Source organism: Muntiacus reevesi, chromosome 5 (assembly GCF_963930625.1).
Source record: "Muntiacus reevesi chromosome 5, mMunRee1.1, whole genome shotgun sequence".
Classification (NCBI taxonomy): domain Eukaryota; kingdom Metazoa; phylum Chordata; class Mammalia; order Artiodactyla; family Cervidae; genus Muntiacus; species Muntiacus reevesi.
Genome location: NC_089253.1, coordinates 94,504,854 through 94,793,211, shown reverse-complemented (window position 1 = coordinate 94,793,211; position 288,358 = coordinate 94,504,854). Strand labels below are relative to the sequence as shown.

The 288,358-nt window shown below is 48.4% G+C and overlaps 1 protein-coding gene across 1 annotated transcript; it reads left to right on the top strand.

The window, feature by feature from the left end:
• The first annotated feature begins 110,200 nt into the window (after positions 1-110,200).
• AJAP1 (adherens junctions associated protein 1) lies at positions 110,201-238,237 on the top strand. Its single transcript, XM_065936861.1, has 6 exons — positions 110,201-110,288; positions 173,080-173,897; positions 225,416-225,503; positions 227,631-227,873; positions 229,608-229,739; positions 237,204-238,237. The coding sequence occupies exons 1-5, from the start codon at positions 110,260-110,262 to the stop codon at positions 229,678-229,680; spliced, it is 1,251 nt and encodes a 416-aa protein (XP_065792933.1). The 5' UTR covers positions 110,201-110,259; the 3' UTR covers positions 229,681-229,739; positions 237,204-238,237.
• The last annotated feature ends 50,121 nt before the right edge of the window (positions 238,238-288,358 follow it).

The window sequence follows — 288,358 nt, the reverse complement described above, 5'->3', positions numbered from 1 at the left end:
GTCTGGAGAATCCCATGGGTAGAGGAGCTTGGCGGGCTACAGTCCATGGTGTCACAAAGAGTTGGACATGACTGAGTGACTAACAATAAGTAGATTTGGGGTCCAAAAGGTGACATCCCAAGCAACGTGTCACAGACTGAATGTTTGTCCCTCTAAAATCCATATGTTGGAATCCTAACCCACATGGGGCTTCTGGGAGGTCATGAAAGTGGAGCTTCATGAATGGGATTAGTGCCCCTTTGAAGAGGACCGCAGAGACCTCACCTGCCCTCCCTACCACGTGAGGACCCAGCTCAGTCATCTTCTTGCTGGAAGCGAGTCAGGAAGCAAGTTCCAAATCTGCCAGTGCTTTTCGTCTTGGACTTCAAGCCTCCAGAGTTGTGAGCAGTAAATGTCTGTTAAGCTGCCCAGCCTATGGTATATCATTATAGCAGGCTGCACTAAAACACAAAGATGAATGCTTCTCATACTGGTCTCATCTGCCAGTTCAAGAATAATGCTCTCAAAAGTTAGAAAACCTTGAGATTAAACCTTGATGCATGCAGATACCAGTTATAGGTGCATCACTTGGCTTCTCTGAGCCTCAGTTTCCTCTTCTTGGAGAAATCAGCAGAAATGATCACTTACCCCATCAGATTGTTGAGGAGAGTCATCAGGAAGGAGCCCAGGGGAAACACCTGGTGCAGTTTGCCATGTAGGAAACACCATTGCACATTAATACCGACCGTATTGGTGATCTAGTTTTCAAATCTGGGGCTTTTGAGCCCTGCTCTGTGCTGCCCTGAGGTTTATTCAGGGGTTGCCTGAGGTAGGAGGCAGTGGAAGCCCTCCCCCTCCAATGAATTAGGTCTCTAGGAGCTCACTGCTAACCGGCCATCTGTCTTTTTTTAAAGATAGTTTTATTTATGGTTATGCTGTGTCTTCATTGCTGCATGGGCTTTCTCTAGTTGTGGCAAACAGGGTCTACTCTTGGTTGCAATGCACAGGCTTCTCTTTGCGATGGCTTCTCTTGCTGTGGAGAACAGGCTCAAGAGAATGGGCTTCAGTAGTTGTGATGCACAGGCTTAGCTGCCCGGTGCCATGTGGGATGTCCCAGGACCAGGGCTCAAACTTGGGTCCCCTGCATTGGCAGGTGGACTTTAAACCACTCTACCACCAGGGAAGCCCTTGTCATCTGTCTTTTATTTAAGGTTTCACTTGGGGGCACCTCTTGTGCCCACTTGGCAGCCTCTCAGCTCACACAGCTGTCCCCAGCTCTGCACAGGTGCCTACCCTCCCCTGGCAGATTGGCAGAAATATAAAACGTTAGCAGAGTTGATGTGTTTGGCTGTGGAGAAATATTGCTGGTAGAAATTCAAAATAGCAGAACTTCTATGATAGAGAATTTGGCAAAATCTAGCAAGATCTTATATTCTTGTACCTTTTGTCCAAGGAACCTACTTCTTGGGTCTATTTTCAAAGATGCACTTGGAAAATACGAAAAGACAGGTGCTTGGTCCTATCCGTTGTAACACTACTTGAAGGAGCAGAAGATGGTCACAGCTCAAATGCCCATCACTAGGAAATGACAGAGGAAACCAGTGTGTACCCATACAATGGGTTATTTTGCAGCTGTGAAAAGAAATGAGGACTATTTCTTTGGGTAGGTTTGAAGCAATTCTAGAGTATAGAGATAAGTGAAAATAGCAGGGTGGAAAGTGAAAACAAAACAGTACATTTTTCTTGCTTAAAAAATTTATTTGTTTGCCAAAAGGAGATGGAATCAACCTGAAAGTTGACAAAGCTGGTACCATATGAGCAACAAAATAATAGTAATGATATTATATTATAGCCTAAAGAATAAAATGTTAGTATTATGAAAATTGAGATGCTGACTCAAACGACTTGTAAAAGAGGGGAAAAAATGGAGACAACTGGATAATTTGAAGAATGAGAGGATATTTTAAGATATTATGGAATTACTCTTAAATTTGAGGTATGCTGATGATACTGAAGTTTGTGTATTTTAAAAGAACCCTTATCTTTTAAAGATACAAGGTAAAGCACTTACATAAGAAGCAATATAATGCCTAATATTTGCCTCAAAATAATCCAAGGGAGGCAGGGATCATTGTAGCCGGATGTTCATTATACAAGACTTTCTCATTTTGTACTTGCTTGCCATTTTCCACAATAAAAGGATTTTATGATTACATACATTTAAGCTACATTCAAGGCATGGAAACTTGTCCTACATATCCTGAATTGTCGGCTTCTGAAGCAAACTTGTGGAAACTTTCAATTATGTTGTCAAGCAAAATGAGCCATGAGGACGCTTTGGTAGGTCCCCATCCCCTCTCCCCAAATCACATGGCCGCACAGCAGTGATGGGCAAAAGACTGGCGCAGAGTGGATGCAGGAGCTCAGGGTGTGGGTGGTACGGTCAGTCATGACTATTGTTAACAAACATGCAGAGTCCGGGGTGAGGCGGGGGTGGGGCTTGGCTAAGCAGCAGTGCGAGAACCTGCTGCCATAGAGCTTACACAGCAGGGAGGACAAAGGCTGTGCATGTGATGCAATAAACAAGATCTCCATCTAGCCGTATGTGGGGCCATGATCATAGACTAGGCACAGGCATGGAGGTGTCCATGGTCCTGGAAGGTCTCACTGAGAAAGGGATTCTTGTACTCGGAGCAAACACAAGAATGGACCAGCCTTGCAGAGATCTGAGGAAGGGCTCTGCCTTCTCTGGTCCAGCTCCAGGCTCCTCCTGGTTCCCTGGGCTCCAGCCATGCTGACTGCCTCCCAGGAGGCCCTTGAACAATCCTGGCAAGAGCAGGACTCCAGAGCCCTTCACCTGCTGCTCCTCTTCCCTGCAGCACCCTTAGCCATCTACCTGAAAAACCCATTCTCTCCTTCCTAACTTCAGTTCAGTTCAGTCGTTCAGTCGTGTCCGACTCTTTGCGACCCCATGGACTGTAGCACACCAGGTTTCCTTGTCCATCACCAACTCCTGGAGTTTGCTCAAACTCATGTCCATTGAGTCAGTGATGTCATCCAACCATCTCATCCTCTATCGCCCTCTTTTCTTGCCTTCAGTCTTTCCCAGCATCAGTGTCTTTTCTAATGAGTTGGCTCTTTGCATCAGGTGGCCAAAGTATTGAAGCTTCAGCTTTAGCATCAGCATCAGTCCTTCCAATGAATATTCAGAATTAATTTCCTTTAGGATTGACTGGTTTGATCTCCTTGCAGTTAGGGGACTTTCAAGAGTCTTCTCCAACACCACAATTCAAAAGCATCAGTTCTTTGGTGCTCAGCTTTATGGTCCAACTCTCACATCCATACACAACTCCTGGAAAAACCACAGCTTTGACTAGAGGGAAATTTGTTGGCAAAATAATGTCTCTGTTTTTAGTATGATGTCTAGGTTTGTCATAGCTTTTCTTCCAAGGAGAAAGCATGTTTTAATTTCATGGCTGCAGTCACCATCCACAGTGATTTTGGAGCCCAAGAAAATAAAGTCTTTTACTGTTTCCATCTTCTCAAAGGCCACATCATCAGAGTAGCCTTCCTGCTGGAATTTCTTGAGATCTCATTTCCTCTTCCCTTTGCTTGGCTTTATTTTCTTCATAGCATTTGTCATTATCTGACATATCAGCTCCAGGAAGGCAGGGATTGAGTCTGCTTTGAACACTTGTGTACTCCCAGCCTCTGGAATGATATCTGGCTTAAAGTGAGTACTCAAAACATGTTTCTTGGACAAATAAACAAATACAAGAATACTGTAGAAACTTTCAATTGTGGTGCTAGAGAAGACTCTTGAGAGTCCCTTGGTATGCAAGGAGATCAAACCAGTCAATTCTAAAAGAAATCAACTTTGACTATTCATTGGAAGGACTGCTGCTTGATGCTTAAACTCTATTACTTTGGCCAACTGACTCATTGGAAAGACCCTGATACTGGGAAAAATTGAAGGCAAGAAGAGAAGGGAGTGGTAGAGGATGAGATGGTTAGATAGCATCACCAACTGAATGGAGGTGAATTTGAGCAAACTCTGGAAGAGGAGAAAGACAGAGGAGCCTGGTGTTCTGCAGTCCATGGGATCAAAAAGAGTCAAACATGACTTAGTGACTGAACAATGATAGCAACAATACCATATATCAGCTCTGAAAATGAAATACAAATTGTTTTTGTTGCTTTTGTCAATGGAAACTGAAAAAAAACTAGTAGGAATACTAATGGAAGATATGAAGGAATTTTGTGGAGAAAATTACAGAAGATATGTTTTAAAATACTACAGAAGCATAACTAATGCATCATGTTCTATAAAAATAAAGGTTATCTGCAAATTAACTCATGATGTCACACAATTTCAATAAAAATTCCAATCTTTTGTAATGAGAAAATCAACGAGAAAATCTACAATTTAAATGTAAAAGCACAATGATAAAAATGGCCAAGAAAATTTTGAAGAAATGAAACAAGCTCCTAGGGATAGCTTACAGTGAACAGTAATGGTCTCCGAAGAAGATTTAGCTTTGGTACCAAGTACCACACTTGATCTGGAGAAGGAAATGGCAACCCACTCCAGTGTTCCTGCCTGGAGAATCCCAGGGATGACAGAGCCTGGTGGGCTGCTGTCTTTTGGTGTTGCACAGAATCGGACACGACTGGAGCGACTTAGAAGCAACCACGCTTGATCACCAAAGAGCAGAGTTTTATTAAAGTGTAAAAGGGACAGAGAAAGCTTCTGACATAGACGTCAGAAGGGAAATGAGAGTGGCCCCCTATCTAGTCTTATCAAAGCCTTATATACATTTATTAGACCCATTCCCACAACATACATCTTAAACTAACAAGATTAGAACAATAGAAAGATCTTTCCAGACACACTCCCATAATATACATTTTAAGATAACAGGATTAGTCAGAAGCTTTTCAAGAAGAAGAAACTGTCCTCAGGCAGTATACATTGTTACTATATAATCCTTAGATTGAACCAGTCAATCCTAAAGGAAACCAATCCTGAATATTCATTGGAAGGACTGATGCTGAAGCTGAAGCTCCAATACTTTGGCCACCTGATGCGAAGAGCTGACTCATTGGAAAAGACCCTGATGCCGGGAAAGATTGAAGGCAGGAGGAGAAGGGGACAACAGAGGATGAGATGGTTGGAAGGCAGCACCGACTTGATGGACATGAGTTTGAGCAAGTTCCAGGAGTTGGTGATGGACAGAGAAGCCTGCTGTGCTGCAGTCCATGGGGTCCGGACATGGCTGAGTGACTGAACTGAACTGAACTGAACAGAGTTTAAGCTGAATTGTTTTGTTGTGTAATCAACAGCTCCAGGCTTAGAGAAAAAAAAAAAAAAAAAACATTTTATGTGACTAAGACTAAGGAATGTAGAAAAATCTTTGCCCTTTCTCCTCTTTGAGAGCCCCAGATTCCTCTCTCCTCCTTGGGGAAACCGGACTTCTTATCAACCTGCCTAGGAATTGACCCTCTCACTAGGAAATATGTTGGGGGAGTTGGCCATATAAGATACCAGAATACATCATGAAGTTATGGTGGGTAAGCAATGTGATATTAGCAAAAGGCTAGTGGAATGGAATACAATGCCCAGAATACAGATCCATGCGTGTGTAGAAAATTAAAATATAAGAAGCACGCTCTTTTAAATCAGTGGTAAAGCAGTACCTTATTCAATAAATAGTGCTGAGACAACTGACTGTCCCCTTGGGAAATAAAAATTAGCTCCCTATCTCATTATCTCATGCCGCAGCCAATATTCATTCCCAGCTGCATAAAGGTCAAATCAGCAAAGCAAAAGAATTTCAATTTTAAAAATATCTTTAAACTTTCCAAATAGGGTTGTATTCTTAAGCAAGCTGTTGTTGTTCATTCGCTGAGTCGTGTTGACTCTTTGTAACTCCACGGATAGCAGCATGCCAGTCTCCTCTGTCCTTCACTGTCTCCCAGAGTTTGCTCAAATTCATTTCCATTGAGTCAGTGATGCTATTTAACCGTCTTATCCCCTGCCACACTCTTAAGCAAGATAAACATGCAAAAACTACTGTCGATAATTGCTAATGATAAAAAGTAATTGTCAAATACATGAAATTAAAAAAAAAAAAAAAACCTTTCAGTCATCAGGAGGCACTATTTTGGAAAGGCAAGGATTTGAGAGAGAAGCTTACATATAAATCAAAGCAAGACTGCCAGGTGCTCCTTCTCAGATGCATCTTCCATTGCCCTCGTCTCTGCCATGGACAGAGTTAAGCAGCCGGGTCAGGTCCTCCTACTGTCTTCAGCCCAGTTGATTCAGTTTCCCCACACTTTGCTGGTTGGTGACTATATCCTGCCCAGTTCAGCCCATAGATAAGTAGCAGCTCCCAGTTTTGTGGGAGCAAACCACAGCGACTGTAAAGCATGTTCCAGGTGGTGATCCAAGCTGTGGAGAAGGTCCATGCATTTCTCCAAACAGAAAAGGCAGGCCCTATGGTCACTTAGGGGCTTCCCAGGTGGTGCTAGTAGTAAAGAAACCACTTGCCAGTGCAGGAGATATAAGAGACAAGGACTCAATCCCTGAGTCGGGAAGATCTCCTGGAGGAGGGCGCAGGAACCCACTCCAGGATTCTTGCCTGGAGAATCCCATGGACAGAGGAGCCTGGCAGGCTACACTCGATGACGTTGCACAGAGTTGGACCTGACTGAAGTGATTTGGCACACAACAGAGTGGCATGGTCACTTCCAGAAAAGACATCCTTAGAGCTGCGAGCCACTGTGTCCAGAGGTCAGGCAAAGGAAGTTACAACTGCTCTCACCAAGAAGGCTCAGTCTTTAGGGATATCCTATTAGCAAAACTTACCTGTGCATGTGACAAAGAATGGAAGTTACTTCTCGCTCTCTATAAATCAGAAAAGGGGGATAGTCAATTCATGTGGTCCAAGGGTGATGAGGGGAGCAGGTAGAGGGCAGAATGCATCCTTTTTGTCTTGAACACCAGGGACTAAATTGGCTATAAAGAGGCCAGATCTGGAGCAAGGGAGAGGAGTCATGTGAAAGGCAAACATTTTGCCCTTGTTAGTTCAAAGGAGGCAGGAGAGGGATGAGGAAGAAGGGCAAACTGGGTGTTAAACCCTTAAATGAAGTTATAGTGGGTTATAGCTAAATTGGAAGGACTGATGCTGAAGCTGAAACTCCAGTGCTTTGGCCACCTGATGCTAAGTACTGACTCATTGGAAAAGATGCTGATGTTGGAAAAGATTGAAGGCAGGAGGTGAAGGGGATGACAGATGATGAGATGGTTGGATGGCATCAGTGACTCGATGGACATGAGTTTGAGCAAGCTCCAGGAATTAGTGATGGACAGGGAAGTCTGGCATGCTGCAGTTCATGACATCCCAAAGAATTGGACACGACTGAGTGACTGAGCTGAACTGAATAGCTAAATCACACACTCTTACTGTCTAAACTTCCCATCCTCTAAAGGAGGTGGTGGGGGTGCTTATTAAATGTTCTGAGAAATAAGGATAGATGCCATAAAAATCATCTGTATAACAGCTTCATTATATTAAAGCAAGTAATTGAAGGGCCTACATTACGTTACCTCCAAATATTTTGCATGCACATCTCATCTTTTATCTGTGTATCCATAAATGCCTTATGGATAATGACTGCTATAAAAATAATGAATTGCTTAGGTGAGTTCCTTTTAAAAAAATAAAGGAAATATCATTTTCAGACATTATTTCCTTGAGGAACACCACAGCAGAAAATGAGAACTGGCTTCTCCAACTTTGTCAGCTGCTTTTTTTTTTTCTATTTGGTTTTGTTGTGTTTCTGAAAGAAAACGTCCACATGCACCAACATCTCTAGATTTGCAGAAAATTAATTCTGTAGATGATGTGGAAACGATAGCCTATAAAGTTAATGAGATATTACTGAAGGCTGGATAAACAATTAGCAGTATTAGCTGTGAAGATAAACCAAGACCTGTTGCCATCTAACAGAACTGCAACTAATTAAATCGAAAATTACAGCACAAGCGGGTGAAAACAAAAGTCAGTGGAATGGGGGTGAGAATTAACAGAGCTAATATTGCAAATGCAACAGTGTTATTAAAAATAAGAAGGAAGGTGGTGTATTAAAACCATCAATCTCCCCCTCCCCCATTCTTCCCTGGATTTTGTTTGAATCATTGCACTTCCCCATTGTCCCTGTCTTTCCAGCGTCTGTTTATGGCCACTCCTCAGGTCTCCAGAGATGCTAAGTCTGCATTTTCTCCAGTTCAAAACCTGCAGAACAGCTAGCCCACCTGAGTGAAAGAGTCCTTCCTGACCCCACAGACCATCCCCAGTTCCCTGAAGCATGAAATTGGCTTCCTTGTTTCTGAACATGAAGAACTGTAGACCTATGGTGGCGATAACCCTATATGCAAAACAGAAAAAGAGACACAGAAGTACAGAACAGACTTTTGAACTCTGGGGGAGAACGTGAGGGTGGGATGTTTTGAAAGAACAGCATGTATACTATCTATGGTGAAACGGACCACCAGCCCAGGTGGGATACATGAGTCAGGTGCTCGGGCCTGGTGCACTGGGAGGACCCTGAGGAGTCGGGTGGGGAGGGAGGTGGGAGGGGGGATCGGGATGGGGAATACGTGTAACTATATGGCTGATTCATGTCAATGTATGACAAAACCCACTGAAATGTTGTGAAGTGATTGGCCTCCAACTAATAAAATAATATTTAAAAAAAAAAAAAAAAGAACTGTAGACCTTCCTGGGGAATATCCATTGTGTTGCAAATCGCATCATTTTGCCTTGGTTTGGGAACTTCATGGCCCATGTTCTCCATGCTCTCAGGGCCATGGAACTGTAGTTCTCACTTAAAAAAAAAAAAAAAAAAATACAGTCTTCCTCTTTCATAGCTTTGTCTCAGTTCCTCCTTGTCTTGGGGAACCTGGAGCTTCTCAGACAGCCTGCTGGAAATGGAGACAGAGGTGGTGCCACAGGTGGATTCTTCCATAAGACAGAGACCTGGGCAGGGTAAACGAGCTAGAGGCTGCTCTGCCTCCATGCCCCAGCTGTGATGTAGAAGGTGCAGGAGAAACAACTGTCTCTTTCTGAGACCCAAGGTTGACTGCAGTGAAGATTGTCATTGTTGTTCCATCCTCAGTCATGTCTGACTCTTTGTGACCCCATAGACTGCAGTATGCCAGGCTTCCTTGTCCTTCACTATCTCCTTCAGTTTGTGCAAATTCATGTCCATTGAGTTGGTGATGCCATCCAACCATCTCATCCTCTGTCGTCCTCTTTTCTTGCCTTCAGTCTTTCCTAGCATCAGGGTCTTTTCCAATGAGTCGGCTCTTCCCATCAGGTGGCCAAAGTATTAAAGCTTTAACTTCAGTCCTTCCAATGAATATTCAAGGTTGATTTCCTTTAGGACTGACTGGTTTGATCTCCTTGCAGTCCAAAGGACTCTGAAGAGTCTTCTCCAGCACCACAGTTCAAAAGCATCAATTCAAGATAGGTCAAGATAGGAATGTAAAAAAGGAACTTTGTTCAACTTTGTTGAGTATGTCCAGGCATCCTCAGGATGCTGGCATCACCTATACCTGGGTTGACTTATATGAGATTTCACCTATACTGAGGGATCACATGGTCACCTCACTTCCATGAGATCCAGGTACTGAAACTCAAGAGTTTCTCTCTGAGGCTGCATAGGGTTCTCTACTGACAGACAGGGATGTCTTGGTGGGGATCAGTCATTGCACAGCTCCACCTTAGCCCACAGAAGAGGGGCAGAACTACAAAGGTCTCCTGAGAGGACTTTGAAAGGTTAGAATTGGGAGGGTTGTGTGCTGTCAGCATCCTTCGTCTGATGACAGCATCCAGAGAGAACAAAGGACATTTGTCCCATCAGAGGTTAAACCTGCACAAGCCACACTGCCCAGGGGTCTGAGAAGGTCCGTTCCACGGTTAGGAGCATCTCTGCTTCCCACAGAGCATCTCTGCTGGACCTGGAATCTTAGACCCTAATTCCCAGAGGAAGTGTTCCCCCAGTATTCCAGGCTTCCTCCTCCCATTATCTCTGGCTGGATTGATTCCTTCCCTCAGGGCTTCCAGAGTCCTTTCCATGTTATTGCAAAAGGAGAGCATGTGGCGAGGACCTTCGCTGGATCATAGTGTCCTGAGCGTGGACCACTTAGCTTTGCCCTTATATTCTGTCTTGGGCCTTCCCAGGTGGCCCAGAAGTAAAGAATCAGCCTGCCAATGCAGGAGATGCAAGAGACCCAGATCTGGTCCCTGGATCAGGAAATTCCCTGGAGGAGGAAATGGTAACCCACTCCAGTCTTCTTGCCAGGAGAATCCCAGGGACAGAGGGGCCCGATGGGTTACAGTCATGCTGTTACAAAGAGTTGAACATGACTGAGTGACTGAGCACATATTCTGTCTCATATTCTTTTCTAGTTGATGATGGATGCAAATTTTCCCCGAGAAGTATGCTTCAGGGATTCAGAAACTATACTTTACACCTTCACCTTCACCTCCACCCCCACAGATGCACACCACCACCACCATGGCTAGTCTTGGCTGGGCATGCCACAGGGGCTCACGGATGCTCATCATGAAATCAACACATTTTATTCTGTGACGTTTAACTCTCTTTAGACCAATCTAGCCTTGCTGCCATTCTCGAAGAGAGCAAACCCAGCATCTCCTCAGAGCCTCTGCCTCCCCTCAGGGTCTTCCCTACTGTTCATGGCAACCTTCTGACTTGCCGCATCTTTAGATAAAGGTCAGTTATTGACAATCTGGCTGGAGAAGCAGCATTATCAAAGAACCCAGTGGATGGGGGCTGCCATGTTTGATGCATACAGTCTCTTTGATAGATCACAACATGAAAGTTTTTTGCTCCAGGCGAAGTGCTCTAAACTGTCTGGTTTCCTGCAGGAAAGTGGAGCTTGTTTGGGAGAAAGTTGGAGAAGTGTTCACTGCTCAGCAGTGTCCCGTAGATGGGCAGCCCGTGTCAAGACTGAATGACTGAGTAAAAATAGAGCAAAGCCTACTGCCAACCAGAAAAAAACTCAAAGGGCAGTAGGAGTTTCTGCTTGCAATGGAGCTCTTACTGGACCCACAAAGGCCTGGGACTTGGTGATAATTGAACCCCCACCCTAGGCTGCCTCCCACAGGAAGGGAGCTGGGGACTGAGCTTTCAAGACTTATTCTGATCCATCTCAACTTCAGAGCACCTAGGAATGGTGACCAGTTGGCCCTCATTATTTTTGCGTATTTGTTTATTTTTGGCTGCCCTGGGTCTTGGTTGCTGTGCTCAGGCTCACAGTTCTGGCGAGCCAAGGTCACTCTTAGTTACGGTGCATGGGCTTCTCATTGCAGCGGCTTCTCTTGTTGCAGAGCTTGCCCTAAGGAGGGCAGGCGCAGTAGCTGTAGCACATGAGCTTAGTTGCCTCATGGTATGTGGGATCACCCTGGACCAGGAATCAAACCCATGTCCTTAACATTGACAGGCAGATTCTTAACTACTGACCCATCAAGCAGGCCCGTAACCCTCATTAGTGACTTTTCTATCATCACAGACATAGATTCCAAACATGCCTATCACTTGAGAGCCGATGACTCCATTTGTTAAAAAAATTGCATTAATTCAGGCAAAAATAATGATCCAAATGAAATATCAGAAGTGACTATACTTGGAAATCTTTCAGCGATGGATCACACATGAGAATAGAGCTGCATAAAAGACTTCAGTGTAAATACTGTAATTCTGATGATAATTAAATAACCTTAAACTGACTCGTTATCTTCAGAGTTACACGTTAATAATTTTACTGGCAAACATTTCATAAGTTAATTCTGAAAAGACTTAAGCATAGATAGATTTAATTAATTCCATATTTGCAATAGCTTTTGCGCTTTTAACTTCAAATGATTTCTTGAAAAGTCAAGGAGTGTGTAGACATGTTGCATAAGTGGTGAAATGACAACATCATCCTGAAATTATTTGGAATAGGAGCTCTGTGTTAGAGGATGAGGCTGAAGAAAGACAGAGCTCTCAGCCCATGATTCTGACAATTGCAGGTCACACTTGGGCAAGGGAGGGGCCCCAGGATGGAAAAACTTGGTATCAGTGATTTTCCACACCCGAGGTTCTTGTAAAATACTGGGAAATGCATCATTCTATAAAGTGTCTCCCAATGCTTTTTCCATATGCCCATAGATGTGCTGTATATAGAAGGAGCTGGTGGCCAAACAGTGATTCATGGTATTTGATGTAAAAATTTAAAATGAAACCTTAGTCCTTTTCTCAGAAAGACATTCAATATACACTCTCAAACTATCTGCTCTTCAAAGTGTCCAATTCTGGATCCTGAAGGGAGAACAAGTGCCATGAGACTGGTATTTCAAGGTGTGAAAAAGTGAAAGTGTTAGTCGCTCAGTCATGTCTGACTCTTTGCAACACATGGACTGTAACCCACTAGGCTCCTCTGTCTATGGAATCCTGGAATGAGTAGCCATTCCCTTCTCCAGGGCATCTTCCTGACCCAGGCATCAAACCCAGGTCTCCTGCATTGCAGGCAGATTCTTTACCATCTGAACCACCAGGTTCTAGTATCATTTCACTGAAATGCTTTCGGCGCTGAGATCTTTGGACAGCCCCCCGTCCCATAGACGCTCTATCCTCTCTGGGAATAGATAACACCCAGCCCCCAAAGCTGCATGGACCTAATGATGGGGTACTGTCTTTCTTTTCCTGATTTCATCTAACCTGATGAGAAAAATCTAACCTGAGTGATGGACACACGCACCCTCCATTCTGCGAAGAACTCTTGTGATCATCGCTCATTGCTCTCATCTCTTGTCTTCATTTACTTGGAGTAAAAGATAGATATTGGCTCCTAATTAACCCACCTAACCCTGCAGTTTTAAATATCTTTACTTTTGTGAAACTCTGGATTAAGGTTAATGATTCAACTCTGCTTCTAAGCATGTTCTTTGTGAAGGTAATTCACTCGTACTAGAGGAAGCATGCCAGGGCATACCATGGCTGTGCTCAGGGTCAGGGCAATTTGAAGTGACTTTTATTAAGGCAACAGGAAGAGGGCTGGAGGTTGGGTCAGATCCTCAGCTAATTACAGGCACTTTTATTCTGGAACCGATTAACATTCAGAGGCAGGGCCAGACCTGGAAGGGAGAAAGGACATGATAAGAAGTGTTTAAACCAAACCCATATATTTCTACTGTGTAGAAGGAAGATTTATCCTTGGGATGAATCTAGCCATGGCTTTGTGCTTCCCTTGTGAGTTTAGGAATTAACCTTTTCACTTAGAGCCCTCAAATGAGCCTTACTGAAAGGGAAGAATGCCACTGAGCAGTGAGTGGAGGTGAAGACGGTCTGGGAATGTGGTTTAGCTGCTCTCTCTGAGAGACTGAGGAAGTGGCAGACTCCAGACCCAAACTCCCTACAGTTATCAACAATACTGAACTCCATTATGGATAGAAACAGGCATCATTTCTTGGCTGCGTTAATTTTTAATAAGTGAGTTGCATCAAATCTAATCATGCCACGGAGGGCAGTTTTTATATTTTATAAGCAAAGATAAATCCCTTCCCAATTCACAAGCTCCTTGGTAGCAGTTGGCAGAGGCCTTTGGGGTAGCACACTTGAAACCTGTGTCTCCTATTGTCATCCCCGACTTGTAAGTACCTCTGCAAGATTCATTGTTGCTTAAATAATTGAATCTATTTAAAGACATGAAGCCAATTAACTTTTCAGTTTATGACCAAGAAATAATTTCACCATGTGTGGTCAGACTCTGCTGAGTATCTGGGGATTCAATTATTGTTCACAGCTTAGAAAAATCCAAACAGGATCTTAAAGCACGTCAGACTGCCTTTTCCATGGCATTTTTCAGGGTAACCTCTGAGTCCAGACTTGGTGGGGACCTAAGCAAGCAGAGCTCTATCTAACATCTGTAAATCCTATTTGACTTTTCTACCAAAACTCTTAGGCAAGATGTGTGGATTAGGGATCCGCGTTCCCATGCTCTAGTTTTGGTGTCACTGGGTTTTTTCCTTACCTAGTGCAATTCTTTTCTTTTCATAAGACACTTAGTGCACTCCTAGGTCTCTTTCTGGTTTTCATTTTTTTTTCCTAAGGCTCTCTATGCACCTGGGGCTTTCCTGGTGGCTCAGATGGTAAAGAATCCACCTGCAGTGCAGGTGGATTGATTTTATCCCTGGTTTGATCCTTGGTTCAGAAGATCCCCTGGAGAAGGGAATGGCAACCCACTCCAGTATTCTTGCCTGGGGAATCCCAAGGACAGAGGAGCCTGGCAGGATACAGTCCATGGAGTCACAAAGAGTCGGGCACAGCTCAGAGACTAATACTATGCACATTAAGGTGTCAGTGGTGGATGAGAAGTTTAAAAAAAAGGTAAACTTTTCTTGTGGGAATTTGTATTTTTAATAGGAAATGTCATCTGATAATAAAGAGGAGAAAGTGTGGGCAGTTGGATTATTAGAAATTACTGCAGGGTGAGAACCTTGAGGACATCTTGGTCTTCTGGGGGCTGGCAACTCTCTACCATGTGGGCTGAACTCTCTGCTTTACTCCTTCCCTCCCACGTGGCCCACAGCACAAAGCCACGGCCCTGGGGCAAAGAGGAAAGTCGACATCTGCATCTGTGGTCCAGGTGCTATGGAAGTGAACAATCTCCTTTGCCTCTGAGGTTTATTCTTTTATTTCACCATCAATTCTAGACTGACTCCCAAATCTGTAACACTGGTCCAACCCTTCTCTCAAACTTCAGAGATGTCTCTAGAATTTTTTAAGTGATATCTCCACTTGCACACCCTCCTCTCTTTACAAACTAAACATGCCCAACTTAACGAATATATGGCCACCATTTACCCAGCTGACCAAACCAGAAACCCGGGCATCACCTACATCATCTTCCTCTGATTCATTCTGCATATCCAACTGGTCACAAACAAGACCATAGTTATGACCTGAGTCTTTCGTACCCTTGACTCCTTCCATTCTTACCACCACCTCCAGGCTTACTGCAAACTATTATCTTTGCTTTCTGTCCCCTGCTTGTTGTTACATTGCTTGTCTCTCAGTCATTCAACACCCTTCACAGATGGCATCTCCTCCATGAAGCCTTCCCTGAAATCTTCACTCCCAACCCCCCATCACCATAATCATTCCTTCCTTTAAACCTGTCACCTCCTTCTGTCTTGTAGCACACATCCTTGCCTGCCTTACATAAAGGTTATTTGGGTACCTGTATCGACCCACCTACTTTTTTCTTGAGAAGGATCAGGGATTTTCATCTCTGTATTCCCTTCACTTAGAATGGCCCCTGGTCTATGACTGTTAAATGAACAAAAGCAACACTCAGCTAAGACCAGAAGTTGAAGACAGTTTGGAGGAAGAAACAGGTGCCAGCTGTCTCATTGTTCTCAAGAGAGACTTACAGGGGATTTGGACATCTCTGGGGAGTTCCCTTTTGCTGCTACAACCAACTCTACAAACGAGGATTAGAGGGTGCAAGGAAAGCTGAAGACCCGGGGCCCAATTCTCTCCAGCCTATCTTAACACCAGAAGAGTCTACCATCATGGAGAACTTACTCTGAAGCATGATTGGGTTTGATGTCACCAGAGATCATCCCATAACTTGCCAAAGCCTCTACCAAGGTGAACTCTGGCTGGGGGCTGACCAAGTAAGAGCGAGACTCTTGGGAATGAGCCGTAGGGCAGGTGGCTCTGTGGGTCGGGCTGGTAACGAAGGGTGGAAAGACGGCAGCCAGGAGTATTAGAGCCATGGAGACAATGTGTGGTTCACACTGGGGCTGCCTTCCTTCCTCTTGGCTCATTCAGGGATCTGTGGTCCAGATTGTCCACATGCAATATAACCACAGGGTCCCTTTGTCTTCCTCAATGGGCATTTCCAATGGCTTCTTTCTCGCAGGGTGCACTTGGGGAGGGGTCCTACACCAGAAATGGTTTCTACAACAATCTGTGAACAGCGGATCCTTTGGCAGGTGGGGTTGTCAAGCATCTGGTTTGTTAGTTGCTCAGTCATGTCCAACTTTGTGATTCCATGGACTATAGCCAATCAGGCTCCTCTGTCCATGGAATTCTCCAGGCAAGAATCCTGGAGTGCATTGTTATTACCTTCTCCAGGGCATCTTCCCAACCCAGGGATCAAACCTAGTCTCCTGAATTGCAGGCAGATTCTTTAACACCTGAGCCACCTGACTCAGTACTATTGAAGAGGAGTTCTGAAGGGTTCCCAGGAAGAACTCACACAAAAACCACAGTAACTTCTCACTGTTTCTGGGATCCAAACAATGTGAGTTTCTGAAAGCAAAGTCTGACCACATGGCAAAATCATTTCTTGGTCATAAGCTGGAAGTTAATTGGCTGCGTTTCATTAAGTGGATCTAATTATTTAAACCCCAGCAAAGGTTGTGGTGAGATACTAATGATGGTGCTCTTAGCTGTCCCCTGCCTCGGGGACCCAGTTGGCACCCCGGTGGCCTGGATGAGTTAATGAAGCAATGACTAAGGGGCCCTGGGGCCAGGAAGGAAGAGGCTTCACAGAACTGGGGCCTTGGGAGCCAACTGCATAAATGAAGAACTTCAAATACCCCCATGCCTGAATTGGAAATGAGTTTGGAACTTTATCCAACAGCATAAACCAGCGCAAATTGTTCTTAGAGACAGAAGAAGGCAAGGGGCTACCAAAGAAATGAGGCCATCAAACCCTGGCTGTGCATGGATGGCAGGCCCAGGATCTCAGCCCAGAGCCGAGCTTCGCGGGTGCTCGTGAGCTTGGCCAAGCTCCAGGGCGGGTACTGAGGCGTGCCATCGCGATTATTTTCCTTTCAGCTGTGCTAGTGAAGAACCACCCGTGAGCCTTTAAATGAACACAATGACCACACAACAGGAATAAAAGATAGTGCAGAGAATCAAGCAGCGGCTCCCAAATGCCTCATATCCAGGAAAGAATTCGTTTCTTTCTAGGCATGGCTGCGTGTTGCCCACTGAAATAACGAACTGCTGTTTGCTATTCTGTTTTATAATTAGCTATTAAAATCCTAAATTTTGGTGTATTCTTAATCCCAAGTCCAGTGGATGAGGCCTACTTTAGGAAAGCATTGTAAAGCATTTTATTTTTGTGCCATTGGAAACAGACTTGGAAGCCTGTTGTTACATAGGACTTCCCTGGTGACTCAGGGGTGAAGAGTCCTCCTGCCAATGCAGGAGATGCAGGAGATGTGGGTTCAATCCCTGGGTCTAGAAGATGCTCTGGAGGAGGGAATAGCAGCCCACTCCAGTATTCTAGCCTGGAGAATGCCACAGACAGAGGAGCCTGGCAGGCTATGGTCCACAGGGTCACCAAGAGTCAGGCATGCACACATATAGACTTTAGGGGGTGGTGTGTGTGCGCATGCATGTAACTGCTTCTCAATGACCACAGTCATTATTTTTACAAAATTAAATATCTTGAGTGTAATGAATGATGAAGATGATGTCAGCAGCTATTGGGATCTTCAGATACCCTACTGTGACTCCCTCATCCCCCCACCCACCCAAGTTCTGACCAAATAGAGAAATAAAACAAAAAGTAGCAGATGAACTCACCTGTGAACTCTCTTATTAGTGGAGGCCAGATTGGATGATCCCACTCTAGCTGTTCGTGTTACAAGCTGACAGTGGTGGGCAGTTCTGTCTGTTTCTTGTGCCCACCCAGGTCAGGGAGCCCCATGCTGGACCCGAGAGGAGCAGAGACAAATGTGCACTCTGCAAGGAGCATTCCAGGTTTTTCCTCCTGAATTTGCCATACAGATAAGTCACCTGTCTTCCTGGCGTAAATGAAAAGTGGTCCTGCCATATCAGTAAACAAGGGATGCTGCAGCCATCAAGCCACAACTTTACAGCTGCCCTGACTGTGAGCCCCGAGGGGACTCGGGATGGAGGCAAACGGGCTGCCCACTGCCAAGTCCTCAACCACTGTAACCATCACCAACGGTGCGCCCTCGGGGGACTCAGGATGGAGAAAAAACAGGATACTGACCCCAGAGACTTAAGGTCAAAGGAGTGATTTCAATGAGCCTGGACACTTACATCTTCCCATATATAGAAAAGCACTAAATTCCTTAACTTGAGATGTCTGGTTTTCTGTAATAAACAGTAATCTTTTGGTGCTTCAACACTGTAGTCTTTACTGTAAAAACTCCTATAAATCCTGGCTCCCCATTCGCCTCTTAGGAGCAGTTTCTCAGAGAGATCCGAGAGTCTTGTCTCCTGGGCTTGAAACCTTCAGAATGTCCACCAAATAAAACATAATTCTCAACGGCTGCATGCCTGTGTGCTAAGTTGCTTCAGCCATGTCTGACTCTCTACGACTCTATAGGCCATAGCCCACCAGGCTCCTCTGTCCAGGCAAGAATACTGCAGACGGTTGCTGTGACCTCCTCCAGGGGATCTTCCTGACCCAGATATCGAACGTCTCCTGCATGAGGAGGCAGGTTTTTTACCACCAGCACCACCTGGGACACCTTCTCAACTTTTAGGTTGTACAGCTTTTCCATTGGGCCCTGGAGAAGGCAGTAAAGACCCTCAGTGTGGGAGAAAGCATCCTGGCGGAGATTTTACAGAAGCCAGGGATGAGCCAGGTGTAGCACTGTACCTACAGGGAGTCTTATCTTCACAGAAACACGCATTAGGAGTCCCATCGCAGAGAGGAAGAGACTGATGTCGTCAGAAAGTCAGATGACTTGCCCAAGATCAGCTAGTTAGCAATGTGTGTGTTCAGTCACTCAATCACGTCTGACTCTGCAGCTCTATGGACTGTAGCCCACCAGGCTCTTCTGTCCGTGGGGTCCTCCAGGCAAGAATACTGGAGTGGGTTGCCATTTCCTCCTCCAGGTGATCTTCCCCGCCCAGGGATCAAACCCGCGTCTCCTGCCCTGCCAGGAGGATTCTTTACCACTGTGCCCCCGGGAAGCCCCAGTTAGTGATAGGATGGAGATCTAAATGCAGGGTTTTAAAGCTGTAACCATTTCAAAAGCTCAAATGTTTATACTTGAAAATTGTGCAGAATCATGGTCTTCAGAAAATGGCCCAGGACTCCTGGGAATTCCCCAGACCCTTTCTGAGTGACTTCAGGGTCAAAACTATTTTCATCAGGGCACTAAGATATCATTTTCTGTCTTCATTCTCATTCTCTCATGGGTGAACAGCAGAGTTTTCCAGAAACTATGTGACATGTAGCATCACAGTTGATTGGAGAAGCAGCAAGGGGAGTTCAGCCGTTAAACAGAGCTTAAAGGGATTCTCAAAAATTGTGAAATGATGCCACTCTTCTTACTAACTTTTTCTTTGATGAAACATATTTCACTTTACAAAAATATTTATGTTAATATGTGGTAAACTTTTTTAAGTGAAATAAGGAATGTTTAACTTTTTTCTCAGTTTTCATTTCCAATATGATAAATATGAATAGATATAAATATAAGCTCTCGGGGAGGGAAGTGGTTCCTGCATGTTTTTAAGAATGTAAAGTGTTCCAGAGGCCAGATTTGAGAACCACTGGTATAGACCCTAATTTAACTAGATAAAATGTGTGTCCCCTTTGGATTTCCATTTCTATGCACTCCAGAGGACTAGTTCAGCTAACAGTCAACTAAAAATAAACTTTGGAGCCTGGTGTCACAGGGAAGTGAAGAGATGAAGCCATCCTTTTGTATGACTTATGTATCTCAGAACTCAGGAAAATCTGAAAAACTTCTTTTTTTCTCTTAAAAACTATTGTGAGCTCTTGTGAAGACACATCCAAGACCAGGAAATCCCAGCATAGAACAGAAATACATAGTTGGAAATTTTTTTTTGTTTTCTCCACCATTGATCAGGTAAGCAACCAGGACTCGTATTTATTCTGTTCTTTCTGCCTGAAAAGAATCAAGTAATCAATCTGTGAGCTTCTGATGAAAATCAACACTTTTCGGGGCAAAGCCCAAGTATCCCACAGAATCACAGAACCAAGGTCATGGTTTGACCTTGGCAAAGACACAGCCATGTGGCCTCTCTTTACCAGCTGCTCCCTAACTTCTGAGGGGGAGGCTGTGGGGAGTACTATAATTGTGTTGGATTTTAAGTAGCTCAAAAAACTCAAAATAAGTCTTTTATTTGTGGTCAAGCTTATTGTCTTTTAAGGACTTCAGTGCCTGCAGGGTCCTCAGTTATTAGCTTGGTCCAGTCCTCTCATTTTACTAGGAAATAAACAGGACCCACAGGAGGAGAGCACCCAGCCCAAGGTCAACACCCACCACTGCTTTGGATGCCTGTTGTGGGTTCTTTAGAAACCCTTGGGGTTCCAACCCTGCTTTGGCAAATGTCCAGTGACCAGATAGGTACATGTCACTTGGATAGAGGGGCCCAGCAAGAAACTCTCCACACTCATAGACTGTGTCCTCTGCCTGGTAAATCTTCCACCCAGACAATGGACCCAGCATCAGAGTTACGTGTTTAATCCCCTGTTCTCATATTAGTCTAGGAGGTCCTTAGTCTGTGTCTTTGGTCATTATTGTTTTCCAGCATCTGGCATAGATTCCCTAGCACACACCTGATACTTCATACATGTTTGGTGAATGAATGAGTGAATGAATGAATGCATAAACACATAACCTGATGATTGATAGGAGCTGTATTTTATTTAGACAGGAAAGGGCAGTGTGATTAAAACATTTGGTCCTCTTTGTTGTTTTTGCTCAGTTGCCCAGTCGTGTCTGACTCTTTGCAACCCCATAGACTGCAGCACACCAGTCCTCCCTGTCCTTCACCAACTCCCAGAGTTTGCCCAAGTTCATGTTCATTTCATCAGTGATGCCATCCAGCCATCTCATCCTCTGATGCCCTCTTCTCCTTCTGCCCTCAATCTTTCCCAGAATCAGGGACTTTTCCAATGAGTCATCTGTTCGCATCAGATGACCAAAACACTGGAGCTTCAGCTTCAGCATCAGTCCTTCCAAATATTTAGGGTTGATTTCCTTTAGGATTGACTGGTTTGATCTCCTGTCCAAGGGGTTCTCAAGAGTCTTCTCTAGCACCACAGTTCGAAAGCATCAATTTTTGGTATTCAGCCTTCCTTATAAACCACTCTCACATCCGCACATGACTACTGTAAAAACCATGGCATAATCCATAGTTTTGTCAACTCTTTTGAAAATTACAGAACAGGGTAGGTTGCCCTTAGGTGTTTATATTTTCACTGCTTAAAGACATGAGGAGTTGGAATCACTGCCCAAAGATTCTTTCAGGTTGTATGTTCCATGATTTTGTGCTCTGAATTCAGTACATTCAACAGTATTTGGTGGGTATCCACAGTAGGCCAAATCCTCTACCAGATATGGGAATACAACAAACCAGGTAAGTTCCTGATCTCAGAGTCTTGCTGGGAAGAAGAGAAGGCAATGGCAATTTAATGGCATGAGGGGCTGATGGAACCACAGAGGGGAACAGCTAGCCCAGCACTGGAGAGACATCCCACAGGTGGAGACATCGGCAGAAACTGGAAGGATGTGTCCAAATGAGTGAGGAGAAGGTGGCCAGAGTGAGATGGAGGCCTGAGGTTGTGCTGGGAGGTGCAAACTGCTTGTGTAAGGCTAAGAGGCAAGCAAAGTCCATGTTCAAGGACACAGTTTGGCTGGAGTGTTGGGCTTCCCATCCAGTTTGGCAGACAGCCACCTCAGCAGCCCTGCTGGCATTTATCTGGTCTCTGAAATAATACAACAAGATAGGAATGGTGCAGAGGAATGAAATAAAACCCTCTCACCTCCACGGACTGTCCTGACCAACCTTGCCTGAGAAGAACATTTTACAACCTGTCTCCTCCTGACTTCCCCAAATCAGGGAAAATTGCTGAACAAGACAAAATATGGTCACAGGTGTGACCAAGAGGGAGATTTGACCTTGTGACTCTGTCTTTAAGGAAGGGAGGGTATTTTTTTGTGCTGTTGTCCCAGTTTGGCAAATTGGCATTCCCATTCTTGCTACACCAGCACTTGGCCTGAAAGTTGCAGTTTCATGCAAGAGACCCATCTATCAAGGGCAGGACAGTTTTGATGGTTATGAGAATATATGAAAGTGCTGTTTGGATGATATTAAATGGAAGCAAAGTAGGTCAATATTGTCTGGAATAATGAACTTGAGTTTAATCAACATATCATAAGCAAAATTATTTGGAAAAGCCTAGCAAGTTATTGTTGCTGTATTTGGTTATTTGACTGTTTAATCTTCTAATGTATGCACATAATAATAAAATAATTTTACATGTGGATAGAGCTCATTTTTCTACAATCATACAAGTGTATTTAACAATATGTTAATAATGCATCATGCTGTATTTGTGGGGAAAGGTTTTTAACATTGTACTCATCAAGTGACATTGAATTGTTCTGCTTGCTCATACCCACAGGCAGCCTAGTGGTCTTGAATGTGTGTGTGTATGTGTGTGTGTGTGTGTGTTAGTCACTAAGTCATGTCCAACTCTTGTGAGTCCATTGACTGTAGCCCACCAGGTTCCTCTGTCCATGGAATTTTCTAGTCAAGAATACTGTAGTGTGTGGCCATCCCCTTCTCCAAGGGATCTTCCTGACTTAGAGATCAAACCTGGGTCTCCCACACTGCAGACAGATTCTTTACCATCTGAGTCACCTTGGAAGCCTTGTCTTGACCATAAGTGAAGTGAAGTGAAAGTTGTTCAGTCATGTCTGGCTCTTTGTGACCCCACATATTGTAGCCTGCCAGGATCCTCTGTCCACGGAATTCTTCAGGCAAGAATACTGGAATGGGTTGCTGTTTCCTTCTCTGGGGAATCTTCCCAAACCAGAGATCGAACCCAGGTCTCCTGCATTACAGGCAGATTCTTTACTGTCTGAGCCACCAGGGAAGCCCTTGAATATAAGAGGTATTTAATATTAATAAAAATGGGTAGAATTAAGTGGAGAAGTAAGTTTGTTTCCCAGATCATCAGTTATAGCAGGGCCAAGGAAAGCCTTCCTTTTGGAGTACTGTGATTGTTCCATGATGCCTAACAACCTTCACAAGTCCAAAGACACTTCTGCCAACCTTGAGGGGAAAAAAAAGCAAGATGTGAATTATTTACCTTAAACAGGACAGTTGTTGTTGTTGTTTTTAAACCACGCTGATTCTTATCTTGGTCCCTCTAAACTCTTGCAGACCTCAGAGGAAGAATCTGAGTGAGGCAGGCAGGAACACAGAGAAAGTTTCAGGCATTTCCACTGTTTGCTTGACCTCAGGAATAGGCTGGTGCCTGTGTACCAGAAACATCTCTCCTGGCTGCTCGGTCTCAGGAGATTCTCTTACCCTGGGTAAGTCTTGGCACCTCCCATTTTGGAAAATGTGAGGTCTAAGTGGAGGTATTCCTGATAAGTAAGTACCTGGTACAGGTAAATGCCTGTACTAGAGACATTGCACCTCCTGATTATTTTTATTATTGTCATTGTTATTGTCATTTTCATCATCCTTAATCATCATCAATATCATCAAAGCTATCACCATCCTCACCGTCACCATCAGCATGGTCAGAATCAGTATCATCACCATCATCTCTATCATCATGACCAGCACCATCATCACCATCATCCTCACCATCATCATTATCACTATCACCACATCACTATCTTCACCATCACCATCCTCACCACCATCACCAGCCTCACCATCAACATCATCAGTATCATCACCACCATCAGTATCATCACCACCATCAGTATCATCACCATCATCATCACTGGAGTCAAAGAGGAGTCATCTCCATATTTAAGATGCATTTGACCCACTGAACTTGATGCATTTCCTTTGGCCAAAACAAAACACATTGGCCAATTCATCTTTGTTCTGCCCTGTTGGCTTGAGGTCTGGCACCATTTTGCAGAGTGTTGCTATTTCTGTTGACATTTCACATTCCCTTGGGTCTATGACTTAGGTAGCAGAGAAGGTGATAAATTAGTTTGGGAGATCAGGGCGTTTATTACGGTCCTGAGGACTGACAGTTTTGGGAAAAAAACTGCGCTTCTACACATGCCTGGACCCTTGACTGTAGTCAGCATCATCCATCCATTCCAGGTTAAAAGGAAAAAGGGGCTGGACCCAATGGTTGTCCAGCACCCATTGCTCTGCTCTCCTTGTGAAAGTGACCTTCACAGTTTAATCAGTTGGTAGCAGAGAACCAGATTGCCTCCTAGTAAAGCATAGTTTAAGATCAGTTTCAGGAATTTTCTGGGTGTTTTTTATCTTTGCAGTGAAGCCATAACAGCCCTTGCAGCAGCTGGGCAGGCTGAAAAGTTGATGCTTCCAAGCAGTTCATTAGGGTGTAATGGCATTTCTGAAAGTAGATGCTCCTGCGAGCAGCAGGCAGAAGCCTCTTGCAGCAACAGCTTGATGTATATTCCTCATCAGTGAGGTTCTGGCTGATGTATGGACCGTCAGGGACTGAACTCAGGCAGCTCTGGAGTCTGAAGGGGTGCTGAGAGCTCTGTTCTCGGGGATAGTGGGTGGGGACCGTTTCTGGGTGTGCAGGTGCAAATGAGGGGCGAGAGGGGCTTGGTGGGTCTGATTGGAGTTATACAGTGGTGGCGGAAGGATGGGTTAGAAGCAATTTAAAGTCTTCCTCTCCAGTTTAGATTGAGCTGTAAATTCTGACTCTAACGTGGCTATTGTATTTGATGGGAATAAAGTTTGGGAGGAAAAGTGGTCTTTGAAGTCAGTTAAAATTCTGGATTCAACCTCAGTTTATCTTTTTAATAATCTTATGACCTCAGATAAATCATTTCCTCATCTGGGTTTCACTTTATCAGTACCACTGTTACAATTGAGCACAATTTCTTACATCTTTCGCTACACAGTAAACCATCCTGGGACAGCTTAATCATACCTGTTACAGTTCCGTGTGTTGACGGAACTCAGCACTGTATGTTCATTTGGGAACTCTCATGGTTACATTCAGACTGTGGCTGTGTTTAGAGCCATCCAAAGGTTTGACTAGGCTGCAAGGTCAAGACTGCCCGCTTCACTTATGTCTTAGCACCTCAGCTGGGCTGGCTGGAAAGAATGGGGGTGGGTGAGGTAGAACATCTTTCTCTCCATGACTGGCTTGAGCATCCTTGAAGTATGGCTGCCTCAGATTAGCTGAGTTCTCACACGGAAGTCAACTTTCCAAAGACTGAGAAACTAAAGCTGCCAGTCTCCAGTGGCCCTGGCCCAGACAGTCGCAGAATCAATTCTGCTGTAGAGCAGCAGGCAAGCAGTCACTGAGTCTATTCAGAGTCAAGTGGAGGAGCAAGGACACCATCTCTCCATTGGAGGATGGCAGAGAATCCTTGTGACCATCTTTAATCCTCTTCTACATTGAGAAAATTCTGTTTACCCCCAAGTACCACAGAAAAGCCCTGGGTCAGGAAGATCCCCTGGAGAAGGGAATGGCCACTCCAGTATTCTTGCCTGGAAAATCCTATGGACAGAGGAGCCTGGTGGGCTGTAGTCCATGGGGCCACAAAAAGTCGGACACAACTGAAATGACTTAGCATACACATGCACACCACACACACAAAAAAATAATAATGGAGGGAAAGAATCCTTCTGAGTGCCTGACACAAATACACCGTCAATAAACACCCATTCCTTCTCTTTTCACCCTCGTCCTTTCCAGATATCTTAAAACTGAGGTTCTCACCAGCACCAGGGTCCTGAGACAGGATGTCCCTCATTTTCCCTCCCTAACTGGTAATTATGGGAAAATCTGTCCTTCTAGATTTTATTAAGATGGCCATTCTCAGCCCTGGATGCACATTAGAAACTCATGGGAAATTTCTGTGAAAGCCAGCTCTTGTCCTCTCCCTAGAGCTTCTATCTTGGCTGTTTGATATGGGCCCCTTATGTATCTAAGCCCTTCCCCCTAGTCATTTTCATGTCTGCAGTGAGAGGGTGGGTGCTGAAGTTCCAAGATTTCTGTGTGCACTTGCAGACATGTTACCACGAGAGGTGACAAGTTGACCTACCACAAAATCTGCCAGTACTGGGTGTCAGGGTCAGTCTCAGGGAGCCAAAACTGGGCTCCAAGAGATTGGGACTCTGCAAAATTACTTTGTTAACAGGTGGTCATTGGAAAAGACCCTGATGCTGGGAAAGATTGAAGGCAAAAGGAGAAGGGGGTGGTAGAGGACGAGATGGTTGAATGGCATCATCGACTCAATGAACAGGAATTTGAGCAAATCTGGGAGATAGTGAAGGATAGAGGAGTCTGGCATGCTACATGACTTAGTGACTGAATAACAACAATTAGACACCCATTTCTAGGAGTTCTTGGACAGGGAGGAGGAGACAGGCAAGAAAGAAGCAGACTAGTGATGAGGGCTCCAAGAGGATGTGAACTGTGCAGAAACCCAAGGGGCCACTGCTTGTGATCACTGGGTGATGCCCTGCCCCCTGGTCTCTCTGGTGCCCAAAGCAAATGGAAGGTGTTGACAAAGTCACGCCAAGGTGGGTGTCTCCCCATCACCCCATCTCCTTCAGCGACTGCTTGAGCAAATTTTCCTTCTCTCAAGATTTAGCAGTCATATTCATAAAAACAAAATGGTGACATGAGACCCCTATTAAAGCAAACAACCACATTTAGTTTCCATCAAATCTGGAATGGCGGTGATGGATATAAATAGCTGGCTTTTTGGAGGAAAGTGCTGAGCAGGAACAAATATCACCCACACCTTGAAGGTATCTGCTGAGTCTTATTATTCTTGGGTAATTGGGGTTGTGGCCAGTTGCTCTCTCTTATCGGTCAGTTTCTGAAGCTGGCACCTCTAGGGTGAATTAGTGCCCCCTTCAAAGCTGCCAGGAGCCAATTAAAGCTTTCTCTGCCCAAGCAAGCAGAGTTTCTCCTAACCTCTCCAGCTTTCCCTCCTCCACGATACCCGTCCTTCCCCGCCCACCACAGCCATCCAGGAGTGGGAAGGCTCCAGACAGAAAGAGGTACGATTGGATTCTGCAGGTTGCAGGAGCTGGAAAGTGGACAGGGAATAGAGTGCTGCGATCAGTTTCTAAAGAGAAAATGCATAACCAGTTAAATGTTCTGACTCACCAAATATAGCTCTTGTCAGGTGGGAGCACAGTTTGGGAGAGTCAGTTAACCTAAACGAAATGACTCAACTGTCCATGAATGCCTTGATCATCCAATATGACTGAGCAGCTGATGTATTAGGAAGAGAATGAGGCAGAAATTAGGGCACTTCTTCCTCATCTTGAGTTTTACTTTTCTCTGTGAGTTCCCCGTCTGTCTTTAGCCTCTTAGTGAATAAAACAGTCCCGCGAGGACTCCATCCTGGGTGCCATCCGGCAGCAGCTTGGAGGGTGACGAGGACCCCAGGGAAGAAGGTATGATGAGAAGAGGCATCTCGAGACACAGAGGGGAGAATCTGCTAACATCTTTCGAAGTCGATACCATGTGCATGGTGGACTCTAATTCTTACAAAGCCTCAATATTTATTTTATCTCTTAATGAATAATTCATTTTTGATAATACGAGGTTTTATTAACTTTGACCATCCATGCTGTGAGCAACGGATTCGTAACTGGCTGCGTGACCTTCTGATGGCCTTAGCTGTGGGACGTGAATGCACATGTGTACCATCTGTATTAGTGTCCTAGGATGACCGGAGCAGAGCCCTACAGACTGGGTGGCTTAAACAACAGACATTTATTTTCTTGTGGTCCTGGAGGCTGCAGGTCCTAGATCAATGGGTGAGCCGGGTTGGATCCTCCTGAGGACTCTTTCCTTGGCATGTGGACACCACCTTCCCCCCATGTCCTCTTGTGGTCATCCCCTTGTGTGTCTGTGGTCTGTGTCCTGATCTCCTTTTCTTATTAAGACACCAGTCCCAATGGGATTAGGACCCCCCCCCCCAACAATCTTATGCAACTTAATGATCTTTATAAAGACCCTCTCTGCAAATGTAGTCACATTTTGAGCTGTTAGGGTTAGATTTTCAGCATGAATTTGGGGAGGGGGTGGTCATGATTCAGCCCATAATGCCACCGAAAGCCAGCATAGCATCCTGCCTTGGGGTCAGCAGGGCTGGGCCTGCAGAAAGACCCCCTCCTCTCTGTGACCAGCTGCCTTTTCTGTCCTCTCTGCAGGCTGTCGGCTGCTGCAGACTTGGTTTGGGAAGGTTATGCACCTTATAGTAACGACCTTCACCTCCTGGCCGCTGGCTTATTTAATACAGCAGTTTCTTTTTTACCCTCCATGGCCATAAACAAAGACAGATTGCTCCTCTCAAGTTTAAGGCCTTTGAATATAGAACAGAACCAATTTTATAGATGGGAGAGGTCGACCTCCTCTCAGGTGAGGTTGCATTTGATGAGAAAGCCCCTCGCTCAGCGAATTCCTCCTTCCAGGAGATCTCCTATAAACTTGCTTCCACATGCGGGTGAGTGCAGCGCAGACAGCATCCTTAGCTCTTGCCCCAACGGGTCTGAGCAAAAATTTTTTATCTCCCTGATTGTTCACCAAGGATCTGCTGCCTCTCCAGGAAACACTATTTGACACATCACATAAATCAAGTCCATCAGTAGATTCAAGCTCATTTGCTTCACGGTTTTCTGAGGTCATGCATCTCAGTCTTCCTGGGTGAGCACCCTCCTGGTTCTAGAAATGTCAGTGGTCCCCCATTGCCCCTGCCCCTCCCCAGGCACCCGGCTGGTGCTCCTACTTGCAGATCAAAGCTTTCTTCTCTGAACAGACTGACTGCTGGCCACCCAGGCTCCTCCCAGCCACTAGCTACCCTCCAGACACCTGCATTTCCCAGTTGCTGGTGCTCTGACCTGGGAATTCAGAGCACGAAAAGTGTTACCTGGAGTGCGTTTGTTTCCTGAATATTCACCTCATTTCTCTGAAGTTGCAGAAGGCAGAGGAGAGTGAAGAAGTGGCTCTAATTTTTCTGAGTGATTACAAAGGGCCGGGCTTGGGCAGAGAAAATGCGTTTTCTGGCCATAGCGCTGTTTTCCGTCTTGGCAATCGGGGTTTTAGAAATAAAAGCATTGTTTATTTATTGGAATGCTCCAAGTATTTTAATCTTCAAGGTTTACTTCCAGGTGACTCAGCACAGCTCCCAGAAATAAAAGCACGCAGAGGCAATCACTGTCTCCTCTCTCTGCTATAACCCCCCACCCCAGGGGCAGGGTGTCCAGCACTGGCGTAGAAAGGACAGGGTCCCTGTCACCCCACTTGGTGAATGATGTCCCTGTCATTTCTAATTAAACCTTGGGCTTTCTGGAAAGCTCCCCTCTCTCTACAAAGCGACCTGGCTTCTGTTTCTCCTTTATTTGTACTTGTTTTTGCAAATGGCATTAATGTAGAGATCAAGAGCATGCTGGCCAATGTAGAGGCGTGGGTTCAGTCCATGGATGAGGAAGTTCCCCTGGAGAAGGAAATGTCAACCCATGCCAGTATTCTTTCCTGGAGCATCCCATGGACAGAAGAGCCTAGGGGGGCTACAGTCTTTGGGGTCACAAAGAATCGAACACAACTGAAGGATTAAACAACAATACAAACAAGAGCATGGGTCTAGAGCCGAGCAGCCTGGATTCAAATCCCAGCTCTGTCACTCACTAGCTGGTGGCTTTGGACAAGTTACTTAATATCTTTGTGCTTTATTTTCTTCAGTGATTAAATGGGAGATAATCATAGTACCTACAATTGTTCAGTCGCTCAGTTGTGTCCAACTATTTGTGACCCCATGAACTTCAGCACACCAGGCTTTTCTGTCTTTCACCATCTCCTGGAGCTTGTTCAAACTCATGTACATTGAGTTAGTGATGCTATCCAACCATCTCATCCTCTGTCATCTCTTTCTCCTTTTGCCTTCAGTCTTTCCCAGCATCAGGGTCTTTTTTTAATGAATCAGCTCTTCATATCAGGTGGTCAAAGTATTGGAGCTTCAGCATTGGTCCTTCCAATGTATATTTAGGACTGATTTTCTTTAGGATTGACTGGTTTGATCTCCTTGCAGTCCAAAGGACTCTCAAATCTCCAACACCACAGTACCTACAATAACTCCTACTGAAATGGTGCAAGTCCCTACCGTCCTTGCTCCCTTCCATGTTCTCTGCCTGCCTTTTATCTGTGGAAAAATTTTAGTTGAAGAATAAGTTTAATCAGAGAAGTGAGAAGATGCAGAAACAAAGGAAAACAGTCTAAGGAAACCAAATAATAATAATGTAGTCATTAAGCATAGTCAAGGACCGTCACTTCCTTCTCAAGGGCTATAGATACTATTCTGAGCCATATCCTGAGAACTATCTTATAGATACTGAAACCCTAGGTGGAGAAGTTAACTACACGAGGACCAGACTGTACCAAGGACATGAGCTGCCACAATTATGAGAAACGACCACAAAGAAATGGGAACAAATGGACCTTGGAGCTGAAGATTAACTCTACCTAAAACCATCAAGATGATGCTGGTCAGACCACTGCATGACCACTTTCAAGATGACTGTCAGAGTTGACTGTGCTGTTTCTGCATGAACCTCTGTCTACAAAGGCTGTTGTCCTCTGATTGTCTGGGAGGGAGGGAGAGTCAGCCTTTGGAAAGGTGTCCATCCTTTCCCCCACTTGTTGGCATCTGAAATAAAACAAACTTTCCTTTCCACCAACCTGGCCTGTTTATTGGCTTTTAAGCAGCGAACAGCTGGACTCTACCTTTCAGTAACACTACCACAAATGAGTTGTCGTGATAGTTGAGAAGTGAGACTCTTGCAGCTTATTTAGCAGACTCCAAACTCAGGCATTTGCCCCAATATCGTTCTTCTATTTGTTCCATGAAATTCTTGCCCAGGAAGATAAGGCTGCAAACAGATAAGTCACAGAATCACCAGTCTCAGCAACATCCTGAAAATCTGTTTTTCTGAACAATAGATTGTTCAACTGGGCAAACATACTTATTCATCAAAAATTTGGTCCAAGACCCTGGCCTGGCCATCACTGCCAGTCCTACACTATTATATCATGAACATTCTACTCAGGTCTATGCAGTGAATACCCTCAAACCCAGGCCTCAAATCTTGTAAATGTTCACCTTTCACCTCCTATGAATTTCTGCCAAGGTGTGCTCTCCTCCACCGTCTTAAATCATCCACTTGACTCTGTTTCATCAATGGGTCTCTGGGGGAAAAGGTGGCTAATAGGATGAACTGAGTGTCATTCATTTATAATATCTAATAAGCACTTAACACTGCTTGACACGTTTCAGGCAAGCAGGTGTTAGTTTTCCTTATTATGCTCCATTGTGAAAATAACTTTGGTGCATTCAAAACATTGATTTTTTACACTCTTTGCCCATGTCCAGTGCATGCTCCAAAGGAACCCTAAGTGGACAAGTGAAAAGGAAAAAAAAAAAAAATAACATGTCACAGGAAGGAAGTTACAGGTGAGTTTGAAGGACACTGGCAGGGCCTTTCAGGAAAGGAGAGAATCCAAGGACATTTCCCCGCCTCCCTTCTGGCTCCCTCCCGGCTGTCAGCACGAGTTGCTTTGGGCTATAATAATTGCCCTCAGATTCTCATGCGGGTGATGGAGAAGGTTGTCTTCCATGTCTGGCCATCTCAGGATTCAGGGTGGGAGGACTGTGATAAAGAACACACTCTCATCCCCATCACCTAGTGGAGATTTGAGGACCTCTGGCCCCATCACTGCCTGATCACCTGACAATGGAAAAATCTATAGGGTGGTGGCACTTTCCTTTTTCCCTTCCTCCCCACTTTTCTGTGGGGACTTGATCTTGTGAAATTCTGTTTTGCCTCCAGGTTGGCAGGAGATGATGAAGCTCCATGGTGCCTTCCATACGAGGAGCCCACAGGAGGGACTCACTTGCAAAGGTGGGCAGGCAAGACTTCCAGAATATTCTCTTGCCACCTTTTCTAAACTTTCATGTCTGGATGCCAAGTCTCTCCAGTGAAGGGCATCACAAGGATGTTTCCTAAGAAGTGACAAAAGGTACAAGAAGAAAACATCCTGGCACACGGGCCACTTTTCACGTTTGACCAACAGCATCGATTTTTGTCTGTGTTGCCATTTGATGCTTTTAGATCTGACCCGGCGCTGGAAAAGTTCGAATAGGGGCAGGGAGGTGGTCCCTCCGCTGCTCACAGTCAGCTCAGGGAGTGACTGCTGACAGGGTTGCCTCAGAGATGTGCTCTGTCAAGGGCTGACACCCCCGAACCAGAAACATGGAGAGAAACCTCCTCGCGATGCACGACCCAGTTTCCATCTGGAGGTGGGATCTGACACTGCTTTTCAGATTTGCCAGACTTAGTTCTTTCTTTTTCTTTCCCTTTCAGTGTCCACAACTGAATTACCTGCATTTTCTTCTGAGACAGACTTTATCAGAAAAACAGCTCCCCTCGTTCCCTTACATGCCCTGTCCTAACAGACAAGTTGTTGAAATCCTTTTGAAATTCGTTTTTCAGAGTGGGACATCCCACCTTGATAAGAGATTGCAGGAAGGGCAGTAATGTCGAAGCCTCTCAACCATTTTATTGTAGACTTTCAGGCACTGGAGGGCTGGGCTGCTTTCTCCCGCCTGCCTGCATCTGCCAGGAAGGGAGAGAACCCTCTGAGGCCACTCTGGATGTGAGCTGAGCTCCCATTTCCTCAGAGGCAAGTCTTCGCTTGTTTTGCTGGAAAACAAAAAGCAAGGGAAAGACTTCTTTGTATGGATGTCACTAATATGAAATGTGGGTTTCCCCAGTGCCTCAGTGGTTAAAAAAAAAAAAAAAAATCTGCCTGACAATGCAGGAGACTCAGTTTCAATCCCTGGACTGGAAAGATCCCCTGAAGAAGGAAATGGCAATCCACTCCAGTATTCTTGCCTAGGAAATCCCATGGACAAACGAGCCTGGTGGGCTACAGTCCATGGGGTTGCAAAAGAGTAGAATAGGACTTAGTGATAAACAACAATCGAAATTTGTGATAATTTAGTTAGAAAGGAGCTGTGGTGATGGAAAGTTTAGACAAATTTATAATGCAAACAAGCCTGCAGAAGGGAGGGCTAACTGCCTCTAGTTGGCTGCCTGTCTGCAGGAATTGAGGGGACACTCCATTTATTTTATCTATAATTGATTTGCCAATGACGCATCTATCTTGTTTTCTACTAGACTGGGAGGCAGGAACCTGAGTAGGCTGGGATCAGCACAATTCTTTAGACTTAAAGTTATTTGCCAATTGAAGAAATGCATATTTTAATCAAAAGAAAGACCCAAGGGAAAATACTTAGTTTTGGTGATTCAATACATTATTTGACTAATTTGTCTCCATTTTCTTTAAAAACATTCTATAGTTCAGAATTTTCACTCATTTTGATCAATGGATCTCAACCAGGAGCAATTTTGTTTTTCAGAAGATATCTGGCTATACCTGGAGGTATCTCTGGCTGTTGTAAATTGGGAGAGATGGGTTGGTGTTACTGGCCACCGCCGCTCCTCTCCCTCCTGCATACCCCCGCCCCCCACCCACAGCAAAACGTTATCTGCTCCCCACTGTCAACAATGCTGGTGACCTTGACCGAGAGGGGCCTTCCTCTCAGTTCTTCTGGGTCAGGGAACTTGAACTCTGAGACTCTGTGTTAGGACATCTGTGGTTTTCATCGTGCCTCTTGAAGGATTTTGATGTTTCTGCTTCCTGTCTACCCTCTTAGACTCAAGAGGACCTGTAAGATGGTAAGCTTATTTATGCCTCTCTTTGATTTCATACATGAACAGGCTTGGATAGAGAAGGAAAGGGACAACCTTCACCATCAGTGAACGCGTGTGTCAGGTGAGACATCTCATTTGTGCCCTGGGAGATTTTCTCCTGGAGAATGGTACTTGGGAATGACTGGCATTTGTCTCCCACTGTTGAACAAACCCTGGGGTGGAAGAGAGGCTGAGTGAGAGCTGGTGCCATGCAAGGATTGAAGCCCAAAGACTGAGAGAATGTTCTGGGTGGCCCCCTCATGAGTGGTATGAAACAGACTCCTATGGTAACCCTGCTGGTTTAATAAATTAATCGCTTGGATAGATGGGAAATTTGTCGTCTTGCCATTTCTTCCTGTCTGTTTGGCCAAGAGTTTCATAAAATGCAATTTGAGGCTGTGAACATTTGATGGGAAATTGTCCCATGGCCATGAGTTTACATGGATTTTTGTCACCTCTAGGAGGCCCTGATCTTCACTGTCCCCCCATCCCCTCCACTCCCAGGCAGGTGGAGCCTGAGGTGGGAAGTCAGGCTCCACATGGGGCAAGCTTTTCCATTGGGTTCACTCAGCTGAAAGACCAAGAGCAGGGCTTAGACTGAGGCAGACGTGGAGTCCCTCTTCCAGCTTCATCATGTGTTATCCACATCAATGGGGAACCACTTCTTCCTGGCCTACCCAGTTTCCTTATATTAAAAACTGGTGTAGTGATGCCCAGCCTCTCAGGTTGTCATGGAGACAGAGATAATGTGTGCACAATGCTTAGCCCAGTGTTTGCCATGAGGAAGCTCTTAGGAAGAAAGGCTGCAAATACCCAGAGGTAGCATTTCCTACCGTGGGCGTTAATAGCGTGGAATGCAAAAATGATGTCTTGTGTTCAAAAAAGGCTGGGAAGTATGAAGTTACGTACATAATTTTTTTTACACTAGGACTCCTCAGCAACATTAACATGTAATGCAAATTGTGGCTCTCCAAGAGAGAGAAATAGTGGGCAGCATTTTCTAAACTTGCTTTATTCATTTCATGCCTAATTATTATGTTCATATATACGCAAAACACTGTTCAAGGTATTCAGGATCATGCAGGAACAAGACAGAGTGTCAGCTTCATCTCAGGGAGAAATGTGAAAGGAAGAAGGAGAAAAGCAGAATTCAAATGGCTGAGAGGGATGGCTGGTTACTTCAGATGATGGAGGGGGGCAGCGGTCAAGGCAGGGCTCCAGGAAGATTAAGTTGAGGGTTCAGTGACAGAGACGCAAGCCAGGGGCAGTCAGGGTAAAAGACATTCCACATAGAGGGGACAGAGAGTGCCAAAGCCCAAGCCTTGAAACAAGAATGAAGTTGATGAAGGATGGAGAGATGGGAAATGGGGTCAGAAAGGCAGGAAGGACCCCATTCGTATGAGATTTATGTTTTGAAGGATCAATCTGGCTTCACTGCTGTGACCGACACAGCAGGAAGCAAGGCGAGAAGTAGAGAGGCTATCGCGGAAAGCCTTGGAGATGACAGGGCTGACACAGCAATGATGGGGTCGATGAGAGGTGGGTGTACTCTAGACCCATAAATGTTGTGTACGTATATGTTCATTCATGCAGAATTCCTACATCACAAGCCACAAGAAAGCAGCTCGATGCATGATTACAAACAGAACGTGTCCATGGAACGACCCCCACCTCTGGGTCTGGAGGGTTCCCCTACCACTCCCCTCAAAACACCCACTTTCCAAGGGGAAGCCATACCCAGGGTTCTAAAGTCAAAGAGGAGGTTTTGCATGTGTACAATGGACTCATACACTATGGAGGCACTTCTGGTTAGCTCCTTTGGTTCAATATCAGGAAAGGTTCACCCACGTGTTAAGCAAGTGTTGCCTGTTGACTGCTTTATAGAACTGCATTGTTCCACTACACCAGGACACATGTGCCTTCCACCTTGGATGGTCATTTGGGCAGATTCCCCTTTTTAGCTCTTATGAATAATGCTGTTAAAACATTCTGTGGTATGTGTGTTAGTCACTGAGTCATGTATAATTCTTTGTGATTCCATGGACTCTAGTCCATCACACTTCTCAGTCTATGGGATTTTCCCGGCAAGAATACTGGAGTGGGTATCCACTCCTTTCTCCAGGGGATCTTTCTGATCCGGGGATTGAACCCATGTCTTATGCATTGCAGACAAATTACCATTTAGGCCACCAGGGAAGTCCATTAAAATACTTTATGTGTGAATTTTTGTGTGTGCACTTAGTAGTGGAGTTTCTGGGTCATCAGTTCAGTTCAGTTCAGTCACTCAGTCGTGTCCAACTTTTTGTGACCCCATGGACTGCAGCACGCCAGGCTTCCCTATCCATCACCAACTCCCGGAGCTTGCTCAAACTCATGTCCATCACATCGGTGATGGTATCCAACCGTCTCATCCTCTGTTGTCCCCTTCTCCTCCCACCTTCAATCTTCCCCAGTATCAGGATCTTTTCAAATGAGTCAGTTCTTTGCATCAGGTGGCCAAAGTATTGGAGTTTCAGCTTCAGCATCAGTCCTTCCAATGAATATTCAGGACTGATTTCCTTTAGGATTGACTGGTTGGATCTTATTGCAGTCCAACGGACTCACAAGAGTCTTCTCCAACACCACAGTTCAAAAGCATCAATTCTTCTGCACTCAGTTTTCTCTATAGTCCAACTCTCACATTCATACATGACTATTGAAAAAACCATAGCTTTGACTATAGGGACATTTTTTGGCAAAGTAATGTCTCTGGTTTTTAATATGCTGTCTAGATTGGTCATAGATTTTTTTCCAAGGAGCAAGTGTCTTTTAATTTCATGACTGCAGTCACCATCCACAGTGATTTTGGAGCCCCAAAAATAAAGTCTCTCACTGTTTCCATCGTCTAACCATCTATTTGCCATGAAGTGATGGGACCGGATGCCATGATCTTAGTTTTCTGAATGTTGAGTTTTAAGCCAACTTTTTCATCTCCTCTTTCACTTTCATCAAGAGGTTCTTTAGTTCTTCTTCACTTTCTGCCATAAGGGTGATGTCATCTGCATATCTGAGATTATTGATATTTCTCCCAGCAATCTTGACTCCAGCTTGTGCTTTATCCAGCCTGGCATTTCGCATGATGTACTCTGCATATAAGTTAAATAAGCAGGGTGACAATATACAGCCTTGAAGTACTTCTTTCCCTATTTGGAACCAGTCTATTTTTCCATGTCTAGTTCTAACTGTTGCTTCTTGACCTGCATTCAGATTTCTCAGGAGGCAGGTAAGGTGGTCTGGTATTCCCATCTCTTTAAGAATTTTCCACAGTTTGTTGTAATCCACATAGTCAAAGGCTTTGGTATAGTCAATAAAGCAGAAATAGATGTTTTTCTGGAACTCCCTTGCTTTTTGGTTGACCCAATGGATGTTGGCAATTTAATGTCTGGTTCCTCTGCCTATTCTAAATCCAGCTTGGACATTTGGAGGTTCATGGTTCACGTATTGCTGAAGCCTGGCTTGGAGAATTTTGAGCATTATTTTGCTATCGTGTGAGATGAGTGCAATTGTGTGGTAGTTTGAACATTCTTTGGCATTGCCTTTCTTTGGGATTGAAATGAAAACTGACCTTTTCCAGTCCTGCAGCCACTGCTGAGTTTTCCAAATGTGTTGGCATATTGAGTGCAGCACTTTCACAGCATCATCTTTTAGGCTTTGAAATAGCTCAGCTGGAATCTCATCACTTCCACTAGTTTTGTTCATAGTAATGCTTCCTAAGCATCACTGCAAATACAGTGGTGTCACCATTTAAAAAATAAATCAAAAAACAATTCTAGAACTGAAAAATAAACATCCATAAATTAAGCACTTAGATGTAATGGAAAGTGGGAAAATGTTTAAAGAGGTACTTTACAAACAAGAAAATCCAAGTTAGCCTATTATCTGGGTCATGTGCACATATTAATAGTAACCTCAGTAGATATTGAGCTTCCCTGGTAGTTCAGATGGTAAAGAATCTACCTGCAGTGTCAGAGACCTGGGTTTGATCCCTGGGTCAGGAAGAGCCCCTGGAGAAGGGAATGGTGACCCACTCCAATACTCTTGCCTGGAGAATCCCATCAACAGAGGAGCCTGGTAGGCTACAGTCTATGGGGTCTCAAATTGTCAGACACGATTGAGCAACTAACACTTTTCACTTTCAGTAGATTTTATAGAATACTTTTCCAAAGAGGCTGTACTATTTTTTTTCTCCCATCATAAGGGTTAGAGAGTTTTAATTTCTCCCCAGGTGGTGTAGTCAGGTTTTTTAATTTTCACTGTTCTGGTGGGTCTGTCGTGGTACTTCTTGTAAATATAATGTTTACTCCCTTGATGATTAGTGAGTTTGAACATCTTTTTCCATTTAATAGGCTAACTTGGATATTCTTGTTTGTAAAGTACCGCTTTAAACATTTTCCCACTTACCATTACATTTGACTAACTGCTTGATTTATGGATGTTTATTTTTCAGTTCTAGAATTGCCTTTTGATTTGTTTTTTCTTTTTTAATGGTGACACCATTGTATTTGCATATAACTCTTACTCTGAGGGGGAAGAACATTCTTCCACATTTTCTTTTTTGTTCTTTTCATGCAGCATTATTATTTTTAATTTATTTTTTGAGGTATAGTTGATTTACAATGTTGTGTTAACTTCTACTATGCAGAAAAGTGATTCAGCTATACACATATATATTATTTTTCATATCCTTGTCCATTATGCTTTATTGCTATTGTTCAGTTACTAAGTCATGTCCAACTCTTTATGACTCCATGGACTGCAGCATGCCAGGCTTCCTTGCCCTTAACTACCTCCCAGAGATTGCTCAAATTCATGTCCATTGAGTCAGTGATGCCATCTAACCATCTCATCCTCTCCCTCCATCTTCTCATTTACCCTCAATCTTTCCCAGCATCAGAGTCTTTTCCAAGAGTCAGCTCTTCATATCAGGTGGCCAAAGTATTGGAGCTTCAGCACCAGTCCTTCCAATGAAAATGCAAGGTTGATTTCCTTTAGGATTGACTGGTTTGATCTCCCCTCTGTCCAAGGGACTCTCGAGTCTTCTCCAGCACCGCAATTTGAAAGCACCAATTCTTCAGTGCTCAGCCTTCTAGTTATGGTTCAACTCTCACATCCACAAGTGATTACTGGAAAAGCTATAGCTATGGTTTATCCCAGGATATTGAATATAGTTTTCTGTGCTGTATAGGAGGGCCTTGTTGTTTATCCATTCTATTTGTAGCTGTTTATCTGCTAATCCCAAACTCCCAATCCACCTTGCCCTCATCTGTCTTGATTTATTTTCGTGGTTTCCAGTTCTCTGCCCAAATTCTTTTATCTTTTTTTAAATTTCCTGAACATACTAATCACAGTTACTTCAAGGCCTGTATGTGAAGTCTCAACATCTGTGAATCACTGTGGATTTGTTCCATTGTCTGTTTTTCTTTTGGTTTTCCCCTAACTCTTGCACTTTTTAAAGCAATAGGATATCAGAAGCCACATGTGTTTAAGAGGGCCTCTCAAGTTTGGAAGGTCCTGACCTTCAGTTTTACCTCCCAAGCACTGTGAAGTTGCCAAAAGCTAGACATATCTTCTTCAACATCCTTTTCTCCCTAGTGTTTTCAGCCTTGAGAATTTCGAATTCCATCACAGGAAGAGCAGCATCCTTCTGTTCACCTCTCTTCTCTCTGGAGTACGTGCAGATCACCTAGTCCAGGTCATATGCAAGCTATTCGGAGTTCAAGTTTATGGTTTTGTTTGGGCTTTCTTCTTTCTCCTTTTTCTTTTTCTTTTTTTAAATTTTTCCTTTTTTAGAGGGGGATAAGCTAGTCTTTGCCAACAAAAGTCCATCTTATCAAGGCTATGGTTTTTCCAGTGGTCATGTATGCATGTGAGAGTTGGACTGTGAAGAAAGCTGAGTGCTGAAAAATTGATACTTTTGAACTGTGGTGTTGGAGAAAACTCTCGAGAGTCTCTTGGACTGCAAGGAGATCCAACCAGTCCATCCTAAGGGAGATCAGTCCTGAATATCTATTGGAAGGACTGATGCTGAAGCTGAAACTCCAATACTTTGACCACCTTATGTGAAGAGTTGACTCATTGGAAAAGACCCTGATGCTGGGAGGGATTGGGGGCAGGAGGAGAAGGGGACGACAGAGGATGAGATGGTTGGATGGCATCACCGACTCAATGGACATGAGTTTGAGTAAACTCCGGGGGTTTGTGACGGACAGGGAGGCCTGGCGTGCTACGATTCATGGGGTCGCAAAAAGTCGGACACGACTGAGTGACTGAACTGAACTGAACTGAACCTAGTCTATTTCTGGTCTGTTCTCATTCTTGGTTACAGCCTTTCCTGGGTCCTACCTTGATGCCTGCATGTTTACTGGGACACATCATCTCTGATAGCTTGAGCATCCCTCACCCGCCCAGTCCTATGGGACTCAGAAAAGCTCTTCTCAGCTTCTTAGGTGCTCAGCCTCCTTTCATCAAATCAGCTGATGTTTCAAATGAAAAAGTCAGACCACATCCTTGGTTCTCCTGCCCTTACTGGCCTTCTCTAAGGGATTGTGGTTTCACACATCCCTGCTACTGTGGTGGCACTCATTTGCCTTTAAACAGCTGTTTTACTTAAAGAAAACTTTCCTGAATTTTCTACACACACAAGAAATTTTCTGTACAAAATTTGTGATCATCTGAAACAAACTCATCTGTCATATACACATGGGAAACATCTGGATGCGTTTTGAAGAGAAGTCAATAAGATGGCCTGAGAGATTGAGGGTGTGAGAGGAAGAGAGTCTTCCTCATGCTTAACTTTAAGGTCTGTGGTGGAGAAACTGAAGAATGGAACTTACATCCTCTGGAGGAAGCTGGAGAGAGATGAAGAATTAAGTTTTGACCTGCTGGATTTGAGATATTAGATATCCATGTAGAGATGTTGATTGAGCACTCAGATACATCAGTCTGGAGTTTAAGGGAAGGATTCAGACTGAATGAGCAAATATAGTTATTAAGCAGGCAGTGGATAATAAACTTGAACTTCTGGAGATATTCTTCCTGAAGATTTAACTACAGAGTCATTGGCACATACACTGATGCTATTTAAACCACAGAATTGATCAATCACCTAGGGAATGAATGCATGTGTCCAGAGAGGAGAACAAAGATTTGAGCTCTTTGGAACAACTTTAAGAAGCTGTGGAGAAGATGAGATGAGAAGGAACCAAGGCTGAGACAGGATAAAAGCCAAATAGTACATGCTGTGTTGGAAACTAGGAAGAAAGAACTACCAATCAAGAAAGAGTCATCATCAATCTTGACAAAGATGGCCTCAACAGGAAGAACATGTAGCAATTTCTGGAACCCTCCAAAAATTTTAGGTCAATCAAAGAGTAAGGAGCTGAGAAAGAGGCTAAGAACTTCCCATTAAACAGAACAAAATCTAGCAGTGTCAAAAAATCATGAAGAGACTGATTTCAAGATGGAGAGAGCATTGGGACTTTCCGGGTGGTTCAATGGTTAAGAATCTGGCTTGCGATCCAGGGGACATGGGTCTGATTCCTTGTTGGGGAACTGAGATACCACATGCAGTTGGGGAGCTAAGCCTATATGCCACAACTAGAGAAGCCCGCAGGCTCTGGAGCCCCAACAGCACAACAAAAGATCCCAGATAATGCAAGGAAGACTGCATTCTGCTGCAACTAAGACTCAATGCAGTCAAAACAAATAAATAAATAGCTATTGTTGCTGCTTAGGCACTAAGCTGTGTCTGACTCTCTGCAACCCCATGGACAGTAGCCTGCCAGGCTCTTCTATCTATGGGATTTCCTAGGCAAGAATACTGGAGTGGGTTGCCATTTCCTTCTCCAGAAAATTTGCCTGACTCAGGGTTTGAACCCACATCTCTACTTGGCAGGTGGATTCTTTACCACTGAGTCATCTGGGAAGCTCAAATAAGTAAATAAATAAAAGAAGGAGGTAGCGTCAAATGAGCCAAAAACTACTGAACGTTCAAATAAGATAAAAGCATAAAAACCTCCTTTGGTTTTGGCAATGTGGTGGTCACTGGTAAGCCTAACAAGAGCAATTTCCATAGAATAGTAGGGATGGATGCCCAAGGCAAAGAGTTAAAGAAAATGTGTTACAAATTGTATTAGTCGGGGTTCTCCAGCGACATAGAATCATTAGGATGTGTAAGTGTGTTCGTGTCTGTGTGTATGGGAGAGAGAGATGGATTTATTTTTAAGGGATTGACTTGCACAATGGTGGGGGCTGACAAGTCTAAAATTTCCAAGGCAGGCCAGCCAACTGGAGACCCAGGAAAAGCTGACGTGGTAGCTCAAGGTCAAGGCCATTTGGAGACAGAGTTTCCTCTCCCTTGAGGGAACCACAGTCTTGGTTAAGGCCTTCAGCTGAATCAATGAGGCCCACCTACACCACGGAGGATAATCTGCTTTACTCAGAGTCTGCCGATTTGGATCTTAATCCAAAAACACCCTTACAGAAACATCTAGAATAGTGTTTGACCAAATATCTGTGGGCCATGGCCAAGCTAAGTTGATGCATAAAATTAACCATAAGAGATTAAAAAAGAAACAGAGCATAGATGATTCTTTGAGCTGATTCTCTGTGAACAAGATAGAACTAGAGAAGCAGGTGGAATTTGAGCATTATTTTGTTTCTCCAGAGGAGATATTTGAATATGTTTGATCACAAAGCCTTTATCCTTGGAGTAATTATTAATATTTCCCTGATACAGTATTCTGTGAATATCAGTCTGGGAAATTCTGGCTTAAAGACTCAAAACTCAGTGTGTATCTTTTTTTCAAATAATCAGGGAATTAATCACACAACAAACAAAACCCCACACTGCTTTCCAGCTTTCTCTGTGCTCCATGTATGGATTCTATCTGATGAATTTATCCATTGATTTCTGCTAGTGGGCTGTTGTTAATCTCTTTAGGTTCTGTATTTACATTATGATGGGGTTTCCTGGGAAGGAACAATGCCTTTCATACTGAATGTAGAGACCTAGATATCCAATATCACGCTCCCAGACAACTGATGGGTTTGAGTGTGGGATGATCAGCTGTATCACTGGGGTACGTGGCAATGGCAGTGGAGACTGAGCAAACACATGACCGAGTGTTAGTTGCTCAGTTATGCCCAACTCTTTGTGACTCATGGATTGCAGCCTGCCAGGCTCCTCTGCCCATGGGATTTTCCAGGCAAGGATACTGGAGTGGGTTGCCATTTCCTTCTCCAATTGGGGTAAGAGACCATACCAATGAGCCTACCCCACCTGGAAAGAGGCAGTCTTAGTAAATTCTCAAACACACATAGTGCTTTAAGGTTTTCACCATTCATTCCACCATCTAATTCTATATATTGGCAAGTATTTATTGTAAAAAAAAAAAATTGTTGGGGAAAAATCACCTCTGAGTCTGTGCTTAATTCCCAGAAAGAGAATTCATAGTGACCTCAAGGTCCTCAATGCTGATTTTATTATTAATGGGACAGATGTCTTTGGCCTACAGTTATGTCATTAAGGAATGGAAATTTCCATTTCCAGAAAGGGATTTCACCTGCTTCTCACTTCTGGAATTAGCCCAGACTCTTAGGTGCAAGCAACAGAAAACAGCATCATCACTGTTTAAGTAGAAAAGGAGTTTATTCAATAGAGGTGGAGCAGCTCATGGAATTGTTGAGATTGGAGAGATAAACTCAAGGCTTGAGAGTCAAGGACAGTACACATGTTCATGCTGCAGAACAACCCGGGAGACATTTACTGCGCTGGCACTGGCTCTTAGCTCTCAAAGATTGCACTGCCAAGTGTCCACTAGGGTTAGGTCTTGGACACAGGAGCCACAAGCCTGCAGCACTGGTACCCTAGGAATGTTTTCCTCCCATAGACATCTGTACCCCTGTAACTGAGCAGGACCCTATGGGGCCTTCTGGGAACAGACCACCTCCCCCCAGTGTCCTCTACCTGCCCCTCTATAGAATAACAGCAGCCTCCTAGGCCTTCCCTGAATTCCAAAGAGTATTTAATCAGAGAAGTGACAAAATGCAAAAAGGAAAACAGTCAAGCTAGGTAAAATAATAATAGCTCAGCCATTCAAGGAGGGGGCTTCTCTGGTGATCCAGTGATTAAAAATCTGAATTGTAATGCAAGGGACACCAGTTTGATCCCTGGTCTGGGAAGATCCCACATACTCTAGGGCCCAGGAGCTGCAACTACTGAACCCACAAGCCTAGAGCCTGTGCCCCTAAGCAAGAGAAAGCAATGAAGCAGCAGTGAAGACCCGCTGCAGCCAAAAAATAAAACAAATAAATACATCTGTTTGAAGAAATGTCAAGGGCCTTTAGTTCCGCTCTAAGGGCTATGGAGATAATATTCTGAGCAATGTTCTTCTAGCTGTTTTGCAGATGCTGAAATCCCCACCAGGTGGAAGAAGTTAACTTCATGCTGCCCACAATCACATAGACCCCAGAAGGTTGATGATGTAGACTCCCGATTACCTCACCACCAACCAATCAGAAGAATGTTTACAAACTGATCATATACCTCACAGTTCCCCTCCCTCACCCTGCCTTTAGAGGGGAGGAGAGGGTGAGATGTATGTAAAGAGTAACATAGAAACTTATATTACCATATGTAAAATAGATAGCCAATGGGAATTTGCTGCGTGGCTCAGGAAACTCAAACAGGGGCTCTGTGTCAACCTAGAGGGGTGGGATGAGGAGGGAGATGGGAAGGAGGTTCAAAGGGGAGGAGATATGTGTATACCTATGGCTGAGTCATGTTGAAGTTTGACAGAAAACAACAAAATTCTGTAAAGCAATTATCCTTCAATAAAATAAATAAATTAATTAAAACATAAAAAATCATTCCCTGAAAACTTTCAGGAAGTTTGGGACTTTTAGATACTAGCTGCCTAGATTCCTTGCTTGGAGCCTGCAATAAATGCTGCACTTTTTTCACCACCTCATGTCAACAGATTGGTTTTACTGTGCTTGGGCAAGTGGACCTGAGTTTGGTTCAGCAACACCCCCTTCCCTACATCAGCAGATCCTGACTCAGGTCTGACCAAATGCCTCTGGTTGGTGGACTCTAGGTCATGAAGTGGTGCCCCAAGATGGCCAAAATTGTGAATATTTGCCTTTCTCTACTTCTATGTAAAAGGTGTCTCTATCTCCAAGATCCCTAAGGAAAAATTGCTACAAGTAGGAAGGAAGATAAAAAGCTTAGTAACAGAAAAACAAATGACAACAACTTGTGCAGCCTGCCCACCTGGCTTCTCAGCATCAATATGTACTCTCATCCCATTCTTAGATTTCTAAAGCAGTGCTCCCATCTAACATTTATTCCTCTGACATCACTGCAAATGTACTCCTTGTAATTGAAAATAAAAACATGACTTCAAGTTCTATTCATCATTGTGTCTACCTCCATGTGCAATCATGATCGAATCTTGATGTTCTGTAACCCATGGTCCAAACCACAGAAACAACCAACAACCATGGAAATTGTTTGTTGCCGTTGTTTAGTCACTAAAGTCATATCTGATTCTTCTGTGATCCCATGGACTATAGCCTGCCAGGCTCCTTTGTCCATGGAATTCTCCAGGCAAGAATACTGGGGTGGGTTGCCATTTCCTTCTCTTAGGGATCTTTCTGACCCAGGGATCAAACCCACGTCTCCTGCATTGGAAGGCAGATTCTTTACCACTAATCCACCAGGGAAGCCCACCAATAACATACCATATAGATAATGGTGGAATCAACGGAAAGAAAAGAAAGAGAAAATTCGTAAAAAGAACAAAATAAAACAAAAACAAAAATATATACATGACTCAGAAAGCAAGAAAATACAGAAATAAGCTACAGTCCTCCTATCTGTAATTGATGAAGAGATAATGACTTTTAATTATGACTCCTCTCCCCCACTGTTCATCCCCTTTGCCTTCAGCCAACACTTTGGCTGGTTATATTCTTTTTAAAATAATTTTTCCTGGAGTATATTTGCTTTACAATGCTACTAGTTTCTTTTGTTTAACAAAGTGGATCAGCTGGACATATACATATATCCCCTTTTTTTGATCTCCTTCCCATTCAGATCCCCACAGAGCATTACGCAGAGTTCCCTGCGCTATGCAGTAGCTTCTCATTAGTTATCTGTTTCATCAATAGTGTCAATAGTTTATACATGTCAGTCCCAATTTGCCAACTCATCCCACTCCCCTTCCCCTTTGGAGTTCATATGTTTGTTATCTACATCTGTGTCTCTATTTCTGCTTTGCAAATTGGCTCATCTGTACCATTTTTCCAGAGTCCACATATAAGCATTAATATATGATATTTGTTTTTTCTTTCTGACTTACTTCACTCTATATGACAGTCTCTAGGTCCATCCATGTCTCTACAAGAGACCCAATTTTGGTCCTTTTTATGGCTGAGTAATATTCCATTATATATATGTACATCTTCCTTACTTAAATCCTTCATTCCTGAGGCCTCTAAGCCCTTGGTGGAGCTGCCTGCAAACAGTAGCTCTAAGGTTTCATTAGATGTCAACACTGGGCTTGGCAGTCCTAGGAGGCTCCCACGGACCCCCAGAATTTCCTACCCCTCCATCTTGCAATGTTTATCAACAACCTACTTCCCCTCCCTCATTTCATGGTCAAGATTCATCTTTGAGCTAATATCATATCATTGTTGTTTGTTTGTTACCTATTGGTTTTAAGACCACAGAAAGTCCTCATAAACGGTTATTTGCTACCACACAGTCCTACAACTATCGCTCTTCCTTCATGGGTCAATATGCAGTTTGGGAATTTCTCCTCTTACTGGTGTGTGTCTTGCAAGTATATGCTTAGAAACTGGATTGGTTCAGGGTTCCCTTGGACATACAGAATGGGGATTAGAGTCATTCTCTGTGTATTACTTGATCCTCTTAATTCTCCACCCACAATTAGGATGAGATTGGCCCATTTCTGGGCTTTCCTGGTGGCTCAGATAGTAAAGAATCTGGCCGTGATGCAGGAAACCTGGGTTCAATCCCTGGGTGGGGAAGATCCCCTGAAGAAGGGAATGACTACCCACTCCAATATTCTTGGCTGGAGATTCCCATGGACAGAGCAGCCTGGCAGGCTATAATCCATGGGGTTGCAAAGAGCTGGACATGACTGAAGTAACTTAATATGGCCCATTTCTGACAATCCCTGAAGGTCTGAGCATTTCCTTTTTTCTAGTGAATAGCTGAATAGTCAAAAAGCTGCTGGTCTTTTTTGGAGAGGATTAGGAGAAAAGTTCATAATTCTTTTTTGTAAGATTATTCCCAGATCCCTCCGCAAGGGTGTGTAGCCAACTGATCATTCAAAAGGTCCTAGACTTGTGAACTGACTCCATCCAGTCAGGGCCTCAGATGAGGGGCCGAGACTCTATGTCATTATGGCTCTATTTAGGCTTTATTCATCTGGCTTATTCAAATCAAATAGAATCTTAAGTGCTGTGTTTCATTTCTGCAGGACTCAACATGCATGAGCTACCTCTAGTGATTTATGAACCGCAGACCCTTCTAATTACACTATTTTGGGTCTTAGAAAGTAACCACATTCACTTTGCCTGGATGGTGAAGTGTCACCATGTCCTTTGCCTACCAGGCTCTTGGAATTCCTATTTAAGTCAGGAAGCCCAATTCAACTGCAACATCTCTGCATTGCCAGCCTAAAGACAACTGCCACTACATTTCTTTTTAAAGTTTCAGGTCCTTCCATCATCAAAGTATTTATTAATGCATTGGTGAAGGGAGTACTCTGAGCCTTCTGGTAGGACATAATTAAGGAACTGGAGAGCAGGTAATAAATCTGCTCCAGTATTTTAATTTTCCTCCTCATGGAATCCTTCCTCTATGGTAAACAAAAGAAGGCTGGCATCCCAATTTCATTTAGTGTGAGCCGCTGGTGAAATGTTGGGTCCAGGTTTTGTTCAATCAACTCAGCAAATAGAACAATTTTCAGAAGTTTGACTTACCATATTGCTATACAAATCTCTGACATATGCACCCATATTAGGAAAAATCTAGCATGGTCAATATTATGTGCTTCCCTGCTTGGACCACCACTATGAAATCTAGTGCCTCCTTCCCTTCCTTCCAGACATAATTCCTATCATTAATTTTCTGGCTATCAATTTCTTACTGTTCTTTAGATATTTGCCATGTTTTAAAATCACCAAGCATAAAAAAAGAAAAAAAAGAAAAAGAAAATCACCAAACACTATATTAAAGATCACCAAACAATATATTGAATGTCTGCATGCCTGCAACCTGACACAAAATTAGTCTTATGCTTTATGTCGTTTTTGTGAACATTGGTTTTATTAGTCAAGGTTAGAGATGCAACATGGTTTTTTTCTGATATAAATGAACCAAAGCCTGAAAGTTCTTTGGTGTTTCAGTTTATCATTGGTCCTGCTAGGTCTGGAGGAAAGAAAGGTCCATGTAGGCATGGCTTCTGCTCACTGTGGTCCTCAGGCAGGGTCGTTAGGGCATCTTCAGGCAAGTGGGGACCACTCTGTCAGAGAGGGAAGTAGAGCTGCTTCAGCTGGCAAGGGGAGTCAGTGTGGTGCAGTAACTCAGGCTCCCGTGGTTCATCACACTTCTCCCAAATATCTCCGTTCCAAGTCTTATTTCCAGGGAGGACACTGCTGCCAAACAGTCATGCTGCTGTGTGTCTCATGAATGTTACTAGACCTGTTCCAGGAACTCAGGTTTCCTACATTCACCCCACCACACCATCCTCATACCATCCTCTCTGGGCATCACTGGCTCCCAGGTTTGGTCAGGTGAGTGCATCTGATGATGGAGCCCAGGTGACATGAATACCTGGCATGTTCAGGTTTTCTAATGGGAAGTAACTCTTCTGCCCATCAAGACCCAGAAAGGTGGAGGATTCTCCGCACATGGGAAAGGGTTTAAGTGGCCAGACAGCCAAAAAATGACAAATGCCAACCACTTCCTGGAAAAACTGAGTTTGTTTCCTTCTCTTATTAGTGAAAATCAGCTTTCAGATTTTTATTTATTTGTTTATTTGTACTGGAATGGGTAGCCTTTTCCTTCTCCAGAAGATCTTTCCAACCCAAGGATTGAACCCAGGTCTCCCATGTTGTGGGCAGATTCTTTACCAGCTGAGCCACAAGGGAAGCCCAAGAATACTGGAGTGGGTAGCCTATCCCTTTTCCAGAGGGTCTTCCTGACTCAGAAATTGAACCAGGGTCTCCTGCATTGTAGGTGGATTCTTTACCAACTGAGCTACCAAGGAAGCCCTTTTATCTGTTTACCTAGTTATTTATTTTTGGTGGCACTGTGCAGCTTGGGAGATCTTAGCTCCCCAACCAGGATCAAATCCAGTCTCTGGCAGTGAAAGCGCTGAGTCCTAACCATCAGAGCACCAGCAAGCTCCCCCAAATTTTAATTTAAAAAGAGTAAAAATGAAAATTTATTGGGAAGATCCTAACTTTTTTGATCATGATGATGATGAGGCCCTTAGAGATTTCAAGGTTCAAATGGTTAATTCACTTAAGCACTTATTTATTGAGCATTACCTACAAGGCATGTATTCTTCTGAGCCCAGTATAGTTAACCCAGAAATGGTTCCAGACCCACTAGATTATTCTCTAATACCGAAGACATGGGCTTCCCAACTGGCTTAAACAGTAAAGAATCTGCCTGCCACTGCAAGAGACACAGATTCAATCCCTGGGTCTGGAAGATCCCCTGGAGGAGGGCACAGAAACCCACTCCAGTAGTCTTGCCTGGAGAATCTTGTGAACAGAGGAGCCTGGTGGGCTATAGTCCATGGAGACACAGAGTTGGACATGACTGAGTGATGTAGCACAGCATAAGATACTCCACTTTTGTTGTCTTGAACCATCCTCCCCAACACACATTTTTCAGATCTGCTTCTTGGGACTTATATTAGTCAGGATTCTCCAGAGAAGCAGAACCCACAGGAAGCGTATTTATTGTTGTTTAGTTGCTCACTCATGTTCAGCCTTTTGGCACCCTGTGGACTGTTGCCTGCCAGACTCTGTCCATGGAGTTTCGCAGGTAAGAATACTGGAGTGGGTTGCCATTTCCTTCTCCAGGGGAGGTGTATATAAAGAGAAAAAGATGGAAAGGAATTGGGGTGCCTGATTGTGGAGCTCTTGGGTAGCTTGACAGGCTAGGGACTCAGGAAGGAGTTGGAGTTCAAGTCCAACACTGCCTGCTGGTGAACCTGGAAGAGTTAAAGTTGCAAAGTCTGATGACAAGTTTTGCTGCAGAATTCCCTCTTGCCTGGAGGAAAGTCAGCCTTTTGTTCTGTTAAGTTCTTCAACTAATTGCTTGAGGCCCAGATTATAGAGGATCATCTGCTTTACTCAAGTCCTTCGATTTAAATGTTATCCTTATCTGGGCTTCCCTTGTAACTCAGTGGTAAAGAATCTGCCTACCAGTGCAGGAGACACAGGTTCAATCCCTGGTCCAGGAAGATTCCACATGCCACAGAGTGACTAAGCCTGTGCACCACTACTGTTGGACCTGTGCTCTAGAGCCCCTGCTCTGAGACGAGAGAAACCACCACAATGAGAAACCTGAGCGCCACAGCTACAGAGTAAACCCTGTTCTGTGCAACTATAGAAAACCCAGTGTGGCCAATAAATAAATAGAATGATGGATTCATTATATATTCTGATGTATTGTCTATAGATATTAAGATAAAGGCTACCATGTATCTGCTGATACTTTGTAAGCTGATCTGTCTTTGTACTTAGAAAAGTCTCTTAATAGTAGGATTCCCTGGTGGCTCAGATGGTAAAGAATCTGCCTGCAATGTGGGAGACCTGTGTTTGATCCCTGGGTCGGGAAGATCCCCTGGAGGAGGAAATGGCAACACACTCCAGTATTCTTGCCTGGAGAATTCCATGGACAGAGGAGCCTGACAGGCTACAGTCCACTGGGTCTCAAAGAGTTGGACAGAACTAGTTGTGTTGGACACAGTGCACACAGTTGGACACAGTGAGTGATAGAGGGACTATCACTCACTCATTTTTAGAAAAGAAAAATAAGTGTTACCCCATCCCAAAACATTCCCACATAAAATAATATTTGACCACATTCCTGGGCACCAGGGCCCAAGCATGTTGACACGTAGAGTAAACCTTACCTTAAGTGCAGATGCCTCTGAGAGCTAAGCCCTGCAGGCTCCTTGGTTCACCCTGTGTTAGGGCTTTGCCATGGCTCATGGCATCATTGACTCAATGACCAAGAGTTTGAGCAGACTCCAAGAGACAGTGAAGGACAGGGAAGCCTGGCATGCTCCAACCCACGGGCTCACAAAGAGTTGCATATGACTGAGAACCTTAACAACAGCAACAACAATGGATCACTTCCAGAACTCTCTCTCTCCACCCAAATGCTATACCTTGAAAGCTCTTACTCTCTATGAAAGAAAGTGTTAATCGCTCAGTTGTGTCCAGCTCTTTGTGACCCCATGGACTGTAGCCCACCAGGCTCCTTTGTCCAGGAGCTCAACTCAAACAAACTAACTGGCCAGGCAGCAGTAGGTGGCCTGGGAAGGTGTGGCATCCGTCCCCATGGACCTTCCTAAGAGGAAGCAAATCATCTGTCTTACTGTGCTCAGCTGGGGCCCCACAGGCTTGTACAGGAGACAGAGCCAGATGTTCTCTTGAGACCTTTTCTTGATCAAGGATTTGATGACACCGGCCCTTCGGTTCTTCTGAACCAACAGCTGCTGATTTCATTCAAATAACTTAATTTGAAATTCTGTTTCTGGAATGCAGACAGCATTTTCCGCCCAAGCAGAACAAAGAGAGTGGGACAGGGGGCTTTCACAGGGGATATTTTGGGTGCTTTCAGACATAGAAGTCAACAATCTGTTCATTCATGTGGGCTCTGACCTCTTGTTTTGAAGGAAGAGAAGAAAAACACGCTGGTTACAAAGAATGTAAATATTTTGCTTGCACCAACTCTCCAATCTGGACTGAAATAAATGTGACCCCTGAACCTGCCCCCATCCTCTGCCCTCCCCCAAGACATCTTTGAAAAGCCATGATCAGATGATGAAAATGGGTTTAAAATGTAATTTACCAAGTTTGAAGAAATAGGTGAAGATGCAGCTCTTCATTTCAAGGAGGAGGAGGGCATTCTCTCAAATGCTTACAGGAGGCTTTGGAGGACAGACATAGACCTCTTCCCAAGTTGACATGAGACAGGCTGGGATCTGGGACCCTTTGCTGCAATGCTTGTACCTAGACTCACCTTTCCTTGGGCAACAAAGAAACTATAAGGGAGAAAAATAACTGCTTGTATGCACAGCTGGAGCAATTCGTGGACAAGATATCAAAAGACCAAAATGATCAACTGTCATTTCTGAAGAGCCAGGAGCAAAAGAAGGGGTTCAGGCCATTGGACATGCCCCTTGCACTCAGCACCACCGAAGGGGTGGGCAAACCACCTAAGCCGTCCCTTTAGCCCAACCCCTGGACCCACCCCTCCCCTCACCCCATATATGAGGAACCAGCTTACTGTGCCCCCCAACCCCGGGGAGCCAGCAAGGGCAACTGTTACTTGTTTTCACTCTCCCTGCTGCACCACGGCCCCCAATAAAGCCTTGCCTGGATTCCTTGTCTGGCCTCTTATCAATTTCTCTTGTTTAAGGAGTCCTACAACCCTGGTTGGTAACGGGTGCTTGGAGTTGTCCAGGAGGGAAGGAGAAACAGCTGGAGGCAGGGAGGTGGGTGGACAAGCTGTGGTCACTCCGTGTGAGGACCCAAAGTGTGAATGCATGAAGGGAACAGAATCTGAAGACTCACACACAAATGGCTACTGTATGTTTTAAATCTGTGTCTTCATGATGTCCCTGGCCTTCTGTCTTTGGTGATGGTCAGAGGTTATGTGGATCAGGAACGCCTCTGCCTCCTGTCCTGGGTAGCTTCTCCATCACAGAAATCAGAGCTTCATCTCCTTTCTCTGCCATCTGGGATTCCTCTAGGAAATTTTCAAACAAAGGCTCTGGCTAGATCAGGGACAACTACGGAGACTGGCTGGATGAATGTTTGCCTGGGTGGGGACACTGGAACAAGGCGAGGATTGGTTGTGTGAGTTACTTACAGATATTGTAAGATTATTAAGATTCTCTTTCTAGGGAAAGAAAAAACTGAGACAGTTTTTCCTATTATCACAGAAACATACTATCAGATTGTTTTAATGAAAAAATTACTATGTTCAGATGTTAGAGTATTGTGGATTGCTGCCCTTTGGGAACAAGTAATTTTTGGCAAAGTGGTTCTTTGAGAAAAGTCAGCTGCTCCTGGCACATTCCCACCCACACCTCCCTCCCTCCCCTGTCTAGGGTCCAGAGAAGGGATGCCTTCCGCTTGACATAGTCTTTGGGTGTTCTTATCCAGGAAGCCTAACCACTAACCATCCAATTAAACCAGCAAGAGTCTCAAATACCAACTGTGAATCCGACATGATGTAGGTACTGACCATGTGCTATGCTTAGTCGCTCAGTCGTGTCTGACTCTTTGAGACCCCAAGGACTGTAGCCCGCCAGGCTGCTCTGTCCATGGAATTCTCCAGGTAAGAATACTGGAGTGGGCTGCATGCCCTCCTCCAGGAGATCTTCCCAACCCAGGGGTCAAACCCAGGTCTCCCGCATTACAGGCGGATTCTTTACCATCTGAGCTACGAGGGAAGCCCGTGTCAGGATAATAATGTCCCTCTTTTCAAGGAGAGTAAGGTTTTGCTAAGAAACTAGATGCATGTTGTGTTGTCATTTGTAAAACAGAAAAGGAAAAATATATTGTGTGTGAAGCGTGGGGCGAGGGCACATTTGCAAGAGGGCTTCAAGGAAGGCTTTGTAGCAGAGTGAAGTTAGGACTGGATGCCAAGAGAACTGTGGGCAAAAACAGGGATCTAGGGGTGGGGATGAGGTCTTGCTGGTAAAGCTTCACGGAGGAGGCGAGAAGGTTGTGCAGTGACTGATGCTGATTAAGGAGCTTGAAAGGGACCCGGGGCAATGAAGGGGGAAAGTAATTGAGAGGCAGAAGTGAAACCCTCAAGTGGTCCGCTAAGACACTGGAGCAAAGGTGGATGTCCACCTTGGGGCAATGGGGTAGGCAGCTCCAAATACAGGGCTGAATTTGTGTCCAGTAAGTGACCTGTCCTGGGTACAGGGCCCACTGGCACATAAGCAAATCCCTGTCTTCCCAGCAAAAAGTGATGGATGAAGATGCCTGAAGCCAGGAGCCACCTGCCACAGATGAAGGAGTCTCAGAAGGGAGTACATGACTTCACTTACTCCACCCATTCATTGATTCATTGGCATTATGATCTATGTTTCTTTACCTTCAAGGAATCCAAATAAATGTGCTCAGAGAGAGTGGGAGAAAGATAGAGAGAGGGTGCCTGCCTGACGGAGGAATGTACTTTTACTGGTAAAGTGGACCTTGTCCACAACCCCACCAAAGATTATGGGTTCCAGGGGCTGGGAGCTTGGACCTGCTGCACTCTCTGGCCATGCCACCTACACCAGCATCTCCTATCTCGCTGAGTTAGTGAGACTCACTTGTGCTAAAGTTTCTATTTGGCTTCCCAGGTGGCTCAGTGGTGAAGAACCCACCTTCTTCACCCAAGACTCAGGAGACTTGGGTTCGATCCCAAGTCGAGAAGATGCCCTAGAGGAAGAGATGGCAACCCGCTCTAGTATTCTCGCCTGGAAAATCTCATGGACAGAGGAGCCTGGCAGGCTACACAGTCCATGGGGAAGCAAAAAAGAGTTGGACAAGACTGAGCAACTAAACAAAACCTATCGTGGTCCTCAAGTGCATGCCATCTACTTGGTGAAAGTGAAAGTCGTTCAGTCATGTCTGACTTGTTGCAACCCCACGGACTATACAGCCCTTAGAATTTTCCAGGCCAGAATACTGAAGTGGGTAGCCTTTACCTTCTCCAGGGGATCTTCCCAACCCAGAGATTGAACCCAGATCTCCTGCATTGCAGGCAGATTCTTTACCAGCTGAGCCACAAGGGAAGCCAAAGAATACTGGAGTGGGTAGCTTATCCTTTTTCAAAGGGATCTTCCTGACCCATGAATTGAACCAGGGTCTCCTGCATTACAGGCAGATTCTTTACCAACTGAGCTATCAGGGAAGCCCCTGATAGCTACTTGGTGGGCAAGGGCAAAGCCACAGATTCTGGGCTTTAGGGCTATTATAGATGTTCCAGGATGATCTTTATTAGTGACTGTTCTTATTCAGGGTAGCTTGGGATGCCCACACTCCAGGAAGAAGTGCCCATGTAGTCCCTGGTGTGTGACCAGCCATCTGAGACACCAACCCCCCCATCCACCCCGAGGGCTCTGACCACACCCACCAGATGATATCATCCAAGGGGGCTGGTCTTGATCCTACAGTTTAGAAAGAGGTCATCACTGTCCAGTGACAGTCACTCTGTCCTCTCCCTGTTCTCCAACATCCTGCAAATACAACAGGACAAGTTCCATTGGGCCACCTGGTTGGACTGAGCATAATGGTGCAGTTTCAGAGGGAATTCTGAGTCACTTTGATGAAGCTGCCATGTGCCAGGGCCTCAAGGTGGCCCCTGCCCAGATCACAGAACCCCAAACCTGTACTAAGTGGTCAGATGGAGCTGTGGCCCCAAGAGGTGCTTTGAAGGCAAGGACAGACACAGGGTCCTCTAAACTCTGAAGCTCTGCAGGGCAGCACCCCATCAGAGAAGTCCCATCCTTCTCCAACCTGTGGAGGCAGTGGCAGATTTTATTTTCTTGGGCTCCAAAATCACTGCAGATGGTGACTGCAGCCATGAAATTAAAAGACACTTTCTCCTTGGAAGAAAAGCTATGACAAACCTAGACAGTGTATTAAAAAGCAGAGACATCACTTTGCTGACAAGAGTCCATATAGTCACAGCTATGATTTCTCCAGTAGTCATGTATGGATGTGAGAGTTGGACTGTAAAGAGAGTTCGACCCCATGGACTACAGCATGCCAGGCTCCTCTGTCCTTCACTGTCTTCTAGGAGATATTTGCCATGAAGTGATGGCACCAAAGAATTGATACTTTCAAACTGTGGTGCTGGAGAAGACTCTTGAGAGTCCTTTGAACAGCAAGGAGATCAAATCAGTCAATTCTAAAGGCAATCAACTCTGAAAGTTCATTGGAAGGATCAAAGTTGAATCTCCAATACTTTGGCCACCTGCTGTGAAGAGCCAACTCATTGGAAAAGACTCTGAGGCTGGGAAAGATTGAGGGCAGAAGGAGAAGGAGGCGACAGAGGATGAGATGACTGGAATCTAAGTTTATGGCCCAAGGGGAGTCCTGGTGGCCACTGACTGCACTTGTTCTCAGCACACATTCTTGAAGCATCCACAGCACCGGCCATACAGAGATAGCAAGGTGGGGCTCTGCCCTCCAGAAGCTCACCCACTGCCTGGAGGAGCTGGCAAGGATGCTCCTCGCCAGCAGGAGTGGTTCCAACAGGAGCACAGAGGTGCTTCCTCCCTCCCTCTGTGTGGCTGACTAGAACCCCAAGTCCCAGGAGTGTTGGAGGCTGTGTTATAATCAGGGCCCAGGGTCATCATTACTGGTCTTGAGGACCCTCCTGGATCCCCCTCAATGCTTCATCCATTTCTGAGGCCACACCACCTACAGCAGGAGTCTGGGGCTTCCTCCCACCTGTGCTAAGTGATGCGTTGCCAGCCAATCATCCCTATGACTGTGATCTCAGGGGCTGTCCCAGACAGAGCCAAGCCAGGTCGACTGCGGGGCATGTGTCTTGGTCAGAGTCCCAGGCTCAGAGTCCAACAGACATGGTCACAGGCAAACCTTGAATCACCCAGATTTGTGTTAAAAAGAAGGTCACAGGAAGAGGCATTAAGAGCGTTATTGTGGTGGTATTTGCACCCTGGGCTTCCCAGGTGGCTCAGTGGGTAAAGAACCTGCCTGCAATGCAGGAGATGCTGGGGGTATGGGTTCAATTCCTGCCTTGGGAAGATCCCCTGGAGGAGGCAACCCACTCCAGTATTCTTGCCTCGAGAATCGCATGGACAGAGGAGCCTGGTGGGCTACAGTCCATAGACTGACAAGAGTCAGACGTGTCTGAAGCGATTGAGCCCAGCATCTGCACTCATAGCCACAGAAGCCTGCCCCTTGCAGGATGCTAAACGCAGTCCCTCTGCAGCCCTTCAACTGGTCCTGGCCTTTCCCTACCCAGCGCGTGGTGCCAAGTCGCAGGGCAGGGAGTTAGTGGGCGTCCCTCGGGCTCCCCTCTTCTCTTGGGGGTGTTAGACCTTGCCTCGAACAAGCCAGATGGGCCTAGACCTTCTCCCAAGCGTTGGAGGACCAATGGGCCTCTGCAGGCTCCTGGGAGCAGAACCACAGCACATCCATGTTACCAGACCTCTTCCCCAAGATTCATATACGCTTTCCTATCAGTGGTCCCAGAGGAAAGCCCAGCTGGGTGCTGAGAGCCATGTGACTACATGTGAGGCAGGTCCTACATGAATGAGCTCGCATGAACACAGGAGGTATCCAGGCCCCACTAATCTGTTCCTTCTACATGGTTGGGTGGACATTAAGTGTCCCATGTCAGAACTGGCCATGCTCCTGAGCAATCCAACCCCAGTGTCTCTGGAGACCCTCGCTTCAGCTAATGAAGCCCAGGACTGCTCAATGCAACCACAGTGTTCATAAATAAAACCACATTTTAGTTGTCCCAGGAGTCATATTATTTAAAGGAACTTTGCAGGAATTTTTACCGATTCAGTCATGACATAAAAGTCTCCAGCCCTGGGCCAGGCCACAGTCCACAGAGGCCAATCCCCACTCCACCTTCACAGAGTCCATGGCCCCTTGAGACAGAGGGCTTGTGCCCGCACACAGCCACCCGAGGAACTGATGTCAGAAGGTATGGGTTCCCCATCCATTTAACATCCTGACATCAGCAGCTGGCTCTCATTCCAGAGTCATTTTTCACCAAGAAATAACATTTGATCATGTCATCAGATTTTCTAGGCAACACCTAGTAAATTACTGGGTATTTACTTTCTTATTAAGTACTAAGTATTTAAATATCTGCTATTTAAGATCCACAGACATAGAAAACAAACATATGGTTACCGAAGGTAAAAGGGAAGGAGGAATAAATAGGAGTTTAGGATTAAAATATACACACTCTACATAAAATAGATAAACAACAAGGGCCTACTGTATACAACAGGGAACTGTAGTCAATATTTCATGTAACCTATAAGGGAAAAGAATCTGAAAAAGTATTATGTATATGCATAAACATACACGGGCTAAGGCGCTTCAATTGTGTCCGACTCTTGCGACCCCATGCACTATAGCCCGCCAGGCTCCTCCATCCATGGGATTCTCCAGGCAAGAATACTGGAGTGGGTTGCCATTGCCTTCTCCAGGGGATCTTCTCTACCCAGAGATCAAACCCACGAACCCCTTCTCCCACATTGGCAGGTGGATTTTTTACCGCTGTACCACCAGGGAAGACCCAAGTACCTGGTGTTTAAATACCTGTAATGTAAACACCTAGTGTTTACACGGTGCCTACCAGGTGTTTACCTACCTGGTCCCTAGTAAACCACACATCACCTAGCACGTAACACACTGATAGGTAGTCTGTGGAAAGCTGGACACAGGCAGGTGCTTGGGGGTCTGCTAGACTCACCGCTTAGCTGAGTAACTCACTGTCCCACACCCACCTCACTGTCCATAACTTAAACCCAAAGCCTAACAAAATTTCAGTGATCACTGTAGAACCAAGTCATCTGTGCCTTATTTTGTTGTTGCTGTTGTTTCACCTGTTATCTGTATCTTGCGATGCCAAACACAGAGGAAGGAAAGTTACTGAGTTGGGCCAGGGACTGTCAAGGACAGCTTTGAAACTGAAGATGTGGTCAGATACTGCTAGATGGGAGGAGACCAAAGGAGGATGGGAGGGTCCTGGTGGAGGGGGGCGTGGTCAGGTTGCAGTGAAGGAGGCAGTGTGGAGAGGCAGGCAGAGCTATGTGCTATAAGCAGGGCCTTGGAACCAAGGCAGACGCTTGGTCCTCCACTGGAAGCAGCTTCAGAAAGGATGAGATGGGAGAATCACCCCGTCCACGGTCTGAGCTCTGGTGGGGAAGGATGAGTTTGGCTCAAGTATAGCTGGGACAAGACAGCAGGGAGGCTCTGCAGCTGGATAGACAGGGTTTCTACCCTGAGCATCATTTATAGCCTGCTGTGTGCCCTGGACTAATGGCTTGACTTCTCTGAGCCTCAGTTTCTCCATCTGTAAAATGAGAACCATAAAGGGACAGAGCAAACTTGCAGCCAATGCTCCATCCCCTATTATTAAGACGCTTTCTTGATGGTCTGAAAAGAGCTTGGATGGGGCGGGGGCATCGGGGTAGAGAGCTGCGTCTGCGATCACTCACACCTAACACTCTTCATGTACAGAGCTCACCAGCATCTCACTGGATTCTCAAGGTGCCCTTGGAAGGTTGCCAGCAGGTGTGACATTTCCCCGGGCCCAGCTGCCAGAGTTGGGTGTACAGAGTGATGTGTGAATTTAGACCAGAACCCACTCACGCTCATCCCTGCTGAAAGCAGAGCTGTTCCGAGGGTGGGCAGGAGCAGGTTGAGACACTTGGCCAGGACTTCAAGTGGATCCATTTGGATCTTCTGAGTGAGTTTAGGCTTCTGCATCCAGGACTGGCCTGAGACTCCCAAGACCAGCCTCCGGGTTCGAGTGATGAATTCTGTCAGTGAACTAAAGATGCCTCTTGCTTCTGCAGTTTTCTGGGAGCTTGCTGATAAGGGCTTCCCAGGTGGCGCTCGTGGTAAAGAACCCACCTGCCAATGCAGGAGATACAGGATTCTCAGGTTCCATCCCTGGGTTGGCAAGATCCCCTGGAGAAGGAAATGACTACCCACTCCAGTATGCTTGCCTGGAGGATTCCATGGACAGAGGAGACTGGTGAGCTACAGTCCCTGGTGCAGCAAAGAGTCAGAGCAACTGAGCACAAGACCCAAGATGAGGGCGACTGGAGCTGTGACTGAAAGCTTGTGGGTCCGCCCACAGCGGCTTCAGGAACAGCCTGGAGAAGGCAGGAGGCAAAGCCCCGCTCAGACCTGGGAGCCTGGGGACAGGATCTGGGCCCCGCCCCCTCCTCCAGCTCCCATTTCCAGAGCCAGGTCCTGGAAGTGTCTCCAGTGGCCAGGACAGGCCCCCAGGCATAGTGATGATGAAACATGGGCCCAGGGAGGAGCTGTGGCCAGGCCTGGGGCACTTGGTCAATGATGATCCCCCTATGCCAGGGTCTGGAACAATCCAGTTCCACCCAGAACCCACACAAAGCCTGGCTCAGAATAGGCACCACTACTTCTGTGCTGGTGAGTGAAGGAAGTCTACGGAAGGGATGTCTACGGTTAGGTGGATCTCGCTCACGGATATGCCCAGAGAGAAAAGAAATCATCTCCTCTGCCCCTGTGGGCCTGACCTGGCCCGAGGCAGTGTGACCCATCCTGGGATCTTACAACCTGAGGTTCTGCTTGGAGACACTGGCCCAAGCCCCAGCCTCGGCCTGGAAAGCACACAGGGTGTTTATTGAGGATGCGCTTGATTCCAAGACTCACAGGTCCTGTATACACATTAACTAAGGCTCAGGAGGTTAAGTCTTACGCCCAGGAAAACACAGCAAGCACATCAAATCCAGGTCCTTCTGATTCCATGGCCTCCAAACCCCTTGTGCCAACACCACAGGCTCTACCTAAGAGGATGGACCAGCAACTCTGCCCCTCCAAGCCCTCTTCCCCAAGAGCCCTGACCACCTGCTCTCTGCTCCACTGCGTCCCTCCCCAGGCCACACGCCTGCTGTCTCCCCCTCCACCCCCTCCAGCTGGGCTCGGGAGGTTTCCAGCCTGAGGTTCTAGCCTGTGCACCTGGACACTCACTGTCCTAGGTGGGGAGTCTGTGGACCTTCAGAGACGGGGACTGTGATCTTCCCTGGCCTCTCTCAGGGCAAACTCAGCGCGTGGTGTGAAGTGGGATTGCTCCTCTGTTGATCAAAACACCTTGCAGGAGGCAAAGAATAAAAAAACACTCCTCTTTGGCTGTCGCGTTGCCCAATCCATGTTTTCTGTGAAGCAGCAGACAACTGCCAGGTTCCCAAGTCACTTTATTATTATTATTATTGGAATAAAATTGCTTTACAAAGCTGTGTTAGTTTCTGTTGTACAGTGAAATGAAACAGCTATGTAAAGTGTGTTAGTCACTCAGTCATGCCCAACTCTTTGCCACCCCATGGACTCTAGCCCTCCAGGCTCCTCTGTTTATGGAATTCTCCAGGCAAGAACACTGGAGTGAGTTGCCATTTCCTACTCCAGAGGATCTTCCCCACCCAGAGATCAAACCTGGGTCTCCCGTATTGCAGGCAGACTCATCTTTTGAGCTACCAGGGAAGCCTGAATCAGCTATCTGCATACATATATCCCCTCCCTCCTGGGCCTCCCTCCCACCCCATTCGCATCTCACCCCTCCCCAACCTCACCCCTCCAGGTCATCACACAGCGAGGGCTGAGCTCTCTTTGCTGTGCAGCAGGTTCCCACCAGCTGTCTAATTTACACATGGGAGTATATATATTCCAGTCCAGCGCTCCCAATCCATCCCACCATCCCCTTCTTCCCATGTCCACATGTCCATTCTCCATGTCTGTGTCTCTATTCCTGCCCTGCATATGTGTTCATCTGTACCATTTTTTTCTGGATTCTATGTATGTGCTGGTGGTTTAGATTCTCTGCATATGCATTAACATATGACCTAGGGACCGCCCCCGCCCCATTCAAATGCCTGCCTCCACCTTGTTCTTTACCCCCTCGCCTTTTCATGGTTCAAAAGTGACTGTGTAACCCAAGTTAACCCTGAACGATGAAAAGGGGAGGGGGTGAAGAACAAGGTGGATGCAGGTGTGTGGGTGGGGGGGGCGGTCCCCAGATGCAAAGGTCCTCCATCTCCATTTCACTTCTCCCCCCATCCCAGCTAGTGAGTGAAACAAACCAGACCCAGGGCTTGGCTCTGTTGTCTTATTCCAGAAGACTGTTCATCCCTCTTCGTCTCTCCCTTTTTGTCCTGAAACAGAGGAAATCACATCCTCCAATTTCTGATGCACCTGATCCCCCAGATTCCTCGTCTGTTCCCCTCCTCCCACTGCTGTCAGGAGAGTTGGTCACTGATGGAAACACGTCATGGGTGAATATTACCCTTAATGCTGAGAAAGCCAGAGAATCAAGGTCAGCATGTTTTTGTTTGTGACCAGGGGCAAGCAAAGGGGAGTCAGAATTGTTTGTGGAACCCCTCCCAATTAACCTGGCAATCCAAGGGTGTCAGTGTAAGCTCTACTGCTCAGGATGTGTGTGTAGACTGGGGACCCCTCCCTGATCCTCTGCTGTTGGGATACTGTCCCCATTGGGGGCTGCTTTGCCCTGGCAGGCTCGGCAATGCACCCCTGCCTGAATGAGACAGGGGACCCCTGCCATAGCCTGAACTCATGCCACCTCAATTCTCCCCAGACCCCGATGGAACCACAGTACTTTCCCCCAGAGAGTCCTAGAACTACCACAATGTCTCACCCACTTTTTGTTTTGTTTTTTTAAGTATTTATTTATTTATGGTTGCATGAGGTCTTCGTTGCTGCATGCAGGCTTTCTCTAGTTGCAGTGTGTGGGCTTCTCATTGCGGTAGCTTCTCTTGTTACAGAGCCCAGACTCTAGAGTGTGTGGGGCTCCGTGGTTGCGGCTCATGGGCCCTAGAGCATGTCACCCGCTCTCTGTAAACAAGGACTCCCAGATGACCATGGTAATAACTTTCACAGGTGTGGATTTCCACCTTAACCTTAATTCCCCCAATAGCAGAATTTCTTTTTTTTTTTTTTTTTAATTTATTTTTTTATTTTTCAGTGGGTTTTGTCATACATTGATATGAATCAGCCATAGAGCTACACGAATTCCCCATCCCGGTCTCCCATCCCACCTCCCTCTCCACCCGATTCCTCTGGATCCCCCCAGCCCAACAGGCCCGAGCACTTGACTCATGCCTCCCACCTGGGCTGGTGGTCTATTTCACCACAGATAATATACATACTGTTCAAAGAAAGAAACCAATAGCAGAATTTCTATGGGACAAGAGGACATAAAGCCTGGCCACAGAGGGGCAGCCTTCCCAGCTCACTCCCATCCATTCCTTTCCTTCTCAGAGAAAGAGAAGGACGCTGCAGGCAAATAGCTTCCCACCCCCGCTTGCAGACTTTGTGCTGTAACTAGGCTTTGTCCCAGATCAACCCAGGCTCTTGGGGAAAGGGCTGTCCTGAGACTGGCTTTCCTTCACTGGGGTGGATACCTGAGCTGAGGCCCCAGATAAGTCATCAAAGGCCAGGCCAGGCATGTGAGCTTCCATCTGACACCCTTCTAGACCCTTCTGGTCTCGGGGGACACTTTAAGTTTCTGCCAGTACCGTATCTGCGTTATTTGTTTTCACGCTTGTCAGCCTGGTAGGTTTCCAATTGTTTTTAACAATCTTCTGTTTGAAGAGAAAGGGACTGTACCCAGTGGTGTCATAAAACCCAGCATCTCAGCTGGCAAAACACAATTCCCTTTAAAGCCTGAGAATGAAGATTGTCTCAGTGGCTCAAGGCAGAACCTGCACAGACACGGGAGTGCAGACTCAGGCAGTGAGGGAGAGGTTTGTGTCATGAAAAAAAAAAAGGCTGTGAATGTGGATGTGGGTGCAGGAAGGGTGGGTGGAGCTGACCCGGTACCTTTTTATGGCCACCCTGCATGGCATGCAGGGTCTTAGTTCCCAGACTGGGGATCGAACCCCAGTCCCCTGCAGTGGGAGCACAGAGTCTTAACCACCAGACTACCCAGCACCTTTGCAGAGAAACTACCACTAAAACTCGGATGAAGGGAACACCTTCCTTGTTAAAACCTTAGAAAAGGACCTCTCGTTTTGAATGGCACCTGTGTTCCAATAAATGGCTGGCTTCTAGGCAAGTGGGTAGGTTTGTTTAGCAAATTTTATTTGAAATAATTGAGCCATCTAATGCTGATGAACAAAGTCTCTCACATGTGAGTTTCTACACAAACCCTGAGGACCAGAGGGGTACTTGGGAGTCCTGTATTTGTGGAGCACAGCTGATGGGGACTGGGAACCCACTGGCAGGAGAGGCCCTCTCATCCTTCAACCAGAAAAATGGGAGGAAATAGTCAGACTCAGCTTGTTTGATAAGGAGGCTCAGAATCCAACTTCTTTACGCCGTTATTCTTCACGCCCACAGGGCTGTAGGAGCAGGATGTCTGCAGAGGCAGAGAATGGGGGATGTCAGGCTATGACAAGGTGAGACCCACTCACTGTCTGGAGAGCTTCACAGAAAAGTTCAATCCCTGATTTCATAGTTGTCTGTCCTGTGTTCTCGCAAAAACAGGAACCCAGGGGCTTTGTGTCCTAATTGTCAGGATCGTAGGCAGTGATTTTCCAGATAGAGGTCAGGAGTGTGGACACCAGCCTTATAGGTACCGTGAGCATCATTGTTTGGGGAGCGAACTGAGTCTGCTTGGTGTCAGATGTATCCTCCAGTGAATGGAATTTGGCTGCAGGCTGTGGACACTTGGGTTCAACCAAGGACAGCTCCGCATAGCCAAGTACCCCTGGGGTCTGTGAACACTGCTGTCTGGAGGGGTTCCCTTTCATGTTTATGAAAGTTCCATCATCTACTCTAGACAGGAAAGTATCAGAATTTATTGTTCAGTCCAGCTGTATTTTGGGGGCATCTGCTCAGAATGAGTTTGATATTTTCAGATTTCAAGGAGTCATAGAAAAGAACATGAGACTGAGACCTTCGGATCTGAAGTTACTGCACATGTGCAGAATTCAGTTTAGTCAGTTCAGTCGCTCATTGGTGTCCGACTCTTTGTGACCCCATGGACTGCAGCACGCCAGGCCTCCCTGTCCATCACTAACTCCTGAAGCTTGCTGAAACTGACGTCCACTGAGTCGGTGATGCCATCCAACCATCTCGTCATCAGTCGTCCCCTTCTCCTCCTGCCTTCAATCTTTCCCAGCATCAGGGTCTTTTCCAGTGAGTCAGTTCTTTGCCTCAGGTGGCCAAAGTATTGGAGTTTCAGCTTCAGCGTCAGTCCTTCCAATGAATATTCAGGACTGATTTCCTTTAGGATTGATCTCCTTGCAGTCCAAGGGACTCTCAAGAGTCTTCTCCAACACCACAGTTCAAAAGCATCAATTCTTCGATGCTCAGTTTTCTTTATAGTCCAACTCTCACATCCATACATGACTACTGGAAAAACCATAGCTTTGACTAAACGCAGAATTAGGAATCTGTGAATCCATATGCATATAATTATATTAACATAATTGAAGTATATGTAATATCTAATAATCATATTAAAGCAAGGCGTGAGGAATTCATTGAGCCAGGTGGTCTTTCTAACCTTAATGACCCTCAGGAATGTCCTGAAAAGGAACTTAGCAACCTTGAGTTCTTGCTTCCAAGTGTTTTGCACACCTGGCCTCAGTCTCTAACCCAGCAAATGGGGGTCCAGGGGCAACTCCAGCAATCCTGCACAAGATACAGCTAGGGTATCTTTTTTTAAACATATACTTTATTTTTCAGAGCAATTTTAGATTCACAGAAAAATTTAGCAAAAGGAAATGGCAACCCACTCCAGTATTCTTTCTGGGATAATCCCATGGACAGAGGAACCTGGTGGGCTCTAGTCCTTGGGGTCACAAAGAATTGGACATGACTGAGCACACACACACACACAGAGTTGCCGTGTACCCCTGCCCCTACACACAGAGCCTCCCCCACCATCAACCCACCCACCAGACTGATGTGTTTATGCATTTGCTATAGTCGGACATACCCGGATACCCACCTACCTGGATACCTACCTACTCGGATACCTACATACCCAGACCTACATACCCAGATGGACAGAGGAGCCTGGAACGCGACAGTCCATGAGGTTGCAAAAGAGGTGGACATGATTTAGTGACTAAACAGCAATGTCTGTCTTCTTACTGTTGAGTTTTACAAGTTCTTTGCATATTTTGGATCACAGTCCTTTATCAGTTGTGTCATCTAGGGGATATCTACAACAGGATGAGACCCTGCGATTGGAAACAGTGCCCTTGGCTATCAGAGCTCTTAATGAGTCTCTGCCCTGGGTCCTGCTGACCAGGACACTGGAAAGGAAGAAATACGATGTTAATGATGTGGTTCCCATATGACCCAGCAAATTTACTGAGCAAGCACCCAGCAACTGCTGGGTAAAATTGAGGACACATGCGCTTGGGGGAAGGTCCTTGTGCGCAGGCAGTACTTACAGAGACCTCAAGGCTAGAAGAATCTCAAGTGTGACTTCATAATAACTTACTCTCAGGAAGGTAGCTGATGTGACCGATGCTTTGCCAAGCTTCAGGCTAAGTGGATTCCAGGAACCGTTTCTGCTTCTCATCAGCAGCAACCTGTCTGGCACATGGTCAATTCCAGCCTCACCATTAAAAACGAACCTTCCCAAGGTTGCCAAGGACTCCACATTGCTGCATATGAGATCTGTGTGTCCTCATCTCATTAGAGCTTTCAGCATCCTTAGCACAGCAGACCCTCCGTCCTCCTTGAAACCTTCTCTCCTCCCACTCCCACCCTCTCCTGGACTCCTCTTGCTTCCCCACCTACTTCTTCCTAATACACTTCTCTGTCTCCTGTTCCTTGATCCCTTCTTTAAAGGTTAGAGTCCCCCAGGTCACCATTTTACCTCTTCTAGTCTCTATCTACCCCCATCCTAAATTTCCATCAGCATTAAACAGTCCCCATAAGTGATGATTCAAGAGCATTTTCTGTCTTCTCCCTGGGGCTCTGGACTACACACCCAGCTGCTTGCTTGACTTTTCTACTTGAAAATATACCCTGTGCCTGAAGCTTGACCTGTCTAAACAGGGGCCCCTTTTCTGCCCATCCCTATCTCTCTACTGGTCTTCTGCACATCCGGGGTCTATTTTCCATAATCCTCCTTTCAGAGCAGGCTTGGTTGAACCTAATGCTCTTTTATGTAAATTAGATCCGCATTCCTCTCCTTAACACTTCGATTATGACCTGAGATTGGTCTTCCCTGTTGGCTCAGTGGTAAAGAATCCACCTGCCAATGCAGCAGACATAGGTTTGATCCCTGATCTGGGAAGATCCCCTGGAGAAGGAAATGGCAACCTGCTCCAGTATTCTTGCCGGGAAAATTCCATAGACAGAGGGACCTGGAGTGCTACAGTCCTTGGGGTCGCAGAGTCAGACACGACTTAGCGACTAAACAACAGAAACAATGTCCTGAGAGCTTAGAATATATCTAATCCCCTTGGCAAATCCAACATGATCCCCTGTGGACTGGTCTCTGCTCCTCCCCCAGACACTAGCCAGCCTTGGGGCATTTTAGGTTCCTTAAGTGGAGTGGGCTTTGCTCTGTATTTCTCACCCTGGAAGGCTCTGCTCCAGCCTGTCTCCCCTCAGCTGGCTCACAGGACAACCCTCTCCTAAGCCTGAGTCTCGGTCTGCGCCAGCGGCTGTGACAAAGTACCCCGGATGGACTTAAACAACAGAGGCTTATCCTCCCAGAGCTCTGGAGGCCCGGTGTTGACAAGGCCATGCTCTCTCTGGAGGCTTCTGGGAGGATTCCTGGTCCATCCAGCTCCTGGGGAATCCAGAGGATCCGTGGCTTGTGGCCACATCCTCTGATCTCTGCCTCATCTTCTGTGGCTTCTCCCCTCTCTATGTCAAGCTCCCTCTGCTTCTCTCTCATGAAGACATACATGAGTGCCTGTAGGGTTCACTGGGCCGATTTAGGACAAGCTCCTCCTCTGAGGGTCCCTCTGCCGTAGAAGGTCAGGTTCACATGTTCTGTGAATTATGATGTGGTCATACCTTGGGGCCACCATTCAACCCACTACACTCTGTCTTGTGTTTCTTAAATAAACAGGAACCAGTTCCTATGTGGGTCTGTTGGGGAGGGGGAAATTACCCCCTCTAACCTTTTGAGATCATGTGGCTGGACTAGTAAATAAAATTGACACGAGACAGATGAATAGGAGAATAAGAAACAAATTTTACTTCTTTCACATGGAGGTTCCACAGAGATGGGGTCTAAGAAGTGACCAGAGCAGGCAGCTTTAATACTTTTTATATGAAGAAACAATACATTTGTGTGGAATGACAGGACAGAGAAACTCAAGTTTTGGTGCTCATTTTCAGAAGAATATAAACAGCTTTAGTCCATGAAAGAGGTCACCAGGTTTGTTGACATATGTTTCTCAGCCCCAATTTCCAGATCTTTCGTGGTAAATTTGTCCTTCTACCTCCAGATTCAGGGAGAGCATCTTTCACATGAGAGATGTATATCCTGCTTTCAGAGAGACAGAAAGAGACTCAGGGTGTCCCTCTTGGGTTGGCTGTTTCTTAAGTAACGTTAACTCAAAATAATCATGAGCCATGGAGGCACATTTAGGGGTGGGCTGCCCTGGGCCCCCGTAGGCTTTGGTACATCTTACAGGCAGGTCCAGCCGCCTCTTTCGGCAGCATGACATTTGCAGTAGCTTTTCTGTGTGTGGCAGGGATATTCTCAATATGAAAAGGTAAGAATTCAGTGTTTGTCTAGAAAATAACACCCTGTCCTTCAGGGCAGGAGGGGAGGTGGTGGGGCCCTGAGGGGCTGTGACTGCTGAAAGGGATGAACTTTGCCTGGAAGGAGTGAGCAGGAAACTGGAGAGACACAGTTTGAAGGAGAGGATCTCAAGGAGGCCGGCCAGCAGGCTTTGGATGGAAACGATGAAGCCATGAAGGGTTCCCCCTAGCAGTGGGGCCTCCTCTCCCTTCATCCAGAGTGGGTGTATGGACCTAATTCCCAACCCGGCCCCACCAATGACAAACGCCTCCAGTTCCCCCTGGAGTGGGCAGCTGGGGACAGAGGCCAGAGAGGCTTGTCCCATCACAGTCCTCCTGGATCTGCTCCGTGGCGTGTGTATCATACATGGCTCAGTTGTCTGCTTTCTCGGGACCCAGAGGCCCCTTCTTTCCCTCTGCAGAAACCCCTCCAGATCCAGCTGTGGTGTGCATGGATTGTCCACAGGGAAAAAGCTCAGAGCACAGACACTGAAAAATGAAAGCCCGTTTTCCTGCTGGGAGTAGGAAGGACAGACCATCATCAATGAAAACACATTTCCATCCCTCTCTTCTTGGAGCTTTGCTTCTTCGAAGATGAGACCGAGAGAATGCTCACTTTTCTCTTGCTAGAAAAGCAAAATGCAAATAAGTCTTCTGAAAGTTGCTTCCATGTATAAGATTTTTGTGTGGCTTTCTGCAACATACAAGGAAGACAGAGGGACACACAGATGGTGAGTAGGAATTGACCAAGTGAGTCCTTGACTGTTCTTCAGTTCTACCCCAGACCTTCTGCATAAACTGCAGTCAGGCTATAACCACACTGGGCCTCTTTCCTTTATGTTAAAGCATGACCTGGTAGGAAAAAACAAAACAAACAAAAAGCCAGCATGAGTTTTCAAACCAGGCAGAACTGCATTCAAATGCTCTCCTGCCATGTCATCTTGGGAAAATTATTTAATTACTCTATTCCCTGAGCTGAAATAAACAAGTATTAGAGTCCTCATCAGATTGTTACAAAGACTGAATCTGAGAATGTACCATCCAAACTTGCACAAAAGCCCTCAAAACCAGTAGTTTTTCCTCCTTTCCTAAATGAAACCAAGAATTAAATGACAGAGTGTGTAGCCCTTTGAAAAGTGATCCTTTGCTCTTAGCAGTAAGGAGCAGAATATTTTCTTCTGCCTCAATAGGAACTAATTTTTACAAGTTTTAGTAATTTAAGTTGAAGGAATATTAAAACACATTAAAAAGCTGCTCAGAAATGGTATATTTTCCCTATTGCTTAAGAGGAGGGACTGAAATGTTTTACTTTCTAAATGTGGTGTTCAATTATCAAACCAGCCCAGGAGAGTAAAAAAAAAAGGTTTGTCACTCAGTCATGTCCAATTCTTTGCAATCCCCTGGACTATAGTCCTCCAGGCTCCTCTGTCCATGTAATTCTCCAGGTAAGAACACTGGAGTGGGTAGCCATTCTCTTCTCCCGGGGATCTTCCTGACGCAGGGATTGAACCTCCATCTCCTACATTGCAGGTAGATTCTATACCATCTGAGCCACCAAGGAAGCCCTAAAAGGGTCAAGCCATTCGTGAATTCCTGCAGTGACTTTTCTGACCGGTGTACGTGTACTGGCCTGCATTCTCATTACGTGGCCTCTCTTTCCATCCGCGACAGTGAGTTCATTGAAGGTGGCACCTTGTTTGGTCATCGTTTGGGGTCGTGAGGGCTTCTGGGAAAGTGCCTGGGACTCATTTCAGTGAGTTGAAGCACACACATCTTTCCAGGAGAACACATGTATTACTTTCTCCTGCCCAGCCAGACATTAGTTAGTTAGTTCAGTTGCTCAGTCATGCCTGACTCTGCAACCCCATGGACTGCCGCACACCAGGCTTCCCTGTCCATCACCCACTCCAGCCAGATATGGCCTTTACTAACTCTGAAGTTTGTGTTGGTTAAGAATCTTCTGGTCATAAACTGTCAAAGTGAAAGTGAAATTGCTCAGTCATGTCCGACTTTTTGCAACCCCGTGGACTATAGCCTACCAGGCTCCTCTGTCCATGGGATTCTTCAGGCAAGAATACTGGAGTGGGTTGCCATTTCCTTCTCCAGGGGATCTTCCTGACCCAGGGATTGAACCCGGGTGTCCCGCATTGCAGGCAGACGCTTTAACCTCTCAGCCACCAGGGAAGCAAGCTGTCAAAACCCCACTTCAAACCAGCTGAATCTAGGAGGGACGTTTATGAGCCCTCCTAACCCTATGGCCAGAGGTGGAAGAGCACCAACATCTAACAGTACCCGATATTTTCTGACTAGTTCCTGACAGCTGCTGTAACAAAACACCTCAGACTGGGTGGCTTAAAGTACCACACACTTGTGCTGTCACACTTCTGGCTGCAGAAGCATCAGCAGGTCCATGCTCGTTCTGGAGGCTCCAGGGGAGGCTCCTTTTGTGCATCTCTCCTGGTGGCTCCTGATGACCCTCAGGTTGCAGACCCGTCACCCAATCTCTGCCTCCATCATCACAAGGCCATCTTTCTTCTGTGTATGTCTCTGTGTGTCTCTCCTCTTTTTATAAGCCCCATTACATTGGATTTGGAACCCACTTTGCTCCAGTATGGATGCAATCACACCTGCAAAGATCCCACATTTGGAGGTTCCAGGTGGGCATGGATTTGGGGATCCAATTCAACCCATAGCTCCCTCCCTTGCTTGATTTCTCTTGGTCTCTCCTCACTGCTTCAGGGTCTCATTCTAAGGCTGATTCTACCCCCACCATTGCAAAATGATGCTAAGCCAATGCCGTCAGCCCTGCATCCTCCCTTAGCCAACACAAGAGTGTGTCCAGCTGCCAGGAGGAGGCCCCCCTCCCCTGGCTGAAATGCTTCTCCCTGACAATACCCGGAATCAAACGGTGCTTAAACACCTGAATAATTTAAATGGCAATTCAAGGAGCCCTGCCAGCAGAGACAACAAAATGACACTCCAGACCTCATCCAGCCACTCTGCCTCACCCCTAGGGGCTAATCAGGGACCTGGCTTTGTCTTTCAAAGGGCCCGAGGCACTCTTATTATCAACCCTGCTTTGTTCCCTACCACATCTGAAGTGCTTTCCTTGTTTCCAAATAAATAAAACTGCAGTGATGAACTGTCATTTCACCAGCTTTCAATTAGAAGGGAAAACACACAGGAAGGTGGGAAGGTGGAAATCATCTCAGAGGTGGGGGAGGTGGCCTCACATGCTGGGTCCCTCTGACTGGGATGGGGTGGGTTGGAAAGAGAGCAGCTGTACATCCCGTTTGGGTCAAAGGTGAGACAGACAAGGCGTTCAGAGGTTCTGAAGTTCTGTGGTCCCCTTTTGGCTCTCTCCTCTGCCCCTGCCCCTCCTGTTTGCCCTGCTCTCTCGGCCTCTGCCCACCCCGCCCCACCCGTCCTCTGCCTCTGCTCTGAATCTGTCTGCAGGATCAGCCCAGGACAACAGTTGCTTTGACAACCAAGGTCACAGTCTTCTCTGGGCTGTGCACAGCTGGGTCCCGGGTGGCCCCAAGCCATCAGGGGGTGTGCTTTGCAGAGAGACAGTCTGGGGTGGGGATTGGGGTTGCTCACACTAGAAGACCACCCCTGAGAACTCTGGGGTGGGGGAGCTCCTGGGCAGAGCAGATAAGGCTGCCTAGGTCTCTCCACTTCTGTTAGAGCAGCCCACCTCCCAGGTGCCAAGTCACCAGCATAGGGGCCTGCGTGCTCCAAGTGAGGGGGACATCGGCAGGGGTGATGCTGGGGACACGTGCATGAGGGCCTCTCCTGCTGTCCTCCTACTGCCCCCTGCCCTACCCCACCCTGGGGCCTCAGCCAGCCCTGCATGACTCCCAGGTATCCACAAGGTCCCCTGAGATAATCAGCAACACGATGAAACGTGCACCATTCACTGCCATGATGAATTCATCATTCCATGATGGGTCAACCTCTAGAAGGGGTCTCCTGTCAGTAAACAGAAAGATAATGTTAGAACCACGCAGGGAGCAGGATGCCAAATGAAAACACATGAATTGTCAGGTGCACGAGGAGGAAAGGGAGTTAGCAGTTCTGCTGTAAATCAGGTCTACGCTTTGCACTTTACATGTAATTGTTATCTTGCTCTACAAGTAACTGATAAAACAGTGATCCAGTTTGTCTCACCACTCCTCCCGCCTGCCTCCGCGCCCCCACACCCCCACCACCAGCTTCAGCTAAGAGCTGATATAGACGCTGTGCCTCTTACACTCTATTAGGTGGGGGCAGAGAAAGTGCTTTTAACTCCACTCGGTCAGTTTGGGATCCACTCAGTGAAGAAGAGTTAGATTCCAAAGTCTGCAGAGGCTCTAAGTGGAAACTTGTCGGCTTGGCACCAAAGGGTGCTGCCTCCTTCTCCACTGTCAGCAGCCTGGACCGCCTCTCTGCACCTGCGCAGGCCCGTCCTCCTGACTCTGGTCCCTCACCAGCCATTCTGTGTACTCAACTTTCTTGCTCACCTATTAGGTGGTTCCTCAATTGAACCTAGATGGATGCAAGAGATCTTGACCCAGAAGAGAAGCCCCAACCCTCAGACAGTACCGTCAGCCTTAGGAACACGTAGTCACCCTGCCTCTGAGAGGTGTAGCCTCTAGTCCACATCCCCCTCCTTGGCAGGTCCACACCTGCATCCTCACGGGGCTTCAGGATGCTGCCAAGTCAGTGGGGACATTGGGGCCTGTGAGAACAGGGGATATGGAAACCCAGCACCTCCAGGTCATGTTCCCCATCTGTAGAAAGAGAGGTGAAAACTGGCCTGCAGACTGTCATCATGGGGATGTGGTCAGACAAAGTGTGCCCAAGACTGCATTCGTTTAACTGGGCCTGAGTGAGACCTGCCCTGTGGCCGGAACTTGGCTGACAGCTATTACACTTCCTGTTTGAACTCAGAGCCAGCCTGTGGAGGCTTGTGTGCATGCGTGCATAGTCACTTCAGTCGTGTCCAATTCTTTGTGATCCTGTGGACCATAGCCCACCAGGTTCCTCTGTCCATGGGATTCTCCAGGCGAGAATACTGGAGTGGGTTGCCATGTCCTCCAGGGGATCTTCCCGATCCAGGGGTCGAAGCCACGTCTCCTGCACTGGCAGGCAGGTTCCTTACCACTAGCACTGCCAGGAAAGTCTGGGGAGGCACCTGCCTATGAACGTGATGTGATGGCAGGCCTGGCACCAGGGGTTCAAAGGTGAAGCTGTGGGGTCTTCGGCCCAGTCTAAGAGCACGCGGTCCATATCCCTGGAAGAAAGGATTCCTGCAGAAGAATGACTCATGCTGGTGCCCTAGGAAACCACACACAACAGGAGGGCACCAGCTTTGGAAGCCTGGACTGGGGGGAGGGGCTGGGTGTGGGGGCAGGAGGAGAAGGGTGTCCCCGGGAAATGGCTCCAGAGCTGAATCTTCAAGTGTGAATGGGAATATAGACAAAGCGGGAACACGGGGATGGTCGGGGAGGCTGAGCATTTGGACCACAGAGGACAGAGTGTGCCAAAGTCCCATCCCATGAGAAACTACAGGGTGTGTGACCATGTGGCGAGAACTCACTGTGGTGAAGTGTCACGTCTGAAGCTGGAGCAAGTAGCCTGAGCTGGAGGGGAGGCTGGATGTGACTGTGGGGGGCTCTGTGTGCTGTGGAGGAGCTCAGCCTCTATCACCCGGGCACTGGGGAGCCACAGCAGACCTAGAGAAAGAGTAGCAGTGGGCTCAGAGTGGACCCCAAGGCAGAGAGCCTTGAGGGGCAGGTCGGGGGCAGGGAGAGCAAGCAGTGGGGCAGGCAGAGCGGATGAGCCCTGAACCCAGATGGAAAGGGTTGAAAAAAGACAAGGGAGAAAGGCCAGAGGTACAGGGCAAGCTCTGCAAAATCAACATTGATGATCAGGAGTGAGGAAGAGAAACAGAAGCAACATATATCAGGGTATATATGGTAGAACTGGTGCTACGTGATCCTAACACAAGTGATGGATGTCGTAGGTTTATTACAGGATTCTGCACACCCAAGTTCCACTGCTCTTATTCCTGTGAGCCTCTTTTCTCTACCGCACACAATTCCACTACCTGGGGAGTGAAGACACAGCCCATGGACCCAGAAGGTCCCTGTGCTAGCAAAGGAAACAGACAAAGAGACAGGTGTCCACAGATGCAGCTTTGAGTTCTGGCTCAGTTGGAGGGCAAGGAGGACCCTGCCTGGAGGGGGCGTCGGTTTAAGCCAAATCTGGGAGAAATCAGGACAGGAGCCTGGAAAAGGAGGTGTGGGGCAGTGGGGGGCTCCTGGTGGAGGGAATGAGGGGAGCGGTTCAGTTCAGTTCAGTCACTCAGTCATATCCGACTCTTTGTGACCCCATGAACTGCAGCATGCCAGGCTTCCCTGTCCTTCACTATCTCCCAGAGTTTGCTCAAACTCATGTCTATTGAGTCAATGATGCCAGCCTGCCATCTCACCCTCTGGAAGGAGGCGCTAAGAATAGTCAGCTCACAAGGGTCGAGAAGCACATGGAGGACACTTGGTTAGACTGCACTGGTGGGAGGAAGGAGCACTCTGGGGAGATGGGGGCATCCTCCCAGTGGGCTGGCCTCAGGTGTAGACACGGACTCGGGTCATCCTCCAGGTGACATGAACCCCCTGCCCCTCTCTCTGGACCCCCTCACGATCCCGCCCTGAAGGAAGGCCCAGGGGGCTCGGCTGCTGCAGAGGGGTATCTGTACCAAGAGCCAGAACATCCCTGAGCCCGTACCTGCAGGACTCAGAAGGCCAAGGCCAATTCCACCAGAACCCCCACCCCTCCTGTCACACCTGGCTGTACAGGAAGCCATCAGGAGGCTGTTTTGATTGGCTCATTTCAGCGGGCTCATTATTTTCACAGGGAACAATTTCTAACAATTTTCCTTGTCACTCAGGGTGCTTGCTGCTAGCTCAGTTTCTTGGGCCGTTATAAATACATTATCAGACACGTTCCGCAAGCACTTGCAGGTAAAAATAAACCCCCAGCATTTGCATCGCGGGGCACAGATGTGAGACGGCTTGGGTGAGACGTTCGCCCTCCATATCCTCTCTCCCTGGGGAGTGAGGGGTGGCGGTCGGGGCTGCGCCGCCCCAAGAGGCTGGGCCCAGGGCTCAGGGGCTTAGAAAGTTGGGTTGTGTGAGCCTCGTCCTCATTCCCCTTCATGATGGAGGCTCAGGTGGGAACTGAGTGTTTGCGATGTGAACCATTGGACAGGGCCCCAGTGACATCAAGAACACACGGGGCCCACAGGCTGATGGCACCTGCACCCTCTGCTTTAGACTCTCTCAGGAACTTGCTGACCAGCAAACCCTCAAGGCAGACCCACTGAACTTGGAGCTCTAGGAGTGGGGCCAGGAATACTCCCAGGTGGTTTTGAAGCCCAGGAAAGAGTGGAACCCAAGCAGGAGTCCACACCCACGTGTCCTACGGGCCAGACAGGAAGGACAGAGTCAGGTGGCTGAGCCAGAAGAACCAGCCCCAAAGCACAGTCTGGCACAATCTCACTGGGTGCTATGGGTGGCCTAGGCTTCCCAAGCCTCAGTTTTGTCATCCATGAAATGGGCATCATCAGGCTTACCATGTAGCACTGTCTGATGTTCAGTTTATGACACAGCCTTTCACAGTTGTTCTTAAATGTTGTAGTGTTATTAACCGCGTCACAAGGAAGGAAAGGGGCCCACTCTCATCTCTTAAGAATGTGACCGAGAGCAGATTTGGTATCTTGCTGAGGCTCATGGCTGTTGCTTGTGGATTTGTGTCTAGTGCTAAGCCCAATGGTATTGAGTTTATCTCTATGGGGTGTCTAGAGCTGCAAGTGACTTGGGCCACAGGAAGGAGCAGGGGCCACATATCTGGTAGGGGGGACATGGATCCCTGTTGGAGTGTCAGAGGAGTAGAGCTTCAGGGATGAGACGGAACTCCAGGCAGTGGGGAGAGGTCGCAAATCTTTGCCTGAAGAAGGGAGGTTATAGGGAAGGTGGGCAGATGTAGGCAGACAGGTTAGACACCTGGTAGAGAGACAGGGTGGAGCAGGATATCTTGACAGAATTGAGTCCTTTCAGACCACCCATGGTGATGGAATTCTGCATGGGTGAAAACCTCTTCTCTCGCATCCCCCTTCACCTCTGACTGTTGTTGGCTGAGTACTAACCCCATGCCCACACTGCGCCTTATCAACTCATGGTATCTTAGCAACCCCAGGCTCTGTTCCATGAATGAATGGCCAGCATTCAGGAAGCTTGAGCCACTTCCCGGGTCTGGGACCCAAATCCTTCTGAATTCAGTTAACAGGAAGCATAGTTATCTATGTGTGTGTGTGCTCAGTCATGTCCGACTCTTTGCAACCCCATGGATTGCAGCCCTCCAGGCTCCTCTGTCCATGGGATTTCCCAGGCAGGAAAACTGGAGTGTGTTACCATTTCCTTCTCCAGGGACTCTTCCCTACTCATAGATCTAACCCACGTCTCTTGTGTCTCCTGCCTTGGGAGGTGGATTCTTTACCACTGACTCCAGAATAGGGAAATAACAGCAAAGGTACAATGAACTTTCTAGAATGAAGGAGACATTCCATATCTTGGCTGGGTATGGGTCATATAGGTGTGTACATATGTCAAAGTTTATTGAAGTGTACACTTAAGAGCTTTTAATGTCAGTGTACTGTAAATTAGACCTTAATTTAGCAACAACAATGTAGCTGTCAGATTGTCTGAATCAGAACAAAATAAGCAGAGCTTGGATGGTGTGTGTGCTGATCATTTCACCTGTCCTCCCTTCATAGTGAAAGGAGGGCATTAAAGACAATTAAAATGATGTATTTTTGAAGCATTTTTTTTGATAAGTCAGTTTTCATATATGTTTGTGTGTGCTCAGTTATGTCCAACTCTTTGCAGCCTCATGAACTATAGTCCTCCAGGTTCCTCTGTTCATGGAATTTTCCAGGCAAGAATACTGAAATGGGTAGCCATTTCCTACTGCAGGGGATCTTCCCAATCCAGAGATCAAACCTAGGCTTCCTGCACTGCAGGCAGATTCTTTATCACTACACCATGGGAATTCCCTAGGTAGATCCATTGGAATTTTTCTGAAGACCAAGCATTTTTTTCAATAGACTCTTAACATCTAAAAATTTTCCATAAAATTGCTTGTGTCTTTCATCAAAATTGCGTATTCTTTTGCTAATACATTTGAAATTGTTGACACCTTACACTGACTTCTCTCTCCTAGACCATAGCATATTTAATTGAGACAATTATCTCTCTGCGGTTGCAGGGGGATGTGGTAAGCTCAGAACAAGCAAATTTTGCTCTCTACAGAGGGCATGTTCACGGGTTTTGTTTTTCCATGGTTGAAATGTGTAAATATTTTACCCAAATGCATTTACAGAGGCTGAGAGTCTTTCTTTGACAAACAGTCTTACAAGATAAAACTCATCAAATAAGTTGTCTGTTTTGAAGTCATTTCTATATATGATTCTCTTGAATGTTTCTCCAAATTTAGATGCTGCAAACTTGTAGATCTTTTAATTTGGTTCCATTCTGGCATGGAATATAAATTTGTTTAATTAAAAATAGGGTTTCATTAAAAGATGCTTTCTACTAGTTGAGATATTCCAGAGCACAATTATGTAATTTTTAAATTAAATCTGAGGCTGTCATAGTTTCATTGGTTCTCTCCCTCCTTTGCTTGCATGGAGATAAATTAAATGTCTTCCTGTTTGCAAGCTTTGTTTTCAGTAATGATAATTTTCCAAAAGCCTCAAAAGCTGAAGTTTTTGTTGTTGTTTGTGCTCTCCTCGTTGGATTATTGAATGCAGCCAAAACACAGAGGATTTGTTTACAAAAGGGTTCAGTGCTGTTATAGGACACTCGAGATTGATTTACAAAGAAGCTCTTCAAAGGCTCAAACATTTCCAGACTCTTATTCATGGCAAGTAGCAAGAGAGAACCCGTATTGCCACATTGAAGGGCTTTTTAAAATTCAATATCCGCTTCTCATAAAATGTTGCAATTCAGTTACTCTAAGTATATACAGATACACAGTTGTAAATTTCCAACAACTGTAACTTCTATCACTTGACTGTTAGATTGTCTCAACTTTTCGGACACAAGTTTGAATTACGTGTGCAGCACAACATGTTCCTCCACTTCTGTTTCATATGTTTTGTGAAATGGAGTATTTCCTGCCATACCAATAAACAAGGATGTCACAGCTGTCAGCTATTCTGACCCTCCAAAAGTGAGTTTCTGAGCCTGGAGGATGCCCAGAAAGAACAATGCCTGCATTCTGGCAACTATGAGGCTGCTGCCACTCCCTACAGTGAGCGAGAAACTAAGAATGTGAAAACTCAGATAGAAGGATGCTGGCCCCTGATAGCTGAGATGCATATGAAAGCAATGATTTCACTGAACCCAGACCCTTACATCTTCTCATACACAGAAAAGCACTAAATTCCTTAACTTGAGATATCTGGTTTTCCTTAATTTACAATAATCTTTTGACGTTCAGACTACCTGCCTTGTTTCTAACTTCTATATAACCTGACTCTGCAACTCCACGCCCTCTCCCAGCCCCCGCCCCCGCCCCGGCCCCGTCACCTCCTTGGAGCAGTTCTCTGAGTTACTTGAGATGCTCTCTCCCAGGCTTGAAGTTCTAAAAATTCCCCCCAAATAAGACATAACTCAATTTCTAGGTTGTGACTATTTTTAAGTCAACAGTTACTTACTTTAATAAGAATGTGGCTTCCAACTTAGAACTTGTATCAAATCTATATTCATATTATGACCGTGTCAACTGAACAATAAAACAAATTGCACAACCTAAAAGTTGAGAATTTTGTTTTATTTGTTGGGAAAAAACTAAGCACTCAAGCTTGGGACGCAATCTCTCAGCTCAGGGGTCCTGTTCCTGAGAGATAAAGGTGGAGCCAGGATACACAGGGGTTTTTGCAACAAAGACCAGGGAGTCAGAATACCCAAAGATGTTAAAACCAGACATCTCAAGTCAATGAATTTAGCACTTTTCTGTAAACAGGAAGATGCAAGAGTCTGAGCTCATTGAAACCATCCTTTTGATTTGCACCTTAGCTTTCTGGCGCCTGAATGCTCTTCTTCCCCATCCTGAGTTCCCTCAGGACTCACTGTAGTGACGTGGGGGCAGCTGTAGTGCCTTGATGGTTGCAAAGTCCTTTGTTTTCTGATAAGGCGGGCAGCCTTGTTTTATTCACGACATAATGCAATCAATCAATTTTACCCTCGAAGTGGAATTTTCAACCGATTTTGCAATAGCACTCAGCGTAGTCTCAGGTGTTTTGCTTCCAACAGAATGAAACCCCTAAAGGTGTAACTTTTTTTAATATAAATTTTTATTTCTTTTTGGTTGTGCTGGGTCTTTGTGGCTTTGTGGGCTTTTCTCCAGTTGTAGAGAGCAGGGGCTGCTCTCTGGTTGTGGTGCCTGGGCTTCTCACTGAGGCAGCCTCTCTTGTTGCAGAGCACGGGCTCGAGGGCACACGGGCTCGGAAGTCCTGCCTTCTGAGCTCTAGAGCACAGGCTCAGTAGTTGTGGAGCATGGGCTCAGCTAGTCCGTGCCGTGTGAGATCTTCCCAGATCAGGGATTGAACCCATGTCTCTTGCATTGGCAGACAGATTCTTTACCGCTGAACTACCAGGGAAGCCCCTAAAGCTGTAATTTTAGTTTAGCAGTTGAATCACGAAATACTGAGCCATTCTTGGAATTCACAGATTTTGTATCAGGAGTATCTGATGTCATGATGTCAAACTGGCTTCCTTTCCACTTCCCAAAGCCTTCTTGTGGCAGGGGCCCTGATATATTGATGGCTAACTGCTTCATCCTTCCTCCATGACCAAGGAAACTGAAAATCTGAACTGAGCAGCCTGCGTTTGGGAATGTCAATGGAAAACCTAATGCTCAACCTAAAAGTTAGAGTTATGTTTTATTTGGCGGACTTTCTGAGGACTTCAAGCCTGGGATGCAGCATCTCAGATAACATTGAGATAACTGTTCTAAAGGGGCATGGGGAGGAGAGCTGGATATACAGGGATTTTTGCAACAAAAGACTAGATAATCAGAACATCAAAAGATTACTGTTAATTGAAGCAGATCAGACATCTCAAGTTAATGCATTTAGAGCTTTTCTATATATGGGAAGATGCAAGAGTCTGGGCTCACTGAAATCATTCCTTTAACGTGCACTTTAGCTATCTGGGGCCAGGAGCCTGTGCTTTCTCAAGGTTAGTCCCTTCAGGGTGCACCATCGGAGGGTGTGGCTGTAGCAGCTGCCTGCTAGATGTGGATGGGGAGTTGGGGTCCTGCTGCCTCCATCCTGAGTTCACTCAGCGTTCACAGTCAGGGTGGTTATAACGGGGTAACTTGATGGTTGCTACATCCTTTGCTTACTGATATGGCAGCACTATTTTTCATTCACACGAAGAACAGTGTTTGATCTAAATTAACAACAACAAAAAATCAAATCAGCATTTGATTTAAATGAAAAATCCAGCCTTACAGACACACATGCAAGAAGCCTTCTACAGCCACACATGGTAAGTACCCATCTTTGAGCAAGATCTTCTTAAATGACCATTAAGGTAGGAAGTAGGGGCTGCCGTACAGTCAGCATCCTGCCTGTGGCCCACATGCAGACGGGCCATGTGGAAGGGCTCTGCACCAGCTGCAGCTTCATCGTAACTTTAATGATTGACAGAAGCTCAGTCCTTGTTTTCTCATTAAATGTGTACTTTCATTATTTTAGCTCACTGCTGCCCAAAGAATTCATTATGAAATTTTAAAAGCATTAGCAAATAATAAATACTTGTTAGTATATTTGCTCTGATGATAAAGAAAGGCTCGTTTGCAGCTGAGTCTATGGCTGCTCCTGTTCATCTGTTCTGAGCAGGACTGTGAGTGCATGCTAAGTCCCTTCATCCATATCGAACTCTTTGCAACCCCACTGACTGTAGCCTGACAGGCTTTTCTGTCCATGGGATTCTCCAGACAAGAAGATTGGAGTGGGTTGTCATGCCCTCCTCCGTGGGATTTTCCTGACCCAGGGATCAAAGCCCAGTCTTATGTCTCCTGCATTGGCAGGCAAGTTCTTTGCCTCTAGAGTCACCTGAAAAGCCCCTCTGAGCAGGATCACTGACCTCTGATCTTTACTGGGCTTCACGCACTTCTGCTTGGAGGGTCCCTCCGGCCCCACTGGCCCCATCAGCTACCATCTGGGGGCTTTGAGGTCTTCCAGGTGGTGGTCCTAGCCACAGCACAGCTGGCCATCCACCAGGTCCATCAAGGGAGGGCAGTAACTCAGGACACGCCTCGCTTCCCCTGAGGGAGGCCAGAAGGAGGACGTACTTCCTGCCACTCATGCCTGAGAGGTGCTCCACAGTGGTCATCACTCAGAGGCAGGAGAAACGTCCTGGGACTGGAAAGGGTTGAAAGCAAAGCTGGTCCATCATCATCAGTGGTCTTTCAGCTTGAGCCCCATGTTAAATGAAAACTTCTCACTGCCTGCTTCTCATGCACTAGGAGACAAGAGCATCATGGAAGCCTGGGGCCAAAAGCTGGCATCTGCTGGACCACATGGCTTATTTCAACATGAACATTCGTCATAATACTCTGTTTGAAAATGAAAAATCTGGCATAAATGCCAAACTGATGGGGTGTCTCACAACACATGTAGACTGAGACAAAGGTCACCCTTATGGACTCAATGCTTGTCCCCCCCCAAATCCATATGTTGAAATCTTAACCGCTAATATGCTGATATTAAGAGGTGAAGTCTTTGGGGTTGATGAGGCCATGAGGATGGAGCCCCATGAATGGAATTTGTGATCTTCTAAAAGGGACCACTTCTTTGCCCCTTCTGCCACATGGAGGCAGAGTGTGGAGACGGCCATCTATGAACCAGGAAGCTGGTCTCACCCGACACCAGGTGCCTCAGTCTCAGACATCCAGCCTCCAAAACTGTGAGCAATAAATATCTGTTGTTTGTAACCCCCCAAGTCTGTTATAGCTGCCGGGATGGACGAAGACTGTCTCCCTCCTGAGGGACAGTTGACCACCCCTGTCTGGGGGTGTCCATCTTCCTTGAGCAGTAGCGGCTGAAAGCCTCTCCCCTCCAGCCCCTCCGGATGGTTGAGTTGACCCTGTACCTACTATCAGCCCCTTCTGCGATGCCAGACACAGTCTTCAGTACTGTCTGTCTTTCCTTAACACACACCTCAGAACTCTGGCCAGATTTTATACATTAGAATTTCCAACAAGAGGAACACCAGCTCTCCTGGGGTCTTCTCCATCCCAAACCCCTAAAAGGGAAAGTTCAAGGTAGGGCTCATTCGGGAAGTTTGATGAGCTGGGCCTGGACTTGGGGTCCATCTCTCTGCTCTGCTGGCTGACACGTGCCTCAACTCCAGAAAGAGAGGCGGGGAAACCTGGCTCATTGGGCAGGGATGAGGTCCTGTGAATGAAGTGGCATGCACTCATTGCCTGCAGAAGTTCCACCAGCCCTGCTCCAGTTACTTCTTCTCATAGCTGGGATGCAGCTGTCTGTATCCTCTCATCAGGAACCCACTGGGCTGGGGCACATGTCTCCTCCTAGGGAGGGAGGCTGTACAAACATTGCCGCCTTTGGGCAGGTAACATCTCCCATCCTGCTAGCTTTTGCAGACGTGCAAATGAAAACCCAGAGTTTTCCTCTGTCTCAGCCGAAGTCACACAGCTTCTTGGCTCGGGGTGGAGGTCTGAGTTCAGGTGTGTCTGACTCCTGCATCTGTGTCCAGGTGAGCATCTAATCCTACCTGCTCTATCTCATTAGCTCACTCGAAGGTCACCCCAAGTCTGGGGCAGCTGCTGCCTCTGCACGTGGTGCGCTGCTCTGCTCTGCTCACTAGTCTCACCATGTGCCCCCCACTCGCCAGCATGAGCAGGGAAGGTGGGGAAGTCACCTCCAGATGTGGCTCCCTCCAGGATCCTCTCGCCCAAGCAAGAGAGACTGTTTTCAGCACACAGGAACCCTTGTCTGGAGATGGGCAGTGTTTGGAGCTTCTCCACTGGAGCAACCCTGGGAGGAGGCTGTGGCTGGCATTCCCCAGAGCACCTCCCAGGGAGGGTTAATCTCTCTTACGACAGAAAAGAAATCAATCCTCCCAGAGCTGCTTTGCACGCGACGTGCGTTGAGAGAGGATACAGGGCAATTTGTCCAAATTACAAACAGGAAGACTTTCCAGACGGATCCATTGCAATTAATGGTGAAGCTTTAATTCTAGGCACTTGTGTGACAAGAGTGACAGATGCAGAGGAGCCCAGCCCTCCCCACCCCTCCCCGGTTCCCAGATCTGGCAGTGAACTGAGACGCTGAAAGCTCTTGTGGGAGCCTGCCCCTCCCTCACCATGGGTTTTGCTTTTATGGAGCACCTACTGTGTGCCCAACAGAACTGAACACAGTCAGTGTTTTCAGGCTCTGTCCAAGCAGGTCTGGAGCAGAAACATAAGGCTGGACCTGACCCCGGGGGTGAGGTGAGGACAAGGTGACCAGGCTTTAGAGTCTTCCTCCACGGGCTCCTGCTGCCCCAGAGCTGAGTTTGGGGTTCTTTCATTCCACCAGAGTTTACACCTCCCCCCTTGTCTGGACACCGAGCTACCTGCTGTGCTTGTAGAGACGACAGAAGCATGAGCTGTGGCCACCCATGTGGAGGAAGCACTAGAGAGAATTATCAAGTGAGCTGCAGAGGATGCCCTGGAGTCTGCACAGGACTGGGGGCCTTGATCTGGCCAAGATGTGACTGGGCAGGGTGGGATGCAAGACTGGCCAAGCTGGGGTGGGGTCTGGGGAGGGCAGGCCCAACACGGTCACCAAGGAGGGGGGAGAAGCTGGCACAGGGGATGCCAATGCAGAGAAGGATGAAGGAGACGAGGGTCCCGTCCTGCGGAGGCAGAGATGGAGCAAACACAGTGATTCAGCTCCCACTCAACTAACTGTCCTTGGGATCCTGAGAGCTGATGGTCGGATATTCAGGAGTTTTGTGAGCAGGTTGCTCTGTGGTTTGTAGCTTGAACTGGCTCCCATGGGAGTATTGACACCATGGAAATCGGCAAAGACAGCAAAACAAAGCGTGTCCTTTTCCTTCCTTTTCCAGCCAATTCGCCAGCAAGGATGGGGAGACAGTTCCCCAGGAGGAGGAGAGCAGGAGAGGCATGGGGTGCAGCAGTCCAAGGGGGTTCGCTGGGGGTGACTCTGGAGAGTGGACCTCAAGGAGAGGTGACCGGGCCAGCTCGTGGAGGAGCAGCAGCCCCGCCCAGGTACAGGCCAGCATGGCCCACGTGCAGCCGTCTGGCTGTTTCCTGCAGGTTTGCAGGGACTGTGGGTCACAGCTAGGAGGGCCCTTCCTTTGTGGGGACAGGAGCAGTCAATTCCACAAAGGAGCCTGTGTCTTCATGGCTGTGCTGGGGGACAGGTCACCTGGGAAGGCTGGACCGGCTGCATGTGGAAAGGCCACCCCTTCCTCCTGCCATGTGGACATGAAAACACTGCCACGGTCAGCTCTGTGTCTCCAATCAGTTAGCATGGATCCTGAGGGGGTGGGTAGAAAGTAGGGACACTGGCCCCAGGTCACACAACAGGGCCGCTCAGCGGAACAGAAACAGGTCCAGGTGAGCTGGCTCTGCACCCCCACGTGGAAGCCAAGGGCCCCCCTCTACTGAGAAGTCCAGGCCCTGGGTCCCTCCAGAACCTGCTTACTGGGTTTCGAAGCAACAAGGTTTTTATTGTGCCACTTGAAATTAAAATCTCTCCATTTTGCACAATTGTCAGCTGCTGGAGGAAATAAAACTTCATCGTCTTAATCATTTCAAGACAACATTTCAAGGAGGGCGGTGACATGCCGGGGAGTGCAAGTTGTCCCACTTTCAGCAGAGACAGATCACGGAAAACGATTACACCCATAAGTTCCGTTTGAGGGTTTAATGGAACAAGCCTGCCCTGCATTGATAAATAGCTCAGGCAGAGAAGCAGACCATGGGGGCGAGGCTTCAGGGAGGGAGGAGGGAGGAGGAAAAGAAGAGGGAGGGGGGAGGGGGGAGGAGAAACAGAGGAAGGAGGGGGTGGCCTCTGCAGGGAGGAGGGAGGAGGAAGGAAGAGGGGAAGAGGAGAAGAGGGGAATAGGGGGGGGGAGGAGGGAGGAAGGAGTGGGTGGATTCTTCAGGGAGGTGGCGGATCTGTCTGCTGTGGCTGCCATAGCAAATACAGCAGACTAAGGGCTTAAGAGGAGAAGGCAATGGCAACCCACTCCAGTACTCTTGCCTGGAAAATCCCATGGATGGAGGAGCCTGGTAGGCTGCAGTCCATGAGGTCACTAAGGGTCGGACACGACTGAAGTGACTTAGCAGCAGCAACAGCAGGGGTTTAAGAGGCAGACACCTGGTACTCACAGTTCTGGAGGCGGCCCCTCCAAGGTCAAGGCCCCTGCAGGCATGGTGTCTGGTGAAGACCTGCTTCCTCTCTTGCAGACCTGCCTCATCTCACTATCTTCACCTGCATCTCTCCTGTCTTTCATAAAGGCACCAATCCAACAGGAGAGTCCACACTCAGGACCTCCCCTGGCCCTGTCTCCTGATAGCAGCCCATTGGGAGATAGGGTTAAGTCTTTTTTTCTTTTAAAAATGTATTTATTTGTTTATTATGCTTCCCAGGTGGTGCTAGTGGTAAAGAACCCACCTGCCAATGCAGGAGACATAAGGGACTTGGCTTTATTCCTGGGTCAGGAAGATCCCCTGGAAGAGGGAATGACAACCCACTCCAGTATTCTTGCCTGTAGAATCCTCACGGACAGAGGAGCTTGGCGGGCTACAGTCCATGGGGTCACAAAGAGTTGGACATGACAACAACAACAACATTCGATCTGCAGCAGGTGGTCCCCAAGACAACACTTGCTGGGAGTCATCCAATAACCCTCAGTGGCAGGGACCTGCTGGTTCATCGACTCTCCGTTGGCGCATGGCTTTGCCTCCAGGCTGCCCAGGGCTGTGGCTGCAGGCCTCACGTGCAGGGAGAGGAAGGCAGGTGGCATATGCCGACAAGTCCTGTCCTCAGGCCGAGGGGAGCCCAGTCTCTGGGGGCAGGTCCCAACTCTCCTTCTGCTCCCTCATCTGTTACCAGCTGTGCAATGCAGGATGCCCAGCTGAATGTGAATTGCAGATAAACCACATGTACACACATGCTGGTGTAGACAACCCGTGCTGAATTTGCAGTATATTCATAAAAAGTTACTGTTGTTTATCTGAAGTTCATGTTTCACCAGTGTCCTGTATTCTATCCTGCAGCCATTGACCCAGGCAGGCCTCAGCTTCCCTGAACCTGTTTCCTCCTCCCCAGACAGTGTCTACCTGCAGCGACAGGATGATTCCAGAAGGCAGGGGGCAGAGCCCAGGGCAAGCCTGCTTAGCCTGGTGGTGAGTAGGTCTTGGCTGTCCTTCCAGGGTCGCAGACGCCGGGTAGACTACCACATAGCCAAGCAAGGTGACCACATGGGGGCAGGCTCAGGGCAATGGTGGAAGAAGTCCATTAGTTAAAGCCATGGGGCTGGGAGATGGACAGGAACAACACCACAAAGATACAGGCTTGAGAGAAGGCTCCAAGTCAAGGAAGACATGCCCTGGGGGGGTGGGGGCAGAGGTTGGGAGTCAGGTGTGGGAGGACTTTGCTTTAGCTTGTGGGGATGGAGGCCCTGGGCTGCTGGGAGAGGCTGTGAAGGCATCTGGGATGGAGGCCTGGGCAGGCTGGCTGGTGCCCTGGGGGTGGGGTGGGGTGTTAAGCTGAACTGTGTCTAGGGATTGTCCTGGGTCCAGGAGAGAAGAGGGCAGAGTAGGGATTAGGCCACAACCTCCGGAGTTGCCAACCATGATGTAAGTTCCTAGCATGGGGCGGGAAACTCCAGGTATCCCAGCAGATAATGGAATGGCTGCTGGCTTCCTTGTGAGACCTGCAGGCAGAATTCCAAAGTGGCTGAATGACTGTGGTTCACCCTGGAGCCTGATCAGAATGGTTACTTGCCTCTCGCCCATGGACCTTTGGATTTCTTTAGATGTCATTAAGGTCCCTAGTCGGCTGATCTTCAGCTCAAGTCCACGGAATTCTCCAGGCCAGAATACTGGAATGGGTAGCCTTTCCCTTCTCCAGGGGATCTTCCCAACCCAGGGATCGAACCCAGGTTTCCCACATTGCAGATGGATTCCTTACCAGCTAAGCCACCCGGGAAGCCCAACAATGCTGGCATGGGTAGCCTATCCCTTCTCCAGCAGATCTTTCTAACCCAGGAATCAAACTGGGGTCTCCTGCATTACAGGCAGATTCTCTACCATCTGAGCTACCAGGGAAGCCCTGTCCAGGGTGAGACTGACCCAGCTGGGGGAAGGTTCTTACAAGAGGGACTGGGGCCCTTCCCAAGTCACAGGCTCTGTCTCCTGCTGGCTTTGAGGAAGGAAGCACCGTGAATTCTACGGCAGCAAAGAACTGAATTCTGCCAACTATGGAAGTGAAGATGAGACCCCTGCCCCCATCAATACTGTGATGGAAGCCTTGTGAAACCACACCAAGGACCCAGCCTCTGACTCACAGCCATTGTGAGATAACTGACAGGTCTTTTAGTTGCTGGGCAGGTGATGATCCTGAAGCACCAGAGAGGCTGTGTGTTTCCATGAATGAGCTCAAGGAGTGGGCAGGTGGCCACCAGACAGGTGTGTTGGGCTGGGACTTTGGCCTGAGTGAAAGGGTGCACCGGACCACTTGCCCTTGGGATCCAGAACCCACTATTCCATGTCTCTGGACAGACTAAGAGATGGGCATCATTCATTCATTGCAACACATTTTACGTAAAACAGAGCAAAAACCTGGTGGTGCTGCCCTCAAGAGGCTTAGACGCAGATAGAAAGGACCAATATCAACAGGTGGACAGGAGGCAGCTGGGGTGGGTGGTCAAGGACTTGCAGTGCAGGGAGGGTCCTGGGAAAGGGTTGACAGTGCTGGGGCCCTGGGGGGTCGCCTGGAGGAACGAATTTGGTGTGATTGATCGGGAACTTGGTGAGTTACCCCCCAGAGAAAATGGAGGTGAACTTTTCTTAGATCCACCAGTGAGGCAGGCTGGGTTGGACCCCAAGGCCTTCCCTGACCGGAGCCAGCTGCTCCCCTCACCTGGGCCAGGTACACCTCAGGGAGTGGCCTCCCAGCGCTTTCATCAGGTCTCCTCTGACGTGTGCTTCTACCTGGGAGTCAGAGGTTCTCCAACCGCCAATTTCTCATGAGGAGGAAAAACAGGGGAAGGATGTGGAAGGCAGTGAATGAAGGGAATGGGCCCTTCCTCTTTCATTTAAAGAGGCCCACAGGCACAGGCTTGGCCATCGGCCCATTTCTATAACCTGAGGACCCAGGTGGTGCAACCACAGCCAATCGTGTCCCCAGCTCTGCTTCTTTCTCTGTCCCAGTTAAACTCCGAGTTTCCACGGGGATCCAGAAAGGTCTTCCTGCCATCCGAGTCCTCTTTCTACACAAGGCGCTGCTCTTCCTTGCTCTCTGCACAGCAGGAAATTTGCATTTTTAATGCTCAGTGCTGCATGTATTGATTGAAATTATACTGATTTGCATTTTCGAGGTGGTCAGCCACTGGAGCTGTTTTTTTCTGATGTACGTTTCTTAGAAAATGAAGTCATAAGCTATAATCATGAGTGACAGAGGACCTGGAATGTGGAAGCAGCTTCCAGAGCCCTCCTTGGAGTAGGGTGTGCTGGGTCTCCTAGGGACACCAGCTCTCAGCCGGGAGCCAACGCTTGGCGCCTGGGGTAAGTGCTGGACATCCTTCCCCATGGGGAGTATCTTGCAGTGTTTTATAGGGGGACTGACAATTAGCCAGACTGCCAAGGTCAGAGGTCTCTGGGGTCACTCACCCAAGGCCACATTCACTTCTGATACCAACACCAATTGGGGAGAATCCTCAAATCACCTTTAGGTTTGATAATTTGCTAGAAAGACTCACAGAACCCACTAAAACTGTAACTCATGGTTACAGTTTCTTAGGAGTCAGAACCAACCAGGGACAGAGGCATGGGAGGGTAGAGTCTGAGTGGGCTCCAAATACAGAGCTTTCATTGTCCTTTTCACATGGGGTCAGGACTCCCCCTCCTCCAGCATGAGGGACTGACAACACATGCCAGGCATCACCCACCAAGCAAGCTCTCCTGACCCCTGTGCCCAGAGCCTTCTCAGGGCTCCATGGTAGGCATGATTGATTGATTGACAATGGCTTGATTGGTGACTGACTCAGAGTGTCCACCAGGTCCATCTCAGTCACCAGGTTGGCTGAGATGGCATGACCCAGAGCACCTCTACCAACTCATTTGGGAGGGGTGGCCTTTCCAGCAAGGCCAGCCCCATCCTCAATGGTGGCCCTCCTGTCAGGATGACAGGCCACCTTCCAGGAGCCACAAATACCAGACCACTCTTTGTTGTCATTCAGTTGCTAAGTCATGTCCAACTCTTTGCGACTCCACGGACTGCAGCATCCCAGGCTTGCCTGTCCATCACCATCTCCCGGAGCTTGCTCATACTCATATCCATTGAGTCAGGGATACCGTCCGAGCATCTCATCCTCTGTCACCCCCAGACCACTCTTTAGGCAAGGCCAAGTTTTTCACCATGCAGAGGACTTCACTGGACTCACCCCACCCAAGGCCAGGCCACACCCCTACAGCTCCCTCTGAAGGACCCCAAGGCAAGGAGGAGTTTAAGACCATGGGAGAAAGAGCCTTGAAGTTAAGTGGTGCCACTGTGGGCAGGGGCTATGGGGCTGTCTACTGCCAAACAAGACGGATAAATATACCCTGAACCAAGGCAGGGGGTGGAGACTGGCATCCCAGCAACGTTTCCCAGCTGTGCCCCTATTCACCCACCCACCCCAGCTCTTGCTGCCTCCATGATCAGGAGAGCCTCTGACCTTAGCTACGCTGGGCTGGCCCCTTCTCCCCAATTCAGTCTCCTGTCTGGGGTCACTTGCACAGTGAGGCTCCCTTATCGCCCTGCCAAGGAAGCCACAAGCCCACCCCTTCTCCTACAGTTGCTCTCAGGCCCATTGTTATTGTTGTTGTTTAGTTCCTAGGTCATGTTCCACTCTTTGCAACCTCATGGACTATAGCCTGCCAGGCTCCTCTGTCCATGGAATTCTCCTGGCAAGAACACTGGAGTGGGTTGCCATTTCCTTCTCCAGGGGATCTTCCCGGACCAGGGACAGAACCTGGCTCTCCTGCATTGCAGGTGGATTGTTTACCACTGAGCCACCAGGTAAGCCCCTTGGGGTCCATTACTTTTATTTCATTCACAGACTTGGATGTGGAGGGTGGAGAGGTATTAGTTTCCTACTGATGGTCTAGCAAAAGTTCATAAACTTGGAGACTTAAAACACTTAGTATCTTATTAAATATGTAAAAATCTATTCTCTTGCAGTTCTAGGTTTCATAGGTCCTGTAATCAAAGTGTCAGCAGGACTTCCTGCCTCCTGGAGGCTCTAAGAGAGAGCATTCCTTGGAGGGATGGAGCATCCCTCCCTCCATCCTCAAAGCCAGTAGGGCAGCATCTTGCAGTCTTTGACTCTGACCCCCTGCCTCTCTCTTATGAGGACCCTGTGATGATGCTGGGTTCTCCAGATAACACAGAACAATCTCCATCTCAGGATCCTTCATTTGCTCCCATCCATGAAGGTTACACACTCACAGGTGCTGGAGATGAAAATGTGAACATCATTGGGGCCATTATTCAGCCTCTTATGGGAGAGATTATCTATGCATTATTTATATCTACATGGGCTTCCCAGGTGGCACAGTGGTGAAGAACCCACATGCCAATGCAGGAGACACAGGAGACGGGGTGGAGGGAGGAGGAAATTCGATCCCTGGGTCAGGAAGATCCCCTGAAGGAGGAAATGACAATCTACTCCAGTATTCATGCCTGGAAAATTCCATGGACAGAGGAGCCTGGTGGGCTACAGTCCATGGGGTTGCAGAGTCAGACACGACTGAGCACTCACGCATGCATGCATACAGCGTCTACTCACTAATTGTCTGCCCTCATAACTGCTTCATACCCCACACCATCCTAGACATCTCCTGAGGGCAGCAGCTTGTTCATCACTGCATACCCAGGTCCTGTTATGAGCTGGTACATGGTGGGGGTCCATCCAGATGCATGAAGTACAGGAGAGAATTCCGTGTGAGAGGCAATGGGGGTGCTTGCTTCCTGCCTGTCACCCAGCCAGTTCAGAGAGACAGTGGGCATGGGACCCGGAGTGGGGGGGGGGGGTGGTCCCTGTGCTGTGAGCTGCAGAGCTTTGCCTGGGGGGCCTGCCATGGGACTGGTGGGTTGTGTACCGGAGTCTGGACACGACAACCCTGCTTCTGAGAAGTGTGGGCAAGTGGTCCAGGGGACGGGGGGCTACAGGAGGTCACAACCCACCTCAGAGGCTGGGTCTCCCATCCTTGGCTGCACGATATGGAACATAGAGGTACCCCCTCTCTCTGGCTGTGCCCCACTCTGGGATGCTATTCAAGCAGCAGATTTGTGAGCCACAAATAATACCATGACCAGACTGGGTAACTGAACCCCAGGAAGAGCTCAGGTTTGGGGATACCCGGTTCCCTCTTACAGCCTTGTACCAGGAAGAGAGTAGAGAGAGACTCAAATTCAACAACGTTTGGGATCAGAGGGTTTGAGGGTGCCAACCCCTCCCATCCCATCAGCCTCCTCTCAGGTTCCAGATGGTACAGCCTCACTGCTCTCAGATCACTGGAGAGGCCGACGGGAAGCATGGACGGCAGTGGGTGGGCTCGTGTTAATCAGAGACAAACAGCTGTCTCCACCTCCTTATCCGTGGTCCTCCCACCAGGATCCCCATCTCTCCTCTCCTAGAAGGTGGGCTTGCTTCCCTTCTGAGTGAGTCAGACAGCCTGAGCTATTGTGTTTTGCTTTTCATTTGTTTTTAAAAGTCTCCAGAGCCACAAATAGCATAATCTTCTTTGGGCATGTAAAGATAATTTATGAGAACTTGGCCTGTCTCTACAAGCATGGCTGGCAGAAAGGAGGAACCAACCACCTGGGGACGGTGTCTGCAAGCAGCCCTCATCCAATATTTCCTCTTGGCTAAACTAACCTCTTGTTCTCCACCAGGTAATCCCAGAGTGCAGCAAGAGCCCGGCATCTAGCCAGATTCTTGTGTGTCGTTTGCTTCTAGGAGGAATCCATCACTTATAATATTTAATGGCAATGAAAGGAGTCATCTCCTCATTGGGGCCTGCCATCCTTTAATTTGTCAGAGTGTTTTATGTGACATAGGGGAGGGAGTGTTCCAGATGACCCCAGGGACCTTCCTGCAGGCCAGAGCAGGTTTAAGAAAGCCTACTCCAGCCTCGTCTGGGGTGACCTGCACTGTCCACCTTCACACTACCCACCCGTTCACACTGCTTATTCACCACCCACACAATACACAGCTACTTAGCATCTGAACTGAACCAGGCAGTGAGGGAGGGGCTTTCCAGGGCAGTATCTGGGTGTTTGCAAAGGCCAGTTACTAAAAAGGTCAGTTCCAGTTCTTCCCTGGAGGAAATGATGGTCCAGGAGGAGGAACAGAATATGACAAAGGTGAAGATGAGGATGATGGAAGAAGACGGAACAAGGATGGGGAGGAGGAGGCTGGCAGTGGATTATGGCAACAAAGAGGACACGTGAGGAGCTGTGGACCCACAGAGGTGGAACACCTAATCTGACAGGTAGGCTGGGAAGGCTTCCCAGAGGAAGTGAAACTGTACTGAGTCCTAAACGACCAAGACAAGCTGGCCAAGAAACAGAGGAGCAAGGAGGAGGCATTTTCCAAGAGGGTCCACTGGCTGATGCACAAGCCAAAGGGCCGGTAAGACCATGCAGAGAGCAGGACATTGGCAGTGTGGGCATGGGACAGGTGGTGTGGGGCTGAGTACCAAGGAACACACCTACAGGGAAAGAAAGTCCAGGCCCTGACGAGCCCCTGTTCTGCATTGTATGGGAGAAGCTGAAATCCACTGTTGAATTGTAAGCCAGGAAGTGACTTCACCAGGGCCATCATCCACTTCACCACAGTTACTGAGTTTATTGAGTATTTATTTTATACCAAACACTTGTAAGGGTTGAATCTATGACGACTCATACAATACTTAGAGCCCTCAAGAGGTAGAAACTAGTATTTAACCTCTTTGTATGGAGCACAGAAAGGTTAAGTAACTTGCCTGAAGACAAACAGTTAAAATTTCTGATGCAAAGCCAGGGTTTGAACCCAAGTAGTCTGGCCAGCACCTACATCTTCGCTGTGCTTCCTTATGACAATACTGTTCGGGTTTGCCCGTGGTCTTTGAATGATGCCATGGCTCCTGGGAAAAAGGTGGGCTTGCGAGGGACAGAGTTGACTGCAAAGGGTCTCAGAAGCTTAGACTCTCAAGGAACTGCTTTCTGTCATGTTATGGGGGGAAACCTTTTGCCCCTGACATCAGTGCCTGCACCCCACTTGGCAGACACATCTGCTCTCGGGGACCTCCTCAGCCTGTTAATTATGCCAAGTGGAAATCAGAGATTTTTCTGTCAAGAGTCTATCAAAAGCTCCGGTTTCAAAGGATGCCTCTCATTTTACAAATGAATAGCCATCTCCTTATAAAGCATTCTGCTTTGAAATTCTGGGATGAAAAGACTAGCCGAAGTGATTGGAGCGATGGTGATAAGTCACACAAATCACCATCCTTGTATGGTACAGGATTCTCATTTTGAAGCTGGGGGTGGGGGGAGTTGGCTAATTAGTGTCCTCTGACTTCATGCTCCAAACCTGAGCTGTGCCCTTCCTACACCAGGAAGACTGTCAGCCAAGGAAAGTAGTGCATGCAGAAACAGGGCTCCGGTGAGGTGATGCTCTCACCTTGGGCTTTCTCCTCCCTGCCCTGGGCCTTTTGAAGATCTGGCAAAGATGCTTCCGTGTCACAGCAGGAACCCTGGGACCCCGAGGACTTCAACATATTGGAATTCAGGACAAACACTTCTCAGCAGCTCAGGCCACGTGTCGAAACTGCACTGCCAGCCTCAGGAGGCGGTGATGTCTGTTCTGCCCCAAATACGGGGAAATCCCTCACCTTGAACCAGGTCGCGCATGCGTGAAGTTGCTGATACCCAGAGGAGGGGTTGGGGAGCTGTAAGCCATCATCCCTGGGTGGAATGGTCAGGCCAGTCACTTCGGATGCCCTTGGCCCTCTGAAGCCCTCCTCCATTGCTCGCAGGGAGCACGGAAAGCTGCCAGCAGGAAGGGGAAGTCACAAGATGCTTGCGTCACCAGACCATCTCCGTCGAGCTGCAGAAAAACAAGGAAACACCAGCAAAGAGAGAAGGATGGAATCTTGGGGACTGAGATGTGACCTCCAGCCAGGAAACTCACTCAGGCATGCTCACCACAGAGACTGACCTGCAAAGAACAGGCAGGATATGGTATTTCCCAGGCAAGAATACTCGAGTGGGTTGCCATTTCCTTCTCTAGGGAATCTTCCCAAAGCAGGATTGACCCCGAGTCTCCTGGTTAGCAGGCAGATTCTTTACCCCTGAGCCAGCAGGGAAGTAAAAGTAGCAGCATGCACCTTGCTCTCCAAGCAAAGTGAGTGCCAAGTGGTCACTCTGGTCGAGCAGGGTGACCAGAGGCTGCAGGAGGGTCTAGGAATAGTCTGGTTAACAGAGGAAGAGACAAAGATTCCATCTGAGTTCCAAACCTTGCAGAAAATCCTCCTGAAATGCCTTGTCGCTTGGTCTCCACTGGAAATCTTTGCATGGACACAAGAACAGGACTCTTAACTGTGGGCAGAGGCTCCTGTGGTCAGTGCTGCCATTGCTTGGATCAGAAGCAGCCGGAATGCACAGAATTTGATTGATTAGCCCTACATCTCCCTGTACAGTGTGGCATCACCATCCGTGTATGGCCCTTTTAAAAATATATATATATTTTTTGAAGTATTGTTGATTTATATCATTGTCAAGTCTTATATTTAAGCCTTTACGTTTTAAGTTTATTTTGAGTAAATTTTTAAAAATTTAATTGGAGGATAATTGCTTTTCAATGTTGTGCTTGTTTCTCTTGTACGACAATGTGAATACTATAAGTATATATATATCCCCTCCCTCTTAAGCCTCCACCCCATTACCCCTTGAGTATATTTTTGTGTATGGTGTGAGGGAGTGTTCTAACTTCATTGGTTTACATGAACTTTCCCGCTTTCCCAACATCACTTGCTGAAGAGACTGTCTTGTCCCCCATAGTATACTCTTGCCTCCTTTGTTGAAGAGTATGATGTATGGGTTTATTTCTGGGCCCTCTATTCTGTTCCATTGATAAGTTGTGTCTGTTTTTGCGACAATACCATGCTGTTTTGAATACCGTAACTTTGTGGTATAGTTTAAGGTCTGGGAGGTCCAACTTTGTTCTTTCCCTTAGGATTGCTTTAGCAAGTTTCAGTATTTTTTGGTAATTAGTAGTTCCACATAACTTCCCTCGTCTTGAAAAAGAAGTCCATGATGCTGAAGAACAAGGAGGTGATGGAATCCTGGAAAGAAACCCAATCAGTGGGGGTGGGAAGGGATCAGATCCACTCTGGTTTCATCAGCTTCTTGTAAGGGTACCAACCCCATCATAGGGTCCCCACTCTCATCTTTATCTAAACCCAATTCCTCCCAAAGGACCCACCTCCAAATACTATTGCACTGGGGGTTAGTGCTTCCACACAGGAATCTCCAGGGGACACAAATGTTTGGTTCACAACACCTCCCAACAATCAAGAGGCCAGCCGACAAGGTAGCAGGCAGGTGGGAGCCAGCAGCCATCAGGAAATGACTTTGTAACTCTGCCCCCAGAGCTAAATCTCGGCACTGCAAGTTCCCTCTGGGAGTGGGGGGATGTCCCATACCAGCTCCCAACCCATACTGATGATGGGGAGCAGCCCCTGAACACTGACTCCACACCTCACTAAGAACAACGTGACTGCAGTGTGCATACCCACTTTGCCACACTAGCTGGGGGAGCTGTGTGTCAACCACAAGGGCTGAAGGGCTGTGTGTCTATGCTGCCTGCCTGCCAGCAAAAGACTGAACTAGGCTCCAGAACACACTCTGCGGCCCTGCCCCTGGGGGCCTCCCAGAGCAGCTGCCTGGGCTAGTAATGCCCTCACTTTAAGGGGTGCTGTCAGGATAGATGGCCCAAATTTATCAAGCACTTGACTCATTGTTAACTAGTTTATAATGTTAGCTGGAATTACTATAATGTTCACCATCATCGCCATCACTCACGCACAGAGTGAGCATCTGATGAATTTTTGAATGAAGGGGTGAGCGGCTATGCTAACACTGTGCAGGTTTTACAGGCTGAGCCAGTTATTGAGTCTACATCTCCTTCTTCACTTAAAAATTACCATTATTAATGTAACTAACATTCTTACTAAAAATAACATTTCCAAATTAAAAGGACATTGTGTGAGACATCCGGATCGTCACATCTGAATCTCTGTTCAGTTGGTTGCAACACGTCGTTTTAGTTGATGTACCTAAGGAAAACTCAGCGTCAGATGTCGGTGTAGCTAGAAAAGAGACAAATGTTTTAATAGGTTTTTCAAATAATTGTGGGCATCTTGTTTGAAACCACATGGAAATTTGACAAGTAGTGGTTTCTTAATGGTTATTTGCAACGTGGAATTCCATATCTGTGCCTTTTGTACTGTATTACATTAAAATCCACTGGTTTATCTTACTTTGAATGGATTTTTACCCATGTGTGATTTTTAAACGGCTTTTTTGAGATTTAATTTGCATACTACAAAATTCAGCCATTTAAGATGTACAATTCAATGGTTTGGGCATATCCACAGATATGTGCAGTCATCACCTAGTCAGTTTCAGAACATTTTCCTCACTTTAAACCATCTTAAACAGAAATTGTCCCCTTTAGTTATCACTCCCTATCCTCCCCCTGCCCAAAACCCTGAGCAAATAGTAATCTACTTCCTGTCTTTGTTGTTCAGTCACTCAGTCACATCCAGCTCTGCGATCTCAAGGACTGCAGCAAGCCAGGCTTCCCTGTCCTTCACCATCTCCTGGAGTTTGTTCCCTGTGTCAGACATTTCTCATCAATAAATCACATGTGCCATTTGCCTAGTTTCTTTCACAAGCATCATGTTTGCAAGATCACACATGTTGCAGCAAATGTTGGTGCTTCATTCCTTTACAAGGTTGAACGGTCTTCCACTGTATGAGGATCCACATTTCGCCGTCCACTTGTCTGTTCATGAGCACTTAGGCTGTGTCCACCTTTTGGCAATTGTAAACAAAGCTGCTCTGAGCTTGCACGCCCACATTCCTGGATGGACTTTCACTTCTCAGGCTTAAGACCCCTGGTGGCTTCAACCTCCCCGTTGTGGGCTCCGTTGCTCAGTCGTGTCCAACTCTTTGCGACCCCATGAACTGTAACCTGCCAGGTTCTTCTGTCCATGGGATTTTCTAGGCAAGGATACTGGAGCGGGTTGCCATTTCCTTCTCCAAACTCCTAGGTGGTGTCTCTTTAATGCTCAATAGATTTTGACAGCGTATTAGAAAGCAGGGACATCACTTTGCTGACAAAGGTCCGTGTCGTCAAAGTTATGGTTTTTCCAGTAGTCATGTACCAATGTGAGAGTTGGACCACAACGAAAAGACTAAGCCCTGGAGAACTGATGCTTTCAAATTATGGTGCTGGAGAGTAGTCTTGAGAGGCCCCTGGACGGTAAGGAGATCAAACCAGTCCATCCTAAAGGAAATCAATCCTGATTATTCATTGGAAGGAATGATGCTGAAGCTGAAGCTCCAATACTTTGGCTACTGGATGCAAAGATCAGACTCATTTGAAAAGACCCTGATGCTGGGAAATATTGAAGGCAAAATGAGAATAGGGTGGCAGAGATAGTTTGTTAGCATCACTGACTCAGTGGACATGAGTTTGAGTAAACTCTGGGAGATAGTGAAGGACAGGGAAGCCTGACATGTTGCAGTCTATGGGGTCGCAAAGAGTTGAACATGACTTAGCGGCTGAACAACAACAAAGCTTTTGATGTGGGAGCACTTGATTGAGTCATCATAGAACTTAGAGTCCAAACCGGGATACCCTGAGAGTGAGATGAGCAGGACAATAGTCCCAGCCTGTCTAGGTCACCCTGTTTCCTGAGAGCTTCCCCTTTAGACACCCGTGTGTCCCTGGTTGGCAATCTCCTTCTTTTAATTAGTTAATTAATTTGGCTCCTTTAGCTCTTAGTTACAGCCTGTGGGATCTTTGGTTGTGGCTTGCAGGCTTCTCTAGTTGTGACCCCCAGGCTCTAGAGCATGTATGCTCAATAGTTGTAGTATGCAAGCTTAGTTGCCCCGTGGCATGTGGGATCTTAGTTTCCTGACCAGGGATAGAACCTCTGTCCCCTGGCTTGGAATGTGGAGTCTTAACCGTTGGACCCTCAGGGAAGTCTCAATAATCAACTTAGACATTACACAGATGAGGCTACTTGCCCCTCTCCCAATTTTCAAGCAAGTTTTAATAAGCCTGTGATGCCTCCATCACAGAGAGCTTACTAACCTTCCCACATGGATATTCGGGGCTTGGAACTTGACCCAAGGAATCTGGGAATGAAGACAATCCAATCTCATCAGTCCCTTAATCCCAAATCCGGGTTCCAAAGTGATGTCTAGCCCACATGTTCTGAAACTCACTAGGCTGAACTAGAAAACAACCTGAGAGAAGGGCTCTCATTTGTCTGATGCAGCAGTCATGGAATACAAGTTGGCTCAATGAACATGTGAATCGAGGAATGGCTGACTCTCAGCTGCTGACTGCTCTGCCTGGAGAGAAGTTGACCCAGATCTGTTTGTTCTTGTTTTCCTACCAAGCTGCTCAGAGCCACGGGCAGCTTCAGATCCCTCACAGCACTCTGCAAAACCCTGCCTACAGCAGGTCTTACTGTTCTGTTGAGACACGTATTACTCTCATCAATATGCATGGGTGTCATCCTGGCTTTCCTATCATGTGAATCTCTAACTCTCCTCTGAGATCCAGACACCATTATTCCAAAGCCAGTCACAGGACCATTTGCTACTGTAGGAAGGAGGGCCAGGGATGTAGTTTGCAGGCTTCTAGCCCCTAAGAGCAGGAGACAGCTTAGAAGGGAGGCCACTGTGCTAAGTACCAGACAATAGCCAGTCAATGACCTTCAGAAAGTTTCCAGTGGACAATTACACATTTCTATCTTGTTTATGGTCTGGATTCTTCTCTGGACTGTCTTATGAAGAAGGTGTGTTTAACTGATCAAAGTTTATCTGGTACCTAGAATCATGCACAATAAATCTTTGATGCATGAAGGATAAAGTAATAAGTAGCTGATATCTGTCTTCAGATGTACACCAGTTACACTGACAGCAGCTCCTTCCTAATCATGGCAATGATTTATGAGCATCTAATGTGGCAGGAGCATCGCCCAGGTCATATGATTTAAATCCTCCCGAGGTTTGCTCCTTCCTGTCTCATTTGCAAGATGTGAGAACCATGGTGAAGGAAATGACATAACCGGTCTGAGATCTGGTAAGTGGTGAAGGCAGCACTTGACATTATTTGTCTGATGTGAAAAAAAGAGGAACAAGTGGAACCCATATCCTTCTGATTACTGTAAGTGTCTTTTTTTGGATACAAATGTCGCTGCTTATTATGAGAGTGTGGGCAGTCCTAGTGGTATCCGGGCTATTGCCTCAAAAAGATACCCTGGACTGCTGATGTGTTCGGGAAGTCTAAGTCCTCAAGCTCATCGGGGATGCTGTGGGCCTGATTCAGCTTTTAAACACCTGCTTCAGACACGGTAGACCAGGCTACCTTCTCTGGAGCCCTTTGCTGGCTCCTGCAACAGAGGAGAACTCTGAGCATCAGACGTGCGACCCAGATGAGCCAGGATTCACCGTATCCTGGGAGATATGCACCTCCTTACTCAGTGAAGTTTCCAGAAACATCAGAACAAAGGAATGATAGATTCCTTAGCTTTAACACTCTCATCCCCAAGGCAGACAGAACTCAGCAAAAGAGGTGACATTGGTGAATCAGGTGTATTGCAAGATGTTGAGGGGAAAAGGTGAAGCCGATACAGGAGATGCAAGAGCCCCAGGTTTGATCCCTGGGTTGGAAAGATCCCCTGGAGAAGGGAATGGCAACCCACCTCAGTATTCTTGCCTGGAGAATCCCAGGGACAGAGGAGCCTGGTGGGTTACAGTCCACAGGGTTGCAAAGGGTCAGACATGACTGAGCAACTGAGCCCGGCACAACCGTGAAGACTTAAAACCCTGTGTAATGTTTCTGTTTAGACTCTTGATTCTGGATTGATCTCAGTCATCCTTTTTTATTTTAACTTTTAGTGACAGCTGATAAAATTCTACCCTAAGAAATTTAGAATCTTAAAACAGTGAAGGCCTACAACTGAATAACTACCAGCCTTATAGGTAAGCACTGGCATGCTCTCAGTGAGGATTACATTTGGCCAAAAGCTACAGAAAACTGGGACCGACTGAAGCTTGAACTAATGTGAGATTTACTTCCCTTGCCAAGCAGGAAGTTGTCAGGCAGGTACTTTGGGATGCATGTGGCTGTCCACCATGCTCCAGTGGCCCAGACCCCTTCTGTCCCTTTACTCTGACATTTTGACATGCAGCTTCCACTCACGTACCTGTCACCTCATGGTCACAACATGGCTGCTCCTTCTCCTGCATCCTATCTGCATTCCAGGAAAAAATAAGGACAAGAAAGAAGGCAAAAACAGATGCTAAAATGTCAGCCCCCTTCTAAAGAACTGCACTAGGTATCCCATCAAACAATTTCTTCTTACATCTCTCTGGCCAGAACTGCATCACAAGCCACCCTCAGTAAAAAGGAGGTGGAGAATACATGAACTTTGAGCCAAGCACATTTATCACTCCTCCCCTCCTCCCACCAAAGTTCTGTTAGTAAGACAGACAAGGGCAGTGATATGGGGTGGTCATCTGGCAGTGTGTAAATGCAGCCACATTCCCTAAAGGTCCAAACAAAAGTGAACCTTTTGTAAAAGCACAGTTCTAAAGGTGGAATTAGGGCCAGAGTTGATTATGCAGAGGACCAGCTCTACTGTGCATAAGAAAATCATGATCCAGGGTAGCGATTGGTAGAACTTGAGTGTTGAACTGCCTTGAACACAGGTTGCCTTCCAGGGCTTTTTAACAGACTCAGAAAGCAGGTGGTGAAATGGGTCTCCATCAAGAGTCCTTCGTGTGTGGTACTAGAGAGAGCTTCGGCATTGGATATCCCAGACTGGATCACTGAGTCATCCCTCCCTTGCAGGGGGATCCTGTACAATCAGTTTTGAAGTTCTGATACATATGCATGTGATCAGGCCTGGCATTCAGTCAGCATGGCTGGGAGCAGCCACTCCAGATATTACAGAATTGAAATAACTTCCTACGAGCTGCAAACAGCCCCCCTACTCCCTAGCACTCCCTGACCGCCGCCTCTGGTCCTGTCCCAGAAGCCCTGCATGACCCCATGGCTGTGGACAGCCTTCATCCCAGTGCCCAAGCTGCATGGTGTGAAATGCTTTCAATATAAGCCCGTGTATGATAGTATCACCAATCTCCCCGGGTTGCGGCGGCACTTAAATGAGGTCAGAAATGTAAAATTCTTCATGGTGAAGAAGAATTTAAAATTCTTCATTCATCTTTCATGCAGGGGTGACTTTCAGGCTACACTGAGATGAACCAGCTAGGCATTTGCTCTGCACCGGTGCATTCAGGAAACGACAAGTCTTCCTCCATCCTTGGCATGTTCTGGAAACCTCTTCGAGCCGAAGATAACAGCTCCGACAAGGCACTGTTAGAGGAAGTGGCTTTTCTGCTCAATTACTTTCTAGATTGGCTGAGTGCAGCCCAGATGAGCTGCTGCTGGGGGAAGGCAGGGTCCAGTAATTACTGACTGAGAAAGGAGGCCATGGAGGTATCTTAGAAATGATAGTGATGATGATGGTGACCATGGTGATGATGGTGATGGTGATGATGGTGATGATGATAATGATAATGGCGATGGTGATGATGAAAAAGATGGTGATAGAAATGATGGTGATGGTTGCTTTTGACTAATCCCAGCTCTCTCTTCTAGATAGAAGTACATGCCCTAAAGATGCATTATCTGACCATTTGCATAGTTAGGGATAAAGCCAATCAGCCCCACCACCCAATCATTAGTGACAATGGTCTGCCTCTGAGTTTCCAGCATTAACCAGGTGCCTGACTCTTGGGTAGGGGATAATGTCTAGATGAATTTTTGCAGCCTTGAGGTTCAAAAATCCATCTAGAGTTTAGAGATAGAAAAAAAAAAAACATGCAAGCACAGCAAGCTTGCCAGAAAACATGTTACCTTCCTTTGAACAAATTCTGGCATTGTCAAATTTAGGGGCTCTATAAAAATGAAATATTAAACCCTCTGGAATTGTTGGCACATATCAACTCTGAGTATTCATCGGAAGGACTGTTGCTAAAACTCCAATCTTTTGACCACCTGATGCAAAGAGCCGACTCATTGGGAAAGACCCTCATGTTGGGAAAGATTGAGGGCAGGAGGAGAAGGGGTTGACAGAGGATGAGATGGTTGGATGGCATCACTGACTCAATGGGCATGAGTTTGAGCAAACTCTGGGAGATGGTGAAGGACAGGGAAGTCTGTCCGTGGGGTCACAAAGAGTCGGACACAACTCGGCAACCGAAGGACAACAACAATAACTCATAAGTCAAGGTGTTGCCTGCCTTCCTCTGGGGGAGGTTTCCATTTCCTCAGCCTGCTGATGCCAGCCTGGCTGTGCCACCTCCTGGGGGTAGGCTTCCAGGTCGCGGTGAGGTTCTGCCATGACTCTGCCCCGAGCTGCATGGCGGGGTGTGCAGGTAAGAGCAGCTCCTTCAGGCTGGTCCCGAGTGAAGACAACGTGTGGGAGGACGGATGGAGTGACACGGTGGTCTCGAGCACGGGTGAGGAACCAACCTGTATGGGGTTCAGTCACCAAGCTCTGCAGGTTGTCTGTTGATGCAACGTTTTGTGACCTGGGCTGAACAATGAGGTTGATGAATCGATTTGGAAGAGACAGCAAGCTCAGAATCCAGGGCCATCTAACTCGGCCCTTTCTGGTTGGAGCCAGGGGTCCCTGGACCTGCCAGGAGCAGCGACCCCTCCAGGGTCAGCCCTCCGTCCCCGTGCACCCGCCCCTGTTTGGGGAACTTGTTCCCAGGGAGCCTCAGTCACTGGTATTTTTTCGTGCACATCCTCGGGGCTCAGTCAACACAATGAGGGCATCCTCAGTCTCTCTCCTCTCCTCCTAGAAGGAGTGGGACTTCTGGGGCTAGCAAGCGACGTCCCCCAGTCCCTTACCGTATCAGTGAGTGTAACCAAGGGGCCCCGACCTGCACCCACCCCCGCTGATTTTCCTTAATACGCAGTTCACCCGTCTAGAGCCCCATCCTGAGAACTCAGTAAAGTTGGGCGGCCCTTCTTGCACCCACAGTCCCCATCCACCCAGGGCCCAGAATCTTCTGGAATGTGAGGCAGGAAGGAATTTTCCTCACATCCCTTCTGGAATTAGTCACCATGTCCCAGTTCTTCCCCCTGGTTCCTCTGGCCACTGCGGTCTCCCCCAGGCCTCACACCCCCACAGCAGAGGTCATCCATCCATCCCAACTCCCCTCAGTGCAAGCACAGTTGCAGAAAATTTGCAACACAGGACAAAAATCTCAGACTTCGCTTCATTTAAAAATTAAAAAAAAATTGTTTATGTATTTTTGGCTGCACTGGGTCTTCACTGCTGTGTGCATAGGCTTCCTCTAGTGTGGTGAGCAGGGGCCACCTTTGTAGTGGTGCAGGGCCTTCTCACTGACGTGTCTTCTCTTGTGATGGAGCACAGGCTCTAGGGTGCTTGGGTTTCAGTCGTTGCAACTCGGTGGCTCAGGAGCTGCGGCTCATGAGCTCATGAGTGTGGGCTCAGCGATTGAGGTGCATGGGTTTAGTTGTTCCATGGCATGTGGAATCTTCCTGGACCAGGGATAGAACCCATGTCTCCTGCACTGGCAGGCTGATTCTTATCCACTGCACCACCACGGAAGTCCCAAACCCTCAGATTTCGGACTCAGTCACAGGAGAATGTGTAAGGATTCAACTGGGTGGCCCCACCCCCAGGCACCTCATTGACTGGCTTCCCACCCATGTCTGTCCACCCTAGACCCTCTCCTCTCCAGTTTCATGCCCCAGACCTCCAGACCCCGTAATGTCAAAGGACTGCTATCAAACGGTCACTTTATATGGCAATGGGAATGGATCCACTCCAGTATTTTTGCCTGGAGAATCCTGTGGACAGAGGAGCCTGGTGGGCTGCTGACTATAGGGTCGCACAGAGTCGGACACGACTGAAGCGACTTAGCAGTCTTCATCCTTGCCTATCTAAATAGAACACGAAAGTTGGTCATCACAGAGAATTTCCAAAAGGCTTGAAGTGAGGGTTTTCTTTTTCCCAGATCAAATTCTCAGGCGGCTCTCACAGGAGCCTATTGGTTGATCAGAGGAAGCGGAGGGACCATATTTTTCTCTCCCTGATACACATGAGTATTTGACGGGTAGTAGAGACCCAGCATTTCCTCTGGCCAGACCCGGGTTGCTGGACAGTAGTCCTCTGAGTCATTTTATCAGAGGGAGTCTCAGTTCCCCCTCCCAGGCTCTGACCTGCCCAGCTGGAGTGGACAGCTGTGTGCAGCATCCCTGGGGAACAGTTCAGAGGTGGGTGGGGTCGGGGCAGGACTGCAAAGTCAGGGGCACTTAGCCTCCCCCACTTAGGAGGAAAAGTGACTTGGACATCCTTTCCCAACCCTCCGACCCCTTGAAAGTTTTAATGGGTGGAGGAAGCTGGAAAAGCAGGGTGGCGGGGGCAGAGAAGACTGTGTGAAGGATTTAAAGAAACTTATAATAATTTCAATCAGCATTTCCCTTCCATTTAAAATCACAAACGTAGCCACTTAATCAAATGTCATGCTTAAGACACATTTACCTCCTTGGGAGAAAAATGAACAATGGCAGCTCAATTTGGCTTTGGATGGGTTTTAAAAATAGTCAAGTCTGCGAAGGCCATTAGGTAAATGGTCTAAGAGCTTCAAAGAGGACCTCCCGCTGGGGGTCGGCCAGCTTCTTTGTTGGGAAACTAGAGCAGGGGAGAGGGGGCTCCCAGAGGCTGGGGCCGGCCTGGGATTCCAGGTCCCTGGGTGCAGCCTTCTCCTGGGCGGGGGACCTGGTGATCTTTCAACAATGGGTACATCTGAAAAGTTCCCTTTTGCATTTGCTGGAGCTTGTAGGTATGTCTGTGCCTGTGTGTGTGTGCACAGGCTGGTATGCTGCGGGGGAGATGACTTATACCATCCCCTCCAAACTCCCAAGAGAGGAGAAAAATGGACTGGTCAGAAATATGAGATGCCACCCAAGCACAAGAAACCAGTTACATTAACAGTGAACTATGTCATTGCTCTTAATGTTAGTTACTCAATCGTGTTCAACTCTTTGCGATCCCATGGACTGTAGCCCATCAGGCTCCTTCTGATTCTCCAGGCAAGAATACTGGAGTGGATAACCATTCCTTTCTCCAGGGGGACTTCCTGACCCAGGGATTGAACCAGGGTGTCCCTCATTGCACGCAGAGATTCTTTACCATCTGGGCCACCAGGGAAGCCCAATACGACATGATTTTATTCTTTTTCAGCACATACAAATGACCATGTTGGGACTTCCCTGGTGTTCCAGTGGTTAGGACTTCACTTTCTACTGCAGGGGTTGTGGGTTCGATCCCTGGTCAGGGAGCAAAGATCCCAAATGCCTTGCAGTTGGAAAAAACCAAAAAACAAAAGCAAAAAACAAAACAGAAGCAATGTTGCAACAAATTCAATAAAGACTTTTTTAAAAAATATGGTCCACATTAAAAAAAAAAAAAAACCTTTTAAGAATGAGAATATTTGCATCAAGAGAAAAAAATAAAAACAAAATAAGAGTTGTTCTCTTTGGAGGATTTGCAGCGGAGTGGTCAGTGCCCCAGGGAAACAGAAACTGGCAGGTCTTCATCTAAATCTGACTTTCCAGCCTGGGTGAGGGCAACCTCCCTCCCCCAGGGGTGGAAGGAGCCTCACCAGGTCTTGGTGATTCCCTGCTGGGTAACTTCCCCTCCTGCCCCCAGCTCTTTCCAGAAAACACTTTCATTTACTGTCTTCTCAGCCCTGAGGTGCCTACCTGAGGTCCAGGGATCCCCTGGGTATGTGGGTAGAATGCAAGGGGTCTTTATACTTGGATGGTGAAAAAAATCACATAAGTCCAGCATTTCTTTCTTTTATAAACATAGCAGCAGAGCAAGGAGGTGTGACATACCTTCGACGATGAAACAGAAACTGCAGACATTTCTCTTGCATCACCACGACTGTGGATGGCTCAAAATATTACTGCCCATGTCCGGACACAGCCAAATCATGGCACACTTTGGATCTGCCAATTCACCCTCAGCGTAATAAAAAGAACATTCACTGCTATATAAAAAATGCATTTTAATATTTTGTTGTGTTTCAGTACACTTGGTTTCCTAACAATCCTGTGCACTTTAGTCTATGCACTTAAAAATGTTCTGAGACGAGGGTTTGCATAAGGGTGCTGAAGGGGTCCTCGGAGCAGAGCTGGTCAGAACCCCAGGCTCACGTGGCCTGGCAACCTCATCAAGGGTTATTCTGGCTCCTGACGGGCCTCCCTGGTGCAGCACTCCCACTTTATCCCGCTAGGTGGCAGCAGTGAGGGCACTGCTTCTCTCCAGGCTTCAGAGGCCCAGTCCATTGTTTCAGGACCTCCCTTTGGGATCGGTCCACCCCCTTAAACCCTCAAGCGGAGAGAGGAGTCCAGCGGAAGACCCGCCAGGGGTGGTCAGGTAGGTGAAATGCTGATTCAGCCTGCCGCTTCTTCGGACAATAATAGTGAAACAGTGTGAGGCAACCTCATTTAACCCCCACAGAAATCTCTGTGTGGAAGGGAATATGAAACCCATTTCATAGATGTGAAAACTGAGGACCCAAAGAGGTTGATAATGTGCCCAGGATCCCACAGCGAGTAGACAGTGGCACCTGGGCTACCTGCGTCAAAGACTTGGGGGTGATCTGGCCACCACACCACCCTGTCCCCTGCCCTCTCCTCTAGGACCTTCTCAGAGAGGCAAGTCACCCCCTTCTGTCCTCCTGCCTGGGCAGAGGAGACCCCTATGACTCTCAAGGTCCTGGAGGCTCAGGGATAAAGTTGCCGGCCTGGGAGTCCACAGTTCCAGGGACAAGCACCGGGCCTGGCTCCACCCCACAACCATCTGCCCCCTCCCAGGGAGGCCTCTCCAGATAGAGGGGGTCTCTCACGTGGGCTGGGGGTTACAGAGCTTCACTGGGAGAGGTACCTGCATAGACCACTGGTACCTTCCCCTCCCTGGACCCCCGCATCCACACTTGCCACACAGGAGCTTCACTAGCTGATTTCTAAAGGCCTGGTTTGTGCACCTCTTCGGGCCTCTGAGAGTTGGAAGCAGGGCTTTGTCGCGGCTGCTCGCGGAGTGAGCAGGTCGGGCCTTCAGCGCGGAGTTTCCCGGGAGTCTCTTCCCGGTGTGAGGGACCCCGCCGCGGGCCCTTTCGCCTCTGGTCAAGGCCTTGCAAGGACAACCTAACCAGGTAGGCACGGGGAACTCCGGGGACCGACAGTCCGGGACGCCGGGGTCCTGGAACTCTCCGGGGTCCTCCTCCTTCAGGGCCGGCAGAGCAGCAGCTGCAGTCGGGCGATCGGGCGCAGCCGGACTCCCAGTCCAGGGGGAGGTTGAGGTTTCGGGATTCGGGACGGGACGCGACGGGACGGGACGGGACGGGACGGGACGGGACGGGTGGGGGGGGACAGAAGATGGAGCTCCGACCAGGGACGCAGAGACTTCTCTCACCGGCGCCAAGACCGGGGTCCAGGCCGCGGGGAGAGACGCGTGCCTAGCAGCGGACCCTCCTACCTTCCTGACTCCCGCGGCCGCTTCCGCGCACCTCTGCCTGGAGGAAACTTTTCTCCCAGTCCCCGCCCCAGGCGCCCCCCCCCCGCCCCGAGCACTTCCTCGGGAACGTCCCCTCCCCCAAACCAGCTCTCCCGGGGCACTGGGCGCACCGGTAACCGGGTCAGAACCTCGAACCGCTTCGCGTGCCATCTGGTTACCGTGGCAACACCATCCGGCGGCGCCCGGCGGTCCAATCCGAGCCCGCGGCCTCTCTCGAGCTTTTCCCAAGGTGGGGACCGGGACGAGGCCAGAGCTGGGGAAGGGGCGGCCGGGGCCCCGCCTGCAGTGTCGCCGGGGCCGGGCACAGCCCCGCGCGGAGAGGTGGGCCACCGCGAGGCGCGGCGGGCGGCAACCGGCAGCCGGGGCCGGGCAGGGGGCTCGGGCTTCAGTTCGAGAGGCGGGGGAGCGGGTGACGTGAGCCGGGCCGGGCGGGCGGAGTTGGGGCCCGCTCGGGGAGGCGGGGGCGAGCGCGCGGAGAGGCAGACGCGCGGAAGGAGGCGGCCGAGCGGCGCTGGCGGCTCTGCGGCGGGCGCGGTGGGCGCGGGCGGCGGGGCCCCGGGATCCCCGCGCGCCTCCTCGGCGCGGCGCCGCCGCCGCGCGTCCCCACGCCCCGCGCTCCACGGCGCCCTCGCCCCGCGCGCCTCCCCCGCCCGCCTCCTGCCGGCCTCCGGCGCCGCGTCCGTCTGCGGAGCGAGCGCTCAGACGGAGCCCCCGGCCAACTTGAGCGGCGCCGAGCGGCGGCGGAGTCCCCAGCAGAGCCCCCCAGTCGGTGGCGCGCGCAGGAGAAACACGTCCGCCAGCGTCGCCGCCGCCCGCACCCCCGGACCTCGCCGCCCCCTCGGCGCGGGGCTAGGGCCGGCTCGAGAACCTCGCCGCGAGACACGCACTGTGCGCGGCGGCGCCGCCCGCCTCCCTCTTCGCCGCCCCGGAGGACGAAGCCGCTGCTCCCAGATCCTCGCCGCGCGGCCGCGGCGCTGGAGTGCGCCCCTCCCGGGCCGCAGCCGGCTCCCTCACCTCACCGCTGCCTTCGCCGGGTCGCCCCCGGAGGGGGACCGAGCCCTGCACCCGGGCCCAAGGATGTGCGCCCCCGCGGGCCGCCCCGCCTGAACCATGCGCCCCAACGGCGGCGGCGCGCCGGCCGGCATGGAGCCCCGCGCGGCCGCGCTCTGACTCGCTCTGCGCCCCGCGGCCGGCGGGCGGCGGGCGGCGGGCAGCGGGCAGCGGGCGGCGGCGGACCGAGAGCCGGAGACCGGCGCCGCGGGACGGAAGCGAGCGGGCGCGGGCGCCGCGCAGATGGCCGGGGCGAGCGAGATCTGAGGCTCTGCTCCCCGAAACGTGACCATGTGGATTCAACAGCTTTTAGGACTCAGGTGAGCGACCCGGCCAGCACCGGGGTGCGTGTGGGCGCGCGGGTGCGTGGGTACCGAGCCGGGCTGAAGCGGCGCTTTCCTCTGTGTTGCGAATAAAGCGAACCCCTCTCTGCTCCTGCGAGCGGCCAGCCGGTGCCCCGGGATCCGGGTCGGGGCGCTGCTCCGGAGCTTGGAGCCCCGGAGCCCCGCTGGCAGCGGCCGACTGTCCCCGGGTTCCGCGTGTCCGGATCGGGGCGCCCGCCCCATTTCTCCCGGTTCTGGGGCCAGCCGGGCGCGCCCGCGGCTCCCGGCGCCAGCAGCGCAGTGTCCTGGCCGGCCGCCCCGGCGCGCCGCCTCTTCGGGGCCCAGGGGAGGCGCGGGCCGCTGGGCGCGGCGGGCTGTGGACCTAGGGCGGGGGCCGGGGCTGCCAGGGAAAGCCAGGGGGCTCCGAATCTGGCGAGAGCTTGGCTGGCGGAGTTAGAAGAAACCGAAGCCTGATAGCCACGCCGCCCCTCTTTTTCCCCTTCCTCGGGGCCCCGGAGCTGAGCAGGGGCCTCCTGGGCTCCCAGCTGCCGATCCAGCTGTTTGCCGGTGACCTCTGGGCCCGACGGGCGCGCACAGCTGGCGGGCAGCTGGGGCCGGAGACGTTGAGGCTCTGGGGGAGCGCGGGAGGGCACCCTTTCTCCCGTACGGGCAAACATCCTCCAGAAACGCCCTGGGGATTGCCTTTGTCCCGGACTCCAGGGCCGGTTGAAACCGGGGGTTCGAGCTCGATGCTCCCAGCAGGGGTACCCAAGAAGACCCTTTGGGGCAAACTTTGCTTGCCTGCCACGGCGCTCGGGTTTTAGCCCTGCTAGGAGCCAGTCGGACACACTTGTACCCTTGGCGGGGCAGATGGGCTCCGATCCGTCGCCCTCCCTCCGGGGTCTCGGCGGAGCTGGTGCGTGTGGGTCCCGGGTTGCATCGGAGAACTGGAAGGACGCAGGCGGAGGCTGCAAGAGCCAGCGTGCGGTTCTCGAGTTTGTCCACTGGGATGCACTGCACTCCCGCTTTGGGGAGAAAGGGGCCCGGTCGTCGCCGGAGCCTGTGCCTGAGCCGCCCCCACCGCCAGCCGATAAAAGCTGGGGGGAGCGGGCTGAGGGGGGAATCGAGTGCGCGTCCTGATTTTGAGAAACTGGGAGAGGACGGCGCCCGCAAGGCGTCTCCTAGCTACCCTTAATTTATGAGACGATTCCCCAGTCCCGGGGCAAAGCCTGTTGGAAACATCTAGTGAGAATTGTCCAGTGTTATCCTTGGTCTTTTTCTAGAAAGCGGCGTTTCTTGTCTGGTTGGCCGGGTCGTGTTCGGCGGCCTGGGCTTTAATAGGTTAATAGTGAAGCGGGTTGCGCTGGATATTGGCTCAGCCTGAATCGATGTCCCGTGCTTAGACTAGATAAGGTTTAGGCTCAGCCGCTCTGGGACACAGACTCCATGGAGCGTCAGGGCAGCTCTTCCTGAGTGACCCCTTCCAGGTGCCCTCGCCTCTGCCTGCCGGGTTTCAGCCAGACTCCAGAGCCTTCTGAAAGATCAAAGGGGTCCCCCCTCTTTGGGAGAGGGTGCTCCTTCAGCTCCCAGACACCTCCCCAGCTGCTGTCTGGCACTGCCTTCCTGATTGACTGCCGGCAAGTTATTTGAACCGACATCTTTCTTTATTACTAACTTGCTAGATTGAAAGATTAGTATATTTTGATAAAGAGAAAAGAAAATAAATATTACGGGAAAAAAGAACCTCTCTGCTGGTTCAGAATTCACTAAAACAGTTCATCTAATGCATCCCTGAGTGAGGTCTACTTGGGATTTTGCTTTAGAAAATAGTTCTGTTGGTGATTTTGAAGTTTGACCTTTTGTTTTTTTCCCTTCAGTGTTAGCACAAGGGATTTTCTGTAAATGCGCCTCTGAGGACCGGCTGTCGCCTCGCCTCTCGGGGAGGCTGGCAGGAGAGAGCTCTGTCATGTCTGAGAGCCATCCCCTGGCCGACTGGCCAGGAGAAGGGGCCGTGCTTGGAGGGTCTGCGTTTCTGCATCTCACCAGGCACAGCCTAACAGTCAGTGAAAGCCAGGGATGGCTTGCCTGGGACCTGCTAATGCAGTTTTCCTTGAAGGCAGTCCATTACCTCCGCTCCCAAGTCCCTCCATGGCTCCCCCAGGTGAGCACCAGGCACTGTGCTGCCCGGCTTCAAGCCTGGTTGGGTCAGGCAAGCGTAAGACATGGGGCCCAGGTGACGCGAGACGGCTCTGGGCGCGATCTGAGTGAAGACTCTCAGCTCTGGCTTGCGAGATAAAGTCTGGGCTAGGATTTCTGCTTCTGCAATGGAAAGGAGCTGTGCGCGGTGCCTTTTCTTCCGAGGAGGAGGAGGAGGAGGAACAGATTGAGTGTTTTGGAGCTGTTTTTATGCCTTTTTGGTGGTGGTTGTAGCAGAGCTCCAAAGATACCTTCCATCCGCGCAGATAAAGGTATCTTTTGAAGGTGGCCTCGGAGCCCTGCCAGCTGCGTCCGAGCTCGATCTGGGAGCAGCTTGAAGGGGATGCTTACTCAGCAGGCGGCGCAGATTTTAGAGTTCGGCCGCCTGCTTGTGAGTGGCCTCTGAGGCCACAGCTCTCCACGCAGCAGCTCTATCAGGGTCTCGGAGCTTGCAAAGCACTTGCCAGGTGTCCTCAGGGGCGCAGTGGCTGACCAGCACCAGGCTCCTTGCAGGCCTGGTGCCTGTCCTTCTGCCTGTTCTTCCAGCCTCAGGTTCTGTTGCCCATTCTGTTCCGGAGGCCCTGGATGTGCCTGTGGTGGGGGAGGGACTGTAGCAACATAAGATGACTCTTCTTTCATGGGGGTTCACACAGGTCCCCGCCGGCCACATGATACCATGTTTGGGCCTCTGTGCATGGTCCCAGTGGCTTGGTTGTCCCCATCGCTGCCTGTAAAGTCCTCCAGCAGCTGGGGCCCTGCAGCTGGGCTTTAGAAGACCAGGTCAGAGGCCCTGTCCACAGACGTCACCCTCCTGTTCAGTCTTGGTTCTCACCCACTTCCACCTGCTGGCACCAAATCGATTACCACTGGAGCCCCTCGAGTGTCAGTGGCTGTGATACTCATCCAGGACAATATTGCTGGAATAAATCATCATTTTAGGAGACAGCTCACATCTTTTCTGCCACGTGGTGCATCTCCCCCCACCACTCAAAGCTCCCCCACCCCCCAGGGGACTCACTGTCCAAGCAGAGGAGGGGGCAGTAGGCTCCTCCCAGCCTGATGATTGATTTATTCTTTGGTTGATTTATTCTAATCACCTGCTTCTTCTTCTGTGCATCAAAGAGGCCAGTAAGTGGGGAGCAGGGCACAAGCTGAGACAGCTCCTCTTCTCCCCGAGATGTCTGTCTCCCAGTCCCTGGAGAGAGAGCCGCTGTCTCCCCCATGCCTCCTGCATCCTCCTAGCCGGGTCGCTCAGACGGCAGTGGGAACAGCGGCATCCCATCCCCCTTGTAGTCCCCAACCCCCCAACCCGGACACCATCAAGGTGTTTGGGAGGTGTGGGCTGGGTGTGCTTCTTGAGTTCTTCATCCCCCAGCCATTGTTGGGGAAACCGCAGGGTGCACAGGGCACGTGGGTCAAAGCTGCACCCTGGGTCACGATGAAGTGGGCGGACACCAAACCCCGACCCGGCCGACCACTGCCGAGCCTCCCAGAGGCCCGGGCTCCTGTCTGGGGTTACGTAAGAGTCATCTGCTTTCCAAACGTAGTTGCCAAGTTTTCTTCAAAGGGCTACAACTCAGTAGAGACCAAATTGATGTAGAGATTAGCTTGGAAAGCCAAATATATCCTTGATCTAGATTTTCACGTTTGAAGTCTGGCTCGAGAGGGTTTCTCCTGCTCGATGCCAGTCAGCCAGGAGGGGGAGGCAGGAGGAGGACTCGCTGGGGCTACAGCAAACAGACCCTGTGGCCCCCGACTCAACTCTCTCTCAAGACCCCCTTCCAGGAATTCAGAGGCGCTGGTGCGTCAGGAGGCCACCCAGCGGGAAGTGGTGGTTACATAACTCAGATTAACTCAGTTCGTAGAAAGTCAGAGGCTGCAGTGTTCCCATGTCAGAGCTCTGGGGGCCCTTGGGTCCTGGCTTCCCCAGTGGCCATCCATATAGAACCTGGATTGTTTCTGGCTGCTTGGAGGAGTCTGCTCTGGTCTCCTGTTGGAATCAGCACTCTACCAGCAATGAGACAGGCACAGTAGGGTGCTTCTTCAGGGCTGCTTCCAAACCCCTTCCAGAACAGCATACAGGACCCATCCCCTACTGCTGCTGGTGGTGGGTGGGGGGAGTGAGCTGGTTGTCTCCTAGCAACCTCTGAACCAGCGGAGTTAATTGGGATGTCCCAGCAGGCACAGTGAAGTAGCCAGGTGATGAGTGATGTTTCTCTGAGGATGCTAAGAGGCTAGAAGCCCCCCATTCATCTATGGGCATCTTCATACCTCCAACATGACCCAAAGAGAGCTCGGAGTGGAGGACAGTGGGAATGGTGGCATCCATTTTGCCCTTGTTGGCCCTGACCCACTGACCTGGGCACCGTCAGAGTGTCATGTGCTGGCAAAGAACAGGGTCCTGCTGCTGTACCGTGGGAGACTAGGGAATCGGGGGGCCAGGGGGGATCAGGGGGCCAGGGGGGGTCAGGGGGGGCTAGGCTGGAGGGACTGGGGATTGTATTTGCATCTCCATCCCAGACATGCACTCTCTGAAAGAAGCTATTACCTTCTTTCTTTCTCCCCTCCCACCCAAGACAAGGTGGGTGGCAGCCGTGCTGGGTCCATCTGTGCATCAGCTTTCCCCACACGCCGTTCACGTGCTGATTCTGTCCACTCGCTGGGGCTTTTGTTATTGGTGCACTTTCTCTTGGGTGGTCAGCCAACAGAGCCCACTGTCTCTGCTCTCTTGCCATTTCCAGCCCAGGATGGGCAGTGGCCTGGACTATGTGTCTGCTGAGACTGCCTGCCCGAGTCCTCAGCAAGTCCGTGTTTGGGCCCCGTGTGTGACCTCAGGGGTTTCAGCTGGCACTGGGGCCTCGGGGGGTGTGTCTGCCGGGGGTACTGGTGCACCTGTGCTCAGGTTTCCGGGTGGGTGCTAGAGAGCAGCCCTGGTCTCTGGCTGCGGGTGGTGAGGGCAAGGGCCGTCTCATCCTTCAGTACCTCTTGAGAAGTGTGCCACCACTGTGTAGTTGCTCAGGAGCTCTCTCCTTGAATGAGTAAACTTGTCCTCCTGGCCCAGTGCCCATGCTTTGTCCAAGGGTTGCCCTTGTAGTTCCTCGGCCTTGACTCTAAACTAAGACCCAGGAAAGGAATGCACAGCCAGAGCCAGGCTTAGGTGGAGACTCTGTTCAACCCCACTTGCTGGTGCTCACAACCCCACCATTAGAGATTCATTCCTTTGGCTTAGAACTTCATCACAATTGGAATGCAGGCATATTCAGGAAAAACTATCCGAGCTACTGATCTGATAATAACTGATAGCACTCAGTGAGATAGTTTTCAGTTAGTATCAGTTCAGTAGGCATGAGAGCATCCAATTTTTAACTTTCTGAGAGGAAAGGTGAGTGTAGAAGAAAAGAGAACAGGAAGGCAGGTGGCACAGGTCTGGCAGTGGGAGCTAAGGTGCCACCAAGGGAGGTCTGAGAGACGTGGGGTACAAGTTGAGGGCAAAAGGCAGACTCACTGGCCATGCCATGGGCTGAGGTCTCCCCTCCGCTGGACTGTCTTGGGGGAGTAGGGACAGTTAATGGCCTACTAGGGATTAGTGAAAGACAGGGCCAGCACATCTGAAAGAGAATATTCTGGTCAGTATAGGAGTGCAGGTGGGCAGCTGGAGGATGTTGAGGAATGTTAGTGACACATAGACACCTTAAGCCATTTCTGTTCTTGTCTTAAATGTGAGCTGTGAAATTGTACTGTATTTGGATAAAATATGCATGCTTTTTTTTTAAATTGAAGTATAATTTTCATAAACATTATATTAATTTCAGGTGTATAGCATAATGATTCCATACTTGAATACCTGTGAAATGAGCAAAAACAGTAAATCTAGTTAACATTTGTCACCATACATAGTTACAGAATTTTTTTCTTATGATAAGAACTTTGGTGGTGGGGGGATAAATTAAGAGGTTGGGATTAACATATATACACTACTATATAGAAAATAGATAGTCAACAAGGCCCTATTGTATAGCACGGGGAACTATACTCAGTATTTTGTATTAACCTATAAGGGAAAAGAATCTGAAAAATCTGAAGAATCTGAAAAAGTTGTTTTTTAGTTACTCAGTCTTGTCCGACTCTTTTGTGACCCTGTGGACTGCAGTGTGCCAGGCTTCTCTGTTCATGGGATTTCCTAGACAAGCATACTGGATTGGGTTGCCGTTTTCCTTCTCCAGGGATCTTCCTGACCCTGGGATCTCACCCACTTAGGCTGCATTAGCAGACGGATTCTTCATCACAGAGCTATTGGGGAAGCTTCCTAGATGGAGCTTTATGTATATATCTTTGTTGTATACTTGAAATTGACAAGACAGGGTAAATCAACTATAATTCAATTTAAAAAAGAAATTAAAAAACAAAACAAAAAGAACATTTAAGATCTACTTTCTCAACGACTTTCAAATATGTGATTCAGAGAACAGACTGGTGGTTGCCAGAGATGAAGGGTGAGGGGTGAGGGGTGGGGAATGGGTGAAAGGGTGGATGGGTCAAAAGGTACAAATTCTAAAAATAAAATAAGTCCCGGGGGTGTCATGTGCAGCTTGACACTGTAGTTCAGGAAACATATCTGCTGTAAATGTCTGTATAGCACAGAAAAATGTCCTGATCTCTGTTTTCAATTATATCTCTCATTGAGTTTGCTCCTTAATTTCTGAGTGCCTGGGCATGCCCAACCAACCCCAAGTAGATGCCGTGCAGACCCAGAAATGAGTGGATTTCTCCTCTTCGAGACTCCTCACCCCAACAATGGGGGTGGGCAAATGAGGGGTAAAACATCCTTATTGGGGTGGAGAAGAGCACTGTCCAATAGAAATATAACACGGGCTACATTCGTGTTTTGAAAATTTTCAGTAACCATATTAAAAGAAAAATGTAACAGGTGAAATCAGCTTGAATGATATATTTAATTTTTCAGTATATGCGAAATAGCATTTCCATGTGTCATCAGTCTAAAATAGGATTAATGAGGGTTCCTTTTACATTCTTACCCTGCTCTGAGTCTTGGAGATCAGGAGTGCAGTTTACTTTCGTCTCTCCCTCTGGACTTGCTGCATTTGGGAGCTCACATTGGACACTTCCGTATGGAAACTCAGAAGTGAGAAAAGCAGGTGTTTGGAGACTGCCACCTCCCCAACCGCTGTGTCATGTTGGCACCATTGCTCCATTAGTAAGAGCTCTGAGGAGGGCCAGTCTGGCCAGCAGCCCTCCTGATTCAACAGCGGGCATTTGCTGATGCCAGCTCTGGGCCGGGTCGGCGCCAGGGCCAGAGACAGAAGGATGAGCTGGAGTGGGCGCAGTGGCTGCTGCCATTAGGGGCCCTCGGCTGGGAGAGGGAGGTGGCCTGTGCTAGCACGTCCTCCACACCTACCGTACCATCAGGGGCCCCCACCAAGCTGTAATAAAATGCTTCTGGGGGCCTGAGAGGGGATGGGAGAACTGTTCCCTTGTAACAGAGGTGTCAGAGGCTAGGGTCAGCTGATGCAGAGGAGAAAACCAATGAAAGAGCCTAGTGAGTACAGAAGCTGTGTCGCCTGCCAGAAAGGAGAGCTGACCCCCAGGAGGGGGGCATTACCCCCGCCCCTCTGCCAAGTGTGCCCCAGAGCCAGGGCCGGGAGGGAGCTCCCCCTGGGGGACAGACCTCCTGGTGGGCCCCTCTTACTGCAGCAGTGTACATTCACTGATCTGTCCTGGTGGGGGCCTCCATCCTCCGCCCCACCCCCCAGCACTTGTCACCAGTGCTGAGAGTCCGTGATGCCTCAGGCCCATGGGAGGTCGAGAGATGGGGAATCACCAAGGCCTGGTTTCATTGAAGATTTTGGGAACATTTTTGTAGAAACAGGTGTGTGTGTGTGTGTGTGTGTGTGTGTGTGTGTGTGTGTGTGTGTGTGTGTGTGTGTGTGTGTGTGGTGTGGGTGGTGTGTGAGCGGAGTGAGCATATCTCTTGGGGAGTTTATGTGGGAATGTATTTGGGGAGTTTAGGGGCTAGTGGGCATCCAAGCACTTATCAGGAATTCCAGCTCCAGGTGAAGAGATTAGTTTTTAAACAAAACTCCTCCTGCAGGAGGGAATTTGGTGTTTTCACAGGATTGACGATCTGGATAAAGAAGCCTGAATAACCACATCAGAATCTGGCTTCTGACAAATGCTGAGAGAGACAGTTGACTCCAAGGGGGCTGGTGGGCAGCTGATCAGAGCTGTGCAGGTACAAGGGGGCTCTTGAGCAGTTTGGAGGCAGGGCCTTTGCAGTGATCAGCCCACCCTGGGCTTTCAGGGGACACTGATGGGGAACACGCTAAGTGTAAGATCTTGGCTCTGGGCACACTTCCGGGCAGTGGGGTGTGATCTGGGAAGGGACTGCACTTTGCTGAGGTGCCCTGAGTGGTCATTTGTAGTTACCTGTTCTTGAGTATTAAAATAAAGAGTTTGTACTATGGGGCAATTCCATAGTATGGGAGCTCTGTCTGTATTAAATGGTAAACTCTTTGAGCTCTGAGAAAACTCTCTTTTTGATATATCTAGATCTTTTTTTTTTCCCACTTATTTTTATTAGTTGGAGGCTAATTACTTTACAATATTGTAGTGGTTTTTGTCATACATTGACATGAATCAGCTATGGATTTACATGTATTCCCCATCCCGATCCCCCCTCCCACCTCTCTCTCCACCCGGTCCCTCTGGGTCTTCCCAGTGTACCAGGCCCGAGCACTTGTATCATGCATCCAACCTGGCCTGGTGATCTGTTTCACCCTAGATAATATACATGTTTCAATGCTGTTGTCTCGAAACATCTCACCCTCGCCTTCTCCCACAGAGTCCAAAAGTCTGTTCTGTACATCTGTGTCTCTTTTTTGTTTGCGTATAGGGTTATCGTTACCATCTTTCTAAATTCCATATATATGTGTTAGTATACTGTATTGGTCTTTATCCTTCTGGCTTACTTCACTCTGTATAATGGGCTCCAGTTTCATCCATCTCATTAGAACTGATTCAAATGAATTCTTTTTAATGGCTGAGTAATATTCCATGGTGTATATGTACCACAGCTTCCTTATCCATTCGTCTGCTGATGGGCATCTAGGTTGCTTCCATGTCCTGGCTATTATAAACAGTGCTGCAATGAACATTGGGGTGCACGTGTCTCTTTCAGATCTGGTTTCCTCGGTGTGTATGTGCAGAAGTGGGATTGCTGGGTCATATGGCAGTTTTATTTCCAGTTTTTTAAGGAATCTCCACACTGTTCTCCATAGTGGCTGTACTAGTTTGCATTCCCACCAACAGTGTAAGAGGGTTGCCTTTTCTCCACACCCTTTCCAGCATTTATTGCTTGTAGACTTTTGGATAGTAGCCATCCTGACTGGCGTGTAATGGTACCTCATTGTGGTTTTGATTTGCATTTCTCTGATAATGAGTGATGTTGAGCATCTTTTCATGTGTTTGTTAGCCATCTGTATGTCTTCTTTGGAGAAATGTCTGTTTAGTTCTTGGGCCCATTTTTTGATTGGGTCATTTATTTTTCTGGAATTGAGCTTCAGGAGTTGCTTGTATATTTTTGAGATTAATCGTTTGTCTGTTGCTTTGTTTGCTATTATTTTCTCCCAATCTGAGGGCTGTCTTTTCACCTTGCTTATAGTTTCCTTTGTTGTGCAAAAGCTTTTAAGTTTAATTAGGCCCCATTTGTTTATTTTTGCCTTTATTTCCAATATTCTGGGAGGTGGGTCATAGAGGATCCTGCTGTGATTTATGTTGGAAAGTGTTTTGCCTATGTTCTCCTCTAGGAGTTTTATAGTTTCTGGTCTTACATTTAGATCTTTAATCCATTTTGAGTTTATTTTTGTGTATGGTGTTAGAAAGTGTTCTAGTTTCATTCTTTTACAAGTGGTTGATCAGTTTTCCCAGCACCACTTGTTAAAGAGGTTGTCTTTTTCCCATTGTATATTCTTGCCTCCTTTGTCAAAGATAAAGTGTCCATAGGTTCGTGGATTTATCTCTGGGCTTTCTATTCTGTTCCATTGGTCTATATTTCTGTCTTTGTGCCAGTACCATACTGTCTTGATGACTGTGGCCTTTGTAGTATAGTCTGAAGCCAGGCAGGTTGATTCCTGCAGTTCCATTCTTCTTTCTCAAGATTACTTTGGCTATTCGAGGTTTTTTGTATTTCCATACAAATTGTGAAATTATTTGTTCTAGTTCTGTGAAAAATACCGTTGGTAGCTTGATAGGGATTGCATTGAATCTATAGATTGCTTTGGGTAGTATAGTCATTTTGACAATATTGATTCTTCCAATCCATGAACACGGTATGTTTCTCCATCTGTTTGTGTCCTCTTTGACTTCTTTCATCAGTGTTTTATAGTTTTCTATGTATAGGTCTTTTTTTTCTTTAGGTAGATATACTCCTAAGTGTTTTATTCTTTTTGTTGCAATGGTGAATGGTATTGTTTCCTTAATTTCTCTTTCTGTTTTTTCATTTTTAGTGTATAGGAATGCAAGGGATATCTGTGTGTTGATTTTATATCCCGCAACTTTACTATATTCATTGATTAGCTCTAGTAATTTTCTGGTAGAGTCTTTAGGGGTTTCTATGTAGAGGATCATGTCATCTGCAAACAGCGAGAGTTTCACTTCTTCTTTTCCTATCTGGATTCCTTTTACTTCTTTTTCTGCTCTGATTGCTGTGGCCAAAACTTCCAACACTATGTTAAATAGTAGTGGTGAGAGTGGGCACCCTTGTCTTGTTCCTGATTTTAGGGGAAATGCTTTCAATTTTTCACCATTGAGGGTAATGCTTGCTGTGGGTTTGTCATATATAGCTTTTATTATGTTGAGGTATGTTCCTTCTATTCCTGCTTTCTGGAGAGTTTTAATCATAAATGGATGTCGAATTTAGTCAAAGACTTTTTCTGCACATCTAGATCTTTTTTAACGTACTGACTTAGTTAAGCAGGGCACGGGTTCACTGTTGTTCAGAGTTTTGTCCTACTGTTTGTGACCCCATAGCCTGCAGCACACCAGGCTCCTCTGTCCTCCACTAGCACCTGGAGTTTTCTCAAATTCATGTCCATTGAGTCAGTGATGCTATGTAACCACCTCATCCTCTGCCACCCCTTTTCTCATTTTGCTTTCAATCTTTCCCAGCATCAGGGTCTTTTCCAGTGAGTTGGCTCTTCCCATCAGGTGGCCAAAGTATTAGAGCTTTAGCTTCAGCATCAGTCCTTCCAGTGAATATTCATGGTTGATTTCCTTTAGGATTGACTGGTTGGATCTTGCTGTCCAAGGGACTCTCAAGAGTCTTCTCCAGCACCACAATTCAAAAGCATCAATTCTTCATCACTCAGCCTTCTCTCTGGTCCACCTCTCACATCCGTAAATGACTACTGGAAAATCATAGCTTTGACTATATAAACCTCTGTTGGCTAAGTAATGTCTCTGCTTTTTAATGTCTCTGCTTTTTAATAAGTAATGTATCTGCTTTTTAATATAGTTTTTCATAGCTTGCCTTCCAAAGAACAAGCATATTTAATTTAATAGCTGCATTCACTGTCCACAGTAATTTTGGAGACCAAGAAAGTAAAATCTGTCACTGTTTGTACTTTTCCCCCTTCTATTTGCCATGGAATCGTTGTAAAACCCCTAAACTCAAACTTAGGGAACTTTGGGGCAACTTAATTGAAGATTAAGTGCCTTATTGTACCCAAATACAATGATGCAACCTTTTCAAATTGACCTATAGACACTACCAACTGTTGTGAAGATTCCAGCTTAAGAAGGGTGAGGAAGGAGTAGCCATCAGTGTCTGTAGAAGAGGGATCTCAGGAGTTCAGTACTGATTGATGGACCTCAGTGTACCAGGGCCTGCACAGACTTTTCATGCTATCATGGAATCCCTGGTCCTGAGAAAAGAACATTTAGGTTGGAGGAAGGGAAGGTCTCACAGAGAAGTTCTGACAGCAGGAAAGTGCAATTAAAAAACTAGCATTCTCAATTCTGTAGATAATATGATTTATGAAAATAAACCAAGAAAATCCTTAACAAAGTATTAATAAATAGGTAAACCTAGCAACATGGAAAAGAAGCATTTGGGGGCTTACAAGGTGCCTCAGTGGTAAAGAATCAGCCTGCCAGTGCAGGAGATGCAGGTTCGATTCCTGAATCGGGAAAATCCCCAGGAGATGGAAATGGCAACCCACTCCAGTATTCTTGCCTGGAGAATCCCATGGACGGAGGAGCCTGGTGGGCTACAGTCCATGGACTCGTAAAGAATCAGACATGGCAGAGCAACTGAGCATGCATGCAAAAAGAAGTATACACAATGACAAAGTGAAGTTTATACCGTGGATGTGAGGATGGTTCAGTATTTGGAAATCAGTTAATGTAACTCAGATATGCAGATGACACCACCCTTATGACAGAAAGTGAAGAGGAATTAAAAAGCCTCTTGATGAAGGTGAAAGAGGAGAGTGAAAAAGTTGGCTTAAAGCTCAACATTAAGAAAACTAAGATCATGGCATCTGGTCCCATCACTTCATGGGAAATAGATGGGGAAACAGTGGAAACAATGTCAGACTTTATTTTTGGGGGCTCCAAAATCACTGCAGATGGTGATTGCAGCCATGAAAGTAAAAGATGCTTACTCCTTGGAAGGAAAGTTATGACCAACCTAGATAGCATATTAAAAAGCAGAGACATTACTTTGCCAACAAAGGTCCGTCTAGTCAAGGCTATGGTTTTTCCAGTGGTCATGTGTGGATGTGAGAGTTGGACTGTGAAGAAAGCCGAGAGCCAAAGAATTGATGCTTTTGAATTGTGGTGTTGGAGAAGACTCTTGAGAGTCGCTTGGGCTGCAAGGAGATCCAGCCAGTCCATCCTGAAGGAGATCAGTCCTGGGTGTTCATTGGAAGGACTGACACTGAAGCTGAAACTCCATACTTTGGCTACCTCATGGGAAGAGTTGACTCATTGGAAAAGACCCTGATGCTGGGAGGGATTGGGGGCAGGAGGAGAAGGGGACAACAGAGGATGAGATGGCTGGATGGCATCACTGACTCGATGGACATGAGTTTGAGTAAACTCCAGAAGTTGGTGATGGACAGGGAGGCCTGGCGTGCTGCGATTCATGGGGTCGCAAAGAGTCGGACACGACTGAGCAACTGAACTTAACTTAATGTATCATAAGAAAAGGCTAAAGGACAAAAATCAGAGGATCATATGTGTTTAATAAATTTGGCACTTATCTATGATGAGAACTCGTAGAAAAAAGGACTAGGAGTGCATTGCCTCAACTTGATAAAGGACATTTATAAAAACTACTACTGAATTGATACTTAATGTTGAGAAACTGGATGTTTTTCCCCTGAGATCAGGAAAAAATCAAGGATATGCACTCTCACCACTACTACTCAACACAGTGATAGAAGTTCTAGCCAGTGTGCTACAGGAGAAAAGGAAATAAAAGACACACAGAAAAGGAGAAATAAAACTGTTCTTATTTATAGATGATACAATTATCTCTATAGATATGATTATCTACATAGAAAACCTCCTGTAATCTATTTTAGAAAACTCCTAAGGTTAATAAGTAAATTTAGCAAGGTTGCAGAATATGAGATAATTTTACAAAAATGAATTATGTTTCTATTATCAGTGAACACATGGACACTGAAATTTAAAAATGCCAAACTATAAGTGGTTGCAGTTGCTAAAAAATGAAATATTTCAATGTAAATGTAATAAAACTTGTTATGCTGACAGCTTTTATGCTGGGAATTACACAATGCCAATGGAAGAGTCAAAGAAAGCCTGAATATATGAAAGACATACCAGGTTCATGTATAGGAAGATTCAACATAGTGTAAGTTGAGGATGTCACTTTTTAGATTGATATAGAGGTTTAGCACAATTCTAATAAAAATCCCAGCAAAATATTTTAACATATAGATAATTCTAAAATTCATATACAAATGTAAAGGAACTAGAATAACTAAGCCAGTTTTGAAAAAGAATGATAAAATAAGAGACATCAGTCTATCAGATTGTGACATTATATAACTGCTGTTATCAAAACTGTGTAATATCAATGAAGGGTTAGATTCACAGATCAGTGAAACAGAACAGAGAATCTAGATTCCCACAAATACGCACAATTGATTTTTGACAAAGGTACAGATTCAGTGGAGAAAAGACAGTCTTTTCAATAAATGATACTAGAACAAAAGGACATTTATAAGCAAAGATAAAATCCTTGCTTTATATAAAATTAACCTTGGATACAAAATTGTGGATCACAGAATTAAATATAAAACATGAAAAAACTAAAACTTTTAGGAAAAAAATATCTACAAGATGTGAGGCTTCCCAAATAGTTCTTAGACTTGACACCAAAAGCACAATCCATAAAAGGGAAAAATGATGAATTGGACCTTGTCAAATTTTTTAAATTTTCTCTGTGAAAACTTTTTAAGAGGATGAAAAGATAGGCTGAAGAGCGGGAGAAAATATTTGCAAACCACACATCTGACAAAGGACTAATATCCAAAGTACATAAAGACTCTCAAAACTCACAAAGACCTCTTAAAAAAAAAAAAAGATACAAGCTAATTAGAAACAGGTAAAGCCATGATGGGACAGTTCATCAAAGAGGATGTTTAGATGGTTTTAAAAAAAAAAAAGGCATGTGAAAAGATGTTCAACTTCATTGGCCGTTAGAGAAATGCTTTTAAAACTACAATGAGACTTCCTTATCCATCTACCAGAATGGCTAAAATAAAAAATGCTGACACCAAATTCTGACCAGTATATGGGGACCCTGGATCACTGATACACTGTTGATGGGAAGGTAAAATGTTATAGCCAATCCACAGAGCACTTTGGCAGTTTTTTATTAAATTAACCATGCAACTGCCTTGAAGTTGAGCATTCCATTCTTGGGCATTTATGCCAGAGAAATGAAGATTTCTGTCCACATGAAAAATTGTATATAAATGTTTATAACAGCTTTATTTGTAAATAAAGTCTTAAATTGGAAACAACTCAGGTGCCCTTTAGTAGGTGACTGGCTAAACATATCATGGTACCTTTACACCATGGAATAGAGTTGAGCAATAAAAACGAGAAAACGCTTAGTATGCGCAGCTGCCTTCATGAACCTCCAGAGAGTTATGCTGGGTGAAAAGAGGCAACCTCAAGGGTTACACACTGTATGGTGATTCCACAGCCTTCTTGAAATGGCAACATTATAGAAATTATAGTTCCTGTAATTATAATTATAGAAACACAGTAATAATTGTCAGAGGTTAGAGAAAGAAGAGAATGGCTATAACAGGACAAACTCAGGGGCCCTCATAGTGACGGGAAGCTTTCTGTCTTGATTGCATCTGTGTCAGTATGCAACTTAATTTGTTGTTGTTCAGTCACTAAGTCGGTCTGACTCTTTGTGACCTCATAGACTGCAGCATGCCAGTCTATCTGCAACACTATCTCTCAGAGTTCACTCCAATTCATGTCCATTAAGTCAGTGATGCTATCTAACCATCTCATCCTCTGTCAGCCTCTTCTCCTTTTGCCTTCAGTCTTTCAAGCATGGGGGTCTTTTCCAATAAGTTGGCTCTTCTCATCAGGTGGCCAAAGTATTAGAGCTTCAGCTTCAGCATTCAATCCTGAATATTCAGGACTGGTTTCCTGTAAGATTGACTGGTTTGATCTTGCAATCCAAGGGACTCTCAAGCATTTTACCAGCACCACAGTTCGAAAGTATCAGTTCTGTGGCACTCAGCCTTTTTTTATGGTTGAACTCTCACATCCGTGCATGACAATTGAAAAAGTCATAGCTTTGACTATATGAACCTTCATTGGTCAAGTGATGTCTCTGCTTTTTAATACACTGTCTAGGTTTGTTGTAGCTTTCCTTCCAAGGAGCAAGCGTCTTTTAATTCCATGGCTGCATTTACCATAAGCAGTGATTTTGGAGTCCAAGAAAATAAAATCTGTCACTGCTTCACTTTTTCCCCTTACATTTGCCATGAAGTGATGGGACCAGATGCCATGACCTTAGTTTATCCAGTTTATACATTGTACTGTAGTTTTGTAAGATGTTACTACTGGGGAACTGGGTAGGGGTGTGCAGGATTTCTTCCTATCATGTCTTACAACACTTGCGAATCAGCTCAAAAAGTATCATTAAAAAAACTAGTATTCTCTACTTCACTGTCAAAGGTTAGCATCTGATTGTGTGTGTGTGTCCCCTCTTTAGGTACCATGTATTTGAATTTAATGACATTCATGGGTGATGTGAAAACAGGTAAAAAAAAATTACAAGATTTGCTATGTTGTGATTCTGTCACACTTTTTATCACGCTAAATACATCAGCATGTGAACGTGCAGTGTTGCTAATGTGATGAAATCTGTTAGCAGTGACAGTAATAAATGACCTGGTGCATAATTATTGGATAAGAAGAGCTGTCCAGATTCATACATAAATCAGGTCAGCTCTGAAAATAGCACAGCCTTTCTGGGGACAGTCCTACTTGCCTGCCCTGGCACATAGAGTGGTATCAAGATCATGTTCCAAGGAAACACACAAAAAAGTTGGTTTCCTGTTTCTAGATCAGTAAGACAAGAGCCTCAAGTTTGTGAAGGCACAGTGTTCCTTTGTGTCTTTGCTGTTTTCACTTCCTTTGGTCTTTATGATAAAAGAACTGGTGTGTAAGTGTGTGTGTGTATGGTATGCACACACGTGCTCTATTAATACTTGTGGAATGAAGTTGGATGATGCAGTGGGAAACTCTGTGTCAGATTTGGCTGTGAACTGCTGTGATTCCAAGAACTAGACCCTTGACTTCTCTTTCTCTCTCCTTTTCTGTCCAGCTAGGAGGCGCTGGAACACAGTGTTCCAGACCTTTCCATAACCTGGACTTTTGCAAATGACCAGCCAGTCAGCACCATCTCAGTGTGTCCTCAGGATCCATGTGACGACCCTGCAAGGCAGGTGTTGCCACTCTGATTTTACAAAGGAGGAACCTGAAGGGCAGAGAGATGAAGTGATTTGCCCAAGGTGACTCAGCTGGCTAGTGGGGGAATGTGCTCTTCCCACCGTCCTTTATGGCTCTCATGTTTTATATAAAATCTACTTCTCACTCCCCTGATTTAAGTCACATGTTTCCAATCTAGGAAAAATAAAAATGCAAACAAAACCAAATGTAAAGTGGAGAAGGACCCAGCCACTGTGGTGTCAGGTTAGCACTCTGTGGATCTAGCTAGCCCTGACTCTGAGGTTGTAAGTCCTTCCTGCACCCAGAATTTTAGGTAAAAACTTTGTAGTCTAAATCAGAGGTTATTTTGCAGCAAGGAATTCATGCTGCTGCTGCTGCTGCTAAGTCACTTCAGTCGTGTCCGACTCTGTGCGACCCCATAGACAGCAGCCCACCAGGCTCCCCCGTCCCTGGGATTCTCCAGGCAAGAACACTCGAGTGGGTTGCCATTTCCTTCTCCAATGCGTGAAAGTGAAAAGTGAAAGTGAACTCTCTCAGTCATGTCCGACTCTTCACAACCCCATGGACTGCAGCCTACCAGGCTCCTCCATCCATGGGATTTTCCAGACAAAGAATTCATAACATGTCATAAAAAGATGAAAACATACCTGTGACACAGATACAATTATTTAATCTATTTAATAATTAAAAATAAATATGTTACCAAATTCAAGGAAGCCTCTTTTGAGAGCTCTTGTGAAATTAAACTTGAAATTAATGGATTGAGACAGTTTGGTTTAACATAACTTGTAAATTTAGTCTAATACCAAAAGAATTCATAATGGAAGTTGGCACATCCCGTAATAATCAAAAACTCTCAAATGCTGGATTACTTAAATGGTTGACTCTGATTATGATGTGTATGTATATGTACATGTAGATGTTTAGTATGTAAACCTAAATAGATGGACATAACTAAATATAGTACATTGAAGACAAAAAAAAAAAAAGCTTAGTATGGATAAAAAGGATTGCCCACCGTGTGTATGTTTATTGAGGTATAGTTTATGTACCATAACATTCATCCATGTTAAATGTAAAATTCAACTTCTAGTGAACTTACTGTGCATGCAACCATCTTTGTACTTATCTTAGATCATTTCCACCACCCTCAATAAGATCCCTTGTATTGTTTATAGTTAATCTCATTCCCATCCCCAGCCTCAAGCAGCCTCTTGCCTGACTTCTGGCTCTAGATTTGCCTATTTTGGGCATTTGCTACGAACAGGATCAGACTTTCTTGTCTGGTTTTCTTCACTTAACATAGGGTTCTTGGGGTCTACTTTGTGGATTTTTTTATTTCTGAGTAGCGTTCCATTTTTTGGACATACCGCAGCTGGCTTATCCATTCATCTGTGGATGGATCTTTTCACTTTGCTATTTTGTGGCTAATACAAATAGTGCCTCTGTGAACATTATTTCCATTTCTCTCCTGATACCATATTCTTTGTATCCATCCATACAAATGCTTTGGCAGGGGTGGGGTTCAGAGATGCCCTTAGGGTGTTACTCATTTGGTGGAAATGCACAGACCAGGTATCCAGGCTCCACCTCTTGGTTTGGATTTGCTCCTTCCCTTTGCTCTGAAGAGAAGAGCTGACTGTGCAGAAACCTTGGTTAATTCGTTCATTTTTCATTCGATACACATTTATTGGGTGTCGGCTGTGTCTCACCATGGTGCCGCACCTTGGCGAGATAAAGACCAGGGCAAAGGTTTCTGTTCTGCCTTGGTATAAAGATATTGTGAAGGGGAACATTTTGTTCCTTGGAACACGAACTCTTAACTGGCCTGGGGCTGGTTCCGATGGCTGGAGGGAGGCAGCCTGTGGCCTAGGGGTAGAGGGGTCCTGCAGATGGTCCTGCAAAAAGTCCCCTAGCCACAAAGCACCCTCCTTCTGCATGTGGCTGGCGTGGCCCTTGGGCCTCCCAGGGAGTCTCAGGGAGGCAGCTGTGCTTTTTGGGGGGTCCTGTGCTTCCTTCCAGGGGGCAGTGGCCATTTTAAGGAAATCCACCACCATGGGACATCTTAAAACAAAAGCTATCATTTCAGATGAAAGAGAGAGTGCAGGTCTGAAGGTTCAGGACAGTTTTTGGCTTGGTTTTGCTGTGTTGGCGGCAGAACCCCCAGACCGTACTCTCCTGCTGAGGGTGTGTGGGGAGCCTCATTCTCAGCAAGTCAAGGTTGGCCCTGAGAGGGGGCTGTGATTCGGGAGATGGAGCTGGGCAAGTCCTCACCTGCTTCTCTTTCTGTAAGTGAACCTTTTGGTGAAGCTCCACATGGTCCCATTCGAGCATCCATATAACCCACTTGGACGAGTCTCATCACTCCCCCTTTGGCCCGACTGTCCCTGTGATCAAAAGTGAATGTTCACCCTGGGGACCCAGTCTCCCAAACTGTTGCAGAAAGCCACCATAGGCCGAGAATTACCCAGGGATGCCTGATGGACTTCATTTGCATGCAGCCGCTGTTTTATAAAACTGACTTTTCTAAATGATCAGTGAGCAGGCAGGGTTCGACCTTGCAGGCTAGCACAGAACCTCCAGAAACCACGAGGCCAGGCTGTGACAGAAGCCTTAGCCTCCGGACCAGCTGAAGACCACGTTCTCATGCTTAGCAAGGAGCAGGTTGTGATGAGGAAGGATCCACCCCAGAGTTCGTTTCTCTCACTCCTCCCACCCCCGTCTTTCGTAAAGAGGAGATTCAGGACTGTACCCAGATGCTGAGGAGAACTGTGCTTCCTGCTGAGGGACACAGTGGCTTTCAGAATGCAAGGATTCTTTAGGGAGCCAGTTATGCAAGACAAGAGTAAGCATGTTCATTTTTATGACACCACATTTCCAAACCCCAGAAAATGTTGCCGGAATGGCCCCGTGAGGCGCTGGCCCCTAGAGCTGTGGCATGGCACTGCCCAGGTTTCTGGGGTTCACTGTCAGGCCCTTAATGAAAGCCCGGCCTGGGGCTAGTCGACTGCCTGTTACTGCTCTACGGTATTCCACCTTCCCTCAGCATCTGCAGGCGAATTCAAGTGTTTTCACAGAAGCCCGACGCCTTCGAAAACCCGAGCCTCAAGCTCACATAGCTGGCATCTGTCTCCCAGGTTCTTGTCCCCAGGGTCACGGGAGAGGTCAGGGCTGTGGCTTTGTCACACCAGCCACCAGCTGGCCCCTGAGGGTGGGATGCCCCAGCACTGAAGCCCAGGCCAACTCTGGCCTGGTGGGGCCTAGGGAGACTTTTTCCTGCAGCTTCGTTCTGCGGTGCTGTGCTAGGCACGGAGACAGGGGACTTCCCCAGCCCTGCAGGAACTGTCCATCAGAGTGGGAGCGGCAGTGCAGCTGGGATTGCAGGAGCTGAGAGGAAGAAGCAGGGGGCTCTGCCTGGAGCCACTGGGAGGACTTCCTGGAGGAGGTGGCACTTGGCCCTGTCTGGGAAGAGGAGGAGGAAGAGGGTGCATCTAGACAAAGGGAAAGGGTGGCTGCTGTTGATCACTGCCAGTGCATGTGCTTCACAGCCAGTGACCCGGGGTGCCAAAGGGTCAGTGACTTTCGGAGGAAACCCCCGCCCCCAGGAAGAGTGTGGGTGTGGGAGTAGGTAGAGCTGGGTGGTCAGCCAACAGCACAGAGTCAAGGTGGAAATTTCCAGTAGGAACGGGAAGATTGGAGATTGGGTCCTCCTCGAATGATGTCAGAGGTGGCTGCTTCCTCTGTCCACGTGTGGGTCCAAACCTGTGTAGCAGAAAAGGTGAAGGCCTTCTTAAAGTAACTTCAGAGAGAGAGCTGGTGTGTGTGTAGGCGTGTGCATGGAGGTGTGTATCTATATGGGTATATTTGTGTGGGGAATATGTGTATGTAGGTGTGTGTGGGTGTCTGTGTGTTGTAGGAGGTGTGTATGTGTGTGTACGCTTGTCTATGAATGTGGTGGTGTATGTAACTTTTGTGTTTTTGTGTGTCTGCGTATGTGGGGATTGTGTATATGTCTGTGAACGTTTTTGTATGTGGGGTGTGTGTTGTGAGTGGGTGTGTATGAGGAGGTGTGCATGTGTCTGTGTTGTGGAGGCTTGTGTATGTGTGTGTACGTCTATCTACAGATATGGAGTGTATGTAGTTTTTATGTGTCTTTCTGTGTGTCTGTGTGTATAGGGGTGTGTATGTGTAGATGTGTGGATTTTTATTTCTGGGTCTATGGGGTGTGTGTGTGTGTGTGTGTGTGTGTGTGTGTGTGTGTGTGTGTTGTGTAGGGGAGTGGGTGTGTGGCATCAGTGGACTTGAAAATCACCAATTAACAAATCTTTGCCCTTTTCATCCATCAGCTCTCAAGCAGTGCAGAAACTTTCACAAGATCTCTTAATAGCTCTCCAGGGTCAGGAAACATCATTAGCCTTATTTCACAGATGGGTAAACTGAGGCAGAGAAAGGGTAAGCAGTTTATCTAAGCTCACACAGAGTCACGGAGGATCTAGACCAGACTCTCGGGCAGCCAGCTGTCCAGCCCCGGTCCTGGGAGGGGGACCCCGGGGACAGCATGGCATTTCCTTGTCTTATTCTGTATGTTCTTGGGAGCCTCAGCCTAGGAGATGGGAGCATCCAGGACTGATGTCCATGGAAGCTCTGAGAGATGGTGGGAAGGGTGGATTTCAAACCAGCTCCTCCCATCATCCTAAGACCCCCCTCCCTCCCACCTTGTTTAGGAATTCCAGAGTCCTTCTGAGCTACAAGCAGAAAGAATTCATGTCAATGGCCACAGGGAATACTTGGATCTCACAGGAGGGACTCGGACCCAGCCAACACTCCTTTTTTCTTTTCTTTTTTTTTTTAACTGATACGAAATTCAGTGGTTAACAAAATTAACCTTTTAAAAGTGTACTTTTCAGTGGCGTTTAGTGCATGCACAAGACTGTGCAACCATCACCTCTAGCTAGTTGCAGACTATATTCTTCTTCCAAAGGGAAGCTTGGTACCCATTAGCTGTCACTCATTCCCTTCCTCATCCCCTGGCAACTACCAGTCTCCTTTCAGTCTCTAAACTATCTATTCTGGACAGTCTGTGTAAGTGAGATCATGTAGCAACTGACCTTTGGAGTCTGGCTCCTCTCACTCATCCACACTGCAGCCTGAGTCAGAGCCTCATTCTTTATCATGGCTGAATAATACTCCACTGTATGGGTGGACCACATCGTATTTTCCATTCATCCACTGATAGTGATTTGGGTTGCTTCACCTTTGGCTCCTGGGAATAGTGAATGTGAGTGTACAAGTGTCTGTCTTACACCCTGCTTTTGATCCTTTGGGGTGTGTGTAGGTGTCAGCACTTCCCACACACAACGTTTATGCACACCTCCCTGGGTTGGAAGCAGCCGCACTGTTTGTGTGACCTTGGGCAGCGCCTGTGGTCCCTCTGAGTTTCCTTGTGGGCTTGGAATGGTTTAGGGTTAGGGGGCTGGGAGGAGGGTCACTGTGTGAGAAGCACAGCCCGGGGCCTGGCTGCCCAGTGAGAGAGCCGCCCCCACCCCCACACCATTGCAGAGAGCCAGGCTTTCGCTTTGCCTGTGGTCCCAGTGCTGGAGTGCCCGGCACAGAGCAGCTGTTTTCATCTTTACTCCTGACACATCCCCAGGGAAGAGGCTCGGGTGAGAAGCAGCACTTTTTATAAGCTCTGCACTAAAGAGGGATTATGAGCCATTTTGGGAGTGGATTAAAGCAATTGCCCCTGGGATGGATCTTATTCTCGGTGACTTCTGCTTTCCCCTCTTCCTGGACCTCAGAGCTGAGTCGTGTGGTCTATTGAAAAGCACCTGAACCAACGTTTATCCTTTTAGTTGAAAAGCCAGCCTGGACCGTGCAATCACCTGGGTCCTCTGTGACCCAGCCATGGGCTGTGAACTTGAAGCATCCCCATAGTGACTTCATGAGCCTGTTGCCTTTCCTTGAGAGCTGTGTCTTACCCGCACAGAAGTGCAATGCCCACTCTGCTGCTGGCTCCTGGGACACTGCTACCCTTCGAGTCCAGGACCTGGGTCCCCAATCAGCGACCGGGTGGATGTCTCCCTGTCCGACCCCATTCATCTGCAGTTTTTTAAGAACCTGCTGGGCGACTTGTCCGGAAAATGTGTGAGAGCAGGAGCGCTTCCAGATTAACTGGAATATGGGTTCCCAGAATGTTCTTTTGTCCTCTCCCTTTTGGAGGAGGGGAAAAGGCAAATGACTTACCCAATATGTCGACATCAGGGTTTAAGTTTTAGGGAAATGTCTTTTAAGGGATGCCCTGGCATGGAGGTGGTTTGAGAGAATATCCTGAACCTTATTCATCGTTCCCCGTCTTGGAGATGATGGTGATAGTAACACTTGCTGGTATTTTATAGAGTTTGCCTCACACTTCCCATGCATTGTTTCCCTTGTTGTTCACAGGCACGAATAGAGTTGGGTGATTTTGTTCATTTTATAGTGGAAGAAACTGAGGTCCAAAGCGTAATAGTGATACTAATAATGACATGAGGATGACAGTCTTCATAAAAATAGCAATAGCAGGCAACTGTTACCAGGAGCTTACAATGTATCATAGCACAAATACATCATCTTTCTTAAGCTTCACACAGACTGATGGGAGCATCAGAATGTGGGTCTTCTTATCTGACAGCTGTGGGACCGCGGGCTCAGGACATGCCCACCTTACCCAAGCACAGCCTGGGCGGTGGAAGAGATGGACCTCTCCTAGATCCTTCAGTCCCCCTCTAAATGTCTTCCTGATTCTGCGCTCACAGCATATCTCCATTCATCAAAGGATGATGGCATGATGACATGGAAACCTCGTTAGGCATGCTTCTAATCTAAAAGATATTGGCCCATTATTTTTCCTGCTTTTGTAGAACCGGAGACTGAACAAAATTGAATCCCTGGGTAACCAGAAAATGTAATTAATGGGAACACAGAGTTTCACAGAGAAGCTGGTTGGAGCCTGCTTTCATTGTGATGGTCTGAGCGGGGACCCACAGTGCAGACCTCCCACGTGCACTTGGGTGCCGTGGCAAGAATGAGACTTTTGGAAATGAGCATTCTCCTGAGCACTGTTCTTTCCCATTGAGTGGAGTCTTCCAGAACCCTCCCACACTTCCCTGGTTTCTGTGATTTGAGGCTTTCTGAGCTGCCTGAGCATCATTGCAACTTGTACATTTAAGCTAAGCACTGCCTGATTCCTGGATGTGGACCCTTGGTATTGGGTGGGAGGGCATTCGAAGTCACTCAGACCTTCCCTGGCTGGACCTTTTGGTTGCTGAATGTTACCAAGGTTATTGGACCCCATATCAGCGCAGTATGAAAAGCTGCAGGCACATTGAACAAAAATGAAAGAACTGAACCTCTAGGGGCCACAGGGCTACAAGTGGTCAGATGTTCCAACCTTGGGGGCACTACAGGAATGGAAGACTGTTTCTGTGGGAGCTTTGTCCATGTGGTGTTGGGATATGGTATGGTTCTGTTTGGGACTCTGCATTGTGCTTCTGATGAAGTCTGGGGGTCTGGGAAGCAGGATGTCTGGCAGAAGCTCCTCAGATGGCCCCAAAGCCACCATTTCTGGGGACCAGAACCCACTGTAGAGGCACTTCTATTGCAAATGCCAACTGTCTCCAAGGCCATTTCCAGAGACTGGACCATGTCTCTCTGGTGCTCCATGGGGTCTCCAGGGGTGAGTGTCCCAGTGGGTGATGGTTGAGACTTGTGGCCCCTTTGCAGGTCCTGGGCTTTGACTGTGATGTGATGCTCTGCTCTGAATCCATCACCTGACATAAAGGGGACTTTGCAGAAGTAATTAAGGTCACTAATATGTTGGTCTTATAATAAGATTTCCCTGGATTATCCAAGTGGCTGTAGTGTGACTGTGCATACCCTTAGACACTGAGGCAGAAAGATGGAGAGATGCAGAAGCCAGGCAGAGAGATTCCAACCATCAGAAAGATGTTACATGGTGTGGAGTTGGAGGGAACCACACATTGAGGAAACGGGGACTTCAGTCCTGCAACCATGGGGACTGGACTGTGCTGGCTGTCTGCATGACCTCAGAAGAGGATCTTTCCCTGGGGTTTCCAGAAGGGGAAGCAGCCCAACAGTGCCTTGATGTGAGCTTGCACAGCGCTGAGCAGAGGATCAGCCATGCCCCTCTAGACTTGGATGCACAGAGGTATGGGCTGGTCCTTGGCTGGTGTTTCAAGCTGCTAAATTTGTGGTAATTTGTTACGCAGTGCAGCTGACTCATACAAATGACTGAGGTAAAGAGGTGTCCTTGATGTCCAGTTTTCTTACGCCTGCTCCTCCCCTCTTGCCTTCCCCCCAGTGTGTTCTCTCTTCCCTTCTCTCCTAAGGCTTTATCAGAATTAGTGGTTCAGGAGAGGTGCCATTCCTGAGATTTGGGATCTCTGTAGACTGTATTGAACTATGTTGCCACCACATATGGCTGTCAGGTAAAATACAGGATGCCTAGTTAAATTTGAATTTCAGACAAACAACAAATACATTTTTGGTAAAAGTTTGTCCCAAGTTTTGCATGAGATATCCATATATTAAAAAAAAAAAAAAAGCTAAAGCTGTTGTTTTTCTGAAATGCAGATTTTATTTTCATTTGCTAAATCTGGCTGTCCTGGACCCCAAGATTGCACCCAAGCTGAGAGATTGGCTTGCAGCACAGGCTAGCGGGTGGGTGGAGGGCACTGGAGAGGGGAATTCATGGAGAACCTCTGGGGATTTAGAAGCTATTATGTAGGTCAGGAGTCAGGACACCAAAGTCTGAGGGCAGTATCCGACTGCTGACTGGCTTTGTAAATAAAGTTTTATTGGCACATGGCCACGCCCACTCATCTGCATATTGTGACTGTTTTGTGCTGCGAAGAACAGGATTGCATGATTGTGCCAGGGAGCCCTGCCCAGCTCAGCAGCCTGAAATACTTGCACTCTGGACTTTTCCAGGAACAGTTTGCTGACCCTTGGTGAATTCAGAGGTCAGAAGGAAGGCAGAGGTGCTGGTAGTGAAGTGAAGGACTAAAGTCAGATACAAGGGGGGACTTTCTGACCCAGAGCACAGCTGGCCAGGCTTTTGCACACAGCAGGCAGAAACTCTTGGCCCCTGGGGCTCTGGTTTGATGAGAAGCTTGTCAAGCCCTGTTTTTGTTTGCACAGAGGACGGGGCAGAGTAAGCAGGCTACACTCTTCCCTGCCTCCCTGTCTCTGTATTTTGGGGTCTCTGGCAGAAAGTTCTGTGCAAACAAAAGCCTCCTTTCATCTGCATGTGCCTATTTCTGTCTCGTTGCCTACTTCTGCTCTTCCTTCTTGACATTCAGCGTTTTCAAACACAGATTCTGCACAGGGCATGAATCATGTTGCCATGTGGCCATGGAGACGTTGTCTGGGGCGCTGGCTCCAGCATCTTCCTGCAGGCTGGAGAACACTCCCAAGGATCCAGGTGTCAGAGCCTCAGGACAGGAGGAGGGGGCAGGATCTGGGACATAGACTGTGTCCTACTCTCCAGCGCCTGTCCCTCTCCTGAGCCCCTTGAGGACCAGTGATGGGAACTCTCCCCAGGACCACCATCTCTCCCTACATGGGCTCCTGTGTTTGGGAATCCCCGGACCACTCCCACTTTTGACACCAGCTGCAGCATTTGAAGGTCCTCAGTACCACCCTCAGGTTGGGTAATTTACTAGAGGGGCTCCCAGAACTCGGAAAGGCTCTTGCACTCACAGTTGAGGTTTATTACAGGGAAAGGATGCAGATTAAAATTGGCAACGGGAAGAGATGCATGGGCAGAGCCCAGGAAGGAGCCAAACCGAGACTCCCAGCGGGCCCCTCCCCATGCAGTCAGGACATCTTCCTCTCCTGGGGACAGTGTATGACTGTGCACCTGCAGTGCTGTCCCCCAGGAAAGCTCACCTGAGGCTTGGTGTCCAAAGCTTTCACTGGGGCTCAATCACATATACCTGGTTGACTGCCCACGTGACTGGCCTCCATCTCCACCCCTTGAAGGTCAAACAGATACCATGTGATGCACCCCCTGAGTCAAAATACTCTTGGACTATTTGGTGGTCAAGCCCCCCAGGAAAAAACATAGACATTCTTATCAGGCAGGACATTCCCAGGGCCTGGTCCCACCTCCCAGTGCCCAAATGGGCAAAACCAGACCTCTCAGGTCAAGGTTAAATCCTTTACTGCACAGTGTACTTTGCACCAGGGCCTGAGAGTCTCGCAGAGTCTCACCATGGATGGAGGTGTAGCCAAAGTCAGTTAAACGCTGGTCCGGAAACCTTCAGGGCAGAGGAACTGGGAGAAGGTAGTGTGGTTTGTCCCTGAGTCAGCAGGACGTCCTGGGTGTGCAGTGGAGGTGCTTCGAGAAACAGCATCAGAGCTGCCTCGTTTCCTGCGGGGACTCAGACACCTTCACTGGAGAGGAGGCTCGCGTCCTTGCCCAGGGACAGCCGCGCTTGCCGGCCACTCACTGCCCCTCCTCCTTCTCTGTGGCTCTGGACGCCCGGCCTCTCTCAGAAGAGGACTGTGTTGCTTGACTCTCGAGCCGCACAGATCGGTGGGCACCACGCATTGGCCTCCTCGTTTCATTTTCAGCCTGTGTGTTAGTCACACTGCTCCGATTTCCTCATCTCTTAGGCACTCGCTCGTGGTTTTTTTATTTTTTTTTTCTTCTTCTCTTTTTTAACCAGTTCCAAAAAAAGATGATTTGTGTGAAGGGAGTGAAAATTGAGTTTATTTACGACAAACTCAAACTTTGGCGAAGAATTCCAGAAGAGGCTACTGGCTCCTGAGATGGATCTGGTTGCGTCATCACTGTACATGATGTTTCCGGTCCAGCTGGCCGGTGAGACGCTGACCCTCACTCCTGTCATCTTGGGGTCCCTGTGGTTGCCTTCTGCACCTCCCTTTCTCAGAGTCAGTAAAGTCTGCTTCAAATAATGCACACATCAGAGAGAAGAGAAGGTGGTTCCTTGGGGACTCCAGCCCACAGGGTCCCTGGAGATTTACCTGGGGGTGGAGGCGGACAGGCTGAGGGAGGGAGATGGGAATTTTGGGTGCCCTTCCTGTCTGTCATCCAGGCTCTGCGGCTGACAGTGCTCAGATGGGCCTTGTCTTCCAGTGTCTCACCAAGGGTCAGGCACCAGAAAAGGGCACTGTGAGGATTTCGAGATGCCAACTGGCATATGGCATTATTGAATTTGCTAAGAGTAGGGACTCTTGAGAGTCCCTTGGACAGCAAAGAGATCAAACCAGTCAATCCTAAAGGAAATCAACCCTGAATATTCACTGGAAGGACTGATACTGAAGCTCCAATACTTTGGCCACCTGATGCAAAGATCTGACTCATGGAAAAGACCCTGATGCTGGGAAAGATTGAGGGCAGGAGGAGAAGGGGGCGACAGAAGATGAGATAGTAGGATGGCATCGCCAACTCATTGGACATGAGTTTGAGCAAGCTTCAGGAGATGGTGAAGGACAGGGAAGCCAGTCGTGCTGCAGTTCATGGAGTCAGACACAGCTGAGTGACTAAACAGCAAAAGTAGGGAAAAGAGATGCAGTGGTGCTGGCTCCAGAAGTTTCTTTCAAAAAGAGCAGTGGAGACAAGATGAGTTGCTATTTACTGGGTGTGGGCAGAAGGTCGGGGCTTCACCCAGCCATGGGTGTCAGAGCTCGATTTGTAGGTGGAGAGGGGAAGAGGTAAGAGTCTCCCCTTGCAGGAGCACGAGCTCACTCCCCTTTCCTTGAGTCATCTTGACTCCTTGGGACCAACCATGATGCCCTCCCAGCCCCGCCTGCCTGGCCCAACCCTTTGTGGAGAGGCCAGCAGCCCTGCTGGTGGTCTTGCCCACTCCCTGGGGGCAGGTCAGAAGGCGACTCAGACACCCTAACCTACATCACCATCCTCCTTCCTGTTCCCTGGCAGAGATGACCAGTCCCACTCAGAGCCATGGAGAGAACATTCCAGAAGTAGGAGTGACCCTCTGTAGGGCCCTGGTGCCCAGCATTTTCCTTGGCTCCTTTGTTTTCACCCTCAGACCTGTATCTCTACATATGTCCCTGGCCATCTTGTGTTCAAGGACCCGCCCCCCAAGACAGTTCCTTGTTTGTAGGACACTGGGGACATCTGACATGGCCTCGTTGACTCTCTGGTTCCTTTCTCAGGGACAGATAGATGTTCCAGGAGAGCAGGGCTGTCAATCTCACTCCTGCTGGGTCCCCGAACCCAGCACAGGCCTGGTGTGTCCCCAGTGGGTGTCTAACACAGGATTGATTGACTCAGGGATGGACGGGTGGGTGTCAGATGGACTGAATACACAGAGACATGGGGGATGTTTGTGCATCTAGGAGGAGGGAAGGCTTGGGAGAATCAGAGGTTAACCTGGGCCATGTGAGCTGAGGTCCCCCATCAGCAGAGCTGTTTGGGAGGCAGGGTGGGGTGTGTGGATTTTGTGATGGGATGGGAAGCGTGGGCAGGACTCACAGGGTAGGTGAGATTAGTTCAAGGTAAACAATGACGTCGTCATTGCAGGAGGTGTCCAGTGATGCAATGAACGGCTCATAGAGTGAGTTCCCAGACAGAAGAGGCATACAAGCCCAGGCCGAGTTGTCAGGGACAGTGCAGAGGGGCACCTCTGTGGAGAGTTGGGGTGGGCTGTGATCTCTGGTGCTTTCCAGCTTGTCAGGCTCTCAAAGGCTAAGGACTCTGACCTCACGACCTGCTTCTTCTAATAGAGAGGCTGCCGATGTGTGTGCAGCCCCTACCCAGCCCGCTGCAGAGATTAATTGCTTTTTTTGGTCATAAATGAGCTGTTCGAATAGAGGAGTGTCTCCACAAGAGCTGGCCAGCGGCTTTTCTCTCCTCTTCCAGAGGGTACCCCACTGTCTCCTGGCTCACTTTGCTATGCCGAGTGGATGGCAGAGAGGGGATTAAGAAGGAAAAGAAGGATTAAAAAGAAAAAAACCCAAAACATTTGAAACCAAAGCTGGCCATGCAGTGGGTGTGAGGCCCTGGTTTACGGGAGAAACACTTTTCAAGTTAGTCAGCCAAGATTCACATGGGGTGGGAGAGACTTGCCTCATACAAAGGAACCAGCAAATATTCCAAATGAAAATGACATAAGTTAAAAAAAAAAAGTGTGTGTGAGTCTGTGTTCAAGTCATTAGGAATCTGTAGTAAATATGTACTGTAAGTGATGAAAATGATCCACTGTATTTGTCTGTCCGTGGTGGTTTTGGAGCTAACTGTTGGTTCAAATCAGAATGTCAATTCACTTTTTTTTTTTAATGTCTGTTTTTTATTTCGGCTGCATTGGGTGACAGCTGTGACCCGTGAGCTCAGTAGCTGTGGTGTGCAGGCTTAGTTGCTCCGTGGTACCTGGGATCTTAGTTTCCTGGCCAGGAATCGAGCCCACATCTCCTGCACTGGAATGCAGGTACTTAACCACTGGACCACCAGGGAAGCCCCTTGATGCACCGATTTTAAGAAGAGATATTAGGAAGTTCCCTGTCTCTTGAGTGGTTGGGACTCGACCCTTTCACTGCCAGAGCCACGGTTTCAGTCCCTGCTCGGGGAACTAAGATCCCACCCGCTGCATGTGTCAGCTGCTTCCGTCATGTCCAACTCTTTGTGTCCCCATGGACTGTAGCCCCCCAGGCTCCTCCGTCCATGGGATTCTCCAGGCAAGAATACTGGAGTGAGTTGCCATGCCCTTCTCCAGGGGATCTTCCCGACCCAGGGATCAAATCCACGTCTCTTAAGTCTCCTGCATTGGCGGGCAGTTTCTTTACCACTGAGCCACCGGGGAAGCTCCACAGGCTGCGCAGCACAGCCACAAAAATAAACATTAACTACATATTATAAATACAAGGCAGAACTATGGAGTAGGGTGCTTTTTGTTTTTGTGAATAGTGGGTTTTCTCCCTGAAGACAGCTCTTTGGGTGTGGATCAGCCTGGGGCCCAGTAAGTGATGGGTTTAGCAGCCCCCAATGGGACTTTAAGGCTTCCCTGGTGGCTCAGAGGTTAAAAACCCTCTGCCTGCAATGAGGGAGACCCGGGTTCAATCCCTGGGTCGGGAAGATCCCCTGGAGGAGGAAATGGCAACCCGCTCCAGTATTCTTGCCTGGAGAATCCCATGGACGGAGGAGCCTGGTGAGCTACAGTCCATGGGGTGGCAAAAAGTCGGACACGACTGAGCAACTTCACTTTCACTTTCTTTCAGTTTCAATGGAACTTAAATGGAAGAAAGTAGGGAAAACCACTAGACCATTCAGGTACAACCTAAATCAAATCCTTTATGATTACACAGTGTTAGTGACAAATAGATGCAAGGGATTTGATCTGATAGAGTGTCTGAAGAACTATGGACAGAGGTTTGTGACATTGTACAGGAGGCAGTGATCAAGACCATCCCCAAGAAAAAGAAAGGCAAAAAGTCAAAATGGTTGCCTGAGGAGGACTTACAAATAGCTGTGAAAAGAAGAGAAGTTAAAGGCAAAGGAGAAAAAGAAAGATATACCTATTGAATGCAGAGTTCCAAAGAATAGCAAGGAGAGATAAGAAAGCCTTCCTCAGTGATCAATACAAAAAAATAGAGGAAAACAATAGAATGGCAAAGACTAGAGATCTCTTCAAGAAAATTAGAAGTACCAAGGGAACATTTCATGCAAAGAAGGGCACAATAAAGGACAGAAATGGTATACACAGAAGAGCTATGTGAAAAAAATCTTCATGACCCACATAACCATGATGGTGTGATCACTCACCTCGAGCCAGACATCCTGGAATGTGAAGTCAAGCGGGCCTTAAGAAGCATCATGACGAACAAAGCTAGTGGAGGTGAAGGAATTACAGTTGAGCTATTTAAAATTCTAAAAGATGATGCTTTGAAAGTGCTGCACTCATTATGCCAGCACATTTGAAAGCTCAGCAGTGGCCACGGGACTGGAAAAGGTCAGTTTTCATTCCAATCCCAAAGAAAGGCAATGCCAGAGAATGTTCAAACTACCACACAATTAACACTCATCTTACACGCTAGCAAAGTAATACTCAAAAATTTCTAAGTCAGGCTTCAACAGTATGTGAACCGTGAACTTCCAGATTTGAACAAAACTGGATTTAGAAAAGGCAGAAGAATCAGAGATCAAACTGCCAACATCTGTTTGATCATCCAAAAATCAAGAGATTTCCAGAAAAACATCTGCTTTATTGACTATGCCAAAGCCTCTGACTTTGTGGATCACAACAAACTGTGGAAAATTCTTAAAGAGATGGGAATTCCAGACAACCTTACCTGCCCCCTGAGAAATCTGTATGCTGGTCAAGAAGCAACAGAAGCAGACATGGAACAAAAGAATGATTCCAAATAGGTAAAGGAGTATATCAAGGTTGCATATTGTCACTCTACTTATTTAGCTTATATGCAGAGTACATCATGTGAAATGCCGGGCTGGATGAAGCACAAGCTGGAATCAAGATGGCCGGGAGAAATATCAACAACCTCAGATACACAGATGACACCACCCTTATGGAAGAAAGAGAAGAAGAACTAAAGAGCCTCTTGATGAAAGTGAAAAAGTTGTCTTAAAACTCAACATTCAGAAAACTAAGATCATTGCATCCAATTCCATCACTTCATGGCAAATAGATGGTGAAACAATGGAAACAGTGAGATACTTTATTTTTTCGGTCTCCAAAATCACTGCAGATGGTGACTGCAGCTATGAAATTAAAATGCTCACTCCTTGGAAGAAAATCTATGACCAACCTAGACAACGTATTAAAAAGCAGAGACATTACTTTGCCCAACAAAGGTCCATCTAGTCAAAGCTATGGTTTTTCTAATAGTCCTGTATGGATGTGAGAGTTGGACTATAATGAAAGCTGAGTGTCAAATAATTGATGCTTTTGAACTGTGGTGTTGGAGAAGACTCCTGAGAGTCCCTTGGACTGCAAGGAGGTCAAACTAGTCCATCCTAAAGGAAATCAGTCCTGAATATTCATTGGAAAGACTGATGCTGAAGCTGAAGCTCCAATACTTTGGCCACCTGACGTGAAGAACTGACTCACTGGAAAAGATCCTGATTGATGCTCAGAAAGACTGAAGACAGGAGGAGAAGTGGACGACAGAGGATGAGATGGTTGGATGGCATCACTGACTCAATGGTCATGAGTTTGAGCAAGCTTCATAAGTTGGTGATGGACAGTGAAGCCTGGCATTCTGCAGTTCATGGAGTCACAAAGAGTTGGACACAACTGAGTGACTGAACCGAACTGAACTGAGTGGGACTGACTGGAGCATCTCCTACACATATAAGGCCAGCTCTACCAGCAAGTATAAAGGGTTGACCCTTTCTTCAGTGCTAGGGGCCATGTGTAATGACTCCCTTATGAGTCTTCCCTGTGGCCCCTAGTTCACAGCATTCTCATGGTTCCAAGTGAGGAAGAGTGTGCGTTTGTGACTCACTTAGAAATGTGCATGGGATGGAAAGTGTGTGTTTCACTAGTATCAGTGACTCTGGCCCAGCATTGTGCACTGCGGGGCCCATCCTCTATGTAAAGATGAGCAACCTTTGTGTTAGTTATCCATGGCAGCCTAACAAAGCACCACCAAATCAGTGGCTTGAAACAATACACATACGTGATTTCCCACTTTCTGTGGGTCTGGAGCCCAGCCTGGCTTAGCTGGGCTCAGGGCAAGGATGTGTCCACTGTAGGCTGGGACTAGTTCATCTGAGGCTTGGCTGGGGAAGGACACACTGCCATGCCCCTGGCTGTTGCAGCTCTTTGCAGGTTCCCTGACCGAGGGTTCCATATCTTCTTGGCTGTCGCTCCTTCACCCTGCTGCCCTCTCCACATAGCAGCCTGCAACGTGGCAGCTGGCTTCATCAAAGCCAGTGAGAGGGAGCATCTCCTAGCCAGAGGGATGTTAGACTCTTGAGTGATGTCATCCCAGAAATGATATCGCCACCTTTCCTGGTTTCTGTTGGTTAGAGGGGCGTTCCAGCTCCTGGCCACACTCGGGAGAGTGCATTATACCAGGCATAGACACCAGGAGGTAGGTAAACCACTCTGCTGGGGATTCCAAATAATCACTGACATTTATGGACACAGTAGGGCCATATACCAGTCACACCTACTTTGAAAGCATCCCGTCTCTACATCAATCCAGTGAGATGATCCTATCACCATCTCCTTTCAACAGCTGAGAAAACCAGTCCTCAGGGGCTTCTTTGGGGGTCCAAGGCTAAGACTCCCAGTTCCCAATGCAGGAGGCCTGGGTTTGATCCCTGGTTGGGGAGCGAGATCCAACATACTGCAACTAAGACCCAGTGCAGCCAAACAAGCAAATAAATAAAAATATTTAAAACAACAATTCTCAGAGAGGTTCTGTAACTTGCCCAAAGACACACAGCAAATCTCTGAAGTCAGGTGTGCATGGCTATACCTCTTTGAGCCCTGAAGGTCAAGAACAAGCTGCTGACTAGGGCCCTGGTGGGCAGCTCTGTGCCATGCACCCCCCAGCTCCTCCCCATCTTAAACATACCATCCAACTTCAGACAGCACCCTTGTGCATGTTCTGTACCCTACTTCCTGATGCAGCCATTTTTCTCAACGGCCCTCTTTGCCATCTGGTCTGCTGTACTTTTAATTGATTTGTGTCTTGCCTGTCTCCCTTTCCTTGAATGTAAACTCCACAAGGCAGAGGCTTGTATCTTGTGTCCCCAGACGCCAAACAGAGACGTTTAAGAGCAGGCCTTCAGTATATATTTGATGGCTCAATGGATGAGTGAATGAAAAGATCCTCATGTCTTTGCCTCTTAGGTGGGGGTCACCTGAGATAATAAATGGCCCCAGCTGATTAGTTTTCTGGGGCTGTCATAGCAAAGGACCCCAGTGACCCAGCTCTCATGTCTCTGGATATTTACCCAGAAGAATGAAGCTTCTGCTTACACAAAACTCCAGACACTGTACTTTACCACAGTTCTATTTGCAATAGCCAAAATGTAGAAATAACCTAAATGTTCTTTGATACAAAAAAAAGCAATGTTCTTTGATAGGTGAATGGTTAAGCAGACAATGCTGTCCAAAAGTCAGCAGCCTTGAGACCCAGAGAAGAGCTAAGATTTTAGGTCCAAAGACAGGAAATGCCTGATGTCCCAGCTCAAAGCAATCAGGTAGAAAGAGGTTCTTCCTCCTCAGCTTTTTGTCTTTTTCAAATCTTCAACTGATTGGGTGAGGCCCACCCACAGCAGGGAGGGCAGTCTGCTTTACTGAGTCTTCAGATCCAAATAGTGATCTCATTCAGGAACCCCCTCACAGTCACGGTCAGGATAACATTTGGCCAGATATCTGGGCACCTCGTGGCTGAGACAAGTTGGCACATAAAATTACACATCACACCAGTCATTAGACTTCAGTATGACCTCTTCTTGATTAAAAGAAAATAGGATCTTCAAGACCCTATTTCTAAATAAGGTCACATTCTGAGATTCCAGGGGGACATGAATTTGGGAGGATGCTGTTCCCTCCCCCTGCTATACATCCAGGGAACTCCTCTTGTGACTTAGCTGGTAAAGAATCTGTATGCAATGAGGGACATCTGAGTTTGATCCCTGGGTTGGGAAGATCCCCTGGAAAATGGAAAGGCTACCCACTCCAGTATTCTGGCCTGGAGAATTCCATGGACTGTATAGTTCATGGGGTCACAAAGAGGCGGACACAACTGAGCAACTTACACTTTCACTATACACCCATGGGAGGCAGAGGCTTGGAAGGAGTTCAGTTGTGGGTCTGCTGGGCCCACAGCCTTCTCCTCAGTAGATGCTTGTGTGTGAATGAATGTCATGGGACTGCACAGAGGCCTGAATCTGCTGGCCCCAGCTCTGGGCACCCTGCAGGCCGTGGCTGTCCTCTTCACTCCCTTGCAAAGCCTTTCTTGAGGCTGGTACAACTGCTGGGCAGAATTACAGATGTATTTTCAGGTGTGCTGGAGTTTTTATATCTAGACAAATAAAATTTGTTTCTTCCCCAATAAGAATGGCAAAGTCGCTGTAGCATTGCTACTTAGGTGCTTGGGTTTCAACACAAGCCTCTTTCCAGACTTGTTTTTATGTGGACTTTTGGCTGAAGGGGAGTCTAAATAGGCCATTTCTCTGCAGGATTATAGTCTTGTGTCTTATAACCTATACAATATACGAGCTAAATAACAGGTCTTTGACATTAGAATTCGGGGGGATTTGGAAATATTGTGAAGATAAACTTCTGAGCAAGTTCTGTTTGAAATGGAGTGCTTTCCAGCACCTGTTATTGGCTTAAAATCCTGAGGGGAAGAGTTAAATAAATCAACGAGACAGGTGCAGTTTTTAGATTAAACAGCCAAACTCGTACAAAATCCCTTTGTCTAGACTGGACAAACGTCAAGTGTTATTTCAGACGTTTTGATGAAATGCCCACTGTTAACCCGCAGCCCGCTGAATGCCCACACTGTTTGGAAAAGCCCCTTGGACGTTCATGTTTTCAGCACCGCGGACAGTGTGCAGAATTACCGCAGACCTCGATGAAGAGGGGTATGCGCTGGGCCACGCTGGCGTCCCTGTCTGCCAACCGCAGGCCGAAGAGAGGGGCCCAAGTGCCTGCCAGAGCCAGACTGGGATGCCAGCCACGCCTGCCCCTCCGGCCAGCCTCCAGGAAGACCCATGAGGGGCCAGTGCCTCTGGGGATGGCCCGAGGCAGGGCTGGGTGCTGTCCTTTCTGGGACTCTCTGCTCACACTTCTAAGATGAGTCATCTGGGGCAGAGGGGACTTGACTGCACAGAGGCAGCCCCAGGGCAGAAGCCAGCTCCTCATTCTGGGAATCTCTGTGCCCCATCGTGGGTGTGGAGGAGAAACCCTCTCTAGAAACGGTGCATCTTGAATTGTCACCTCTGGCTGTGTCCCCACACAGGAGAGGCAGGCCATGGGCCAGAAGCTGTGTGCTTGGGATCTGATGGACCCGAAGGGGGATGTTGCTCAGCTCGTGATGCAGGCAGGCTTGTCAGGGCCTCTGCTGGAGTCTCCCCACCTGCAGAATGACGAGGGTGACGCTAGCCGTGGTGACAGCGTCTCTCAGCTTGCTTCATGCTGGACATCATGCAGTGGTCAGTCCTCAGCACCCCTGCTGTGACGTTCATGTTACTCTTTTGAGGCACAGAGAGGGTGAGTAAGTTCTTAAGGCCACACAGCCCAGAGAGCCCAAAGCTGGGATTAATCTGTGGAGTCTGGCTGAGGATCTGTTATCAGATTATGGTCTGATAACACCATAGTCCCTTGGGGCTCTGATGCTGTGGATTGGGATCTCGTAACTTCAGAGATGCTAAGCATGCAGGCAGCTCGCGTCTTAGGATCATGGAAGCAGAGGTGTTGGTGTCATGGGGCTGTGGGGATGGTTGATGAGGGTCTCTGTGAGCAGTGACCCGTTGTCACTTCTGAGGTTGTCATTGCTACAAAAGCATCTCCATGCTGGTCCAGCCTGACAACCTGTCTGGCTTCTACCTTCCCCGTGTGGCTTCCTCCCCTGACCCCGCCCGGGTCCACCCCCATCTGTGCCTGCACCTGGAACACTTTTTTTCTGCTCTCCTGGCTGGAGACCAACCACATCAGCCCTCAGAGGCCAGCTCACGTCCCCACTGCCGCAGCCCCAGGGCGTCCCAGCTCCCTGTCCCAGGCAGCTCATTGGTGCCTGCGGAGCATCTACCTGGTCTTGTATGATTTCAAACCCAAGGTGTCATCTGTGCTTCCTGTAGCCCCACCCCCACAGCACCCAGAGCCATGCTGAGCCTTTGTGGGGCTTTGGACGTGGTGTGATGGTGATGATGATGGCGATGATGATGACTTTGTAGGGAGTGAGGATGCATCATTGTCATGGCCAAGTCCCTTCTACCGCATGGAGCTCAGTGGGTGGTGTGTGGGCTCCACCTGCCCCACCTGCCAGAGCACCAGTGCTGTGTTACTGGTAAGAGTCAGATGTCTGCGTCTCAGATCTGGACTGTTACCTGCTGTGTGGCCTTCCGTGCATTACTCACCCTCTCTGGGCGTCATGCCCATCATCTGTAGAATGAGCTAATAACAGCATCCGTTCATCAGGGGCACAGAAGAATTAAGTTAAGGCCTTTGAAGTCTGTGCAGAGTGCCTGCCGCTGGTGCTCACTCAGTGAAGGGCCACTGGTGCTCACTCAGTGAAGGGCCACTGGCATTCCCACTCAGCCTCGGAGCCTGGAACCCCCAGCCCTGAAGAACATGTGAAAATGCAGATTCCTGGGCCCAGGGCTTCTGATTCCCTGCGTCTGAACTGCAGTCTGAGAATGTGCATTTCTTACGAGTTCCCGGGTGATGCTGGTGCTGCTGGCCCTGGACTCATCCTGAGAACCTCAAAGCCGGTCCGTTCTGCTTCAGTGGCTCTCCTGTGACCTTGGTATGTGAAAGACAAAGGGACTCTGCAGACGTCGGGGAGCAGAGGCGTGGGAGGTGCCTCTCGGTGGTTTGAGGGCATGGCTTCCTGCACTGGGTGCCCTGACCCTGGTCCTCGGGGGATTCGAGCACGTCTTCTGGCCTCAGAGCTGGAAAACTGCCCTGAGACTCAGGACAAGATGAAGTCGTCACTCACCCTTTGTGTCGTTCAGTCCGCTGTCATCTGAGGTCCCTCCTTGTGCTGGCTCCAGAGTGGGGTTTGGAGCCTTGGGGGCAGGGAAGGCCACCCCTGCCTGAGAAAACCTTGTGAGAAGGGTCAGGAGGGTGTGATGCCCAGGGCTGGGGGCCTGGGGAAGGCATCCAAGGTGGGCAGGAGGCTGAGGAGCAGCCATGATGCCAGGGAGGGTGGGCCCCTCAGGTGTGAGAGGGCAGCAGGCCTGGGCCGATCCAGTTTCCTGTCTCTGCAAAGCTCCGGTATGTGCAGGGCATTGAAGGAGGGGTGCAGCCCGGCTGTTTTGGGGCATCTGTTATACAGTTGATAATTGTCCTCAGTGGAAGCTGTTCTCCATTTCGTTTGCTGCTGGCTCAGCGTTTCTTGCAGGTTTAAGAGTTCACAGCGCAGGTGGGCAGGAAGGAGTGGGCCAGGAGACCCCCTCGCACCTGGAGCTGCCCGCCACCTCTATGAGCGCGGCTTTCTAGCTATCAGCTTCGTGAACTGCAGGAGGCAGAGTTCAGGGAAGTGAGATGAGACCCAGGGAAGCTCAGCAGCCTGCCTGCCTGGCTGCCTGGGGGAGACAGAGGGTGGAGTGAAAGGGTGTGGAGAAGCTGTGGCGAGGGGAGGGGAGGCAGCAACCTGAGCAAATTCCCTGCACATCCTGATTCCAGGGAATGGTTTACCTCCTGCTTCTTAGACATCCCAGATCCACGGCTTTTCTGGGTGGAATCCTGGGACAAGTAGTTTCTGCAGGTCACCTGGAGGTCATCACCGGCTTTCAAATAGAGCTGCATCCTAGCCATCAGAGACAGTCTGGCATCTCTCCATTTCACAGACGGGAAGGCTGAAGCACCAGATAGCGACTTGTTCAAGGGCAGCTTCCCAGTTGGCGCTAGTGGTATAGAACCTGCCTGTCAATGCAGGAGACATAAGAGATACAGGTTCAATCCCTGGGTCAGGAAGATCTCCTGGAGAAGGAAATGGCAACCCACTCCAGTATTCTTGCTTGGAGAATCCCATGGACAGAGGAGCCTGGTGGTCAACAGTCCATGAGGTTGCATAGAATCAGACACGACTGAGTGATTTAGCAGTAAGGGCAGTCAGTAAACACAAAGCAGATACAGCCATTGAACAGAGATGGATCGGACCATCTAGTGAGCTCACCCGCCCCGGGAGGGCCGACCAGGTTCTTCCGGGACAGCAGGGCCTCCTGGTGGCCTCGGAGGATGGACTCAGACCTGGTCCCAGGCATTGTCCTCAGCTCTCTGTCACCATAAGTCATCGTGGCAGGTGGAAAGAGCCAGAAGGACCACTCTAGCCTCCTGCTGCTGGAGTATCCCCTCTCAGAGGCCTTCTCTGCCGGACATGATAGTGGCTGAGAGCCTGTCCACGCCGTCCCATGTCTGTGTGACAGCCAGCCTTCCAGGGCTCCAAGAGTCTGTGTTAGTCCGATTATGTCCAGAATCGGAAACTGTGAAATGCTCCCAGCCCATAAATCATGAAAAACAAGGACATAACCTTGCTTCTCTCTGTACCATCAATACATTACCTAATTCAATCATAAAATGGAAGAGCGGTTCCATTTGTGTAATTCCATAGGAAACATCAGCAGATCTTTGCATTTTAAGTGCTGCTTGCACAGTCTCTCCATGGGCCATGCGGGGTCCCCTTTGATGAAATGAGTGTCAAGCAGAAAAGGGTATCACGGAGTTGCTAAGACACTGCCTTCATGCTTATTTAGGGGACCTTTTAATGCCTCGCTGCTGGGGTTTATTTGCAAATGGTCTGCAAGCTGCTAACAATTTGTGTTTCACAATTTGTGGGGCCTGGTAGCAGCCAGGGTCCTAACTAGTAACACTGATAGGTCACAAATGTGGCATCTTTGTCTTCAAACTGCTGCCAGCAGGCACTGCTTCCTGAGAGCAGGAACTTGGGGCTGCAGCCCCCTCTCCAGGCAGGGGATGGGTAGGCTGGATGAAGACCATACCCTGGCTCCTTCTTAACGTGCACTGTGGGGCCTCCCCTCATCCCCCCAGCAACACCCCCAACTGCAGGGGCAGGTGCTGTGGGCAGCCTGCCATCAGCCATCTGGTCAACCTGAGGCCACAGGGCTGAAGGTCTGTTTGCTTGGTTATGGCAGCCTCTACCAGGATAGGGATGATAGGAAGGGTCAGGTGACCGACACAAGGGCCCATGCAGCCATTGAAATGCTCACCAAATTTGACAGAACCCCTTTCTTTAGGGATTTCCCCTTGTTTTCCTAGGCAACCCAAACTATAGCCTGGATGTCAGGGCCTTTTCTACTTCTCTGAGAGCTTTCCCTCAAAAGCATGTGCCAGGCACAAGAGAGCTGATGGTTGATGGTTACTGAAGTGATGAGACAATTGAGCCTCCTCTTTACTTCCTCCTTAAGTTTACTTCCTCCTTGCTAAAAAGCCCGAGACATCTCTTTGTCACCAAAGTCCATGTAGTCAAAGCTATTGTTCTTCCAGTAGTCATGTACGGATGTGAGAGTTGGACCATAAAGAAGGCTAAGTGCTTAAGAATTGATGCTTTTGAATTGTGGTGCTGGAGAAGACGCTTGAAAGTTCCTTGGACCATATGAAGATGAAACCAGTCAGTCCTAAAGAAAATCAACCCTGAGCATTCATTGAAAAGCCTGATGCTGAAGCTGAAGCTCCAGTACTTTGGCCATCTGCTGCAACGAGCCACCTCATTGGGAAAGACCCTGATGGCGGGAAAGATTAAGGACAGGAGGAAAAAGGGGCAACAGAGGATGAGATGGTTAGTTAGCATCCCTGACTCAGTGGACATGAATTTGAGCAAACTCTGGGAGATAGTAGAGGATAGAGGAACCTGGTGTGCTGCAGTCCATGCAATCATAAAGAATCAGACACAACTTAGTGACAGAAGGGCAACAACATTACTTCCTCCTGAAAGCCCTTGGTGGGGAGGGTGTCCTCCATTCAGGGCTGCCTTAGCAAATGATCACCCCTGTGCAAGTGTGCCGGGGCAGCTGTACCACTGGCCAGGAATCTCAGAACAACAGAAATACGTCCTCTCCCAGTTCTGGAGGCTGGACGTCTGAAATCAAGGTGTGGGCAGGGCCGTGCTCCCCCCAGAGGCTCTGGGGGAGGGGCAGGAAGATCCTTCCCGCCTCTTCCAGCTCCTGGAGGCCCAGCATCCCTTGACTGGTGGCTGCATCTCTCCACTCCAACAGGGCCTTCTCCTCCATGTCCGAAATCCCCTTCTGCCTTTCTATTGTAAGGACACTTATCACTGTATCATATGTCCACCCAACTAGTCCAGGATGACCTCACCTCCAGATCTTTAACTTAATCATATGTGCCAAGGCCCCCTTTCCAAATAAGGCTCAAGGTCACGTGTGGTTGGAGGTGGCCGTCTCCTTGGGGGGACACCATTCGGCCTATGTAGCAGCTCTGTAACACCAGCTCCTGCTGTGAGCTGGGACTTTGCATCCATCATCCCTGACCTTTCTGAGATCCCATCAGACATCTCTGTCCTTTGCAACTTCCAGATGAGGACACCAAGGCTCACAGTGGGCCCGATGCACAAAGGTACGGCCTGGGAGTGAGTGGCTGAACTGGCCCTCGACCCAGGATGGTTGGGCTTCAAGGTCCAGATTTCTACCTTGATAACCGTCTCCCTCCCCCAAGCTGGAACCTTGAGGGGGCCTGGGGTATAAGTTTTCTTTCTTCCCTGAGAGTGTAAACCCCTGAATTCCTTTGTGCCCCCAGCCAAACCCCTTTTCCAAAAGAGTGCCCCTATTCACAGTTATTCAGTCTCAGTAAGTAAATGAAATGATAAACCCCAATCCTCCTGGATCTCTCACTGATGCTGAGGGAGTAGGTAAGCCTGGACCAGGTCCCCACTGAGCCTCTCTGGTCAGAAGGAGCCAGTAGGAATTTATCCCCTTGCAGCTATTCTGCCACCTCAAAGCCTGCAGATAAAAAAAGGAGATTAGCTGAGATGTGGATCTGGACAGGCCATCCTTCTGGAATGCTTTGTCCACTCTTCTCAGCTGTGGTCAGGACTACCGCCTGGCCCTGGGCAAGTGGAGCCCTGAGCTGTGTGTCCCCGGGCCTTCCAGCAGTCCCCAGTCCCTCTGGTGCCTGGGCATGACTCTCTGGCTGTTTCAGTCCTGCTTTTAGGATTTCAGGCTCCCAGCAGAAGGTAGTCACTGCTTCTTCAGAGGGCTCAGGGTGGGTAGAGTCAGTGTTCCCGAGTTGGACCAGCATCCTTGCTGCCCACGCCCTGCCCCAGCTGACCAGGGCAGCTGTCTGTCTTTGTGATCCCCTGTAAGGGAACCTCCCACCCCCCTGGGAGTATCAGGACCAAGAACACGGAGGGTGACAAGAGCCAGGAGTCCTGGTCTCTCCCTCCGGAACTTTTAGCTTGGTGTCTTCTTCTCAAAAGACTGATGAAGGTCTGTCTGTCTCCCTGCTCGCTCTCTTTGTAGAATCCACTCAACAAGCATAGGAAAGTATTTGATTTTTAGAGCCATGACCATAGTGAGGATGTGGGCTTGAAAACTTCATGAGATCTTTGTGGGCCGTCACCATGTAGCGCAATCCTGGGGGCATTTAGAGAAGCCATGGATGGTTTTTGTAATTTCCCAGGATCATCTGTTATCTCAGCTGAAAATTCAGAAATAGGCTCTCCTTAAGCCCCACACAGAAAAGTATAGAAACATGGGCACTCGCTCCATTGGCCTTAACATACCAATCTAGCCATAACACTGTGTCCAGTGTGAGGTCAACCTGCGTGGGCACAGCCTGGTAGGCAGCTTCTGGACTGGGGCTGGAACCTCTGGGTTTTACGTGCTGGATGTGAGGTCCTGGTTTTCTTTTTGATTGGAAATAAAAGTGCCTGAAAGCTTGTCTGCTTTCATCATCGGATGGTGGGGGTCAAGGGTTACATGGTACCAGGTGGGGCAGGGAATGGACACAGTTCAAAGGGATGGTAGCAGGAGTTTCTGCTCTCCATGACTAAGGCTTCTTCAAGAAACGAAGATGTTCACTAGGGAATTAGGACCACTCGGGCCCTGGCTGCGAAACCCTGAGCTGAATTATATGATGAACGTGGCTGTCATTTAGAGAAGGCAGAGCACCCAAGACCTGGTGGTCAGTGCAGAGAATGGAAGGAGGCACCCCACAGATGGACCAACACAGGTGCCCATCCATCCATTCACCCATCCCATGTTTGTATGTGGGGTGTTACCAGGGAGACTGGGATACAGACCAGGGCAGAGCCCAGAGCCTCGGGGGCCCCCAGCCAGGAAAGGGATGCAGCTTTAAGGGGCCGTAGATATGGGCTGTGCCTCCCAGAAACTTTCTCTGGGCCCACCTTTCAGGGGACATAGGATGTCACTCAAGGCAGGCAGGAGCTGCAGTGAAGACGGGAAGAGGGCCGGGGGAAGGGGCATGCTGGACGGGGCCAAGACGGGCCTTGCGAGTCCCATAGGGTCAGATGTGGGATGTGGGGGGACCGTTTGGGGTCGATGGTGCCTGGTTCAGGGGTTGGCCGAGCCATGGGAGCGTGCACGTGCACTCAGAGTGACCACAGGTGGGCAGTCTGAGAGGCGGTGTGGCGGCCCATCCCCTGTCTCTCCCAGGCTCCGGGGAGGTGATTCCTCCACCGTCTGGTCAGACCTCGGGCCATCTCAGTGGGCCCAGTTATCAGCTGGAGCCTGGGAGGGTCCAACAGGGAGCTGGCCTGGCTGGGGTCTGTCAGCTCTTCGGTGGACTGTGGGTCCAAAAAGAAAAAGAGGAGGGAGGGAGGGAAGGAGGGAGATAGACAGCAGACAGCCAGAGAGAAAGGTTGATGTCCTTAGGTGAAACGCAACATGTGAGAATTGTAAATATACATTCAAACATAGACTTATTTAGTGACAACACTCAAGGTGTAGCTTCCTACTAAAAAACAAACAAATGATTAACTTGGAAATAGAATTCTGGGGGAAAAAAAAAAAGAGCCCTGATTCGATGTTTTCTCTCGTCGTTGTCCTCGCCGTGGAGATGATACACGTACTTGAATTGCATCAACTCACAAAATGCACAGACTCCCTGAGAGTATCATCGCCCCCATGGATGGGGTGACCGAGTCCCAGAGGCACTGCAGGCCCCGAGGACCCCCGCTCAGAGCAGGCGCGCAGGCAGCACGCCCATCGAAGGAGAGACCCGTCAGGGCTCAGCCCAGGGGAGCTTCAGAGGCTCTTGGAGAGTGGCGAGGAGGCGAGGTCCCCTCCTCTGTGACCATCTGTCTGTGGGGTGGGGGGACTCGGGCTCCTGGCTGACCTGGCCTGCCGGCCCTCATCCAGGACACTCTCTGTTCCCCGTGGAATGTCCCGAGGCCTTGAGAGAGAACAGGGTGTCCAGTGCAGCTCCTGGCAGAGCTCAGAGAGAGACACGCCGCCATCCTTCTACCCCAGAGAGGGTTCAGACACAATTACCGATAAATCAGAACAGCGCTCCCAGTATGAATTCAACTGATTGAGGCGGTTAAATCGTTTGCCCTTGTCAAAGGGTGGCCCGATTAACAGCCAAACAAGCAATTTGATACACCTGAATTTCATTCTTTCTGAGCTGATAGCAGAGTGAGGGGAGCCTGGCGGAGCCCCCCGAGCGGGCCGAGGTTGGACCAGAGGCCTGGCCCACCATCCCTGTGGAAGGTAGAGGGAATTTCTGGAGGATTTTATCCACACAGCAGCGTGAGGACCAGACCCTCCATTGCCCGAGACTCTCCAGTAGATTTCCGCTGGAAGGGGTGAACACGGGAAGCCTGGACGAGATGCAGGTTGAAGATGGGGTCCCGAGACCTGGGGCTTGGATTTGCTTCTTTAAGAACAGATGTGCCTGGAAGGTGCTTCCCTGGTGGCTTAGCCATAAAGAATCAGCCTGCAGTGCAGGAGACCCAGGTTCGATCCCTGGATGGGGAAATCCCTTGGAGGAAGGAATGGCTCCCCACTCCCATATTCTTGCCTGGAGAATCCCATGGACAGAGGAGCCTGGCGGGCTACAGTCCATAGGGTCACAAAGAGTCAGACACGATTGAAATGACTTAGACATATGCACATACTTAGAGGAGTCTGGATTTCAGCCTTGAGATGCGATAGGGCTATGAGCGCCTGGAGTGAGCTTAAAGGACCATGTACTTTCCAATCCATGAAGAGCTAGGCTCCCGTGAAGGGCGTCTGTGAAAGGTGGGGGAGGGGTGGAGAAGCATGCTGGCGGTCAGCATCGCTGGAGGGGATGGGAGCCCCCAGTGGAAACAGGTCAGAGAAGAGCTTTCTTTCTTCTCCCCTTCAAAGGGGAAGGGGGTACCTGCCTCAGGTGGGCTGCCTGGTCCTGGGCAGCATCCCCAGGTTATAACACTGGACCTGCTCAGCTCCAGTGCATCCATGCATACTTAATGGATGTATATAATATTTCCTGCCTCCTGACAAGACAAACAAGACTCAGCCTTTCTTTGGAGGAGCATAGTCAAGGGTGGGGTTTCTCCACTGCCCATGCCAGACATGTGCCCAACTTCCCCGGGAGGACCGAGGAGGGGCTTCTCCCAGTGAGACTCTGCAGAAGGTTTTCCAGGTTCTAGCCCCCATCACTGACCCCTGGGCAGGGCTGACCACTCCTCAGGGGTCTGGGATGCTGAACTGGGTCTGCAAAGGCATCCAGAGCTTTCCTCCTTTCACGATATGTGTGACTTCTTGTATTAAAGACGGGGGCCCAGAGAGTGGAAGCCTACATGGGTGCTTCTTCTTGTCCAGAGCTGCCCTGGGCTCCCCTAGGAGGCCCCTGGGAGTAGGAGCATCACTGTTGTTCTTTGTCTGCACCTCCGGGCCTGGTGGTTGCTGGATGCAGGCCTGGTTGAGAGAGGCAGGGCTCTCCCTGTTTATGGAGCATCCGCCCATGCTGGGTCCTAGATTGACCTTGTTTCATTTACTCCTTGCCCCAAGGCATCCTGTCCATTTCACAGGTGAGAATGCTGACAGCTTAAACCCCTGCTCAAGGCCTCACGGTCCACAAGAAGAGACAGGCCTTTGCAAGTTCTCTGGACATTTGAGGCCCTTGAACTGATTCTGGTGGAAGGGAAGTCCCCAGGGGGTATGGGCCCCGATCCTCTATAGGGGGACACGCTCTAGGGCTGGGAGAGTCCAGCTGTTCTTGGCAGCCATGCCTCCCTTCCCCATCCCTCTCAGGCTGGAGCTGGGCAGGGCCCCCAGCCGCCTCCCTTGTCCCTCTCTGGGCATAAGGGCTTAGCTCCCAGAGTCTGTGGGTGATGCAGGTCGGTCAGCAGGGACTGGGGCTGTGGGTGGGCAGCCTGGGTTTCCCGTCTCAGGAGGCCTGTCCTCCACATTATCAAGGCAACAGGCAGTCGTAGGAACAACAACACTGGTGCTCCTGGGGGCCAGCTCTGCACCTGTCACTGCATCTCTTCACCACCACCACCTCCCCAAGGGTTAGAGGTTGTCCTTGTCAACAGAAGAGGGTGGGGATGTTGTCTCTTTGTTTCCAGATCCCCAGAGCCCATCACTGTAGCTGTTAATCAACATTTGTGCAGTAATTGGATTAAAATAAGAATTAGGAAGCAAAGTGTTGTCAATATTAAATAAGAATCAGGTTCAATAAGCATTCACCCTGGGCTGCAGTTTTCCTCCCTCATCCCAGCTCTGGGAGTTTGGCGGGGCTGGATTCCTCTTCCGGTTCCCAGGAGAAAGCATCTGAGCAAACCCAAGAAGCCTCTGTGATGCTACCAGGATGTGGAGACACATGTAATGGGATGGGGGTGGGAGGAGAGGCAGTGGCCACCAGTGTCATGGGCAGGCGCTGGGGGAGAGCGACTCTGAGCTTCAGAGGAAACCTGGGAGAGAGAAAGGGGGTGGGAGGTAGTCATGGATGGCTTCCTGGAGGTGGTGAGGAGGGGATAAGGGCTAAAGCACACCTTCCTTGGAAGTGCCAGAGCTGCCATCCCCACTGGCTGTAAAGGAGCCCTTCCTTCCACAAGTGAGGCTGACCACAAGTGCGCTGAACACCGAGAAGCTGAGAGAGAGAGTTGCCTACCTGTGTTAGGCTCCTGGGCCGCAGGGCACATGTGATCAGGGCAGGAATGTTTGTTAAGACTTGGGGGTGCCATTTGCATCTTCTGGGTGGAGGATGGCAAAGCCCCTAGGTGTCCTGCAGTGCCCAGGAAAGCCCACCCCGCCCCCTCCCACCCCTGCCAGTCCCAAAGAATGGGCTCACCCAGGTGTCCATGTGTGGAGGCTGAGGCTGAGAACCCCAGTGTGGGAGGGAGGGAGGCATGGATGGAACTGCTATTCAGAGTGGGGATGATGGGGAAGGAGCAGGGGGCTCCGAGGGCAGAATTCTGACTGTGCTACGTGGTAAGCGGTGGTGCCCCATGGCTGTGCTGACGGCAGGGATTTTGCAGTGCCCAGGTTGAGTTCTGCTGTGAGCTGGCTGTGAAGGTGGTCCGGCCTGGGACGGGAAAGCTGAGTCTGAACCGGTAAGGTGGGGTCGTGCTTGTGAGTGAGCCCTGCAGGGACAGTATCTGGAGCTATGGTGCCGGGTCCCAGGTGAGAGTGATGACGGGGACCTGCGGCAGTCACTGAGCCCTGAGCCCCCCTGGTGGGAGCAGCAAGAGAGAGAGCTACCTGTCCTGGTCAGCTGAGGCGCCATAACAGCTACCGCAGACCTTTGTCCTCTCCCGATCCTGGAGGCCAGAGTCCAAGATCAAGGTGTGGGTGGGGCTGGATTTGCCTGAGGCCTCTCTCCTTGGCGTGCAGATGACTGTCTTCTTGTGTTTCTACATGGTCATCCCCCTGTGTGTGTCAGTGTCCTGATCTCTTCTCTTATAGCACACGAGTCATAGAGAATTAGGATCCCACATCTATAAGTCATTTTACCTTAATTGCCTCTGTAGAGACCTCACCTCCAAACAGTCACTTTCTGAGATACTGGGGGTCATGACAATGTATGAATTTGGGGGGGACACGGCACAGTCTGTAGCAGAGCCTCAGAGGGAGGGAAGGTTGACCACAAGAAGAGGCGTTGCTTGGGGGGATGCTGCTCTCAGAACTGCCGAGGGTTTATGCCTGATGACCCCCCAGCCCATCCGCCAGGTCTGATGCTCAGCTCCACTGGGCTCCTTCGAGAAGAATTTCCCATGTTTTGTCCCCAGGTCGGTGGTGGCCATCCCATCAGCTTTATGCCAAATTGTGTTGTGGCCAAGCTCTGGACACCCCACTTGCAGACTCAGGCGACATGGTGCCCAGGATGGTGGGCTTCATGGCACGGCCACTGGAGGGGATGCAGGGTGAACCAGACGTGGAATGGCTGCAGATGTGTGGGCACCTGTATCCACGTGTCCATGTGTGACCATGTGTGTGCGCACATGTAGTCCAGGCTCGTGCAGGGGGAGCACCTCTCGTGGGTTGGATGGGTCCAGAGTCCCCGCAGGATAGCTGGAGGGGTGAGGCGGAAGTGCCCCAGGGAGGCTGCCTGCCTGAGCCCCTACCCCAGACCTGCTCAGTGCTCTTTGTATGTAATGAGTTCCCCGTCAGTGTCTGTATTCAAGCTGAGGCTGGAAAGCCATGGATGGTGGTGGTTAGAGCACAAATGTCCATCAGGCAGGGTGTCCCCTGGCTCTGTCTGGCTGGCTGCTGGATGGGCCCTCCTCACTCTGTACGCAGGTCCCAACATGAGATGGGACCAGGTAGCCACAAAGTGGGATTGAGTCCTGTAGGCGGGTGTCCGGTCCCCCAAGCATCTTGGTGACATCTGAAACATCCATCCCCTCATTGGTAATGTGGGACGAGTGGAGTTGCCTCTCTCGGAGGGTGTGGATGGAGTAAACAGGCAGGCCAAATGGGACCTGGGGGACTGGTCGGGCAAGCGCTCGGCTCCTATTTCTCTGGTGTCTTTCCCAGCATTTGGGGGCACATTCCTCGGTCCTGTGGGACTCATGCCAGGCCCCCCCGCCACCTCGACTGGGATGAGTGTGTTGGGATGTCAGCAGCAAAGCCTCTGTCCTCCTCACGTCCCCCTGACAGCGACATGGGAACTTGCAGTCATAGAAACAGAACGGTGACCTACATTGTAGGATTTGCACAGATGACTTCACGGACTTCCGGCTATGCCGGTTTGTTTTCAAGCTGGCACTTTCTTTCTCTCCCTCATGGACACTGTGGAATTAGATGGACCAAGGAGGAGCCCCTGACCCCTCCCTGCTCCCCAGATCCCCACTCCACAGGAGCCCTGTTCCCGTTGAGGCCACTGTGTGGTCCCTCAACCACCTGCAAAGGCCCCATTTCATCTCAGCCTCATTTACACTCAGGTATGAAAGACTGAGGTCAGTCCTGTGGTTGCAGGTGGGCATGGAGACAGCTGCCTCTGGGCTTCCGTGCTCCCTGGTCCCTTTAGGTGGGCTGAGTCTACTTTTCACTGTGAGAGGAGGACCCTCCTTCCCCCCCCACCTGGAATCTGCCCATCACAGACTCAGGAGGACCTTCAAGGTCATTTGCCCTCCCTCCATCCCGGTTGGCTATGGGGGCTTCTCCCCTGGTGCCTGATGAATGGTCATCCTTCTTTTGTACGATGCTCCTGGTCCAACACTGGTGCCACCCACGAGATTCGGAACCTCCCCAGGTTCCTCTGCAATTTCACCTCCTTCATGTCGCTTACTGTGCGTTCTTCAACTAGCAACTTTGCCTTCCTCATGATTTATCTTGATATTCAGGGACCCACCATGGTCAGCCACACTGAGCCCCTCTGAGCAGAGGCTCCAACTTTCTCTAAGGGATGGTCCCACGTGCCCTAGGGGTTGGGGTTGGCCTGGAGACCAGTGGAGAGAACTAGAAGGTCGCAGCCTAAGCTGGCCCTTGGGTTCCTCCGTCCATCCACCCGTTTTGTTGCTGGACACAGAGATACTCTGCCTTCACCGCCCGTAGCCTGAGTCCAGGCTCCTCTTCAGTCCTAAGCAGGAGTGTAGCTGGGCCCTTTCCCTGGAGTTCTGCCAGTGTCTCGTCATTGTCACCCTCTCTCGCACAAAGTGGGCACAGGAACACCCCAGGAGATGGTGCACAGGGGGAGTTGGAGTGACCTGCCCCAGGCTCTACACCTGGTGAGCTGGTGATGGAGCTGGGCTTTCAGCCCAAGTCCGCCTGGGCCCCAAGCTTTCCCTCAGCTTTTTCACTCTTCCTTCCTCGTGTCCCACCCTCGCCACCTCCACCAGTCATCCTTTTCCTGTCTCTGCAAGTCCCACGGCAGCTCTGCTTCTGTGACTCTGAGAGGCAGACACGCCTCCACGGTTCGCCCCTGTCGTTCCTGGTTGGCTTATAAAGTACCAGGCACCTGTACTGGACTTCGTAAACACAACGTAACAATGGCAACAAAGCTGAAATAGATATTTCCCATGAGGACAGAGGAACTTCACTGGGTACTGTGGAAGCTGACATCATTTATTCTTCTGAGTCCACTCTTCGGGGACAAGACCAGCATTAAGGAGCCATCTATCACCAGGAGCAGCATCTGGTACTTGGAATGTTCTCTACGGGGAACACGTGTGTTCCCCAGTGCCAGAGAGGTGATGGGACGGTTCTCCAAACCTGAAACCCTGGAGGAATGCGTCCTTCCCAGAACCGGCTTCCCTCCGGGCTGAATATTTACCTCCTTCAGCGTCAGCTGCTTTCAGTTGTATTTTTAAGAGTCTTCTTTCCAGAGAAAAACACAGCTACTATTTTTGTGCTTTTCTTTCTTCTGCAAGATGAGAGTAACAGCCGTTCTTCTCGGAGGGTTACCGTGCGAACGGCATGAGACAATTCGTGTTGAGCGCTGAGCCCAGAGCCCCACGTGGAGCTGGTGCTGGGTCTGCGTGGGTGATGGTTCTGGCGCCCACCCCGCCCTTTCTGTCCTCGATCAGCTCTGTTCAGTGCAGTTTTCCATAAATATGCATCTGTGCCGTGGTCCTTATCTCTTCACATGATTGCATAAGAACTTTCTTGTGAGCATCTTTCCAGCCTGATGGCCCTGATACGTGGTACCCAGGACCCCTGTGCTGAAGGGTCACTGTCCCACAGCATCCCTCCCCCCCACCAACCCCATCTTATGGAGTGTTAGTCACTCAGTCATGTCCTACTCTTTGCGACTCCATGGACTGTAGCCCGCCAGGCTGCTCTGTCCATGGGATTCTCCAGGCAAGAATACTGGAGTAGGTTGTCTTCTCCAGGGGAGAAGATCCCCTTCTCCAGGGGGTCTCCCCAACCCAGGGGTCAAACGTGAGTCTCCTGCATTGCAGGCAGATTCTTTACCATTTGAGCCACCTGGGAAGTAGCATCCTAAGTCTCTTGTTAAAAATGGACATGAGGTAGAATTAAACTGAGCCCTGGGGAGGAGCAGGGCTTCCCACGTGGCTCAGTGGTAAAGAATCCGTCTGCCAATGCAGGAGATGCAGGAGACACAAGAGTTGCGGGTTCGATCCCCCCAGTTGGGCAGAGCTCCCAGAGAAGGAAATTGCAACCTGCTCCAGAAATCTTGCCTGTAAAATCCCATGGACAGAGGAGCCTGTCAGGCTGCATACAGTCCATGGGGTCGCAAAGAGCCTGACACGACTGAGCGACTGAACACATGGGTGAAAAGCAGGCAGTGTTCCCCAGCTGTCAACCCTGGGTGCCTGGGGAGTGTCCCAAAATGTGACGGTGCTGGGCTCCCTCCCCAAAGATCCTGATTGGTGAGTCTGCTGTGTTGGGACTGGAGCTCAGAGTTTTGTACCCATCCTTTCTCCCAATCATATGGTTCTCATGTGAAGCCCAGGCTCAGAACCACTGCCAGGGGTTTGGAGAATCGACTTTGCCCTTCCTGGGTCTTCTAGTGTTTGTTCTGAGTTGGCTTTGGTGGTGGGGAAGGTTTACCAGACATCAGATTCACCTCCAGCTCCTATTCAGGTTTGCCTTTGCCCTGAGAGAGATGGAGAAGACAGGCTTCACCAGTGGAGTGACCAGCTCGTGACAGGGGCCTGTCTCAGACCTTTGCTTCCTTCCTTCTTGCAGAGGAAGCCCGGGAGGATGGCCCAGGGTACCTGGTAAGACAGGCTGGCAGATCTGGGGAGGCTGCTCAGCTGCTGGTCACGTCCTGGGTGCTGCCCAGACAGGGCGCTGACCCCATGCTGGTGGGACAGTAGCTGAGCTGAGGGGACTGACCAGGCCGGGGGGCACTTGGTGGGGCCACCTTTCTCGGATGGCCTGCCTGCTGTCCACTGCACAACGGCTGCAGGAGGGCAGTGGGGGCCTGGCCGCAGCAGCAGGGGCTGTAGCATGAGACACGCAGAAGCCCTGCTCCCCAGTCCCAGGGAGAGAGCGTCCCGCCCACAGGGCTCCCCACCCACCGCTTGTCACCACTTCACTCCTCCGGAATGCTTGCGGGCACGTTGCCCAGGCAACCAGAATGCCAGCACGTTGCTATCCTTCAGTCTCCTCCGAGCACCTGCGAAGCCTGTCGAGCAAAAGCCCCTGTGCCTCAGAGTTCTGTAGACGCCCTGCTCTGGAGCACCCAGGGAAGGAAGATGGGTTCCTGGGTGCCGTCCCCAGCCATGGGGGGAAGTGGTGGGACCACGTCTGGGAGCCGAGCCTGAAGTACTCACCGTGGGGTCCCTGTGAAACACCGTGGTGTGGGTACCCGTGTTCGCCCCATTTGACAGGTGGGGAAACTGTCAGAGGTTCCACACATGGCCCGCGCACACACAGCTAGGAGGCTGGAAGTCAGGTCACCAGCCCTGAGCCCCTGTGTCAGCACCGCACCAGGCCACTTCTGGAGCTCCAGGGCTTTGTGATGGGGGCCCGTACCGTGCATGTGGAATGTCCTGCAGCCTCCCTGGCCTCTGCCCACTGGATGCCAGTAGCAGTGCCTCCCTCCCCAGCTGCTGGCGCCCAGGAACCTCTCCAGACCTTGCAGAACATCCTGTGGGGGCATGACTCCCCTGAGGAGACGCACTGACGGCATGAATGCACCGAGCTGTCTGGACGGCATCCCTGACACACAGGGGCTTGTTATCTTTCGTGAGAGCTTGTGAAATGATTCCCTGGAACCCGCAGGGCCCTGATGGCTGGATAAGGTTGGGGGTAGGGGTGTGGAGTCCCACCTGCCCAGGCCCGACACCCACCCAGGCACCTCCCTATGGGTTGAGCCTCCGTGCAGATGGTCCAGGGAGTAGAGTTGCCATGGTTACAGCTTATCATGAGTTTCTTCTTGCTCTACTTCTTCTAGTGTGTCCCCGGTCCCATAGGTCTAGGGCTGTTGGGACCTAGTTTCTGAGCACAGAGATCATGAGTCCCTGAGTCCTGGACTTATGGTGACCCCAGCCAGGCAGGCCCCTTCATTTCTGGGTCTCCTGTTGTCCACACCTGGGTAATGATGGTTTGGGATGACAGCACCTACACACAGATGCTCCAGGACAAAGGGTCTATCAGGAGACTGGTTTTCCTGTGCTTCACTCACTGTGAGGCACCCAGGAGTGGGAGGGTGCCAAGTGGAGGGTGCTGAGAGGCCCGCAGACTCCAGGGCTGCTCCCAGTCAAAGATGTCCTGTTGCCTGTTGTGTTGAAGGTTTCTTTCCAGGGCTGCTCCCTCTCTGTGTCAGACACCGTGTGTGCACCCAACATCCATGCAGTACAAAAGCTTAGGCACCCTGAGTGCCTTTCCTGAAGAGAGGGAGGCTTTAATCCCCTGAGTCCTGGGGCCGAGCACGAAGCAGCTCCAACAGGACATCACGGTGACATGGGGCTGGGAGCACTGTTTGAATGAATCAAGACTGCATTTATTTCCTTAGGAAAACTGAACCAGTGACCCTTTCCAGAAGAGAGCATGTGTTCCCTTCTGGAGCCGGTATGGAGGGGTGGAGGTTGAGGCACCCGTGTCCATGAGCAGGGAGGGTGGGTCTCTGCTCCAGAAAAATAGCCAGAAGTCTCTGCACTGTCCTGTTGCTGTTGGGGATCCAGGGAACACAGGGTGGAAGGGGGCCCCTCGAATGCATCTGGGCACCAGAGCGTCCCATGTGGAGGGGGGAGATGGACATATCCTGGTGCTGGAAGTCCTTGTCCCACTTCCTCCAGGTCAGAGAACTGGGGGCAACACTGAATCGGGATGACACAGCTTTTCCTGCACTGGGTACCAAGCTCTCCCTTCTCACCTGCAGCCGATGCTGCTGCTTCTTAATGGGACATATGCTCCACCAGGAGAAGAGGGTGCTGAGTCCACCTGGAGTTTCACTTTGCCCAGTGGTCAGCATTGAGCGTGGCCACCCTCTCCCCTCTGTCCCAGCCTTGAGATCTGGGACATGACCTCAGAAGGCTCACTGCCACCTCCATCCACCCCAGACCCCAAGCCTGCGCTCCGTGGTCTCTGGTCTTTTTCGAAGAACAGAATCATGCCATCAGGTTCTAGGAGAGGGCAGCTCTGAATGTCCTGAGAGAGAGTCTCATGACTTGTTCCTCCCAAGCCTCCCTCCAGCTCCCTGAGGGGGAGATGCCATAGCTGGGCACCCCGACTCCTTCCTGCCAGTCCACACCCCCAAAGCATGTAGAATGTAGGTTTGAAAGGAAGAAAGAGTCCTGCCTGTCACCACCGTCCTCTCTGTTTGGGACAGTGACTTCCTCAGATTTGTCCCTTTCCACAGAGTATTAATTAAGCAGAGACATCACTTTGCTGACAAAACTCTGTATGGTCAAAGCTATGGTTTTTCCTGTAGTCATGTATGGATGTGAGAGTTGGACCATAAAGAAGGCTGAGTGCTGAAGAATTGATGTTTTCAAATTGTGATGTTGGAGAAGACTCTTGAGAGTCCCTTGGACCTCAAGGAGATCAAACCAGTCAATCCTCAAGGGAATCAGTCCTGAATATTCATTGGAAGGACTGATGCTGAAGCTCTAAAACTTTGGCCACCTGATTCGAAGAGCTGACACATTGGAAAAGACCCTGATGCAGGGAAATATTGAAATATTTGGAATAATATGGAAATAATGAAGTCAGGAAGAGAAGGGGGCAACAGAGGACGAGATGGTTGGATGGCATCACTGACTCAATGGGCATGAGTTTGAGAAAAGTCCAGGAGATAGCGAAGGACAGGGAAGCCTGGCGTGCTGCAGTCCAAGAGTTTGCAAAGAGTCGGACAGGACTTAGCAACTGAGCAGCAACATGGCTTGGCTGCCAAATGGGTGAGGTTTGAAGAGTTAAAAACAAAGTGGGTTTCCTCCCTCGAGGGTTTGCTGTGCTTGGGGTCCTGCTTCGAGATGAGCATGTGGAAAGGGGGCAGTCATCACTTTTCAGTGGAGACTCCTGGCAGACAGGACGTCACAGGGAGCTGAGGTCATCAGTAGTGGTGGGTTGTGCTGACAGCAGGTGCCCCCTATGTCACGTGATGAGGAGGCTGCTGCAGTTCTGTGGTTCCTCCCAAGAACCCACCAGCCCAGTCCAGCCTTGAGAGAAACACCAGACAAATCCCAGTAGACGACCGTCCTACAAACTACCTGACCCATCCTGCTCAGAACTTTCAAGGTCGTCCAGAGAAAGAGAGTCTGAGCATCCATCACAGTCTAGAGGAGCTTGAGGAAATGTGATACCTATGTCACGTGGGGGCCTGAGCGGGATCCTGAAAGAAAAAACTCGTGAAACCCTAATACAACATGGACTTTGATTCCTGATCACCGGACCGTGTGTTACCTTAGTTTTGACGATTCACGTTGGTGATGTAGGATGTTCTCATCGAAGATTCTGGGGGACTACACAGGAGCTCTCTTTGCTCTTGTGCAATTTTCTGTGAATCTAAAACTGCTCTAAAAGCTACCATATGACTCTGCAATCCTGTTCTTGGGTGTATACCAGAGGAAAACATGATCCAAAAGGATACACACACACCAGTGTTTATTGCAGCACTGTTTACGATGGCCAAGACATGGAAGCAATCTAAATGTCCATCGACAGAGGAATGGATAAAGAAGATGTGGTCCATGTATACAATGGAATATTACCCAGCCATTCAAAAGAATGAAATGATACCACTTGCAACAACATGGATGGACCTAAAGAGTGTCATAGTGAGTGAAGTAAGTCAGACAGAGAAGGAGAAATATATGACATCCCCTTTATGTGGAATCTGAAATGATACAAATGAACTTATTTACAAAATAGAAACAGAGTCACAGACTTGGACAAGGAACTTGCAGTTCAGGGAGGGGGATGGACAGCGGGGGTGGGGGAGGGGTAATTAGGGAATTGGGGATGGACATGTGCACACTGCTATATTTAAAATGTGTAATCAACAAGGACCTACTGTATAGCACAGGGAACTCGGCTATGTGTTATGTTGCAGCCTGGATGGGAGGGGAGTTTTGGGGAGAATGGATACATGTATATGTATGGCTAAGTCCATTTGCTGTTCGCCTGAAGCTATCACAACATTGTTAATTGGCTATACTCCAATAGAAAATAAAAGCTTTTTTTTAAATTTCAAAAAGATGAAACTGCTCTAAAAAGCTTATTTAAACAAACCAACCAACAAGTGGTGTGAAATGGAGAGGCGTCTGCGCGCAGGGTCATGCTGAAAGGGGGGCAGGTAGACTGAACAGGGGTCCCAGGTGAAGAGATGCTCGAGTCTGCAGGGGGTTGGAGGTGTCCACTTAGGAACACGGACTCCCCCAGAGCCAACTCTGTGCTGGAGGAAGCCCATCTTTGTCTGTCGCACATGCATCTTTGGAGTCATTTCAGGTTGTACCCTGTCAATTATTGATCACAGACGCATGGTTCTCCTTAGAAGGTATGGAGTCCTCCATGCCACTGCTCCAACCATGTCGAATAGGATGGAACCTGGGGCCTGTGAAGTGAAAGCAACAAGCCCACGCTCAGGCCAAACTCAAACAGAATGATTCCTACTGTGACTTGTCCCTCAAGCCAACTGGTGACAAGCGCAAGAGCAGACATGGAAGGTGGGGGTCTCCCTCAGTCATCCGGTGCTGAGATTGCACACGGGGTGCTGGTCACTGCCTGTGGCAGGGCTGGGACAGGCTGGCCACCCACCTGACACTTCTAGGGTCCTATCCCATCCTGGAGATTGTGGTATGGCCTCTGAGCTGTGCAGACTCAGGGCTCCTGTGTGAACTTGTAGTCCAGCCCCAGTGCTCGAGCAAGCGGAAGCCAGCTGCTTGCAGGAGGCACCCTTGCAGACGCCTCGCTCGAGAAAGGTGCACCCTTAAATGGTAGAGACGTCTTTGTCTCCCTTAATTGACAGTGATTTTCTTCAGTGAAGAAAATATACAGAAGGTATCGAATTGAATCTCAGTTTGCTGAATCTTATTAAACCGTTCTTGGGGAAAAAAGATTTCAATAAAAATTTAAAAGGGAGAGAAGCAAAAAGCCTGCAAACTAGAAAGTAAAGTGAGATGGAGCCGTAGTTCCGATTTTGGAGCAGTCAGGTGGGGGTGGTGGGGTGTTTGTTCTTCATTTGAAAGTCTGGGCTGGGTTGCTGCCTCCAGGGAGCCGTCTGTCATGGAGTGTAGATAGGCAGCCGGACATTCAGGCAAGGATCATGAGGACGAACCTGAAGTCTCAACCGCAAGTTTATTGCCAAGGCCGCCTCCGACCCCAGCATCCTTCCTTTCCTCCTGCCGAGCAGGACTAGGCCTCAGTGCAGTGTCCCCCAAGCCTGTCTACTCACTACCCTGGCACACGTCACCTCTTCAGATCCAGGCTACACACCCTAAAATCCACTCCTTTAAGGTGTAGATGTCAGTAGTTTTAATATATTCACAAGATTGTACAACTGTTGCCACTGTAATTCTGGAACATTCTTATCACCCCTAAAAGAAATCCTGTAATCATTAGAGTTTAGATAGTAACTCCCAACCTCCCTGCCCCCAGCTCCTGGCAACCACCAGTTTACTTTCTGTCCCTATGGGATTGATTGACTCTGGGCATTTCATATAAATGGAATCGTGCAACATGTAGCCTTTTGTAACTGACTTCTTTGTGATGCCTTCAAGGTCCATCCATGTGGTAACGTGTATCAGCAATTATTTCCTTTTTAAAGAAAAAAATTCACTGGAGTGTAGTTGCTGTACAATGATCTTCCCAGGTAGCTCAGCTGGTAAATATTGTGTTATTTTCTACTTAGAACAAACAAAGCAACTGTATATTTACATAGATCCCCTCTTTTTTGGATTCCTTTCCCAATTAGGTCACTATAGAGTACTGAATAGAGTTACCTGTGCTATACAGTCAGTTCTCCTTAGTTATCTCTTTTATTCATAGAATCAGTGGTGTATATATGTCAATCCCAAATCATCCCACCCCCATACTTCTTTCCATTTTATGGACAATTAATGTTCCACTGTAGGGCTGGGCCACCTTTCTTTATACACTCATCAGTTGATGGACACTGAGACTGTCTCCCCTTTCCTCTGTTAGAAATAATAGTGCTGTGAACATTCAGGTACACATTTTTGTTCCCAGGAGTGGAATTTCTGGGTCCAGTGGTAACTCTCAGCCTTTGAGGAACTTCCAAACTGTTTAACGGCTGCACCATTTCACATTCTCACTAATGATGCATGAGACTTCCTGTCTCCCCACATCCCTGACAACACTTGGGATTGTCTCTCTCTTTGCTTTAGCCATCCATGTGGGGGCGAAGTGGTGGTATTTTGTAAGGGGTTTGTGGGGGCCCCAGAGTTTAGGGGGGCTGGCCCCACTTCTGCCTGCACTGTGACCTGACCTTGGTGTATCACCTGTCGGCCCCGATGGCTAGTGGCATCCTCAGCAGTGTTACCAGCAGTCTCGGGCCCTCCCGCCCCCCGCAGATGTGCGGGGTCCTCTTGAGCATAGGCTGATGGCACTGCAGATGCATTCCTGAGTGACAGGATCTGTGAGTGGTGCTTCAAGAACCCCTTCATCATAAAGTGGGTGTGGTGTTGGGGGCTTCCCAGCCCTGTGCTGAGCATTGTCACAGCAGAGTGTTCCTGGGGTCCTGCCTGGTTTCAGGACCAGCTGAGGGATGAGGACAGAGGTTCACCTGCTGCCCCTCGCATGGTCCTTGCAAACCTGACTGAATCCCCTCAAGCCAAGGTGCGTCTTCAGCCTAGCGTGTCCCCGCACCAGTCCAGGAAGGTCCGGATAGCACATAGGGGCAGCAGGCCTGCTGATAGAGCAGGGGGGTTGGGGCCTTTGACCCTTGTGAAGGGATGAGTGATGATGGGTCCCCTGTAAAGAGGCCACAGAATCGGCCACTGACCTCCCTTTTGGAGGGGCTCTCTCTGTCCCCAGCCTGAGCCCTGCGTTTCCTGGCTGCTGGGGGCGGGGGGCGGGGTAGGGTGGGTGGATCCTCTGTCCTGACCTGTTCACCTGGCCTCTTGTTTTCCCTATGAACAAGTCCACCAGTTCAAAAAGAAAGAGACTGGACTGGAAGAGGAAAAATACATCCAGCTTTCCCTGCCATTGTGATGGCCTGACTTTTCTACATAACATCTGGGTGGCATGGAAAAGAGGGGTTTCCATGGGAACCAATTACAGCTCATGATTGGTGGGAAATGGCAGAAATATCCTGCGTGTGAAGTTATGCCGGGCAGGCAGGCACAGGCTCAGGGGCTGCTGTTGTAATTTCCTGGGGTGATACTTCTCCAGCTAGAGGTGGCAAGTGGACTTGTGTATAGCTGCTCTTCATTCAGCCTGGTGAGGCCCGATGTGACTCTTCTACCTGGGCATGCCTGGTGAGGTCTGCAGGTACCTGGGGAGGCCTGAGGGTTCCTGGTCATACCTGGAGGGGCCTGTTGGTGACTGGTGGTGCCTGGTGAAGTCTAAGGTTACAAGACGAGGCCTAGTGGTACCTGGTGGCACCTACTGAGGCCTGGTGGTACCTAAGAGGACCTGATTGTACCTGGTGAGACCTGGGGGCTCCTGGTAGTACCTGGTGGAGTCTCGGGGTGCCTGATGGCATCTGCTGAGGCCTAGTGACACCTGGTAAGGTGGTGGTACTTGGGGGTGCCCAGTGATGACTGAGGTCACAAGATGAGGCATGGGGGTGTCTGGTGAGGCCTGGTGGAACCCAGGGATACCTTATAAGGCCTAGGAGTGTCTATGAGGCTGAGGGTGCTCAGCTCTGCCTTATGGTGCCTGGGGGTGGTCAGTGGTATCCTCTTAGCCGATGTCACACCTGCTGGAAGCAGTGTCTCACTTCCCTGGGGGCTGGACTTGTGTCTAGATACACAGAGGTGGGAGAACCTGCGCTTCTAAACCTCCAGAGGCCACCTGCAGCCACAGAGGGACCGCCCTATGTGACCTGAATCTCTGTGTGCGAGATGGTCCCTTCATCACCCTGGGCTGGCCACGCTGAGAATGTGCACACCGGCAGCCTCTAGATGCGGAAACATTAGCATAATGAGCAGTTTCTAGTTTCTGCAGCCAAGCACTTTCTCGTTCTGATTAAAAAACCAAGGCCTTATTATTCTGGAATCTGTCCTTTTTGGCAATTAGCACTCATTAATACAAGTTTCTTTCTTTCAATACACGGATGTCCGGGGGCATAGCACCTTCCTGGGTGTTGGCGAGCATAGGTCAGCCCTGGGCACAAGGACACCCTCATACTCACTCAGGGGCCGAATTAGTCCCTTTTAAAGTCATATGACAGCCCGGCTAAGAAATGCTGTCCAACTCCGCTTCCATAGGCCTGGTTCCGAGCAGCGTTTGGGTTGGCAGCTCAGCTTACCGAACACACTCGCCCACCCCTGCCCATCCCTAAATTCTGACTTTGTGTCAATTTTCAGATTTGATGTTGGTGATGAGCTCTGTCTTTGAAGGGCACCTGTCCTCAGCCCTCGGTTATCTAACTAAGCAGGTGGGAGGACCCGGGGGCCGGGTTCCCCTGCCCTGCGTGTGGCCACATCCTGACTTGGCTCCATCCTGCCTGGGTCCAGTGCACGCTCAACCCTGTGCCCTGGCTGAGGGGCGTGCCCTCCCCAGCCTCCCCACGCTGAGGAGGCAGAGGACAAGGTTTGCCAGGGCACCTGCCAGAGCAAGCACTTGGGTGGATTTGGCACCTTGACGAACTTTCCTCTTCTGGGCAGCACATCTTCTTCTGAGCGAGATCCAGAGGCAGCCACGAGTCAGCAGCTTTCCCCGTGCACACATCACGGCATTTGAGGCCACAAGGCTGCTTTCAAATAGACGCATCCGACTGAAATAGGAGGCGGAGGGGGTGGGGGGGCAGGGCACAGGGCCCGGCCGGAGCAGCAGGTGTGGGACTCTGCCCCATGGGAAGCCCCAGGGGCTGAAACCCCTATCCCTCCAGACCTCAGGACTGGCAGCTGCGGGCTTAGCGTCACTCATCCTGGAGTGGGGACTTCTGTGACCCGGAGGGCCGTGCCGGGCCTTGGACGCGGTGTGTGGACACATTCCTGGCCCTGCTGTCCCCCGCCTGGTTCCCTCTTGGTACCTGTGTTTTATTCTGGGTCAAAGCAAAGTGTGATGGAAGACTCCTGAGGCCATCATCTCTTTGGGGACTTTGGGGACTCAGTTTCCCTCCTGTAAGCGGATTCTTTGACACCAGCTTGTCATCAGCTGGCCATGTATGGGAGAGCTCCTCGGAGGAGAAGTGGGTCCTGACGAGTGAGGTTGGGCCTGTCCTCCTGCGATGCTAACAGAGCGGACATGAGTTGGCCTTTGAAGGGGACTTAATGAAGGGTTCCATTCCTCTTTGGAAGTTGGGTTTAGCACTCGTTACTAGGAGAGCGTCTCCTTCACCTGGAGTGGGGGTGGAGAGAGCCCCCCGGTGGAGGCCCCCACTGACCTTCTTCTCTCTTTCCCACGCAGTTCCATGTTCATCCGCTGGCCCGGCTGCTCCCTAGGAAGCCATGCTTGGATCCTTATAGCCATGTTTCAGCTCGCCCTGGATCTGCCCGCGTGTGAGTCCCTGGGCCCGGGCCCCGAGTTCCGGCTACTGCCTCGGCCACCCCACCGGCCACCTCGCTTGTGGAGTTTTAAGAGTGGACAGCCCGCCCGGATCCCCGCACCAGTGTGGAGCCCCCGGCCGCCCCGCGTGGAGCGCGGACACAGTCACGGACAGATGCCAAGTCCCCGGGCCCGACGGGCGCACAGACCCAGGGACCAGGAGGCCACTCTGGGGCCCAAAGGGGGGCTGGCCAAGCCCCCAGCTGCTGCCAAATCCAGCCCTTCCCTGGGCTCCTCCCCCACCGCCTCCTCCTCTGCAGGGGCCAGTGGGGCCCCCACGGACCAGCAGGCCCTCCTGCGGCGGGGGAAGAGGCACCTACAGGGGCCCGCTTTCAACAGCTTTGACTTCCGGGGCAGCAGGCCCACCACGGAGACGGAGTTCATTGCCTGGGGGCCCACGGGGGAGGAGGAGGCCCTGGAATCCAACACATTCCCGGGCTTTTACGGCCCCACCACGGTCTCCATCTTCCAAACGCGGAAGACAACTGTGGCCTCCGCCACCACCACGGCCACAGCCACCACGGCCCCCTCTGTGACACTGCAGACTCAAGGGGTCACCGAGCCCCTGGACCCCAGGAGTAGGATCCCGGTTGGGGTAAGCACAACGGAGCCTTCCACCAGTCCCAGCAGAGACAGTGGCCAAGACAGCCAGCCCCCGCGGGTTCTGGGGGAGACCTCAGGTATGCCCACCTCTTCTCTGGTTGGGTTTGGGTGGGGGGGTGCTTTGGGAGGGTGAGGCTTACAAGTGGTACTGGGATTGTCCGTTTTCCAGCAGGAGCACCTAAAGCCATAGTACCAAAGGGAAAGACGAGGAACTTTGTGTCCATGAATCTGCACATGTCCATCCCCTGGCAAAGATGGGTTATGCTCTGAGGAGGGGCCAGGCTCTTCCTGTGGATTAAGTGAGAAGGGAGAGGTTCTCTCCCTAGTAGTGACCTAGAGGTGGGCATGTACCCACCCTGCCTGTGTAGGGGGTGTCTGAGCCCCACCAGACATGGAGCAGCATCTTCTCAAATGCCAGAACTTAGCCTCTTGGACCAGCCCGGGAGTCAGGTGTGAGCATATCTGCTGATGGAGGTAGGGTGTGTGGCATCTTCAGAAACCTTCCAGGATGCACTCCTCTGGAGAGGCAACTACCAGACCGACCCAGAGTTAGGAACTACCTTAAAGAGCAGGAGAGATGGAGGCCAGGTTATCAGGAGGAATTCCCTTCAGTGTTAGCTGAGGCTTTGCACATTGGCTCAGGTTCTGGGTTGTCTTGTCCCTGAAGTCAGGCTAGGAGGTGTTTGGAGGATGGAGATCAGATAGATGGCTTTGGTTTTTCTGCCTGTGTCATTCTAGGTGAGTGCAGACAATTAGCATTTCTTGGTTTTGAATATACTGCATCGTCATTTTTTTTTTTTCTCAACTCCTCCAATTGCTTCAAAGGGAGTAGCCCTTGAAAATCTCCCAGACCAAAGCGCTTCCCTTCTTTAGTAGCCCCCAGTATTTACCTGGCTTCAGGCTGGCAAAGGGACAGCCCAGAATCCTGGACCCATTTGTTCCCACCCACTGCTAGCATCCTTGGCTTCTATGAACAGGCCATGGCCCCAGGCCCCATCACGACTTTCAGGTTTAGTCTGGAACTGTCCATGCACATTCTTGACCAGTGGCAGTATTTGCTAACTTGTAATACAGGACGCAAATTCCAGGGCATAAGCAGGAAGGGGATGGGGGCTCTGTGCAGCCTCCCCCACCCCCTGCTTGCCTGTCCACTTCCTTGGGGTTTGGAGCTGACACGGGTCCTCTTCAGAACCCAGAGGACGGAGAGAATTGCTCCTCAGGGTCCCTGTGCAACCCGATTGCTACGCTGTCCCTTGCACTCTGTGTGTGCATTAGATTTTGCAAACTGGCCGGCAGGCAGGCCATGGTCAGTAGTTGGACAGGTTTCCATAGAGTGGGTGGCTTCTGTTCCATGACCTACTTCCTCCCTTCACCTGGACAAGAAAGCTGCAGTTTTTATCCTGAGCAATTCTTCCCTAGAGAGCACCATATCTATGGAAGCAAAGCCAAGCTCCATCTCAATGCTGGGGGCCATGGGCCAGGGTGGAGGGATGGAGGCTGTGAGCTTGGGAGCATCATGGGTGAGGGTCTGCAGAACTGTGCTTCAGCCATTTCCCCGGTAGCATCCTTCTGGAATCCACAGACACACAGAGCCTGCCGTTCATTTCTGTGCCAGGCAACCAAGAGGCAGTTTACAAAGCATTAGTTTTTACCTCAATAAACTCCCAAGCCATCATCATAATAGAATTTAGTGGTGCATTCATTTATTGTCATCTCCCTGCCTACGTCACTTACTATATAGATGTGGATGAGAAAACGAGTTCCCATTTCTTCCAAATTACATTTGTTATTACTAAAGTTAAACGCCCGGGACACCATTATAAGGCTTAGCAAATTAATTCACAGTACATTGGATATTGCTAATCCAACTCGACAGATGCTTATCTTGGAAAAGATTTATGGTTCTTCATAATATAATCTGGTGCTAGATTAATTTGTTTAGCACAACAAATTTAAATGGGGGAAAATATGTGTGTTTGCTTTTAATGCAGAGAAATGCTCATTCTGGGAAGTTATACTGCATGCTGAGGAGGGGCACCCCACCGTCCTCAGCTTCAAATTCAAGGCGAGAAAAGATAGAATATGCAGAGATGATTCCCCTAACTGGGCTCCTCCATGCTCAACTGGTCCTACGAAAGTGACCCAAGCCCCAGAGCATCAAGAGCCCAAGCAGGAGTCCTGAGAATCCCCCTAGTGGTCAGATGCAGACCCAAGCCCCTCAAGTCTTTGGAGTATGACCACTACTCACACTTCTTGGCTAGGATTTAAGGCAGCATGGGTGGCCTTGGGTATCCCAGAGCAGTGGTCTAGGGGGCTGTGCAAGCTGTAGTGAGCAGTACCTGCTTCTAAGCTGCAGATCTGCTGAACATAGCTGGATGATTCTGGGAAAGTTCTCTTCTCTCTTCACTATATTTTCTTCATCAGCATAATTAGAGCTTCAAAATATCTCTCCTAAAAGGTTGCTGTGAAGCCTCCATAAATCAGCCCTGAGTACAAAACATGGTGCCTGGCAACCAAGAATCCTCCATCCGCACCAGTTGTTTTTATACCCAGCAGGAGTGACTCCAAGGAGAGCGTTACAGATGTTGAGGGCAAACAGACCCAGACTTGCCCACTCACTGCACCCTAAGGCTGGAATTAAGGCTTTAAGAAGAGATACAAAGAATTTGCTAAGTAAATTCTGTTGTCCAAAGAAGTGTCTCTGGAATCAGACATAGGGAGTTATTTTTTTAATAACCTTATTTATTTATTTTTGGCTGTGCTGGGTCTTTGTTACTGTGAGGGCTTTCTCTGGCTGCAGAGAATGGGGGCTAGTCTTCATTGCAATGCATGGGCTTCTCATTGTAGTGGCTTCTCTTGTTGTGGAACACAGGCTCTAGAGCAAAGGCTGGGAATGGACTTAGTTGCTCTGAGGTATGTGGGATCTTCTTGGGATTGAACCTGTGTCTCCTTCATTGGCAGGTGGATTTTTTACCACCAAGCCACTAGGGAAGCCCTAGGGAGTTGTTTTATTTTTCTTTCTGTAGAGAACTGTTTAGAAGGGGAATGTTATGTTTGCCTTTCTTTCTGTAGCACAGACATTGGTGGGCATAGAAGGGGCAGGTGGCTGGTGATTTGAAGCCCTGTGAAATCTGTCAGAGGGTAACATTTTATAGAAACACTACTGGAATTGTCCAAGGGCCATAAAGTGGTTGGGAGAGCTCTCTTAGTTTTCGTGTGATGGTTAAGAGTGATGCAGCCTGATGCCAGTTCCTGGCTTCATTTATATTAGTTGTTTGAACCAGGACAACTTGCCTCTCCTCTTTGTACATCAGTGGGAATTACATAATAAACCATCTCATAATGTTGTAAAAATTAAGTGAGATAGTATATGCCAGATGCTCAGTGCCTGTCATGGAGCTTCCCTGGTGGCTCAGCAGTTAAGAATATGCCTGCAAATGCAGGAGAAGCAGGAGACTGGGGTTCCATCCCTGGATTGGGAAGATCCCCTGGAGGAGGGGGTGGCCACCCACTCCAGTATTCTTGCCTGGAGAATCCCATGGACAGAGGAGCCTGGCGGGCTACAGTCAAAATAGTTGCAAAGAGTCAGATACAACTGAAGGGGCTGAGCATGCATGCACAATGCCTGTCACAAAACAGCTCCTCAGGATGTATTTGTTGCTGTTACTATGAAAATGATGATGGTGGTAGTGACGATGACGATGATAGAGATAGTAATGATAATGATGGTGCTGGTGATAGATGGTGATGGTGGTGGTAGTGATGATGATGGTGATGACAGAGACGGGGATGCTGGTGAGGATAATGATGGTGGTGGTGACAGTGATAGTGATGATGGTGGTGGTGGTGATGCTGTGGTGATGGTGGTGGTAGTGATGATGATGGTGATGATAGAGATGGTGATGATGATGCTGCTTAGGATGTGACAGTGATGCTGATGATAGGGATGATGTAGATGATGGTAATTATGATCATAGAGATGATGGTGCTGGTGGTACTGGTGGTGATGGTGATGACAATGATGGTTATTATTCTTAGATGATCACTGGCTTTCTGCTCCACTTGTTCTTCTCCTGGTGAGTTCATTTGATGAGGTCATTAGATGAGGTCCCCAGGCTCTCATCACTGACCTTGGAGCTCCGAGCAAAGATGTAGATGATGCTTAGCCAGGAGCTGCTTGGGATGGAAAATCACCTGGCTCAGGTTCACGGAAGCGTTGAGCTCCAGCCTCGCATGATGCTGCAGAGGCTGCGTGTCAGACGGTCAGAAGTTTACCTGAGGTTGGAGGGAAGGGCTCCCCACAGCAAAGTGCCTTCCTTCTGTGATAGCCCTCTTGCTGGTTGTGTTCTGAGTGTAGAATCACAGAATCTCCTGGGGGGGAAAATGGAAAGTCATTTCCTAGGCTTTAATCTCGATCCTCGGGAAGGGAGCCATGGGGAATTTAAGGCAGCTGGTGTCGATCCCCGCCTTTGCTCACTGTGGTATCTCCTGGGTGCTTGGCTACAGTTGTTGTTTCAGCCACTCCGTCATGTCCGGCTCTTTGTGACCCTGGATTGCAGCACGCCAGGCTTCCCTGTCCTTCATCATCTCCCGGAGTTTGCTCAAATTCATGGCTACAGTTAGTACTCAGTGAAGATTTCCCAGCCCTGCCAGTCCTTGACCCAGCCTGCTGGCCCCTGGCCCCCTGCCTGCACAGATACAGCTGACCCTTCCCCTACCGGCCCTCATTCACAGCTCTGACAAGGTGCACTGCCCAGGAAGCCAAGGTCCCCATCGTCATTCAAGCTTTGTCCCCATTTGGATCAATCACAGATTTGTGACACCCGGCAGCTCAAGGATGCAGTGGCTCAGACGTCCTCCCGGCTCTGCCTGGTGATTTTTACATTGGAATCCACTCATGCGTTTCCAAGGGTGATTTCCAGGTTGCTTTGTCCTTGTCACCAGGGGCCTTCAGTGTCCTCTTTGTGGGATGGGCTGGTGTCGTCTTCTGTCACCCTGATGGTCATCTGACTTGAACCGGGAGTGGGGAGCCCTTGGGACCAAGTTGTATAACGATGGAATAGTTTCTAGATGCCAGGATTGGAGGAGAAGGGAGGGAGAGGCAGATGGAAGGGACAGAGATGTGGTCCCCCCCTTCTGTTTGAAGCTGCGATGGTTGTTTAAATGCTGAGCCCCTTTTAATTAACTTGCTGGGTGTTTGCTACCAGGAAAATGAATCCGTCCTTAATTTAAAGATATTTGAAGCAAATGACTCATGAACTTCAAAAGTTTTGAGTGGCTTAATTGGTATAAGAGCACCAACGGACAAATGAGCATGTGGAGCTTTGCTAAACATGCTAAACTCTATAGATGACGAGGCTGGTCTTCAGGGTCTTCATTGGGACCTCTGGGGTAGATGGGGTGTGGCCTGTCTTATTTGAAGTGGTTCTGCAGTGACCCGTCCTGGCCACAGGCAGGGAGCCAGTGTGTCTGGCGACAGTTCCTGGACCTGTCCAGCCTCCCCAGGCACTTCCTTGCTTTTGCTGAGCAAAGCTGTGTTCACACCAAGTGGATAAATGAGCTCTGACTCATTAAAGCCGACCTCGGATTCTCCTGGAGATGACTCTGTCACTGGGTTTCTTTTATGCTCTTCACATGCTTCCTGCTCCAACCTATTGCAATTAGTGCTTCGTAAGTTCTGTTTCCCTCAGGGTTTCATTCTCCTTCTAAGAGCACCTTGGGATCAGTAAGGTTCTTCAATTCTTGTGGAACCCATGTGCCTATACTGCACTTTCTGTCTGGAAGCCAGGGCCTTCCACACCCCTGGACTGTTGTCCTTGCCAGGCTCCGGGGAGCTGCAGGAAGAGGCCTGGATTGATGCCTTCTCACCCTGGAAACCAGTGTCCTCTAAGGGTGTCCCCGGGGCTGCCGGCCACCCAGGGCCTGGGGGTTGCAGGAGACACACCCTATAGGACACATCTCCACTCCATCGGAATTGCAGTAACAGATCCATCTGATATATGGTAGACTGCTGAGTTTATGATTTCATCCACTCACAGGGGAATGATTCTAAGTATTGTGGTTCAATATTAGATAGAACATCATTTTTAGCATTTTTATTTGACTATGTTAAGGGAACCGGTCTCAAGATTTTTCTAGCTTCTGATCAATTGCTCAGGAAACTGTTCATTCCTTAGTTGACATTAAATGTTGCACCTTGGGATGGAGAGGGACCAGGAAATGGAAGACCCATCCCAGTGCCCTCTTTTCAAGGAGTTTAAAAATCTCTCTGGGAAAGCCAGACAGGCAAGGGCACAAGAGAGGCAAATGACAGTTAAGGACGCTAGCGGGCATGTCACAAACACCACGTAGGCTACAGCTCAGCTATTATTCTGCAAACGCGGATCAGGGAGGAAGCCTGCCAGCCGGGGGGCTGAGCAGTGGGCCCAGCAGTTATCAGGTGCAGGCGAGCTCTAGGGTCAGCAGGCAGATGCTGGGAAGGGGGTTTCAGAGCCATCATTCAGGGTGAGATGTCACCCCTCCTGTTCCCTCCCTCCCCCAGCCCAGATGTGGCCCTGGGTTATAGTAATGTGAAATGGCCCAGGTGAATACATCTGGGGAGAAACTGTGCCCTCACCTGCAGCAGGTAGGTTCCCAGTGAAGCCCAGGGCTCCCTAGAGACCCCGCTCAGATCCAGAGACCCAGTTCCAACTGCCTCTGGGTGGCAGACATGCCTTGTGGTCACCAGCCCTTCGGTCTTTGCTTTCCATGTGGTTCAGCGACTTAAGTCTGCTGCTTGTTGTTTAGTTACTCAGTCACTCCAACTCTTTGCGACCCCATGGACTGTAGCCCTTCAGGCTCCTCTGCCCGTGGAATTCTCCATTTCCTACTCTAGGTGGTCTTTCTGACCCAGGGATCGAACCCTAGTCTCCTGTGTTGGGGACTGATTATTTACCACTAAGCAACCAGGGAAGCCAAAGTCTGTTGTTAGGAGGTGATGATCGGCGGTGGTAGAAGAGGAAGCTTACTTTTCTAGAAGTTTTCTTCAGCAGCAGGGATGCCGAGTCTGTCTAGGAGCCGCATGGGGGATGAAGCCAGAAGTGGGAGATGTGTGGGGGTGTGCAGCAGAGAGAGCCCCTGCCTTGACCGGACCTGCCCCAGGCCCTGGCCGCCCGCCTGCAGGCTGATGGTGTGTCCTCAACAGTACACGTGACCTCAACAGGTCCTGGCTCCCCTGCCTGCAGAGCTGGGAAATGCCTTCTGCCCGCCGAGGCCATCCTGAGACTTGACCATGTTGACCCTGGTGGAGCGCGGAGCTCCTGGGAGGACCTGGGTAGCGCTGACGTGATGGAGTCCACCTCCTTTGGGGGATGGAACAGTGCCAGCGCTGGGAGAATGCTGCTTATTTTATGTCCTTCAAATGCTCCCCAAAGGTGTTGACAGGAGGAGGAGGGTGTTCAGGTGCCCAGCCAGCTCTCCAGTGACCTTTCTCTGCCCTGGAAGGGTTTCAGCAGCCAGAATTACCCCCTGCCTCCCCAAAGTCAGCAGAACCCGCCAATGAGGCACATCAGCAGCCCATGTGTGGTTTGGGGGACATCCTACCTGGGGGAAGTCACGGGCTGGACTGTCCTCTCATGATGGCAGCTTGCTTCTCTGCAGACACCCCTGCACACCTCCCCACCCCCCAGTAAATAGCCAGGAAACACTTCCCATGCTCCATGCTTGGCTTCACTCTCCTTGTTCTTAAACTGCCTGGGGGTAGGGGTGGTGGTGCTGATGTTGGGGGAAGCTGGTGGGCCTGGGACCCGCCCTCCTCACCCCCAGGCCAGGGCCCTTTTCAAGACTCTGGGGAGACCGGGGGCCCTCCCCACCACACACCCTGAAGCTTCAGGACATCCTGATTTGAGGGGTGTGTGTGCTTAGTCACTCAGTTGTGTGACACTTTGGGCTGTAGTTTTTCTGTCTATGGGGTTTTACAGGCAAGAATGCTGGAATGGGCTGCTGTGCCCTCCTCCAGGAGATCTTCCCGACCCAGGGATCGAACCCTGTCTCTTGTGTCTCCTGCATTGGCGGGCAGAGATTTGGGGAAGTCGGGTCCGGAGTCCAAAAGGAAGCTGACTGCCTTATTCATTAGGATAATCTGGGCCCATGTGTGAGATCCAGTGATAAAAGAACCTTCCGTTTCCTCTTGGACCTTGAAGAAGCTCCGTTGTGGTGGTGGGGGGTGCTTCACCAGTAGAGCCCCACCAGGGTGGATGGAAGGGTCACATGCCCACATGATGTGATCTCACACACTGTCCGGAAGGGCCAGCAGTTCAGGCCCCGGCCAGGACTCTGGGGGCGTGTCCTGGGGCTGAGAGCAGAACCCCTGAGAGGTGCACGCCTGGGTCCCCTTCTGTCTCCACCTGCACACGTGGGGGGATGCCAGTGTCCTCTGTGGAGACAGGGCAGGAGGAGCGACTTGGGGGGACAGTAGTGACTGGAGGAAGCTGGGCCAGGTGGAAGATGCGGGGGACAGGAGAAGGAAAGACCAGGGCTCTAGGTCAGGACCCTTGCTCCATCCAGACAGAGCCTGGGTTCCTGCTACACATTTGCCAATGTTCCCTTAACTCACTTGCTATGTACCTTTCCACAGGAAGTACAGCCTGCCAAAACCTTTGGTTTTAAAAACTTGTGCAGTGCCCTGACTGATTCAGAGGCAACACGACAGAAGGTTACTTAGAATAAACACTGGTCTATGCACGACTGGGAGGCAGAAGGAGGGGCTCGAAGGGCCCCCCACCCCCTACCCCTGGCCTCACCAGGAACATGATGCCACATGAGTTGAGATGGGTGTGTCTTTCTGGGCCTCGAGGCCAGTGACTTTCTGAAATGGGGAGCAGCTCTCTGGGACAGATTAATACCGCTTCCTTCCGATGTGCATGGTGGTTGAGTTCTGGAAACTCTGGTGCTTCTTAACATTGTGCAGAAACATGGTGGATCTGTGCATGGAACTGAAGGAGGCACTCCCGGCTCAAGTGTTCAGAGCCCAAACATGCGGCAGGACAGGGCATCTGTAGTCACGCAGGACAGAGGGCTGTCAGGGGACACATGTCTGTCCCACATCCTGCAGGGCAGGCAGCATCTCAGCCTCACCCAGCTAGTGCCAGTCGTCATGGCAACCAAACATGTCCCCACATTCCAAGATGCCCCAGTCCTCTGAGAATCCTGGATATCCCAGAGGTAGCCTTGCACCCCGTGAGTCCCAGGCCCCTCCCCGACCCATGTGCTGCAGATAGATGGGCCAGCTTTCTTCTGAGCTTGAGTGTCCTGGGGCCAGAGCATTGAGTCAACCCAAACGGGGGGCAAGAACCAAGAGAAGTTCTTTCTCTCCCAGTTCTGGAGGCCAGAGGACCAAAATGGAGGTGTGGGCAGGCCATGCTTCCTCTGGAGATTGGGGGGACCATCCTTTCTGCCTTGTCCAACTTCTGGGGGCTCCAGCATCCTTGGCTTCTGGCCGCATCCCTCCAATCTCAGCCTTGTCCTCACAAGACTTCTTCCTTCTGTGTGTGTATCTCTCTTTATGAGGACACCTGCCATTGGATTTAGGGTCCAACCTGATAACCTGGATGGTCTCATCTTGAGACCATTAACGTGATTATACCTGCAGAGGTCGTTTTTCTAAATAAGGCCATATTGATAGGTTCTAGGAGTTAGGCTGCCTTGGGGAGCTACCAGTGAGAGGAGCTTTCATTGGCTCTGGCTGGTGGTTGGCAGTGCCTGGGGATTTTCTCCTGTAGAAGCAACGGAAATGCAGCTTCTGTCCATGCTGGTCTTGGCAATGATGAGGGCCTCACCTGTGGCCCTTCACCTGGTGAGGTGAGCTTGGCATCATCGCCTGGTTAAGTAGTGGTCAACAGACATAGAAGAATCCATTCTAGCTGCATCCCCTCTACCAGGGCTTTGCATCCACCACCTGCCCAGTCAAGCTGGTTCTTGACTTCTCTGATGAATGAGTGGCCTGGCTCCTGACCTCAGTGCCGACAAGATCTCCCTTTTGTTGGTCAGAGTCAGAGGAACCCTGGACAGGGTGTGTTGTCCCTGGGGGTCACACACTCACTGGGGCACTCAGGTAGTCCGGCTGCAGCATGTGGGCTGGGCTTCTCTCTAACTCAGTGACCTCTGCAAAGACTGTGTTTCCACACAAGGGAGCAACCTGAGGTTCTGGGGTTAGGTCTCCATCAGAGTAAAGAGTAGTAAAGAGTAGTAAAGAATCTGCCTGCAATGCAGAAGACGCAGGAGATGCAGATTTGATCCCTGGGTTGGAAAGATCCCCCTGGAGAAGGAAATGGCAAATGGCAAATCACTCCAGCATTCTTGCCTGGAGAATCCCATGGACAGGTAGCCTTGTGGTAGGCTTGTGGGCTGCAGTCCATGGGATCTCAGAGTCAGACATGACTTGAGCAACTTGAGTACACACTTGAGCACACACACACTTGCCAAATTCACAGAGCATTCCAGGCTCTTTATGCTGCCTTCTATCTGTAAGCTGATACCAATGGCAGCCCCTTCCACCTATGGAAGTCAGTTTCTCCTCTGTGAGAGCCTTTGCCTGAGGCTGGAGGCAGTGCTAGGTGTGCAGAACGACCGTCTGGAGTGCCCCCTTTAACAGTCTTCTGTAAGCCACACCAGAACTGGCCCTACTCCTGGCAGAGGCTCCGACTCAGAAACGAGCCCCTTACTCTTTCCTATGAGATCCAGGCTTTATTGGAAATGTATATTCTGCGCCCATGGGGACTGGGTGGACATGTAGGAGGCGTGGACCCCAGCTCCAGGGCTGGCACCTCATCCAAAAATGTGGTCAGTGGTCAGCTGCCTGTTTGGCAACACTGGGGCACACCTCTGGCCAGCAGAGGACTGACAGATTAGTGGACATCAGACTGGGCGCTGTTCCCAGAGGCTCAGGATACAATGAGCTGCCATGGATGATGATGCATGACCAGCAACACGCCAGCTCTTCTGGTGTCTCAGCAGTAGCTGAGGACGGGCTGGTGCCACCAGCCCATTATTAGAAAAACTGAAGCATCCGGGCAATGAACACACTCTAGTCTGCCCTGCTGCTGCCATGAGCTTCCATGAGGTGGGCACCATGCCGGGCAGGTGGAGGGGGCAGGGCAGCTTACATCCTCAGGGTGTCCTAAAGACTCGTGCCCACTGTCCTTCTGGCCAGATCCTCAGATACAGGCTACAGTCCATAGGGTCGCGAAGAGTAGGACACGCGGAAAGCGACTGAGTACACATGCTGGCCACAGAAGCAACTTTCCTGCAAATGTCAATCTTGGCCACATCTCCTCATGGAGTTTTCCACGCCACCTTGGGCCTGGGGCCCCCACTTCCCCTAGACCACCCTCCTGCGGGCTCTCTGTCATCAGAACCAGCCTCGCTGGACCTGTCACCTCTGTCCTGGCTGCAGACCCCTGCCAGTCTCCCCATCAACCCCTAAAGGCCACGGGACCTGTGCACCCCCAAGGCTGCCGCTCCCAGTCTCTTCTTACCCTGCCCAGCTCAGGGCCCATTGTTCTCTCATGTCCCAGGAAAAAAAAAAATCATTGAAATAAATTACACATCAACAGCTAGAGATGGATCATTAATTAATACACTCAGCTGTCTCGGCTTCCTACCCGTAAATAGCACCTCCAGTGAATGAATGAGTGGCCTGGCTCCTGACCTCAGTGCCGACAAGATCTCCCTTTTGTTGGTCAGAGTCAGAGGAACCCTGGACAGGGTGTGTTGTCCCTGGGGGTCACACACTCACTGGGGCACTCAGGTAGTCCGGCTGCAGCATGTGGGCTGGGCTTCTCTCTAACTCAGTGACCTCTGCAAAGACTGTGTTTCCACACAAGGGAGCAACCTGAGGTTCTGGGGTTAGGTCTCCAACTGAACTTTTGTGGGGGACACAAGTCAACTCGAAAAGTTTATCATTGGATTTAGGGCCACCTAGATAATCCAGGATGATCTCATCTCGAGATCTTCAGCTTAATCGTATCTGCAAGGACTCTTTTCCCCAAGGAAACTCACATTCCCAGGCACTGGGAGGCTAGGACTTTAGTGTGTGTGTGGTTTTTTTTTAATTTTGGTTATTTTTAATTGGAGGATAATCACTTTACAGTGTTGTGCTAGTTTTGTGCTGTAATCAATGTGAATCAGCCATAGGTGTACATTATATCCCCGCCCTCTTGAACCTCCATCCCATCTCCTACCCCATCCCACCCTTTTAGGTTGTCACAGAGCACTGGTTTGAGCTCCCTGCATCTTTATAGAGGGGCAAAGTTCAACCCATAAAAACTTCCCCTTCTTCTGGCTCCTCCGTTGCCAACCAAAAACAGCTCCTCTCTCCTGTCTGTATGAGCTTCCCAAGTGGCACTGGTAGTAAAGAACCCGCCTGCCAATGCAGAAAACATAAGAGACGTGGGGTCGATCCCTGGGTCAGGAAGATCCCCTGGAGGAGGGAATTGCAGCCCACTTGAGTATTCTGGCCTGGAAGATCCCATGGACAGAGGAGCCTAGGGGGCTATAATCCATGGGGTTGCAAAGAGTCAAATGCAACTAAAGTGACTTAGCATGCACAGACATTCTTGTCTGTGTGGCCCCACTAGAGCAAATCCTTGAGGAGGTGGGTGTTTAGTAAGACTGTTGCAGAGGGAAGGGCCTCCTTATCCCCAGGAACAGAAGTTTTTAGAAGTTTCCCTTGATCCCACGTGGATTGTTTAACAACCTGTTGGAGGAGGAGATGGGAAAGAAGAGAGGCATGTCTGCTGCATGTTTGCAGCAGAGGTTCTTGTAAAGTTTGCTGTTGTTGTTGACTTTGGCTTTGGGGAAAAAAATGACTCTGCAAGACACTGAAAGAGAATTCTAGGCAGCGAGCTTGGCATAGCCAGTCCAGAAGCCAGGATTAATCTTGCAGCTCACCTAGCCTAGTGCTTGGAGAAGAAGTAGGGGATGGGAAGCACTTACCTTCCTCTTGATCTCATCTCATTTTTGCACATTTTAAAGACAAGCAAAACATGAGCCACAGCTTCTCTTACTGGATGTGTCAATCCCTGGCAGGCATGCTGTGCTACCTGCTGGTCCAGACACAGGAACGATGTGGGGCCTCCTCACTCTGCAGCTGGGGAGGGTACCATGGAACCCGAGCCCCACCTTTTGGGCCAGAGCCAGAGCCTGAGGGGAGGACGCCTCCCCCAAGGAGGAAAACACCTTCCATTGCTGAGCCCACACCTGTTGGATGGTGGCAGCCCTATACTCCTGTAGAAACAGGCATTTCTGGAGCTTCTGTCAAGTGCAGGTGGAGTTGGGCATCCAAAGGTGTGCAGAGAAGGACAAACACTGCAGCCGCCTTCCACACTGTCCTTGAGCAGTTCTTGTCCCTTGAGTGGCTGGATCAAACTTTGCCTGCACTCCTCCTTTTCCTCCAAGGAGAAATTATGTCCTCTTCCTTGGGTACCTCTCTTTAGTTTCACTCATAGATTCAGCTCCCAAAATTAAAAGACAATTAAAAAAACCAGACGTGGTTCTTCTGCCACAAGAACATTTTATTGTTGTTGTTTATGGAAGTAACTGAAGAGCTGACATTTGCTCAGACTCTTTCCAGATGTCATTTCTGGGGAAGAGCTACAGCCTCCTCTTGGCATTTTAAGTGCCCCCCCAAGAGCTAAGAAAAGTAAAAAAAGTTATCAAAGCATCCTTTTGTAGTCTTTATATATGACTTTCTTTGTCAATGATACCTGAATAAAGCTGAAGAGAAAGCAAAGATAAGTTCACGACAAGGCAGGCAGGCAGGTGGAGGGACTGTGGGCACAGTCAGCCTGCCATCATGTCAAATCAAAGTTGCAGGGACAGCTTGAGAAGGAGGAAGAAGCAGGTGGTTTAAGGGACCGCGGCCCCAGAGCTTAGCTGGTGGTGTATGGAAGTCCACAGGGCAAGCTCGCTCCAACACGGGGTGCTATTTGTATGGATTTCCAGAAGAACCAGCTCCTGCAGCATCCCAGCCTCCCTGGGGCAGCAGCAAACGAGCTCAGACAGTGGCCTCCTAGCCTGGAGCTTCTAGAAAAAAAGACAAAGCCACATTGGCTCTGGAATGGTGCCCTCTCCCCATTCTCTGTCTCAGGTCTGAGCCTTCCTGGAGTACTGGGGTCTCAACATCTGCCAAGGGGCTTTGGGGGGGCATCACCAGCAGTGTCCTCTCTAAGCTGCCCATCTTCCAAGTTCCCTCCCTGGAGGCCAGCGCTTCCCCATCTAACCTCAGCTGTGATAGCAACAGAGGGGGAGCCTCCAGAGCCTTGGGGTAGCCAGGAATGGACATGCCCTCCAGGGAGAAAGGCTTCAGGGGGAGAGTGATGTGAGTGTGTTCCCCCGCCCCAGGGGTTGATGGAGTGCATTTCCACAGCCCTCCAGGGTGCATTTCAGCCATACATCTGCTCAGAGGGCCCCTGACACGTGGGTCTGGGGACAGATGTGTCCCCCTCTTCCCCAGAAAGCCTGAGAAGGGGGTTGCATGGTGAGGTAGGACCCTGGGGGTGAGAGTATACAGAAGAGGCCATTGCAGGTTCAGAGAACTCTAATGTCATCTCATCTTATTTATTTGGCTGGTCAGGGTCTTCCTTGCTGCATGGGACTTTTCTCCAGCTGGAGTGAGTGGGGGCTACTCTCTAGTTGCAGTGCACAGGTTTCTCATTGCAGTGGACTCTCTTGTTGTGGAGCACAGACTCTAGAGCACTCGGGCTTCAGTACTTGTGGCACGTGGCTCAGTAGCTGTGACTGCCGGGTTCCAGAGCACAGGCTCAACCGTGGTGGTGCACAAGCTCAGCTCCTCCATGGCATGGGGACTCTTCCGAGACCGGGGGTTGAACCAGTGTCCCTTGATTTGCAAGGTGGATTCTTAACCACTGGACCTTTAGGGAAGCCCCCAGCTCATGTTAGAACTGGGCCAGGATGCCATGTGGCTGAGCTGGGCAAGTCAAGCCTCCCGGGGGAGTGGCGGTGGGGGAAGGACTGGCATGTGGATGCTGAAGAGAAGCATCTTGTCCCAAAGTTCTGCTCCCACCCCTGCTCCAGTCCACCGGCTTTCACGAGTCCTGGGATGTTGTGCCGGGTATGGCTGGGGCTCATAAGGGAGACCCCTCAGAAGTACGCATTGCCCACAGACAGCCTCATGAGTGCCAGCATAAACAAGAGCGTCACCCTCACTCCGGGTGGCCCGTGGTGCGTGGTGCCATCCGGTACAGAGCAGCTTAGTAGAAGCAGCTCAGGAGCGAGGTGGCTCACTGCTCCCCCTGAAGGACCTGGGGTGGGCCTGGAGCCCTGGGCCTCAGTGTGGGGTCACCTCCTTGCCAGGCCTCCCTTGGCGTGAGGGTAGTGGACGCTGGAGCTCCTGGTGAGATATGCTGCATTGCCATCCTTGCCAGAGCATCCCCAGGATTTCCTCGGAGAACTTCCTTCCCCAACATCCGTCTCAGCCTGGACATCTACCTGTGGCCTCTTCTGCTCCAGTGTCCTCACGGATGAACTGAAATAGGATCCTGGACTCTTCTCTGCCCAGCGGGGTATTTCAAAGAATGTTGGCATGGAGAACAATTGAAAAGCCGTTGAAATACTTTTACTTCTGGAATCTTCATGGGATTTCCTGGCCCCCTTGCTGTGGGCTGCTCCCAACCCAGTCTTTCCCCTTCTGCTCTTGGTGAGTTGAGCTCACAGGGCTTGACTCAGTTTCCCTTGATTCAGTTATTTTTGACTGTTTATTGATTTGGCTAAGTTGGGTCTCAGTTGCAGCTCTTATAGCTGTAGGATCTTTAGTTGCAGCATGTGCGATCTCTTTGGGAACTTGAAGTTGCATCATGTGGGACCTAGTTTCCCCACCAGGGATCAATCCCGGGCCCCATTGCATTGGGAGTGTGGAGTCTTAGCCACTGGTCCACCATGGAAGTCACTGACATTGTTTTATAGAAATGAAATGCTCCCTTCAGACTGCATGCATAAGGGAGACTGTGGCTCTGTCTTTGCGCAAGGACCCAGTGGCCCTGAGAACCATCATCTCCAGATCCCTGATATAGAAGCAGGGAGGGAGACAATGTCCAGGGGAATCCCTATTGCTTGTTCTTTCATTCATTTATTCTTTCAAACCTACGGGAATATATGGAGTGCCCCAGTCTGTGATCAGAGCTGGGGCTTTAACAGTCATCGGAATAGTCTCTGCCAGGCCCTCAGGTCTTCAGGGAGTCCGTGACTAGCCCAGTGGGAACCAAATACAACTGAGCAGGTGCCTGCCCTGTTCGGAGAGGCTGTTCTGGTTTTTCCGGAAGTGCGGTGAGGAGGGCTGACCCTGCTCCCAGGCACAGGAAATCCAGTGGGCGTGACTTGCAGGGAAGGTCCAGGGTGTTCTGACCCACTCCTGGGTGTCCCTTCCGCGGCCCAGCAGGGGTAGGACGAGGCCACTGTGACTTGTGCCACTTCCCAGATTCCAGAGAAGATTCTAGTGTTGTGATCTGCCCACAGCCATCGTCTGTGTCAGCCAGAAATAGAACGTGGAAGAGTCTTGCTCTGATTTCTGTGCTCATAATTCTAGGGCAAGCCGCCCTTATGAAATGTGGATCAAAGGAGTCGGGGTGGGAGTGGGGAGGGCAGAGCAGAGCAGTTCTCTGCGAAGGCTGTGCCGTGATCGCCCGGCATCGCCGAAGCACCAATTAGCTGCATTTATAACCCATCTCGTCCAAGTATCAACTGGGTTCAGCCTAGGGGAAAAAACGGGAGCAATTTGCTAAAGGCCCTTTCAACCATGACAATGAAAATCTACATACAGACTTGCAGATCTCCAGAACCTCAGGTGCTGGTTCCAGGGGCAGGACCGGAAGGTGCCAACTGGGATGCTGCACCTTCTTGGAAGAAAGCCACACATTATGTGAGCCCCAGAAAATGGCGGGGTTGTCCAGTGTACAACTCCTGCCTTCAATATTAATAATTTAGATGTACCTCATATCCACCAAAAGCCAAGTGCTTGGCTTGAATGAAATCTTGTTGAACTCACAGCAGTTTTAGGAGACAGACACTCCTCTGATCCTTATTCAGCAGTGGCAAAACCAGAAGCCCAGAGAGGTTAAGTGACTTGCCCAAGGTCACACAGCCTACAAGGATTGGAGTTGGGATTCTGGGCTTCAGGGATTGTATTGTAATGCAATGTACCTTGTTGTTGATAAGTCATGTCTGACTCTTTGCAACCCTATGGACTGTAGCCCACCAGATTCCTCTATCGATGGGATTTCCCAGGCAAGAATATTGGAATGAGTTGCTGTTTCCTCCTCCAAGGGATCTTCCCAACCCCGGGATTGAACCTGGGTCTCCTGCATTGCAGGCAAATTCTTTACCACTGAGCCACCAGGGAAGCCTAATGCACTGCACTAGCCTGGGCCTTTTCTACTTCAATCTTCTTAGCAACTCTTTGGAGTCTATAGTACAGGCTAGGAAATGGAGACTGAAAGAAATTAAGGAGTCTGTGACTGTCACCAAGGTTGATCCCAGTGCTGGCCTGGCCTCAAAGGACCGCTGTTCCCAGTGCCCTGGGCCTCTGAACACACACATGTAGAGTCCACCGTCCCTTGGCTATCCTTGCCTAAGCCTCCTTACCCTGAATCCTCCCACCCTGGGGCCCTGGCCTGCCCCCTCCTCTTGGCCCAATCAGACCCATTCTCAGGGAGCCCTTGTTCTCAGCGGCTAGAGCCCAGCTTCTGTTGCTTCTCCCAGAGGGGCAGCCCCGGGAGGTTCCAGCGAAGACGCTTGGAGCATCTGAAGAATCGGAGGGGGCGACAGTGCGTGAGAGGAGCAGGAAAGCCCCCATACCCCAGCATTGCAGCACCCCATAGCAGCTTTGGGAAATGCAAACCCTTTCCCTAGCTGCCCAGGGACCAGCTGCACATCCTCAGGCAGACGGAACCAATGACAGTCCCATTGCACGTGATCTCATTCTCCATCTCTCTGGTCAGAGGGACTCACAGGGATGATGCCCCGTACGATGTGTGAGCTCTCCGTGAGCATCCTTGGAAGGAAGAAGAGAGGCAGCCCCAGGGAAGGGCCAGAATGGGGCAGCTTTCTCACCTCCTTCTGCACAGATTCCATGGTTCAGGGGCTTCCTCTGCTCCCAGAGCCCACGAGGGTGCCTCCCCTACCTACCTATGTCCTCCTCACAGGTCGACTGGTCCATATATGCTGTCTGAACCTTCACCCATCTTTGCTGGGTACATGGGCAGGGACTTGTCTAGTTAGTAGAGGTGGGGGCCTCCCCAAAGCCCTTCAGTGGGATCCAGGGATCCTCACTGCTAGACAGAGAAGCGGAGAAGAGCCATTTAGGTTCAAATCACTTCAAACTGGATGACAGCCTGTCTCCTGTCCTGACTCTCTCCTCTGGGAGCGGGAGGGATGGTGTGAGGCACACAGGTCCCAGGGTTGGGGCTCTGCCTTAGAGGAGTCTGTCACCCCACCACCCTGGGAGGTACTCAAGGGCAGGCATGATGTGTTGGGGGCCACCCATCCCTGCGTCTCTGGGTCAGCAGCCAGTTCTGCCCGGCTGTCTCCTGAAGGTCCTAATTCTCTGTCCTCTATCCCGGCCACCCCCGGCCAATCCAGGGGACCAGGCTTAAGAGAAGAGGGCCAAGTGTCCTCAAGTCCAAAACCCAGCTCCGCCGGGTCCTTGCTGTGATCGCCTGACTGCTCTGCACCTCACCTTTCTAACCTGTGGAATGGGGATATGAAAAATGCCTGCTTCATAGTGCTGTGAGGGCGAAAGGCATCAATACTTGTAAAGGGTTCAGAACATGCCTGGCACATGGGAAGAACTATGAAGGGTTTATTCCATACAGTTCATAAAATAGCTTTCATACAGTGGCATTACTACTCCCCTGCTCAAGGATCATCAATGGCTCCCCACTGCCTATGAAGAAAGAGCATGCTCCCTCACTGGACTCAAGGTTGCAGTCACCTACACGCATGGCCTACAGGGACCCTCCTCCTTCCAGGCCTGGCCTCTGCCTGCAGGCGGCGTCCTGCTCCAGAGGCTCTGGCCACGGATGTTCCCCAAGCACAAATCTCTCTCTAATCCCCTGCAGCAGGAAGTGATCTCTTCCCTGCTGTGCTTGTCTACAGAAAGTCCTGCAAAATAAGACTGAAATGAGACCCTCCCTCCCTAGCTAGCCCCAAACCCCATTTGAGCTGAGCCCTGAGAAGCTTTCTTTTTTCATCCTCCATGTAGAACATGGAGAGTAATTGTACCTGTGGTGCTCTGTGCATGCGTGCATGCTAAGTTGCCTCAGTCGTGTCTGACTCTTGGCGACCCTATTGACTGTAGCCCGCCAGGCTTCTCTCTCCATGGGATTCGACACGACAGCTGGGTGACAGCTCCTGGAAGCCAGGTGACCATCCCCCCGTGTTCTTGTGTTTCCCAGGTGAGAGTGTTCACCTGAGGTCTCATTGCTGCCTGCCGAGTTTTCTGGGGAAATAAGTCAAAAAGTTAATTTGATTTTGAACAGATTCTTAAATCAGCTCCCGAGAGGCAGAGATCAATTTGCATTTTATTTTTTCCTACTGAGTCATCTTGGCTGGTATTTCACACGAGTTGTTGGTATTTTCCGTGTTCTCTCACTGCACAGAAATGACCCTCTGAGCATATTTTTAAAAGAAGAAGCCATCTGAAGATGGGAAGGAGGCAGCGGGTTCTTCTGTATGTGTATCTTCTGTTCCCGACGGCACAGAGGGATGCAGTGGCCTTTGTCTCCGACTTTGAGTTGTGTATTTGGTCAAAGGAACATTTGCTTCTGCTTTTCCACCAGAGTTCAGCATCTCTTCCTGTATCCTTGGCCACTGAGTATCTCCTAGAGGTTGTTGTTGTTCAGTTGCTAAGCTGTGTCCAACTCTTTGTGACCCAATGGACTGCAGCACTCTGGGCTCCTCTGTCCTTCACCATCTCCCCTGGCATTTGCTCAAATTCATGTCCGTTGAGTCAGTGATGCTGTCTATCCATTTCATCCTCTGCTGCACTCTTCTCCTTTTGCCTTCAATCTTTCCCACCATCAGGGTCTTTTCCAATGAGTCGTCTCCTCACAGAATACTGGAGTGGATAGTCATTCCTTTCTCCAGGGCATCTTCCTGACCCAGGGATCAAACCCAGGTCTCCTGCATTTGCTGTTGAGCTACCAGGGAATCCCCACCTACTAGGGGCAGGGATCTGCTAGTACAGATCCTCCCCCAGCTTGGGCGTCCCCATGCAGAGCTCAGATGCCCTCATCCTGGAAGGTGGACAGGATATGATGGGCCATAGACCCCAAAGAATGGAAAGCAGGGACTCAAGAGATATTTGTCCACATATGTTCACAGCAGCATGATTCACAACAGATGAAAGGTGGAAGCCACTTAAATGGCCCTGGATGGATAAACAGATACACAAACTGGTCCATCCATGCAATGGAATATAATTTAGCCTTATAGAAAGAAGAATGCTTGCTGCAATAAAGAAAGAAGAATGCTTGCTGCAATACTGATGAACCCCAAGGACACTATATTTAATGAAACAGTTCAGTTCAGTCGCTCAGTCGTGTCCGACTCTTTGTGACCCCATGAATCGCAGCACGCCAGGCCTCCCTGTCCATCACCAACTCCCAGAGTTTACTCAAACTCATGCCCATCGAGTTGGTGATGCCATCCAGCCATCTCATCCTCTGTTGTCCCCTTCTTCTCCTGCCCCCAGTCCCTCCCAACATCAGGGTCTTTTCCAATGAGTCAACTCTTCGCATGAGGTGGCCAAAGTACTGGAGTTTCAGCTTCAGCATCAGTCCTTCCAATGAAAACCCAGGACTAATCTCCTTTAGGATGGCCTGGTTGGATCCCCTTGCAGTTCAAGGGACTCTCGAGAGTCTTCTCCAACACCACAGTTCAAAAATATCAATTTTTCAGCACTCAACTTTCTTCACAGTCCAACTCTCACATCCATACATGACCACTGGAAAAACCATAGCTTTAATAAGCCAGTCACAAACAGACAAATCCTATATGATTCCACTTATATGATGCCCCTATAGTCATTGAATTCAGAGAGACAGAAATTAGAAGGGTGGGAGTCAGGGGCTGTGGGGAGAGAGAAGGGGAGTTAGTGTTTAATGGGGACAGAATTTTAGTTTGAGAAGATGAGAAAGTTCTGGTGATGGATGGTGGGGATGGTTTCTGGACAGTGTGAATATGCTTAATGCCACGGAGCTGCATGCTTAAGGAAGATGAAGATAGATTTTATGTGTATTTTTATCATATTTTAAAATTATTTATTTTAATTAGAGGCTAATTACTTTACAGTATTAGGATGGTTTTGCCATACATCAACATGAATCAGCCATAGGTGTACATGTGTCCCCTTCATCCTATACCCCCTCTCCCACCTCCCTCCCCCACCGCATCCCTCCAGGTCATCACAGAGCACCTGGATATCTGTTTTACACTGGATATCTATTTTACATATGGTAACTAATGTATATGTTTCGTCTGTGGGAGCAACCTAGATGTCCATTAGCAGATGAATGGATAAGGAAGTTCTGGTATATCTACACAATGGAATACTACTTAGCTGTAAGAAGGAACACATTTGAATCAGTTCTGTTGACGTGGATGAACCTAGAGCCTGTTATACAGAGTGGAGTGTCAGAAAGAGAAAAACAAATACCATATATTAAAACATATATATTGAATCTGGAAAGGTGGTACCAATGATCCTATGTGCAGGGCAACAAAGGAGACACAGACATAAAGAACAGACATTTGGACTCAGTGGGAGAAGGAGAGGGTTGGGTGATTTGAGACAATAGCATTGAAACATGTAAGTTTTTCAAATTTAAAAAAAAAAAAAAAGGACTTACAGGGTGAGGACTAGAGCATCCTGCTTCTGGCCCCAAATCTTCATCAGAAGCATCGGGAGCAGAAAGGCATTTTGGGAATTCTAACTGCAGAGTCACCATCAGACTCCACAGCTTCAGAGAAGGTGTGGTCTCTCTGCCGATGCACGTGGCTGGGGCCATTACAGGGTGTGTCAGAGAAGGGCAGTGGCTGGTGGGATTGAGAGATCAGCCTCCTGCAGGGGACAGAGCTGGGCAGACAGGCAAGGTTTCTCCCGAGGATATGAGAGTGGGAAACTGAGGATTAGCTGCAGGGTGGGTTGCATTTGCAGTTGTGTTGGTTTTCTGGGCCTTCTGCAACAAAATGCCACAAACTGGGGGTGGGAGGGGGACTTACAGAAGCAGACATTTATTCTCTCCCAGTTGTGGAGGCTAGAAGTCTGAAATCAAGGTGTGGGCGTGGCCGAGCTCCGCCCCTGGAGGTTCTAGGGGATGGTCCTTCTTTGCCTCATCCAGGCTCTAGGGGTCAGGCTGTTTCTTGGCTTGTGGCCTCTTTCCTACAATCTCTGCCTCTGTCTGCATTCGTCAGCATCTCCTTGGGTGTGTTGTGTGTCTCTCTTCTTAGAAGGGTATTGTTACAGGAAGGGGGACTCCTTCAGGGGCCCAAGAGTGAATTCTTATCTAGCACTTGGAAATGAACTGTCTGAGGAGACACCTGATGACAAAGCAAGAGACTTTATTCGTGGCTCGCAGTCTCGGGTTTTATGGTAATTGGGTTCATTTCTGGATTGTCTCTGGCCAGTCAGTCTGACTCGGGAAAGGCATGTGCATCACTTGCTGGTGGATTCTGGCAAGGAGGATTCTGGGAAGTTGGTAGGACATACAGACTGGCATCTCCAGTCGTTAAGTCATGTCCAACTCTTTTGTGATGCCATGGACTATAGCCCACCAGGCTCCTCTGTCCATACAAGAATACTGGAGTGGGTTGCCATTTCCTTCTCCAGGTGATCTTCCCTACCCAGGGATCAAACCTGCGTCTCTTTCTTAGCAGGCAGAATCTTTACCACTGAGCCACCTGGGATGCCCCTTCACTCTTTTGGACCTTTCTCTAATTGTTCCAGTTGGTGGTAGCTTGTTAGTTCCGCATTTCTGACCAGGACCTCCTCTTATGACCCACACAAGTGGTTACTATGGTGCCTGGCCAGGGTGGGTGGTTTTGGTCAGTGGTTCCCCTAACAATACCAGTCATTGGATGTAGGGCATCCCCCTAGTTCCAGTGTGACCTCCACTTAATCACGTCTTCAAAGACTCTATTCCAAATAAGGTCACATTCTGAGGTTCTGGGTAGATAGGAATGGTGGGGGCTGTTTAATCCCCTGCAGAGAGATTGGTACAGACTCAGGGTTTCCCTTGTAATCATCAAGACGTCTCCCCAGCTATGGGGCCCAGGAGCAGCAAGCCTCTAACCTGCATTCTCTGCTGAGGGGTGAGGCCTCCTTGAAGAGATGCCTGATTCCAGGGCTGGGGCAGGGAAGGAACAAGCCAGACCTGGAACCCCTTGTACCTGGGGGTAAGAATGTACTCCCAGAACTGACGGGATGTGTCCCAAAGATGGAGGCCAGCTTGAAGGTACTCCCGCTGACCGAACCTCAGACAATTCCAGGTACAAAACAAGAGAGGAGGGCATAACCTGATGAATAAAGTAGGGCTGCCTGAGTGGGTAAAGAAATGAAGAGATCCCATCTTTTGTTTTTTAATTTTTTAAAATTATTTGTTTGTTTGTTTATTGGCCGTGTTGCATGTGGGATCCTAGTTCCCCAACCAGGGGCTGAACTCATGCTCCCTCCTCTGGAAATGAGGAGTCCTAGTCACTGTACCACCAGGAAAATCCCAAGGCCCCTCTTCTTGATGGCAGGATGCCAGCTAATAAAGGCAAAAGGAACAATAGCATTAAACAATTGCTACCTTCACAGGTGGCTCAGTGGTAAAGAACCCGCCTGCCAAAGCAGGAGATGCAGGAGACGCGGGTTCGATCCCTGGGTCAGGAAGATCCCCTGGAGGAGGAAATGGCAACCCACTTCAGCATTCGTGCCGGGAGAATCCCATGGACAGAGGAGCCTGGTGGGCTACAGTCCAGAGTGTCCCAAAGAACTGGACACGACTGAGGACTAAGCATGCAGTCAACTCGCACATTCATAGTGATAATTAACTCAGACAAGAAGCATTGATGGACCATAAAAAGAGAGGGTGAAGGTTGGGAGAGCCACAGGACTTTACATCTTAGGCTGTCTCCCAGAAAATGCTGATTTTCACAAAGGTAGGGGAGTAACTTTGCAGCAGAGATGCTCAGTGGACACCGTCTGGGCCCTGTGGTCCTTGCTTCCCTGCCAGGGAGGAGACACAATGCCTTCTGCTCCGGTCAGTGGGAGTCACAGAGCACACAGCCTCACTTTGTGACTTCCCCTTGAATCCACAAATCGGGGGACATGTTGGTCAAATCAAAGTTACATGCTACAAAATGCCTAGTTATTCTGTTTTCTTAAAAAATGCTAAGCTTGTGAAAGTCTAGGAAAGACAGGAAAATTTTTCCCAATGGAAGGAAACTAGAGATGAGTCAAAGCCAAAAGGGACGAGTGGTCCAGGACTGGATCTTGTGGCAGGACCGTTGGCAAATCCCGGGGTGGCCTCTGGTTACAAGCATGTGGGCATCTGTCCTACCCTTGCCCCTTTCCCTCTTAAGTCTGAAATTGTTTCAAAATGAGAAGTGAAATAGCTAAATATAAAAATCTCTCACCTTTTGCAGCCCCTCCCTAAGCCTCTCCCTGCATATGTGCACACAGACACAGACAAGAAAAGTGTTCCTGTTGTTGGAATCAACATAAGGCGTAAGGGGAACATTGTGACCCGTTGTCAGTTAAAGCACAGCTCAGGGACAATACTTGCACTTTTTTTTCCCTAAAAGTCCTGGAATTCAGAGGCCATTCCTACATGAGTTGTTTCCTTGTAGGAAAAAAAGGTGAGGCAGTGATGGGAATGATGACTGTCCCTCTGAACAATATTTTAGTTTCCAGTTACCTGAACAGGTAGATTGGGTGTGCTGGCACGTTCTGGGAGATGCCCCTCAGGTCCCATGTGCCTGGAGACCCAGTACCGGTTCCATAGCTGCCTCCAGAATGTGACTGCGGGAGAGGGGGTCCTGAAATGTAGCCCCAGGATGGCTGCAGTGCTCTCTCCATCCACACCGACAGCTACCCCAGGCCAGGTGTGAGAGGCTTTTGTTAAAAAGGAAATGTGTTCTCTGCTGTGGGACCCATGGGGTCATCTGGGCTCCTCATTGTTAGGTTATAAGAGTGTCATCAGAGGCCCTGGGGCAATAGGATGTGGGACCGAGGTCCCTCAAGCAAAGGTCGGAAACCCAGCACTGCTTAGCCAGGAACTTGTGTGCGTGCAGTGGGGAGGCAGGGGCTGGGAGCAGGGCCATGATGGGGTCAGGAGACAGCATCTGAGTTTGTAGAGAGTAAAGGGAAGGGGGCTCTGCACGGCTGGAGAAACAGAGAAAACAAACTGTATGGAAACTGCAGGTATCTGTCTGCTGTCTTCAAATGCACACACTCCCAGGTGTCTGTGTATTCGCTCATTCATTCATTCATTAGCAGTAGGTCATCAGGCACATGATGAGCCTTTGCAGGGAGCTCAGGCTATGTGGACAATATGTGAACAATTCCCTCCAACTCTTCCCCCCAGCCTTCCCCAAGGAGTTTGTCTTTTAGTTTTTGACCTGAACCCTTAAGTGCTCTGGGCAGTTGGAGCAGATTTGCATAGTGAAGGTCAGGTTGGCTCAACCTTATCCACGGGAGGTCTCACCAAGAACAATTCCTGACTTACCTACTCAAAATGGATTGGGGGATAATTGGCCTCCTGACTTCGGTAATGCTCAGTCTTGATGATATAATTATGGGAGAAGGCGGGGCTGCAGCATGCTGGATGGTCCCCCAGGCGCTCTGGAGGCTGGACTGCAGCTATGGATGGGCGGTGAAGTGATCGCTGTCTTTCCTTGGGATCTGTATGAACAGTGTGGGAGAGAGGATAGCAGAGACTCATGGCTTCCTGTCAATGCCACTGTGACCCTCCGAGGACAGTGGAGTGCATGAACCAAATGGGCCCTTTGAGTGCCTGAGTCACTGTGTCCAGGGCAGTCACGTGCATGCGAGTTTAGACCCAGAAGGGGCCTTGTCTCCCAAGCACTGAACTCCATGGCTCCTGTTCCCAGTTCCAGAGATAATCCTTATGTCTGTACAATGCTTCATGAGTTTTAAAGGACCTCTCACACATTTTCTCCTCTGGCAGATGAGTCGGCTGAGGATTTAAGTGGTTTGCCCAAGGTCAATGAATCAATCAACAGAACAATTATTGAACTCTATCAGAGAGCGTGATGCTGAGGGCCTGATAAGAAGGACCAGGGTCTGCTCGAACTGCTCAGGGAAAGGGTGGATCTCAAGGCAGATGCAGGCACACATGTGCACAGGCATGCAGTGCACACAGGCACACACGTGTGCACATACAACATGCCCACACAAAGATTCCAGCCTCAGACCAAGGGCAGCTGTGTGCCAGAGGGTGAGGACGCCACCTTGAAGGGGCAGGAAAGCCAAGGAGACAGAGCAGGTGGGTCATGGGGACTTCAGAGGAGGGGGATCTGAGTCCCAGGTGTTGGGCCTGGGGACCCAGACCCCATCCCCCACCTCGAGCTGATGCCACCACTCCAGGAAAGAGCCCTTCAAAGTCTCCTTGGAAGGAAGGAAGGAAGGAACCAAGGAGCCAATCCCGGTGGAACTTGCAGCTGCCTGCCCCCTCTGCCAATGGAATTGAAATAATCAGAATAATCACAGGCAATCAGACTAAATAACAATGTGTAATGATAACAAATGGTCGTCAGAGCCCCTCCAAGGTCTGGAGTCGGCTGGAGAGCCTAGGATGACAATTTCTTAAATTAATTGCTCCGGGGCCTCGGCTCAGCGCTCGGGTGCAGAAGGGGCTCGGGGATGATTGCTGCTTCTTCTTCCCAGCCTGGAGTAGGTGCTCCTGCTTCTGTTTTCTCTCTGTTTTCTGAGGTTTTGGGGGCATTGCTGCCCCTGCCTTCCAACCTTGACAGCAGGTACGGATCTGGGTGCTTTGATTAGAAAATAATAAAGTACAGCTCTCAGAAAGGGGTGTGAGGGTTCACCCCTCTGGGGGTCCCCCTCCTTCTGCTAGGACTCTCCCGCTGCCAGTCAGCTGTGCACCCCGCAGTTGATTGGTGCCCAGGAATGAATTATGCATGTCTCAGAGCCTGGGGTGGAGTGCAGAGGGGGAGATGAAAGGCCGCCTCAGAAAACTGCAAAGTCTGAGCATCCCCTCCCCTTTTGGTTCTAGCAAAGACTGGTCATTGGGGCATCTCAGGTGGAGTCTGGGAAACTCATTCTCTTAAGTTCTGGTCTCTGCTGCTGCTGCTGCTAAGTTGCTTCAGTCATATCCGACTCTGTGCGACCCCATAGACAGCAGCCCACCAGGCTCCCCCATCCCTAGGATTCTCCAGGCAAGAACACTGAAGTGGGTTGCCATTTCCTTCTCCAATTCATGAAAGTGAAAAGTGAAAGTGAAGTCGCTCAATCGTGTCTGACTCTTTGCGACCCCATGGACTGCAGCCTACCAGACTCCTCCGTCCATGGGATTTTCCAGGCAAGAGTACTAGAGTGGGGTGCCATTGCCTTCTCCAGTCCTGGTCCTAGGTGCCTCTATCTGCTGGTCGAGTGGCCTGGCTGGTGTTCGGCTGGAACTTAAGGACGAGTGGAGAGAGCATGGATTTTGGAATCACGCTGAGCTGAATCTGAACATGGACTCTGCCACTTACCAGGGACCTGGCAGCCGGGTTCAGCTCTCTTCCCTCCTTATAGAGTGAGAACAGCAAAGTCTGCTGTGATAAGTCAGCACCAAGGACAGCAGATCTGCTGTGACAAGTCACCAGCAGCCCAGCAGGGGTCAGTGTACCATCCCACAGCTGGGAAAGAATCAGCCTGCAATTTGAGAGACCTGGGTTCAATCCCTGGGTTGGGAAGATCCCCTGGAGAAGGGAACGGCTACCCACTCCAGTATTCTGGCCTGGAGAATTCCATGGACTGTATAGTCCATGGAGTCACAAAGAGTTGGACATGAGTGAGCGACTTTCACTTTTCACTACAGCTCTGGAGGTCAGAAGTCCTACTTCAGGGTGTGGGTGGGGATGTGCTCGCTCCAGAGGCTCCAGGGAGGGTCCTTCCTGCCTCTCTCAGCTACTGGGAGCTCCAGGCATTCCCTGGCTTGTATAAGGCTGCCTCTCTCCACTCTCAGAATGCTTCTGTTTCCCCATGGCATTCCCCCCCACCGTGCCTGTTTGTCCCAAATCTCCCTCTATTTTCTTTAAGGATACCTGTCATTGGATTTAGGGCCACCCCTAAGTCCAGAATAACGGAGATCTTTAACTAACTACATCTGCAAAGACTGTTTCCAAGCAAGGTGATGTCTTTGAGCAGCACTTTTCCACCCTCTACACCTGTTCTGTAAGATCGTTGATGTAAGAGTAGGCACTGCTGTGTGTAATGCCTGCCAGCTCCTGGCTGTGGCCGCTACTCCGCACATGGTAGGTAGCTCATCACTGTCCTGTGGAAGGACCCAAACTGTCCCATGGTGACCACTCGAAGTCTGCTGTAAGCTGACGTCACACTGTGACTGAAAATAGGTGTATGCCTTAGGATGACAGTTGTCATGTTTAGTACCATTTTCACAGAACCCCCTTCTTTATTTTTGTGGGTTTTAAATTATTTTTGTTTTTAAATTAATTTTTATTGGCTTATAGTTGCTTTACAATGTTGTTAGTTTCTGTGGTCCCTCAAAGTGAATCACTGTACATATACATGTTCGCGTGTGTGTGTGCGTGCTAAGTCACTTTAGTCACGTCTGACTCTCTGCGACCCCGTGGACTGTAGCCCACCCGGCTCCTCTGTCTATGGGATTCTCCAGGCAAGAATACTGGAGGGGGTTGCCATGCCCTCCTCCAGGGGACCTTCCGAACCCAGGTATCAAACCCCTATCTCCTGCTTTGCAGGCAGATTCTTTACCTATGAGCCGCCGGGGAGGCCTGTACATATACATATGTCTCCTCTTTTCTTGGATTTCCTTCCCGTTTAGGTCACCGCAGAGCATTGAGTAGAGTTCCCTCTGCTGTGCAGTAGGTTCTCATTAGTTACCTATTTTATACATAGTAGGGTATATATGTGTCAGTCCCGATCTCCCAATTCGTCCCACCCTCTCCTTCCCCGCTTGGTGTCCATACATTGGTTCTCTACAAATTCCCTTCTTTTTCTGCTTAGTGGGCACCAGCTTGGTTGGAGTTGCTTGAGTGGAATGAACCCCAGGCTCTTTTGTTTTGCCTGTTCATTTGTTTGTTCACAGCTTGGTTTCTCAAAATGCTCCCTGATCGAGAAATTGCCTCCCTTCGTTGGGAGTTTAGTCGACAAGGCAGCTGGTGGCCTTGGGTGTCCCAGGTGAGACAGCAGTACACCTGCAGTCACCCCACGCTGCGTTGGGAGGGGCTGTGTCCCTGTGGTCACTGTGATGCTGGGATGGATGGTCTGCCCACGAGGTCAAGGATCACAGCACCAGGGCAGTCTGCCAAGAAGAGGCTTATTCCCTGCCGCCGACAGATGAGACAGACTGCGTCACATCCATCTGGGCCTCTTTACAGAAGCCCCTTCTGTGGAGGTTCGACTGTCTGAGCCCAGAAGTTTGCCTTTTGCATTCGTGTTAGTTTCTTGTGGCTGTCGTGACAAAGCATCACAGACTAAGAGGCTTCAGACAGCAGAGATGGACTCTCACAGCTTGGAGGCCAAGATCAAGGTCGAGGAGGCACCAGGGGTGTGCTCCCGGATGACTCTGGCTCAGGACCGAATCACTCTGATCGCCGCCTCTGGAGTCACGTGGCTGTCTTCTCTCCATTTTGTGTACCCTCTCTGTGTCCTTGCCTGTGGACACCGGTCACCCCGGATCAGAGGTCACCCTGCTGAGTGTGCCCTCACAGCTGGTTACATCCGCCCTGACCCTGTTTCCCAGTAAGGTCACATTCTGAGACGCTGGGGGCTCAGACCTCACCCTGACATTTGAGGTCACAGTTCAACCTGTAGCATAGTTTTTCAACCCGAAATTGCATTCCCGGTGCACCCAACCCGCCATGCAATTCCGCCTGGAGGGCTCTGTGGTTTCAACCCTGTTAACTTTGATTCTCTGCCTGATTGTCAAGTACCCTTCAGAAGTTTAAACAGGTGATGGCACACCTCCACCCCACCCTGCCAGTTCATGTGGGACCAAAGAAGGCTTTCGGGATGAGGACCCCATGCAGGGCATGGCATCGGGCACCACTTTCAAGCTGCGCTGAGCCTCCTGAGAAGTTGCCTTGGAGATGTCGTCTTGTCCCCAGACAGTAGGGCTTCTTATCCACAAAAGTGAGACCATATCGCCACCCCGTGGGTCTCTACAAAGAGCCAAAGTAGGAGACGCTGCAATCCCAGGTTCTGAGCATTTCTGTCTGCCTGACTCTAGTGCAAGGTTTCAGAGGTCAGGTGGACCCTTCCACATGCATGAGAGGGGGCTGTGAACTGATAAGAGATGGACCAGAAGGAGCCAAAGTTGGGGAGTCTGTCTGATCACTAGGAGTGTGTTCACAAAGGGGCACTGTGACCCAGATGATGGATGGTTGCAGGCCATGGGTAAGCGGCTCTGTATCAGAGAGGTTTTTTCAGAAAGCCATGTGCACGTGTGTGTCTGTTTGCCCATGTGTAAGTGTTCACGTGGACCCACGTGCACCAGAGGGAAGCAGTTGGAGGTGTGGACCCACTTCAAGTCATCAGGGCAAGATAGTCTGGTGGCCTCACAGTCCTTCAGGCTTTTGTGCTAAAGATGGAGACAGAAGATGACCTTGTCATCCTTGTAACTTGTAAAATAGTTTGCACCTATAAAAGTAAAAGACACTTGTTCCTTAAAAGGAAAGCAATGACAACCCTAGACAAAGTAGACACATCACTTTGCCAACAAAGGTCTGCATAGTCCAAGCTGTGGTTTTTCCAGTAGTCACATATAGATGTGAGAACTGGACAATGAAGAAGACTGAGCACCAAAGAATTTGTGCTTTTGAACTGTGGTGCTGGAGAAGACTGTTCAGAGTCCCTTGGACAACAAGGAGATCCAACCAGTCAGTCCTAAAGGAACTCAACCCTGAATATTCACTGAAAGGACTGATGCTAAAGCTGAAGTTCCAAGACTTTGGCCACTTGATATGAAGAGCCGACTCGTTGGAAAAGACACTGGTGCTGGAAAGATTGAGGGCAGGAGAAGAAGGGAGTGACAGAGGATGAGATGGTTGAGTATCATCACTGACTCAATAGAATCTGAGCACATTCTGGGAGATAGTGAAGGACAGGGGAGCCTAGCGTGCTGCAGTCCATGGGGGCTGCAAAGAATCAAACATGACTGAGTGACTCAACAGCAGCAACAAACCTGGACTGGACGGCACACGTGGCAGTCACCTCCTGAATGGACGGAAGCATTCTCCCTACCTTTGTTACAGGTTCCACAGAGTGCAGGGCTTGGGGCAGAGGAAACTCCATCAAACACACGAGAGGTAAAGCGAGAGTGCATCATTCACCAAAGGAGGGCAGGGAGGAGGAGGGGAGCAGAAGAAGCTGGGGGCATCCACCAAGATGGATGTGTGCAAAGGGGGCAGGCTTGTTTTGTGCTTGAGGGGTGCAGAACTTCCCAAGGGAGATCCAACAGAGGCAAGAATGTAGAAGGTGAGGAGTCTCAGTGGGAGAGGATGCCATGGACAGGATCAGTGTAGAGACAATAATTATGGGTTGAGAGCCACCAGGACCGTCCAGATAACATGATCGACTCCACACTGCTTCTTTTATGCTAGTGTCTGGACATCGTAGGCTTGAAATAAAGATGCTGTGCTCCATACAACACTGTACAGTAAGGTACACAAACACACAGCCTCTGGTAGAGGAGGCACGCACTTGACCATGTACACCAGACATGTGCCCTAACTTACATGATTGGCCATGGGAAGGCATGTTCACATCTTTGAAAGTTTGCAACTTGAAAGTTCGTGTGTAGGGGACGTACTTGCAAGGTATCAGGATTTAACCAACTGTCTCTTTATTGTCTGAGCCACCAGGGAAGCCCAGTAAGAGATAGATCACCATTATTTGAAACTGGGTGCCTGATAACTATGAAACCTGGATATTCCTGGAGACTACTTTTTTCTGTCTACTTTTGTTTTTCTCTCTTGGTTTCTTTTCATTGGGTCTTGTCCCTTGGTGTGTCTGGTAATGTTGTGTTAGATGCTAGACATTGTATCTGAAAACCTATGGAGATCCTTTGAGGTTGTTGACCAGAGGCTGTCAAACTATGGCCTGTTTTTTGCTTATGTACATCATGGGACCTAAGAAAAAAAATTTTTTTACACATTTAAATGATTGAAAACATAAAAAGGATATTATTTCATACTATGTGAGAATTATTTGAAATTTGAATGTCAGTGTCCACTGTTTCTTTGGACACAGCCCCACCTACTTACTTGTATCAGTTTATGGCAGCTTCTGAGCCACAATTGTTGTTGTTCAGTCACTAAGTTGTGTCCAACTCTTTGTGACTCCATGGACTGTAGCACAGTAGGCTCCCCTGTCCTTCACTGTCTCCCGGAGTCTGCTCAGATTCATGTCCCTTCAGTCAGTGATGCTTTCTAACCATCTCATCCTCTGTTGCCCCCTTCTCCTCCTGCCCTCAATCTTTGCCAGCATCAGGGTGTATTCCAGTGAGCTGGCTCTTTACATCAGATGGTCAAAGTATTGGAGCTTCAACTTCAGCGTCAGTTCTTCCAGTGAATATTCAGGGTTGATTTCCTTTAGGATTGACTGGTCCAAGGGACTCTCAAGAGAGTCCACAATGGCAGAGGCTAATGGACTGTTTGGGTCACAAAGCCTAAATGTTAACATCTGGCCCTTTGCAGAAAGAATCTTCAGACTCCTGCTTAGAGGCTGTTCCTCAGGCAAAGAGGTTGGAATCATGAGTTTGGAAGCCAGGTTTCCATCTTTCTGGAAGGCCATCCTAAGATTCAGTCCCTGTTTCTGAGTCTGCAGCCGATGGATGCCTCCTTGACTCTGAACAGCTGTGGGACAATAATACCTTTTCTGGTCTCTGAACCTGCAGGAAATTCCTGGCTTCTGACTTCCCAGACTGAACTTGAACACTTTTCTGTTTGCTGCTTATTCTCTCTGACTGGGTCTCAAGCCTGTGCTTGAAAATCCTGTCTGGAGAACATGGGTTTGAATATTGCAAGGACCCCAAACCAAAGCCACGAGTTGCTGTTTCCCCATCGTCTCCCTTCTTCCTCCGCTCCCCCGTGCCTCCCACCCTCAGGTCTTTCTTCTGGCTCCCTTAGAGTCATGGGGACAGGTCCCAAAGCTGTCACTGCCTGGGCTCTTTATGTGCTGACTTCGCGGCAAGCCCAGGGGGCCAAGACGCAGGGGGAGGTCTAGTCTGACCTGGGCCAGGTGCTTCTCAGCAGGACAGACAGGGGCTCTGCCTTGGGGATGTGGTTCTCTCCTGGTGCCCCTGCTGGACACTGCCTTGCACTGCCTGCTCCCATCCTGGTGGGAGGAGAGGGGATGGACCATCACCTGACGTCAGTGGGAGGGCCAAGCAGGGCTGCTGGGTAGAGATGGTGGTACTGGAATGTTTTAAATGCAGCTTTGTCTGTTTATTATTTTGTTTGTTTGTTTCAATTGGAGGATAATTACTTTACAATATTGTGATGGTTTTTGCCCTAGATGAATATGAATTAGCCATCAGTATACATGTGTCCCCCTCCATCCTGAACCCCTCTTTCCCCACTCCATCCCCCCTGGTTGTTTTATTGTTTTAACAAAATGGTAGTTAGCAGCATAAAGACCTCAGCAGTGGCTATTGGATTTAAGGATATTCCCCACCAGGAAGCCTTTCAAAAGTGGGCAAATGGTGCTGGGAGCGCTTGCCTTTCTCCTGCTCTCTTAACACCTCCCCTCTCATTGCCCCCATCAAAATTGCATTGCAATTTCCCCAAACTTTCTGGCCACAGTGAGGTTTTAATGGGACGTGGAGATAACCGTCTCCCTCCTGCTGGCTCCGCCGACACTGTCAGTGGATTCTGAAGGCAGAGCTGACAGCCAGCTGTGCCTCCCGCTCTGTCTGCAAACTGAGCATCTCTGATCCGTGGAGGCTGGGCCGGAGCCTCCCACCCCACCCCTCACTCTCAGTTTAACCCTGAAGGTTTGGCTTAGACCCTCCAGAAGGCTGTTACAGAGGGGGCTCTGTTCCCTCCAACAGTGAGCCAGTGGCCCTCAGTGTAGAAATAGAGCAGCAGCCAGAGGACAAGCCAGGGCTGAAGGTGTGGCTGCCCCAGCATGGCGGGGTCACCTGGCTTGAAGGCTGGGACCAAACCCCTGCTCTGGACGCCCCAGGCGGGGTCTGTCATGGACAGGAATTCCAGACAGCTCGTCTCTGGCTGCTTTTTAGTCTCCAAAGCAGAAACTCATCCCAGCCAAGACTAGGCAACAAGGATGGTCCCTCGGAAAGAGCAGTTCCGACGCCGAGCTTCTTGTCTCCATCCACAGGCGTTTGTTGAGGGCCGAGGATGCAGCAGGAAGTGAGTGGGACTTGGAGAAGCACCAGAACCTAGAGCCGGGATGGAGGGGGCGGGGGAGGCGGGGGTCATGCTCCTCTCCCGAGCCCACATGCTGTTGAGTTCCATCCATGGACGCTCAGTTTCCCCCGAGGTTCAGGCGCGTCTGTTCTGGGGGAGGAGAGAGCAGATGCCAGAGCATCTGGGGAATGCTGGGTTAAACCAACTTCCTGAAACAGGCTTCTTTTCTGGAGGATTCTCAGACGCGTGCATCACGAATCTCTAGGAGGGAGTCTAGGCTGCATGCACAGAGCTCTTGTTTTATTGGAATGCTGAGAAGGGGCTTTGGAGAAGGCAGCGTGGTCCCTCCAGGTGAGCTGCCCACAGCCCCCTCCCCAACCCTTCTCTCTCCACCAAGAAAATCAAACCCTGTCTGTCCCATGTCCCCACCTTTTATTCTGTGTGTCAAAGCCTGGCATTCCTGAAGGGAGAGCCTGAGGGTCACATGTGAGTTGTTACTGGGGACGTGATCACAGTGAGTGAGTTGGGGAGCACTGGATGTGCATTTCGGATGACTGGTACCCTGAGCTCTGGACCAGAAACCGCCACGCCTCTCAGGAGCCCTAATCCCCCTGCATCACTGTGTCTGTGGAGCCCTCCTGCCACAAGGCCTCTCAGGGAGTTCCACACTGACCTTCACCCATGCAGTTCCTCCTCTTTCCCTGGAAGAATCATCATCCCCAGCTCTCTTCATCAAGTGTAATGGTTAGCTATGGCCCTTTCGGTGCCACGTAATAAACAGCACCAAAGGGAATTCAACCATATGAGTGAATTCCTGGGGTTTGCCCACATGGCTGGGGTTGCTCTGCCTGCTGATCTGGGTTGGCTTCCATCCCATTGATTGAGGCCATCAGTTCTGCTCCACCTGCCTCCCATCCCCCAGTAGTAGCCTGGGTATGTTTCCACAGCAATAGCAGCGTGCAAAAGAGCCAGCCTCACACACAAGCCCATGTCCAGCCTCTGCTGCATCACTGGCCCAGCCCAGAGATGAGAGCCAGGGCAGGTCACCATATTGGGGATGGGGATGGCAGGAGCACTCCAAGTGCCAGTGGAGGGAGGGAGAGAGGGAGAACACTTGGGGTCACCATGGTGACATTACACCAGGGGGCTAGTCTGAGGGTCTCAGGGACCCTTTCCCTGCCTTCCTAGATTGGCTCATGACAGGCCTTCTCAGTACCCCCTTGTCATTGGAGCCTTTGTCACAGAGACAGTGCAGTTGTTTTTGAGCGTTTTTGATGACACCTGCCCCCTAGGTCCCCAACTGCAGCTTTAGTGTCCAGCCTGGTGCCTGCACACAGTAGGTCCTCAATAAACAGCTGCTGACAGGACATGTGGCACTTTCCTATCTAGCAGGGCCCTTCCATAAAGGAGGTATTGATCTTCGTCTGGTCTTGCTGAGGGCTCTCAAGTCTGCACGGGGACCAGGGAAATGATATTGTAGCTGTCTGAGGTCCTGCCGGCAAAGCACAATCATGGCCCCACCCTGGCTCACTCATCAAAGAGCCTCCCAAAGATGCAGCAGTCGGCGGGCAGCTCCCATCTGAAATCATGCTCTCAGAACTGCATCTCAGACAAGCTGTTTCTTCCACCTGAGACCCCAAGCCAGGAGCAGTGGCTGCACCTGCTTTGCATGGGGTGCCAGGTGGAGGTAAGAACAATTTTCTGCGGGAGTTTGCTTAAACTCATGTCCACTGAGTTGGTGATGTGATCCAACCATCTCATCCTCTGTCACCTGCTTCTTCTGTATTCAGTCTTTCCTGGTATCAGGATCTTGCTGGGTCATTAACATTATTACATCTGTCACCATCCCATGATTGTCTTTATCTGTGACATACTGACCAGCAAGGGGTCTTCTGGCTGGAATGCTGAAGCCCCTCCAGTGCTTGACCGGCATCTGAGACCCGCTCACTCTGCCCTCCATCTGGTCTCTGGCTGTCGACTATGGAGTCACGATCAGGTCTGCCCCTCTCTGATGGAGCCACTGGACAGCCATGTCTATCCCGGGTCATGGTCACCATGCTGAAATTCAGTCACTAAATGTAGGAAGAAGATGAGGGCACACGCAACAGGGAGATAAATGCCTTACAGTCTGGGCTCCCATCTGTCTGATTTGGAGAGGTGTCAAGGGTACAGGGAATTTTAAAAGAGTCTCAGAAGATGAGTGGAACTGAGGCCTCTGGGACTGAACTTGCATAGGAACGTGGACTTGCTTTCTTTCTTCTGTTGGAGTATAATTAATGGGCAATGTGTTAATTCAGGTGTACAGCAGAGTGATTCAGTTACACATATATGCATATATATTCTTTTTCAGATTCTTTTACCTTATAGCTTATTATAAGATATTAAGTACAGTTCTCCATGCTCTACTGTAGGTCCTTGCTGTTTATCTATTTTATATATAGTACTGTATATGTTAATCCTAGGCTCCTAATTTATCCATCCTCCACCTTTCCCCACTCCCTGGGGCTTTCTGAACTGGATGCAGCACTGGTCCTTCTGTCTATTGTTGTTGTTCAGTTGCTAAGTTGTGTCCGACCCTTAGCAACCCCATGGACTACAACACACCAGGCTTCCCTGTCCTTTACCATCTCCCTGAGTTTAGTCAAACTCATGTCCATTGAGTCAGTGATGCCATCCAATCATACCATCCTTTGTCGTCCCCTTCTCCTCCTGCCCTCAATATTTCCCAGCGTCAGGGTCTTTTCCAATGAGTTGGCTCTTCGATTCAGGTGGCCAAAGTATTGGCTTCAGCATCAGTCCATCCACTGATTCAGGGTTGACTTCCTTTAGGATTGACTGGTTTGATTTCTTTGCTGTCCAAGGGACTCTCAAGAGTCTTCTCCAGCACCACAATTGGAAAACATCAGTTCTTTGGCACTGAGCCTTCTTTATGGTCCAACTCTTACATCCTTCTGTTTACTGGGAATGTGCTACACTGTGAGTCTGCTCTGGGCCACACCCAGCCCTGTCTGGTGCCAGGAAGGTGGCCTGAGCCTCTGCCTGGTCATGATCACCTACTGGGATGGGAACTACTGTCCTCCGCACACCTGCTGTGTGCCACCTCCTGGTCTGGACCCCTGGGAGTTTGCAGGCATGTGGTCTACAGAACAGGAATGTGCAGGTGACCCTGTGAGGATGGTTCTGAGAGGAGAGGCAGGCAGGCCTCACTGTTAGCCTGGAGGTTTGAGCCATTCACTGTTTTATGGACTAAATATAGACCCCATCCTGATGGTGGGCGCTGGTTCTGCTGGTGAGTAATCCGGTCACAGACTTTGCAGCTGACACGTGGGACCCAGAGAGCTCCTGCTGCGCAGTGTGCTGTCAGCAGTGCTGGCTGATGGGCGCCTAGTGTGTGGCCCTCCCCGGCCCCTCACCCCTCCTTAGCATCAGGCAATACTGGCTGCCCGCCTACACCCCTCCCCAGCCTGCCCTCCTTTGTTGGAATATTCTAATGCGGTTGGGAGTTCAGTGAAGGAAATGGGTCATTTCCATGTTGGCTGCTGAGCTCCAAGCTGAATGTCAGCTGCTTCTGTTCATCAATGAGATGAACAGTAAATTCAGCGTGCGTGCGTGTATGCGTGTGTGTGTGTGTGTGTGTGTGTGTATCCACAGAATGCCTCGTGTGCTTGTACACGTATGTTGTGAGTCCACAGGTTCTGGAGGGGATTAGGGTACAGCACGGGAGAGGAGGGGACAGTGACACGCTTGAGAAGCCCCAGTGTGCACACTGCCTGGAAGTTTCGTACTCCATCCCAGCTGTGTGTTTTGCCTCTCCTCTTGTTGTTGTTCAGTTGCTAAGTCATGTCCGACTCTTTGCAACTCCATAGACTGCAGAATACCTGACTTCCCTGTCCTCCACTATCTCCCGGAGTTTGCTCAAACTAATGTCCATTGGATCAGTGATGCCATCCAACCATCCAACCTCTGTTGCCCCCTTCTCCTGCCCTCAATCTTTCTCAGCACTAGGGTCCTTTCCAATGAGCTGGCTCTTCACATCAGATGACCAAGTACTGATGCTTCAGCTTTAGCATCAGCCCTTCCAATGAATATTCAGGGTTGATTTTCTTTAGGATCGACTGGTTTGATCTCCTTTGCATTCCAAAGGTCTCTCAAGAGTCTTCTCCAATATAACAGTTCAAAAACATCAGTTCTTCGTCACTCAGTCTTCTATACAGCCCAACTCTCATATCCATACATGACTACTGGAAAAACCATAGCTTTGACTACCTTTGTCAGCAAAATGATGTCTCTGCTTTTTAATATGCTGTCTAAGTTTGTCATAGCTTTTCTTCCAAGGAGCAAGCATCTTTTAATTTCTTGGCTGCAGTCACTGTCTGCAATGATTTTGGAGCCCAAGAAAATAAAATCTGTCACTATTTCCACATTTTTCCTATTTGCCATGAAGTGATGGGACCGGATGCCATGATCTTAGTTTTCTGAATGTTGAGTTTTAAGCAGGCTTTTCATTTTCACTCTCCTCTTTCACCCTCATCAAGAGGTTTTTTAGTTCCTCTTCTCTTTCTGCCATTAAAGTGTAGTCATCTACATATCTGAGGTTATTGATATTTCTCCCAGCAATCTTTATTCTAGCTTTTGCTTCATCCAACCTGGCATTTCGTGTGATGTACTCTGCATGGAAGTTAAATAAGCAGGGTGACAATATACAACCTTGATGTACTCTTTTCCCAATTTTGAACCAGTCCATTGTTCCATGTCTCATTTTATCTGTTGCTTCTTGACATGCATACAGATTTCTCAGGAGGCAAGTAAGATAGTATGGTATTCCCATCTCTTTAAGAATTTCCCACAGTTTGTATCTCCCTAGGGACTGGCTCTGGTGGGGAATGATGCTGCCCGTGAATGAGTAAATCTGACCCCCGTGTCTGGCTGGCCAGGGTCCCAGGCTGGGGGCACATTTCCTGGACCAGCAGTGACAGCATCCTGGTCACTGCTGCCCACTGAATCGAAATTTGGTTGAACAGCCAGGTGGATAGGTCCTGGCTTTCATGGGCAACCCATGTGCATAGCCATTGAATCCAGTTCAAAACCCTCTGAAAGTGGCGACCCTATGGCTCAACCCGTCAACCCATGTGGTCATGCCGTGGGAGAGACATGTGAGAAAAGGGTATGCAGGGTGACCCCTTGCTTTTCCCCAACTGTTCACTGCTCCCCACCCCAGTCATGCCACATGCACCGGGGTGCCCACTCTGGGGTTTCAGTTGTCCCCTAGGGGCACATAGGAAGTATTTTAGGATTTCAGCCACACTGCTCAACTCCACCATTGTAGTAAAGATAACCCTATACAATATGTAAATGAGTGGATGTGACCTTGTACCAATAAAACTTTATTTATGATGTCAGGCAGTGGGCCAGATGTGTCCCAGTTTTCTGACCTCTGCCCTAAGGCTTTGTGCTGGGTGTGGTATCAGGGACCCCAGGAGCAGGGGCACAGGATCTCAGCTCCTCAGCAGCCAGCTGAGTCCCTCTCTGGAATGAATTCATTTCCAGGGTGGAAGGAGGACCAGCCTCATTGTTGTCAGGAAAGACGCCTGCCCTTAAGGCGAGAGCAGCTAAAGACGGCCTGTGCACCGTGTGCTGTGCTGAGTCCCTTAGTAGCGTCCGACTCTTTGCCTCCCCATGTGCTGTAACCCACCAGGCTCTTCTGTCCATGGGGACTCTCCAGGCAAGAGTAGTGGATTGGTTTGCCGTGTCCTCCTCCAGGAGATCTTCCCAACCCATGGATCAAAGCATGGTCACCCGCATTACAGGCAGATTCTTTACCTTCTGAGCCACCAGAGAAGTAAAGACTGCCTGCATCCCCCAAATAAACCTTCCTCCTGTGATCACTTGCTCAGTCACATCCAACTCTTTTGCAACTCCATGGACTGTGGCCCGCCAGGCTCTTCTGTTCATGGGATTCTCCAGACAAGAATACTGGAGTGGGTTGCCATGCCCTCTTCCAGGGGATCTTTCCGACCCAGGGATCAAACCTGCGTCTCCTGCAGCTCCTGCGTTGCAGGTAGCTTCTGTACTGCTGAGCCACTGGGGAAACCCCATTTCCTCCTGCATCTTTTTGTAAACGAGGAGACTGAGGCAAAACCAGTGCATCTGTGTCCTGGGGCACAGGCTGGGGCATAAAGTAACAGAAAGGTTTTCTCAACAGCCTGGAGGTCAGGAACTGGCGTCTGAAGGGCCCTGCTCCCTCCACAGCTCTGGGGAGGATGCTCCTCATCTGCTCCAGCTCCCGGTGGCTGCAGCTCCTCAGCTTGTGGCCACATCCCTCCTTCCCCTGCCCCCGTCTTCACATGGATTTCTCCCTTGTTCCGTGTCCTCTTCTCTTGTGTTTCTTGTAAGGACACCAGCCACTGCACTGAGGGCCCATCCTGAATCTAGGGTAACATCATCTCCAGATCCTTACGTAATTCATTAAATCTGTAAAGACACGATTTCCAAACAAGGTCATATTCTGAGGTTCTGGGGGACATGAGTTCTAGGGGGACACTATTCAAACCAATACAGAGAGACCAAGTCTCCTGTCCCGTTGGGACTGGTGAAGATGGGGGCTTGGGAACTTCCCTGGTGGTCCAGTGGTTAAGACCTTGCACTCTCAATGTGGGGGCGAGGGGCATGGTTTCAAGTCCTTGTCAGGAAACTTAAGATCCAATGTGTCATCTGGAGTGAAGAGTAAACAAAATAGATCTTTAAAAATAAATAAAATAGAAAACATTAAAAAAAAAAAAGATCATGGCTTTGGGCACATGGCTGATGGCCCTGTCAGGGGACTGACTGAAGGGCATGAAGCAGGGGAGGCAAAAAAGAAAGTGAGACTATGGCTTTGAAGTCATCTGTGAAGTGGATCATAGGGTGAGGGCTCTGGGTTTCTTGACCCTACTGACACACCCCCTCCCCAGTTTGCCTGAGTGTCACAAAGGTCAAAAGGTGCAGTCGATTCCTGGGGTCCCCATGACACAGACCCACAGACTGAGGGGAGGGGGAGGCTCGCAGCAGATTCTATCCTCTCGGTGCTCTGCAGGCCAGAAGTCGAGGCCAGTGTCTGCAGGGCTGTGCTGCCTCTGAAGGCGCCACAAAAGCATCCATCGCCGGCTCTCCTGGAAGCACGGTAGTGTCCGTCATGGGCTCTTTCCCAGGCTCCCTCCCAGCTCCAAGCAGACCCTTGGCTCTTGGCAGCATCACTCCAGTCTGCCCCTGTGTGTGTGTCCACATGCCCCCTGTTTATAAGGACACCAGTCACATGGGAGTAGGGGCCTCCTGACTCCAGTGTGACTTCTTCTTAACTAATTGCATCTCCAAGGACCCTATTTGCAAACGAGGCCATATTCTAGGGAGGTCAGGTGGGGGAGTCAGGACTTCAACATCTGCAATTGAGGGGGACAAGCCAACTCCATAACCCAGAGCAAACCCTGCTGCCCGTGAGTAGGGTCTCCTGAAGCTCGCTGTGCCCCACACTCTACTCTTTCATGGATCCCAGGTCTGAATGGGCAGAGCTGACCCTTGGGCTGAGAAGGGACTGAGCTGAGACCTGGCTGAGAAGACAGTGCTCAGAAGAGTGAAGGTGGCCGGATGTGTTCTCTGGGGTCTGGATCTGACATCCGCGTGATGGTGTTAGGCTCCAGGCTCCCTCTGTCTCCCCATCTGCACCACTGGGTTCTCCAGTTCAAGTCCAAAAGTGAAGGACGTTCTCAACTGAGAAACTTGCTCCCAGATGTGGACAATGTGGATGGAACAGCTTTAGTTGAGCCCAGTGTCAGGGGATGTCATTCAAGGTCAAGTCCCTTTTAAAGACTCTGGACTGCAGAGTGGGTGTCATCCCATGACCGTGTCTCCACAGCCACTGACCATCCCATGCAGAGAGAGGACTGCTATTCTCCAGTGGGCTGTGCAGGGCACCAGCTAATAGTACAGGCCAAGAACAAGCCTCTTTGGGTCCGTCCCATGTTTGCTGAGTCTCTGCTGTGTGTCCAAAAGGGTTAAGCTTGCTCAAAGGAAAGCTCCTGGTCCCACCTCCTGGGAGGTCACTCCTCAGCTTCAGGAGTATGCTGCCTGATATGAAGGTCTTTGTTTACCTGGGGCCTTGAACTGAGCACATAGTCTATGCTAACAAGGTGATTTAGGCGCGGACTGCAGGCTGCTACATCAGCTTGACCTCTGGATGGGCTGGAGACCACAGTCAGCCACCTGGGAGCTCAGCCTTGTAGACATGACCAAGCCCCAGCCAGGACTGGACACTCAGGCTTGGAGGAGCCTCAGTGGCTGAGCATACCCCATGCATGTTGCTGCCGTGGTCACTGGGAAGCATCGTGCTGTCCACACCTCCATTGGCGCAATGGTTGCAGGCCCCTGGTCTCTCCCACACTCTTCCTATTGCTGATTTTAATCTGTAGCATTGTGCTGTCATAAACTCTAACTGGAGTTTAATAGCTTTGCTCAATGCTGTGGGTCCTTACAGGGAGTTATTGAACCTGAGAGGGGCCCTGGGGACCTCCCAGGTTGCTCTGTGCTATCTCCCCATGGAAATGGGGAGCATCTTTGTGCCCACTTCTGCGGGGGAGGGGGTGCTGAGCTTCACAGGAACTCATTCACTGAGAAGCATGGATAGTATCTCTGCCAGCATGATCACCGGGTGGATCGGCTCTGCGGCCCCCACATCAGTCCTGCACCATCACTGCCAGTCCTCTCCTGCTCTGCATGGGGACAGGGCTAGGGAGAGAAGAGACTTGATGGGGAAGGACCACATTTCTCATGTTGCAGCCCCAGAGGGTGTCATCTTGGGACGTTTCTTACCTGCTAGCTGCGTGCTGCCTCAGTGATGGTGTCTCCGGGAGTCAGTTCATATGGTCTGCTGGGGGTTTGAGAGGTGGACGCCAGTGTCTTGTTCACCTATTTCTCCTTGCAGACAGCCTCAGCACAGTTGACATTTGGGTTCAGTTCTTTCTTCCTCATGAGGCCATCCTGTGCATTATTGGATGTCTGCTGGCTTCTCTGTTGTCATTGTTGTTTTTATTGGGGGATAATTGTTACTACAATGTTGTGTTGCTTTCTGCTGTACAGTGAAGTGAATCAGCTATATGTATACATATATCCTCTCCCTCCTGAGCCTCACCCCACCCCCAACACCCCACCTCTCTAGGTCATCACAGAGCACTGAGCTGAGCTTCCTGTGCTATGAAGCAACTTCCTACTAGCTATCTCTTTTACACGCGGTAGTGTATATATGGGCTTCTCCAAGGGCTCAGTGGCAAAGAATCCACCATATTGTAGGAGATACTGATTTGATCCCTGAATCAGGAAGATCTCCTGGAGGAAGGAAATGGCAGCTTGCTCCAATATCCTCACCTGGGAAATCCCACGGACAGAGGAGCCTGGCAGTCCATAGTGTTACAAAGAGTCGGACATGATTGAAGCAACTGAGTTTGCATGCACAGTGTACATACATCAATGCTACTCTCCCACTTTGTCCCACCCCCTTCCCCCTGCAGTGTCCATGTGTCCGTTCCCCACATCTGCATCACTGCCTGCATCTTTGATGTCTACCTCTAGACGCAACTGGGACCACCCATGTCCCCTGCGTCTCCTGACCTAGCCTGATGTTCCCAGCCCAGGACCACTGCTGCAGTCAGGCTCTGAGGTCCTTTGGGGTGATTCCTTGAGGTGTCAGCACAGCCATTTCCTCGGTGAGCCTCTGTTCTCTCCGCTGACGTCCTGCCCCAGGCTGGAGGGACTTTGGATGGGTGGACATGTCGTCTCAACAGTCTTGTCTCTAAACCTCTCTATCACTCACTCCTTGGAAGGCTCTTCCAGGTCAGTTAGAAAATGATGTGCCTTTGTGTCTCCACCACCAAGCAGGTAGCTTTTTCTGTGAACACCCTAGTTTTAGAAGGTGCACTTTCTAATCAGCCTGCTCCCCTCCAGGTGGCCAACTGCCTCAGAAAGAGCCTCAACCTTGTGGTTACTGTTCCTCAAGAAAGTGAGGCTGGCCTCTCACCTGTCACCCCATGGATGCTGTAATTTCTGCGGTGTTGTCAGAAACCATTTGTCAAAGATGTCCTGTGTATTCAGTGCTTTGTGGTGTTTGTAGAAAAGGAATGGTCTCTTTGTGGTGGAATTGGATACCACAGTCACCTGTCCAACCTCTGGAGACAGACATCCTTGCATCCATTTGTCACTGAGTCTGTGTTCCCATAATGTGGATGCGTGAGAGCCCTGCTGTGGAAAGGAGTCAGTGTAAACCCAGAAATGTTGTCTTTTGCCTCAATTTTGGGGCCCTTGTTCCTGCCTCAGGTACCCACAGGTGAGCCCCACTGCCCCTCCAGGTCTGGAAGGGAGGTCCTGGAAGGGCTGGTTCCTGCCATGGACAGTTGATTCGGCTGCATTTAATAAGAAACTCACCCAGACCCAGAGATGGATTACCAATTTCCCCATCAATCTTCAGGACCTGATCTTATTACAAACCACCACAAATATATCCATAAAAGCCCTATTGATTGATGCAGCGCTTGGTAATCCATCTGTCGCCATCCATTATTCCGGGTATAATTTTTCATTATCCGGATGGCAGCTGATTCCTAGCACATTAGTATACAGTGGCAATTACCAGGAGCAGAAAGAGCCCCTAAATTAGCAGGAACAATCACACCTGTCAGGAAGAGGAAGCGAGATTCCCCACACAGCTTGCTCTGTGCACTGGGACCATGTCTGGATGGCAAAGAGTTTGAAGATGGATTCAGGATTGACCTTGGAAGGTGGAGAGGAGAAAGTAAGTTGTCTTTTCCCCTCTTTCTTGAGTGTATAGAATGTACGTTCCCTTAAGGGTTCATCCTTGTCAACCCAATCACAGCCCACCCAACAGCTGGCCTTGCTCAGGGTCAGTAAGGTTTATGGCATAGATGTTGCTGCTTTTGCATTATGTAATGAGTATCAGAGACCTGGCCGGAGGGAACATCACTGAAGATGGAAGTGTTGAGAGAAATTATTCAGAGAGGAGAAAAGTTGGGTGAATGCTTCCCTAAAAACAGTCCCATTTGTGGCAGCGAAAACCCTGTCCACAGACCCGGGGGTAAGATCTCTCCCAATTCAAGGAGTCTATGCTCTGAGCATTCTTTTATTTTTAAAAATTAATTTTTATTGGCTCTTGTTGCTGTAGTCACTAAGTCATGTCTGACTCTTTGGACCCCCATGGTCTGTAACTCTCCGGGCTCTTTTGTCCATGTGTTTTCCCAGGCAAGAATATTGGCGTGGGTTGCCATTTCCACCCGCAGGGGATCTTGCCCACCCAGGGATCAAACCTGCATCTCCTGCATTTCAGGCAGATTCTTTTACTGCTGAGCCATCAGGGAAGCCCCCTAAGCTTTTTTTAGTTGGAGTATAGTTCATTTAGAGTGTTGTGTTAGTTTCTGTTGTACAGCAAAGTTAATCAATTATGTTGTTTGTTTTTTAGTTGCTCAGTCATGTCTGACTGTTTGTGACCCCATGGACTGTAGCCCTCCAGGTTACCCTGTCCATGGGAATTCCCAGGCAAGAATACTGGAGTGGGTAACCATTTCCTTCTCTAAGGATCTTCCTGACCCAGGGATTAAACCTGCATCTCCTGCTTGGCAGGTGGATTCTTTACCACTGAACCACTTGGGAATCAGTTATTGATACACATATATCCACGCTTTTCTAGATCCTTTTCCCATATAGACCATTACAGAGCACGGAGCAGAGTTCCCTGTTCTATATAACATAGATTCATGTCAATGTATGACAAAACCCACTTCAATATTGTAAAGTAATTAGCCTCCAACTAATAAAAATAAATGAAAAAAAAAACAACATAGGTCCTTATTATCATTCACACAGTGAAGCTTCTTTTCATCCCTAAAGGGAAAATTGAGATAGACACATGACTGAAATATTCCTGAGGGCTATTGATTCAACTGGTAAGATTCTCCTTGATCTTTAATCTCCAAAAATCGAGAATCCTGCTTAATTGAGTGTCACAGAGTGATCTGTTCTCAAGCCAGCTATGCATGAACGTATCCAGTAGGGCGAAGCTGCCCACTGCTGGTAGTTTTGGCCCCACTTGATAAGACAGATGCTTGGCTGTCTTTAAAATCACCTTGACAGTGACAGTGAAGGTCTCAGAAGACTCCAGATCTTTGATGATAGAGAAGTAAGGTTGTATAATACCAGAAGTTTGCAGTTTGAGTCCCAGCTTTAAGCAACCATTCAAAACCGATCGTATATTTCTTAGCTGATAAGCCACATCACCTTCAACTATTTACCTAAATCAGTTGTATGTTTTTGCAAATGAAGTTTTATTGGCGCACAGCCATGCCCACTGGTTGCATATAATCCACAGCTGGGTTGAGAAGTTGCAACAGTGGTCACACTACCTGCCAAACCTAAAGTATTTATCATCTGGCTCCTTATGTCAAACTTTGCCTACCCAGGATCTGTGCAGACTTAAGGGACTTACAGATGAGGAAACAACTCTTGGCATTTGGGGAACCTGAATGATAAGACAGATTCTTGAAACACTACCCAGCTTCTCATGAGAAGTTCTATCATCCTTTTAGGAGTGACCTCTCAAAGAGAGGAAAAGATGAGACATCCTTACTGGGTTTACATCTTCTAATCTGCTTCCTACAAATATCATTCTCACTATGTATCAAAAGGCCTGGTCCTTGTCAACCATCCTGACTGTGGGGTCTTCTTGTAGTCATCAGTCCCTTATGCCTGAACCCAGTAAACCTATCACAACCCACGGGCCAGCCGTGGAAACACAAGGCTGTTTGCTTTGCAAATGAAATACATGAGGAGCAGTAAGGAGTTTGCCTCTAACTACTTTTATTCCCAAGAATGTGGTTACAGATTTGTTTGTTTGGAGTTTGACATTTGATTTTTCCAGAGTAGAGAACTGCCTGCACCCGGGCTCTGCAGTATCGGCAGTGGATTAAATTGATCACGGGTGTGAAGACAGGCGTAGAGAAGTCTTTCCAAAGAGCATGGCCGTGATATTATTGTTGTACTTCCACCCAGATGATCCTGGCTGGTTATTAACCCACATATCATTTTTTCCAAATTTTAACTTGGCAAGTCCTATGGAGAAATTTCACACAGAAGGCAGGAAAAGGGCCTCTAGAACAAAGCAAACATTGGAATTATGTCATTAACTTTCTCCCTGTTCCCCTGGCTTTTTGTTCTCTCCTTTTCAGTTATCAGTTTCATAATATGTCACACAGTGCTGTTGCAAGGTTCTGTATCAGGCAGTTTGTGCACGGTTGGGAGTAGGGGTAGACATAAAGATGATGAAGATTGGGCTTTTTCTGCAGGGTCTCAAAAACTCATGAGAACCTTAGGCAAAGGGCTGGGCTTCTGGTCTTCCTGTCATCAGTGAGGGCATTCCTTGAGCCAGCTGTTTTCCCTCTGATCATCAGTTTCTTCCATTCACCAGAAGAAGAGAATGAATGCTTTTTTCCCCGTCCTTAGTTACAGAGGGAGTGGAAGGGAATTAAACATCTAAGATGCAGCTGGTCATGGAGCTCTTCCCTTCCAAGGACTTTGGTCACTGCAGATGTTCAACCCAACAGAAGAATTCCCTTGGTATGTGAGGTCCAAGTCTAGCGGTGGCCTGGGCCTCTTTGGCCCTGCAGATATTGGGGCATGGACCATAAAGTGTTCTACTCTTGTAAGGGAGCTCTCAGTGCCTCTAGCTGGGCTTGGCCTGAAGTTGAACCAAATCCCTACTACTTTTGGCTCACTCCCATTCAGTGTGCTCTTTTATACTCTATAGATATTGAATTCTCCTAACCTAGGAGATGGCAGGTTTAGCTCAAGAAACAATGGTTCAGTTCTTGCCATGGACTTGGGAGTATGACCTGCCAAGATGGCTGAGAGGCTCTTGACATGGGTCCAGAGCACTCCTTAAGAGATCTATCCATGGAAGAGATGATGAGGCTTAAACACCAGCATCGATAATTTAGCAGATTATTCTCCCCAAGAATGTAGAGGGTAGTGGTGTCAGCCTCTGTCTTGGAAGATTCAAGACCCCCAGATCAAAGCCAAAACAGGAACGAATAAAGTCTGAGATCAAATCCTATAATACTACAGGTCTTAGTATGGGTTTAGGAGCCATCAGATTCTATGTGATCCAAGGAATTTAAACAAACTTGTCCAGATGATTTTCACTACCATGTTTATTATGACAGTATGCACCTTCCAGTGTTGTTGCAAAGAATAAATGAGATAATACACACTTGACAATTTCTAATACTTGAGCATGCCTGTGATCACCGTCATTATGACCAACATCATTATAATCACCATCACCTTCATTATCACTATCAGTATCACCATATCATCATTACCACCATGATCACTAACATCATTACCAGCATACCATCATCATCAATGACATTATCACCATCACCATCACCATTTTCACCATCAGCAATAGCAGGAACATCATCATTACCACTATCACCATCACATCACCATCATCACCACTTTCATCATCACCACCATCATCATTACCAGCATCATATTACCATCATCACCACTATACTATCATCATCACCATCACCATTACCATTTCTGTCATCAAATCACCATCATCAACAGCAATACCACAATGGCCATCAGCAGCAACAACATCAACATTACCACCACTGTAACCATCACCGTTATCATCACCACCATTACCATTTCCATCATCAATGTCACTGTCAGCAATAGCACAATCACCATCATCATCATCATCATCATCACTATCATCAACATCAGTACCATCATAGTCACCATCGCCATCATCAGCCTTCTCTTCACAAGAAGCACAGACGCAGGATGAGCTCATACTGTTCATGACAGCATCCTCATCTCTTGACTGAATCAGAAGGATTGTGTAGATGGAGGGTGAGGGAAGAATGAACAGCCATCTTTCCTGATCATCCATTAAATTAGACATCCATGTCAACCTCCCTCTTCCAACAAAGTCTGAGTTGGGTCTCAGGGAAGAATCTGGTGAATATATAGAGATTATTGAGACTGCTGGACACTTTGTTGGTGGTGAGATTAAGGGTGGTCCCTTACTGGCATATGTAGCTTTCAACTTCATTGTCAGGCTGATCTGGCAGACCCAGAGGAAAGGCAAACCAGCTCAGAGCTTTATAGTACATGTCACATTTTGGGCACAGGTGTATGGGAAGCCACTGGTCAGAACCAGCAGTGAACGCTGCCACTTTTAAAAATGGGCACCACAGCAGCTGTTCCTGAGGGCAGGCACCATGACTGAGTTAGTCAAAACTGGCCCTGCTTGACATGAAGTAGGTACTTAATAGGTGATTCTTGAATCAATGGCTAAAAGAATGAGTGAAGGGAGGCCCATGACATCTCTGGTTTTCCAAGTGTTGCTTATTCTGTGGGCTCAGGAAGGGAATTCCTCGGGGCAAACAGAAATAGCCCGGAAGAAAGGCAGCCAGGAAGAGCTTGTTTTCTGGTCATGCCAATTTTGAATCATTTATTAGCAATTCCCCCCACGAAGATCATATTCAGTGGAGAGGTAACATCTGTTTGTGAGACTGTGTCCTTCAGAGGCTGCCAGAAAAAAGTCTTGCATCTCTGAGATGCTCCACGCTGGACCACGCACATGCCATGTCCTCACCCCAGGACTGGCAGGATCCTCAGGTGTGATGGGTGGGCCTTTGCACCTGGACATCAGAAGTGGAGAGAGACAGATACTCAAGTGTCAGAGATGAAAGAATGGCAGAGAGTCAGCACTCCCAGGGGCAGGGTGCTGCCACCTGCAGGGTTCTCTGCAGAGCCCCTTATGGCTGTTAGCTCCCAGTTCCTCAGGTGTAGTTCTTCCTAATGGAAGAGCGGGACCAGAGTCCCGCTCTTCCAGGTGGACCTCACTGACCAGAGGATTCAACCCTAGTGTCCCAGGAAGGATGTAAAGATGAGTTACACGGGAAGGGATCAGAGGTGTTGCCAGCCAGTCTTTTTTCCCCTCCCCCTGCATCTGTGGTTGATGGAAGGTGATGCAAGGGGAGGGGGGTGGATGGACAGAGGGACAGTACAGACAAAATTCTTGTCCTCTGCCATCCTGTCCCTTGTGTGGGGTTCAGACCACTCTCATTCGGGGCTGTGGCTGCCCTGCTCCTGGAGTGGCCAGTCCTTCTGTCCCTGTCTGCTGTTTCCCCTGCCTCCTTCCCCCATGGTGTATAACACACACAAGAGGAGACAGGACCTGGAGGCCAGACTGCAGATCCTTCTCTGGGACTTAAGGAAGCATCACCCGTTGGGCCTGGATCTCTTATTCCCTGGAAGCTCATCTGGCAGTGAACTTCTTGGAGAGGAATCTGGAAAGATGAAGATGCTCTCCAGTGACCCAAGTGCCTGAATCTACAACAGTGTCACCTGCCTCTCTTCCCTCCCTTCCCAATAAATTCTGGGCTGTCCCAGCTCCTCCCAGGTCCAGGTAAATCCTGCTCCCACCAGCAGGCCAGCTTCACTGGTGCCCAGACACAAGGAATAGCACTTACCCAGGTTGGGAGGAGAGAAAGGGGTGACAGAGCTTACCTGTGCCAGGGGAAGGGCTCAGCAGGTGCAAGAAAGGCCACAGCTGTCCAAGGGCTGAGTCAGTTCTCAGGGCCTGAGAGAGGATAGGCTAGGGCCTCCCTTCCCTGGCTCCAGGTGAGAACAGCCCTGGTACCCTCTGTATCTGGCAGCACCTCCACGTGGGCAGGAAACCGACCTGACCTGGTCCCATGAGGCCCCATCAACACGGGGCCCCCTGCAGGGCTTCTCAACACATGACGGGACCTTGTGTTCAGGGCTGGGTTGATGGGACAGGTCCCTACTCCCTGTCCCTTCCTGGGCCCCTTCATCTCATGCCTCTGGTTTCACGGCTCCCCTCCTCCTTCTCTGTTTCCAGGTTTGGCCGTCCATCAGATCATCACCATCACCGTCTCCCTCATCATGGTCATAGCTGCTCTGATTACAACTCTTGTCTTAAAAAACTGGTAAGGACCCTCGGCCCTTCTGGCTGGGTAACGGGGGTCAGTGGGGGTCCCTGGGGAAGCACACACAGAGAGGTTCTTGCTTCTCAACTCCATCTCAGCTCACAGCCTAGGGAATCATTTCTCTGTTTGGGATGGAGAGTGCCACGCAGCTCCTGCCCTGCTCAACTTGCTCCCCTTTGCCCAGGCAGCTCGGCTGCCCAGTGGGAGGAGCTGTTCCCTGACAGTGGCTTTCTCTGCGGGACACAAGCCCAGCCTGCTTGGCTGAATTCTTTAGGCCGCAGGTAGCCTGTTCCTGGAGCCCATCTCTCGGATCCTAGTGCCCCTCTGAATGTCCCCCTCACAACTCAGTTTGGTTTTCCTTATTTCCTACCAGCAGCCTGGCTGGGGTCCCTGCCCGCCCCTTGCTGTCCCCCGCCTTCCTCTCGCTGCCACTCTGTGTCTGCTGAACTAGGTTACTTCTTTGCTCCAGGCGGCCTGTCTTCGCCTATTTCCTCCTGGAAATTGGCCTACTTTGGGCTTGGCCTTGCTGGGTGTACACACCTGCTACACCCCTGGGAGAATCGGGGGGCTGCCAGCTGACCCCACTGCCCGCACGCCTCCCGGGCCTCTGTCTGCCTGCAGTCTCTCCTCCGGCTACATACTGAGGCTCCTCTTAACAGCAAAGCCAAAACACCTCGGGTGCAAATCATCCCCCTGCCGACCTTGGTAGGAAGTCACAGGTTGGTGGGAGGGAGGTGCTCTGAGCCTCCGGATAACAGAAACTTGAGGAAATGCAAGAGAAAGCCGGCCTCTGGGTTTATGGAGGACCAACTGCAGAGAGCCCAGGGGGGTCTTGGAGCAAACCCTGGACCTGGGGTGTTTTCTGGGGGAGATAGTGAAGATAATGGTCAGCTCTCAGCAGGGTGTCTTGGGCAGGGCTGGCTGGTTGGAGAAGGGGTGGATGCTCAGCAGGTCCGATCCCACTGGCTGTCTTGATGAGTGAAATCCCCTCCCCACCAAGGAGGTGGCAGACTGTGATTTTATAATAGGCAACAAGCTTCCTCTTGGTTTTCCCACACTTTGGGGTTTGCAGCGGACCCTCAAAGAGCCTTTTGGGGAAGACAACCCAGCAGGGTGAATGAGTGGTTCCATAACATTGGGTGGGAGGGGGGGTCCCCTGGCTTTCACATCCATCTTCCCACCTTCATTTATGGGCTGTCTTCCCTGCCAGCTATCGGGATATCTCTCGTTGGGAAGAGGCAGGGAATTAACACAACTTATATGGAGACAGGCTCATGAAACCCTGCCCCTTGCAGCCCACTCACTCCACAAAGGCTCTGAGCTGTGAAGCAGGTAGAAGAGAAGAACGGATGAGTTGATGAGAACCACTCCCCCCGTCTCAAATCTCCTCCTCCCCGCCCTCCTTCATGGGCATGACACTTCCTTCCATCCTTGTGAACTTACCCTAGAGGTGACTCCTGGAGCCGGGAGGGGACCCCACACACCTTCTCTATCAAATCCCCTGGCCAACAGGGGTGCGACCCATGTGTGCAGTCTACACAGTATCTGAAAGCCTCTGTGGTCCAAAAGAACAGGGAACGAAGGCAGGTACCCATGGGCACAAACACAGTCTTCTTCATAGACCGAAACGATCTGGTTTCATATCCAGCTTGTGAGCCTGGGCAGAGGAGAGACTGAAGATAAGAGTTCCCAGTCTTATCTCTCCCCAAAGATAATTACGTGGTCCATGCCACATGAACCATGGCAGCCCCCATCTGTGCACAGAGCTTTCCCCATGATCATCGTTTCCATACCATCTAGGCGTTCCTGGGGAAACTGAGTCAGTACCACCGCCGGGCTGACATTCCTTGGCCAAACCAGACCTCCGCTCCCCAATAACACAACTCCACCCCTCACTCCTTAATCCTTCCTGCAATAACGGTCTCATCTAAAATTCAAATTTTATTTTGTTTTTAAAAAAGAGCCCATTGCTTGTGGTTGATCTTTCTGAAGAGGCTGGAAATTACTATTAAATGATGTGTAATTAATACCTGGAGGTGAAGGTTCCTTAGCGTCAGTGCGGGAGATGCTGGTGGGTCTCTGCGCCTTTGAGTCCCGCACCCCCACCCCGACCTCTCTCTCCCCCAGCTGCGCGCAGAGTGGGAACCCACGTAGGAACAGCCACCAGCGGAAGACGAACCATCAAGAGGAGAGCTGCCAGAACCTGACAGACTTCACGCCTGCCCGGGTGCCCAGCAACCTGGACATCTTCACGGCCTACAATGAGACCCTCCAGTGTTCCCACGAGTGTGTCCGGGCATCCGTGCCCGTCTACACCGACGAGACGCTGCACCCGGCCGGGGAGTACAAGTCCACGTTTAATGGGAACCGGTAAGCGCAGGCGCGAGCCAGAGCCGGCCGCTGCTCCCTCCTGGGGATGCCGGGTCTATGGATGGGTGTCAGGCAGCCTTCTTATCTCTTTATGCAGTCGGGCTACATGCGGCAGCTCATTTGCTGAGATGAGACAAGAGGGGCACTAAGGTGCCAGAGTTCACATCTGGACCCCTGCACTTGGCCAGTGGATGGACCTGTCTTGCTTGGTGCTGGATCCCACATGCTAGAAGCTGAGCAGACAGCTCAGAGCCCAGAATCAGCCTCTTAGTCTCAATCAAGCCTCCAAAATATCAATAAATCATGATGGGCCCCTCCCTCCCCAGTCAATATCTGTGAACCCCCAACACTAAAATGTCAGCAGCAAATCTGGCAGAAATATCAAATACCAAGCAGACTCCTGGTTATTAAATGCTCTTTTTAATGAGTCATATGTAATCCCTCAAAGAAGACATGTCTCTAAAACCATCCCTGGGAATATTTAAGAAACCCTTGAGTCAGCTTCTGAAGGTTTATCCGGAATTAGATTAAAACATCAATAAGCTATTTTTTTTTCCTAAGTGAGTACACATTCATGCATCATTTTGTAAATTAAAAGAGAAACAATTCTCCAACGACTTAAAGATCTTAGGAAGAAATGAGCAGGACAGCAGGCTGACTTGAGGGGCATGGGGTCAGCGACGGGAGTGGTGACCAGGGACACTGCCCAAGGTGCCCTACCGGTCTCCTCCCAGAATCCAGGTCGAGGAGACTCAGGGGAGCCTTCAACTGCTGTGCCCGTTGCTCATGTTGGCCTTGTCCTGCCCTGGAGAGTGAAGAGGTGTTCCTTAGACACCTCCCTGCTGCTCCTCTCCTGGTATCTCCACGTCGGACTTTACTGTATGTTCTGAGATACTCCTTCCCCAGGGGAGAAGAGTGGAGAGCAGAAACCCCAGGACCCTCCCTCTGAACGACTTTGCTTTTACTCGGCCACATTTGGGGAGCCCGTGGGTTGCATCCCAGCCTTCCCAAAGGCCTAGTTCACAAAAAACTGGAGAAAAAACTTCCAAACCATTTCATTGACTGTGTGCCTGTTTGGATATAAATCTTGGCCACCCAGAACCTCAGGCCTGGGGGGAGGAGGAAAAGGGAGTGGCTGGGTCCTGGAGTTTCACTGTGTCACCCTCTCTGCCCCCATGTCCTGGGAGAGCCCTGTCCATGTGCGGGGTAGGCGCAGCTGGCTGGGGTGGACACCCTGGAGGGAACAGCTTCTCACACTGGGGCCAAAGGTGATGCTCTGTTGGTTCTCACTGGCTCTGGGAAACATTCGCTCAGTCTCGAAGGGAACAAAAATAACTGGAGGCAGGGGGCATTTTAGACATTAGGCCTTTCCCTCTCCATAATGTGCAGTAAAGTGGGTGGAAGGCACCCACTGATCTTGGAGGCAGAGACCCTGAGCTTTGCACTCATCCTGCAAATGAAAAACTGAAATCCAGACATAGCATCTCTGTGCATCTTCACCGGATTCGTCCTAGGCACGGAACCCTTGGACTGTGTGTCCTCTTAGGCCTCCCAGACTGGAAGGGAACTGGCCAACACAGGGGGAGGTGGCCAGTGGGTCCAGGCCAGGTGAAGCATCACCTTCTGGGGGTTCTTTTTCCTGGAGAAGCCAGTTTTCTGCAACAGGTCCCAACCAGCCTGCCTGTCAGGTTTTACATATGAGCCCTCGAAAGCCCATTTTTCTGCTTGCTGCAGGCCCTCTTCTTCTGATCGGCATCTTATTCCTGTGGCCTTTGTGTCTGAGAAATGGTTTGAAATCTCCTGCTGACTGGCCGAAGTCTTTTTTACCTCCTGGGGGCAGGGCAGACGCCATGTGTCTGTTTTATGGTACGTACCTCTCTTATTGGACCTTGCTTGACTTTCCCTACCCCCATCTCCCCTCTGGAATACTGGGAGCCTGTCTGGACGTGGCAGGTGGGCCTCAGCTAGGGCATCATTGCCCTGGATGCAAACCAAAGGGTTGGGCATGTGGTCTCTCTGCTGCACTCATTAGAAATGCCCCCACATCCCGGTGGGAGGGAGCAACAGACTCAGGAACCCCTGCTCTGCAATCTTGTCCAGTTCTGCCCATGCTGCTCCATCTCCCAGGAAGACCTGTAGGGCAGGGCACCCCAGGTCTGAAAACAAGCCACAAGTACCCCCCTCACTTCCCCAAACAAGAGGAGATCAGAGCCCCAGCCCAGTGGGCAGACACTATGCCGCCATCCCGTCGTTACGTGGGGGTAGGGAGAGAACACCAAGTGGAATTAAAATACAATTTTGAAATATAAAAAGAGATAAGAAAGAAAATGATAAAGAGAGAAAGTGAAGAGTTGAGACGTCTACTAATTTGAAGCCAGGGACCGGGACCAAAACAGGGATGAATTTGCCATGCTCTGCTGGATAGGAACATTTGGTTTGCTTTCAATGATATTGACTTTAATGCTGACATTAAATTGCTTTCTTCTGTGCTGAACCTCCTGAACACGCAGGCTGCTGTGTGGGGAAGAGCATCTCATCACCCCCCAGTGATTGCACACTCTAGATGAACAGTCAGTTGAGGCAACCAGGGTTTTTGTTTTTGTTTTCTCGTTTTTCTTGTTTGATGCTAGGGTTTTCAAAGGATGACATCTTGCTCTTTCACAGAGAACATCTTTTTTCCTCCAGATCTTCTCTCTAAGCATGATGTCACATCCCTTCCAGAAGCAGGGAATCCAGTTTCTAGGGTTATCCATATTTGAAAAAAATTTTTTTTTCTTTACTACTTTTTTTCACCTTCTGATATGGGGACTGAGTGGGAAATGTCATTGTCAGAATTGGAGGAGGGCCCAGGGCTTCTTAGGGTGTACCCCATCTTCTTAGGGAGCACCAGGACCCTCAGAGGCCTCTGCTTACAGCACCTCTGAGGGGCCAGGGGGCCCAGCTGCTTGGAGAAGCAGGTATGAATCAATCAGTTCATAATCCCAGCCCTAGAGAATTGTATATTTGTTCCACATCAAATGTCCAGCCCTCACTGAAGCCAGAACGACCCGATTAGCACTATGTTTAGCTGATGGGTGAAGGAATATAATGAGGTTAAAATGGAAACTGACCCCCTACTCACACAGAGGCCTTTGCTGAGAAGTGTGGGCCAGGCAGGTGAGATGAGCGCTGTGCCCGACATTCAAGAGCCACATGCCCTGGGCACAGCTTCTCCATCAGATGCTTGCACCTTTGTCTGCCCGGACGTGACTCATCTCATTAAGGCCTCGGACAAGCTCCCTTTGGCGTTTCAACCCAGCAAGTGATGGGGAAGTTCCCAGTTAGCCGCGAAACTCCTGTCTGCCTGGTGAGGCCTCTGCAGGGCGGCAGGTGAGCACCTGTATGTCCTTTGGGATTTCACAAATGCATACATGTGTAAGGCATTGACCTGGGAGGCCCTAGCCCTGCACATCAAAGACTTCTGCCGTCTTCCTCCAAGAGCTGCGGACCTGCAGGCCTGAGGTGGACACGCCTTTACTCCAAGTAGCCCCCATCTGGAGAGGATGGGGGAGACACTACCCTAATGGCGCATTTACATGGCAGCTCACTGCACACCTTTGACACCTGGAGACCCATTCAGCCTTCTCGGCAATCCCACCTACAGATGGGAAACGAAGGTCAGATGGGGAGGTCATGTGACTTGCCTGAGGCCAGTCCTGTTGTAAGTGGTGGGGCCACGTGACCCCAGGCCACCTGACTCCGGGGCCACACTCTGCCCACCGGTCAGACTTCCTCAACTGCTATTCCCGGTGGAATGCCTCTGTGCCCCTTTCCATCCCTGACGGCACCCTCAGTGGGAAGGGAATCAGGTAGTTGGAGAGGAGGGAGGGGTCTCCAGCTGATTTGGCATCCTTGCAAGGGACTCCCAGCCTGACTCTGCAGAGCAGGGAGCCTTGTAGTTGGAAACCTCCAAAAGTCTGGGCCGAGGATTGAACCAGGGAGCCGCAGACCTGACTTTAAAAAGAAAACCAGGTTGGGAGGAAAAAGTGCTTTTTATCCACACCTCTGGTCCAGAAGACCTTCCCGTCCCCTTCGCCCAGTTCTCTCTAGCAGCCCGGGACACAGAAGGACCCCATGAGCTAAAGGGTGGGTTCTCCCCGTGTGCCACCCCAGATGGGCCCCAGGGACCATGTTCTCCACTAGGTGTCCAGACCCCACTTCCCAACTCTGCGTGAGGATCAATTTCAGGACCAACCCATCTATGGGAAGACACCTCTGTGTCTGGAGAGCTCGACCCTCCCACCATGGATCTCAGATGGGCATTTTGGGGAGGTGAGAAGAGGCAACAGGACTCAGCTGGAGCCTGGCCACGCTCAGCCACTGTGCCTCTGGACTCAGGGCAGCGGCTCCCTCCAGCCGACTCCTCCCGGGGACACAGAGCAGGAGGTCCATGTGAGCAGCCTTGTTAGTCCTTGATAAACGCTTACACATCCCTTCGCGGTGGGTCAAATGGGCTGTTTGTCACTCACTGGGAGGAAAGCATTCGCATTCGAAGTGTCCCTGATGTCTACAGTTAATGCCTGGATGTGAGGATGGAGCGGTGGAGAGCCAGGAAGACGGCTCAGATTTATGGGGATTCTTATTGTCCCTTAAATAAATAGCAATTAATACTGGAACATTTAATTAAGGTTTAAGAGCCAGCAGAGATATTTATCTCTTGCATAACTGTTAGGCCTCTCCAAATGCATTTTTAATGATGTTTCCGCAGTTTGTTACAGCACCGTCTTGTGAGCTCACGCTAACCCACACGCACGTCTGGGACCCAAGCCCCGCCCACCCTGCTTCCCTGCGGGCAGCTTGATGGTGATTCTGGGGCTCGTGGACACAGGTGACCCCACCTGGGCAGAAACTTGGCCCATTTCCCTAGATTCAGCCTCTGTGATAGATTCAAGCACTTTTTCCCTGGACCCTCCTCCTCAGTGGAGCCTGATGGAACGCTGGGAAGACAAAACGAGGCGGCCTTTCCTGCTCCGAGGAAAGAGACCTTGAACACAGGCCTGTTATTGACTCGGGCTAATTTCCTGTCATTTTTCATGCAGCAAGTAAACTTCAGAAAAACCTCATCAGTGTTCAGATCTTCCCGTTTGCCAAGGCCACTTCATTCCAGCCTGAGAACTCATAAAAGCTCTTGCATCCGAAGCAAGTGAGAAATAAATCATGCGTTATTATTATTTTCAAAAAAACACACTGAAGATATAACTAATAAAAAAAACAAGAAGTGCACCTGAGCCTTCCTGCTTTGTTCTGAAAAATGCATTAACAGAATATCCAGCTTCTGTAATTCAAAGGAACATTTTCTTCAAAGCAACATCCAGACCCTTCTGGAAGCCGTTTTCTCCCCAAGCTGAGAACCAGCACCAAGGAAACCGGTGTGCAAGGAGCTTTTTCGGGATGTGGAGAAACTAACTAGAGGCTCACTCTCCAGGAGGCCTTGCTGCCAACTGCCTGATCTCTTTGTTCCTCAGAAGCTGATGCGGATCTTGAAGCCCAGGACCCCCGTGTGGTTTGCAGCTCCAGGGGCCATGGAACCCGAGCATCCCCTTCCAGGCAGCAGAGGGCACTGGTTTCTCCCAAGTCAGGATTCATCCTGGATCCCTGATCGCTCAGATCTCTCTCCAGCCACAGCTTTCCCTTCTGGCTCAGAGTCTCCCCTATCTGTCCTCACCAGCTATACGACCTCACCAGTGTCCTTCTCCAGGCAGGATGCACCTTCCTCTCTGCCCCTCCCTGGGTGAATGCCAGGCTGAGAGGCTCTTGCTCTGAGCCTTTGGATCAGAAAAAACCCAGCCCTTCCCCTCAAGTTGAGTGCAAGCAGCAGGGTTTCAGCAGGAACTGGGGCAGGCCTGGAAGGTGGCCTGGCAACTGAGACCTCTCCTCCTCCTTGCAGTGGACCACCACCTCTGCAGGAAGCCAGCACTGCTCTTCCAACAGCTACTCACGGTGCAGAGTTGGAGTCATCGCTCTTTCTCTATCCCACCTCCCTCTTCTTCATCCTGAAAGAGTGAAAGTGAAAGTGTTAGTCGTTGGTGTCTGACTCTTTGCTACCCCATGGACTGTAGCCTGCCAGGTTCCTCTGTTCATAGGATTTCCAGGCAAGGATATTGGAGTGTGTTGCCATTCCCTTCTCCAGGGGATCTTCCCTACTCAGGGATTGAGCCTGGGTCTCCTGCATTGCAGGCAGATTCTTTAATGACTCAGCCACCAGGAAAGTGCCTGAGATGCTGATAGAAGCAGATATTGGTAAGTTTTGAAGATGCTTGGCCCCCTCAGTGGCCCAAGAGCCCCCCCAGCCATCCTCCCAGGCAGGCAGTTTGTGAAGGTCATTCCAGACAGAGAAGGGGCTGAGGACAACGCTTCTTTCACACAGATGCCTCTTCTCTGAGTTTCATCCAGTGTTGCTCTCCCTCTAGCGGGCCAGACTCAGAGCTGGTACCCAGGCAAACCTTGGAGGACCTGGTAGGCACCCATGACACCTGGGTGACGTGTGATGTACACACACTCAGGTACAAACCAGTGCCTGAGGAGTCACAGAAACAGATGCTCTAACAGAGATGAAACAGAACGTGCTTAGGAAAGGAAGGGGTATCCACGAAGGTCTCCCCAGGGAGGTAACAGTCAGCAGAAACTTGGGGGTTTTCAGGTCAGAGATTTGCTATTGAAGCCAGGCACCCGCCCAGAAAGAGGAGAGGGAGAGATGGGGCAAGAGGGGCCGGGCCCTTGTCCTCAAGGATCCGAGGAGCCACTGTCAGAAGCACTGGAGACTTTTCAGCCTTTTAGCAGATAATGTCTGTTTGGTGGGAAAACCTCAGGAGACAGCTGGCCCCAGGGAAGAAGCAGTAGCAGCTCCTCCCTCATCTGTCTGGTTAAGGTTGCCAGGAAGGATCGGAGAGCAGCCCCAGGCTGCAGTTCTCCCTTCTTAGGAAAGGAGGCCCTGTGACTCCAGGTCCCACCCTGGACACATCTGAGGGTGGGGAGGGGCCTGGTGATCAACCTGATGGGGCAGTGGGCAACAGCTCAAACTAGAGACTGTCCCAGATCTGGGCAGATGGTCACTAGGCCTGGGTTTTACTGTCCCCTTATTTTTTCATGGATGACAGAGGATGAGATGGTTAGATAGCGTCACCAACCCAATGGTCAATGGACATGAGTTTGAGCAAACTCTGGGAGATGGTGAAGGACAGGGAAGACTGGTGTGCTGCAGTCCATGGGGTTGCAAAGAGTCGGCCACAACTTAGTGACTAAACAATAGCAACAATATTTTTTCAATATGTATATATTTTAAGATTTATGTATATATGTATATATTTTAAGATGTGGACCATTGTTTAAAAGTCTTTTGTTGAATTTGTTACCATATTGCTTCTGTTTTATGTTTTGCTTTCTTGGCTATGAGGCATGTATGATCTTAGTTTCCCGATCAGGGATCAAACCCACACCCCCTGCATTGGGAGGTGAAATCTTAACCCTTGGACCGCCAGGGAAGTCCCCCAATATATTTCTTAAGTTCCTAAAATTGTAGTAAACTATGTATCACATGAAAGTGACCATTTTACTTTTAACTGTTTTTAACGGAACAGTTCTGTGGCATTAAGTGCATTCACAATTGTGCAGCCGCCGCCACTGTCCACCTCCATAACTCTTGTTTTTTTTCCGGAACAGGTATTATGCCCCCCTTAGAAACTGACTCCCCCCAGCCCCTGGCCCTGGCACCCGGCTTTCTACTCTCTGTCCCCAGGAACTTGACAACTCTGAGGACTTCTTATAAGTGGTATCATCAAGGATTTGTCTCCACATTTTTAACTTTCTAAAGATTAAAAAGAAGGTGGATATACAGGAGGGACATTCTGCTTTAATGGTTTCACTTTTTTAACCACACTCCCTCCCTCCCTGCAGATCCTAGAGAGCCTAGGGGTCGGAGTGGTCGGCGGGGGAGGTGAGGGAGACAGCTGGAGTAACCCTCCCAAGGGTGGTCCAGCACACAGCTGACCAGATATCCATTTCATCACACTCCTGCTCACAGCAGGGCGGACCATCCCACAGGAGATGAGTAGACGCCCCATTTGGGCCTCCTGGGGTTGCCCAAACAGGTGTCACTTGTTTGGGCAAGGCGACGCCCTGCCTTTCTTATCCAGACTACGAGGGGTCCCGGAGAGGGAGCAGGCACTGCCACCCCACCCCGATGGAGTAGGCTTCCATGTGCCGAGGCCCTCGGAGAAGATGATGGATGCGGTGCTGAGCAGATGCTCGCCTGCGGGCTGCAGGTGTGTCCCTGCACCTGGATCTTCGGTCGTCCGTCCTGTGGAGGCTCGCCTGGGGGGCTTAATTGATGCAAGAGAAAGAACCCTACCCCAGAGTCCATTTAGAAGAAGGGTGCCATGGTATCCTCTTTATACCATTTGAGGGTCCGATTTCCTGTCATTGTGGGAGTGTGGACGAGGACTCTGAGTGACAGCAGAGAGACACCACCCCACCTTTGTAACAGAGCAGCAGCTTTGAGCCACCCCCCTCCCCCAACCCGGGGCTGAGCTACGGGGCATTCATTCTGACTTACCTGGCCATGCCCAGGACGGCTGTATCTCTCTGTCTTCCCGGGGGATGCTGACCTCAGGGTCTGTCACTGAGGCAGGATGACTTTGGGGTCCCAACTTTCTGAGCTAGCACCCTCAAACTGGGCAAAAGCCAGCTGCCTCTTTGCAGCCATCTGACCTGGCGTGCATGCAGGGCATTTCACGTTCTTCCTCTCTCCAGTGAGATCACTTCCTAGGGAGACCCAAGGGGTGGTTTTTCTGATGCAGTCCGTCAGCCTCCCCAAGTTCCAGCCCTGCTCCAGCTGAGCAGGATTAAAATGGATTCCATTGCTTCCTGCAGCCCAGGACTGGAGCTGGCAGTCCCTCTGCCCTTGGCGGCAGGAGCTGGAAGGGGAGCCAGCAGGATGCTGAATGCATTCAGTCACCTGCAAGCCTGGGGTGCCATACCTGCTCATGAGTTAGTGCAGGGGTGGTCCCAGCCCCCTCTTGGGAATCCCAGGCCCCTCCCTCAAAGGCAGGAGGACCATGCTGTCAATTACTGTAATTAACACGAGGGCCCCTCAGGATTCCTAGCATTTGTAGCCGTCCTTGGTGACCAGGTCCAGCGAGATAGCTTTGGTGCCCCCAGGATGACACTTGCGTGTTGTTTAGCCAGGCAGCTGTGTACCTGGGTCTCAGTGACAGAGGCTCAGAGGGGCCTCATAGACACCTACTACTTTTGACCCACTGCCATTTAATCTCTTCTTGTTTTCTTTCCACACAGGATTCCGTTGGTGAACCTGTAAAAAAAATTAAAAATTACAAAAAAAACACAAAACCTAAAACTAAACTATCTAAGGGGAGGGTCCCCACCCCTACCACTTCTGTTTGCCGGTGGGGAACTCTCAGAGCAGGACGCTATAGGCCAAATATATTTTTATAAAAATGCTGACGCCTATGGGGGACTGCCTTCTCCCAGAGCTCCTTTGGGAAACAGAAAGAAGACCCAGCAGAAGGACCCGGAGACAGAAAAAGGGCAGGAGGACGCACCAGAAGCTGGAGTTTGTACTTCGATTCTGAACCTGTGCCAATAATACCATTATGTGCCATGTACTGACCCGAGAGACTTGGTGACAAAGCCGAAGCCAAGCGAACCATAAGGAGTAAACTTACAGAAAACAGGAGTGGGCATCTCTTCTGTAGAGTCACTATTTCTGGTTAATATACATATATAAATATATAAAGACACACAGATACACACACACACACACACACACACACCCCTTTTTTGTACCGTAGCAATTTTTGAAGACCTTCAATGTTCCTTTTTAAAAAAAAAAATGTGTTCTCGGTTACAAAATCTGATTTCTTTAACATGCTTAGTATGAACAGGATGAACTGGTGTTTTCTACTTTGCAGGCTAACACACAGGCACACGCGCACATACACACACGTCCGCACATATATATGCATACACTGGAAATGCAGTTCCACGCGTGAGCATATTCTTCTGGTGACCTGGTGTCTCATCGCTGTCCAGCCTGGGGCGGCCGTGATGCGCAGACAAGACCCTCGAACAGCATGTCCTGCGTTTGCTGTGTATTTGGTGAGTGGCACCGGGTGTGTGATTTCTCATGTTGGGCCAGAATGAAGATCGCCAAGGTTTTATCTACATACATACATACATATATATATATAATCTCTATACACATAAATATGATCTTTTTTCATTGAGTTGTTCGGAGAAGCTTCCTAATAGCCATGTGCACACGTGTGTGGCCGGCCACTTACAAACAGGCCTGAGCATCAGATTGGGGGAGGGGGGTTGGCTGGCGGATTCTTGGCCATCTTTGTGTTATACAAGCATAGACCGAACTAAAGGAATTTTCCAGTTTCCAGAATTAAAGGAATATATCCTCGTAGTGTGTGTGCGCGTATGTCAGAGCGTAACTCAGAAATACGTGATTGCCCCGTTCATCTGGGCAGGAGCACTGGGTCCCGGGTCAACTTGCTCCGGGTCTTGTTCCCACACACTGGCTCTCAAAGGTCACCCACTCTTTCTAGAGCCTGAGAGTGACTTCGAACCTTGGTGGAGATGGTGGCAAAGATGCTGTCTCTTGTCAGGTCCCGTTGGCCAGCCTGTGAGCTTTGCTGTTAAGAATTCCACCTTGGGGCCTCTGAACCCCGACCACGCACTTCAGTGGAGATCCCCATCTTTACAGCCCCCACTTTATAAAGGCACCCTGTTGCCCCCCCCGACTGTCAGTGTGAGCACTGTAAAAGATGGGGATCCATCTGGGCCTCAGACAGAGGGCATGTCCTCCTCCTGGGGACCCCAGATTCTATGCACAGGGCCTGTCTCCTGTGAGTGATGACACCAGTATGGCATGAAATGCGACAGGTTAAGTTGATGGGTTAAAGGTCATCAGGCAGGAAGCTAACCCCTCCTACTCACTCACTGATAAGGCAGGTGACCCAGTCCTTTCACCAGACTCCCTCCACGACAACCTTGAAATGTACTTGGAAACTTGGCTTTGGTAACTTTTAATATGTGGGAGAGTCAAGCGATGCCAGCAGAGGGAAAATGTCATTTTGTCACAATGCCCATTAAGATCTGTTTTGGGGATACCCCCCTCCAAGAGTGGGAAAACTGTGTTTTTTGGTTTTTATTTTGTCATCCCCCTACCATCCAAAGTTCTGCCATATTGGACAAGAAGCCGCTAAAGTCCACTCCAGGCATTCATCATCTCCAGGCTCCTGACTCGCCCGCACAGTGCTCCTGCCAAGCTGCTCTCAGCCCAGCACCCAGCACAATCAGCTCTCTGCCTCCAGTCACTCTCCCACCCCAGGGAGGGTGGCCCTGGGGCCTTTGTGACTCAGGCGAGCGCTGTGCAGTGTGAATGACAGATGAGGGCTATGGGAGCCACCACTGTGTGTCAGATGAGATGAAGGTGATGGCAGGGGTGTCTGCTGTACCACTGATAGCAGAGCCTAGGGTTCCTGATGGGGACGCGGCTCAGTGACCAGGGCATCACCTCTAACTGTAGCTCAGTCCTCTCCCCTGGACCTCAGGCTGCCTAACCACTGGCTGACACAGAGCTTCCGAAGGAAGCTTCAAATAGCAGCTACTTCCTCTGCCTCCAACACACACACAAACCCCTTTGGCACATGTTCAGGGCTGAGCCGGGGGATGCGTGTACCACCACCAGAAAAGCCATGCCTGCATGTTCCCCACTGGGAATTCTAGCTGTGTACTGACATCTGTCCAAACAAATCCACTTTGAGGAAGGCTACCATATCACGATGATGGAGGGAAAGTGTGTAGAGATGCTTTATTTTTAAAATGGTTACCTGGAAACATCATCTCCATACTAGAAGATGAAAGTGAGTAGGCTTAGAAAATTAAGCTTCTTCCACAGCCAAGTCTGAAATGATACAGCACAGGTTTTTTCTGACTCGGGCTCCGTGTTGTCGTTGTGGCTAAGTTGTGTCTGACTCTTTGAGACCCCGTGGACTGCAGCACGCCAGTCTTCCCTTTCCTCCAGTATCTCCCTGAGTCTGCCTAAATTCATGTACATTGAGTCTGTGATGCCGTTCAGCCATCTCATCCTCTGCCACCCCCTTCTCCTCCTGCCCTCACTCTTTACCAGCATCAGAGTCTTTTATATAAAAAAAAAGTCGGTTCTCCGCATCAGGTGGCCAAAGTATTGGAGCTTCAGCTTTAGCATCAGTCCTTCTAATGTACATGTGTATATTTGTCTGAACATGTATGTATCTGTGTGTGATGAGTTTGGCCTGGCCATGCTTGCCGTAGACCCAGGGGTGACGCTCTGGGCCAGCCAGTGATCCCTCTTCTCAGCTCTTTGGATTTCAGAGTCCAGCAGTGACCCAGTTGTATCTTCTTAGGCCCCAGGGCCCCAGTTCTTACATTTCCTTCAGCTTTTTTTCTCTTCTTCAAAAAGCATAACTCAAAGGAAGCCTTCATCTTATTGTTTGGTGAGGCTGCCATCTTGGTGAGGTACTGCCCTCATGGGTTTTACTTTCTGTGACAGGCAGAGGCAAGCAATTAACACAGATGCAAAGAAAATAATTTTCAGAGAGAGGGATGAAGGAAAAATTAAATAAGTTTATAAAAAAAATAAATTTCAGAGAGAGATGGTAGGAAAGCAACAGAGTAGGATGACAGGAAAGAGAGAAAAGTGGGAGCTGTCTGGGTTTCTTCACCTGGCCATCATCTCCAACTGGGAAGTCATCTCCACTTGTTTCCTGAAGGTTGGTCTGGGAATGAAGGATAAAAGTGAAGTGCCAAGAGATAAGATGTTCCAGTCGTTACAACTATTCTACCCCCCCAAGCATTCTAGCTAGGAGAAACACCCAAGGAAGCAGAGAGATGGGACCAAGAAGAGGCATATCACCCTGATGATGGACTTGATCTCTGCCTGGGGTGCTGTCTCCCCCTCACCCGGGTCCCCTCCCTACTCACATCCCTAGGTTGTCAAGTCATCATTAGGTCAACCAGATCTCGAGGAGGACAGAGAAACTCAAGGAGAGCTAGGAAGCCCACAGGACACCGGGGGCCCCAGGGAGAGCCAGCCTCCCTCGTAAGAGAAGTCAGCTGCCTTTCCCAGTGCTCAACCTCAACACAGATCATACTCAGTAACGTGCTTCTTAAACAACATCTGCTTTTATTCCAAAACATGCTGTGATTCATGTAATTCTGGAGTGGTTACTTTGGTACAGTTTGTCAATTTGCTATGCCATACTGTTTTTTGATCGTTTGTTTGTTTTCCGATGTAAATAGCACAGCCCACATAAACGAGCCAGACTCTCACCATCTGAGAATCTTTGATTATTCTTCCCAACTTGTTCTTCTTCGCCTGCTCTGAGCCAAGATGTGTGTGTGAGCTGCACTCAGCACTATTCCTGGGGCTCCCATCCAGGTCTCAAATGATCGGTTGATGTTTTGAAATATGCTCCCAGCCCGTCATTCCAAAAAATGTGAGGCCTGGGCGGGCAGTTTTGCATTTCTAGGTTTTGAGTTTGCACTTAAATGCAAAGAATGGGATAAACAGAGGCGTAGCCAGAGGATAAATCTTTTTATATCACCCCACCCATTAAACAAGGGCTTCCCAGGTGGCACTGGTGGTAAAGAATCTGCCTGCCAATGCAGGAGAGATAAGAGAAACAGGTGATCCCTGGATGAGGAAGGTCCGCTGGAGTAGGAAAAGGCAACCCATTCCAGTATTCTTGCCAGAAGAATCCTTTGGACAGAGGAGCCTGGTGGACTACAGTTCGTGGGGTTGCAAAAAGTCAGACACGACTAAAGCAACTTAGCACAACATTAGACAAACAGAAAAATTGAATTTCTTTGGACTTCAAATGATTTTAAGAAGAGCGCAGCCATCAAGCCCACAATAGACAAACTCCAGAGTTCAGAACGGTCACCACGTGAGCAAGTAGGAAATTTAACTCTGGGCACCGTCTCTCTTTATGCCAAAGGGCCAGCTGTAGCATTTGCCCTTCGTCAGGGGAGCAGTGTTACTGGAGCAACCAGCCTCTGGTGGGTGGGGCTTGCATGTACCCCCTCCTTTCTCCTTCACCTTGGTTAGGGAGGTTCAGCACCTAGGCTGTACTGATGAGAAAGTTGTGAACACACGGGGCCAAGAATAGACAAGGATGAGGAGGGAGCGGCAGGCAGGATGCTATGTGGGCTCTTGAAGGCAGTATGCTTGGATGGGGGAGGGGTGGCGATGTGGGGGAGGGGCTTCACTCCGTGGATTCCCAGACACTTCAGCAGTGACAGGTCCACAGCTCACACTTAGGCGCATGGCCCACGCCCGAGTGTAAAGGCAGATGAAGGGAGTGGTCAGCTAAGTTATGATGTGTGTCTGTGTTGGAAGGCTAAAATTCACCCTTCCAGAAGCCCCGTTCCATTTCCCACTTGATAGATTCCCTGCTAAATGCTCCAAGAGTTACGCAGCATAGAATCAAGAGAGAATCAGAGCAGTTTTGAATGAATCCATAAATCTAAGTCATATATGGAACAGCCTCCGCATAAGAGGCTGGTATAAACTGGGCCAGCCCTGCCCTCTGGGACAACAGAGGTTTATAAGCACATAGATAGGGGTAGGGTAAACAGAGAGTGAGCGGTAGGGGAAGGAGCCAGTGAACCTGTCAACGGCCCTGCTGTCTCTTCTGTGTAGGTTGAAATCAGAACACACATGTACCATGGAGAGTATAAGTGAAATAGGTTCATAGAATAAGCCAGGAGAGTTGCTAAGATGTCCCCTGGGGCTGAATTAACTTGCTCAAATCTCGAATTTCAAAGTAAAACAACTGCTGATCATATATACAGAAATGGATGCAGAGAGGATCAGATTGTAGGAAATCCTTCTTTATAAAGTTAATTAGTTTTGTCCTATGTAGTCTCTCTTAAAAATAGAATCCCCTGGAGACCTAGGTTCTTATCAACACCCAAATACTTGCAACACTAAATAACTCCCCAGAAACTTCTTTTGTGTGTGAACCCAAACTCAGCTGTTCACACTGGTTAGGTTTTCTTGGATTTCTGAAATTCTGCAATAAATTCTTTAGTGTTGATATTTATAGATTTTGGATTGGTGAACTGGCAGCTCATGCCAGTCTTCCTGAATGTAGCAAGTTATTGCTGCCAGAGAAGTGGGAGAACTTTTTTCAAAGGAGAAACAAGCCCTATGTCCTACTTTTTGACATCATCTTGTACCACGAAGACTTGTTGCTAAAATGGCGGGAGACCCTTCGAAGACCCCCAATACATTTTGTGTATAATAATTAATGCAGGAAACTATAAGAGCAAAGACTGTTGTATTAACCTTCCAGAACAATGATTCCTCTTCCAAGAGAACCTCGTCATCCTTCTCCACTCCGCAATCATGCCAGGCCAGAAGGGACACTTTCAAAGCCATTGTGACACTCTAGATTCAATTTCCAACCTTTGGGGGACTAAATGGAGTAGGAGAGAAGGGCTTCACTGAAGTCTCAGGCTGTAGGAATGCACATGGCAGTAGAATAGTGAATCAATAGTGTTGTTCTTGACAAGGTTTTTGTGACAGCAGTGACCACCAGAAAGAGCTCTCTCCCTCTGCCTCCAATGTCTATTTTGGGCTGGACACTCCACCCTGTGTCACCTCTCCCTTATGTGTATGGATTTATAGCATCAAGTGTTGTGACTGCTGATACCTTAAGGTCTACAAGGCAACATGAGTATTTTTTCATGGACTTACAGCAAGCAGACATGAAGTGACATGAAAGTTCTGGAAAGGAGAAATTTCTAAGGCGCTGTCAAGTATTGTGCTACTTCTGGCCCTAAGCACAACTGGATGGCCAGTCAAGGGCCTCAAAGATGAAGATGGACAACTGGTTTTGAAAAGTCAGCAGGAGTTACAGAACCCACCTACAGCCACACACTCCTTTAGTCGAACTGCCGTGACCTACAGAAAACATTTGGCTTTATCATTTTTGTTTGTTTGTTTTTCACGTGCGTTTGGGTTGCTTCCTCTGAAGCCAGAAGTGTGAAAGGACTTGAACAAAATCAGTTCTCAATCGACTCACCATGAATTTGATCCTTAAAGATGAATCCTCAGCACAGATGACACGGAATGACTTGAGGTTCAGCAGAGCTTTCAAAGACGCTCACGTGTTGTCCTTGGCTGGAAGATGAGCACCATCTGAAGTGTTTGCTGCTCCCTGAAACATTCTCCTATCATGGGGAGAGAGGATGTGGGGACTTAACAACGTCTGGGAATAAAACATTGAGACTGAGGGAAAGACTGTAGTCAGTTTTGGGGTCCAGATCATTGTTTTCTTAAAAACTAGAGAGTTTGTGGGGTTTTCTAGTTTCCTTTTTTTCTGGTAGCCCCATTGGAATCCTTCCTCTTGTCTCACTTGGAGAAACAAGATGGCAGGCGATGGAGCCCAGAACACAATTATTCTTCAGTAAAAATTATTTAAAGGAAAAGCAGAACAACCAAGTCTCACCTGACCATGAATAACTTTGCTGATTAAGTTTTACTTAACTCATGATTCATATATGGATTGACAAAAGATTCATTGATTTTCTGTCTCTTTATATGTGTGTTACTGAACTTGAGTTAAACCCTTGAACATGAGTTAGACCTAGAAAGTATTAAACTGGACGTTGGAGGAAACAGAAGACCACACATTGACTGTATTTTCAAAGTCTTTTACATTTTTTTCAAAAGGAGTAAATGTTTAACACAAAACATGTAGAACATAAATAGAACCAGAAAGAAGGGCAACAATGGAAACCCTTCAGTTCTTATTTAATTCAGTGGTAACTGTTTATTAAGATCTGGGGAGTGAGGACAAATCAGAGATCTCTTCACGGTAAGCCTGGTTGACCCATCTTTTTCCAACATACATTTTCTAAAAAGTTAGTCTAACTAATGTTTGAATGCCTCCTTGTTGTGGACTACAGTCTTCACTGCAGTCCTCACTGTAGTGAGTCCACTGTAGTCTTCACTGATCACGAGAGCGTCTCCATGAGTAAGTGGAAAAGGCAGTCAATCATTTGGATGTTTTGCTTCCACATCCATCGTCACACGTGAGCACATCTGGGTGTTATGGGGGGCAGCAGGGATACACAGGATACTCAGAGAAACATCCAAACTCTTGGCTGAGTTTTTCACGTGGGACATCTATCTGGGGGTCACAGATCTGATAACCAGAAGGCTCCATGCCCTTGTAAGACCCTCATGTACTTGAATCACACCCGAATTTACCAGGTCTAATCACATACATTTAAACACAGACCCATTCCGCCCTCCTCTCCCCAGCTCACCCATGGAACTAGGAAACTCACAAACCATGAACCTGAACCACAGGACAAGAAGGTCAAAGGTGATGGCCACACAGGCCCATTTCACAGCTAAGTCGATGTTTCAGAACTTTATTTTTCTCCCATCCCCTACTCGTGTATAGCAACAATGGGTTTATTTTGATTTTCCTAAATTATTTTCTGATACAATAAACTGTTTATTGTTTATTTATACTTTTACATGGAGCACTGGTTATTTTTCCATAGAAAAACAGAAGCTTCTCTGTTTACGTGTTATGCATATATATCTATGCCACAGCTGTCCTTACAGACATATGGATATATCATCTTCCTGAAAGAGCTCAATTATTGTAGTTTATTGTTGTGTTTTTCTTTGAATGCATCTCATAATCATGTTAATAAACAGACATGACACAAGCTACGGGGCAGGGTGGGGGGCTGGGTGTAATTTCCATACAGGTGAAATTTTATTCCAGATTTTTTTTAAGTTGTTTCTGTATTTCAAAGCTATGTAATTTGAAAAAACTATTGTCAATGCAGCAGCTATATCAACTTTGCTGTATATTTAGTACTCTGATGTTGCTATTAAAAAAAAAACATAATATGAAAAAAAGAGACAAAAGAATCACCATTAGTTCAGGTCATGACCTCAACATGACGTTTTCAGAATGTTATTTGTATATTTATTTCCTTTACCAGTATTATCTGAAACCTCCTTGAAGACTATGAGTGTTCATGTCTGTGTCATGGTTCACAGATTCTAAGATTTCCTCCTGGGTCTTCATTGTTTCCAAATCAGTTCTTTCCCAGTTCAATCATGAAGAAAATATTTCCAGGTCTCTGGTGTGGGTCCCGGGGTTGTTTGTAGCCAAGTCTGTGCTAACTGGGACGGTCCCATAATACTTTAGCTGAGATTATGAGGGCCCACAAGAGCAGGCTGGGGGCTTTCTGGGAGGTTTTCTGTGGACCATCTGAGCCCAGGTCACATCTATGGAGATTTCCCTGCAGAGGAAACTGCCCCTGGGAGGAACAGAGACCCCAAGCTCCTATGTCTGTGCTGAGGTGGGACATTCCAAAGGGCCCCCCTTCCTTGGAGTTGATGGATTCATGGAATAGCAGGGTTTAAAGAGACAGAAGATGGGCTCAGGTCAGGCCAATGATGTGTCAGTGGCCCTGCCCCCAGTCCAGCGGTTCTTAACCAGGGACAGTTTTACTCCCCAGGGAACATCTGGCCTTGTCTGGAGACATTTGAGGGGTCACACTGGGAAGGGGGTGCTCTGGGTACTGTGGGTAGAAGCTGGGATGCTGTAAGCATCATAAAATACACACGATGGCCCCCAAAGCAATAGTCAGACCCAGATGTCGACTGTGCCTAGAGAGCAAAGCCAGCCCTTATCTTCAGGGATTTAGGCTGAACTTTGCCCTGGTAGTGGGCAGGGGTCTTGCTCCCCTGATGTGGTTTAAAGGGAATGGCTTTGCCTCAGAGGAAGTTTCCTGGCCCCCAGGCCTGTGGGCTCTCTGGTCGAGTCTGAGACAGCAGGGACTCTCAGGCTGTCTTCTTTTTCAGCAAAGTCACGCTCTTGGCCCTCAGCCCTCAGCCCAGTGAATTGCTCTTCTGATAGTGCCTCTCCACATACCTGCTGTGGTCTCCTGTGTTGGGGATGCCTTGACCGCGAAAGTACTACACATCATCAGCTGCCCCAAGATACCACGAGCAGCCCTGACTTCTGAAGGGCCCCTAGCCCACGGAGTGGACCCAGAACCTCACCCCATCCTCCCGCATCCAACAGACCTCCAGAAAAGTCTCTGCAGCATAATTCACCTGCTGCCAAGTTTCCTGGCCCCTCTTTGTGGTTCAGTAGCTAAGATCTGTCTGTCTGACTCTTTACGATCCCATGGATGGCAGCACACCAGGCTTCCCTGTCCTTTGCTATCTCCCGGAGTATGCTCAGACTCATGTCCATTGAGTCAGTGATAGTATCCAACCATCTCATCCTCTCTTGTCCGCTTCTCCTCCTGCCTTCAATCTTTCCCAGCAACAGGGTCTTTTCCAATGAGTCGGCTCTTCAAATCAGGTGGCCAAAGTATTGGAACTTCAGCTTCAGCATCAGTCCTCCAGTGATATTCAGGATTGATTTCCTTTAGGATTGACTGGTTTATCTCCTTGCTGTCCAAGTGGTGCATCCATTGCCAAGGCCACTGACTGGCATCAGAAAGACAGGAGGGAAGGGGGCAGGGAACTATGGTCCCAGGGATCAGGTACACAAGAGCTGACCTGCACCCCGGGATCCCAACGAAGGTCTGCAAAGTTAGAGAAGCGAGGTGTTTTCCTAAAAGAAGAACAGGTTTAAAAAATGCAGAGAAGTAAAAGTTAAATCGCTCAGTCATTTCCAACTCTCTGTGACCCCATGGACTGTAGCCTACTAGCCTCCTCCGTCCATGGGATTTTCTAGGCAAGAGTACTGGAGTGGGTTGCCATTTCCTTCTCCAAGGGATCTTCCCGACCCAGGGATCTCCCGAACCCAGGGAACCTGGGTCTCCCGAGTTGTAGGCAGACACTTTACCGTCTGAACCACCTGGGAAGTCCAGAGATGCCAACAACTGGAAGCAGGGGGTAGAGGATTCTTTTTAAGCCTGAATGAACTTTCCTCCTTAATTAGCCCAGGAGAGCAGGTGGCACCCTGCCCAGCCCCGACCCCATGCCCCTACAGGACCCACAGGATGTGTGAGTATCCCCTAGTTCAGCACAGGACCCATGCAGAGAGACACTCTTCTGTTCCCTCTTAGCCTGGAGGGCTGCCTTGGTCTCATCTCCTCAGCGCCTGGGAGCCCCCACTGGCGTCTGAGGCTGTAAGCCGGCAGATGGCTGCAGTGACCACTGGCTCCCCAGGGAGAGCTTCTCCTCAATCAGTGAGGGGTTTAATGCCCTGAGACACATTGATGAATGGGATACATAACCGTCTTTAACAAGCAGAAAAAAAAACAATACCACTTTGGTCATTTAACTGATTTAAACAAATCAACAGCCTGGATGCCATTAAAATAAACTCAATTTGCTCACCAGTGAGAGATTCTAGGATCCATTTGCTAGTGCATAGAGCCCTTGCCTCTGAACTAAAGCCAAGAACATAAATACGGGGGCCCAGGATGGCTGGATACATTTGGCAGAGCTGACCGTGACGGGTGTCCGAATGTGCAAGCCCAGCAGAAACCTTTTGGCTCTGGAGGGTGGCTGGAGGAGTGTCCCAATCCCTGAACTTATTGTAGGGGTGTTGCCTGTGATACAGGGTTTCTTCGGCGAGTGTCCCACCAATGGTAAGAGGGGAGAGAACGCAGGGGAAGATGTTTGCAAGGAACTAAAGGTCCACATCACTTCCCTCAAGAGGAAGTCAGGTCAGCAGTCTAGCCACCAAAGATGCACACCGGTCCATCACAAAAGCAAATCAACAGACCACTCAGGCTGGGAAAGACCACAGGATTCCAGATCCTATGGGTCCCCCCATCTACAGGGACACTGCCTGGTTGTCATGATTGAGGAAGGGTGCCACTGGCACGTGGAGGTCAGGGATGCTGACATATTTCTGGTTTGCACAAGACAGCCCCCCACAGCAAAGAATGATCTGACCCAAATGACATCAGGGAAAGAATCCACCTGCAATGCAGGAGATGCAGAAGACATGGGATCAATGTCTGGGTCAGGAAGATCCTCTGGAGGAGGGCATGCTAACCCACTCCAGTATTCTTACCTGGAGAATTCCACAGACAAAGGAGCCTGGCGGGTTACAGTCCACGGTGAAGCAAAGAGTCAGACGTGAATAAGGGACTGAGCACACAAATGTTGACAGTGTCAACATGGAGAAACCCTGCTTTAGGGAAGTTAAAAGCTGACCTTCTTTCCATGGGGAGTAATTTCTAATAGACCAGGTTTTGGTCCCCCAACCTATCCAGGCTGCCCCTGGTTGGTTCCCAGGACTTCCCTAAAACATCAACTGTGTAGAGACACAGAAGGTGTGCCCTGGCAGCATTCCAGATAGTAAGGTGCATGCTCCCCTTTCCTGTTGTATTATTTTTCATATATATATATATATGCTTTTTGCTTTTTAACCTCGATTTTTGGCTGCTGGAACAAAGTACCATAAACAAAGTGGCCTGGAAGAAAAGAAATGCTTTGTCTCATTTTGCCAACAAAGGTCCATATAGTCAAAGTTATGATTTTTCCAGGAGTCATGTAGGGATGTGAGAGTTGGACTATAAAGAAGGCTGAGCAATGAAGAATCGATGCTTCTGAATCATGGTGCTGGAAAAGACTCTTGAGAGTCTCCTGGACTGCAAGGAGATCAAACCAGTCAATTCTAAAGGAAATCAACTCTGAATATTCACTGGAAGGACTGATGCTGAAGCTGAAGCTCCAATACTTTGGCCACTTGACTCAAAGAACTGACTCATTAGAAAAGACTCTTATGCTAGGAAAGATTGAGGGCAAGAGGAGAAGAGAGGAACAGAGGATGAGATGGTTGGATGACATCACCTACTCAATGGACAAGAATTGAGCAAGCTCTGGGAGATAGCAAAGGACAGGGAATCCTGGAGTGCTGCAGCTAATGCAGTGGCAAAGAGATGGATATGTTTTAGGGAATGAACAACAACTATTTGCTGCTGGAACAAAGTATCACCAAAGGAGTGGCCTGGAACAAAAGAAATGTATTGTCTCACCACTCTGGAGGTTGAAAGTCCAAAATTAAGCTGTGGTTAGGGCCATGGTCCTTCTGAAGGCTCTGGGGAAGGACATCCCAGGCCTGTGTCCTGACTTCTGATGGCTCCTTGGCTTGGGCAGCATCACCCCAATCCCTGTGTATGATTCTGTGTCCAAATTGCCCCTTTTTATAAGGGCACAAGTCCTATTAGATTAGGGCCCTATGCTTTTCTAGGATGACATCACTTTAACTTACCATGGTTTCAGTGACCATATTTTCCAATAAGGTATTGTCCGGAGGTCTGGTCTTGGAGGTTACTTAGGACTACAGCATGCTAATTTGAGAGACACAATTCAGCCCAGAGTGAAATCAATTGGTGTCATGTTGGACTTCCCTCCTGCAATGCAGGAGACCTGGGTTCAATCCCTAGGAGAGGAAGATCCCCTGGAGAAGGAAATGACAACCCACTCTAGTACTCTTGCCTGGAAAATTCTGTGGACGAAGGAGCCTGGTAGGCTACAGTTCATGGGATCACAAATAGTCAGACACAACTGAGCAACTTCACTTCACTGGGGGCTCTGAGGAGCTCCGGTACCAGTGTCCTTTATGTCTCAGTGCAGAAGAGAATTCAACCAGAGCAGAGTGATAGATAAGAAGTGATCATTAGGCTGAGATGCTTGTGGGGCTTACAAGTGGATGAAAAATGGGGTGCCTCAGCATGAAAACTTATTGGGCTATAGTTTTATGATCAAAGGAAAAGTAGGCAGGGATAGAAGAAATTATTTGTCTTAAGTAGAGTTCATACTTACATCATCAGTTCTTCCTCCAGCTTGAGCAGGAGAGTTTCCTTGCCTCTATATGGTCAAGCTAGGTCCACAAATTATTGTTTTTTTATGTGTGTAGAGAGTATGTCTTAGGGGTCATTAACTTACTGGGCAGGTTATTGGTCTCACACCAGCACTGTTTTATTATTTGGACGCGTATCTCGTGCTTCTGCTGCATGGGTTCTGTTGCCAAGTAAATCTGCTTGGTTTTGTGGTTAAGCAAATCTGCTTTTGGTCTTCTCCAATGGCTTAACAAATAAAGAATCTGCATGCAATTCAGGAAACACAGGAGATACGAGTTCAATCCCTGCGTTGGAAAGATCCCCTAGAGAACGAAATTTTGAAATCCACTTCCGTATTCTTGCCTGGAAAATCCCATGGACAGAGGGGCCTGGCAGGCTACAGTCTAAAGGGTCGCAAAGAGTCGGACATGACCAAGTATGCATACTTTGAAATCTACTTTCATGAGTTACCATTAACTTACAAGAGTATCCCATATTTTTTCTACTTACAATTCACTAGTGGGATTAATACTTAATCACCTACTCTACCCCTTCACTCTGTCTGTGTCAAGAGTGCTGGGGAATCAGAGAAAGAGAGACCCTTACTAGGACAGAAGCCAACCTCATTTTTACCAGTCCTGTATCTGTAAAAAGAAAAGTGAGGATCTAGGGGCAGGGAAGGGTGAGTCCAGAAGGAAGGTTCAGGTTTTTCCTCCCCTCATGGAAGCTGGAAGATCTGGTCAGGAAATAATAGAAGTTGTGGGAGCATCACCTTTTAATTCTGAGGCATCTGAATTCTAGTTAGAAGCCCAGCAGGGCTTAGAAAAGAGAAGTGACTTCCTTTTAAAGTGACTGTCCTCAGAATAGTGTTTTGTTTTGGTTTTGGGTTGGCAGATAAAGGTGAAGCAGCTGTCAGGATTACGTGGTAATAAAATTTAGAAGAAAGGGGAACTTGGAATACATTACTCCCTACACAGAGAGCAGCTGCAAAGGCAGAGATTTGCCTTTTTTCCCCCTTTTTTTGCATCTGTGATTCCTTATTTCTGTTTCATGTTTTCCCTGAAGCCCCGTGCCTCCAGCTTGCAGCATCTGTGGTGTCCCCATTAGGGTCTGCTGCATGGATAAAGGAAATGGGACAGCTGTTGCTGGTGAGAAAGTCATTGTGCAACTTTGCCTTGCAATCCAGTAAGCTCTTCCCAGCATGTCTCTCCGAACTTACCCTTGGCAGGAGGGTCTGGACTGGAAAGGATACTTCTCCCCTCTGATCTCCTTGCAGCCAGCACTTTACGACCTCCCTTCCCCACAGCTCTCTCCACATTTCCTAAATATTCAGCTTTGAACTTGGCAGAAATGAGGCAGCAAAGCCTCCAGTCTTTGAGGCTGTGGCTTCCAGTCAGACTTTCTGGGAGTGAGATCAAAGGCGCCAAAGCAGGAGGCAAGGTGAGAAAGTGCAGAGATGCAGCGATACGGGGCAAGTCTGTAGTGGTCCTAGGCTGGCGCTCACAACTTCACTGAAACCCCAGCCCAGAAGGTCCCTGGAGCTCTACTTGGTGCTGGAGATGCTGGGTCTGTTTACTCGTTCTCAATGTGTTGAACACATATCTTGAGAAGAACCAGTGTGTAGACATCCTGCTGATGGTTTTAGAGACAATCCCCCAGAACACTGTGGCTGAGAACATTCAACACAAACTAGCACTGGAAAACTGCAAGATATTGCACTTTTTGAGGGGATTGTTGTTCAGTTGCTAAGTTTGTCCAACTTTTTGCAACTCCTGTGGACTGTAGCATGCCAGGCCTCCCTATACTTCACTGTCTCCCAGAGTTTGCTCAAACTCACGTCCATTGATTCAATGATGCCTTCCAACTATCTCATCCTCTGTTGCCCCCTTCTCTTTCTGCCCTCAATCTTTCCCAGCATCAGGATCTTTTCCAGTGAGCTGACTCTTCACATCAGGTGGCCAAAGTATTGGAGTTTCAGCATCAGCCTTTCCAGTGACTATCGGGGGTTGATTTCCTTTAGGATTGACTGGTGTGATCTCCTTGCAGTCCAAGGGACTCTCAAGAGTCTTCTCTAGTACCACAGTTTGAAAGCGTCAATTCTTCGGCTCTCAGCCTTCTTTATGGTCCAACTCCCATATCCATACATGACTACTGGAAAAAGAACAGCTTTGACGATACAGACTTTTGTCAGCAAAGTGATGTCTCTGCTTTTTAATATGCTGTCTAGGTTTGTCATAGTTTTCCTTTTTTCCCTTTTGGGGAGATAATGGCCCCAAATGAGCTATGACATGGGCGAGACCTTCCCAAACCACTTCCTGTGCATCTTGTTAACACCAGCAGGCTCCCTGAGGCTCTCATCACCAAAGGCAGCTGAGTCAGGAGAGGACATAAGAGTTCTGAGAACACTTCACCTTTTTCCTCTGATGCATCAAGACGGATCAGTCTATGACCTGGATATTTTCACATCCTCTCCACATCGGCAAATCCCTCCACCCCCGCCATTATGCTAGATTGCTTTGATTCAAGGAGAAATAATAATGAATCATTATCATGGGCATCTGGCTTAGCTTTGTTCTTCCTAGGAGCAAAGAAATCACACCACAGTCACTTCAAGGATGCAGCAGACACCTGATTCTGTAGCCCAGACCCTGACTGGGCTTCAAGACCTTGCACTGTGGTGAGTAATGGCTGGGGTGTGAGCATTCCTCAGCCAGGTCCTTATATATGATAACATTATGCAGAAAAATAATGAGAACCATTGAAAGATGCTGCTCACTTTGAGATTGAATTACCGTTTAAATCAAGCTGGCAGTGGGCAGGGGGCTTGTGAAATGAAATTAGGGAGGAAGCTGTATTTCAATTGGGAAGCCCTGGGTACTTTCTGGGAGAGTGGGCCTCCTGTAAAGGAAATATAGCCCTGAGCTGGCATTCTGTCCTCTGTGATTTATCTGAGCCAAAGGGGCTTGTTCGAACCATTCTGAACGCTGTTTTCAAAGTGCAAATGAACATCTCATTCTGCAATCAATGACACAGGAAACAAGCTAGGGAGGAGGTGGCCTGGGGGAGAAGACAGGAGGGAACATGGAGTTCTGCCCAACCAGCATCCAGTTCTAGGTGGGCCTCAGGGCTTGTAAAGGGTTTTGGTGGGGCAGAAATGTCAGGCCTAGGGTTTTTTTTTTTTCTGAACATCAACAGGCAAAAGGACTTGTCTCCTGCAATCCATGTGGGGATGCATACAGCCAGAGAAGTATGAAAGAGACCTGCTCCAAGCCAGACTCCAGCCTTCCCCGTTGGGTCCTGCTGGCTCCAGAGCATCTCAGTGCTGGACAAGAGGCTCACATTCAGACTGAAATGGGTTTGGTTTTGTAAGTGTCCCATGTGAAGCTTATGTACCCCACTGGAGCAGATACATTTTCTCAGGTGATTAAGAGCCATGGATGCTTCTGAGCAGAGGCGTGATGTGAAACGATCAGAGTTTTAAGAAAGAGAGCACAGGAAGGAAAGGCTGGAAGGAAATAGGACCAGAGTCAGTGGTCAGAGAGGAGACATGAACAGAGTCAGCCAGGGCATGAGGCCACCGAAGCTGACCAAGGTGACCCAAGGGGTGAATCTGCGGGAGGAAGAGAACACAGAGCTACCTCCAAGACCATCTAGGGTGCCCACCAGGAAGATGTTCTTGCTGGAATATGTCCATACACAAGGCTGCTCTAGGCACAAATCCCAAAGGTGCCTGGACAGGGGTGGATGGTCTTACGCTGTGGTCCAGGAGAAAGCAGACTCCAGGACCCCAGGCAAGACCAGAGGGCACCATTCTCGTAGGCTATCCCAGGCTCTCCCCAGCTCTAAGTCCCGCCCACTGTGATGCTGGTCTGCCAATAGGATGGTGGCCAGAGAGACATATGCCATGAATGAAGAAGGGACTTCGGATGGGTTCTGGTGGAGGAAGATAGCAGGCTCCAGCCGAGTCTGGGAGCTGTCGAGTACTGAGGAAGGCAACTGGCACTCAGGAATCATACCCCCATCATTAGAGAAGCCAGCCTCCCCACAGTTCTTCTGTGTTTCTTCAGCAATGGCCCAGAGCCCTCCCTCTGACCATCCTTCCCATGTCATTCTGGTCAAGACTTGCTGCCTTTTCCTTCATCCATTTCCATCCTCTCACCTCTTTGCACTGTCCATCACAAATCTGACCTCAGATATCTTCTGCACAAAATCTCCACTGGCTCCAGTGCCTTCACAGAGCTGCCAGACTCATATGTTGTCTGTGTCTGTGATTGTCCTGGAGGGAGGGCTGGCTTTTCATTTTATCTGCCCATCCAGAGGATAGACACCCTTGAATTTATTCTTGGTCCAGAAAAAGGCAGACCTTTGGAAATTGACACCCAGGGGAAGGTTTATTTCATTCAATGGAAAATAAATCTTCATTCTTTTAAGTGGACATTTTACCTTCCAGAACTGAGAGTAAGAACCCACCTTCAAGGGAAGGTAAAATGGGGCACAGATAACAGTAAACACAGGTAGACTAGTGATTAATAAGTGTTTACTGTTATCTGTGCCCCATTTGAAAGTTGATCAAGGTGAACCCTTCCCCGCAAAGGAGATTTCTTTCCTCTCCTTGGATTAAGGTTTGAACTCTGACCAGTGGTATGTGTAAGAAGATCAAACATCACAGAAAGCATGCAGATTGAACTTCTGGGTACTTTCAGGCCTTTGCTGGGCACCTGGGACAGACAGTCTGCCTCCATTTTATTCTTTCCTAGCTGTGTTCCAGAAGCACAGGCATGGACCCCATGGTACCCCACCTGCAGTTTGGAATGCTGAACTGAGCACAAAAGGAGCAAGAAGGAGCATCTGCCCAAGTAAGATGTTCCAATGTCAACTTCTGGAAATATGGTGGCACAATGACCAAAGCAAGGCTTTATCTTTTACTGCTCTAGCCCTTCTGCTAGCATCTCATAAATGATGCTAGTTCATTCTTGAGATAAGATGGTAGGGCCATTCCTCTTGTTTCTGACACTTGGGTAAGATAAACCACAGGAGAATGAAATGAAGAAATGTCCAAACCTGGATATATCCTGCCAGTGGGAAGCTGTACTTGTCCTACAACAGGGATCAGATTGAAAGGACTCCTCCTCCCCTTCCCAGTCTTTTCGACCTGCTCCCAATTTGTCCTAAGCTTCAACTCCAGGGGCCAAAGCATTTGTCCCCTGGTATGGCTCATTCTCTGAAGTCCATGCTTAAGTAGTCTGCTTAGTCTAAATTGACCTTCTCCCAGGAAAAATGCTTTAAATTTCTCCATTCAAAATACTCTCATTTCTCCTCATTCAGTGTTCTTATCTCCAGTTCCTCACATTGTCACAAACACCCTGACTTGGGATTGGTCCACCTCTGCCCTGTGTTCCTACCATGTTTGGCATGAAGTGTAGGGCCTATCACTCTAAGAGATGAACTGGAGGCCATGATAGAGCAGCAGGCAACATCTACTGAGCACATAGCTTGTGCACACTTAGCTCAGGATCTTCCCAAACTCTGGCTAGTGTGAGGTGAGGTCAGTCGTCTGATCGTCTTTGGCTGTATAACAAACCACCTCAAAGTTAGTGGCTTACAATAAGCATTGTCATTTTACTTCTTGTCTTGGTGGTGCAGTGGTAAGGAATCCATCTGCCAATGCAGGAGATGCAAGAGATGCAGGTTTGATCCCTGCGTTGGAAATTCCCTTGAGGAGGGGATCCCCTTGAGGAGGAAAGGGAAACCTACTCTAGTATTCTTGCCTGGAGCATTCCATGGACAGAGGAAGCTGATGGACTCCCCTTGTTGGGTATGTCCATAGGTTTGCAAACAATCAGACATGACTGAGCATAAGCTCTTCTGTGGTTGACTGGACTCAGCTGGGCTGCTCTCCCTCCAGTTCTCTCACCTGGCTGCAATCAGAGGGCATTTGGAGCTGGAACCCTCTGAAGGCTCTATCACTCACGAATCTGGAGCCTGAACTGGGGGAACTCAAACATCTGGGACTTCTGCAACTCTCTATATGGAATCTCCCTATGTGCACCAGTTTTCTTGTCTCTAAAATGGTACTGATGATATAAACTACCTCAGGGAATTGTTGTCAAACAGAAATAAGCTGCTAAATCCTTGAGAAACATCAACTGATATAGTGGGAATCATTGTTATCAAGAAGACTTGGGACCTGTAGGAACTCTTTGAATGGTTAACAGCTATCATTGGAACGTAGGACTCTTCTCTACACAGATTCTGAGGGAAGAACAAGGCCAATGGATGGAAGCTATGCAGAAGATTCAGGTGCGGTTTCTAACAGTAAAATAGTTCAGAAATGGAACAGGCTGCCATGACAAAGAGTAAGCTCCCACTATCAAATTGGATCAACACAGCCTAGCTGACTATTTACTAGGGAATGGCAAGGGGATGGTTGCACCAAATGGAAAATTAGACAAAGTTTGTTCAGGACTATTCTAACTCTGACTTCCTGTAAGTCTCTGATTCTGTTGTTTCCATTGATAGAGCCAAGAGCATACAATGTAAGTATCACCCTTATTTCTTCATCTGGACATTCACTTATGCAACCAATATTTATTGCTGCTGTTTAGTCACTAAGTCATGTCTGACTCTCTGTGACCCCATGGACTGCATGCAGCACGCTAGGCTTCCCTGTCCTTCACTGTCTCCTGGAGTTTGCACAAAGTCATGTCCATTGAGTCAGTGATTCCATGTAACCATCTGATCCTCTGTCGTCCTCTTCTCCTCCTGCCTTCAATCTTTCCCAGCATCAGGGTCTTTTCCAATGAGTCTGATCTTTGCATCTGGTGGCCAAAGTATTAGTGCTTTAGTTTCAGCATCAGTCCTTCCAATGAATATTCAGGGTTGATTTCCTTTAGGATTGACTGGTTTGAACTTCTTGGCATCCAAGGGAGTGAACATCCCACAAATGCCATGTCCTATGCTAAATACAGGAACATAGGGTGGTGATTATAGCAGCATCTTGAATATATGGGTTTCATGAGCCTCATCCCAGAATCTAGTGGAGGATCCAGACAGTTTATGAAATGCAACCGTGTAATAGGAGAAATGTTCTATTGAGAAACAAACCCAGGGCACCAAACTTCATCTGTGGAAAAGTAGGGAGGGGAAACTTTTGTGAAAGGAGGAATGCTTACTCTGTGAACTGAAGGATGGGTAGAAGTGTGGAGACAAAATGTAGTTAGAAGTAAGAGATGGATATATTTTTTTAAATTAGACAAAAAAAAGAGGAGGTGGGAAAGAAGAGTGGACCAAGAAAAGGAGGAGTTGTATGGGGAGATTCAGAGATGAGAGAGAGAATGATGGAGGGCATTAATAAAGCTCTTCAGGTAACCAGGGCACAGGAAATGGAGTAGACAGGATGTGAGTGAAAAACCCTGTTGATCAATGAGAGGTATTCTTGTTCTTCCGGGATTTATGGCATCATCCAGCTTCCTCCCTCAGTCTGTCATTTAGAAAGCTATTATTTAGTCAATGAGGATCTGTCCCAGTAAAGTTGCAGTAGGAAGAAAGGCAAGGGAGCCAATTTAAAAGATCCTTGAGGAAAAATTGGCATGCCTTGAAATTGGCACTGATTTTCAGGAGGATATGGATAATTGAGCTAATATTTAAGGATGACCAAGATTTTGATCTTAGCAAACACAGGGGCACTGGAAGGAAGAGTTGATGGGAAGTAAAGGTACAGAATTCACTTGGAACATAGTGACTCAGAGATAATGGCAGGGCAGGATGTATCCTAGGTAATTAGAGATGAGAGGCCGAACACTGAGTGAAAGACTGGGTTGGATTTATTGACTTGAAAGTCACAGGAGGATACACCTCTTCTTCCATCAACCTGGATAAAATGGTACCAGATCTGTGTTCCCATCTAAGCAACTAGAAAGCTGGATGAAGCACTGGAGGCTTGGTAGTGTAGGACTGTGATCTGTGACAGAGAATAAATGAGGTGATGGCCTTGTCTCTGGGGGTACTTTTCATGCTATGGTGTAAGGTGAGGGAACATAGGTAGACAAGGGTGGTGTCATTGATCTGAAGAGAAGAGATTGGAATTTGGGGATTCTGACCTTGGAATTGGGCTTCCCTGTTGGCTTAGACAGTAAAAAATCTTCCTGCAAAGTGGGGGACCTGGGTTTGATCCCTGGGTTGGAAAGATCCTCTGGAGAAGGGAATGGCTACCCACTCCAGTATTCTTGGATAGCAGTCGACACTGGAGAGGAGAGAATCATGGTGAGAAAAAAGAGCCCCAGAAACCTACAGAGAGTTTCTCAGGAACCTTGCTAAATGCTGAGTAGCATAGAATGAAACTTCATAAGGCTTGGTTAGGAACTACCAATAAGTTTTAAGGTAAGCAACTCTTTTTTTTCTTTTTTTCTTTTTCATTTATTTTTATTAGTTGGAGGCTAATTACTTTACAATATTGTAGTGGTTTTTGTCATACACTGACATGAATCAGCCATGGATTTACATGTATTCCCCATCCCGATCCCCCCTCCCACCTCCCTCTCTACCCGATCCTTCTGGGTTTTCCCAGTGCAACTCTTAAAATCCACACAGGGTTTCTAGAATTGTGAGGTCTGAACAGCTACAGTGTTTAACATCTGGGACACTCGGAGAGACCTTAGACAGTTAGGCCTTTTTAGCAGAGCTAAACTACCGTAAATTAAAGTCTACTCTACATTTGTCCTTAAAAAAATGAAAAGCAAGTCTCAAAAGGATCAAACTGATGGATGAGCAACTAAATTGCACCCAGAACAAAATTCACAGTATTCTAAAGGTTAACAAAATACACGCATTCAATGTTGTAATATTCAAACTGTTTAGCATCAATTAAAAATTACTAGACATGAGAAAGTAGACTAAGTGATCAATTACAGGGAGAAAACATTTAATAGAAACAGACCCAGCAATCAGAGATGGGTGGCATTAAATCAAAAGTCCTTAAAACAGTAATTATAAATATACTTAAGGGCTTAGTGGGAGATATAAAACTTAGGAGAAAAAGATATTAAAAAGCATATAAATCTGAAAAATAAAATATCTGAAATGAAAAATTACCTGGATCAGTTTAACAGGTTACATGCTAAAGAAGAAAAGACCAATGAACTTGAAGTACGGAAATATAAATTGTCCAACAGAAACATAGAAAGAAAAAAGATAAACAAATAAACAAAGCTTTAACAATCTGAAGGACAAAATCAAGCAGTGTAACATATTTATAATTGGAGTCCCAGAAAGAGAGAATGAAATGGGGTCAGAAAAACATTTGAAGAAATAATGGTTGAAATTTCTCCAATCTGATAGAGCTATAGCTCACAAATCCAAGAAGCCTCAGAGACTCTAAGAGAATAAACATAAAGAAAACCACAAAAAGCCACATTACTACCCAATTCTTGAAAACTAATGATAGAGAAAATCTTAGAAAATACTCAAAGAGAAGACACTTTCTATTTAGGGGAACAAAGATAGGATTTATCTTTGTTATTCTCAAAAAACAATGAAAGACAGAAAATGGTGAAAAAAACACCTTTGTTGGGGGGGATAAAGACTTTTAAAGGCAACAAAAGCTGAGAGAATCTGGTCAGCAGACTTGTACTGAGAAATGTTCAAGTTTTTCAGTCTGAAGGACAATGATATCAAAGAAAACTCAGATCTTCTCAAAGCAATGAAGGCCTTCAATAATGGTAAATATGTGGGTCAATTTAAAATAGGTTCTTTTCATCTTGACTTTAAAAAAGATAAATTACTATTTAAAGCAAAAAATTACAGTGTTCTGTGGAGTTTAAAGAAGTAAAATATCTCACAATATTAACACAAAGGATGAAAAGGAGAGATGGAAGATTATTACTATAAAGTGGCTGTAGGAGACGGGGGCTTCCCTGGTGGCTCAGATGGTAAGGAATCTATCTTCAATGCAGGGGACTCAGGTTTGATATTTGGGTCAGGAAGGTCCCCTGGAGAATGGAATGGCTACCCACTCCCAGTATTCTTGCCTAGAGAATTCCATGTCCATGGGGTCAATTCTACAGTCCATGGGGTCACAAAAATTCTACATAGTAGATATAAGGGCATAATCTTAGTTGAAGTTAGACTGTCATCAGTTAAAATGAGTATGACGTTGTTGTTATTCTGTCATCAAATAATGTCTGACTCTTTACAACCCCATGGACTGAAGCACACAAGGCTTCCCTGACCCTCACCATCTCCCAAAGTTTGCCCAAGTTCATGTCTATTAAATTGTGACACCATCCAACCATCTCATCCTCTGTTGCCCTCTTCTGCTCTGTCTTCAATCTTTCCCAGCATCAGGGTCTTTTCCAATGAGCCAGCTGTTACATCAGGTGGCTAAATTATTGTAGCTTCAGCTTTAGCATCAGTCCTTCCAATGAGTATTTAGGTTTCCTTTAAGATTGGTTTGATCTTCTTGTTATCCAACAGACTCTCAAGAGTCTTCTCCAGCACCACAGTTGGAAAGCATCAGTTCTTCGGTGCTCAGCCTTCTTTATTGTCCAACGCTCACATCTATACATGACTACTGGAAAGACCATAGCCTTGACTATACCAACGTTTGTCAGCAAAGTGATGTCTTTGCTTTTCAACACACTCTCTAGGTGTGTCATGGTTTTACTGCCAAGAAAGTGAAAAATGAAATTCGCTCAATCGTGTCTGTCTCTTTGCGACCCATGAACTTATACAGTCCAGTGGAATTCTCCAGGCCAGAATACTGGAGTGGGTAGCCGTTCCCTTCTCCGGGGTATCTTCCCAACCCAGGGATCGAGCAGAGGTCTCCTGCCAAGAAGTAGTCATCTAATTTCAAGGCTGCAGTCACCATCCACAGTGATTTTAGAGTCCAAGAAGAGGAAATCTGTCACAACTTCCACCTTTTCCCCTTCTGTTTGCCATGAAGTGGTGGGACTGGATACCATGATCTTAGTTGTTTTTTTTTTAAATATTGACTTTTAAGCTGACTTTTTCACTCTCCTCTCACTTTCATCAAGAGGCTCTTTAGATTTTCTTCACTTTCTGCCATTAAATTGGTGTCAGCCACATATCTAAAGTTGTTGATATTTCTCCTGGCAATCTTGATTCCAGCTTGTAACTCATCTAGCCCAGCATTTCACATGATGTGCTCTGTGTATAAGTTAAATAAACAGGGTGATAATAAACAACCCTGTTGTACTTCTTTTTTTGAGCCAGTCTGTTGTTCAAAACAAGATTCTAACTATTGTTTATTGACCTACATACAGGTTTCTCAGGAGACAGGTAAGATGGTCTGGTACCTTCATCTCTTTAAGAGTTTTCCACAGTTTATTATGATCAACACAATCAAAGACTTTAACATAGTCAATGAAACAGAGGTAGATGTTTTTCTGGAATTCCCTTGTTTTCTCTATCATCCAGTGAATGCTGGTAATTTGATCTCTGGTTCCTCTGCCTTTTCTAAACCCAGCTTGGACATCTAGAAATTGGACATCTAGAAATTCTCAGTTCACATAAAGCTGAAGCCTAGCGTGAAGGATTTTGAGCATAACCTTACTATTGTGTGTATGATGAGACCTATAGAAATCACAAAAGTTAAAACGAAAAGGTGTAACCCAGGATGGCGATATCATGAAATACTGAAAGATAAAGTTAAGGCAGGAAGAAAGGGGAAAGGAGAGCAGAGAGAATATGACACAAATTGAAACATTTGGACTTAATCGTGTCAATATTTGCAATAAATGTAAGTAGTCAAAGTAGTCAAATTAAGGGCAGATGTAATCAGGATAGAAATAAGCAAAATCAGTGGTCTACTGGAAAATGTTTAACCACTAGCTCTCTGGAGGAATACAAGTCCTAATTTGTATCAATTGCTGATTTACGTGGTGTAAACACTCCCACTATAGCCAAGTTCAAGCTATGACATGACATCTACTGGCTTGCAAAATTCTTATAAAGCTAACAATCAACTCTTATGAACTAGTATGAGCTCTTTCCAGCACTGGTTAAAAAACTAGATGTTTTTAATGTACTGTTTATAAGAGACACAATATAAAGACTGATTAAAAAAAGGTAATGATAGGTTAAAAGTGAAAAATAAAATGGGGAAGGCATATACCATGCTAAAAATAATCATAAGAAAGCTCAAATGGCTACATTATTTTCAGACATAGTAGATTTCAGGACAAGAAATATTACCAGGGACAAAAAATAACATTTAATAATAATAAAAATGTCTCTTCATTCAGAAGAAATGACAATTCTATGTATGCAATGAATAAGAGAACTTCAAAACATACTGAACAAAACCTACAGAATTGAAAGAGGACAGGTATATATTCAAGATTACAGTTTCCATAGTCCCCTTTTCGTATCGATAGGACAACAATTGGATTGAAAACCAGGGCACTACAGAAGACTTGAACAACACTGTCAATCACTTTGACCTACTTGGCATTTATAGAAAGTTATTCCAATCAACAGAAGAATATATTTTCTTTTCAAGTGCATGTGCAACCTTCATCAATTTAAGCCATATGCTGGCCTATAAAACAAGTCAATAAATTTAAAATATTAAAGTCAGACACAGCATGTGTCTGACCATAGTAACATTTTATTAGACATAAAAGAAGCAAAAAGCTAGCTGGATTATATCCAAATCTTTAGAAAGCAAACAACAAATACTCTTAAGAAAAGTTTTCAAGAGACAGTAGAAAATATTTTAAGCTGAATATAATGAGAACAAAAGGAAGAAATTAGAAAAAAAAAATTAGAACATATTTGAAACTGAATGGTAATGAAAACACAGCATATGAAACTTTGTGTGATATAGCTAAAAGCACTTAGAGTGAAATTTATAGCTTTGAGTGTTTATATGACAAAGACTAAAGTTGTAAGATCAAGATCACTGATTTATTTTTTTCACTTTAAGAATCTAGAAAGAAAAAAAGCAAATTTTAAAAAAGCAAGTAAACTAAGGAAATACTAAAGGCAAGATTGAAAATCCCAATGAATAAAATATCAACAAGAGAATAAATTACTTAAAATACTAGTTCTTTGAAATACCCATTAAAATCATAAACTCCAGCTAGACTAATAAAAAAGAAACAAAACAAAATCAGACAACATATCTAAATAAAGGTGGTATATAGATCATCCAGACAATAAAAGGGAAATATTAGGTTGTTGGGGTTTCCCAGGTGGCACTAGTGGTAAAGAACCTGCCTGCCAATGCAGGAGACTTTAAGAGACCCCGGTTCGATTCCTGGGTCAGGAATACCCCCGGAGAAGGGTTTGACAACCCACTCCAGTATTCTTGCCTGGAGAATCCCATGGACAGAGGAGCCTTGCAGACCACTGCTGATAGGATTGCAAAGAGTCAGACACAACGGAAGTGGCTTAGCATGCATGCACTAGGTTGTTAGGGACAACTTTATGAGAAGTTCAACAATTCAAATGAAATGCACATATTGCTTAAACAATGCAAGTTATTAAAACTGATAAAAGAATAAGCAATTTGGGATAGCTGCATGTGTATTAAAGCAATTGAATTCATGACTAAAGACCTTGCACAATCAAAACTCTGATCCATGTGGCTTCATACTGATGAAGAAATTATACTAGTCTTACACAATTTCTTTCACAAAATAAAAGAATAAATACTTCTCAGCTCATTTGTGAGTTGAGACCAAAACAGAATAAAAAAAAAAAAAATACAGACCAACATTCCTTATTAAATTAGATGCAAAAATCCTTAATACAATTTCACCAAATCAAATTCAGATATATTGATATATAAAAAGATAACTAATACTTATCCCAGGAATATGAATTAGGTTCAATATTCAAAAAATCAGCTATCTATTATATTACATTAAGAAAATAAAAGAGAAAAAATCATACGGTTATTTCAATGGATGAAGAAAAAGCATCTGACAAAATTCAAGGCCCATAATGTTAAAAACTCTTAGCAAAGTAGAAATAGAGGAAACATCCTCAGTTGATAAAGGACACCCAAAAAATGAAACCAAACAGTCCAAAACAAAACAAAAGCAAAAACAATTTTTATTGATAAAATTACACTTAATGGTGAAAGCCTGAATACTTACAGGAATATGGCAAGAATGTCTATTCTCACTAATTTTATTCACTATTTTACAGAACCTCCTAGCCAGTGCAATAAAAAAGGAAAAGAAAAAAGAGCATATAAATTAGATAGGAAGCAATAAAACTGTATTTGTAGATGATAGGATCATGTACATATGTAGAAAAATCCTAAGGAACCTCCAAAAATATTGCCACAACAAATAGCTAAATCTAGCTAGTGATCTGAAGTCAACATACAAAAATAAAGTTCATCTCTGTATGATAGCAACAAACAAATGGAAAATGAAATTTTAAAAACAGTTGCTTATAATAGCACCAAAAAAGTGAAATATTTAAGAATCTGTATATAGTCAATACAGTTATATACATCTAACACATGTACTATATTCACTGTTGTTGTTTAGTCACTAAGTCATGTCTGACTCTTCGTGACTGCATAGACTGTAGCCTGCTAGGTTCCTGTGTCCATGGGATTTTCCAGACAAGAATACTGGGGTAGGTTACTATTTCTTTCTCCAGGGGATCTTTCTGACCCAGGAAATGAAACCATGTCTTTTACAACTCCTGCATTGGTAGGCAGATTCTTTACCACTGAGCCACCTGGGAAGCCCCATATACTGTATAAAAATATGTAAATATATGGGGATACATGTATACACAGAAAAACTGTATACCGGAAAACTACAATTTTGCTGAAAGAAATGAAGAATCTACATAAATGAAGAGGAATATCTTATTTAAAGATGAAAAACTCTACTTTAAAATGTTAATTCTTCCCAAATACATATACAAAATCATATAATTCCTATCAAAATCGAGGAAGATTTTTTTTTTAATTGACAAACTGATTCTAAACTTTGGCTAGAGATGCAAAATAACCTAGAACAGGCAAAATGATTTTGAAACAAAGAAGTGGCTACTTGTTCTGGGTGCTATAACAAAAAACCATAAATGGGGTGGTTTAAATAGCAGAAATGTACTATTCATAGTTATGGTTGGTGGTAGGGAAATCCAAGACCACATGGTGAAACAGGGGAGGAGAAAGGATAAAAGCTAGGTTTCCAAAGAGGGCCATGAACCTCAACTCTCCTGGGTGGGGGGGGGGGTCCCACTCTAACCACCTCATCTGAACACAGACACTTCGCAGACATCACACTTCCAAATGCCATACTTGCACAGTACAGGGTCCTGACATGAATTTGGTGCCAATACAAACATGGATCCAAAACAAATAGCAAAGTGAGAGACTTGCCATGTCTTGATTTCAGTCCTTACTGTAAAACCACTATAACTGAGACAGTGACACCCATAGGGATATACTTTTAAGTCAGTGCAACAGAAAGGAGATTCAAGAGATATGCTCATAGTTATACAATCAATTAACTTTCAATAAAGGTATCAAGATAATTTAATGAGAAACTCATAGTCTTTTCAAAAATTGTGCTGATTTTATACATAGTAGGTGGCACTAGAGCACCATAGTAAGTGAAAAACAGACTGGTTCCAAATTGGCAAAGGAGTACATCAAGGCTGTAGAGTCACCTTGCTTATTTAACTTATATGCAGAGTACATCATGTGAAATGCTGGACTAGATGAAGCACAAGCTGGAATCAAGATTGCTGGGAGAAATATCAATAACCTCAGATATGTAGATGACACCACCCTTATGGCAGAAAGAGAAGAGGAACTGAAGAACCTCTTGATCAAAGTGAAAGTGGAAAGTGAAAAAGCTGGCTTAAAACTCAACATTCAAAAAACTAAGATCATGGCAACTGGTCCCATCACTTTGTGGCAAATAGATGGGGAAACAATGGAAACAGTGAGAGACTTTATTTTGGGGGACTCCAAAATACCTGCAGATGGTGACTGCAGTCATGAAATTAAAAGACACTTGTTCCTTGGAAGAAAGCTACGACCGACCTAGACAGTATATTAAAAAGCAGAGACATTACTTTGCTGACAAAGGCCCATCTAGTCAAAGCTATAGCTTTTCTAGTAGTCATGTATGGATGTGAGAGTTGGACTATAAAGAAAGCTGAGCACCAAAGAATTGATGTTTTTGAGTTGTGGTGTTGGAGAAGACTCTTGAGAGTCCCTTGGACAGCAAGAAGATCAAACCAGTCAATCCTAAAGGAAATCAGTCCTGAATATTCATTGGAAGGACTGACACTGAAGCTGAAACTCCAATACTTTGGTCACCTGATGTGAAGAACTGACCCATTGGAAAAGACCCTGATTCTGGGAAAGATTGAAGGCAGGAGGAGAAGGGGATGACAGAGGATGAGATTATTGGATGGCATCACCGACTCAGTAGAATGAGTTTGAGCAAGCTTCACAAGTTGGTGATGGACAGGGAAGCCTGGTGTGTTGCAGTCCATGGGGTCGCAAAGAGTTGGACACAACTGAGTGACTGAACTGAGCTGAGGTGGCACTAGTGGTAAAGAAACTGCCTGCCTGTCAGTGCAGGAGACGTAAGAGATGTGGGTTCAATCCCTGGGTCAGGAAGATCCCCTGGAGAAGGGTATGTCAACCCACTCTAGTGTTCTTGCTTGGAAAATTTCATGGACAGAGGAGCCTGGCAAGCTACAGTCCATAGAGTCACAAAGAATCAGACACGACTGATGTGACTTAGCATAGCACCTTGTAGTTCTGGACTAGCTAAATGGCAAAGTGAAAATACATGTGTGGCAAGAATGAGGAGCAACAGGCATGCTCAGATGCTGCTGGGTGTAACTGGACATTTTGGAAAATCATTTGATGGACAGATTCTTTACTTCTCATAAAATCTAGCAACTGACTCTTGGACATTTGCATGTGTGCTCAGTGGCTAAGTCATGTCAGACTCTGCAACCCCATGTACTGTATCCCGCCAGGCTCCTCTGTCCATGGAATTTTCCAGGCAAGAATCCTGGAGTAGGTTGCCATTTCCTCCTCCCAAGGATCTTCCCGATGCAGGAATAGAACCCATGTCTCCTGTGTCTGCATTGGCAGGCAGTTTCTTTACCACTGAGCCACCTGAGAAGCCCCCAGGGCATTTACCGTATAGAAACAAAACCAGAGCTTTAATCGTCACAGCCCAGCCTGGAGAAGACTGAGCTTTCATCTACAGGCTGGAGACGCTGTGGTGTCACCACACGAAGGGACATCGCCAGCAACACACAGGATCAGAGTTCCAGCACACAATAAAACCAAAGAGCAAAATGAGGCAAGGGGACAGAAAGGACGTGCCGTGTGGTTCCACAGGGATGAAATCCTGGAACAGACAGACAGCAGGTCAGAGTCTGCAGGGGGCCAGGGCCCGGGGTCAGGGTCAGGGTGACTCGCTGCCAGGCGGCTTATGTCTGTATGTGTATCAGAGCTCATCCAAGTCTGCATTTCAAAGCGGGTGCTTTTGAATGCTTGTCAATTACATCTCAATTATTTTTTTTTGTTTCTTCTTTAATTTTACCTTTTATATTTTGTGATTCAAAAAAATTTTATTGAAATATAGTTGATATACAGTGTTGTGTTCATTTCAGGGGTACATCAAAGTGATTCAGCTCAGTCATATATATATAATATGTATATACATGGTTTTTAATATTCTTTTCTGCTTTAGGTTATTAAAATATGCTGAGTATAGTTCCCTGTGCTATACAGCAGGGCCTTGTTGGTTATCTGTCTTATAGACAGTGGTGTGTGTATGTTAATCCCAAACTCCTAATGAACCTGCCCCTCCTCCAGTGTAACAGTTACATGTGTGTGTGGTGTAGAACTTGCTGGTTTGGCAGCCATAAGTTTGGTTCCTATGTCTGTGAGTCTGCTTTTCTTTTGTAAGTAAGATCACTGGCATCGTTTTTTTACATTACGCATATTAGTGATACATGATATTTGTCTTTCTCTGTCTGCCTGACTGTACTCGGTACAATCACCTCTAGGTCCATCCACGTTGCTGCAAATGGCATTATTTCATTCTTTCCTATGGCTGAGTAATAGTTCATTATACACATGGACCATGTACTCTCTGTCTATTCCTCTGTCACTGGACACTGAGGTTGCTTCTGTGTCTTGGCAATTGTGAATTGTGCTGCTGTGGACACTGGGGTGCATGAACATAGATGCAAAAACCCTCAACAACATACTAGCAAATTGAAGCTGACTTTTAAAAGTGTGAAGGATCTGGGGAGGAAGTGGGTGAGCTGGGGTGGAAAAGCTCATGAGCCGCCAGCTCACAATCAATATGTGTCCTGTGCAGACAGGCTGAGGAGGCCTTGAGTTGAGGAGGAGCATATGGAGATTTGGCTTTCATGTTCACATCTGGCACTCCTGTGGATCCTGAAGTGCACAGGAGACCTTGGGCTGAAGTTTCAAATATGGAAAAGTTTGGAAAGTGAGAACAGCCAAGAAAAACCATCGAAAGGTATAGCTGAGAGGCTTCGGAAATTGATTTGCTGATGGGAGGAGGGAGAGGCGAGGCTCTAAGACACCTCCAAGTAAAATGTTTCTAAAAGGTAAAGATAGTCCCATAGGGACTTTCCTGGTGGTCCAGTGGTTAAGTATCTGCCTTGTAATGCAGGGGACACAGGTTCAATTCCAGGTTGGGAAACTAAGATTCCACATGCTGCAGAGATACTGATTCTATGCACCGCAAGCAAGACCCAATGCAGTCAAACAGATAAATTGTTACTATTCAGTCTCTCAGTAGTGTCCAACTCTTCATGACCCCATGGACTGCAGCACACCAGGCTCCCTTGTCCTTCAGTATCTCCTGGAGTTTGCTCAAACTCATGTCCATTGAGTTGGTGATGCCATTCAACCATATCTTCCTCTGTCATCCCCCTTCTCTTCCTACCTTCAATCTTTCCCAGCATCAGGGTCTTTTCCAGTGAGTCAGTTCTTCACATCAGGTGGCCAAAGTATTGGAGCTTCAGCTTCAGCATCAGTCCTTCCAATATTCAGGACTCATTTCCTTTAGCATTGACTGGTTTGACCTGCTTGCAGTCCAATGGACTTTCAAGAGTCTCCTCTAACATCACAGTTCAAAAGCATCAATTCTTTGGCACTCAGCTTTCTTTATAGTTCAACTCTCACTCATAATTCAACTCATGAATATTGGAAAAACCATAACTTTGATTATACGGACCTTTGTCGGGATCTGTCCTTCCAATGAATATTCAGAGTTGATTTCCTTTAGGATTGACTGATTTGATCTCCTTGTTGTCCAAGGGACTTTCAAAAGTCTCCTCCAGCACCACAATTGGAAAGCATCAATTCTGTGGTGCTCAGCCTTCTTTCCGGTCCAACTGTCACCTCTGTGTATGACCACTGGAAAAACTAAAACTAAAACTGGACCTCTGTTGGCAGACAGATAAGTAAATATTTTAAAAAGACAGTCCCATAGAAGAGGGCAAATATTTTGAACAGACTTGAACAACTTCACTTGGCCAGGAATGGCCAAGAAACACAAGAAAAAGTGCTCAATATCATTAATCCTCAGAGAAATGCAAAAGGAATCACTATACTCTTTTGTACCTGTGGACTTGACAAAATTTGACATTATTTACTGTTTGTTGAGGGTGTAGAACAGCAACACAGTAATTGTTACAACCAGTTGGTGACCCATTGCACATAATCTATTAAAATTGAACACACATGTTCCCTATGACCTACTGGTTTCCCTCCCAGGCATATACCTGATCCAGAAGCTGCACCTGGATAAGTGCGGGCCCAAACTGGAAACAAGCCAAACTTCCATCAGGGGTGGATTAGATCCAGGAACTTACAATGAGATCCTTAAGCAACAGTAAAGAGATGGACATGCATGGGTGAATCTCACACATGTAGCGTCAACAGAAAGATGCTAGACTTGGAATACACACAGAATGATTCCTGTGCGTTGCATTCCACAACAAGCAAGGCTGACATACGGGGGGGTAGGGATACACAACTGGGCAGCATCACCATAGCAACAGCAACACCGAGAACAAGAACTAGTCATGATAAAAGTCAAGATAAGACCCTCTGTCTGGAAGGGACATTTGAGGTCTTCCTGCACTGGCAACGTTACATGTCTTGATGTAGGTGACACTTACGTGACTGTGTGCTTTAGAACTCTCCATTAATTTGAGCAGGTATGTCTTATGTTCCTTTCTGTGTGTATATTACATTTCATAACCTGGTAAATAAAAAAAAGTCAGCAGAATACAGAATGGTCATTGAAAGCTTCAGACACACAGGGCTAACGAGCACAGCTGCCCAGACTGTGCACTGTGCAATACCTAAGGAAGCTACAAACATAGACACCATGACCCCAAAAGGGAGTCAAGAGAGTACAACTGAGTTCTTGGTCTGAAACCCGGAGAGGCAGGCACCTCATGGAGAAGCAAGAGGTGCGCAGAGACCAAGAAGGAAGGACAGGAAGGCAGAAGACCAGCCAGGACAGTGCAGAGATGGGAGGAGGACTCCTACGGAGCACCTCCCCAGGGACCCCCCTCCTCCCAGGGCCCCACAGCACTCCTGAGCTCTGCCACCTCATTTCCCACTCCCAGAAGCAACTGGAATCAGATCTGCCAATGGTCAGAGCCCCTGGCCCCTCCCAGGGAGAAAGCAGATGATACAATCTGAGAGTGAAGCGGGCTGGAAGGATGACAAAGATTACTACAGCCTCTCCCACAAATGGGGACTTAGGTCACCTTGCCAGTCAGGGTCTTTCTCTTTTGTAGAGCAAGCCCAGAACAGAGGGATGGGACCTCCTCAAGGTAACAGAAAGCCTCCAAATCAGGCAGTTCCCCTCTATGACCTTCTTGTTTCTTATTCTAATTTGCTGGATTAACTCCCATTAATGACTCCTGATAGGTAGAAATGTAATTCTGTTAACACATTTGCATGATAATAGAAATTCAGTGTCTCAATAGAAGGAACATCAGTGCCAGTTCAGGGAAGGCCAGTGAAGTAAGACCATACCACTGGGGGTCCTGGACTTCTTGGGAATTTGAGAAGAACCCTAGACCCCCTGGTCAGGGAAGGTGACATTAGCCCTTTGTGTACAGGCTTTGATGAATTTGTGTACAGGCTTTGAGGAGGTTTGCAGATATCCTCTGCCCCCACCAGCCCATCAGAGACTCAAGCTAACCCCTATGAGGGAAGCTAGCTTTAGTCCTAATGACTGCTTGATGGTGGGCAGGAGAGAGAAGGCCCCTGTCATTGAGAGAGAAAGCAGGTAGTGGGGAGAGAGACAGGGAGATAGAAAGAGACGGAGAGACAGAGGCAGAGAGAAAGAGCAACAGAGACATTCTCTTCTGTTAAGACCAAGTAACAGCCCTTGTCCACCCAATGCCCATGCTGGATCAAGCACTATATTAGGCACCTCACAGGGGACCTCTTAGAGCCCTGAGCAGAGACAGTGGTATGAGATGCTGAGTCCTTGGGTCAGGAAGGGGCCTAGGCCACAGCACTTTAGGTCCAGGTGGGCTAGGAGCCGCTTTGCCGTTCAGCCCCTGAGTTATGTCTGACTCCTTTTGACCTCATGGGCTGCAGCACACCAGGCTTTCCTGTCCTTCACCATCTCTTAGAGTTTGCTCAAACTCATGTCCATTGAGTCAGTGATGTCATCCAACCATCTCATCTTCTGTCACTCCCTTCTCCTCTTGTCCTCTTGGCTTATAAAAAAAGCTGAGCACAGAACAAAAAAATCTCAAACAACAACAAAACCCACCCATCATTAGCCTCTGTCCAAGCTCAATGATTGTGATTAAGGCAAAGAAGAATGAAGTCTAGGGTATTTTAAGCCACAGTCAGTGTATCATTTTGAAAAATGGGAAGTTGGACTCTGAAACCACAGGTTAACAGCCCCTCAACAGGACAGAGCAATGCCCTTCCTAATAACTATTTGTATCCCTGCTTCTCAGGCCCCACTTCCTTTTATTCAAAGGCCAGAGGCCAGCTGCAAGCCCCTTCTGTGTGGCAATTGCAGTGCTGGTTCAGGATGCCAAGTTAAGGGTCTCCAGGTGATACCTTCGAGGACCAGGGGACTGAGAGGAGCCCACCCTCCTCAGCCCCCTGTTAGCTAGCCTTCACCTTGAACTGACCCCTGGGGCCACAGGTGGAGACCTCAGGACAGATTCCACACTCCCCACTATGCACTTGGTTTAGACTGACGGCTCCCCTCCGTGCACACACAGATGCACTCGGCAGTGTGCGTGCAAATGGACAAGGACACCTTTATCCCCACGGCCCATTTGCCAAGTGCATGTACACAGATGGTACCCCTAAATGTGGCCAAACAGCGCCCACCCCATCAGCACCCGGCCCCCTGAAGCCACCCACGGGTGCGGTCCCTCATGGACTCAGAGCCCAGAAGAGCCATGGGCTCTCCCCAACATGGGAGCAGAAGTCCTGTTGCTTCTGCCTTCTCTCTGCTCCTTCATGTGTTAATTCATCTTTCTTTCCCCTTTGGGGATGCAAGGAAGGGGCTGCTGCTGGTCCGGAGCAGATAATATCTGTCTGACACCTACTGGGCATAAATGTCAATGCAGCCATGTATTGATACGTTGGGATTTTTTCCCATTCTTCTCACTGATAAAGTTGCTGCTTGAGATACAGTTCCTGGGGGAAGCAAAGGGATTTGCAGGAGTAGATGTGCCATGAGCCCAAGAGGGTGTGCAGAGAGCCTGTGGGTGTGTGAAGGCACACAGACAGAGCAGGGGTCCACGTCACTTGCATGGAGGGAACACGGATGTGTTGGAACGTGTACATGACAGCTTGCATGGGGAGTGGAGCAGTGACTTCTGCTGGTAATGACATTTCTGGGAGCATGTGTCTGGGGCCATGGGAATGGACCTGTGGACCTGCAGGGGGTCCGTGTGAGCCTGGGATTGTGGGTGTGTGTTCGCGTGTGATGTGTGGGAGGTTCAGGTTGGGGGTGTGGAGGTGTCTCCACATTTCCACAGGAGGTCCTTTCTCAGACATGGGCTCTCCTCTTACACTCCTTCAGCCAGAAGACGGATGCATGGTTTTGCTTCAGGGATGAGAAGCATGGTTTCTTGGATGTTCTCATGTTCTCACCTAGAGAAGCAGCCAGGTGTCTCACCTCAACACACACACACACACACACACACACACACACACACATGCCTGGCACAATCTCAGACATCAGGAAGCAAAGTGCTCTCACCTCACAAGAGGTGAGTCCACAGAAGCAGGACACGGGGAAGAGAGCTGTGTCTGGCTCGTGGCCAGCTCATACACCTGCATTGTGTCCAGGGCCTCTGTGACAACCAGCAGTCCATCAGCTCTGCTGTGCTTCTGGTTTTAGGTGCAAAGAGCCTTAATTAGGATCTTCCCCAAACCGATGGTTCTGGAAAACATTGATGGTGAAGATGAGGACGGAGATCCATGAGTGCTCAGAATGTGGCAGGCGCCCCACCGAGAGTTTTCTGTACATCATCTCATTTAATCTCCACAAGGACACCAGTGGGCTGTCTCCTCCCTGAGACTCTGAGGAGAGAGCTCGCCTTGGTTACCTGCAGATAATGGCCAGCTGCCCCTCCCCTTTCTTTGACCCCTTAGGCCCCTGTGAATAACTGCCTCTAAAGAGTCTACTCTTTCTATCCATCCTGTACTGGCACATATGGAGGTCCTGTGATCAAGTTCAGGGCAGAGGAGGGTGCATAAAAGCCAGGCCTGCAGCTTTGCAGGCGGTCACTCCCTAGACTGGATCAGCTCTGCTCTCCCCTCGTTTACCCATTTCCAGCAAGAGCCAGTGCCTCCAACACCCACAGATAGATGCTCGAAGCTAAGGGTGCCGAGCTGCCCTGCTGGCCGTGGAGCTCACTTCTGAACTGAAACACAAGTGGGAAAGTTTCTTCCACGTCAACTTGGTCCTCCAGTTAGAGCAGAAATGGAAACTACCATAGTCACACCAGCAGAGGATGAGATGGTTGGATGGCGTCACCGACTCAATGGACAAACTCCAGGAAATGGTGAAGGACAGAGAAGCTGGTGTGCTGCATTCCAGTGGGTCACAAAGAGTCGGACACAACTTAGTGACTGAACAACAACATGGTCACACCGAAAATCTGGAGGTTGACTCGGCCAGGCCCCAGATCTTGCCAGCTGGAAGCTGGGCCCTTGAGTGCATCCTTCCATGCAGTTTCAAAACACCAGGAACACCAGTGAGGGTGGCCCACATCTTAAGAAGGATGGATTAGGAAGATTAAGAATGTTAGAACTGCTAGCAACTTCCTGTCAATTTTAGCAAAGCCCAGCAGGAGGGGAGCCCAGACTGCAGTTATTTGCTCTGCAGGCAGCGGGGAGAAGACTGGAAGCCCCCCAATGGGAATGCTATCCATCAGTGCCCAAGCACCAAGTGGACAGAAGCCTGGGACCTTGTCACCTTGAGCCCCAGACAATTGGATATAAGTGTGGGAACTCAGCCTTTCACAAGAGCCCCCCATTACTACTTTTTGGCCAGACAGGAGACCCCATTCAGCTGACAGCAGAAGGTGGAGGGTGGGACCTCCCACTCACATCTACCATGTCCACTGGTCTCAGAGAAACCATCACTGAGGGGAATAGAAAGAAGTGATGGTGGCACAGAAGCCCAGAAACAGATGAGAAACTATAGGCTTCAGCCTCATATATAAGAAGGACTCAGCCTATGATTACTAAGGCCTAGAACAGGCTGGATGCCTATAAGACTTGGAGAACTAGTTGGGCAAATAGGGTACACCCTTGACCTGCAAATGCTATGAGCATTCAACCTGAAAGTAAGCGCCATCTCTTCCAAACTCTATCCCTTAAGTGGGCACTCTGCCCTTCTCAAATACACCAGTTTACCCCAGAGGTGAGAGCTGGACCATGGATAATGGATGATGATCTTGGAGAAGCAGAACTGAGAACTAAATTGGAAGGACTGATGCTGAAGCTGAAACTCCAATACTTTGGTCCCCTGATGTGAAGAACTGACTCATTTGAAAAGATCCTCCCCCCCAAAATAAAAGACCCTGATGCTGGGAAAGATTGAAGGCAGGAGGAGAAGGGGATGACAGAGGATGAGATGGTTGGATGGCATCACTGACTCAATGGACATGAGTTTGAGTAAACTCCAAGAGTTGATGATGAACAGGGAGGCCTGGTGTGCTGCAGTCCATGGGGTCGCAAAGAGTTGGACACAACTGAGTGACTGAACTGAACTGAGCTTCCCTTGTGTTTGAATTTTGGGTGTGATCCATAACTGTGTAAGAATTTGTAAAAAATCCATCCAAAATCAGTGCATTTTACTACTGCTGCTATGTTGTATTGAGTTATAACACTGTATAATCAAACTATCCTGTATGTTATAGGTCAGTTTGTCAATGGGAGTATAGGATTGTCATGGAAGCATTTATTTTATCAGCTATTTCACTGGGTCCATGATATTGCATGTCATTTCAGCTAAAATTTTTAGATTTGGTTGAGTTGAGAGCCATTGGATACATCAACACTTTATTGGATACATTACAATTCATTGGAAACATCAAGATCCAGTTCCTGGCACATAAGACCTGTGATCTCACACTGGTCATTCTGATAGAGTTTTGCTCCTTACAGACACAATTCCAGTAAAGTCTATGTTGCTATTTCCACAATGAAAGAATAAAGGTGGTGAGTTTGTAAACATACACACAGCACTTTTAAGTGTGGTCCTGAGAGTATGTTTACAAGCGGATGAGGAGAACAAACCGTTTTCACGTCCCACATTTGGGAGAATCCATTGCCTGCTACCTTTGGTTCTGTGTTCTGCAAATCATGTTTCTCCTCCACTAAATACATAATCCAGTCCTGAGCCATGAGAAGGCATTCTTATTTCAAGGTGTAACAGTTCTTGCATCTTCAGGTCATCTCTAGGTGAGTTGGCATGTGGGCAGCAGGAGATTTTCTAGAAGCTATCCCTACCCAGATAGCAGAGCCCTATATGTGGAAATACACCCACTAATCCCAAACACACCCACACCCCTAGCTACACTATCCCATCTCAATGGCCACTCCAATGCCCCCTTTTCCAGACAGGAAACGTGATGTGGTGGGGCCATGCTGGAGTGGAAAGAAACCGTGGCTTAACCACTGCAATTACAATATCTTCTGAGGACTGTATAAAAAAAATACTACAATGCAATCCCTAAGAAACCCATGAATTATATAAGTAGGAAAAAATTGAAAAGTTGGAAAATATTGGAAGAACCATCAAGATGGGTTAGGGTTTGAGCTTATGGTGAGCTCTCGGAGGTGATGTGGGAGGTGGAGAGAGAATGTGATTTTGCATCAGGAGGCAGAGTCTGGACCCAAACTCATCATTGGTTTCCCACGAGAACTGGGTGAATCGGTTCCCTCTCTGCACCTCCGCTTCCTAGTAAGTAAAACCAGGCGGTGAGAATGTCATCTCCACGCGCCTCCTCCAGTTGTCATGAGGACCACACCACTGAGCACAGCAGGAAATGCTTTGTAAACCAGCAGGAAGTCCTGTGTTCTAGGGAATTGAGTTATTATCGATGCTCTGATGTTTGGGGAAAGCTGGAAATCAGCTCCCATAGAGCACATTTCATGACTACATGCTAACTAGCAAGAAAACCTTGATTCTGAGAGGGCACTTGTCTAAATACTTCCATTTGCAAGATCTCTCTTCATTTTTCCATTGTTCATTAATTCAGAAAAATGTCTGAGCACGTGCTCCATGCTGGATGCTGGCATTACAGAGGTGAAGAAGCTGGTGAAGTCCCTACTCTCATTTGAATCATGGAAGTAAACCTGGAGACAGATGAGGCCAAATTGGACCAACCCTTCCTCACCACTAGGTAGTAATAGGCTGGAGTCTATTCTGCAAGGAGTCATGTTCAAAGATAGAACAAACCACAACCCCTACTGGATCTGGACAGATCCAGATCCATCCTGCTCGTCAAGCTAGGCTCCTTGTGGTGGTGGTGATGGGGAAGGTGGCTGTAGGTGTTGATGATGGTGTCACTGTGCCTGTTGGCTATAGTGATGCTGTTACTGAATTTAAGCTCGTACTACTTGTGGTGCAACAGGGCAATCAATCAAGCGATGAATTGTGAGGGCAAGGAATAGTGACCTTGTTCAGAAAGTCAGCAGACTGAGAAGATGGTGGACTAGTGCCCGAAAAAACCATCTTATTCAAGTTAGAATTCAGACTACGTTTATACTAAAAGGGATGGGAGTGCATTTGGTTGTTTCAAACTTTTTTGTGCTGGAATACTTTGTTCTTGCAGCTGTCCACAGGTCAAGTCAACATGTTCCTGTGAGTCTCCAAGAAGACAAATGTGATTCTCCATTCTGTGACTTTTTATCTCTATATAAATGGAAAAGTATCACACCCTTAAATGTCAAAACCTTGAGAAGGGACTATCCTGTATATTTTAGGCTATAGGCAGCATTCTTTAGTTGTAGCAAAATCAACAGAATACAAAGTTTAGAGTAAAATAAATAGATCCACTTATGGAGTCAGATTTATTCTCCTCTGTTACAGTGATTGTTGTGGTGGTAGTGGTATTTGTAGTGGTTGTTTTTGATGTGTAGTGGTTGCAACTATTAATTTTTTTGTGGTTGTTGTAACTATTATTATGGTGGTAGTGGTGGTTGATGTTGTGATTATTATTGCATAATGTTGTTATGGCCTTAGTAGTGGTTTTGTTGGTTGCAGTTGCTGATCTTGTGATTGTTGCAATGGTATCGGTTTTGGTTGTTGACATCACTATTGCTGGCATGGTGGAGGTGGTCGATATTGCTTAATGGTGGTGATGGTTATAATTCTGATGGTGGTGGTAATTATGGTTGATGCTGTTGTGTAAATGTTGGTGATGCAGTGATATTGCTGGTGTTTACAGTTGATGATGTTACTATGGTTGCTGCAGTGGTGGTATCAGTTGCCACTGATGTTGTGGTGCTGTTGGTGGTATGGCAGTTGTGGTGGTTGTTGCAATGGCAGTAGTGGGTGTGGTGATGCCACTACTGTTGGGGCGATGGAGGTAGTGGCTGCAGTTTTCGTTGTGGTGGTGGTGGAGAGTGTTGCTATGGTAGTGGCTGTGTTGGTACTTCATGTGGGTGTTGTGATGCTACTGTTGTTGGGGTAGTAGTTGTTGTGGTTGTCCTTATGGTGGTGTTGGTGATGTGGTGATGGTGGTGGTACTGGCGGATGTTGTGGATGATGTGGTGTTGTTGGCAGTTGCTGTTGTTGCAGTTGTTGCGATGGTAGTGGTGGTGGTGATTTGGTGGTGGTGAGGTTGTGATGTCACTGTTGTTGGGGTGGAAGAGGTAGTGAATATCTGGACTGTATCTGTTTCCAAGTACATCACCATGGCCTCCTTTCCCAGATAACCACACCGGCTTACTTTAATTATTGATGGAGAAGTTAATTAAAACATGGAGCTTCCGCAAATCCCAAAGTGCTAGTCTTCAAACCTGCTCTCCTTGTCATTTACTATGACCCTCTGTTAACAGGCAGTGATCCAGGCTTCAATCTTTGTGACAATGTTCCAATCCCAACCAATTTAAATAATTCTCCCAGTAAAAATTCCACAAGATGCTGTCAAACATTTTATGAGTCTAAATACACAACACCAACTGTATCTAATCATTTTTTGTTTAAATTCTATTGAGAGGAAATGAATGATAAAGGATATCTGGCAAAATTTGCTTCTGTGAGTCCCTCCTATTATTGTTCAGGAACAGGAAATTTTCCATTTCCTTTCCTAATTTTTCCATTATTTTATTTACTTGAAGGGAACCTGCTATGTGATATCTGAGAGCAACTTTGATCAGTCTTGTATGAGAGAGGGCCTTGTACATATTGCCTCTTGTTCACCAGCTCCCTGTGGTCTCACACCACTGGCATCTCCAGGAGTGTCACCATCCTTGGCCTTGTGTCCCAGTCCAGCCACCAGCTGCCTCATCTTGGTTGGGTGTCAATTCCTTCATCTAAATCAGGGACCATCACACCAACCTTCAGGACTGTCCTGCAGACAAACTGTGGTTAGGACACTAAACTTAAAACTGAGCCTGGCTTGGAGGAGCAGCCCCTTTGACAACAAGGCATTGTCTTCTAAAGACTGGGCTGAGCAGTCTCTTATTCACGAGCCAGCACCTCCCTCCTAGGGACCGCTGGCCAGGTGGGCTTGGATACATGGGCACAGCCCTTCCTCAGTCTCTGGGCCTTTCTCACGCAGGCCTGGCACAGAAATTGGAAAACAGCAAGAAGGCAGCAGCCAGTCCTTGATAAGCCCATGCCCGGGAGGAGTCCATGTTCTGGTGGAGAAGAAAGGAGAAGCAGATCTGGCTTCACAAGATGCGGGGCTCAGGGAAGAAGGAAAATATGGGGATCCTAACAAATTATTAAAACTTTCAAAATAGCAGGGGATTAAACCAAATAGGGGGTCCTCCTCTGTGTGGAACCTTGTGTTTCTGAGCAGTTCACACACCCATGAAGCTGTTTCCTGGGAGAAGGAAACGTTTGTCATGATAGGCCATGCCAGATCACATACATGCTTCGTTTTATTTCACTGACTTGAGAGCTAGCTGCAAAGGGTAGGCATTGTAATCCCTCATTTATAGAAAAGGGAGACAGAGGACTTAACTTGTTGAAAGATTTCTCAAGCACACATCAAAGTCCATGTTCTACCGGTTAGGCTGAACATTGGGTCCTCTGTAGCACCTTTAGGCTTTCGCACGTGGAGCCCCAGGCAACCTGAGGAGGCAAACAGAACATCCTCTTCATTACAGCCTTGCTCCAGACCCAGATCTTCCCTGACTGTTCAAAACAGACTCTCTGGGTCCAGAGTTCAAATCCCATTTTTGCCTTGCATTACTTGGATGACACTGGACCAGCCATTAAAACCATCTGGGCCTCAGTATCCCCATCTGTGACATGGACAAAATTGTATCTGATGATGTTGAGAGGACTGGATGAATGAAGAGGAAAAAGCATTTAGAATTTGCTTGAAAAGTAAAAAGTAAAAGTGTTAGTCACTCAGTCATGTCTGATTGTTTGCAACCCCATGGACTGTACCCACCAGGCTCCTCTGTCCGTGGAATTCTCCAAGCAGGAATACTGCAGTGGGTTGCCATTCCTTCTCCAGGGGATCTTCTTGACCCAGGGATTGAACCCAGATCTCCTGCAGTGCAGGTGGATTCTTCACCATTTTAGCCACTAGAATTTGCCTGATATATTAGCAATTCTATCTGCCATGTTATGTAATAATAACCCACGTGGATTTGGGATAGAAAGTAGGCTTCATTTCATCAAATGGAAGGAGGTGGTTGTTTGAATCATGCTAGTGGCAAGATCAGGGGGTTGGGAAGGGTGCGATGATCATTTGTTAATGTCTGCTGGGTCCACACGTGGATGGTGGGGTTGCATTGTAGGCTACTGGCCTTTTAGACAAAGTCAGTACAGAGTTCAAGGGTGGGAAACACTGGGTGGTGATTTCATTTTTTTCACGTTTATTTATTTATTTTTCAATAAGTTTAAGTCCTTGAAGGGTACAGCATCCCATGGATTCTGTGTCCAGTGGCCTCAGCAGGAAGATTGCGTTGGAATTTGACATGAGCCCTGCCAAATGTTTCCATGAGCTTGAGTTATCTCTCCCCAGATTGCTTGGTTCTGTTGGGTTTTCTGCCAGGAGTTACTGTGTTGTTCTTTGCTCTGTACACATATGCACATCTCTTACCTGGACAGAACTCAGTTTCATCGAGGGCACATACATCTTCAGTTTGCAGGAGAGTTGTATGCTCCCTCACTCTGGTTTCATAGACTCCAGTCGCAGCCAACAAAAATGGCTGTGGACCACAGTCTTCCAGACTTATTTGTCGTTTCAGAAGTCCTGTTCCCAGCAGGTCTCCACAGAGTCCAAAATGGCCAGGCTGGTGTTTTCTTATTCCCAGGACCCACCAGGCCAATCCAGGCCAGGCACTGCACTGAACCCTCTCCGGCAGGAACTCATTTCATCCTCAGATGATCCGGTGTTGAATCTCTGTTTAGCCCAAGGCCATTTCTACAAAATGCTCAAGCATCTGAAGGACGATATAAAAAGAACAGCTACCACCAGACTGGTTTCCAATGATACCGACTCCAGATTGTGCGCTTGAAATGGGGTAGCCCGCGTGGAGATGGGCCTGATTTGGAAGACTGCATATGCAAAAACTATGTCAGCTATCACATAACTTTTATACAATTATATGTTCAAGTGATAATATTTGGGATCTGTTGGACTAAATAAATTATGTTATAATTTCTTTTTTTTTTTTTTAAACTGTTTTTCTATGTGACTTCCAGGAAGCATGAAATTCCATACCCAGCTCACATTGCAATTCTATTGGAAGGCTCTGCTGCAGAGCAGACATTTGCTGGATATGCCAGGCCCACTACGGGAAGCCCCCAGGAGGTTCTGGAGGCCATAGTTACCTCGACAGGGGCCACTCTTGCAGAATAAAGGCTGACCCGTGTGGGCTGGTCATGAGGAAAGGCAACAGGATACCCCTTTAAGGGAGTGGGGGTGTGTATCTCTGCCCTGTGGCTTCCATGGTATAGATGGCCAGATCTACCTCTCCAATCCTCTCTCTGGGTGGACTCCAACCCCACATGTGTCCTCTTTCTGGTCTTTACTCAGATGTCCCCTCCTCAGGGAAGCCTCTCTAGAGTTCTTATATAAGACCCCCTCTCTGATACCTCACAATGTCACCCCTGCTTTAATTTCTCCAAAGCATGTACACCGTGGGACATACCCAGTGGTGAATAATTTTATATGTCAGCTCAACTGTGCTAAGGACTGTCCAGAGAGCTAGTCAAGTATTATACTTGGGTCTGGGGGTGTTTCTTTTTATTCTATTTATTTATTTATTTATTGGTTGTGCCACAAGGCATATGGGATCTTAGTTCCCCAAATAGGGGTCAAACCTGCACCCTCTGAACTGGAGTGCAGAGTCTTAACCACTGGACAACCAAGAAAATCCTCCATGGGAGTGTTTCTGGAAGAGGTTAGCATTCAATTCAGTCCATGAAGAGTCCTGCCCTCACCAATGTGGGCAGCATCCTCCAACATTCTGGGGGCCTTAAGAGAGCCAAAAGGCAACGGAAGAGCAAGTTCTCTCTTATTTTGAGCTGGGACTTCCATCTTTTCCTTTCCTTGGTCGTCAAAGCTCTGGGGCTTATATCAGAGGCCCTGTGATTCTCGGGCCTTTGGACTTGAATTGAGTTATATCGCCTGGTTTTCCTGGGTGTTCAGCTTGTGGATGGCGGATGGTGGGATGTGGTCTCTGTAATCATGTTAGCCAACTCCTAAAATAAATCTCCTTTTATATATATGAACATATATAATATACATAATGTTTTTGTTCACATGTAGTTAATATATCTCCTATTGGTGTTGTCTGGAGAACTTTGACTAATCTGAGCACCTATTTCCTTGTTCAGTGCTGGGAACAGAAACTGTCTGCTGTGTTTGCTGTTATTTCCCAGCACAGAGAACAGTGCCTAGTGGGCTGTCAGGAAACCTTTATGGGATGAGTGGGTGAATAGGTCTCAGAGACAGGAGACCACCCTGCATGATGTCTCAGGTCTGGCTAAGGGGGTCTTTAGCTCTTCAGCAGACCTGCTCCATATCTAGCCTGAAGAACATGGCCCCAGGATGACCCTGCATCTAAAGGGACCAAGCTTATATCCCATGAGACAGGCTTCCACCCTTCCCCCGCTCCATCTTGTCAAACACACACGCTGCGTGCCTTCTGGGGGTGTTTCTTCCTTGGAATCTTAAAGAACAAGGGGAACTCCAATGATCCATCTCTAGTCCCAAGGTTATGAAGGCCCAGGCCTCTGGTTCACACACTCCTAAGACATGGGCAGCGTCTCTGACCTGAGGGATGTGCCCTTAGCTCAAAATCTGCCATCTAGCCCTGTGGACCAGGGATCAAAATCCAGGACTAGATCACAGACCACAAATGAGCATTCATTTACATTCTCACCGAGCATCATTATACGCATGCATTTTCATAGACTCTGCTCTAAGTAAGGTAAATAAGTGGAAGTCACTCAGTCGTGTCCAGCTCTTTGCAGCCCCATGGACTATAGAGTCCATGGAATTCTCTAGGCCAGAATACTGGAGTGGGTAGCCGGTCCCTTCTCCAGGGGATCAACCCAGGGATCGAACCCAGGTCTCCTGCATTGCAGGTGGATTTGTTACCAGCTGAACTACCAGGGAAGCCCAGACTCTGCTTAATGGGGATAAACTGACTGTGTGTTTGTATCTCTCTATTCTCAAGAACTAGAATGATACTGCTCCAGGTATGGTCACACAGATGAGGGTCACACAGAGAGGTCCTATGGAATGAATGGCATCCTCCCCAAAAGATACTGAGGTCCTGACCCAGTGTCCATGAATGTGGTCTTTTCTAGAAATGGGGTCTTTGTGGATGACCAAGTTAAGACGAGGTCATTAGGGTGAAGCTTAATCCAATAAATACTCAGTAGATCAGTTGTGTCCTACTCTTCACGACTCTATGAACTGCAGCCTGCCAGACTCCTCTGTCCATGGAAATTTTCAGGTGAGAATACTGGAATGGGTTGCATTTCTTCCTACCAGCACTCTTCATGACCCAGGGATCGAACCTGTATCTCTTGCATTGGCAGATGGATTCTTTACCCCTGAGTCATGAGGGAACCCAATCCTATAAGACTGGTGTCCTGATAAAAAGGGCACAGAGACACCTGTAGAGGGAAAAGGTCAGGTAACAATGAAGGCAGAAGATGGAGGTCCTGCATCCTGATCCTCTGCATCTCCAGAGCTCAGCAAGGACAGTGTTGCTCAAGCCCTCCATCCTTGGGGGGGTTCGTTGCAGCAGTCCTAGCAGACGAGCATGTGAGGGGTGGCATTTATGCCTACTATTTATCATATATTTCTGGTTCTTCTCCTGGGCACACAGGAGGGCCACTGTTTGCTAATCCCTTCAAGTCCAAGGTGACCATTTGACTTGCTTGGCCAATGCATGTGGGCTAAGAAGTGTGTATGAACCCTGGGGAGATGCCCCAAACCATGTGTGATTCACCCCATTCCCTCTGTCTGCTTCTGAATCCCTGGGATCTATGCTGGGATGAAGACTCTAGTTTACCTCCCTGGGAGCAAGGGGTGACAGTTATCACAGACCCTCTACTATCCTGCAACAGATGTTTAGTGAATGAGAAAGAACTTTGGTTATGTTTAGTCACTGAGATTTTTGGTGAGGGGATGCTTGTTATGCTTGTTATGGCAGCATAACCTAGCCTATCCTGACTGATACACGTTGAATGGCAAGAAAGAAGTGAGGGAAGGAGGGAGGGATGGAATAAGAAAGGAAATTGTTGGATGATGATGTGTTTTGTTTCTGGAAAAGCTGAACTCTGGGGTTTCCATGTGGCTGCCTGATATACCCATTAATTTCAGCCATGATCCTGGTGGTTTAGATGAAGAGTGTGTGCATGCATGCCACAACTGCATGCATGTTTGCATTGTTATGTGTGTGAACACACATGCACAATACTAGCCATGTGGTTCCCTTTGCAGCCTCTGCTTTGAAGGCTGACAATGCACTTGTGCTCAGGGGACAGAATTCCCATTAGTCCAACCAGTTCTGAAACCGCTGAGTCGGAGACACTCTGTGAGCATCTGAAATCAGGTACCTTCCTCCCACTCTGGATCCAGAGCTGCTCATCTGGGGCTGAGCTGAGCTCCCAGTAAGGAGCTAATGTTATGGAAGAGCTGGTGTCAAGGTAATTTGTCGTAATAAGCCTTTCCACCTGCGATCTCCCTCTGCAGAGGTTTGAAATATGGCAGAAACTCATTTAAGGCAGAAGAATGATAACAGAACCAGAGCTCAAGAAAAACCAGCCACTTTGGAGCAAAATCAGTCTTCATCAGAACCAACCCATTAAGAAAAAAACAGTGTGCCTAGTTCTCTGCAGGGCATTTGCATATTTTTCAAGTTCTTAACAGAGAAAAATCACAAGGTGTCAGGATAGGAACCTCAAGACAGCTCCCATTCCCTTCAAAATGAACGAGAGATGTCATCTTTAATGAAAGGAGAAGAAAGAAGCCTTTAATCCTCCTACCACTCCCCCTCCTCCTCCCACAAATTGGGAGCGCTCTCCTAGCACACTGCTGCAGAGGAAGGAACAGAACGGCCCACGTTGGTGCGAGTGGGGCTTATGAGTCTCTTCAAGCTCAGTAGCCAAATGCCTTGCGTGGCAGGTGGGGAACTGGATATTGATTCCACAGAATGACATCTCCTGACCTCAGCAGGGTTCCGAGGGTGCTGAGGTTCCCGCGAGCCAGCCCAGCACCAGGCTTTGCTTTTCTAAATCAGCAGCAAGACCAAAGGGCAGGTGGCTGCCCACCAATGTGGCTTCCAGAGGGTTGCTCCTTTCTAAAGAAATTCTCAGTTGATTTTGAGCCTTCATTCACTCTGGAAACTTTTCTGAGCCAGAGGGACTTTATAGGATGGATTTTGTGGCAGGCAGAATTTGAAGACAGCTTTTAGGGTCCCTGGCCCCTGCTTTGCATACTGCTTATAATTGCCTCTACTTGAGTGTGGGTGGGCCTGACCTAATCAGGTGAGCCCTTTGTAAAGATGGTCTAGGGATCAGAGAGAAAAGGAGCCAGAGAGCCACAGAGATGCTCTCTTACTGGGCTTTAACAGAGGACTCTGACATGTTCTGAGCCACATTGCAAGAAACTGTTTATAGATGGCTTTTAGGAGCTGAGAGTTGTCCCTGACCATGAGCCTCAGGCCTGCAACAGCAAAAAACTGAATTATGTCAGCAGAACATGAGTTTAGAAGAGGATCCTGGGTTCCAGAAAGGGACACAGTCCCCCTGACACCTGGATGGCAGCCTTGTAAAACCCTGGGGCAAGAGCCCAGCTAAGCTGGGGCCCAGATTCTTGACCTTTGAAAACTGTGAGATAATCAGTGTATGGTGATTTAAACCACTGAGTGTGCGGTTGTTTGTTATTCAGCTTAGACAATGGATACAGACTTTTGATAGGAAGTGGGGACTGAGTGCTCCTGGCCATGTGCAAAAGCCTGGGTGGTGGACTGGGGAGGATCTGAACCACTCTCCTCATTTTCTCTGTTGTGCCACACACCCACTCCCCACAGTAACTGGGTGTGTCCCAGTAGGGAGGGACAATGGTACTTGTCTGCATGGGAGCTCATGCTTTCCTAGTAGAATTGTCCACCTGTGGCTTGTCTCCCCAGGAAGCTAGGACTCCTGGGGGGCAGTGCCTGTGTCTCTCATTCCTACCTTAGCACCCGGCCCAGCACTGAGCAGCTTGACAACTGCCGTGGGGCTTGGGGAGTCTCTTAACTCAGCAACATCCTCATGGCATACGGGGTTACGATGGTTTCCTTGCAAGCGACCACCACTCTCTCTCCATTTTGTAGCAGTGTTGGTTTGGGTGAGGCTGATTCATTTTATCCTTGGCTTAGGGCTCAGGAATGGGCCCTAATTAGTCTGTGTCAAGCTGGATGATCCCACCCACCTTCCCACACAGATGAGCTCAGAAATGCGCAGAAGCCCAGGCTGCGGTCAGTCAGTGCCTGGAGTTCTCCTGGCCCCCGGGACTGGTTAGCTGGGTGATGAGGCATTTTATTGCTTGGTGGTTGGAGGAAGAGAAGTTTGTACTGTGGACAGTCAGATATGCCCACAGAGTCCCTGAAATAATTTGCCCACTATGAGGGAAGTCAGTCTTCACATGGAGATGAAAAGAGTCAAGATTATCACAGACAAGTGGAACTGGATCCTTGATCAAAGCATGCCTGAAAACCATCCTGCTCTGGATTTTTTTTATTATTATACCACCTGAGTTGGGTTTTAGTTGTTCCTCATAACCTAACATATTGTCAAATAGAAAGAACAGATATTTACTCTCTTTTCACAGTTGAGCTTGGAGGCTTCATGTGTTTCAACAGCTGGTCTTGGAATCCATTAGAACTAGAAATTATCAAAGGAGAAAAGATGAACTCAAATCTTTCTAGTAGGTGGTAGGCAGAGTTCTAATATGGTCCCCACAATTCCCACACCCTAGTGTACACAATCTGTATATCCCCTTCCTTTGCTTGTGGGCAAAGTTCATTAATATGATGAGACAACTCTCCCATTGATGATCAGGTTAGATGACAAAGCTGAATAGATTTTGAAGATATAATTAAAGTCCAAACCAGTAGGCTTTGAGTTAATCCAAAAGGATGTTGTCCTTGATGAGCCTGGCCTAATCAGGTGATCTCATAAACTGACGAGAGGCAGGAGATGCTCCCTGGCTGGCCTGGAAGAAAGTAAGCTGCCATGCTGTGGAGGGGACCATGCGGCAGGGAATGTCGTGTGGCCTCGAGGGACTGAGGACATCAGTCCTAAAATTGCAAGAAGCAGAATTCCACCAGTCAGTGAGCGTGGAAGAGATCTATGAGCCCCGGA

What these genes read in the sequence shown, in the direction of transcription:
- AJAP1 (XM_065936861.1), top strand. Translation starts at nt 110,260, where the DNA reads ATGTGGATTCAACAGCTTTTAGGACTCAG. An exon ending in CAACAGCTTTTAGGACTCAG is followed by an intron (nt 110,289 to 173,079) that starts GTGAGCGACCCG and finishes TTTCCCACGCAG; the next exon opens with TTCCATGTTCATCCGCTGGC. An exon ending in GGTTCTGGGGGAGACCTCAG is followed by an intron (nt 173,898 to 225,415) that starts GTATGCCCACCT and finishes CTCTGTTTCCAG; the next exon opens with GTTTGGCCGTCCATCAGATC.